At 39.0% G+C, this 239733-nt stretch overlaps 13 protein-coding genes across 19 annotated transcripts; 8 read left to right on the forward strand and 5 right to left on the reverse strand.

Moving 5' to 3' along the window:
- Positions 1 to 2092: 2092 nt before the first annotated feature.
- casp7 (caspase 7, apoptosis-related cysteine peptidase) lies at positions 2093 to 11116 on the forward strand. 3 transcript variants are annotated; one of them, XM_036572699.1, is made up of 9 exons: positions 2093 to 2324; positions 3354 to 3465; positions 3885 to 4004; positions 4936 to 5067; positions 6868 to 7019; positions 7306 to 7434; positions 7869 to 8044; positions 8270 to 8408; positions 9022 to 9248. In XM_036572699.1, exons 3-9 carry the CDS (start codon positions 3895 to 3897, stop codon positions 9246 to 9248), a joined length of 1065 nt encoding a protein of 354 aa, XP_036428592.1. In that variant the 5' UTR covers positions 2093 to 2324; positions 3354 to 3465; positions 3885 to 3894. The 3 variants fall into 3 exon arrangements, with proteins under 3 accessions (XP_036428592.1, XP_036428593.1, XP_036428595.1); XM_036572702.1 differs by having other exon boundaries at positions 2094 to 2324; positions 3338 to 3465; positions 9022 to 11116; XM_036572700.1 differs by lacking the exon at positions 3354 to 3465.
- A 575-nt stretch (positions 11117 to 11691) lies between these two features.
- Positions 11692 to 16136, reverse strand: si:ch211-28p3.4 (probable E3 ubiquitin-protein ligase TRIML1). Its single transcript, XM_036572703.1, has 6 exons — positions 15839 to 16136; positions 15640 to 15735; positions 15272 to 15505; positions 15136 to 15155; positions 13013 to 13155; positions 11692 to 12269 (listed from the first exon to the last, which is right to left on the reverse strand). The coding sequence occupies exons 1-6, from the start codon at positions 15854 to 15856 to the stop codon at positions 11692 to 11694; spliced, it is 1089 nt and encodes a 362-aa protein (XP_036428596.1). The 5' UTR covers positions 15857 to 16136.
- A 3284-nt stretch (positions 16137 to 19420) lies between these two features.
- LOC118808847 (pleckstrin homology domain-containing family S member 1-like) lies at positions 19421 to 25984 on the forward strand. The gene is made up of 9 exons (XM_036571725.1): positions 19421 to 19558; positions 20023 to 20082; positions 20182 to 20279; positions 20373 to 20491; positions 20569 to 20703; positions 22490 to 22565; positions 22687 to 22743; positions 22856 to 22963; positions 23222 to 25984. Exons 2-8 carry the CDS (start codon positions 20073 to 20075, stop codon positions 22940 to 22942), a joined length of 582 nt encoding a protein of 193 aa, XP_036427618.1. The 5' UTR covers positions 19421 to 19558; positions 20023 to 20072; the 3' UTR covers positions 22943 to 22963; positions 23222 to 25984.
- A 3143-nt stretch (positions 25985 to 29127) lies between these two features.
- Positions 29128 to 48714, forward strand: LOC118809411 (pleckstrin homology domain-containing family S member 1-like). 3 transcript variants are annotated; one of them, XM_036572707.1, is made up of 14 exons: positions 29128 to 29200; positions 30189 to 30227; positions 30433 to 30539; positions 30624 to 30742; positions 31798 to 31932; positions 32400 to 32475; positions 32836 to 32916; positions 33016 to 33126; positions 33237 to 33331; positions 34135 to 34188; positions 37160 to 37255; positions 37408 to 37500; positions 37678 to 37810; positions 48637 to 48714. In XM_036572707.1, exons 2-14 carry the CDS (start codon positions 30200 to 30202, stop codon positions 48679 to 48681), a joined length of 1173 nt encoding a protein of 390 aa, XP_036428600.1. In that variant the 5' UTR covers positions 29128 to 29200; positions 30189 to 30199; the 3' UTR covers positions 48682 to 48714. The 3 variants fall into 3 exon arrangements, with proteins under 3 accessions (XP_036428600.1, XP_036428598.1, XP_036428599.1); XM_036572705.1 differs by lacking the exon at positions 48637 to 48714 and adding an exon at positions 37887 to 38369; XM_036572706.1 differs by lacking the exon at positions 48637 to 48714 and adding an exon at positions 37887 to 38369 and having other exon boundaries at positions 29158 to 29200; positions 30194 to 30227.
- On the reverse strand, positions 40577 to 53505 carry dclre1a (DNA cross-link repair 1A (PSO2 homolog, S. cerevisiae)). Its single transcript, XM_036572704.1, has 9 exons — positions 52781 to 53505; positions 50596 to 52044; positions 49618 to 49751; positions 49059 to 49177; positions 48650 to 48793; positions 48206 to 48351; positions 45304 to 45458; positions 42746 to 42884; positions 40577 to 41409 (listed from the first exon to the last, which is right to left on the reverse strand). The coding sequence occupies exons 1-9, from the start codon at positions 53256 to 53258 to the stop codon at positions 41201 to 41203; spliced, it is 2973 nt and encodes a 990-aa protein (XP_036428597.1). The 5' UTR covers positions 53259 to 53505; the 3' UTR covers positions 40577 to 41200.
- Positions 53506 to 53718: 213 nt separating this feature from the next.
- Positions 53719 to 77173, forward strand: nhlrc2 (NHL repeat containing 2). The gene is made up of 11 exons (XM_036572708.1): positions 53719 to 53902; positions 55738 to 55890; positions 60748 to 61203; positions 63426 to 63547; positions 63689 to 63818; positions 67701 to 67794; positions 69061 to 69292; positions 71121 to 71243; positions 71407 to 71616; positions 73560 to 73782; positions 76398 to 77173. The coding sequence occupies exons 1-11, from the start codon at positions 53740 to 53742 to the stop codon at positions 76652 to 76654; spliced, it is 2163 nt and encodes a 720-aa protein (XP_036428601.1). The 5' UTR covers positions 53719 to 53739; the 3' UTR covers positions 76655 to 77173.
- A 9732-nt stretch (positions 77174 to 86905) lies between these two features.
- Positions 86906 to 88072, forward strand: adrb1 (adrenoceptor beta 1). Its single transcript, XM_036572709.1, has one exon. It carries the CDS (start codon positions 86906 to 86908, stop codon positions 88070 to 88072), a length of 1167 nt encoding a protein of 388 aa, XP_036428602.1.
- Positions 88073 to 98054: 9982 nt separating this feature from the next.
- ccdc186 (coiled-coil domain-containing protein 186) lies at positions 98055 to 122389 on the reverse strand. Its single transcript, XM_036572710.1, has 16 exons — positions 122248 to 122389; positions 119193 to 120084; positions 118147 to 118273; positions 116096 to 116224; positions 115278 to 115490; positions 113414 to 113533; positions 112840 to 112944; positions 112377 to 112475; positions 111824 to 111910; positions 111561 to 111703; positions 110522 to 110777; positions 109228 to 109417; positions 107804 to 107884; positions 106189 to 106408; positions 101139 to 101358; positions 98055 to 100413 (listed from the first exon to the last, which is right to left on the reverse strand). The coding sequence occupies exons 2-16, from the start codon at positions 120062 to 120064 to the stop codon at positions 100330 to 100332; spliced, it is 2946 nt and encodes a 981-aa protein (XP_036428603.1). The 5' UTR covers positions 120065 to 120084; positions 122248 to 122389; the 3' UTR covers positions 98055 to 100329.
- A 1043-nt stretch (positions 122390 to 123432) lies between these two features.
- Positions 123433 to 130228, reverse strand: si:ch211-225b10.3 (endoplasmic reticulum-Golgi intermediate compartment protein 2). Of its 2 annotated transcripts, XM_036571727.1 has the most exons (14): positions 130150 to 130228; positions 129569 to 129701; positions 129291 to 129399; positions 129140 to 129186; positions 128502 to 128569; positions 128357 to 128397; positions 128119 to 128220; positions 126261 to 126356; positions 125973 to 126028; positions 125495 to 125593; positions 125269 to 125366; positions 125012 to 125174; positions 124321 to 124400; positions 123433 to 123727 (listed from the first exon to the last, which is right to left on the reverse strand). In XM_036571727.1, the coding sequence occupies exons 2-14, from the start codon at positions 129672 to 129674 to the stop codon at positions 123716 to 123718; spliced, it is 1077 nt and encodes a 358-aa protein (XP_036427620.1). In that variant the 5' UTR covers positions 129675 to 129701; positions 130150 to 130228; the 3' UTR covers positions 123433 to 123715. The 2 variants fall into 2 exon arrangements, with proteins under 2 accessions (XP_036427620.1, XP_036427619.1); XM_036571726.1 differs by lacking the exon at positions 123433 to 123727 and having other exon boundaries at positions 124050 to 124400.
- A 3473-nt stretch (positions 130229 to 133701) lies between these two features.
- tdrd1 (tudor domain containing 1) lies at positions 133702 to 144289 on the forward strand. Its single transcript, XM_036571728.1, has 25 exons — positions 133702 to 133861; positions 133952 to 134013; positions 134134 to 134194; positions 134335 to 134452; positions 134538 to 134613; positions 134727 to 134813; positions 134889 to 135068; positions 135295 to 135438; positions 135570 to 135738; positions 135824 to 135910; positions 136007 to 136183; positions 136427 to 136534; positions 137534 to 137704; positions 138717 to 138965; positions 139055 to 139174; positions 139294 to 139401; positions 139528 to 139698; positions 139884 to 140225; positions 140474 to 140590; positions 141663 to 141779; positions 142378 to 142545; positions 142698 to 143009; positions 143478 to 143555; positions 143793 to 143833; positions 144227 to 144289. The coding sequence occupies exons 1-25, from the start codon at positions 133702 to 133704 to the stop codon at positions 144287 to 144289; spliced, it is 3486 nt and encodes a 1161-aa protein (XP_036427621.1).
- Positions 144290 to 146018: 1729 nt separating this feature from the next.
- Positions 146019 to 182009, forward strand: vwa2 (von Willebrand factor A domain containing 2). Its single transcript, XM_036572711.1, has 15 exons — positions 146019 to 146128; positions 150779 to 150840; positions 154078 to 154152; positions 157576 to 157709; positions 157828 to 157937; positions 162994 to 163188; positions 164503 to 164654; positions 164781 to 164910; positions 168018 to 168073; positions 168999 to 169106; positions 171720 to 172054; positions 173585 to 173828; positions 174958 to 175509; positions 177976 to 178098; positions 180913 to 182009. Exons 2-15 carry the CDS (start codon positions 150789 to 150791, stop codon positions 181044 to 181046), a joined length of 2400 nt encoding a protein of 799 aa, XP_036428604.1. The 5' UTR covers positions 146019 to 146128; positions 150779 to 150788; the 3' UTR covers positions 181047 to 182009.
- Positions 182010 to 182071: 62 nt separating this feature from the next.
- On the reverse strand, positions 182072 to 230235 carry afap1l2 (actin filament associated protein 1-like 2). Of its 2 annotated transcripts, XM_036572712.1 has the most exons (20): positions 230025 to 230235; positions 210274 to 210402; positions 208452 to 208523; positions 206932 to 207023; positions 199302 to 199407; positions 197214 to 197297; positions 194900 to 195111; positions 194320 to 194499; positions 194155 to 194229; positions 193516 to 193600; positions 193327 to 193431; positions 193011 to 193222; positions 189929 to 190074; positions 188519 to 188633; positions 188080 to 188280; positions 185992 to 186361; positions 185658 to 185831; positions 184756 to 184946; positions 184402 to 184539; positions 182072 to 183610 (listed from the first exon to the last, which is right to left on the reverse strand). In XM_036572712.1, the coding sequence occupies exons 1-20, from the start codon at positions 230038 to 230040 to the stop codon at positions 183584 to 183586; spliced, it is 2730 nt and encodes a 909-aa protein (XP_036428605.1). In that variant the 5' UTR covers positions 230041 to 230235; the 3' UTR covers positions 182072 to 183583. The 2 variants fall into 2 exon arrangements, with proteins under 2 accessions (XP_036428605.1, XP_036428607.1); XM_036572714.1 differs by lacking the exon at positions 197214 to 197297 and having other exon boundaries at positions 182073 to 183610.
- On the forward strand, positions 202921 to 204705 carry LOC118809418 (kelch repeat and BTB domain-containing protein 13). Its single transcript, XM_036572715.1, has one exon. It carries the CDS (start codon positions 203018 to 203020, stop codon positions 204581 to 204583), a length of 1566 nt encoding a protein of 521 aa, XP_036428608.1. The 5' UTR covers positions 202921 to 203017; the 3' UTR covers positions 204584 to 204705.
- Positions 230236 to 239733: the final 9498 nt, after the last annotated feature.

The following is a 239733-nucleotide window of genomic DNA, read 5'->3' on the forward strand; positions in this document are numbered from 1 at the left end:
TCTTGTGACATTTTGTAAGGGCTGGGTGACTAGTGGGTGACTACCAAAGGTAGTATCAGAGGTAAACCTCTTTTCAAATGAAAGTATTGTTACTTTACTGGAATAATAAAGCAAGTAAGAAAAAACCTAAAAGGGAATTCCAGCAATTTTTCAGAAGTTCTACATAATTCAGTCATTGTAAAGTCATTTGGAGTGGTCTGAAGTGGAACAGTTCATTGTAGAGAAACTCGGAGACTCAGATTTTTTCTATAAGATGGTTATAGGAAGCAGGAGTTGTAAAGTCTACAGCACAAATATAGCCATTTTATATACTATCCAAAACAATAAGTAAAACTACAGTTTTCTGAGTTTATTATATTGATTACATTAAAACAGTGATAACTCTAACAAAATTAGACAAGCAAATAAGTCTTCTTTGGGCATTATTTTGCTTTACAACATCACACGAGTACCATTCCACCTTGAATGTATTTTTTTAAAATCTTTTTAAAAATGGTTTTCTTTTCACCCTGCACTGGTGACCTGTCCAGGGTGCTTCCTGCCTTCTGCCCAGTGACCGCTGGGATAGGCTCCTGCTCCCCCCCGCGACCCAGAAGGATAAGTGGCTTAGAAAATGTGTGTGTGTTTGTGTGTGTGTGTGTGTGTGTGTGTTCTTGTATTGCTATACTTGTGAGGACTCCATGTCCTCACCATGATAGGACTATATGAATGTTTTGCTCAAGTGAGTTGCTGGTCCTCACTTGAGCATGTGTTGTTTTCACCACAATTACTTTTTTATTTGAAAACTAAAAGAGCAAAAAAAATGCCTTTTGTATACTGAGGTTAAGTTTAGGACTAGGTTTAGGTGTAGTATTATTTAGCTACAGTAACACAAAAATCAATAGAAACCTATGGACATCCTCATATGTATAGCAAGATAAACGTGTGTGTGTGTGTGTGTGTGTGTGTGTGTGTGAGTATTTTCTTTTCCTAAATATATCACAAACAATGCCTTAGGTATTAGGCAATGTATTCATAGCCATTTTGTGTATCGTCTACCTGTGAGAAAGATTTTAGAGTCAATGAATTGCTCAGACCTCTGGTTCCTACCACCACTACTGTGAACAATTCTGACCAGGTACATTTCTCTAGAATGGCACATTTCACATTAAACTACTTTGAATTGCTTTATTTACATCTCAGTGATTTAATTATAAAGAAATTTGGGGAACAAAAACAAGTACTGAGTAACTTCTAGAATTGAAGTGGAACATCCTAGTACATCTCAGCATAGGAACTGACGTTTACTTGGAGCTAATCTTCTCTTTTTGATATACTCTTTGTCTAAAATAAGTAAGAGGTGTGACCAATCGCAAAAAGTAGTACTGGTGCTGTTACTGTTCACTAAACGTTAATGACTAAAAACTACGTAAATGGTAGATTTTTCTTCACAAATATAATTGAGTGGAAGTAAATGTATTATAATTTAAAATTACTCAGGGAAGTATATATTTTTTTCAGTGCATGTAGGTGAATACCACTTACCTATGCTCTTTAATAATGCATTCATTTTGAAAAAGTGGACATAGTATGCTTCCCCACTGTATACAGTCATTTTCATTAATGAATAGGTTTGTACTATGGCACATGATGCAGTTTAATAGTCTTCATATTTGTAATACTCTGATTAAAATTACCAGGCTGAAAATAAATGGGTGAAACTGAGCCTCTGCTATGACTATCCCTGTCTCCTTGAGGGAGTTACGCACTGGTTCTATTAAAAACATTGTAGTCTGTCACTATGACCTTACTGACTTAACGTGAAATCACTAAAAAAGACCTACAGATATACAACAGGAATTTCTACAGGATTCTTATCAGAATATACAGTAAATTCGCACAATTATTATATTATATATTACTATAAGACGGTCCTGCAGGAAAATATAGATTAATATAGAAGTGCTAAGTAGTAATACAGAACTGGAGAAATCTTATAATGCTATTCTAGATTTTGCAAGTGATGTGTAAGTGTAGAAATTCATGAAGACTAAAATTATGACGTGTTTTGGTCAATATCAGGTCATTTCTCTGTGTGGTCTTCTCTAGAGCTCTTAAGACGTCCCCTGTCTCTTTAAATGTTAAGCTAAGTCATGGTGGAGTTCAGTAATGTTAGTACCGTACATGACCGTTGGCAGCTACGTAACAAGAAAGTTTTACTCATCCTTCGTTTCGACTTCTTTCACTTTCTTTCTCCTCACACGGTGCTGGGTTAACATTTCAGTGTCCAGAATTAACGTAGGCAGCAAATAGCTGGACTTCACGGAGCACTTTCTGGCAGAGAGGTAGAGTTATTTGTTATTCTAAGTTATTTTTCTTTGCTAGCGTTTAGTGAGGCGTAGCCCTCATTCCTGCTCAGTGTCTTGGCGGTTGTTAGCCAGCTGTTACTTCACTGTTGTATTGTTAGCAAGGCTCGAAGATTGAGCTAACATAGCGAGCTAACCTACAAACATTTCCTGTCAACGTTCAATAACGTTATGTCTTAACGCAATTTATTATCAGCTCTCGTTCAGTATTTGCGGTCTCAAATCGAGACGATGCTATTTAACGAATACAAAATTCAGTTGTGACATTATGAGGTCTCGTTTACCAGGCTGGACAGTAAACTTGTCATGAATAGACAGTTAAGGCTGAAATGAAAGAAGGAAATGGTTAACCGCCCCACAGACGCCGTAGTCTACATTACTTTGAAGATGGTCAGAGAGTTTTAGTTCTGTTTTTGTACCACAGAAAAATAAAAAGAGCCGAGGTTCTTGTAGAGTCATCACAAGCGAACGTGTACAATGTTTGTCAACTATAGAGTTTCCAGCACTTTTTGACGATTTCTTTGCTCTGACTGGTTAAGCTCATCATGACCTGGTGTAGTAGGGAAAAACTTATCTAAATCTGTAATATTACTATAAGAAATTATAACATTGGTTATAACATGGCACTATATACTACTACTACTACTATTACTTAATAATAATAACAATGACAACAAAACAATAATAATAATAATAATAATAATAATAATAATTCATTTCCACATAGTACTGCATTGTAATCTATAACACTTGTGTAGCGTCCTATAGTAAGGAAGTAACCTAATTGTCTTAATTCACTGTAGGATTTTCATTAAACTAAATTAGTATTGCTATAGAGCTTTTTAGAAGGGCAGACCATGCAGGAGTCCAGCCCTCTATGAACAGATCTGGACCCCCCTAGTCTACTACAGTGTTATCCAGAAATAAGCATTAGAGGACCGGTATAAACGGAGTATACACTGTAATTAATGTTTGTCCATTTACCTTTACAGTAATATTTCTCAACAGGAACAGTTACACAGACACATTTAGGTGCTCTGCTATTCCAGGCACTCCATTAACACTGTTGCATGGGAATACTTGGGCGCACCCCCCCCAAAGTATACTGACAGCCATTAAGGTATATTTTATCCCATTTTACCGATTTTCAATTTTTTATTGTTATTATCAAAACAGGCATTTTGCATAACATGAACCACAATAACAACTGCTTTTTCATTATTTCTTAACGCTGCATGCTCAGAAAAGAACATGTATTACAGAATTACAAAATAATACACAATTTACTTCTTTTTTGTTCCAGACCATACATGCGTTTTATATATATATATATATATATATATATATATATATATATATATATATATATATATATGCAATTAGTAAAAAGAAAACTGGGATAATGTGTTTGGATTTCAGCATATATTTGAACAACAAACAACAACCCCCAATTTCAGCCTTTATTCAGCCCTAAGCTTTTGAGTGGAATTGTATTTTTTATGTGACCAGCATTAACAGTCTGTGTGTTCTTTACTGCAGTAACTTCAGGATGGAGGAAGAGACATTGCCTGCTAAACTTGAAGTGTATGAGGAGGGTGGGGAAGGGGACACGAAAGATGCAAAACCTGATCGTAAAGGAAGATTTCCTCTCTCTGGAAAGTAAGTCAGACCATCCCTCATCAATTTGCGGGGTGAAGGAGAGCATGTTCTTTTTGTATAACTTCTTTTTTATACTTAGAATTCATTACTTTTTATGATTGTCCGTTTTAGTGTGGGGTATAGAAAGACCAGATAATGAAATGTTATTTATGTGAAGCACCGCTCTTATGCAGCACTCTTATGCAGAAGAAGGGCAACAGGTGTGTAATGAGTTCAGAGGCCCATTTTCTCCACACGGTTATATATATATATATATATATATATATATATATATATAAAACAAGTTTGGTGATTGTACACACACGCATACATTTATATATATGTAAAGTTACCAAACATGATCCATATTTAGAAATAAGATACTAAAATTAGTATTTTAATTAAATGATAGAAATTATTTTGAGGGAATTTTCACTCTTAACCCCTAAAATCTTCTGGCTGGCTTATTACATGGAACATTCCTTCAGGGGAAAAGGGCAATTCTATCCATTTTTCTAAATTTCTGAATACCTAATTCATTGACATGAAAATAAAGAATGATTTGATGTAAAATAAGAAAATTAGTGTCTCAGATTTATTTACAGAAGTGGTGATTGGATCATATGCCTTCTGAGTTTTTACATGTATTGCTGATTATGTTAAAATAGTGGTAAATCTGAAAAAAAAAATTAAATAAATGTTTTCTTTTTTAAAAATCAGTATTAGGCCAAAATCTTATCTCAGAATTATCATAAAACAATGTCTCAGGCATCAGGCAGTGTATCTGTAAACATTTTACATAGCCCTCTGTTAGGTAGCTTTTAGAGACAATTATGTGGTGATAGACAGATTATGAAGACTTTACACCATTTCAGCCTTTATTGTCTAGACGTTTGAGTAAAAAATCATTTCCATGTCACTAGAATTCTAATCTTTGTATTCCTTACCACAGTACATCCCGGGACGATGAAAAAAAATTGCCTGAAGTTTCAGTTAAAACTAAAGTGTCTGAGAAGGACAGTGGGGAAGAAGATGCAACAGATGCAAAACCTGATCGTAAAGCAAGATTTCTTCTTTTTGGAAGGTCAGTCATCATAAGGTGCATAAAGAACAGTGAGAACAAGACAGATAGTAAGTCAAAACAGTTACAGGAATGGTTACAGCAATGTGGGTCTGTTTTGTACACCAGGTGGCAACAGAGTGATTGTAATTATCACAGGTCAGCATATCCTGCATAGTAGAATTGCTAACCTTACAATACTTAAAAAGGACATGCTAACAAGACAAGTACAAGTTTTTTTAATCCCTTAAATTCTGGGGCCTATTACATCCTATGGCTTTTTATTTAGTAATTAGATTTAAAGCAATGCAAACTGGCAGGTTCTAGGATTGAGGAATGGATTTGCCATGCTTTGTGGACTGTGACACTTGAGTGAAGCGCAGATGTTTCAAACCCTTCATAATTAAACTTCTGGCTTCTATATTGATAAAGCTTCATCACTGAGTTTGATCAAGAAAACAGTAAAATCTATTCCAGCTCATCCTTAGAATTCTGTTCATGAAAAGGGAAAACTTATCCCAAGTTCATGAACACTGGCACACCTTGAAGGAAATCTCTGTTAGACTTACTGTGGATAGGTATACTTTTTAGTATTAACTAATATGGCTCTACATGGATGAGCTAGCCTGTAGGTCCGAGCAGGACTGTGTGGCAGTCAGCAGAGGGTCAGTGGTGTCCTGAATGGCCTCAGCAGTGCAGTTGAATAGGCCTTTAGAAAGCTCTGGGGGGTGGCGTGGCTGCTGACTCAGGTAGGGTGCACCGCCCCTGGCCAGCACAGCCATCACTCCACTCTTTATAGAGTATAGAGCATGTCAGGATCCTAGCGCACACCTCACCACACGCCAAGGAAAAAAAATCTACCCAAAGAGGTGAAGTTTGGACAAAACAAGCAGAGCCAAAGAGAGGAGCAACACGTTTCAATGCAGAGTGGCGTAGCACTAAATGAAGAACCCAGGTAGGACAGCCCTTATCCCAGCCGAGGACCAGCTAGTCATGCTGGGGGCTTTTGGAGGGGTGGGTGACTTTGGCAAGCTGCAGCTCCAGATCACATGGGATTTCTATGAAGCACTGATTCGTCCTAGTGTATGGGGCCACATGTGTGTGTGTTGTGTGTGTGCAAGAGAGAGAGAGAGTAGGAGCCCATTGTTGTCCGTTGGGTAACGTGTTGACTAGGTTCTTCTGGAATACTTGCACATATTGTGTCCAATGGCCGTTGTGGCCTACCAATCTGGATGGATCCTTTGAAAATACGGCAATGGAGATATGAGAAGTCTGTGAGAATTTTCCCTCAGGCATGTGAAAAATACTCTTTTTTGAAAATGTATTTAAGGTTATTACACTACCATAATGTTTGAATAGTTAGACTTTAATCTTTGATGTGGGAAAAGACCACTGGACACAACTCGATAAACAGCTATGACATTGCTTTCGTATTCATACTCGTATGTTATTTTTTGCTTTGTTTGATGTTTATTTAGTTCTCTAGTTCCACTAATTGTGTTGGTTGTTCCTTAATTATGTGATGGGAATGTATCTTGTGCTGTCAAAGAACGATTTCAGAATATTTTTTATTGAGCTAAGTGCTGCTGACTTTGGCTTGTTTCCCCATTTTTCCCCCGAAATTTTGGTTTGTGCTAATATTAAGGCTTTTTTTGTAACACTTTACTTAGTTGTAATGCGTAATTTCTGTCATGATGGTGTTTCAAGGTCAGGTGAATATTTTAGCAACCACATATCAGCTGTGCTCTTTTTTAAATCTTAATACGTTAATAGACTTTCATAGAGTATAGAAAAAAGAGGTTGTCCTGTTGTTCTGATTCCTAGTAAGAAGAATAAGGATGGCAAGTTGCGGGAAAAGGACCATTCTTCTGAAGGCCATTATAGGATTGTTTCACCAGCATTCCAGTATAAGATGAGCCACCGGCGAGTGGGCAAGTGCATCATCATCAACAACAAGAACTTTGATGAAAAGACAGGTAGGCCTTCTTTAAACTGAAGTTCCTTTTATCTTGTGTCAACATGTTTGTTATTCAGTTTTAATAAATTCACCGTTATTCACCAGCATCATTAAAATGGGTAAGCAGACTAGACCTTTAAATGAAAAAGGCATAACTGATAACTGTAGAGACATTGAGGTGATGCCACAGAATGGATGGTTCATTAAAGAATATTTTTTGCAAATGAGATGCGCCAAGTCAAGAACCGAGAGTGTCTTAGCAAATTAAGATGATAGTAATACCTTTTTCCATATGTACATTTAAGGGATGAATGTACGCAATGGCACGGACCGGGATGCAGGAGAGCTCTTCAAGTGCTTTAAGAACCTAGGTTTTGAAGTTTTCATCTATAATGACCAAACCTGTGCGAAAATGGAACGGTTGTTGAAAGAGGGTGAGTGAAACAGACTCAAATAGGAAACTATGCTGTTTATACTATTTAATTTTTAATATATTTAATTTCAGAACAAAAAAAAATCTGCAAACAGTAATGCTTTATCACAGTTTTAGCACTGAGAGAAGAGTACAGGTTGTTTCATCACAGTACTCTAAGATTACATCATGCTCTTTTTTGCTTGGTTGGTTCTTTTTTGTCTTGATAGAAAACTCAGAATTAGCATCAAGAGAATAGAAGAGTTTTTTGTTACCAACTTTTAAACACAAAATTGGAATGTGTATGTTATTAAAACATAATTATGTAATTTAGACCCCAATATTTGTGTGCTTTGCAGAAGGATTACATATAAAATCAAGATGTTGATTGTGAAGCACAAAATTAAGAAATTATTAAATTTGTTCTTTGTCCTTATTTTGTGTTGTTTTTGTCAGTCTCGGAGGAAGATCACAGTGACAGCTCGTGCTTTGCCTGCATCTTACTAAGCCATGGAGAGGAGGGTATGATCTATGGAACAGATGGGGCTATGCCCATCAAGAGCATGACCTCACTCTTCAGAGGAGACATGTGCAAGAGCCTTGTGGGCAAGCCCAAGCTCTTCTTCATCCAGGTAAGAGGAGCTAAACAGCTAGAAGAGAGGGGGGGAGAGAGGAGTACCAGCATAAAATGTTGTTCACTGATTTTATAAGTACATTTACTTACCTAGTTAATTGATTAATTAATTCTTGTCCACTCCATATTTGTGGATTGTATAAATGTTTACATAGTATATTCACTTACCTAGCAAATTCTTTCTTGTCCACTTGTGGAGGATATTAATGTGTTATTCTCACAGGCTTGTCGAGGTTCAGAATTTGATGATGGCATACAGACTGACTCAGGACCACCCAATGACACCATAGAAACAGATGCAAATCCTAGGCACAAGATCCCAGTAGAGGCAGATTTCTTGTTTGCTTACTCCACTGTACCAGGTAATTTGTGATTTTCTCTCCTCATCTCCGTTATGGCGCTGGGCAGAGCCCAAAGGTACCAATTTGATATTGCCTACAATTAAATGATGATGAATGATAATGAAAATACAGAGACAAAAAAAAATCTACTTTTTGCATTTGAATTTACTCTTCACTTAATAATGCAATTTGTCAAAGCTGTTGTTGATGTATTTTGATATATTAAGAATTATCTAACAAAGCTGAAAATGTTTAGATTTTTAGTCTGTCACAAACTACTATCTGCAGCAAGCAAATAGGAATATACTTTGCTTTTCAGTCACTTTGTGTTGTTTATTTCTGACACTGAATGTGTACACACGCTCACTCAATCGTGTTCCTTTTATATGGTGATAGAAAACACAGTAGCACACAGAAAGCAGTTTCACATGCTAACTCTACATTTACACACATGCATGTCCAAATTTTACTATGCTCGATGTGGATATGAACTGTTATGGCAGATTTTAAGTTAAAGGGGACACAGCCAGTCCCTGAGTCTCTGAGTATATCACTGGTGCGATGTTAGGGTTTATTCATTTCATATAAGATATGTGTATCAAGTGGTTTCTAACACAGTGTTTTTTTCTTTAAGGTTACTACTCGTGGAGGAATCCAGGCCGGGGTTCTTGGTTCGTCCAGGCTCTTTGTAACGTCCTCAATGAGTTTGGCAAGCAGCTGGAAATAATGCAGATCCTCACACGGGTTAATTACATGGTGGCAACCTGTTTTGAGTCCTGGTCTGAAGATCCACGCTTCAGTGAAAAGAAGCAAATCCCCTGTGTGGTCTCCATGCTGACCAAAGAGCTTTACTTCAACTAATGACTTTACGACCACCTCAGACCATCTTCACAGCTTTTGTACATTCAGGACTTTGTACACAGTACACACATCCTATTTTATCATTTCTTGCTTTTGACCACAACTGGTAAGAAGAAAATGCCACTTGCTGCCTATGCTTTTACATTTATGTTATATCAGCACAAATTACATATCAGGCAGTAAAAACTCAATAGACTGACTGACTTACTGACTGACTGACTGATGTGACCAAGCGGTCTCAATATTCAGGGATGATCCAGACCCAGCTGGAACCGGTGTTGTTTGTGTGTGAAAGCAATTTATTTCCTGTGTTACGCTGGGCACTTAGTAGATTTTTCAAAAAGTGCTTCTTCAGTGGCACTCCACGTTCACATGTTGGTAGTGATACGTTGCCTCTTCGAGTTATTCCATGGAACACTGACGTCACTGTTCTTTGTCTACTGGCAGTGTGAAATATCCATGTTATTTTACCAACTTGAAAGGTTTGCTGCCATTTTCTGTGAGAAATTGGAGCGAGTAGATGCTCATATTTTAAAAAATCGTTTTTTTCCTATTTCAGCTTTGGCCCTTTTTAGTACCAGCTATATATAACAAATTTGAATAATGTGACTATTGTATCTATGGCCAAAAGGCACTAATGGGATTTAGGAGGAGTTGCAGAAATTACAAGAGGAACAACATACAGTGAATCAGGTGTCAAAAGCCAGCATTGGCTAGACCTGTAGTTTTAATAGTTTGTGAACATCTATCCTTACTGCTTTTGAGAGACTGAACCTCACCACATCTACACCTATCACAGATAACAAGAACCTATTGCCCTACTTTCAGATTAGTAGGGTTGAAGTATATGGAGTCTGTACACGGGTTGTTTACATGAGAAAGTACCTCCTTCATTAGCTACCTTGCCAGCAAAACAAGGAGGGCTTGAAAATGCATCTTAATATACGAAGTCGGAAATGATGAAGTCGGCAGTGAAACATCACTATTTTTTATTGCTCGTCTTTCCAACTTTGGCTGGTGCAGTCTATGAATATTTATCAATGTCTTGTTCTGGCTTGAATTCAGTTGGTAGTTTTGTGATTGTAATTTTGGCCAAGAAATCTTAGCTTTCACAGTTTATGTCACGAAGGATTGATAAGTATTGTGAAAGACACTGGCTTTATCTGCCAAAGTTTAGGAAAGTGTGCCCTAAGCTGTAAACCTAAAGCACAAGTGGCCATTTGTTTGATTTTAGCTCGGTTGAGGTGGTCTTGCCAGTCCAGGGTTCAAAAGAGTTGGACAATGAAAGGGCATGAATGAGTTTGGAGTGACATAGTTGAGGGTAAAGTATTTAAATATCTTGAAACTATTGTTTTTCATAACTGTCAGTCTATCTTGCATTTCTTCAGGTGGTGGTTGTGAGTTAAACACCAATTTATCTGATTTAAACAAAGAAACCATCTAATTGGTGTATCAGAGGTGCCCTTTAAAAGCGCATTAATGGCTTGAAAGTTGTCATTTGATATTCACCTGATGTTCTGTCTTGAATCTAGTTCATAATCTACAGAGGCAGCTACTGTATTACTGGTGACAAGTTTATCCATTTAAGCACACGACTATCCCAGCCAGCTGGATTTCCTATTGCTGCAAGAATACAGCAGTGTTGTAGCAAGGCTTAGGTCATTTGACATCTTTGGAACGGTTGATTTTATTTCTTTTATTTCTTCTTGTTTTTTTTTTTTTATGTATTCCTTAGTCGCTCATTCACTTTTCTTCTGGATTACACAGTACTGTCAGTGATTTAATCAGATTCTGATGGAACAGTATAGTGATCACTGTTCTGCTGGTGGAACAGATAAACCTGTCAGTCAACCCAGCTTTCTCTTATATATATATATATATATATATATATATATATATATATATATATATATATATATATATATATATAAGATTTCCTCATAGTGGTGTAGTGCCCAAACTGTACCAAAGGGAGTATTTGCTCCACTTGTATTGGAATGGAATTTAAGGGAAAAAAGCTTATTTTTTAAAGTAAATCATTTTAAATGCTTTACAGTGTTCAATAAAATTGTCCTCAGGAATATATGAAATGATTTAGAAAAATAAAAATATGATATTTTGGGGGTATGAAGATATGCCCTCATTTAAAAAAAATGAATATGGTAAAAATATTTTGATTACTGCCATACCTTTGGCCCCTTTTGGAATTTGGGGCTGAATTTTGTTTAAATGACTTCACATGGAAAGAATGCCTTTGTAAACTTATTTTGTTGTATTAAAACAAAAATACATCTTGGTGTGTTCTGTCATTCTTTTATCAACATTTTGCACATCATTCACATATACCTCCAAAGAGCCATACTTTAAAAGGCAGCTATTTATCAGTTTAGACTGTTCAGTACCAAATTCGTGCAGTTCCCCGTCCCCCCCTCTGCTTTTTGCATCATAGAATAGGAGCAGATCTGGAGGCATCGCAGATCAGCAGTGGTTTCCAGTTAGTGCCCTGGTTGTCATGGCCAGGACAGACAGCCTGGTGAAGTGCATCTGTGAACATGCCTGCACAAAAACTGTAGAGTGGGGTCATGGTGTCTGCCCCGAGGAAACACACTAGACCCCCATAAGAACTGGAGAAGACCCCGATGCGTTGGAAGGTCCTGCCAGTTATGTGGGTTAGCTCATGGGGGACCCCATTGTGCCAGGCTGTATAGTCACCGTTGAAGTATTCCACACACCAGGATGCAGGCCCACGGCCCAGCCAGCAGTCCTCCTCACGACCCTTACGGGGGATGCTGGGGTAGGTGAGGCCCAGCTCCCAGTATGTTTTACCACTGACCTGCACCTCCCAGTAGTTGCGTCCCTCTTTGAAGCCCTCTCGGCTTATAACGTTCAGCGTGGTGTCAAAGCGGAAGGGGTTCTCTGGCACTTCCTGCCAGGTGTCTGTGTATGTAGCCGAATCTCCAGCAGGGGAAATGATGAGCTTTGGGTGAGCAGAGTCAGAGTTCAGGACCACCTCTTGGGCATCTAACAGAGGGAGAGACAAGACACCAAAGCAGCCCATCATTACTTTATGACATTTTTAAAATTAAGGCCACTAAATTGTTCTAGGAAAAGCCTTTAACTGGTATAGAATCACTCTAAAAATCTATTTTGGCACCTTAGTTTATGCTTACTTTTATGCTAACAATTGTTACACTGACAATGATAAACAATGAATTGCACCACTATCATTTCTGTCCCTATACCCCAAAAACTCCTCTTTTAGACCCCAGGCAAAACCTTGTCTCTTCATTTAGACAAAGCAGAACTCCTTAACACAATGTACTCCGCTCAGATGAAACAAAAATAGAACTCTTTGGAAACAGGTTGGCTCGTCATGTTCGGAGAAAGAAAGGTTACAAGCTTGATTCGAAGAACACCATACCCACAGTGAAGTACGGAGGTGGGAGCATCATGTTTTGGGGCTGCTTCTCTGCAAACAGCACTGGGGCATTACACATCATCAACAGAAACATAAATTAAGCAATATACCAGGACATAAGAGAAACATGTACAAACATGTACAGCCAAAATAACTCGGGTGGTTTCTAAAAAAAGCAGGTGATTTTGCTTGCCCGGCCTAGCTAATTGCCTGACTTGAATCCCATTAAAAAAGATATGGAAGATATGTTTGCTCTTATATTTATTGGTCAATTACTGCCCTAAAGATATATTTAGTGTAGCATGCTAATATTCATGAAGCATGATTGGCAGGACAGGAGGCTCACAGCTCTGGAAGAGTTTCTTGGTAACAGGGACCTGCGAGCGAATGAACAGCAGTAAATTGATGGTCAAACTGAGCAGCTGCTCATTCTTGAACTCATCCATCTGGATCAGCTCTGGGTCAGTAATCTTCAGAGTCTCCATTATCCTGTCAGACACAGGGAAAAGAAAGTGAAGAAAAAGACATATGGAAAGTTTGTTCTCTTAATCCTGTCTGCAGGATTAACACATTCATATAAGGATCAGACAGAACCTGTCAGCATTGTTATTACTGTTGTTATTTGTGAGTTCAACTTCATTGTTTTTTGTAAATATAAACTCATACTGAAACTGATGCATGCAACACATTCCAGTTGGGACAGGGCCAATGGACTAGGAACATTGTGAAATGAAACACCTTAAACAGGTAAGGCAATTATACTGCAGTATAATTGGAACATCCTGGAAAGGCCTAGCACTTTATGAGCAAGGATGACTCGAGACTCACCACTTTGCCAGAAATAAAATTCCAGTAAATTATTACTATATTGCAAGGATCTCTGTGTGTCACCATGACTTTCAACCCCTTAGATGGCACAGCACTAAAAATTGGTTTGCTTCTGTGATGAAATACTTGGGATATATGAAAATACTTTGAAAAACTGTTGTCAATTAACACTGTTTGTCATTGCATTCACAAATGCACAGATGAAATCATATATCAACACTGTCCAAAAACACTGTTGATTTCTCTGGGCTCAAGCTCACCTGAAATGGACTGATGCGCAGTGAAAACCTGTATTGTGGTCTGACACGTCCAGATCCATGCTTAATTCAACATGAGAACATCAATCCACATTCTGTATGTGTTACAACAGCATTACGGCATAATCAGAGAATGCAGGTGCCAGACTGGCCTGCCTGCAGTCCAAAACCGTGTCTTATTACACTCCAAATGCAACAACAAAGGCCCTGTGTGGTTGTGCAGCTTCACTAACAGAAGAATGGCAAAAGGTCTGCTTTCAAAACTGGATAGTTTGCATCTTTGGTCCCCAAATGATTATGAAGTGCTACTAAATGGAAAAGTAAGATAACATGCTGGTAAACATGCTCCTGTCCCAGTTTTTTGGAACATGTTGCAGGCATCAAATTTTCAAGGAGAAAATATTTTTTAAAAAATAAAGTGGTAAAACATAAAATGTTGTGTTTTTCTAACGTTTTCCATTTAATACAGTTTAAGTTATCAACTCAACACGCACTCAAAAACATTAACCGTATAATGAATTTAAAAATGGTGTGTCAAGTGGTTCCATCTGTGTTAATTAGTTTCTTAGATACTTGACTGAGTAACATGTATAAATTTACTTTGTAAGTCACAAAAATAACTAAAGGAATTGCTAACTAATCGTACTGATCACATCAAGGAGGGCCTGGGTTTGATTCCCCGGCCTTGTGACCACGGTCCTTTGTGTGTGGAGTGTGCATGTTCTTCCCATGTCTGTGTGTGTTTCCTCCCACAGTCCAAAGACATGCAGTTAGGCTGAGAATGTGTGTGTGATGGTATATATCTGTGTGTCTGCCCTGAGATGGACTGGTGACCTGTCCAGAGTGTTTCCTGCCTTCCAATGACCGCTGGGATAGGCTCCAGCACACCCACCCCCCGCGACCCACAAGGATAAGCGGCTTAGTTAATGTGTGTGTACTGATCATATTTATGCATTCAGTAACCATGTATTACACAACTTAATATGATTAGGTTTACCTACTGAAAGTAAAAAAAATGACTAGCCAAAAAGGAGATGCATAAACCAGGGAAGGAAGTCCCACTTGGGGGACAGGTCACCAGTGAGGAAAGAAAACAACTCACAGAGGTTAAGTAATGAGGGGGAAAGACTTGTTCAGCATGCAAACAGATGGTGCCAGAAGCCACGGGGAAAGATGCTGAGTTTTACTCAAGAAGAATGCATCGACCAAACAAACACATCTCAAGTAAAGCTGACAAGTCACTGTATTTCATGGCAACAACACGACTGACTTCACTCAGTTCACTCGGTTGCAGTTTCACTCAGTTACATGCATTTGTTGAGTAACATCAATGAGAGAGAAATTAACAACAGTGCGCTTCATATTTTTTAAAATGTGTACATACCTTCCTTCTGTCTCTGAGATCTGCATGGCAAAAGAAAGAAAGAAAGATAAAAAAGTTAAGAATGATAGTAGTGATGAGCCACTAGAGGAAACCAATGAGTATTTGAAATATATTCAGAAAGTTTCATTGGCAGTACCCTGTCATAGCTGTGTTGTTTGTCCTCTTCCAGCTGAGTAGATATCTCGGCCAGCTGCTGGTCCAGATCCTGGGTCAGGTGGTAGCACCTCTCTATGTTCTCCTCAATGGCTCGTTCCATGGCGTCCTCCTCCATGTCTAACTGGCACAGTGTGATCCGCAGATCCTCGTCCAGCACTCGTTTCATGTCATCGTATTTCTTCTTTATCTTTTCTTTCAGTTCTTCTGTCTTTTTCTGAGAGGAGTGGTATATTAGAAGCATAAAAATCATGGGGCAGAATTATTTGCCCCCATACAAATCATGTAGCATACTTATTCACCCAGCCGTTTCCATGAAACACAAAGGTTACAAGTAATGTCATGACTTACGCTGAAGTCTATTTGCTTCGCTGACAGTTTTTTCATTCGGTAAGCAAGAATGTCCTTTTGCCTTTTCAGGTGCTCCTGTTGTTTTACAGGTGTGTCCTATGTTAAATTGGACAAGAAAAAGAGGGTTTCACTGCAAATTCCTCCTAAAGACACTATGAGAATTTTGACCTGAAATATAGCTAAGTGAGATTTTTTTTACCTGAGCTTGATTCTTCATGCCTGCAGTATCTCCTCAGCTATCTTTAATACCACCAAAGAGGGCCCTGAACCTTCCACTGTTCCACTCCACTGGCAAAAGATTCCTCATCTCAGAGAGCCTCCAGCCTTTATATTTCATTGCTGGGATGCTAAGGCTGGGGGCTGGGATGTGCGGTGTCCATCACAACAAGGCCATTGTCTTTGTGCCCCAGCAAGTATTCAGCTTCTGCTATGGTGGTCTGTAAATCTAAAGGCATAACTCCTCAAGGAAAAGAAACTGTTCTGGGCTGCTGCAGGCTGACTGAACTGTGCCCAAACAAGAGGCCGTCAGCCAAACTAAACTCTATTTATATCTACCACTCATAGAAAAGCTGTTTGAAAATGTGTAGGAATATGCAGGAACAAATGCTTGCCGGTTTAAATCAGGGATCATCAATCATTGATTTGGCAAGTGAGGTTAATGACAATGCAAATACATGTAAATGATTGAACAGTGAAACTTTTGTTGTTTTAGCTTTGTTTCCCATTACATGACATGAAATACTAAAGAATGTTAGCCTTAATTCAAGGGCATCTGCATCTATATTGGGTAAACCATATAGGAATCACAGCCATTTTTATACATAGTCCCCCTCAAAATAGGCCGTGTCCTGACCCTGAAGTCGCTTGTGAATGGCATACACAAATGGTAGGAATGGTGTGTGCGCATGAACAAGTGCATAGAGAATCGCCAAATCACCTACAGCTGCTGCCTGTCTCTCTACTGCTCCACAAAGAGACAGAGTTGAAGGCCAGCCTGACCAGCATTCTGACCAGGACTGGCAAAGACACAAAGAGCAGGCTGGCTGATTGCCCATCTGATGTAGAAGGTTTATGGCCCTTTGACTGACAGTAGACATTTACAAAATGGTTAGAAATTAGGGCAGGGGTTCATTAAAGTAGCTTGGCGAAACATTTTATTTAGAAAATTCAAAATCAAATTGAATTGAGCTTTAAGGCTAAGACACATTGCTCAAACCACAAGTAATCTCAAATAGAATTCTTTATGTGGTTTGTGTGACATATGGTTGTCTAAAAAAATGACAAAGCACAGACAACATTTAGGTTTCTAGACGGTTGCTTTTACTGCTTTGTGGGGGTCCTAGCTATATTCCCAGGGTTTCCTTTTTAACTCTTTGAAATGCTTAGGAAATACCCATGTTTTTCCACTACTCTATGTTCCTGTATTAAAATTTTCTAAAAACAAATCAACTGTGTCTTACCATGGCCCTATGTTGTCTCAATCATGTTTCCACAACATAAAAATAAGATGTTCACACCTCTAATATACTTATAATATTCTGATGTTTTTGTTGAGTAAACAATATCTGAAATGGCCCCACATTATCTTGAGCACAACTTCAAGGAGAAAATCTACCACCTAATTCAGTACTGTTTCTAACATCTCCTCACCAACTTGCCCTCATTAAACCAACAGCAAAAAGTAGGGCATGCATCACACTTAATAACGTATAAATAATTTATACATATGATCTATAATGTATAACAAAGCAAATATAATGTATAATAATGCATATAGACTAGATATATGAACACCATGCTCTAAGTTCACAAAAACCAGTTTGCATTACAAAGTTTCATTTCCTGGGAACATAGAGCCCTGAGAATGTAAGGTTAGGCAAATATACAGTAATGTGCAAAGTCAGAGACCCCTTCATTTATTTAATTACCAGTCAAAACGGCCATCAAATGCAACTTATCAATTCTTTAAGAGATGTTTCTGAAGAGACTAGATATAAAATAATCCACTTGCATAAGGAAGGGCAAAGTTAAAGGAAAACAAGTGAAAAAACATTTATTCATTCATTCATCATCATTAACCACTTAATCCAGATAGGGTCACGGTAAAATGTTTAAAAAATACAGAGAAGAAAATGGGACTCTTAACAACCCTGCAAGGTCTGGTAGACCAGTGAAACTGTTACCATCAGATAAACAGCACTTAAAGCTTTCATCTTTGAGAGATCAAAGCTCAGACAATCAAGCTCAGATCTGAACTCCTGCTTCAGATCTGAAAAAATCCACAGGTTTTTCTGTCCATCCTTCCACTGTGAGAAAACAACTCAGCACTAAGTACTGAAAGGATGTGTAGCTGTCAAGAAGCCTTTACTGAGAAGAGATAATAGATAAAAAGAAGAAAATTTGAAAATCAAACAAAGAAGCTGTTGGTGTTCTTGGAACAATGGACTGACCACCCCAGAGTCCAGACTTTAACATCATTCAATGTGTTTGGGATTATTTGGATCATGAGAAACAGAAAATGCAATTAACTTCTAAGACTGAATGTTGGAGGCGTGGAAAAATATCCCTACAGATTTATTTGAAAAACTGAAAGCAAGTCTCCCCAAAATAATGGAAGCTGTATTAAGTTAAAGGGTGAATATGCTAAATACTGAGAAATCTGATGTTATACTTAGTTGTGTAATTTTCTGTGTTTAGTTTTTTGCATTTTTTTTCCCCGACACTGATAAATAACTTGTACTTAATGGTCGTGCTGCTTGGAAATTAAATACATGAAGAGTGGTCTGTGACTTTTACCCAGGTAGTGACAATTAGAAAGTCTAATTCAGATGACTCAACAACACAGTGTGGTTTTAGGCAACTGTGTGATGATGCTGCACAGTTCTAATTGATATAAACTCATATGGGTGTATTCTGATATTTTAAGCTTTAGCAACCTGATAGGCTTCAATTATGTGTACACAAGTCTCATAGCTCCAGTGCAAAACTAAAGAAGCAAACATATTATTGTTTGTTCTAAGCTGAACAGGTGCTTGGTTACAGGTGATATTTTCCCCACCATTTTTCTCTCCTCTCTAAACCACAGATCTGTTTGAAGTGCCTGTCTGGAATGCATTCAACTGGCATCTAGCCAATCATAGACACAAGGAAGTGAAGTTTGGTAAAATGAGTCACCAAATGGCACCACGTAAGTCTGAAATGTGATAAAGAGATAAACATTAGGGCAGGAAAAAATGTGGCCTGGACTTTAAATTTGCATTACATTTATCATGGTCAAAACACTGTAGGTGATCCTGTGCTACACATATGGAACAGAAGAGAACAGAAGCTGTGTTCTGTCTACCTGTAAAAGTCTCCCCCCAGCAAATCTGATCAAATCACTGGTGATATTTCCCCTTCTATTTTTATTTGTAGTCTGAAGCACAGATCTGTTTGAAGGGCCTGTCTGGAACGCACTGAACTGGCATTTAGCCAATCACAGACGCAAGGAAGTGCAGTTTGGTAAAATTATGTGTCTTGGCCAAGTGGAAAGCTACACTGTAGCTTTCATAAACTATGCTCTTTGTCACTTATTGTTGTCTGTTTAAATGAGTGATGCTATAAAACTGTTTATTTTTTCACCTACAGTATAAACATAAAAAACAGAGAGCAAACTGTTGTACTTTGCTCAATTTATTCAGTCTGTTTTATTGTTGAATGCAGTTAATGCTGAAGTGTGCTCCTCAATCAGCTTACCATCTGATAATAGTGTTTCATGTGGTCAGATGCTCGCACTGACACAGTCAACCAATAACAGCCAACCCTCCTCCACCCTCTGACATCACAGCTCAGGTTTTGACATCTTAGTTTATTTTTCTACTTCCTCATCTGCTTCGTCTCTAGTGCGCACTTTGTCAATGGTGACAACTATCTGCATCAGGTATAGTATAAGGTATTTTTGTCGTGCTAAATTTGAGTATGTATTTTTGCAGAGGAGCAGGATTTCAGTAGTATTGCGGCACCACATGGCACCATATCAGTAATGATTAGCTGTAATGTAAACAGAGAACTGAAGGAGTGGAATGAACCCTCCCGTGTGGTTGATTATAAATATGCATAGATGTAATTGAGCTTTTACACCTCAGTGGCTTTGTCCTTTGGAGACCTTTAATGGCTAATGAAATGTTTGAAGATATAAGATGCAACGTTAGGATTGTTTTTTTGGCTCTTTACGTTTGCAATCACATGTTATTTGTTGTCCAGTTAATGTCCAAAAATTCCAGCACCGATGCTCTGTTTAATTGTCTAGCAATAGTCAGACACTTATTCATCTGGAAACCAACATTGTGGAACTGTGGCTTCAGTTCCACTCTAACTAACTCTGCTATTAATGCTGTTTTCTAGCCATCTGCATAAACGCAATACACAGTGACCCCCAGTTCACGACTTACCAAATGGCATCATGTAAGTTTGAAAAGTGATACAGACATTTTAAGGCTTTAGAGTGGGAAAAAATGGCCTGGACTTTAAGTTTGCATTAACTTCATTATCAAAACACTGTAGGTGGGCTTTGCACATTCTACACATATGGAACAGAAGATAAAGTGCTGTGTTCTGGCTATCTGTACAAGTCTCCCCCTGCAAATCTAATCAAATCGCAGGTAAAGGCATATTGTAAAAAGCATATTACAATGTCCTATTTTTTGTCTAGCTTTATATTCTTCTCTTTTCATCATGATCTGCTCACTCTGCAGAAATCATGGAAGAGGAGGTTTTTTGTTCTGAAGAAGAACAAAACTTCATGCCAGCTCGAGTACTTTAAAAATGAAGAAAAGACAAAGACTGAACTGCTGGGAGCCATAGATCTGTCTCAGTAAGTGCAGCCAATCACATCTGAAAATAGAGAACTGAGCACACGAGTTGATTTTTCTGATTATTGCTGTCTTTTAGAGTCTCGCTGATGTTTCTGCATCCTGAGACACACTCCATGTGGAAATGGGTCCATGAAAACTTCAAATGCTCTGCGACCTGTGTTCTTTTCATGAAAGTGATGGACAGGGACTATTTTTTCATTGGAGAAAACAGGTGTGATACTCAGTATTTTAAATTCTATAAAGTCCTTTTCCTATGAGCTACTTAATTCCATGACTTAAAGTTTAGTCCAAAAACTAAAACTGAGCTTTACCTCCAATGACTGTGAAAAGAAAATAAAGTGTGTTGCTAATATAACTAAAAATTATCTTGTGTCCATATTGTAAATATTTCCTTATTCTTATTTTGACCCAGAGGTCCATTTATGATATTTGTGAAGGTTTATGTGCCAAAAACAGCCCTAATTCATTGTTAAGTGACCATTTTACAACTTTTTTTGTCCTTTAGAATTAAACTTCTTTTAAGAATTACACTCTTAAAAGATAGATGAAAATGGTTCTATATAGAACCAAGAACCCTCTGCATGATTAAAATGCTCTTTGCATAAAACTGCAGAAATGAAAGTGTTCTGCAGATTGGTGGAGAATGTGCTGTAAATGGTTCTATATGGAATCTTTTTGAAAATGGTTCTATATAGCACCCAAAAGGGTTCTTCTATTGTTATGATGTCAAGCTTGTAACAATAGAAGAACCCTTGTGAGTGCTATATAGAACCCTTTTCAAAATGGTTCTATATAGAGCCATCTACAGCACATTCATGCACATTTTCCATCAATGTGAAGAACGCTTTCATGAGGCAAAGAACACTTTAACCATCGAGAGGGTTCTTTCAGTGTCCATGGTCCTAAATAGAGTATATAGGTTCTATAAAGGTTCTATATAAAGTATTTTCTTTACTAAAGAACCCTTGAGGCACCATCTTTTTTAAGAGTGTAGATTAAGGACAGAGCTAAATTTGCAGGGTTTGTTTTCCAGGAGGACAACACCTTCATCACAATTACTGTAAAAGACAATTACTGTCTTTTGGAGAGACTGAACTAAAAAGAAGTTATGAAAATCTACAAAACCCTTGTCTAACTTCTGATAGACATCAGTTGTCCCTAATGGTTGCAGCTTTAGCTGCTGCATTACAGACATAAGTCAAATTGGTAACACTTTATTTTAGGTGGCCATTGTAATACCCATTTTACCCAATTTGCTATCCATTATTACTTCATCAAGCAATAACTAGAGTGAATTAAGAATTTTCCTGAACACTTTTATTAGTGTTATACATCATATTCTTCTGCACAACCCTTATCTGAGCATTAGGTCTACATGGAATGAAAACTTTCTTCTCCTGATTCTTATCAACACTACATTACATATTTCAGTATATCACCAGTTGATTCTGTCAACACTTTAGAAAATTATCCACTAGCTCTAGAAAACGCCCAACTGATCCCTGATTCCAGAGTTCTGTACACTCTTAAAAAGATGGTTTTTCAAGGATTCTTTAGTAAAGAAAATGGTTCTGTATAGCACCATAAACACTCAAAGAACCTTTTGCATGATTAAATGGTTCTTTGCATTGTGAAAATTGCAAAGAACAATTTGAAGGAGAATGTGATACAGATGGCTTTATAGAGAACCATTTTGAAAAGGGTACAATATGCTATACATAAAAGGGTTCTGCTATTGTTACGATACAAGCTTGTATCCTTTTTGATGATGTCTTCATATCAATAAATGATGTGCTTGACATGCAAAATGTTGAATTCACCATGGTTATCTAGTTACCTAGTTCACCTGCTTAATGAAGTAGAGATGATCATCCAGTTAACTGGCAGCTATTGGCTTGATACGGCTTGACAATGTCATCATAATGGACAACTAAAATGAAATGCTACCAAGGACTTTTAAAGTCCTTATCTTGCCTATCTGCAATCTCTCGGTCCAGCTGGGAGATGGAGAGGTGGTTCCGTGCTTTATTTGACGCCCTGAAAAATCGTCCACACAGGCTGCTCGATCCTCAGGTACAGTTTCAATTACACTCTATTGTCCCTACAGTTCAGTAGTATATTTTGCATGTATTGTACAATGTCTTAGCAGTTTATAATGCGCAAAAACTTACTGTCTCTACATGCCTTCCTTCAGGATTCTGGGAGAATCAGAGACATAAGTGAACCTCCACATTCACAGAACACAGATCAGGTGTGTTTACTTTTTACCAAACATAAAAACAAACAAAAAGACTAGACGACTGTACGTAGAATGTGGGAGAATGTAGAAACATTGCATGTCATGATGCTGTTGGACTATGCAGGGAGCTGAGTGGGCACTTGAAGCGTACTCTGCCTCTGAGATCAGCCAAGAGCCTATCTATGCCTCCGCAGTGAAGCGCACTACGTGAGAAGACGAGAAAAAGACGAGGGTATGTAAACAACCACACAAATACCTATTTTTATTTCCCACCATCTAAAAAACATCAGCTGCCATTTCATGATGAATACACCAATAGAAAACAGAAAATGTCCTCAATACATATTCTATTTAGAATATTTTTCCTTTTCTGAAAAAGTTCTTATTTTTGGAAGATACAATGTTTTATTGTGACAGCAATGATATAGTTATTACCTGTTAATACCTCTTAAATGGTCTTGACTTGGTGCTTTTTCCTTTTGTTAACTAGGCTAAAGTGAAAGCAAGATAAAGAAGAATCTCAAGAGATGCAGATGCACAAAACACATATACAGTAGTGTGCAAAAGTCAAAAACACTCTTCGTTGATTTAATTTCCACACTCAGCACAAGGAAAAAAGTAAAAACCTATTTAAGAGAAAATTACACAGGCCTCTCAACGATGAAATGTAATATAAGTTTGTTTTAGTATTTATTGTGTTCACACTGCCTTTATTACAGCTTCCAATCATTTTGCCTTCCATTTTCCAAAGAAATCTGCAGGGCAATTTTTTCACACATTCAAGGTTCATTCTTAAAAGTTGGCTGTATTTTTTTGCTTCTTGAGGTCCAAATAATCTCATCAGTCCAAGAAATTAACTCCACATCTCAGATGTCCAGTTTTGGTGTTCTAATGCAAATTTACTTCCTTTTTGTCAGTTTCCTTTTCTCAGTTACAGCGTTAAACAGCGACACAAGTTACCTTCTCACAGTGGAAGGATGGACAGAAACACCTGTGGATTTTTTCAAATCTGAAGCAAGAGTGGAGCCTGATTTTCTCCTCTCTCTCATAGATGAAAGCTTTAAGTGCTGTTTGTCAGTGTCAGTTTTGGTGGTATAACAGGTCTTGCCTGGTTGTTTTTTCTATATCTTTTAATCAGTTTTTGAACTTAGTTTTGGAAGCTCACATTTTTTCACATATTTTTCTTCAAGTTTCCTCTTCCTTATGCACATGGATTATCTTCCATCTAATCTCCTCAGAAATATTTCCTTTAGCCATTTTAGATGCAAATGAGAAAAAAAATGTGCAAGGCTGTGAAGGTAAAATTGAGTAGTTGCTTGTGTGAATGTTTGTTTCAGTATAATGTCAGTGACTGTGTTTAAAAATTTTGGTTTTTGTTGAAGTATCTAGTATAAATGTGTTTCCTGCTTTTTCTCTGTCAAATTTGACTTTAATGGCCGTTTTGACTAGAAATCAAATAAATGAAAGGGTGGTTTCTGACTTTTGCACAATACAGCATGTATGCTGAAGAGCTGCCTTCAGTGTCGGATTCAGAAAATTACAGTATCTGTATGATTAGAACAACTGTAATATTGATAATATTGTAATATTCATCTACTGTGAACGATCTGTGGATCATGAGCTACATAAATATGTAAATTATAATTCTGTTAGCGTCACTGTCATTGTACAAGTCTATGAGAAACTCATATCTGTATATGATGTACGTATTGACTTATTTATACTGGATGATTTCAGTGTCATGGTAACACATTTTTTGCGGGTCATGTCGATTGAAGAGTTTTTCCAAGCTTTGGAAATTACTCCAAATAATACCAATACTACTAATACTTATAGTGCTAAAGTAATTACAGAAGTCATACTAGATGGTACATAGTGATATGTAATTTACTGTTACATTATAGTAGTAACACTGAGTGGATTTCTTTAAACAATGACAATGTGATTTTATATTTCTGTCACTGTTATACTGATTGGCGGTATTAACCAGCATTAACCAGGTAAGTTTGGCAAAGGACTAGATAATTATGTTGTTATGTTTCAAGACAGTTTAATCCCGTGAAATCCCAGGATTATTACAAACTAAGGCTTATTATTCATGAACTACAGAGACTTCAATGCAAACTGGTTCAGCTATTCTTAGGTTATAGAAGTATGTTATTAACTGGATGAATGTGAGATACAATCTTCAAAATTACACTGAAATTCTTAACAGGTTCCAGCTATCTAAACTGATAAAGAACATAGTAAAATACTGTATAAATATTTGGAGTAACAAGGTAGTAAGTATAAATGTACACTAAATTTCAATACAAGGTCACACATTTAAGCAGGAAAGTAAAAACACCTCCAAGCAGTGGGTAAGTTATGATGTAAAATGACAACACACAGATAGTTTTCTGAAGTTATTGGAAAGGACTCAGTAAAACTATAGCAGGAAGCATTGCTTTCCTGTACAGCCCAGATCCAGTGTTGTTTAGAGGCAATAGATTCTAACACATTACCTAAGGCACTTTGTAATTTATTGTACATAATCGTTTTATGTCACATCACTACCTGGTCCTTTTTAAGCAAAATAATTACACAATACTGTGGAGTTTATACCACATACTTACCCAGTTAATACTTAGAACCTTTTGGGTATTTCAGTGTAGTTTAGGTGGACTGTCTTGGAACTTATCATCAAGTAACCAAAGATAATATCTAGTACTTTGGAGTTTGTACCTCACAACTAAACCTGCTATGGGAGTACCACCTACCTGGAAAATCAATTAGATAAAAAAATGTCTTGAATTCTTAAAGTTTGAATTATAAAACCTTTTTGTAATATGTTCTTCTGTCTTGTCTTGTTCTTGAGTTACACATTTCCGAAATCATTTTCTAAACATGTCATTATTTATTAAGTAGTGTGGTCTGACTGATGGTGCATCGTATGGTTCTGAATGCTAACAATAAATAATGCATCGGTTTGTCTGAAACTGAGGTGCTTTAAATCTATTTCTTGTCTGATGTGATTAAGAAACAAATCAACGTGATACTGTCAGCCTGTTCATTTAAATAAAATGTCAGATTTACACATTGCAGCCTACTGTTTATGGTGTAAAAATGGTTCACTTTTCCTGATGCCAATGGATGTTTCATAAGGAAGTGTCCCGCTTTCATAATTAAGTAGCTCAGCACTGTTTTGGCTGTAACCTAGTTTTGTATGCTTGTTTTATGTAATTACTAATAGTTATGTATTACTAAATAAATATTGTATCTGCCTAAAAAAACAAAAGATGTATCTCCATTTGTGTCAATTGTTATTTTTCTATAGCCTTTGATCATGGCAGCTGCTCTATACATTGTGTAAAACTTGCATGATAAATGGACCAAAAGAAATGCTTTAAAATCACTTGGAATAAAACTTTTTCATGTTAAATTAAAGGTTAAGACTATTTCTGCTGGTTCCTTCTCCTGTAAAGTTACGAGTTTGGAGATCCCACAGCAAAATCAGCAAACACAAAACAAATCTATTAGAGTTAACTTCAACACTTTAAATGCATCTACACACTTAAAAAAGATGGTTCTTTAAGGGTTATTAGGTAAAGGCAATGGTTCTATTTAGAACCATGAGTTCTATGTGGAACTATTTCATTTCTTAAAAGGGTTCTTCTATTGTTACAAACCTGACATTGTAACAGCAGAAGAACCTTTTTTTCCCCATATAGAACCATTTTCAAAAAAGTTCTATATAGACCATAGAACTACATACAACTATATACAACACAGACTATATTCAAGACAATGTACAACACATTCACTATCAATCTGAAAAAAACATTTCACCATTCAAAGAACCAGTTATGCATGAATTGGTTCTATATAGAGCTCATGGTTCTAAATAGAACCATTGCTTTTACTAAAGAACCATCTTTTTTAAGTGTGCACATAGGTCCACTCCCCAGAGTACTTTTACCACTTTGTAAAGTACTTCAGCTAGAGTTTATTTTGACTCTTTGAAGAGTGAAAATTCAATACATACTTGTGTGCAGCGTTACAAATGGACATTTATTTAGTGTCATTTTTAACTCTATAGCAGCTACCTCCATATATTTATTTTGTGGGATATCTAGTGTATTAATTCTAAAATCACTTTAACTAGAGAAAGAAAAATGACATTATAATTGCTCTTACATTGTTTTTTATTTTTCAAATGTGCACTACTTTCAATATAACATTCAAAATGCATCCAATAGTCTGTTTTCAAATTAGAACTATATAGGATTATGTGTGCTCTATCATCACTCTCATTCGGTGATACAGAAGCTTGTCTATGGAGATTACAGAAAAGGCTTAATTTCTCTATTCAATACAGCATGCAGTAAAATGATTATCAAGTTCACTGTGTTCACAATATAGACTATTATAAAAAAATATGCCTTACATATGAAACTACAAATCATTGAACACAGGGATATCACATCTTAGTAACCTGCTTAATCAACAAAGTTCCTGTTGATCTACTTTCTGATCCAGACAAAAACCGCAACACTCGAAAATTCGGCTATTGTTATGGTATTTACCAACCTTCCACGTTAGAGCGTTTGTGAAAAAGACAGTAATATTGGTTTGGGGCACTTTACAAGCACAGCATTTGAATATTTAATATATAAATAAGTAAATTTCAGTTCAGGTGTTGGTGCTTTGCACAAATGTGTAGAATTTGCAAAGAGCTTCATCAAAGGAAAGACTGAAGACAGTGAGCTTTGAATAGCTCATCAGAAGCTACCACTGATGTTTGAGCCTCAAAGACTGTAGTCAGTTTGTTTTTCTGCATACTTTCACCCTGTTCTTCAATGGTCAGGACCCCCACAGGACCACCACAGAGCAGGTATTATTTGGGTGGTAGATCATTCTAAGCATTGCAGTGGCACTAGCGTTTGTGTTGGTCATCCTCTAGTCCTTAATCAGTGGTCACAGGACACTGGTTGGCTTGATAGTTTTGGTTAGTGGGCTATTCTCAGTCCAGCACTGTGTTTAAAACTCCAGCAGTACTGCTGTGTCTGATCCAGCACAACCCCCACCACGTCAGTGTCACTGCAGTGCTGAGAATGATCCACCGCCCAAATAATACCTGTTCTGTGCTGGTCCTGTGAGGGTCCTGACCACTGAAGAATGGGGTAAAAGGGGGATAAAGTATGCAGAGAAACAAACAGTCTGTAATTGTAGAACAATAAAATGTACCTATATGGTAAGTGGAGCTGATAAAATGGACAATGTGAGCAGATACAAGGATGTTATGGCTGATCTATGTATATTTACTTACTCACACGCTGCAGGAACTGGAGGAATGAAAAGTCTCACAGCCATTGATTTAGTGAGGTGCGAAGGGTGGGGTCATTTATTTAACACTCTCAGAGTAAATATGAAGACATCAGGTTTAACACTCTGTTTTGACACCATCTCTTTTTTGTCCTGGGAGTGAAACCAAAAAGTTGAGACTCAGTTGAGAGTTGGATTAACTCTGAATATAGTCAGATTGGCTCGCTACCCACCGATGCTTCATCAACACCAGAAACGTAGCTCAATTTTCTTGGCTGTTTTGTCTTTCTTGGACAGTGACAATCAGTTATATTGAAAAACTGCACAGTTGTATCACAACCAAGACAATCTGAAATGTCCAGTTGCCAATTCCTCAATGATCAGTATTAAAAAAGGGAAAAGGTAGATGAGACAGGTGGGTAAGTAAAAAGGGATACAAAAAGGAAAATCTTTAAGTGACTTCAAAGTAGTTTCCAAAATCCCCCCAGAAGTCCCCACTGCTTGCGCCAGATTAAGTATTAAGAACGGCTGGTACTGGCACTGCCACTCCTTCTCATTCTCTATTACTGGCAGGAGGAAGAAAAACTTACATAACTTCATTTTTTTTTAGTTACACAACTTCATTTGTGTCATTTGAGACCTTTATAAAATACAATACAGGTCTGGAACAGAGACAATGTATCCATGTGCACAAACTCAGTCTAATGAGGGCCAAGTTTAAAAAGAAAAAAGCAACAGTGAACACTGAGCGCAGATTTTCATGGAGTGAGACCGATTTCATTCACCGCTATAGTTAAATGAGAAAGTCAATAATATTCAGCTAATTATGGCTTGGAATGGTGCATTGGTTTAGAATAGAAAAAAGTGGCTCTAGTGCGCTAGACATTGAAATATGCATGTACAAAAATGAACATATTATACCTCCTATAGAGTCTATTTCTCTTTATTCTTTTCTTACATATACCCTGGGCACTTTTAACCAAAGAAAAAAAATCTGGCTATCGTCTAAGGGATGGACTTCTTGTCAGAACTCATTCCAAATCACCTGAAACCCTGCCTCCTGTTGTCACAAACTCTGACAAAAACCCCAGGACCTGGGCTCATGTTCCCCATCCTGATGAAAGCGTTGTGAGTGGCACAGAGGATCTGCACAAATCTGCTTCAGGTAAACACTGAATGCTATACTGTAAACCAAATATAAATGTGATTTATTTGCACTGGGCAATATATTATGTGGTACTACTACTTTTTTCATATTTCATCAGCTGTTTTTGAACCATGTAGTGCTTCTTCATTCTTCAGGTTTGGAAAGGGTGGCTGCACATACCATAAGATATTCTTGCAGTTGTTCAATCATACATTAACTACAGGCGAAGAGCTTGTTTTATTTGTTAAGATCATGAAGGCAAAGTGCTTTGTATATGTTGAAAAAAAAATCATGATTCCGTTGTGTTAAGTGGTTGCACACAAAGAAAATATGGTACTTCAACAAAATTGCTTCCTTTAAGTTTACTTGGTTTGGCACTTATTGTGTTTGTGCACTACATTTTATTAACGTGCAACCAATGAACACATTTTAATCAGGTCAGTTCAAAGCACCATTTTATTCGAAGTACTCACAACTGTGGTAACATATGCCAGTGCAACAAGCAACATATGCCAATGCAAACGCTCATGAGGGTCATGCCTTAGGGCTAAGTAAAGCTGAGTTAACCCCTTAAATTCCCAGGCTTATTACATACTGAGAAAACAATGCAATATGGCTGAATGAATCTTATTTTATAGGAGTGAGAAACAGAAGTCTTTATCTGCTGACAGGTCCTGACCGCTTAAAGTTTCAACATGATCATTTACGCTTTTACATTAACCCCTTAAATGGCCAGGACTGGTTGGCAGGTCCAGGCTTGCATTCTTCACTCCAATATAACTCAGTTCATAAGTCAGTTTGCATTGTTTTCAATGTAGTTACTGCATAACCAGTCTTAGGATGTGATCAACTTATTTAAGGGGTTAATTACATTTCCTACAAAACTTAAATAACAGAGAATGACACAGTAGTCTTTGATGCAGTTCTTTTACAGTTTTTGCCAGGTCGGGTGGTTGTACATCTTTTGGCTGATTCTGTAATGAAATAACAACACTGTCTGTTTCAGAACAGTATCCAATGTCGAGCAATCTGCGAAAGATTTCAGGTACGCCTGCCAACTTTGAGAACAATAAAAATGTATGACAATAAATTGGCATCGTATAAAAAATAAATTTCATGCAAAAGAAATTGGTGCCAGACAAATTGCTTTGGGATTTATATTCTAGACTGAATTACACTTGAATGAATGTCAGATGACTGCAGCCTTTGGTAAAACATTTGAGCATGATCCTGTTTTTTTCCCCCTCTAGAGAGTCATAATTCTCTGTTTTATGACATACCAGCTTCTAACACGGAGGAGGTGCTGTCAGGCTACCTCTACAAATCACCACCTCCATCTGTCCTTACTAAATCTATGGTAAGCCTCAAATAAAGGTAAGGTTAAATACAGACTTTGTGGAAAGATTTCTGCGACATTTTTTCTATGTGATTCTCTCTGCAGAAATCATGGAAGCACAGGTTCTTTGTGCTCAACAAGACAGATGGACACCTCCATGAACTGAAGTACTTTAAGGATGCAAATAAGAGAGACAAATCTACTGGAAAAATCGACCTGTATCAGTACGTTCATAGTCACCATACACACAGAACACATCATAAAGCTTTTGCACCGTTCTGTCATCATGTTTTTATAATGAAAAACAAAAAATGAAAATTATTATTATTAAATTATCATTATTAATCAAAGAAACTGCTCATATTATGATGTATTTGATTTACATAATTCATGGTTACTACACTCCCATGCAAAAAAAGGGACAGGCCCAAAATGGCAAAACATTAAGCTTTTAATGGTCTTAACAACAAATTATTAAACAAATAGATAAAGTTACTTAGTATGGGACAGCTTTTCACTTAGATTTTGTTAAAGCTACACTATGTAAGTTTTGGGGATTTAGAGACCTGCATGCAACGTGTGGGAGAACATTTTTTAACATCGGTTGTGCTTCAGACCCCCACCAGGGGATGAATCTGACTTTTGTGAGCGCGTTGAAAGAGTATTTGAAGAGAACTCAGTCAAAACTTGGACGTGTCCTCCAAGGATGTGAGTGAATTATTTACTGTTGTTATCATATCTTCAACAGTATAATGATGTTTTTGCATTTAATACTTAAACATTGAATCAGACCTTCTTTCTGAGCCTGTGTGTGGCATTAAAACGTACAGACATATGGTCCAAAAAACTCCCTTCAAATTTATTCCAGTACCTTTGACTTTTAAATGATTATTTTAGAGCTCTACACCTCGACCTTCAGCGGTGCACACTCACCATATTGTATAGCCTGTTCTTAACAAAAACCTGTTTTTAACAATAATATTACATAGCGCTGCTTTAAATGTTGAAGTCTTGTGGTTAAACTTGCAGACAACCTTTTACAGAAAGAAGAGTCAGTATTATTCCATTCAGCATTGATGGCTTTAAACAGTTGAAAAACATTGCCAAGCTAGTTTGATTTGTTTAATGTGAGACCAATTATTCTTTACAGGGTTTAAATCTGGACACTGACCAGCACAAAACTATCAGTAAAAAATGATATTTTGGCCCATTTTTGCATGGGAGTGTATATATTAGGAAAAATTGTCCAATCATTGAGGCGCCTGTCATTTTCATTTAGGATCTCTTTGTTTTTCCTGAATCCGGAAAAGCACCCCACTTGGGAATGGATTCAAAAGAACTTCAGATGTTCTTCATCTTGTGTTCTGTACATGAGGGTGTTGGACAGAGACTATTTCCTCATTGGAAAAAACAGGTTTGTCATACTTACTGTGAAGCAGAACTTTGACTACATCAATACTTTAGCTGGTAAATCTATGGAATGGAAAAAAAACAACATGCATGGACTTTTATTTGTGTTTACACTAAAATTTTGCAGTGATGTGAAATGTTTACCTCAGAATTCGGTCTTGGAGAGCAGCTAAGCTGGTGCTAGTAATCAAGTAAAGTAAAACAGTTTTATGCTTTCCATAGAAAAGTAGTTGACCAGTTGACATTAACTCTAAACTTCAAGGACAGCAACATCTTGAGGCTTTTGTTCAGCAATTACATTGAAAACAATGCAAAATAATTCCATTATTAATAATAAGCTTGGAGATACTTAGTTTTAAAGGTTCAGCATCCAATCAATGAAATTCTAGGCTTAGGAGTCAATAACAGCAGTAGTGATTTTGGGTCACTTATTAAACTATGTTTACCTTTAGTAAATCTTTCTTCCTCCAGTACTGATATGGAAGACTGGTTCAATGCCATATTTGCAGCTCTGAAGACACAGCCACACACACAGCTCAACCCAGAGGTAAAGTCTTTGTTCACACAGACAGCAAAATCTCACAAATCATAAGATCATCCATGATGCATACAGTTGTATGCAAAAATTTGTTGAGGTTTGTTGACTTTATAACACATCCTTTACAGAAAACAAACTTAAACATGGTATTTATGTACATCATTTTTTATTTATTTCCTGAGTTTAACATATTGAAAAATAAATATAACATTAACGTGATGTGCCTTTTATATAACCCACATTTGATGTTTTATCTTTTGCATACAACTGTACATGTTGAATCATCGAGAAAACAAACATAAAAAAAACAATTAAGTCATTCTACAATATATTCAAACTTGTGCATTTAAAAGGTTTACTTTTTTGTAGAGAAACAGAAAAATAAGGTCAATATCCGAGCCTTCAAATTTCAAAACATCAAATCAAGACTTCGCTGAAAACAAAGAGCAGGTGAGTCAACAGTTTTTGAATACCACACAGCAAAGCTTACAGAGTCACCTGACAGCTAGTCTCCATTGTTCTTTCTGATCATGTTACTTCTCTCAATAGTTGCTGCAAAACCCATCATCCCCTTCAGTGAGGCACTCTGCTCCAGAATCATTCAACGTCCAGTACTCTCACTATGATTACCCAAGGAATTTCATGATGAAAACATCACCAGTAGGTTCTATTTCAATATTAGACAAACATACACACACACACACACACACACAAAGACCTAGTTACCTATTTACACATATACTGACATATATCACAAAATTCTTCCAAAGGAAAGTGAAGGTGAGGAGGAGGAAGAAGATGATGTGAAGATAGAGGCGAAAAGTGAAACAGAGACAGATACTGACTACATGGACATGGCAAGCGTGTAAGACCCTTTATTCCCCTAAATAACAGTTAACTAACAAACTGTTAGTGTCCATGCATGTATCCTATCTCCAAAATGGCAGCTTGGTCCTCTTAACTTTCAATGTAAGTTAAAGTAAGTTAAATGAGATACTTACACATAGTAATTATGTTGATGTAACACTTCATTCATGTCAAGTCAGTGTACCCATTTGAATCAAGTAGATTTAAAGGAACCAACTTTTTTCAGTATACTGATCTCTTACAGTAAAAAAATCATCTGATGGACACACATATATGCCTTTATGTGCATATTTTGTGAGGTTTCATAGAAGGATAGCCCTAATTACATTACATTACACAAAAGCTAACAGATTAACAAGTTACATCATTTGCAATACAAGAAATTCTAATGTTGACAAATGGGGTTGATTTTAGTGTGTTCACATGTACGCAAAAGTTTGGGTGCCCTGGTCAAACATGTTTTGTTAATTTTCTAAATAAAAAGGACAGAGAATACATTTCTGCACACTTTAATGCACAATTACTGTTTACTCATTGAATTTAATGTAGTGAAAAAATAAAACATAAAAAGTTTCCTGCGCCACAGTGATGGCACATTTTATATTTTGTTTTTCTTTCCAATATTTTGGACTCAGCAAATAAACAGTAATTGTGCATTAAAATTTGCAAAATTCTGTTGTATTGAAGCCTGCTCGCTGTAGAGGATGCGTTCATAAAACATGTAATATGACCAGGAGTGTTCAAACTTTTAGTTTTGACTGTAAAATACAAATCAAAGTTTTATTTGTTGCTCATGGGCAGGAGAAAAGTGGTGAGCGAGGATTACAGTGACGATGACTTGACCTATCAAATACTGTAAGTACTCATACTCAACAATCTGATCTGGTCTAATTAATGTTGCTCTGTAGACACAAACGCTTCTATAGGGCATACAATTATCTCCATAATTATTGGTACCCGTGGTAAAGATTGGTTAAGATTAAGGTACATTTGTGGTTTATTAGCTCAGAAAAATTTGAGAAATCTAATCTTTAATTGGAGTAAATTTAGTTCTTAAAAAAATGCCTAATTAAAAAAATACATTTTGTTAACAAAACCACGTCACAACTACTGGTACCCCAAAATATCAGGAGCTCTTAGATGGTCATCCATAACTTCCTGTTGTATTTATACTGGGGTATAAATATGAGGTGACACAAACGCTAAATTCTCTTACAAACATCAACATGGGGTAGATGAGAGAACAGGCAAATGAAATGAGACAGCACTGCAGTGTCCATCATAAATGAGGCAATAGCTTTAAAATTAACTACACACCTGACAGTGCCCATATCCACTGTTAGGACAATAATTAAGAAGTTTAAAACAACTGGAGCTGTAGTGAACTTGCCTGGAAGAGGACGCATGTTTACTACAATTAGATACCAGTTCCATGCCAAAAAAATGTTTGGATTGTATGCCAGAAGAAAGCTTCTTTCATCGAACCACAAAAGCAAACATCTAATGTTTCCTAGATGCTACTAGAACCAGGTTCTATGGTCAGATGAGACAAAACTAGAGCTCTGGCAACAAATACTCAAAGTGGGTTTGTTGTAAAAAGAATCTGATCTCCACTGTTATGTATGTACAGATGGAGGATCTGTGCTTTGGTGCTGTTTTTCCTCTAAAGGCCCTGAGAATCTAGTTAGGACACATGGCATTATAGACAACATGAAGTGCCAGGAGATAAGATAAAAAGATAAAACTGGGTTCTTCAGCAGGACAATGATTCAAACCAATGTCTAAATCTACAAAATGGTTCAATGTCCACATAATCAAGACTGACTATCCCAGTCAACTAATCTAAACCCCTGAAGACTGGTGTAAGCTCAAAAGGAGAGAGAGGACCTAGGACATTGAAGGATCTGGAGAGATTCTGTATTGAAGAGTGGTCTTCAGTGCTCTGCTTCTCTAATCTCATCAGCTGTTATAGGGTTATAAGAGGCAGGAGTCTTTACTGGGCCCTTTAAACAGCTAATTACACAAATTTACAGCCATAATTTATGGGTAGCTACAATAACTTACTAGTAAACAGATCATTCACCAACATAACAGTACTATTTTGGTTAAAACTAGGGCTGGGAATCTCTAGGCACCCCACAATTCAATTTCCATTTAGGGTGCAAAGATGCGATACTAAAATCTTTTTCTAAAACTAAAACTTTCTTGAATGTTGCCTACATTATGATTTTCTTCATATTCATGAGCAGCAGCTTAGTTGAATTTAAATGTAACTTACAGACAGCAAATGTATTATGTTCATAGGCCTCTTTCTCTATTTTTCACCATGTAATAGTCTATATTGTTTGTTTTTCCTGAGATATGTTTGGTTTCAATAAAAAAAAGATTCATAAACCTATATAAAATTCTGATAATGACATTGTGTGCATCGATGCAGAATTTTTCAATCAGAATCATGATACATCTAGGAATTGCTTATTTTTACAGCCCTACGTGAGATCTAGCAATAGTGAATAAACAAGCAAAGTATTTAACCAAGTATTTCATTCACAACGTAACTCAAGCTAATTTTCATATGGGGCCCTGTTATTACGATTAGTGTTTATTTACTTTTTTGCACTGGGGTCCTAGTTTCTTGAATTGTCATTAGGTGTATGTCAATTTTTGTTTCTTTGATAAAGATTCATGAGGCATGTTTAAAGAATATAGTGAAACACTGTCTTAAGCAGTTACCTATTAGAGTTGTAAAGAGGGAAGCGTGCAGACATTTGCAGTGTGTATTCACCTATCAGTAATCTGAGGAAACGATCAGATGAGGAAAAACTGCTAAAAAAACATCAGTTACCAAAATGGCAAAAGAACATGCTGGCTATTGTTATGCTGACTAACTACTGTGGAGGTTTTACTGGTTGTGTACATTTCTAAGCAATACTCTAAAAGCTAAAAATAAACACTGCTCTGTCCAGGAACATGGTTGTCCATGATTACACAAAACAATGCATGTTTTTTTCTGGATGGGGGTATGTCTCTAAGTAGAGAGGATTGAAGATAAACATTCAGTATCACCTTTCAGAACCTGCCAGGTGTGTCTGAAAGCTGTGATTACAGCACAAACCTGGCATTGAACTTGTTTCCTCATACTCAAAACACACAGTCATTAGAGACTGGAAGACATTTATTTAGTGTTTATTTAATGTTAGTACGTATCCTATGTTAGTATATAAAGTACAAATCATAGGGCATCTTGGTCTTATAGTGCAAGTGTCTGTAATGGCCAAGCTGATAAAAGCAAAGGCACAGAACATCCTTGCAAGAGATGAATTCAGTCTACAATTTTTATATGACAGTGGAACTAAACCTGGGATATACTCCTATTTGCAAATGTTTACTTAACTGATGACAAAATCTGAGCTAATTTAATACTGTATCTGATCATAGCTGAGGTTCAGTCAAGGCAACACCATGTTTGGATTCCATATGCAGATAATGCAGAGTCATATTCTGAGCACCTTATCTAAGTAATCTGTAGAGACAACGAAATCTGAAAATCCGTATACATGTAAATCTATTTTACTTCAATTGACAAGGACTTTTGAAGACTTTCAAAAATCCTTGTCATATTAATGCTGATTCATCCTAGTACCATCATGAGAACAAACTGAATTATGTATGCAGACAACAGGTACACACTTGCACAACACTGATGTTCTTTGATCATTTTCAAATTAAAGGGCCTCCGGTTTAAATCAAGAGTTGCTTCCTCTTAATTTTGACAAATGCATACCAGCCTACCTTATGGTGACACAAAAGTTATTTCTGTTTGTAGATTAAATGGAGGAGATAAAGATTCTGAGAATGCATGCCAGAACTGCAACGACAAGAGTGGTTCCACTGGTCTGAATAGGCGAATTCCACAGCTGAGGTGAGCCAAATGCCTGCTAGATAGATAAATAAGGAAATACATTTCTTTGACCTTAGAAGAAAAGTTTATAAATCTGTGACTGAGTTTCACTGTAGCTGCTTTTGAAGTGACCATTTGCCCGGATTCTAATGAAAGATATGCACATTCTTAAGTGAAACACTCAGTCCTGAGGAGAAAGAGATCTGCGTGAGTCAAGAGGAGCTGAAGAACAACGTGATCTTCTCAGAGGAAGCGGGAAAACCCTGGTAAAGAGCTTGCTGATAACGGAGTTTTGATCATACTGATAGCAGTCAATGTCTTTCAAGGTCATTCAAACTTTGCATGGCTGGGCCAAATTAGTTACAAACTATGAAAACTCAGCTCATTGCTGCTCTCTTTTTTCTTACCATGCTTATCTTTTCTTATCCTTCTCTGCTTGGCAGCGTGTCTGATTTGAAGCATGTCCAATCCTCTGGCCCATTTCATGAGGGGGATCAAATAGTGGCCATCAATGACCTTCTCACAGACACTCTGGAGGAGGTGCAAACCTTTCTAAAGAGGCTTAGTAAAGATCAGGTAAGAGCGTATTTCAGATTAAAGAAGTGTTTTGAATATGGTCTACCTGATGTAACTGGGGACCTTTTCATTGCAGGTAAAATTGACCATCCTGAGACAACCAGGATCTAGACCATTAAGTGGATGTAGTGCATAAAGTGGCCTTTGCGCTCCTTTAAGTGTCCCTGGAGCATCTCTCTGCACTATTCATTAGTCTAGGAGCAAGTATAAGTACACAATGTGTATGTAGTGTCTGGCTCAGTACTTTATAGTATACAGTGGTGTCATTTATTAAAGCGCTACTGTTTACAAAAGGGATGCATGGATCCCTCTAGTGGTTTGTGTCTGACATTGCACTGTGAGGATTTTAGTCTAGCGCTGTAAGCCAAGCTGCTCATACAAACACAAAAAATAAAAATGTTGTGTATATATATCTGTATTACCTTACAATATGCACTGAATTAGTAAACATTGAATGTTAGTACATAAATTGTCTAAAGGATGTATGTAATATTTGTATGTATTGTATATATTGTATTAGTAGGAATGATACATTAAAAGAATCAAACCATATTACATCTCAGGCAAGGAATAAATGCAGAACATTATATATATATCAGTTCCCAAATGAACAGTGGTAAGCCTGTTGCGTTCTAAATGTTTATATTTGTTTAAAAATACAATTAAGTTGGTCAGTGAATTTTTTTCTCTATACTTTTCTCAATTAAATAAAGGTTCAGGAGAATAAACAAAACACAGATTGTTTTTTATTGCATTTATAAAATGCCCCAACTTTTCCAGAAATGGGGTTATATATACATATACAGAGTTAAGCCACGAGGGTTTGTTCTTACAGTACACACTTCTGACATATTTGTCTATCATTTACATATTCGGTAGATGCTCTTATCCAGAACAACTTACAATTTAATGTAAGGAGTCTTGCCCAAGTGCTCTTATTAGCATGATGTAGTGTGCTTGCCCTGGCAGAGAATCAAACCTCATCTGCTGAATGGAGTGCAGCAGTATTACTCACTTCATTAGGGGTCACCAACCCTACTTTCTAACCACAATCTACCACACCTGTTCCAGCTAATTAACTTCTTTAGAAGCCCCTGATTGGCTCAGATGCATTAGTGTTAGTTAAAAGGCAGGAGGGTATGTTAGCTGCAGGTCAGAGCTAAACTCACAAGGAAAAATGTTTTCCAGGAAAAAGTTTGGTGAGCACTACACTTCCTGAAACCAACTAGTCTATGTTGCAACGTACACTAAAAATTAGTAAGTGTGCTAATAGGAATGAGTACTTATATAGGCTAACTGAATAGCCTAGAGCAGGGGTGCTTAATCCTGGTCATGGTGATCCATCACCCAGCACAGTTTTGCTCCAACCCTAATCAAGCACACCTGATCCAGGTAATGAAGGACGCCTTTAAAGACATTGTCTGTTGAATCAGAAATCTCAAGGGTGGTAGATCTCTTAGACTAGGATTTGGTACCCTTGGCATACAGTATGGGATGTATTGTCTGAATGTGTGTGTGTATGTATGTATATATATGTGTATATATATATGTGTGTGTGTGTATATATATATATATATATATATATATATATATATATATATATATATATATATACACACACACACACACACACACACATACATCATTAGCGCTTGTGCAGTACTTCATAATTTGGCAGTTAACTGGGATGAGCCCCATATTGCATACTCACAAAGAGCTGCATGGCTTTAATACTGCACACTGACCCCAGACTGAAGACCTTGCAGGCAATGCATTCTGCTTAACTTTGCAAATCATTTTGAATTGTTCGGCCTGGATAGTTCAGCGTTTTTCTTCTTTTCATTCTTTTTTTGTGTAGGGGTGGGGAAATGAAGAATACATGTTTGCTCAGATTCAATTTCCACTTCTGAGTCAATAATATGGATAGCCTAAACTTAGGTCATCTTCGGCTTCTCTGAACAACACATTCAAAAAAAGCCTAATCAAGACTGCAACAATTAATGCTTCCTCGAGTGTTTATATAGTATAATATTTAATTAAAACATGCCATGAAGTTCACAAAACATTAGGATAGAAAGTATATGGGCCTAGGTGTGAAATATTAAAATATCTCTGCTGAAAAAGCAGTTCTGTTACAATAATCTTGCCTTAAACCTCAGTAAAACCATGTCTTTAGCAGGTTTAAGATAAACCTCAATTAAACCTGATATACAGCACAATCTAGTGGCAGATGAGTGATGTAAATGACAGCAATGGAGTTCGAGAACCCGCACGATTCATTTAGGTTTAAACTGTAAACCACAGCTAAGCTGTTGATGGTCCAATTGCCCCATTATTGTCTTTGAGTTGAATAAATGCAGTAAATTCTCATCTATCAAAATCATGTTGGGTCAATTGCAAATACACCTGACTTCGGATTAGACAGGATTTATGACACAAAATAACACAATGTCAACAAACTTTGGTTGATGGTTTAGGGGTTCTAAACAGTGGTCCTCAGAGCCCCTAGTCAGTCCACAAACTTTCACTCCAACCTAAATTGCAATGCATAAGGACAGAGCAAAAACACTGACACTGTGGGGGCCCTGAGGATGGGTTTGAGAACCTGTAGACTCCCTGCAGGCCTGCATTTTTTTTCCATCATACTTGCAACACATTTTCCCTTGACTGACCTTCAATCATTGCCAAAAATGCTAAAGTAGGTTAAGAACTGTAAAAAGAGCTGACAGAGATAGATCTTATAAATCCAAGATTTGTTGAAAAAAGGATTTATTCCAGTTAAATATTTTGTACATTTAAAAAACAAATTATAAACAAAGACATTAGTGTAATGGGATGAGATTCATTAGGATAACACAACATATCTATGAAAACTACATATCACATCAGACTAACACAATTCTTTTTAATATAATTCTTTCAATCTCTTGACTGCTCGCTATTCATTCTGAAGTGAGCAGAATGAAAGTAAACACTGAAGTTAGCATCCATTAAGAAATGTCATTAACATATTAACCATGTGAACTGCTGCAAAGACCACAATTAAAAACCAGCATAAGTCATACAAATGTGGTTCCATAACTTCCTCTGCATCTTTCTAAATGAGGGGAAAGGTCCTCTGGAACACAGGTTCCCAACCCTGGTCCTGGAGTATCCCCTGCCCTGCACATTTTAGTGTTTTCCTAGTTCCCAACATATCCACTTGAAGTCATGAAGGGCTTAGTGATGAGCTTGCTGGGAGCAGAGAAACCACTAAAATACACAGGGCAGGGTGTACTCCAGGACCAGAGCTGGGAACCACAGCTCTAAAACATAAGCAGGTAAGAGTAACTGTCCTTGCACTCAAGTCTTAAATTCACCATCTGACATCCGATGTGAGGTGGTCCATCATTATTGCCTTGTATAAGACCTACTGCAGCTGTTCCTTGGCACGGTGTTAAGGGCTTTAACCTCAGCTTGCCACTCTCTGAAGTACTTCTCCATGGCCTTCCTGCTGCTCCAGCTGCCTACATTCACTGTAGGAATGATCTTCAGTGGCTGCAGCCACTGCACAAAGCGCTTCAGCTCCAGGTAGCTGCTGTGCTCACTGTATGGAATACCTGTAACAGAGAGGTCATTGCCAAGACTTAACCCTAGAACCTACATGCACGAACATGCTACTCACTATCCACATGTGCAAAATTCTATAATTAAACAGTTTATTTCCAAGAAAAATTAAACACTTATTGGCAAATCACTCCTGCTCTGCTGTATCTAGACATTTGTTTACAGCTTAAGGAACATGCTCCATGAATTCATTCAGGCTGGGATATGATCTGAGAGAGGCCTGTGAAATGAGATGTGACTTTCGCTTGTAACAGCACCTGACTAGGCTACAGAATGCTGAGATGTGAAAATTAAATCTCAGAATTGCAAAAACTGCAGTCTCTCTGGGTCAAAACACTTCCGCTGATTCCGTTAATATGGACCATGCTGTTTGGTGGCTGGAAAAACATTCAGCATTTTTAATAGAAGCAGAGGGGTGATGGCAATCAATATAATCAAATTACAACCCATTTAAAAGTAGACTATTCAGTTTAATCTATTCAGTTACTGTTAGAGAATGACAAAGTGACTGCCTAAGGACTTTGTAATCCACTGCTATTAGTAGCCTTAAAGAATTTCTCAAAAGGTACAGATTCTGAATTCTCTCCACACACCATTCAAGGCTCTATTTTTTTTTTATGAATAGATGTTCAAAGCCACCCCTGAGCCAAATGCTTGAACATGAGCACCTGCCAGTTACGCCAGGATAAGTAAACACTCTAGGCTTCATTTTTACTTGAAGGCTGACTTTTAACTTAATATGTAATGCTTAACAATATCAATGACAAAACTTTCAAAATACTAAGTTCTTTTGTTCTTTGGAACTCAAGTGTGCCAATTACAGTACAACCAAGGTTTTATAGGGAAATTCCAATTTTTCAACTGCATAATTTGATCATTAATACAAAAACAGTCATTCCCAGTGGTCCGATATGAAACATACTAAAGAAACTTATCAAGTCAGAATTTTCACAATAGTAGTATCAGGAAGAAACACCGGAAGCGTTTAATTTCTCTAAAAGCTACCTCAAAAGAAACTTCCAACATGAAATGGTTAAAACATTGCCTGATGTCTGAGTGTTTTAATGTAAGCTTTTGGTTTAAAACATTTTTTAAATATATTCATGGAGGAGAAATATGATTAGCATTGTAATACAGAACAGTCCCCCAAAGAGAAATGTATTTTTGGATTTACAGTTATTTTTCCATAACAGCCTTACATATAAAACTCAAAACAAATATCAAGAAAACAAGTTCACTGGTCATTTTGGATACCAAATTAAATGGCTATATTTCTGTTGTAGTTCCTATTTAAAGCAAACAAAGCTTCAAAATAAACAGATTACATACCATAAATACTGATGTCGTCTTTGACTTCAGGCTGTATGTTATTCACATCGCCTGACTGAGTGAAGGTCCAGCCAGTCGGCTTGAAAGCCACCAGTTGGTCATATGATTCCGAAAACTTATTCAAGTGTGTTTTTAAATTCTGAAAACAAATAAAATAAAAAAATAAAAAAATTATGAAACATTTAAATGTCAAGAGTTATGAAACATCTGAATGGCACCATATAATTAAAACTGAAATTGGCCTCTGCTACATCAAAATCTGTTTAAATTTAATTCAAAGAAGTAATGGTAGATTGTTATATTTAGAACATTTTTAATTACATTAAACATTAAATTACTACCATTAACTGGCACACAGCTTATGTAGTCAAGTAGATTTATTTATCTGGCAGATGAACATTTTGAGTCACTTTGATCTTGTTTTAAAATCTATGTTTTACAGCTCAGGGACCGATCAGCAAGATGTTCAATGTTAGATCAATCTCTTTAGCATTATGTATTAGGCCACTGCATGTTCTCATGATGCAAGTTACCTATTGGTCTTATACTATAATTGTAATAAGCTCAATACCCAATCGATATCAAGCCTTTTACAGATATCTGGGGGTTTCCTGACTCCCCCTATATATATATATATATACACACCCACATACACATATACACACACACACACACACACACACACACACACACACACATATACACACACACATCCTATCTCCTTTACGCTTGGCAAAGGCCAGATTCCTAGCATTTATTGATCTTTTCTTTAACTGCATGACCAGCAGTGAGCATCCACAGCTAAAATGCATTACTACAAATTATTCAAACAGAGTTGCCCAAGGAACAGTCAGAAGAGGCAAATTAAGACTATGATGGTAGGAGTTCAACATTGGGCAATTCAGGACTGAGATGGAAGCTCATTCCACCATTACAGGGCACAGATATTAATGCAACAAGATTTTGCAGTGCATTTACAGTTGAAGACCCAGGTTTCTGAGTCAGACTCTGAACCCTGATTTGGCAGCTCTATGATCAAACCTGCCTAAGCTCATAAATATTAGGAAGTAGGGAGTTGTAGTACTCTAGCGTATATATGACCAAGGTTTAAATGAGAATTTAGGCACTGTCTTAAGAAGGTTGCACTTAAATGTTGTAAAGGAGAAATCCAAAGGAGATCTAGCAGAGACAACACATTCAGAATGCTGGTCCTCCAGAACCAACCCAAGGTTCTTAAAAATATGTGAAGGACAAACAAAAGCATTTTAATGCTGGAGAATGTTTTCTAGGTATGTATTGTAAATTACAGGCAGAAATGACAATATTGGTTCAGACAATCATTTTTCAGATTTTTGGAAAAACTGCATCCTTAACATGTTTTGTGAATGTGTCCACTAACATCTAACTGTAATTCCCAAAGTTAGCAACTTTAACAAAGGCTCAGCTCTGACACAGATGGCACAACCATGTCATGTAATCACTGAAAAACTGGTTTGCTGCAGAGTTTAAATATAAACACCCAAATAAGCTTCTAAGGTTCTAGAAGTTTCTGCATTCGCATATTTTCCATCTGAATATTACTGAAGGATTTATTAATATACTAGTAAAAGCTAGATTTATGCTAAAATACGCACTACAAAACGACCAGATAAAGTTTTATAATAACACTGCATTTTTAATTAAATAAATAAAATTCCAGCAATCAGTTTGACAAAACCTTTTATCTGGATTGTGGCTTCAAACTGAAAAAACATTTAACATGCACATATGTACATTTGATTGCATCTCTAAATGTAATGTTTCTTTTAATTACTCTTCACCTGTAGCAGATCACCTTTATAACAAAATATCATAAATAGTGGATTTACTTTTAGTATGTCCAGTGCATCATACCGAAACATTTCTAATTACAGCCCTACACATCAAATGAGCACATTAATAAATAACAGATTGCTGTGTATGTAAAACTGCACAGACCATAAGTCACAATAACAGCAATTCACAGCCTTAATGTACCCTAACTAATTCTCTTCCCCATCTCAGATTTAAATTGATAAAAATGGTACAAAGAATATCATAAAAGAAATGTAATTTTCACATTACAAACTCCAGAATACCCTCTAGAATAATTTGTGTCTCAGCGCAAAGTTAAAAAAAAATCTGTAAATTAACTTTCCCCTACTCTGTCAAGGGAATGGCAATAGTAAACTGGGGATTTTATGCTTCTAAAACAGTAGAGTCAACCTCTCCATCAGCATTAGTGAAAACTGACTCCTAACAGTTTGTAGGGAAGATAAAATGTTTGCCAGAATTAATCTGTGCCAGAGCTCCTGTACTTGCTTTCTGCAGCTGTAATTAATATCTTAATCATTCGGTGTTCAAACTTAGCACACATTAGCATACTCACAGTCCATAAGCTTTAGATATTCAATGAGAGGCTAAATTTAAGTAAATCTACAATTAAAATAATGATGGCCATATGGCCATTTTTGGACACTGCATTACAGAGTCTATAAGAACTTGCTTGGCTGTCAGTTTGTGAACAGTCTAGAACTCACCTTGAAATTGAGTTGCATCATGGGGAGAACATGAACCCGAGCTGCCTTTGAGTCTGTGGTGAAACACTGATGGATCTGCTCTAACTCCAGACAGCACATGGTGTTATACCTATCCCTGGACATATACACCTTTGAACCCAGCACCTGAGATACGGCTAGGGAGGGTGGGAATAAGGTTAATAGAGAAATCAGAGTAGAGAGGGGGTGGGAGAGAAACCAAAAGAAAAAACAGTAAGTGTACTCCTAATCATGAGGTGTTCATTCTGAAGCAACATCCACAAACCCCCACACCCACACCCCCACCCTGTTTGGTGCGGACCACTTAAGCTTTTTGTTTGGTCTGTTTTGCATGTGCACCTGACTTGGGAGCATACTAAACAAATGAATGAAGGTCACCTTCCTAGTTCAGTTCACTGCTGGTAAGAACACATTTTTATGATGTTCCGCACTAAATGAAGGAATTCAACATCAGATCATGCTTTCTTCTTCTTCTAGCAGCATATCAGTGCTGTCCAGATTGCATAATGTGCTCGTTTTAATATGTGACAGAACCTCTTGTCGTTCTTGCAGGTTTAGCTGTCAGGACTGGTCATAGCTGTGGTGATAGGAACTAGACATCCAAGATGTGTAACTCTACAAAGTTACTACATGTGACGGTTATGAATATGCTGCATGATGGCAAAATAGTCCCCAAATAAAATGCAATTCCTCATATTTGCCACCATTTTAATATCAGTATAACATTAAAACTCAGAAGACATGTAGGTTTACCAGTTTTTGAATAGCAAATAAAATGGCAAAAGGTGTATAAAGTCAAGCACCTAGCCAGGCACTCTACCATTATAAACATCTATGAAAGAATGGGTCATTCTAAGGGGCTCACTAAATTCAAGTGTGGTACTGTAATAGGGACTGAATAATTTCTTCCCTTCTAGATATTTCATAATCAACTGTGAGTGGTATTATTGAAAAGTGTTTAGGAACCACAGCAACTCACCCATTAAGTGGCAGACCATGTAAAGTGGGGTCGCTGAGTGCTGAGATGCTTTGTGCATAAAAGTTGCCAACGCTCTGCTCACTCAGTAACTGAGTTCCAAACCTCCTCTGGCATTAACATAAGCACAAAAACTGTGTGCTGGGAGCTTCATGGCATGGGTTTCCATGGCCGAGCAGCTGCATGCAAGCCTTACGTCACCAAACACAATGCCAAGCGTCGGATGGAGTGGTGTAAAGTGGTAAACTCGGATGGAGTGGTGCAAAGTAGTGGACTCTAGAGCAGTGGACACGTATTCTGTGCAGTGATGAATCGTGCTTCTCAATCTGGCAGTCTGATGGACAAGTATGGGTTTGGCGAATGCCAGGAGAACATTACCTGCCTGACTGCACTGTGCCAACTGTAACGTTGAAAAATGGATTATGCTATGGGGTTGGTTTTTAGGGGTTGGCCTAGGACCCTTAGTTCCAGTGAAGGGAAATGTTAATGCTTCAGCATAGCAAGACATTTTGGACTATTGTGCACTTCCAACTTTGTGGGAACAGTTTGGGGACGGCCCTTTTCTGTTCCAGCATGACTGTGCCCCAGTGCACAAAGCAAGGTCCATAAAGGCATGGCTGGATGAGAACTTGACAGGCCCACACAGAGCCCTGACCTTAATCCCATTGAACATCTATGGAATGAACTAATCGGAGACTGCAAGCCAGACCCTCTTGTCCAATGCTCTTCTGGATAAATGGGCAAATATTCCCACACACACACACACACACACACACACACACACACACACACACACACAAGCAAATCTTCTAGAAAGCTTGCCAGAAGAGTAAAAGCTATTATAGCTACAAAGGGAGGGACCAACTCCATATTAATGCCTATGGATTAAGAATGGGATAAAAGCTCCTATAGGTAGGTGTCCCAATACTACTGTCCGTATAGTGTATTTGGATTTTATACCGTGATTGGCTTGTGAAACAAAGTTGTTTTTGGCACTAATGGTGGCAAATATGAAAGAAACTGTGCCAGTTTCTCTGCCAAATTCCTGACCAATCAAAGAACACCCATGTATGTAATCTGGTGCACTTGGCAGCGTGCAGTCTGAAACTAACTGAGCCTAACGATAATCAAACAACCAATTTGTTTATAAATAGACAGAAAGAAAGCTGGACAAAGGTGATTAATATTTTAAAACCAAGAGCACATCAAGGTGGATCATTTCCAGCACTGCAGTGACACTGATGTGCTGGTGGAATGTCAGTGTGTGTTGTGCTGGTGTGAGTGGATCAGACTCAGCACTGCTGCTGGAGTTTTTTTAACAGTGTCCACTCAGACACACCTTCCTTGTCAGTCTGCCTTGTAGATGTAAAGTCAGACAGTAGCTCATCTGTTGCTGCACAGTTTGTGTTATTCATCCTCTAGTCCTTCATCAGTGGTCACAGGACACTGTTGGCTGGACATATTCTCAGTCCAGCAGTGACACCGAAGTGTTTAAAAACTCCAGCAGGTCTGCTGTGTCTGATCCACTCATACCAGTGCAACACACCACCAACACATAAGTGTCACTGCAGTGCTGAGAAAGATCCACCACCCAAACAATACCTGCTCTGTGTTGGTCCTCTTGGGGGTCCTGACCACTGAAGAACAGGGTAAAAGGGGGCTAACAAAGTATGTAGAGAAACAGATGGACTACAGTCTAATTGCAGAAGTGCACCTATTTGGTGAAGCTGATGAAAAGGACAATGAGTGTAGAAACAAGGTGGTGGTTTTATGTTACGGCTGATCTATGTATGTCTACATGCTGTTCTTCACCAAAGAGGATTTTCTGTCTCTACTGGAAACTGCTGAAACCATGCGTGAACTTGTAGAAAAACTTCCTAGAAAAGCACGAAGGTAGTTGTCACTTACCCAAGAAAACCTTCTCTTTCCCCACAGCATAAGTGCCACACACCACCAGTGTGCGAGGGTTGAGTGTGACCAGCTCAAAGGCTGTGTTAGCAGCAAAGGTTATCACCTCCTGCTGAGTGGGAAATGTATATTCTGGACTGCAGTATCTAAAAAAAGAAAAAAAAAAAATGGTGAAGGTTACACGCATTGAAAACGACTGTCTTTGGGCGAACAAATTAACAAGTTGCTTTAATGCATTCACAAGCTACCAAATATAGCTCCATTACCCAACTGAATAACATTTCCACCCAACTAGAAGGTCTTGGTGATCTCTAATGAGAATGAACCCAAAGTTCCCCTGTGCTGTTTCAATAGTGTACTATAGACTGATTAAAAACAAAGAATGAACACAGAGCTGTAAAGAGCTGCTCTGTTTTTGGGCTGCATTTCAGATGGAAGACTCACGTGGTGTCAAGATACAGCGTCTGAATCCTTAAGCCCTGCAGCTCTGGGTAGCGCTCCATGGATGGATCAGCCCGGAAGTCACCAGTGTGGAGCACGGTCTGGCCATCTGGCAGCAGGAACAGCAACATGGCTGCACCTGGGCAGCTGGACAAAACCCTCACTACTGTAATAAGTGTATATAACTAAGTGTATATATACACACACACACACACACACACACACACACAAATATATATATATATACACATACAGAAAGTATACAAGCTGTGTGTGCACAACTTAAAACCTATTTTAGCAATGTGTACATCATAAGTAGCTGAATTCACTAATTAGAAAGGCTGTCTAAATGCATTTGGACACAGTGTAGATGCAAACATACATACATGATTAAGTATAAAAGTATACTCACTGATTGGAATCCAATAGGATGACCTTCATACCATCCACCATACACTCTGTGTTCATTGGAAGAACATGGACATACTGCTCATCTACTTTCAGCTTACTCTTCACCAGGTTCCCAGTTATCTACCATGACAGAAACCCATCAGCCAACGCTCACATATTACAGCGGTGGTTCTCAAGTGTTTTCTCTGCTCCAACACAACAAATCTGACTAAGAAGCTCATTAGCCCTTCATGAATTGTAGTGGATGCATTATAGCAAATGAAAAAATGAAAATGCAGAACAGGGCTTCTCCAGTACTAATACTGAGAAATGCTGCCTTAGAGATAGCAAACAAAGTCACTGTAAAGATAAAACCACATTTGCTGAGTGAAGAGTAGAGATGTATGGATGTCCAGAGAATTCACTGGAATTAGAATCACTATCATGTTATCAAGGAAAACATTTCTGCAAACAAAAGCAAAAGTAAATGGCTTTAGAATCATTGGGGAGAGCTTTAGAAAATGAGCATATATAACTTTTCAAATGGCCAGTCCATTTTAATGCTGAGAAAAAAGGCTCACTTTATTGCAGTAGACAGGAAGAGTGGACTTTTTGTTTAGTCCTCCATAGTGATCAGAGTGGAAGTGTGTGAGAAAATAGGCTGTGATTCCCTCGACAGTCCCATACTGAAAAGCGTCCACAGCAAAGCCAGTTCCTGAGCAAAGACAGGGAGATACAGCATTTCAGGACTCCATAAAGCATTTAGTGAGTTTACAGCAACCTGAACTTGTCAAATCTTTACGTTCTACCAATTCAGCACATCAATAAAATGACTGAGCACACTAAAATCTTTATCCTTCCTCATAACTGTTCACATCATGATTAATATACTGTTTGTTAGCATCTAACATACAGTAATGGGTCAGTGTCTTCCTTGGCTCCTCCTATTATTCTACCAATCAGATTAATAGGTACCATATAATTTAGTAGGCTTGGATCATGCATTGAAAGATAAAAAAGATTAGGAACCAAAAGGGCAAATTTTGTTTTTTTTTCCCCTTTAGACTGGAGGGATATTTATACAGATATTTTAAACTAATGTTTAATGGCATGTTTATTTTTCTCTGAAAGAGCAAAATGCTTAGTACTCAGTTGTTTAGTTAATGCTAATATGTTAAAATGTCTGCAATTTACTCATTTTACAGTATTCTGTAACCCTACTTATTTCTTATTTCTCTATAATGCTAAAAGCTTTTAATTCAGTATTAATAATAATTAACCTGTGTCTTACCCATTATCTGGCTGCTCAATATAGCACTTTACACAAAATATTCAATGCTTTTCATTTTTTGATCTGATTCTGATTGATATCTGTATATCTGTGTAACAGTGTGCATGTATGAGCCACTGTGCAACTAAAGACCAGTCCCTTATATATCTAGACATATCTGCCTAATTCTGATTAGCATTTCACAAATAAAAAGACAAAAAGAATGTGTTGAAATGAAAAATAGGACAAAAACATGCAACTCAAAACAAGCATTAACAAGCCAACTAACCAGGGATTTTCTTGTAGAACGGGCATCGCTTGGGCTCCACTGGTCCTCCATCTGTCGCTCTTCCTCTGTTCCACCTCTTCCTCCCCCCTGCCCTCACTCCTCTGCCTCCTTCTGTTTGCGTGGGCTGAGCAGCTCCTTCTTCTGCTGCCTCTGTCACTGTGGACTCCTCAGACATTGCAGTATTCTTCCTGCGCTGCCTTCCCTGTCGCTTAGCATTTTCCCCTGCAGTTGTTGATCTCTTTGCAAGAGTAGATCTCACCTGAAGGCCCTCTTCCTTTGTTGCATTAACTTCTGCTTCAGCCTTCTTACTCAATGGCTTCAGTCCAAAGAACACTCCAATATCAGTTTGCTTTAACCCAGAGGCCTTGGTCTGGGCTTTCCTGGGAGTAACAGGGACAGATTTGTTCTGGGTGGCAGACATGGCTGCTTGAGTGGAAGATATTTCTTGTTTCACAGAAACAGAGTTAATGTCTGCAGAAGTAAAGCCAAGACTGTTTGAATCTGCAGGGTTAGATATGCGCTCACGAAGGCGTTCCAGTACTAAACTTCCATTAGACTGCAACTGAGGCTTGTCACTGCTACCTTCACAGTCTATCACCAAATGTTCATCTTTTGAGTGCCTAACAGGAGAACTGAACTGATTTGGTCCATCAGCAGCACCTGCAGAGCTGGAACTTGTCAAATGTTCATGTGGTTCTAAGGAATCTAATTGGTCACAGGTGTATGGAGACTCCATAACAAGCAAACCTCCTTGGCTTTGGGTTTTCTCTATCTCATATTGGTCCAAGATATCAGAGAGCAGGTCATCATCACTCACAGTATCATCAAACAGCATTAGTGAATCATTCTCATCCTCTTCCTCATCTATTTCATCTAGGGCAGTGCTGTGAAACAGTTTTTTCTTAGTTTGGGTCAAATTCATTTCAGCAGGGAGCTCAGAAAGGGGAGAATAGGAGATATAATCATCGTCATTCAAAGCAGAGGGCTCCTCTTTAATTTCAACCGTTTTAACAGCATGGCAGCTGCTTTCTGCTTTAATTGGAGTAGAAACCGTAATTTTAGCTTCCTGAGATGAAGTTTGAGCTCTAGATCCTTTGGTAGAGGGAGACCAGCCTTTCTTTTTCTTAATGTCCTCAGGGGCTGGTGATCTCAAGAGCAATAAGGCATTAGGGCGAACAGGTGTGTGAGGTCCTCTGGACCCATGACCGGGAGAGGCACTGTGGCTGGACACAGAGGACAGATTCAATGCACTGTCCACAGAGCTGTCTTTACTGGAGATGGTGTCCTCACTTTTAACCAACATCTGCTCCAGATGTGGGGCTGTGGCGCCTAGTGCTGAAGCTGACGTGTCTGTGCTGTTTACTGCTCGACAGTGAGCTAAAAGAGAATGGCTGTACCTCTTGTAGTGATTTGGGATGGATGAAGAACACTGGAGACCATCTGGGCATTCTGTTTTTTTTTTTGACAAAACAGAAAAACACAATGAATACAAAAAACACAATTAAGACCTACAGTACAGCACAAGTTCAGGTGTCAAGTGTTTTGTCCTTGTGAGCAGGTGAGTTAAATCATCTAGCAGTATTAGAATTTAAAAAACCCTACTGTTAATCACTTAAAGGGGTATTCTGGCTTAAAACTATCATTTAACAGATGCATCACTCTCAAGGCAGTTAGGCAGTATTCTGTAGCACAGCATTGCATCCTACTCTTTTTTATCATTTGCACTACTGGCCATGCATTATGCAAATATAGTACACAATCATTGGTAATCCCTATGGCACTCAATAAATTCTGACTGCTAGGCACTGATCTGATCTAGAGGATAGTTATACAGATCTATGGTGCTAGCTAGTATTAGTGATATAGCACTAAGGGCTATTGAAACTTGTTTTTCCTTTGTTAAAGGAAGTGAAGAACTGAGGTAAAGCCAGCTAACAAAAACATTAACACCTGGCCCCAAGTATCCACCCTACAACACTTCTAATCTTTGAAAATGTCCTTCCAACTTCCTGGTACATCATCAGAAGGGGGTTTATCCTAGTCTTTAAACCTGAATATTGTGCTTTAGAGATTACTGTGGTGTTGCTGTAAAAGGTAGAGTAGACATGTTAATGACAGATGTTGTGATGGATACATTTTTCATTTTAGCCAGTGTGTCCCTTTAAATTTGTCTGTAAAGCCATACCTTTACTGGTTTCTCCAGGGGTTTCCAAACATTCAGCAACATGCCATCGTTGAGACTGCACCACCAAGACAGAAAATGGCATCTGACAGACAGGACAATATGCCCCAGTTTCAGAGCCCGTTTCCCTCTGTGCATCACTCTCATGAGAGATATCATCATGTATGTCGTGTGACACAGATGAGGCTGGATGAGATGAGCTGGTCAGTGATCCATTTACACTGACCGCTTGGCCAGATTGGCTAGGCAGCTGATTTCTGGTGGTGGATCTGGTTCTTGCCTTGGACTCCACATTAGACCGTTTGTTATTACTGACTCTATTCTCCTTAATGTTTTGATCTGAGTTTTTCTTTGACGCCCCTTGCTTGACCACCCTCTGTCTCTTAGCGGCATGTTCACTGGAATTCGACCTATCTTGCTTTTTGGTCTTCTTAAGAGATTTGTATTCCCAGATGTCACTTTCTGAGTTGCTCTGTGACATTTCACACAGAAGCGGCGATCCCACGGACACACACCAGCCATAAGCAGGAGCAGCTACGCTTTTGCTTCAAAGAGCATAACTTTACACACAGAACAGTCGCGACGTGGTTTGCAATCCCGTTATATCGGCGCTCATTCTCGTTTAAAAACGTTTCGTGCAACACAAGCACTTATATTAACATTTATTTACAAGAACGTCTCCAACTGTACTTTCCCTGTTAACCTAACACACTTACCGCCAAGGAGGAAAGAACACATAACACATTCCCAATCAGCATATTCCAAACAAAGTTTCTTTGGTTATAAAGTTTCAAAATATTTTGAATATATGTATACAACTTCTCTTGGGATAAATATATTTCTGCACGATTATACTGTGGTTTGGTAACTAATGCTTTAAATACGGTGTAATTCTTGTACATGTTGAATGTGCCGATCGCGAATTTGTGCGGTGTTTTCCCTCTGCCGCTGTGCTCAGAAACATGGCGACCTACAGCAGCCTCTCAGCTCTGTTTCCACTTCAGAGCCAGTTAGACTACGGGCTGGAGGACGCAGCTACGCCAGAGGAGAAGGAGAAGCTTGTCTTACAGTACTTAAGAAAGCTGGATGAAAGGGAAGACTTGAGGGTTCCTGATTTTGAGCCAGGTTGGAGTGGAAATTAATGAATCATCTGACACAGTGAACAAAACAGGAGTTTAACATTACTGTAGCAGCGGGTCGGGTCGCGATTACTGTCTGACTTTTCGGGGTTAAAAACAAATACAATTTTTATGGAGCTGAGTATTGTTCACTTTCTCACTTTCCGGCATTGATAGCAATACATTCACTTCGATACCGATGGGGAAACGATTTGCCCTACCCTAATGGTCCCACTGAGCATGCGCACATCATTAGTCGAGTGTAGTAATGTTTCAGACGTTTTATTTTGTTTTTAAAGTTAATTCAGTAACGTTACAGACTCAACAGAACTACTTATCCCCTGATAATCAAAATATCTTAATTATTTTGTAATGTTGGTGACATTTTCTGACAGAGATTATCAAAATATCCTACTTACGTATTTTAATGCTGGTAAAATTTTCTGAAACGGTCATTTAGGTTATCAAACAGTTCATTAGGGCGCTACGGTAGGACATTTCGACAAAGTAGCACACTTCGTAAGAACACCGGTTCTTGAACGATACTTTTATTATCTCCATTTAAAGCGGCATTCTGGCCTGACACTAGCATTTACTATGTCATGTACTATGTTATTATACTTATTGTATTCTTTTTGCGTTCTCATCCAGCCATATCCTCTCTCTTACTACAGTACCCAGCATGCATTACGCGGATATCTCGAACAATCGGTGGAAATCCTCCCACAGCGATAAAGACGTCCTTTCAGCTAGTAAAGTCACTAGGATGGGCAGCACCAGTCATTTTCTTTTCGATCTGATAATACGCAATACTAAGGCTGATATCACGATACCAATACAGATATTTCAAAACTGGGATTTCTTTGTAAGCGCTTAAGTGGAAAAAAAAAGTAAAAAAGTGGATTTTAAAATGTGAAAGCTTTGCATCGTTTTTAAATAAACTGTCACATAAACTCTCTATTTAGTGAAATAACTCCAAATGATCCGCTTTTATAGAGCATTCACTGTGTCTCATCAAATATAGCTGACTGTGCTGTGTGAGAAGCAGAGGGACAGGGCAGTAGTACCTGTCCTACACTTCAGTGAGTTGGTGCTACATACATAATAAATGCATGGATTACACATATTGCCCTTATTTACACATACACACAGTGCAAAGACAGTGCACAAAGAAGACAAAGCACAAACGATAACATCAACTGAAACAGCTACATTCATAGTTTTTTTGGTTGTGCAGTATTGTTGTTAACGTGCAAAAATCATTAACATGCAGAGGTTTTGCAAATTCTTTTGCTGTTCAATAGGTTACAAAAATGTATCCCAAAGGCTTGTCATAGAGTCTAACCCATCTGTCTCGGATTTTGAAGAATGTGTGGTGGGAGTGTCTAGAGACACTTCTTCTGTTTGTTCTATCAGTCTAGAATTTGGAGCACACATGCTTATTGGCTGAATGATGCTAACAAGAATGACATTTGGCACAGAATGTCTGGATGCTTGATGGTATTGCAGTAATTCAATCAGTGCCCTAAAAATACTCAATTTTGAAATCCAGCGTCGTTTTGAACGGCTTTAGATTTCGTCTCAGAGATGTGGAGCTCATATACAATTGGGAATCAACAAGAACCTGAACTGACTGGCTTAATTACAAAGTAACAGTTTCCCAGAAAGTTGTAACGACAGTTTAGCTCATCTGTTGCTTCACTCTTATGCAGTCCTTTTGTTGTCATTCATGCATTAAAGAAAAAAAGGGTGGCTCTCTGAAAGAATGACATACCAGGTGGTTGTCAGTTAAATGTCTCTGTGGTGTTGGTGGAGCATTCTGACTCTAGTGTTGTACTGCAGGACTCGAATGGCTGAACACTGAGGGCCCTCTGTCTCTGCAAAAGGAGCTGGCAGGGAAAGTGGTGGTGCTGGACTTCTTCACCTACTGCTGCATCAACTGCGTGCACCTACTGCCTGACTTGCACCAACTGGAGCAACTTCACACTGTTAAAGGTATACGCACATGCATTTAGCACCGTCCTCTTGCATCCCCAGTGCAGGTCAAGAGGTTAAAGTCAGAGAGAGTAATTCATCAGTACACTTGCCCAGACAGTGGAGCATCTTTCCATTTCAAATTTCAGATATGCAGTTGAATTTTAGTAAAACTGTTAAATGTTACGAAGTTATGAAGTGATTCATTGTATCTCTTCAGAAATTGATTTAGACTGCTCTTAATGAGACACTAAATTTCTGAACTATGTAGCTAGTGTATTTAATGTTTCTGGTAATTAGCACTACTAAGTGTACATGTTCTTGACTATATTTCCCATCATTCTGCCATGTTCCATGTTCGTTAGATATCTTAAAAAGGGTCAGTGAGAAGTCATGAAAAGATTTTGGAATGTTGTGTTTGGGAAGGTGTGGGAACCCTTTACATTTGATGGAGAACGCATTTTGATCTCGGAAATGCCTGCTTGTGAGTTCAATCGGTTGAGGAAGCATTGTTTCTCAGATTAAGGCCAGCTACTTACATGCCTTTAATCAACAGGTGTAGGAATGTCAGAATAAATCCATAGTCAACTTACATTTTATATGTTTTTGTTTATGCTCAAAACTTTCTGAAATGTTTTCCTATTTCTTAATATTGTAGGGGAATTGGAGTTCTGAAGTGATGCTAACTGCCATCAACCTTGTCATGTCACTTAAACAATATTAGGTTGGCTTTTAAACAGTTCTGCCTGCTTTTTGAAATTAAGGCAGTGAAGTATTGCACCTCAGAGAAGACCCACATTAGAATTTTGAAGTTACGTAGGCCTGTACCAAGTTGACACAAGTTACTATGCTTGATGCTCCTTAAAGGTGTTTTGTCCATGTGCAGACCAAATAATGTCATGATTTTACTGTGCATTCTGGGTGTTATTCTTCTCAGTTCTAGAGGATATTTTCTGCAGTTTAAACAAACAAAAAAACTTTCTAGCAAGAAGGTGTCAAAATGCCAACATTCCCTAACAGATCTGGTCCTGTCACTTCTAATAATTGATGATGGAGAGCAATGCACCGCAACAGTCAAAATAAAATCTTAAGCTTACCTATGAATTAGCAATTGCACAGATTGGACTAATCAACCCTGAGCTTTTTAGAGCCACTCTCAAGTACAAGACTGGCAGTTGCAGGGTAATCTCACACACGCACACACACAGAAGTAGTGCCGTATGACATTATTGGCCCTCAAATGTACGTACATCCTTATAATGCCTTTAAAGCCTGTTGAGAAGAGATGAGATGTTGAATGGTGTTGGTCAGTTGTTATGGTTGTTAAGCTTGTAGACTATTCTTTTTAGTTTTTATATGGGACGGGAAGGATCATAGGATCAAGGATCACATCTTTATGTAAATTAAGCAACCAGCTCCCTTTCCTTCTTTTTTATGGCACTACTGCTTCCAGCATCATTTTCCCACATTGTGTGTTATATGCTCAAAAGGTTTGCTCACCTGTAAAGTGATGTTTGAGGGTAACAAGCATCAAGGTCAGTTTTATTTACAGTAGTGAACAGTTGCCCTTACTAACTATGTTTCAGCATTGCAAAGTCAGTTTCTTTCTCTTACTCATTTGAGTCAGCTTGTGAAGGGCTTGATAATTGAGTTCATGAGGTAAATGGCTGTTTTAATGGAAACTATGGGAGACATTGTATCCCCTAGAGCCTGTGTGTCAAACACAAGGCCCACGGGCCAGACCTGGCCCGCCACACAATCCTATCCCGTATTTTGAAGTATTTTAATTTTCTATTAATATTAGCCCGTTTTAGAATTTTTGAATATTTCAAGTGTCCATGTAATATTACAAGGTCTCTTGCATATTTTGAATGAACAATGTCCAGTTTGGGTTATAGCACAACATTAATTAAAAATTAAATAAAAACATTTTTTTCTCTGACCCAGAGATTCGATGAGATTTTTTAATATGGCATTTTTACTAGTTGAGTTTGACTCCCCTGGCCTAGACTGAGGTTCTTAATCACTTTTCTAAAGCAAGATCATCACAGAGCATGAATGTTTTGTTGGCTGGTAGCTTATTATAGCAGCCCTGAGAAAAGTCCTATCAGCTCTAGCTGTCAGTGGCCCATCATTAGCCCCTTAGTAGGATCATTTAAGGAAACGGGCCAAACCAGTCAGCCCTTAGCCCACTCACTGTCCTATCTCAAAAGTTACAAAGGCCTCTTCTGGCACAGAATTCAGTACATTCTGTTACTGTACAGCAGAACATGCGCAAGCCCCTTCTACTCCCACACTGTTTTATTTTAGCAAGTTTGTTAAGAAGCAGCTTTTAATGCAGAAGAGTGGCTTCAGTAGGTCATGTGGTCCCTTTTTGTTTTTTTAAACAGGAGTTTGTTGGATGACATTATTTACATCTCTCGTGCACTTTTTGATTTAGTTTAACCTTGCCATTGACCTTACCTCAGTTTAAACTTACAATTGAAGTCATACACAGCAGGTGACTGTCTCTATTTTTAGTTAAAGGAGTTATATGTTGCAGTGCACATGCTTAAATAAACCCATGTGTGGGCATTTTGGAGAGTTTTCTGTATCTCATTGCAGCAGTGGTGGTTTTAACAGTGCTTGACTTATGATTCCTCCTGGGCGTGAGTTAGCTTGTGCATGGACAAAAGAGAAATTACAAACATGCATACATTGTATATTCAGCAGCGCCAGGTGTATTTCAGATTCATTCAAAAGGGAACAAACATGCTGAAATTACCTCCATTTCACTGTGGTCTGCATGGTCTGCAGTTCTTTGCTGCTGAGGCTATGAATTTTAATATTTTGATGGACGGCTGAAGCTTGAATGCCGAAACCGCCATCTATCCATTTCATTCATCAATAGCTGTGTTTCACACCCCGAGGACACAGAATGGGAGAATGTCGCTTCTAGTGACGAGGCAGAGTACTTCTCCTGACATTTCACTTGAATTAGACAAAAGGCAGGCTGAGCATACAGCAACAGGAACAGAAAGTGGCTGAAGGGAAACAAACTCTGAAAGCTGATGTAAAGCGATGCCTAGGTAATAATGGGCTGCCTGAGGGTTGCATGGGCATTTTATTAAAAGTCTTGTTCATCATTGATGGGATTTGCTTTTCCATTTGATATGAAAGCACCCCATCGGCTTTATTCATCAAAATACTAAAGAAGTATGCTTAATGTTATCTTGCCTCATGGAAAGGAATTACTAAGTAAAAATAAAAAAAAACTGGAATCAAATAAATTAATAAACGAACGAAGTGTTACATATTTTGAGTTGAGGAAGAGTTTAAACCTGGAATTTTATTCAGAGGGAAACAGCTCTCCTGGGGTGATAGCACAGCTCAGTCAATGACCAAATTCGGAAAGAAAAAAGACAAAAATATCACTTTTGATTAATCTCTCTTTTTGAGGACTGTGACTCTAAAGTTAATTACATCTTGTCTCATCTTCTAGCTTTTTTAGCAAGGAAGAACTAGGCCTTTTGTCTGCAATGTTTCATATACGCCTGAAAAATGGACAGGTCTTGAATGAAAAGAAAGCCTTAAATTCATGAAGACAAAAAGCCATTTCAGAAACCGTCAACCAAGGAGAACATTTGACAACTCAGACAAACAGGATGAATTCATACGAAGCCTGAATAAGACATCCACCAACATGCCAGTCACACATCCATGCATTGTTTGATGGGCAGAACTGTACTTTATATAGCATTGAATTCCTCTAAAAAGGACAAAAATACTTTGTTTAGAAACCTTCACTGTTATGGCGCAGTACATTTTTGTTCTCTTTTGAGTTGGGTTCCCATTTTAGTCAATTAAACATTTAAGTTCCCCACTTAAAGACCTTTTTGAATATTATGGAGACCCAGATTTACTGCAGGACACACACACACATATAACTTCTTGGACCTACAGGCTTTGATGGGAAAATCTCATTTCTTTTGCCTTTACCTGTATTAGTCATGGTCAATTTTTTGTAAGAAGTACACTTTAGTGATTCTAACTGATTGAACAGTTTGAACCATGTTCTTGTGAGTGTCCCATTTGGTAAGGATTCTGTTACATCGGCAACTCCTAATGCCTTTATCAGCATAGGAAAAGGGGAAATCCAAAACGCACAACAGTTAATAGATGTGTGACACATGCCTGTGATGCACTTTGAGTTCCCACTGTACAATTTGCTGTCCTTGCCTAGGAAATTGGCATCAGCAGATTTTTGCTCCAAACATGCAATTGGCCAGTTTATTATTTTGATTTTGATAAATCTGTGTTGCAGTTTTGTGATGTAAATTATACAGGTAAATGAACTCATGCTGCATTTATATGCTGCTGCTACACCTCTACCAAATTGTAGCTTACTTTCCATGTAGCCTTTTATTTGATTTGTATTACTTAAATATGAACCAGTTTTTCATTTTAGAAATGAAATAAAATAAAGAGGAAAGCATGTTATATATATTGCAACTTTACTTAATAGTAAATGCTGGAAATGATGCTTGTGTGCTCATGTATTTATTTAGGCCACAGAGTGAGAACTTCAGGTTAAAAAAATAAATAAAACTAAGCAATAAAGTTGGCCAAAAAATCACCAGTTGGCTAATTTGGCTGTAAAGAAATTGGAACTGAAATCAGTTATTAAAAAATTGATCCCTGTGTCTCTAGTTGTTCACACCCCGAGTCAACTGCATGGTCATGGATTAATCGTTTTTTTGTTTGTTTGTTTGTTTGTTTGTTTTTTTTTTATGATGAAAATATGGGAAAGGTGCTGATCTTGATGATTCATCATCAATTTAATCATCATTTCCCTGTTCCTTTCTTTTTCTCTCTATCTCTCATTCTAATCTCTCCTAGATGGCCTGGTTGTTGTAGGTGTTCATTCAGCAAAGTTCCCTAATGAGAAGGTTCTACAGAATGTGTGCAGCGCAGTGCTCAGGTATAGCATCACCCACCCAGTCGTGAATGACAGTGATGCACGGCTATGGCAGGAGTTGGAGGTGGCTTGCTGGCCCACCTTGGTGATTTTGGGCCCCAGGGGAAACCTGCTCTTCTCTCTGGTGGGTGAAGGCCACCGAGAAAGCCTCTTCCTCTATACGGCTGCTGCTCTTAAGCACTATAAAGAGCAGGGCCTGCTCCGAGACCATGCTGTGGGAATAAAACTCTACAGGGACTCCTTATCCTCATCCATCCTCTCCTTCCCTGGAAAGGTGGCAGTGGATCCCAACAGCAAGAAGCTGGCCATTGCAGATACAGGGCACCACAGGGTTCTGGTGGTTTCCAATACTGGAAACATCCTACACAGTGTAGGGGGTAAGCAGCACTAGTGTTCACTAGGGATGGGTTACATAACCAACTACTTGACTAGATAAATGATACTTGGACTTTGCAAATTGTTTTTGTTGCCTGGGACACAGTGGGGAAAAAAAATCTTGGTATATACAGTCAAAAAAGAAGGAAATATTTAACAGAAAAGTAAGCGAAAGCCTCTGACACTAAGTAGAATGTAAAATCTGTCCTATTAGATTAATCTGTCCACTGTTTACTTAAAACCGCCACTCTTGCATCAGATCTGAAAAAAATACACACAGTGCAGCAGATAACTGTAATTATCTTTCAAAGGCGTTTACAAGCACCAAAATTGGTATGTTTATCTGAAACATGTTCAATTGAAAAATCCTGTTAGTCACATGAAATTTTAAAATGGCTGATATTTTATAAGATGACCACCATTTCCTTCATAGAGAAAATGTATTTTAACACAGGATTTTACCCACTGGACCAATTTTAATGATTTTGCAATTGAATCCTGTGTTTGTGAGTACAAGGATGTCTACATTTCTTTAGAGCTTTTTTTTGTGACGATTCTAATAAATGTGAAAAATAATGCTTAAAACATGATATAATTGCAGAAAAACATTTATCATGAATGATGTAACAATGCAACATATAAGAATATTCATCATGTTTGCACATTTTGAAGACATAAACCTTTTATCCACATCAATTCTGCCACATAACATGAAACAGGCAAAAGTCTAATGCAGAGCACCATAGAATGTCCACTCTGTATTTCTGGCTGGTGTACTGTTGACTGACTCCATATGCAGCCCACCTGGTAGGCCGCATGCTTCATATGCTGCATATGGAGTAATGTGGCTTTGCACAGCTTTTGTTTCCTTGCAGACATTTCCAACCTGGCATCATCAACACCTTCAGCTCTACTGGATCTGATATATATCATGACCATTAACTTTTCCAAGATATTCAGGTCATTATAATCTTATGTTGGTGGGTACTGGCTGAGTTTGCTGCAGATTAGAAACCTCATCCAATACATTACAGGTTTGCCAAGCAGTCTTCGTAACTTTATCACAGAAGGCTGAAACATCACAGCCAGTGAAAAGATCCTTTTGTCAGATTCTTCATGACTATATGGAGTTGCCTTGTCTAGGCTGATGGTAAAAGTGCTAACAACTCCATGTCTTTGCTTTGACCTAGTTTCAACTTTCAAGCTTGATTTCTGGTAGACATCAAACATGATGTCTGGTCTTCTGTATTTTGTAGCATAAGCTTCTGTTGTAGGGAGGACATCATATACTGCACAGTTTTCAAATGTCTTGGAGCTCCGTGATGGAAAACTGTTCGCCAATACTGAACCATGCATGTTAGCATGTTAGCCTACCTAGTGCTCTGTTTGCATGAGCGGCTAATGGACTTTATCTAAAGACAAATACCCAAGGAGGGTTTGTGCCAATTTTTGTACTTGTCCACATTTGAAAAATTTCCTTGAAATATGCAGTTATTTGCTGCACTTACAGGCATTTCCGTCCATCTTTCCACTGTAAGAAAACAACTAAACGCAATGGGTTTGAAAGGATGTGTAGTTGTCAAGAAGCTGCTACTGAGAAAAGGTAACAGACAAAAAATACTAGACAACTGAGATGTGGAGTAAAGTTTAATGGGCTGATGAGTCTAAATTTGTGATTGGGATTACTTGGATCATGAGAAGCAGATAATGTGACCAACTTCTAAGACTGAACTTTGGAGGTGTGGAAGAACATCCCTGCAGATTTCTTTGAAAAACTGAAAGCAAGTCTCCTGAAAAGAATAGAAGCTATAATAAAGGCAAATGGTGGACACACTAAATACTGAAATAAATATAACATATAGTTGTTGAGGCTTCTGTGTAATTTTATGTTACATGGTACCTGCTATTTTTACCTGACACTGAAAAATGAATAACTTGTACTTAATGGCCGTTTTGAGTGGAAGTTGAAGAAATCAAAAGGTGGTCTCTGATTTTTTCACAGTACAGTACTTTGCATGACTTCTTGTAACAGTTGAATCTCTAGGGAACAATATGAATTATGAAGTGCATAAATGTCACACAGCGCAGTTAATTTTTAATTTTGGTGTAGTTGGTTACACTTGTGAGAATACTCTTCAGATTATTATTTAACTGATGTTTGAGGATAATTAGGTTTTCTAAATGTTGTTTACATGCTAAATCAGTCTTCTCTTGTTTATGGCAGGATCTAGAAGTGGATGGAAGGATGGGAGCTTGTCTGAGGCATTGTTCAGCTCTCCTCAAGGAGTATTCATAAAGGGAGACACCGTGTTTGTGGCTGACACAGAGAACCATCTGATCAGGAAGGTAAATGAAGAATTAGGGCAGCTCTGTGCTGTTCCACTGGGCTTTGACCTACTTCTCTGACTGATGCTTGTAAAGATGAGATCCATCATGCTGTATCGTGTGTCTCTGTTTAAAGCAGTAAAACTCCCTCTTTTCTATCAGATTGACCTTTCAAAGGGAAGAGTCACCACCTTAGCTGGCATTGGAGTACAAGGCACAGACAAGGAGGGCGGGGCAATGGGACCACAGCAGCCAATCAGCTCCCCCTGGGATGTAGTCCTTGGCTCTGTGGGTGAGAACTTTACAGTCATCTGGCACATGCTCTTTCCCACCATTACTAACAAATACATATCAGTTAGGTAAGAATGTTAAATCAATCAAATTGAAGTGTTATCCTCAGTGTTATCCTTTTCATTAGAACAAATATTGTGATTGTAAAAAATGTTTATAGATATATTTATGCAATATCACCCACCCCTAACTACTTCTTTTGCTTCTTTTTATGCACCCATTTGAAGTGTGTGTGGATGAAATGGCAAAGCTGCTAATTATAAAGGGTGTCCACATACTTTTGGCTATGTAATGTAAAATACATCCCAATCTATCTGTTATCATTACTGTGACTTGGCCATTAATTGATATGTATTTGGCATAGGAGCACATGTGAAAGTGGCTCAAATCTGATGTGAAAAGATCAGATTTTTGCATTCACACAGCTCTGGAAAAAATCAGGTCCGTCACAGGGCAAAATATCAGATCAGGTGCTACTTCAACCTTGTAATGTGAATTTAGCCTTTATGCTCCTTTTCTAAATCATCAACACACAAGTTTGGTAACACCTAACGAGGAGATGTTGGCATTAAAGGTAACAAGGATTTACTTCTTACTGCTACTAAAACCTTAACAATTACTTTAATCAAAACACATCTCTCATTTTCTCTCATATTTCACTGGTTAATGACCCAATTATTTTCTACTCATTTGAGCTAACAAGTAACATTAGGAGGCCCAGAGCAGCTTAGCTGTGGAGAGGAAGTTGTCATGGTGATTGAGATGGCTAGATTTTGAGTCTTCATCATGATACCCAGGGTTAATCCAGAAGTTGGCTTGCTTACTTGAGAATCTCGCGCCATAGTACGCAGGACTACAGCCAGGAAAATCATAAGGAGAGCATGCTATAGGTCAAATGAGGGGATCATGAAAGGTCTGGAGGAAGCAGAGCAAAGGGGTCATATGAGAAGATTGACTGCTTTGCTTCTTGCTGAGTCGTAGGTTGGCACTTTGCCTGCTCTGTCTTAATATTTCTTCTCCTTTGTGTACTCCCTCCTTGCATTGGAATTAGGGTCACTTAATCTTTTTCTTTCAGTCTTACTCATAAAATTTAATGTCTTATATAAAGCCTCAGTTTATTATTCTGCCAGGAGCAATTTTATGATCTTTTTATTCTTCATCTTATTCACCACAACGTAATCTCCCTATCAGTCTCATCTGTCTTGGCCTATCCTAATCACAGTTCCTGTTTGAAGTTCTTAGAAGTTCTCTTTGTAGCTCTCTTTGTAGATACCATTTTTGACTTTCATTTCCCTGAGTGAGGAGTGTGACTGAGCAAAGTGGGGCTTTGTTCTCATAGAATAGACTCTTGTTTGGAGCAGCCCAGAAGTAAACAACTAAGTCTGTTGGTTGCTAGCAACGGACGTTGTGATGAATGCATTTGTGTTGTCTGCACTGAGCGCAGAAGATGATGAGATCAAAAGCGCTCCTGGACGAGCTTTGGCTTCAAACGGACCATGGCCAGTTGAAGAACTAATACAGCCGTCTTGAACAAATTACCTGATGTGTTTGGCTCGTCTAAAGCGACTGGTCCACACAGCATTTGGGTTTTTTTAGCATTTCTCTTGGACAGCTAATCTTATGAAGTGAAATGTTTTTCATCTTGGTTGAGAAACTCAGTTGACAAGCAAAATGTATGACGCATAAGATGAGATGACATCGCATAAATCTGTGCTGATTGATTTGGTGTCGTTTCAAAACAGAGATGAATCTAAAATATTACCTCAGTTTTATACAATCAGAAATCTGTTGTGGACATTTGGTGATTCAGGCATACTGTTTCCATAAACAGCTAATGAATGCACAATGGATAAGGTCATCAGAAGCAGAAAAATTAGGTTGGGCCTTTGCTGTTCTGTGGTGGAAGGGCGTGTGTTTGGGTGTCAGTTTCAGTGGGAGAGTGTTTTGATTCTTGATCTTTGTAGTCCATTAGCTCTGTTCTCAGGCCAGCTGGGCACTCATTTATCCTCCCCATTCAGCAGCTCCTTAGCTTTGAGCTGACCTACTAGTTAAACAGAACTGCTCCATTTCTCTGCCCTCTGTCTGTGATTCAGTGCCTTATTCGACTGTGCATTCAAGGATATTATTGAGTCTCATACCATCATATTACTGAAGTTAGCCACACGATGCTTGAGGCACGTATGTTTATTGTCTATTTTAAATTTGTAATCATATATACCAGGTCAGTCCAAAGTTGGCCCATGAATATGACTGAATAGACTTAGCCCACTGTAATATAATGCATCTATCTATCTATCTATCTATATATATATATATATATATATATGTATGTATGTATGTATGTGTGTGTGTGTGTGTGTGTGTGTATATATATATATATATATATATATATATATATATATATATATATATAGAGAGAGAGAGAGAATGAATATACACACAATACATAAACACATACACACAAACAATACTGTGCAAACATCTGTGAAAATGAGATGTAAGCAATCTAGTATTTATAGTTATCATATTACACCTTGTTTGGTCGCCTAGGAACTTTATCAATGCCTAGATTGATAAAGTTTCCATCGCTGCCTAGGAACTTTGCTTAATAATCTCCTAATCTTTGTATCACTTTCTCCTTACCTTTTATTTAGTTGTAATTCCAAAAAAAGAAAACTCCATTTTTCTCTCCATCTTTCTTTTTCATGAATGCCTGTATTTGGGCTTCAAGCCAACTGAAATTGTCTCAGATAATCATAGTAGCATTAGCCAGCTATTGTTAGACATAAGTGCAATAGCCATCATTCTCCATTCGTCGCAAAACACACACACACACACACACACACACACACCTACACACACCCACAGCTGTAGAATGGTCTAGAACACAGACACTCCCCATCAGGGCTTAGTTAATTGAAATGGAATTAAATGGCTGTCTGGACTGTGCTGTTGGACACTGCAGCACATGTACACACTCTGATGCACCCAAACACTCATTGTATATTAATGGACATGAGCTAAATAATTTAACTCACTCAGGTCTGCGATTGTCTTTTTCTCTCAATGACATGATGTTCAAAATCTGACCAATGGAGTTGGACCCCTTCAAACATCCAGCACCCTTATTTAATGTTATAGTAGTGCATGTTAGTTGAAAATGCTAAAAAGCAGACCACCCCATTGTCACTGCTTTCACTTAACCAATGTCTTTCTAGAACCTTTTTGTTAAGGCCAGAGCAACAAAATCACTGCAATACCAGGTTCAGCTTAGCTTTTTCAGTACTTGCCTCATTAACCTGAATGTCATTTTGTTCCAAACCCATCTTGTTTGCTAAATTGTATTGTGTACGTTTTTGGCTAATTCCAGTAAGTTTAGTTGTTCCGCCAACACAGCTGCCGGCCAAAAGCTTGATTAGGGGCAACAACAGATCCAGATTTGTAGTCCTGCTGTCAGACTCTTTAAAATATGACCAAATGGGCTGCAGGTCAAATATTATCTTAACATTATTTAATATATCAATTTTCCATTTCTGTATGTGCTAAAGTAACCCTAACACTGTAACACTCTAGCTGCAGTGTAAAGGGAGTCATTACTTAGTAACTGCTGCTCAGCAGAATGATGGCTATATTATAGATAAGAGATAATGCTCTTCTGTTTCATACAAGATGTTGAATGCTAATATCAGAATAGCAAATCTTAGTATTCAACACATTTGAATGTTTAAACCTTGAGTTTAGTTGTAATTTAGTTGTAATTCCAAAAAAGGTGGTTTCTGGTGGTATTAGTGTAGAGGAATGATCTATAATGTTTAGCATGAGCATGTACTGTTCAGAATGTTGACTCTGGTTTGTGTATGTATGTGTCTGTGTGTTGCTGCAGGTGGTATGGAGGATAACGTGTTGTGGATTGCCATGGTGGGGACGCATCAAATCTGGGCTGTGTTCCTGGAGGATGGGAAGCTGCCCAAAGGAAGGTGAGATCTTCCCTAGAGCTTTCACTGTTTGCCCACTAGGGACATGGCAACATGCTCATACACAGGCCACCGATATGATGTCATTCTCTGGTGCTCAGCATGTTACGCCATGGGACACAGTTTGTTTTTCATTTGTGAATTGAGTTAATTCAGTCTGTATACATACATGTGTATACATTGCCGTCCATTGTTAGAAATATTTCTCTAAAATCATTTTTTGCTTTTACAGTCATTGTTAAAAATGTTCTGTTAATGCTTAAGATTCTAATGTAGTAATGTATTACTGATACCATCTATTTTTATATCTTTCATTTTTTTTTTATAAATGTCGTTTTCATATCTTCTTTTACAACTGATAACACTGTTAGTTTCAAAACATATTTTCCAATCCCCAGTCAGTAAAGTCAATATTTAGAAACTATGCTGCAGAAACAGCTTTTGAAATAAATGTTTTTGTGCTGTCACAAGAACATCTACATATATCCAGAAGTATTATAAAGGAGACAGTTCATTGGTTGAAAAATGGGAGAATGGCAAACTTTGCTCAACTTGGCATCTGCTAATTATGGAGCAATAGAAAAGAGGCAGTCGGCTTTTTGGTAAAGCCTCAAGCGGGAAAGCCCACCCTGAAAAAAACACATTTGAGCCAAATGTAAACTATTTTGGGATTTTTATATGGCAAAATATTGCCAATATTTTGAGCCTAAAACAATTTAGCTCCACCCATTCGTTTTTAGATTTTTATATGGCAATTTATATATATATAATGTGTGTGTGTGTGTGTGTGTATATACAGGTAAGATTTTAATAGTGGTTTTAAATACGTTTTTGAAAAATTAAAGTGGCTTTCAATTTAGGATTTTTGGGGGTCTCTCCCCATTTAAACAGATAGTAGCCTAGTCTTGTATAACTAGAAATAACTGCTGAGTGACCAGATATTCCTACAAGGACTTTGATTTATCCACTTACTCAGTCTATAGCAGTTTTGCACTGTTCTTGCTGAAGTTATAAGGAGTGTTTCAGCCTTCACTGCCTTTTGAATGAGGGCAACCAATTAGAACAGATCTCATTTATCAGTCTTAAAGACACTGTAGCAAAAAACAGCCCTTTTAAGGGATAAAAAGTAGTTGAAAAATGGTCATGTAAACATGAATTGGGACTGTTTTTGGTAAATAAAACCACACAAACCTAAAGTGGACTTGGGGAAATGCAATGTGTTTTTGTGCGATCAGTGTAATAAAACTTTTCTCATTTTTCTCGTTGCAGTGAGTATGGAAAAGGCACGTGTGTGCGTTTTGCAGGCAGCGGAAATGAGGAGAACAGGAATAATGCATACCCACATAAGGCTGGCCTGGCTCAGCCCTCAGGTCTTGCCCTTGCCCCCAGCCAGCCGTGGAATTGCCTCTTCATCGCCGACAGTGAGAGCAGCACCATCAGAAGTCTGTCGTTGAGCGATGGGGCTGTCAAGCACGTGGTGGGAGGCGAGAGAGACCCTTTGGTGAGTCTGAGCATCAGTTTTTATAGCTGCTGTGTGTGCCTCACTGATGCTCTAAAATACCTGGCCCATTGCATTGTTAAGTCTTTCAAAAAATTGAACTGGTATTAAAAGTCTCTAGTGTGCTTTTTACGGTCCAAAGGAAAAGTCAATATCCGTGGTTAACCTTGATCCATCATGATGTGGAGAGGGGATAGCTGTGTCCTTCTCATTTACGCATCCTGCACACTTTGCTTTTGGCTCAATAGGGACCTACTTTTTACCTGTTTTAAAGACATTAAATTATTAAAAACATTATTATAAAATAGATTGTCGCCTATAGATCCTTCAGAATGTGGTGTATATGCTGTTAATGATATGAACTCATGCTGTCAGAAGGGAATTAAAGTTCCTTACTTTCTTCTTCCATGTAGGGTTGCTTTGAAGGGCAGTCTGATGAGAGCTGTGTGATTCTCTCTGTGCCTGCCTTGTTGGCGCTGTGGCCAGCCATTCCTTTCGGTGCTCCTAATCAGCATCAGTTTGTGCTCTCTACCCTGCAGTACTTTGTCTTCCTCTCTCATATGGAGAGTCTGGCAACCACTCTATGAGTGGGGGGAAAAAAACCCTCTGTAATCCAGATCAGTTTAAAAAATGGATCTCACATGGAGAGATTCAAGTTTTTATGGGTTCATAAATTATTTCAGCGATTACATGTCAGATTTGAAGGCATTATAACGATGTGCTGTGTTAAACTTTTACAAGTTTGCTCAGGCAAAAATGCAGGTTTTCCAAACCACTTTGTAGTGTAAAGAGACGTTTAATAAATGAGGCTGGGGAGCAATTATGATCATGTACTGAACCAAGGCGACCTAGACGAAAAAGTATTTTGCTCAATTCCACCCCATAATGAGGACATTTTTCAGATGTGAGATTTCCGTCCCACAGCCTGCCTTTTCCGTTGGCAGGCGATAAGAATGGATTGTATTACTCTGCGTTTGCTAGATAGATTTGTATGTAATTATGTTCTTTCCTGCCTCGTTAGATGAGTTGATTGGTAAATTAAACAAGTCTGGCTGTGACTCCCACGGAGTGAAGTGACAAAGGAAGCTCGTTTCTAATTTGCCATGCTCATAGACGCATTAGAGCATGACCTCACTGTCTTGGTGTGGTTTCCTCCTATTTAATGGTTCAGCATGTTGACTTGCTCAGAATGACAACGCCACTGTGGGGCGTTCAGAGCCCACACCTGATGCCCAGCCTTGTCAGCATGTGATTGGCCTTTATAACTTTAGCACAAATGGATGTGGGCTAAACTACTGTAGGCTAATTTGTCAGATATGCAGATTATTTAACGCAAAAAACAGGGAGTTCTAAATGGGCTGTGGAGTTCAATATGTGACTGTATGGAGGGGTGAATTTACATTTTTAATCTCTTCAAAAAAGCAAGGAAAATTGGGATTTGCATGATATGGGCCCTTGAAAGGCCTCGTATCACGGAGAACCAAATTAAAAAATTTTTTTTTTTAAATTTTCAATTAAGCATTCTAGAAGTTGTGCAAAAAACTATTTGGAATTCATTATTTTGTTGATGTCACAAAAACCCACACATTCACATATATCCCCGATATTTTGAGCCTAAAACAGTTTAGATCCACCCATTAGTGCCAAAGTTATAAGAATTGTTTTAGCCCAGACTGCTTTTTAAACTTGTTTATTTGTAAGGGATAAAGATAAGTTGAACAAGTTAATGTAAAATAATTATAATTGCTACATAAACCCACACAGTCAGAATACAATCACATTAAGAAATGGGCCCTTTTAAAGACCTGTTTCTTCTCTTTGTTCTTGACAGAATCTTTTCGCCTTTGGAGATGTGGATGGTAAAGGTGTAGACGCCAAGCTCCAGCATCCATTAGGAGTGGCCTGGGATGCAAGCGGCAGCCTGTTGTATGTGGCCGACTCTTACAACCACAAGGTCTGTCTGCTGAAGAGAATAAAGTTGTACTTTCTGGAACTTTATTCCCTTACAGTGACATCCATTTCACAAGTTCCACGCTGTATTTGTTCACATTTGTCATGCAGTGAGCAGACACAGATGTCTTTTCATGGGTATTACAAAGCATGGCTTTCTGTTCCAGATCAAAGTAGTGGACCCTAAGACTAAGCAGTGCAGGGTGCTAGCAGGCACTGGTGAAGCGAGCGATGTGTTTGGCCCAGGCTTCACAGAATCCAGCTTTAACGAGCCTGGAGGCCTGTGTGTGGCTGAGGGGGGCAAGGTGCTGTACGTAGCGGACACCAACAACCATCACATCAAAGTGCTGGACCTGGAGACAAAAACTGTCTCCCTGGTGAGTGGTGAATGTGGAGTTTTATGAACACACGTACACTATATGGACAAAAGTATTGGGACACACCTCTTAATCATTGAATTCAGAAATTTCATTTAGTCCTATTGCCACAGGTGTATTAAATCAAGCACTTAGCCATGCAGTCTGCTTTTACAAACATTTGTGGAAGAATAGGTTGTTCTAAAGGGCTCAGTGAATTCGAGCATGGTGCTGTAATAGGATGCTACTGTTGCAACAAGTCAGTTTGCAAAATTTCTTCCCCCCCTGGATATTCCACTATCAACTGTGAGTGATATTATTGAAAAGTGTAAGTGTTTAGGAACCACAGCATCTCAGCCACGAAGTGTCAGACCACGTAAAGTTACAGAGCAGGATTGCTGAGTTCTGAGGCACATAGCGCATAAAAGTCGCCAACGCTCTGCTGTCTCGATAACTGCAGAGTTCCAAACTTCCTCTGGCATCAACATCAGCACAAAAACTGTGCTGGGAGTTTCATGGCATGGCTTTCCATGGCTGAGCAGCTACATGCAAGCTTTACATCACCAAGCCCAGTGCCAAGCGTCGGATGGAGTGGAGTAAATTACGCCGCCACTGGACTCTGGAGCAGTGGACACATATTCTGTGGTGTGACGAATCACAGTTCTCTCTCTGGCAGTCTAATGGACGAGTCTGGGTTTAGCGAATGCCAGGAGAACATTACCTGCCTGACTGCACTGTGCCAAGTGTAAAGTTTGGTGGAGGAGGGATAATGCTATGTGGTTGTTTTTCAGGGGTTGTCCTAGACCCCTTAGTTTCAGTGAAGGGAAATCTTAATACTTCTGCAGACCAAGACATTTTTGACAATTGCATGCTTCCAACTTTGTGGGAACAGTTTGGGGAAGGCCCTTTCTGTTCCAGCATGACTGTGCATCAGTGTACAAAGCAAGGTCCATAAAGGCATGGCTGGGTGAGTTTGGTGTAGAAGAACTTGACTGGCCCACAGAGCCCTGCCCTCAACCCTGTCAAATACCTTTGGGATGAACTAGAACGGAGATTGTGAGCCAGGCCCTGTCATCCAACATTAGTGTCTGACCTCACAAATGCACTTCTGGATGAATGGGCAAAAATTCCCACAGATGCACTCCAAAATCTTGTAGAAAGGCTTCCCAGAAGAGTGGAAGCTGTTGTAGCTGCAAAGTGGAGACCAACATATTAATGGGATGTCATAAAAGCTCCTGTGGGTGTAATGTGTAGGTGTCCTAATACTTTTATCCATGTAGTGTATGTGTTGGCTGTGTGTCATGCTAAATCATTGATGCTTTAATTGTGCTATCTAGGACTTCTCTGCAAACATATCCTTGTCTCTCTCCATCTCTCTCTCTTTGACATGATGATATGATATTGTTATTACAATAAATCATGTCAAAAGAAGCTTTTCTGAACATATTGTGGGTATTGTCTGTAGTTAAAGTGCACTGACCAACTGCATGTCTTATTAAACAGCGGTTTAGATGGAGCTCACCACAAAGTGTAGGCGTCTAAGGTTTCAGTCTGTGTAAAATTGCAAGTTTAAATTTTGACAGTACTGGAAGTCCAAGTGAACACAATTGGTCCTGCTTAAATGGACATAGTGATGCATTAAATGTTGAACTAATGACAATTGTGTATGGTTATGTACCAAAAACAGCCACAATTCACTTTTTTTACGTGACCATTTTCCGACCTCTCTTTAGCCCTTAGAATTAAGCAGGCTTATTTTATTATTGTGCCTTAAAAAATAATAATAATTTTATATATATAATTTAAAAAGCAGGCTAAAACACTCCTTATAACTTCAGTATGAGTGGCTGCTGCTACATTTTAGTAGCTGGATATATGTAAATGTAAATATGTAAAAAACAAAATACCATGATATGTGAGAATCTTCATATTGGCCACTTCTACTTTTTTATGTCTTCCTCCAGTTTCCTATTTCAGTGGAGGAAGTGGATGCTCTTCATATCACTACTGCCCCTACCACTGCAGTCAGAAAGGTTCCCAAGCTGCCTAAGTCAGCCCCTGTGCTCAGTATGACTGCACTGCCAGTGTCAGCAGGGCAGGACATCAGTATGAACCTCAGCCTGACTTTACCTGCTGGGACCAAACTGACCAAAGAGGCCCCCAGCTTCTGGAGTCTGTCTGCTGAAGGTACTGTTTCTATATTTATCTCTGTTAAAACATTTAGAGTCTGTTCGTCCAATAACAGGAAACAGAAGGATAAGAAAACCACATATATGATATAAAGTAGATTTGTGAGGTTTTGTTTCATTGTAAATCATCCTTTGGGAGTTGGATAGCCTTGGGTTTAAGCGTTGCTGGAAGGAGTTGTTTGTTGGAGTGCTTTGTTCACACATTTTCACCAGGCTGAAGGGACCAGCCGGCCACACTGGGAGAGAGTCCAAGGAAAAAATTAACGATTCCACTGGGCCTCAGAACACAAGCACGCTCTCTCTCCTCCCCTCACCTTCTCTCTCTTTATTTCTTCATCTCCCTCTTCATCATTTTTTTATTACTACTGCACAGATTCCCTCTCTCTCCAACATTATCAAAGTAATATTAAAGATAAAACCCATGTTTTCATTAGCAATTTTCAATATAGTCCTTCTGAGATTCTCCTGTTATTCATTTGTTCAATTACAGCACAACTAATTTAACTGACCCAGTTACTTGTAAATGTGTTTCTCAGGAAGCCAAAGCTGGAATGGTCCCTGAGGACTGTAGATAGTAATTGCCGTGATGTTCATGATGAGCACTACACCAGTCTGGTGCATTTTGGCACTTAACGTGGCGAAGAGAACTGCCTGCTTTGCCAGGGAAGGGCGGTCTGACTGACATGCAAATAACCAATCCCAAATCATTGCTTTTGTATAACATGCAAGGGCAGGCAGTTTTAAAAATGAGGCAACAACAAAAATACACCCCAGGTCTCACTTACTACCTTCTTAAAGCTTCAAACAAAAGTGTTGAATAACTTAAAAAGATGTAAACTCTGTGCACATTTTTCAAATCAGCTACTTTAGGCCCATCCCCACAAGTCTGATTTTTCTAGACAAAATTTTTAATGTGGTGGAACCTCCTCACCAAGTTTGATGCAATTTTTAAACACACTGAGTTTGCGGGAAGAAGACATAAAAGGAATTGAAAATGGATTCTTTTAGTAGTAGTGACGATAAAATCAACATTTTTCTTTGAAGCACTGCAAATAAAAGGAGCACACACTGGATTCACCACATTCTACAAAACAAAACCGGCTTGAACAGACTAGGCTACACCTAGATGAACAAAAGCAATAAATTATAAACATTTGCTAAGTTGTCCTAAATTACTCTGTCATTCCCCAGCCTTTCAGCTGTCCATCGTATGTTTACTTTAATTGCCACGTTTTTGTAGTGGACGTGTTTCTTGTCATATAAACTTGTGCTCTGCCACAAGCAAGATGAACTGTTCTGCTACAGTCTTGATGCACATTTGCTTGGACTGCAACTATTAAAACTGGTTGGCCTGCTTTTTAACACGTCCATGCAATGCTGAAGGCTTGTTCTTATTAAAATCAAAACTTTTTTTTCCATATGTGTAAAAAGTGGATTTGCGAATAGTAATAAAAAAATTGTAGTATATATAATTATAGTGTGTGTATAATTATTTTATAGTAAATATATATATATTTGTTTCAACTAAAAACAATTTGAATGCATAATCTATTTTGTCGATTAGCCGAGGCATATTATTCTGAGATGTCCCTTCACTTTTATTAAGAGCCATGTTTAACATCTGAAGTAAATCTTTTTTTTGTTGTTGTTGTTGTTGGGTGAAATCGTAAGAGCTAGTCTCCATACTAGGCTAGGTCAGTGTCTAATCCTGACTTTTCCTTTCACTTTCTTTTCTCCCTTTAACTCATTAACTCACTATAATCTGATATCTGCTCTGGACAAACTTACCTTAGACTACAACTCACTACATGGGAGGTGAGGGAATTAGCCTATTTTGCACTGTATGTAAGTTGTGTTATAAGTGTCTATTTGTGGCATAGCCGTGTGATAGTAATGACTAATATGCACCATATGCACTCTTTGAAGAGAAAGAAGGAAAAAAAGTGATAAACAGTACTATAGAAGAACTGTTGAATATTTTTGTAAAGGAGATATGAGAGTGTGAAGAACCTTTTAAAAGTATAAAGAACTTTCACGTATTTGATTGATGGGTAATGGCAGTGTGAACAGTATCTCTTTAGCGTGGCTTACCTGTGTTGAAGTGTGCCCTTTTAAAAGGACGAGAGTCCGATAAAATCATGGTATTAAGTACAAAATAAAAAATCTGCAGCCTTGATTTTCTGTGTGTCTCTGTGTTCAGCCTGGCTTGCTCCCTCTCCTTTCCCCCGTGTGTTTAGGGTGTGTGTTTGATTGGAGGCTCTCCTAATTCAGTTTGGCGCTTGTCTTCTTGCATGCCCTTGGTACAAGGCCAGTAGCACGCACACACAGACACTGCAGACTAAGTGCAGTGGGCTCCCTCGGTTCAGATCGCGTCAACAGCCTTGTTAAATGAGGGTGCTCCTGTTCAACACGAAAAGATGTTCACCCTTATCGAGCGCATGCCTGTGTGTATGCTAAGCGACCTCACCAGCTGGAGGAGAAATGTTCCATTTCATTTACACACACACTGCGTTCACAGTGTCCAGGGTCTTTTTAAAGAATCGTCAGTCAGTGGTTTTGCAGTAATTGCTGTTGACTTATGACTGAGGTTCACTGTGTTCTTGTCCTCTGCAGGTAATGAGTGGTTACTGGAAGGACAGGCTGTGACTGGTGACATCGCCGATCTATCCCAGCCTCTCTCCATCACCTGCTCTGTCCCAGCTCAGCCTCAGTCCACAGACCCTGTGCTAACCCTCAGCGCCTGGATCTATTGCTGCCTCTCAGAGGGAGGCGCCTGCATGATGAAAGTGGTGTCCTTTACGCAGCCTCTGCTTATTGGCTCAGAACGCAAGAACGGCACTGTTGCCGTGATGCTAACACATGCTTTCTGAAACAAGCACTTGTCATTTTACAGTTTTGTCTTTATTTTGCACAGCGTGTAGCTACAAATACTGTAACGCGTTCCCAACCCTGGTGCTGGAGTCTTCCTGCCCTGTATATTTTGGTTTTGTCTTCACTACTGTGTCCAGTCCAACTAAGCAGCAAAATAAGGTGGGGTGATTTTAAAGCGAGGAAACCACTAAGGTACACAGAACAGGGGCTACCCGAGGACAAGGATTGAGAAACGCTTGTGTAACACACATATAAAGCAAAGAATTAAATTTATGTTACATACATACACATTAGGGATGCACCAGTACATACAGGAATTTTGGGCCAGTGTCGCTCTCTGGTATTTTGTACATACGCATGTGTCATCATGCTACTGTCGATATAGATGTAGATAGAAAGTTTGTGCGCCCTGGACAAATGTACATGTTTTGTTGATTGGTTGTAGTGAAAATAAGTTAGCACACTTCTCACATTTTCTTGCAAAGTTATTTATTTATTTATTTATTTATTTATTTATAAATGTGGCCTGTGCAAAAATTGTTAATTTTTTTTTTTTTACGGCAACTAAAACGAATCAGAAATTGTGCATTGCACATTAGCAGAAAAATGCCATATTTAAGGATGGATTTAGAGGCTGTTTTAACTTATTTGTACTTAGACAATCAACAAAATATGTCATTTGACCAGGGATATTCAAACATTTGCATAAGACTGTTCATAAACATTTGTAAAATCCACCTGGATTTCTCTCCATCACCTATGGAGATGTTTTTAGCCCAGTGTCACCTAAATGTCCTGCTTTTACAGGATACACTAAATACGTCCTCAAGTAATAATCAGTTTGTTACATCAGCCGAATCTAAACATCTGCCCAATACCAACATTTTATTTTGAAGCATCAATCTGCAGATACCTGCATGATTCTGATATCATTGTGCATCCCTAGTATACATATTTAAGCCATTGTGCATATGAATTGACAGTTGTTGTACAGAGTGAGCACATGTCCACTGATAAGAATCTGATTATCATGTCTTTGTGTAGTTTCAAAAGAGCTAGAAAATCCAGAACAAAGTGCCTTTTTCTTAGAAGTAAGTGCATATTATCTAGCTGCATTGGCTCTGTTTGGCTCAAGGCTTTGTGTAGTCAGTCAGTGACATCTATTTCTCCCCCCTCTAATCTGATGTACCTTATCTTTTCAGTGAAGTCCAAACAGCAGAAGCTTTTTTACCTTAGTACATCTTTTCAAAACCGGTTTGAACCGCATTCATATTCTCACACAGTTGTTTTAGCATAGATAGTACTGCACATTTGAAGAGGTAAAGGAAGAAAACAGACCGGTTTAGAGCACTTCACTATGCTAAGGAAACGCCAGTATGTGGCAATGTAATGAATTCATAAAATGTCAGGATATAATGAGCATTATTTTCTCAAGTATGAGTGTATTTGGATGTTGTTCATGGTTAGTCATCTTCATTATGATACACAGTATGCATAGCCAAGTAATCAGAGCCATATTAGCATATAAGAAGGAGCCTATAAGCAGTGGTGAAGATGGTGCTGGGCTGTTCAGTCTATAAAGCTATAGCTTTATTACTTTGCTTGAATTTCACTCTATGCGTTATTCTATAATACAACAATGCTACTGTTGAGTAATAGTAAGCAGTTGAGTTACTTATTTAGTTGGTCATTTCAGTGCTTGTTTACAAGGTCTAAGTGCCTTTAAATGGAAGACTGTATACAATATTTACTGTACATTGTCAAGTAACATTTATTTAACTCATTCATTTTCTTTTGTGAGTGAGTGATAAGCAATTAAGGCAAAGCCCAAATATGATGGAAAAAGAAAACAGCTTTGCAAGAATAAGTTTAAGTTGGCATTACGCTTTACATTTATTATATTTAGTTCGGACTCAAGTTACTTATGGACCGTGTTTACAGACTGCTTGAACAGATCCAGATCGCAGGATGATGTTTCTGACTTGGCTCACTCACAGTTAATGGCTTTCTCTCTATCCTCCAGAGGCAGCTCTTTTTTTTACACAGCATGTATATTCTGCGCTTTAACAGAAAGTTTGGAGCAATTAATATAATAAACACTATTTTACTATTCAACTATTCGTTCAGTGTCTGCTGATTTGTTGTATCTCAGTTTAAAGTGATGCTTCAGATGAATGTTTCTATCCTGTTAACTGCTTGTTAAACAGCAAGTGAAAGTATATGGATGTCATGATGACCTTGTGCTGCGATGTAACTACATGTTGCATGCCATTAGGAATTAGATGCCTCCCTGATTTGTAACCTGAGTTTGTCTGAAATCACGGACCAGTTTCATTACATATTTATGACCCGTCACTCACCCATGTGCTGACTGTGCACTTTTATCTGTTCAGCCTTGATGGCCTGCGTTGGCACTCAAAGTAGCCATGCTGCTTCCTTGTGTTACATGAATATCATTTTTCAAAATTTCCTTTTAATACAGTTTTTGAGATGTAAACAAAGTCTTTCAGAGTTATTAGATGTGAAATGGTGCATGTTGACTGAGATTTCATTACAGTGGTGGTGATGGGGTAGAAATGTGTACGATCAAATATAGCCATTGTATTTACTATCTAAAATGACCAGTCAACCTACACTGTCTTCTGAGTTTTATATGGAATGCTGATGGTTAAATAGTGGTAAATATGAAAAAAAATGTTTTCTTTGGGTGCTCTTACCCTTTTATGCCTTACATCAAAACCATCTTTTGTAAAACAATGTCTCTGGAATCAGACAGCAGAACCATTTCATGTTATTATGTTCTGTGAGGCAGCTTTAAAGGTTATTCCACTGATTTTTCCTGCATAATTCAGTCACTGAGATAAACAAAGTCATTCAAGGCACTTTGATGTGAAATGGTGCATTCTTGAGAAACTTCCCAGCTCTGATTTTTTTTGCAGTTGTGGCGAAGGGAACCTGATATATACAACACAAATATAGCCATTTTATTCACTATCCAAATCCTACACAGGTTTTTATATGTAATGTTGATCATTGTAAAATAGGTCAATCTGAAAAAAACATTTTCTTTGGGAACTGTTTTGCCTTACAACACCCTGCAAGTACCTGTTCGTCTTGAATTATATTTTTAAAAATAACATATTAATCATTTCTGTGATAACTTTCTGTAAGGGAGATGTTAAAGGCATTAAATTGTTCCTATCAGTATTGCTGGTGGGAACAGTTTGAACAGTTCAGATGGCTCAAGTTTTTATATGCAATGCTGATTATGGTAAAATAGTTGTAAATCTGAAGCTTTTCTTTGAGTGCTATTCTGCTATTGTTACTACCATAAAAAATGTCTTGGACATCAGCAAAACACATTTGTAGCCATTTCATGTGATGACTATCTGTAAGGTAGAAGCGTTGAATGCTTCAGATGTCTGGATCAGTTCAGCACTCTGCACATACCTTAATAGTTAAGTTTCTCTAGAACAGCCCATTTTACATCAAACCACTCTGAATGACTTTGTTAGTGATTTTAATGATTTAATTATGCACGATTTTTAAAAATGATAGAATTTTAAAAAATGGTGGAAAGATTCTACACATATGCTTTGAAATGTTAACTCTGTCATTGTCAATTAACCAATTAATAATATTCCTGATATATATGGCACTCCAGCATAAACTATGCCATACGATCTGAAAATTAAAGGTTTCTAAATTTATATACAATCTTTACATTATGTGGAGGTTCCTCAAGCTTTAAACACATGCTTCAAACTTGCATATCTTACTTCCAAAAATCCACTTAAAGTGGTTCTTAGATTGTATCGCTTCAAAGAAGCCTGTTTGACACTTCTATTTTTTAGGAGTGTCTGAATTGCAAATACGTGGCCAGGCCTTTTAGGCTTTTTCTCCGCAACAAGAATTAGTGGTAATTGGTGAATTGCATGAAATGACAGAGTAGCCAAGTGCTGTTGTGATTTATATGCTGCTCCGATTCTCTGAGTGAGAAATGGATTGTGTCAGGTTGAGTGAGTAAGACTGATTTGGAACTACTTGACTGTGGCTGAAATGCAGAGTATGATGGAAAACACTCATCCTGGACATCACAGTGGCAGCAGCCTTTTTGTCAAGCACAGTACCCTGTTCAGAAAATATGACGTAATGTTTTGAGAGCTATATCGCCAAACTACTTTACAGGAAATCTGCAAGGAGTTAGAGGAAAAAAGAGAGTTTTGAAGCTAAGCTGATAAGGGTAACCTTTCATGCTGAGCTTTGTTGATATAATCTTTGTGTGTGTGTGTGTGTGTGTATGTTTGTGTGGGTTTCTCATCACTATAAACACCCCTCACTGCCCCTCTTCACTTCAGTACGTTTGGCTTGCAGGCAGTGCACCATTAAATCCTACATCAATGCTGCAGCCCCCTTCACTGCCCTCACAGTGCCCCGCAGGCAGTGTTATAAAGAAGAGCTTTAGTGACACTATAAGAATGTCTATTTACTATCCAAAATAACCAATGAACCCATACGTGTCTTCTGAATTTTAATATGTTGATAATTTAGTGGTAAATCTGAAAAAAAGTTTTCTTAGGGGATTATTGTACCTTAGAACAGGTTAGATGTACCTTTCTACCGTAAATGGTGTTGAAAAATAAAATTTGAGGCCAAAACTTCTGTAATCATTCATAACCATTTCGTGCCATAACTCTCTGAGGGAGCTTTCACCACCATTGTGAACAACCCATATGAAAAAAATATATATTCCAAATGTATTTATCAAATTCATTTTTGCAATGTTATAAAAATAACATTTAACAAAAAATGTATTTATTTTATTTGTTATATTTTTGCATTTTTATGTAGTTTTAACAAGGGTTACAGATAGTATGCATGAACTGAATGAACAGTACTGACATATGTATGCATTTCAAATAAAAATATATTAAATCATGGAACTGCATTTTCACAGTGTAATACCTACAACACTTGCTTTTGCCATGTTAAAGGTTTATTTGGTAATATTTAAAATTACGATACTGGAATACAACTTCATTTCAAAAGGCGTTTCCAAACAGTAAATTCTATTAAACAAGTATTTTGGCTATTTTGATATTTTCAAATATATTGAAATAAATACATTTACATACATTTATTTTTGTATGGTACACTTTCACGTGTAATATTTCCTCATACATTTTGAAATAAATGTATTTTAAAAATATATTTAGTTCATATGGCATTATATTCTGAAATGCATCCTTGTGTTTGGAATGTATTTCAGGCATGGACTGCAGTGTGTTAGAAATGTGTTTGAAATCTATAAAAATAAATGTCCATACATTTTTTTTCTACATGGGAATTCTGACAGTAAGTTTTTCTTGAACAGAGCATTTCAAATGCCAGCCAGTTGTCCACGGCAGATTTGGCAGGTGCAAATCTGAGATGCAGTCTCACGCCAGTAGTGGGTCTCAGTGGTAGCCTGGGAGGTTTTAAATTCACTGTTAAGTGTAGTGTGTGTTTCACATTAGCATGTAGAGGAGTATCAGTTTCAGTGTGTGTGAGGTGAATTCCTCCGTACGCAGTGTAAAGGCAGATTATGTGTTGTGTTAATTGGACTCTTACTTTGGTGTTGATGCCAGGCAGGGTGATGATTATAGCACGCTGTAATGTGAATGTGTTTTTAATAGAGCAGCTGGGGACCTGACCAGACTTAACGGACTGTCGCCTGTAAGAAAAGGCATAACAGAGCTAACACCATCCGCTATGTGAAACATTTACTGTGTGTGCTTAACTCACCGAACCTTTAGCCATCTGTTTATGTGTGTTTATCTACTGTACGTAAAGTGTGCAGAACAAACAGACGTTTTCAAAGGCTATGGGCCAAGAAAAAATAGAGATATGTGTTCGCCTGATAAAACCTCCTGTCCACAGATGTATTTATAAATGGAAAAGTCTGGGAAATTCTGTGATAAACAAGATACAGATGTTCATGAGTGTACAGTGTCATGAACAGTGCTGTGCAAAAGTCAGAGATCACCCTTCCTTTATTTAACTTCCAGTCAAAATGGCCATGAAGTGCAAGTTATTCATTTTTCAGTGTCAAGAGGGAAAAAAGCAGAAAACATGTTCATCAGAAAATTATACAAAAGCCTCAACAGCTAAATGTAAATGTAATACAAGCAAAACAAGGTGTATAAAGTTCTTAGAAGTTGGTTGTATTTTCTGCTTCTAATGATCCAAGTAATCCCAAACACATTCATTGATGTTTCCGTCTGGACTCTGGGGTGGTCAGTCTGTTATTCTAAGAACACCAGCAGCTTGCAGATTTTCTTCTTTCTTAGTAGCGGCTTCTTGACAGCTGCACATTCTTTCAGACCCATACCGTTGAGTTGTCTTCTTAGAGTGGAAGGACGGACAGAAACACCTGTGGATTTTTTCAGATCTGAAGCAAGGGTGGAGCTTAATTTTCTCCTGTCTCTCAAAGATAAAAGCTTTAAGTACTGTTCATCTGATGGTGACAGTTTTGCTGGCTTGCATATTTGTTAGGAGTCACATTTTCTGAATCTTTTAATTATTTTTTTTGAGCTTTAGAAACTCCTGTTTTTTTATGTTACCCTTTCTTATGCAATAATGAATAACTTGTATTTGACTGTTTTGACTGAAAGTTAAATAAATGAAGGATGGTCTAGGACTTTTGCTCAGTGCTGTATGTAGATCCCTGTATCTGTATATATTTTTTACAGTGGTCACACATTAAAGAGTTTTGTGTCTATCCACAAATGGCACTGAAGCGCTTACGAAATCCCTTTTAATTATTGTATATTCCACCTTAGCTCTGAGTGCATTATTTATTCAGTTATTCACAGTGATAAGAATGGGTGTTCCTGACTGGGAATGAGAGAGGAAGACGGATAAATAATGAATTCTGCTGTGGCACTATAATGGAGAGAAGTGAAGAGGAAAATGAAAACAGTACTTTACATTCTGGAGACATTCACTTGTTCCTTAATTTTGGCTTGTGGCTTTCATTAAAATGACATGAACCTGAAGTAATGAGACTGATGTGGATGGAAATTTAAGGTGTTTCAATTACTAAAATGCTGCTGTTTGCTCCTGGCCCAAGAGTTATTGGTGCACTGTGTATGTGAATAGTCATGGAGGTGATGGAAACATGTCGTGTTTAAATAACCATTTATTTGATCTACAGTGAATTAAGCCTTCAATGATACACTGTTTTTAAAAACCATAACTGTTTATTTTTATGTCAGAATGCTAGTTGGGTTGCAGGGATAGAGAGAGAGATACTCATCGGCTATCTCACTTCATCAGACATTACTTACGCTCTTTAAGCAATGTTTCCCTCATTTTCACGTCCCATCCCTCGAAGTTCTGTTCCTGAAACACTGAGTCCATAAACAGGAAGCTGTCACTTAAGATGATGAAGTACCATTGGCCTTGCTGTAGCCTCCATGCCAGTGTCAACACAAGGCACCAGGTCCCTCACCAGACACGACGCAGCACAACGCACACGTCTCTTCTGAAGCCATCAAACCTGCATCAACACTGCTGTACCTTGTTCTATTTTACTCTCTGCAGTGACAGTTTCAGTTGGCTTTCTTGGCAGCACAAAGTTACAAGTGACATTAAAGGGCCTATGTCATAAAAAAACTGAATTTTCCACTTTTTTGAGGAAAAAAAATTGATGTAGGGCATAAACATTTTTCTAAATATACTGTTCACTCCCTTGTTCAGATATGGACATTTTGCTGCAACAGCAGCCTGTTTTAAATGAACTGCTTTTGTATGTTTGCCATTTTTACTCCAGCAGCTCTTTACATTGCATTAAAATGTCATGATGAATGGACCAACAGAAGTAATTCTAAATTACTTTTTCCATTAACTTACTTTAAAAGTTAAGATTTTTTTCCCTTCTCCTTTAGAGTCATCATTTTGGAGATACAAGCTTTTGCTCTGACAGCAACACACAGTAAGAAAAATAGCCTGCTTAACTATAAGGGAAATGGTCATGTAAAAATTAATTATGACATATCTTTGGTACATAAAACTGCATAGCTACTAGGTGGGTGTGTAACTGGGCCCTTCACATAGTTTCTGACACAACTGTTCCCCCTATGACTCACAGAAAGATCCAGTTTCTTAACAATATACTTCACCAGCGAGTTTCCATCAACACTACCAGAGAGATTGGAACCTTGGCAACTTGCAACATGATGTATTCATTGTTTCTAACTCCAAAATCTTAAATAGGTAGTCTAGGTAGTCTAACATTAAGGTTAACATTAGATGCCAGTGGGTGGAGAGTATTGACTTGTTTGACGAGCAACAATAGCAAGTAAAAATAGCACATTCATTTTTTGCACCTGGGTCCTTAAGATCCTAGCTACATCACTAAAATGTCATAAATAGACCCCAGGGAGAAAAATAAGACCCAAGAAAAATGTAGGATATGGATGATTTCAGTACACACTTTCCAAATCTTTCCAAATCAGTACATCTCGCTCTGAACTGAAACATGAGACTCTCGAAGCTTCAGCTCATTGGTTAGACTCAGCAGTGCTTACACAGAAAGGGAACATGACTGGTAAACTCCCTATTAGGAACATTGACTATTCCAGTCACAGGACTTTATCAGATCAAAACAATGACTATAATGGTTTTGTTGCTGTTGCATTAGGTCTTGGTGACACTGCAGCACTACACTGTCTAATGCATCTGTTTCAAAAAAAAAAAAAATGCGTTTTCCTGCAGTAATTGTCCAGCCCCATTGTGTAGTACGGTTGGCATAGTATTCATGCTTGGAGGGGATTTAGGGCTGTCTGTGGGTCTGAGACACACGCCGCTGGGCCCCAGTGCTGGAATGTAGATGTGAGGGAGACATTATCCATGACTACAGCACTGGCCCAATCTGCCTGGCCTGCACCCCTGCTATAAGGAGGGGTAATTATGATCTTATCTACAGTAACAGCTTCCTACTGCTGGCAAAAAAACATCTCCCGCCGGACTGTTTAGGTTTCATAAGGAAAGTAAGCAGCCTTTTTATAGCTCAGCTAGTGGCGATTTATCTTGGGAAAGTACTGGGGCATGCTGGAAATTACGGTCAGCTGAATCGTGCATTGTGAAGTTTGCAGGGTTGTGCCCTATCTGTCCAAAGGTTCAGTAATTGCTTCGTTCTGTCAGGCCTCACATGGTGGAATATGTTACTCTTCATGTTGTTCTACAGTGTGTAGGTCTCCATAAGCAGCCACTTAGTGGGGCACTTTCATTAGACCTCAATCTAGATTCCAAGATCACATGCCTACAATGACTCCAGAACAAGTTTAGATGACTTAACTGCAAATATTGAAGCAAACATACGGTGTCATCTCTGGGTAACCTCAGAAGAAAGATGTTGTTTATCAGCTAACTGGGAATGGATTATCAGTTTTATCAGTGTACTGGGATCGGATTAGACTTTAGCACTAATCTTTCCTCATTGTTCTGTTGTGTGCAGTGAAGTGCCTTTGCTGATGATAAAGCACATCTGACCTTAATGGCGAGATGAAGAACATCAGCAGATTAAGCTTAAAAGGAAGCCTATGTGGTCTTTAAACGTAGTGTTTGTGAACTAGCCCACCCTGGTGCAGATATATATTGCATATAATAGTATTAATAACACTATGTGCTCCACAAAAACGAAAACAAAGAAAAAATGCAAAAAGAAGGCTTTGAATTGAATAATAAAATGATTTTGAAATATAATGAGGAAGATCACAATGTAAAAAAGCTACACATAAAAGTTCAAAACATAAACTGGCAGTAGAGGTTCCTGATGTAATTACTACACCCAAAGGCTGCCTCAATCCTGTTATACCCTAATACTGGAATATCCACCATTTGATGGCCTTTGAAGGTCTGAGCTGGAAGTCTATACTCAACCACACACTGATATATTAAAAAAAAAAATAAAATAAAATAATAATAATAATAATAATAATAGTAAGCTGACCTCCCTGCTGAGCACACATCTCCTTTAATTGTCTCCTTTTATTTCTAAAGCCACAGCAGCTCTGAGTCTCTCTTTCCAGCCGTGCGTAAAAACGCACTGGCCTCGGCCACTTCAGCATCTCTTTGCTCGGAGAGACGCTCCACCTCTTTTGGGCAGGCGCTCGAACGCGATTGGTGGAGGCGGGATGTGACGTCACCGCTCCGTTACCCCGCGCGCTCTCTCTCTCCCCGTGCCTCGCGCTTCGAGGGCAGGACTGATGGAGCGCGGCGGCGAGCATGGCGCGCCACACGGGAGCGCGTGCTCGGCGGACAGCGTGAGATCGGGACGCGGAGCGCGCGGGCCGAGCATGGGCGACTACGGCAACGGCTCGAGGCGCGGGCGCGCGGAGCTGCCCCCGGGGCCGCCCGAGCAGTGGGCGGTGGGCATGGCCGCGGTCATGGCCCTTATCGTGCTGGTGACGGTGGCGGGCAACGCGCTGGTGATATTGGCGATCGCGCGCACGCACCGCCTGCAGACGCTCACCAACGTGTTCATCGTGTCGCTGGCCAGCGCCGATCTCATCATGGGCCTGCTGGTGGTGCCGTTCGGCGCCGCTCTGCAGGTGCGCGGCGTGTGGCTCTACGGCTCCTTCCTATGCGAGCTGTGGATCGCGCTGGATGTGCTGTGCGTCACGGCGAGCATCGACACGCTGTGCGTGATCGCCGTGGACCGCTACGTGGCCGTCACGCGGCCTTTCCGCTACCAGAGCCTGCTGACCAAGGCGCGCGCCAAGGCGGCCGTGTGCGTCGTGTGGCTCGTGTCGGCGCTCGTCTCCTTCCCGCCCATCCTGCTCCACTGGTCGCGGCGCGCGGAGGACACGGCGTGCTACGAGGATCCGCAGTGCTGCGACTTCGTCACGAACGGCGCGTACGCGGTCGCCTCGTCCGTCATCTCCTTCTACCTGCCCCTGGTCGTCATGGCCTTCGTGTACGCGCGCGTCTACGGAGAGGCCAAGAAGCAATCGAGGAAGATCGAGCGCTGCGAGGGTCGCTTCCACAACGGCGGCGGAGGCGCCAAGGTGCTGGGCGCCAAGGAGCAGAAGGCGCTGCGGACGCTCGGCCTCATCATGGGCACGTTCACGCTCTGCTGGCTGCCCTTCTTCGTGGCCAACGTGGTGCGCGTGTTCCGCGCGCGCGCCGTCGACGACGGCCTTTTCGTCTTCCTGAACTGGCTCGGCTACGCCAACTCGGCCTTCAACCCGCTCATCTACTGCCGCAGCCCGGACTTCAGGCGTGCCTTCAGGGCGCTCGTGCGCTGCGACCGGGGCTCCGCCGCCGCCGCTGGGGCGCGAGACCCGTGGCGTCCCACCGTCAGCTCTCCGGAGCCCAGCGCGTTCGCCACGTGCTCGCGCTGCGACGAGGGCAGCAGCACGACCCGGTGCTGAGGTTCCGAGTCGGACAACTGACTGACCGCACTGAGGATTACAGACGAGGAGCAAACAGGACTCACCTTATGGAGCGTGTAATGAAAGCGCGGACTCCAGAACGAGGGGGAGTCGGGAAATGTGTTTTATTTTTTATCATTTGACATACAAGTAGCCTACTTACTGCAGCCATACAAGTGCAGCGATTGTGAGAACTGAAAGAATGTAAAATGTCGATTTTGCAGGGTTGCCAACTTTTCTGCCACTTCAAATTAGGTTAAAAGGAGCCTCGAAATAGACCAAACATTTGACATACAAACAGCCTACTTACTGCAGCCATAGGAAGGACTCGGATAGTGTAGTATTATAGGACATTATATGGGACACCTTAAGAGATCTAGTTCATTCCAGTGTTCGCTGATGCTTATCGTATTGTTTCTATACAAGAAAAAGAAAATACTGTTAAAAGGCTCATTAAATTAGAAAAATAACTACGGGAACTGAACAAAAGAACGGCTTTATCATTCATGGCCTATGACTGTAGCTGTTTCTGCGGTTTGGCTGTTTATCACCAGGCGTTCCATAGTACCTGAGCCCACCCTGTATGTGCTGTGATGGCGAGGAGATCAGTGAGTGAAAGGGTCGACTTTGCAGGGTTGCCAACTTTTCTGCCCTATTTAAAGCCCAAATCAGGACTAAAATTGGCAGTCACTGTCCGAGCCACGCATGCGCAGTAGCAGACAACCCCCTAATGCCCCCTTACAATTTAGATGGTAGATGTTTTAATAAGAAAAAAATTGTAAATGTACGAACATCCTCCTCCACCTTTCAAGAAAAATAAACTTAAAAAACTATTCACATTTGCTTGTTTCTTCAGGCCTATTTATTTTTAGTTAGCTATTGTAGCCGAAGTGGTGATGCTGAATGTTGCTGAACTGCTTTTTGGAGGCAGGAAAAAGGGCGTCAGTGCGTTTCTTTACAGTGTTGTCTGTACACGGTAATTTCAGGCCTTTTTTCTACGATGAAGTGATAGAAAATAAACCTGCAGAAATTGCTGTTCTGGGCTGCGTCCAAAACCGTATAAACCATGCTAAGCAGTATGTGAAAGAGAACACCGCCATTAGTCGTACATTCATTAGTGTAGTGTAGTATGTGGTTTTGGACGCGCCCAGTGCAGCGAAACTGCTGTTAGCGTTGCGGTCTCTGGTTACGTAATACTAACACTGTCACATGATTGGTTAACAACCGCATATGCCTCTGCTTGATTGGTCAGTTTCTGTGCTCCGATCTGTTAGCCTAGTAAGGAATGGCTGAATGAGAGTAGCGTCTCAGCTAAATTAGTTTGTGTCAGTGACAGCAGTTGGGAAGAAAAAGAAAAATAGGTCTAAAAATGGGGCACTTTTTAAATATTAATACCCAAGGCTATTTCATCTGCACAATATGGAAACTATAGCCCAGTTGCATGGAAGTTCACACAAGTTGGCAACCCTGTCTAATTCCTGCGAGTTGTTTTGAGCACTTACACTAATACTGGCCTTTTCATTTATAAAAGCAGTTTTCACGAAACAGTCAGCTTTCATATTGTACATAGGAATGTGATGTTTTAAGAAATCTCCTTTTTACAGCCTTACTTTACCTCATACCTTAGAAATGTGCAAATTGTACGAAAGGAAATTGTTTATATTAAACAACCTTGTCAAACTACACAGTATTTATTTGGTACCAGGTAGGCTGTAGCTGATGGAGTGAGCGTGATGAACTGTCAGGACAATGATCATATAAAGGGAACTGTGATTCATTGCTATATTTGCACCATATTTTTTTGCCTAATGTGAGCTGCTTCTTTTCTCTTTCAATGTCAGATTAATGTTGAATATTTTAATACTTCAGTTTGCCTAATTATGAAACAGTTGCTCAGTATTTTACCAATTGACGCACAAATAGGCCTGGTTCTGTTTTATTTAGTGCATTTTCTGCCCAGTGCCATATACTTACATTAGTAATTCATGTATCAATGCCTCATGTAATGTATAAGGTCTTCATGTTTACGAGTGTGGAATAAAGTGTCCTATTGGAAACACAGTGGACGAATCCTCTCAGCCCTTTGTTCTTGCCCTGCATTAAATTCAGGTAGTCTGTTTGAAGGACGCCTTGCCTTTCATTTCCTTGCTTTTGCATCACCTTTGTGATGACTTAAAATAAATAAATAAATAAATAAAACATTAATGTTCGTTTCTGGCCTACCAAGCTGGAATTAAGAAAAAAGTCAGACTGAGAGAGTTAAAACTTTTATAAGCTGTGAGACTACATCCATATTTGAATATCCATAATCGACATGATTAAATATTGAAACATTCAAAAGGCCACCAAATGTCCAGTCTACCAGACTGCAACCATTACTGCACTCATTAAATATTCATGTTTATTGATCTAATTCTGATAGACTTAATGCATCCCAAATGAAGGCCATTAAAAAAAAGTGATGCGCATTTCATTTGACTGAAATCATAGTACAAGCCATGATAATACACACATGTCTTATACATACAAGGCATCATGATATTCTTCTACCGTCCAACCTGAACACTGGTCCAGATGCAGTGGTAATCAAGATTCATGTTATGAAACTTTCGACCACACATATTAATTTTCTGCATCAATGGAAAGACATAAGCTTGAACTAACAGACTGGAAAAGAATTAAGTTCTTTCACAAGAAAATGACATGACGCTCAAAATCCAGCCCACTGTTATGCAAACTCACATAATGAAACAGCTGTGTGGATTCCCAAAAGTGGAGCTCTGTGTTTAAACACATGCTTTTGCTTTTGTAATGAAGGCTGTGTCAGTTAGGGCTGTCAAAGGAATACTCAGCATTTTTCAGCCTTATCTCTGTCTGCTGCATCTGTAGCATATGGAGGATTACCATAAACAGTCATTTTGACATGTTCGCTTATTTTTCATAGAAGAGCAAGAAACTTGTTTACTTGTTCATTTCTAAAGAAGCTGTGGGGCAGATAATGAAGCAGTTTCTGTTATAAGTGTGTTTTCACTCAGTTTCTCAATATGTGTACAAACTACAGGAAAGCACATTGAAATTATTGTCATCCTACAATTGCAGCAGATTAGAGATTAAACTGAAAAACTAACGGGGCTCTTATCCTACATTTTTCTTGTATTTTATTTGTTCACTAAGATCCACAGTCACAGTTCATTGTTATATGGCCATTTCCCGATATCTATTTATCTCTTGGAATTAAACATGCAGTTTTTGAGGGGTACATGTAAGTGATGTTTGTTATGATTGGCTGCCCTGTATTGCGTCTTGTTCATAAAGCAGTCTAGGCTGCAACACTGCTTATAACCTCTGTGTGAATAGGTGGGACTGAACTGCTGTAGGCTGAAAAGGTGGATGTATGTAAATGCATTGTTTTTGTGGACCGTTTTTGCAGCGTAGTTTCCATATATAGACTGCACACTGTTAGAAATAAAGGTAATTATTCGTTCATCAAGGTACAAACAATGTAAATGTTCCCTCAAAGGTAGTACAGTGGTTTGAGGGTCCAATTGTGCACCTTCAACAAGTTTTTCCAGGTGAAAAGTACATATTTGTAACCTAATGTTTTAAAACAGAACAATAAAATAAAAAGCCTGGAGACGAGATGGGCTGTGTGGAGTCAATACAATTTAAAAAATATAATTTCATTGCATTATGGTACAGTAATGTTTCCTGACTAAAGGTACTGAGATGTACCCTTAAGGGCACCACCCCAGTGACAAGAGCGATACTGCCTGAGTGACAGTTTTCTTCCTTTATTTCTGAGAGTGTGTGGAGTGGGGAGTGAAAGGCTTAAACTCTTTTATTCCAACAAAGCAATGAAAATTTGCTTTTCCATGATATAGGCCCCTTAAGGATGTAGCAATTACTTAGTCAGCTTTAGTTATGGGTTCCTCCTCCATCACAGAGCAAATGATACTAACCATTAGCACAGACACAAATTACTGAATTCATGATGGAGGTGTTGGAAGGCTTTAGCATGAATGGAGGGTAAAAGGAGTGAAATATGAAACTGCGCAACCTTCTCTCCTTTCAGTAGTCTATAGGACCATTTCATTCTGCTGTGAAAATCTAGGTGTAAGCAGCTGTAAAGGCCTGCCGTTTTGAATTGGCTCATAAGGGAAACATTTTATTTGAGTCCACATCTGTGTGCTATTAATCATGGCAGGATTGGATGCTTTAAAATGCATTAGCGTTTTGAGCTGTCCCCAGAGGCTTAGTGCACATTTAAAACCACTCCAGAAAGGCTGAGTGGAATATGGCCGGTCTGATTTAGCTAATGAACCTTATTTGAATGTGATTACCCGTTCTAACACAACAGTGCAGAATTAAAAAAAAAAAACAATAACCGCACTGCCTGCATCATCAGCGCATCAGCACTGGCACTGTCCCACCTTGTTATTAGTAATCATTTGTTTGGCAGGAGCTTATATCCGGCCCAACAGCAGGGCGGCTTAACAGACAAGGGCCCTTATGGTGCAAAACACATTCGTGTGATATGCTTCAGATTAAACACCTGCACAAAATGAAGGCTTCCTTGTCATCTTGGCATTTTCTTTACCATGGCCACAAGCGTGGAAGCATGCAACATCGCTGACATGCTGCAATGGCCATTTGGCAGTTATTGTTTTCAATAAAAATTTGACCTGAAGGAACAGAAATAATTGACACACAAGGACTGCACTGAAAAAATGGGAAAATGAAATGCATTTTTGTGAAAAATGAAATGCATTTTGGTCTTCTTATAATTTTTTGGTAATCTTATAATTTGACATGAATTGGTTCCTTGTATTCACTGCATTGACTTAAGCAGTTATTAATAGCAGTGGAAAGGCACATTCAAAAGATCAGGTTTAAAATGAACTTCCATTACATGACTATTACCACCTTGTCTGGACCAGCACCAATCTCTACACACATTTTTATGTCAGCCGGTGGCTGCTATTAGCACATTGCAGAGATAAGACCCCTGTGATTTTCCTCCTCACACTGACCAGTGGCCTACTATGTAGCTGTCTGATGAGGTGCTGAAGGGCAGGCATGCAGTGTGTGTACCTGAGTATCTGTCTGGCTTCCAAACATTCCTCGATGTGTCTGAGTTTCCATTTGGCAGCATGGCTGCAGGGTGCTTGTTAAGCACAATTTCCTTAAGAGAACATGCACTGTGATATTATGTAAAGGATAATTTGAGCATGTAACTATAATGTATTGTCAAAAGTCTAAATTTACTGCCACTGAATGAAGCTATGTTAGTTTAAAAGTACTCCCATTGTGCTGACATTCAGATGAAGCATGAATACGAGTATATATTCCAAATATATAGACTACTATTCAAATGGTTGGAGCTAATATATTCAGTTACATAATATTTGCAGCAGATCAATGTATAAAGTAAGTCTGATATGCTTGTTTTGTATTTTAACATAATTAGAAGTAAGCTTGGGAGGTGTAAACAAAAAAAGAAAGAAAAAAGAAATTTTGTCTATCTAGAATGAAGAACAGAGCTGTAATTGATCATAAAATGACTGAGAACGTGGTATAACATAAATCATGAAAGCGAATTATAATAAAATAAAACATGTTATAATAAAATTAATATCTAGAATGTCTTATATTTCAACAGTGGTAGGTGATATTGATAAAATTCATTATCACAATAATTTCTTAATATATCATAATATCACTATATCAGATGATAGCCCACATTTTTTCTTTTTTTTTTCTCCATGTAAAGAAAATATTTTCATGTTACCATTTTACTCTCTTTATCCCTTAAAATTAAACAAGCTGTTTTTGCAACTATGGCTTTTAGACTGATACATGTGCATGACCTCTGTTCTGATTGGCTGCTCTGTATTGTGCTTGATTCAAAAAGCAGTCCAGGCTGAAACATTCCTTATAACTTCAGTGTCAATGGGCAGAGCTAAGCTGCCACGGGCTGAACAGATGGATATATCTAAGTATGTTGGTTTTTGTGACATCGCAAATACAATAAAATCAAAACAAGGTTTTGCAGGTTGCAGGTTTCTTTTTGCATCGTCGCTGTTCAAAAAAAAAAAACGTATCGCCATTTTTGTTGATTTTTGTTTTTCTACATAATTTGAACACAGTGATTGTACTGTACATTGTGTCAAAAAGAAATTATACTACTTTAAAGGGTTTTAAACTTTTTAACTGCAACAGGGACACCATTTTCTGTAGGTATAATGGATATGACGCTCATCATGTATCAAATTTATTAAAAACATCACTAAAACACTAAAAAACAATATAGTGTAGATTATACATCAGCTCCATAAGTCCACTTATCATTACATTTATTGTTGTAAACAAAATGATTAATATGGCAAGTGATTTCAAACTGTTGAACCGTGGTGTATATGCTTCGTATACCAAATTAATTTGTATTGTCACTCATAAATTTAATCTACGAATTATGTATGCATATTATTGATGCATTTAATAATTTCATATTAGTAATGTATATGAGTTTAATCATCTGTATGAGAGTGAGAATGCCATCACCATGACAAGATAACTGTGCTGGTGGTAGACATTAACCGTGGCTTATGAATTCACTGGAGGTCCTCAAGGCTGATGAGTTTCCGAGCTCCTTATCGGGAGAAACTAAAAATAGCCCACCAGCTGGGTTCATGCAATGGCCCACTGGCACCACGAGCAGAGACAGCATCTCTTAACCTGGCATATTTCACCACCTACAGCAGCCACTGAAATGTCACACAGGTGAGCTGAATTTCAAGGACGCCTTCTTCACTGCTGTACTGATGCAAAGAAGCAAAGAGTTATAAAGACAGAGAAAAAGAGAAAGAAAGAGAAGCTGTGTGATCAGTGAACTTACTCAGCAAGAGCCAACTAGAGTTTGTCTGATTGAGGGGGAAACCTAATCATTTTTACAGCCACCAAATGGAAATTTAGACAGAAAAGTGCTGCCTATCATCGAAACTGCGTGTTTAATGAGTTTCATGAATAGATACAACAACTTGCATGCTGTTATCTGGACACATTTTGGGAACGTCCATATTTTTCATCCTTTTCAATGCTGTACTCTTCTGAACATATCTCTGTTTATGCAAGTGATTCCCCTGCTGGCAAACACTCATATGTGTTTGCTATTGTGATAGTCTCTCTGTTTTCCACACATATTCAGCCACTTGGGTAAACAGAACTATTATTAGTGCAGGCTGTTGGCTTGCAGGAAACACACCACCTAAATCACAGTTTAAGATGAGTGAACAACAAGGCTTCAATGTCCTGTTGTAGTTTTGCTGAGGACAATAGTAGCTTGTAGAGCTGTCGATAACACAACTTCTATCAAACGCATTCTGCACACAGTAAAAGAACTGTAACGCAGTGCCGTGATGCTCTCTGCAACTGAGACTGCACCCCAACTGAGTCTCAGCTGTACTAAGAGCTGGCTGCTTCTGATAAGGAGAGAAAGACAGCAGTTTCTCTATTCTCCAATGGAATACTAGCAAGGTGCCATTTAGAGCGATGCCATAAAACAAAGTTTTTCAATTCTGGTCCTCAAAGTCACATAGAGATTACCAAACCTGGCTGGTAGCCAAATGGGTGGGTAGCGCTGTTGCCTCACAACATGAAGGGCCTGGGTTTGATTCCCCAGTCGGGCAACTGGGGCCCTCCCTGTGTCTATGTGGGTTTTCTCCCACAGTCTAAAGACATCCTGTCAGGTGAATCAGAGATGCTAAGTTGCCCCTTAATGTGAATGTGTATGTCTGTGTGTCTGCCCTGTGATGGACTGGCAACCCGTCCAGTGTGTTTCCTGCCTTCGGCCCAGTAAGTGCTGGGATAGGCTCCAGCACCCCACATGATCCACAAGGATAAACGGCTTAAATGATAAAAGTGAGCGTGATTCTATACCACATTATAGGAGTGTAATGATATACAAAATTCAAAGATTCAATACATTACGCTTCTCAGTACTGTATTTGCTCCATCTGTTGAATGTGTTGTTTGATACCTGTGCATACTGAATTAAGGGGGCTTGTACTGAACAATACGATACGATACTTTGTATTATTAAACTCCTGCTACAGGACTGGGGAACTCCGGTCCTGGAGGGCCAGATTCCAGTAGAGTTTGGTGATTTTCCTGCTCAAGCACACCTAATTTAACTCATCAGCTAATTACCAGGTATAGTTGGTGAGCTAAAACAGGGAAATTTCCAAACTGTGCTGGACTCAGTTCTACCCTCCCCGTCCTACTAATTAAAGTTATTTCTGACAACCAAACATCCAAGCCACGAACCACTTAGGAACCATTATTTTTAAAGAGTGTTGGGTTTTTTCATGATTGCATTTCAATGCCCTTGTGTCAGGGTCACAAAACCAATGTAAACAAAGTGAGGACAAACACTATGCAGGTGTTTTAATATTATGTGAGAGGGCAAGGGGTAGAGCAGAGCAAACAGAGACGTGTTTGTTCTGGATATCGCTGCATGTTTTGTAATATTGCTCTGACTACAAGAACACACAGGCCTAACTTATAACGCCCATAATGCATATAATCCAGCGTTTCCCAATTCTCCTCCTTTAATGTTTGCATTGATCCTACAGACCTATGTTAACCTCATGAAGAGTTTAATTAGCTGAGTCAGTAGTACTGGAAGCAGGAAAAGCACTAAAATAAGCAGTGCAAGGGTCAGGACTGGGAAACACTGATAGAATCTGTCTTTGACCTTGACATCATACCTTTTCCCTGCATCAATAATCTATTGACTGAATTCACAACCTAGCAAACCAGTGATGGGTCGCAAGCAGAAGCTGAAGGCAAGTTCTGTAGATGATTACAGGCGTTATGCACAATAACACACAACCTTTAGTGTTCTATTGCGTTTATACAAAAAACGAAGGAAAAAAAACGCTTTACTTAAGCCCTGTTGCATAACAACGACATAACCATGGCATAAACATGTCATGGCAGATGTCACATGCTGTCATGAGTTGTCTGGAAAGGTTATGTCCAGTAATATAACAGCGTCATGTTACCATTTCCAGTAAGCGTCATGACAGATGTTATATTGTTTGATTTCATGACAGCGAACTGTAGAACACAGCAAAAAATTAGCGTGTGAGATAAGCTGTCATGACATCAGCAAACAAAATCTGTCCTGACATCTCATGACAGTGTATGATATCTGCCATGACATGTTTATGGTATGGTTATGTCAACGTTACATAGCAGGGTTCAGGGTGAAAAAGTAAAAAAGTAAAAGCAAAAGGCTCTGGAGATTGTATCAAAAGTGCTTTAGTACAGGCAATTTCTTCCACCTCAAAAGGTAGTAGCCTTTTGCATTACAGATATAGCTATAAAACTGTTGCAATATCAGTTTCAGCCACAATTTTCAGCATTTGCAGATTTATTGAATGTTATAGAATGTTTTTTTTGTTTCAGCCAGTCTATAAACCATTTTACAGCCCATCTTGTTTGCTATTAGTGTCTGGCTAATTTCAGTTTAGCTGTTCTGCCGAGACAGCTGCCTGCTGAAAAGATAACTTGGGGGGCAAAGACAGGTTCAGAATTTGATGCAGTCCTGCCATCATACTCTTCTTCAGAGTCTGACCAAACACTATGCAGGTCAAGTATTATATTATGGAAGATATCTAATGTATCTACTTACTCTTTTTTGTGTGTGCCAAAGTACAAGCTAGTAATGGTTAGCTGCAGTGCAATCAAGACGTTACTTCGCAATCTGTGCTCAGCTGTATGATACGCTGTAAAAAAAACACGGGTAAAGCACTCCTCAACCAATCAGATTGTGCTGTTGGAACTAACTGACCCCGAATTCAATCTAAAATAGCAAGGGTATTTTCAAACACCAGGTGCCCAGGCACTTACGTGAAAGATATCAGGCTTCAGAGTAGCATCTTGCAGTTGTGATGCCAAAAGTGAAACAAATTAAAACAGGTTCAGAGGACATGGCCATCTTTTCTTTAATTCCCTGTAAGCACCATATATACAGAAAGGAATCAAGAATCATAACTTTAAAAACATCAGACCATTGTACATGACATTGTATCTACAAATGTATAATCACAGTTTGACTGACTACTCAATCGAACAGAGCATAGATGACAGACCAGCAAAAGAATCAAGCATTTTTTTTTCCACTTCATCAGTTACGATTTACCACTCACATACACACATACTTCAAGAGATAATTCTTGTCATTTCATACTTTAACAGATCATTTCAATGGGCAATTTAATAAATTACAAAACAGTCCCTTGAAGAATTACTGACAGATATGACAGTGTTTGTCCTGGAGTTCAGGGCTCCATGTAAATATTTGTTTCCCCAAAATTGCATAAATACCTTCATCTGTCTTTTCTGTTTACAGGGAATGTCTCTGGCATGTCAGAGATGATGGAGAGTGGAGAAACAAAATGCAGACTGTGCATTTTGAGAAGCATATTGCCTTGAATGAGCTCAAGTTGCAGTGTGGTACACAGGTATTTAATTCTAATTGTGTTTTCTTTTGCTTAGGTAGCCTTGAGAGCTGGACAAAGGCTCGCAAATGAAGACACGAAGTGGTCCTGTACACATGGATGTATCCCAAATGATCCTTCATACTTCCACACACATGTTAAGAATAAAGAGACGAAAGAAGTCCATAAGCAGCAGCCAATGAGGCATTCGTTTCTAAGTCAGTGTGCAGACCAGGGTTCTACAGGCCATAATTCTCCAGTTAATCACAATATGCTCTGCAGAAAGCTTGCAGCATGGTTTGAACCCAACCAAGGAATCTGATGTTGCAAATAAATTTTTTTTTTAGGTTTTTAAAGGGACAGTAACTGTGGTGATCATAGCTCAGGTGCATTTCATGGAAAGAATAAGTCACCCTCCATGCCAAATATCAAGGGGAAAAAACAGAATTGCACTTGTGCCCTCAATATTTACAATGTCTCCTTCAGTTAACCAGGCTTTTCCCACTTGTTCCTCCAAAGCGCAGCTAAAAGAGTAACTGCCTCTTTAATTCAGTCTTACAACAGTCTTGCACACGGAATCACAAACAGCATTAGAGGGGGAAGAGTACGTGCATGCTAAAAGTGAAAATATAAATACTGGCAATTTTGACAGAGGACAAGAGGCAGAGGATGAATTCCTCTCAACAAGCAGGACAGCAGGACATATTGATTTAATAAGAAATTAATTAAATTAGACAAGGAAATAAATTTAAAAAACATAAGCTCACTTACTAAAGACCAGCCTTAGATCGCCCAACTATTCCAGACGTAATTATTATGATTAATCTGTATTATTCTGTAACAAGACACTTAATATGGGCAAAGTGCAGGCGCTGTATTTTTTGGCATGGCCTTTCTCGCTTAAGTGCTTCACAGGGGCTGCGAAGAGAAAATGGCATCCGAATGGTGGAAGAGAACCTCGTGGAGAACAATGTCCCCTCACTCTCTCTCAGGCTAGAACACGTGGGAGTGTGCATTAGGGTCTGCTCGTTATGCAACACATTCAGTAATTGGCACGTATACATCATGGGCGAGAGAAAGACGCTTTCGCCTCCATGAGGCGAGATAATAAAGAGGAGCAGGTCTGGAGCGGTGTTCTGCTTCTAAAATGCGCCATTACCCGCTGAATCCCCCTTTTCCAATAGGACTACATTAGCAGGGTCAAGCACTTTCAATTCTTTAGAGGAAAATGGAAGTACCTTCATCAGGATGCCCATTCATTCAGTCATTAATTAATTCACCCGTTCATTCACCTTCTGGGGCTTTATATCTTGCGAGTCATTGGGTTGTGCAATTCTGCTGGGAGCTTGAGAGACTGGCTCAGGCCACAAGGGGCAGGTGCAGTAGCTACATTCCACAGAGCAGCTCACGCTGGACATGTGTGCGAGAGCTGAAGTAAAAAAGCACATGGAGGGAGGAGTCAGCCAGATAGGATGCAGGCATGACACAAAGCAGATGGAGGAAAGCTAGAGTCCTCGAAGAGGTCACTCACTTTCTGGCTCTCCCTTTATTCTGTATTCAATTTGTCATGCAAAATGTGGAAGCATGTTCTTTGTGTATATATGAGCAAGTTTTTGTGTTTGTATTTTATGAGCTAATAACCACAAAAGTCTGTCCTTCAGAGCACCAGGTAAACTTGGTCCACCTTGAGGTGTGATATCCTGTAGTGAACACCTCCTCTGGCACGTGCCCACTCCTCCACTGAGGCCAGTGCTGTCACTTTCTGCTGACAGTATGTTCATGCGGCCGCTGCTGTTTAATCAGTCTCTCAATCTCTGAACCCAGGGTTTGAAGATTCTCCTGCAGAGCGGGAAACAAATCAGACTGTTGTGAGGCTTTCCTGTGCTACTCAAGCAACAGAAAACAAGAAAAAAAGAAAAAGAGAGTGCGTGTGTGTGAGTTTGGGAGTAACAATGCCTGGAAGCAGAGATGGAAAAGTGGTTTCTTGTTGCTTTGCTTTAAGTCAGTTTGATTGCCTTACCATCTCTTCCTAATGCCTCTAATCCTGCTAACATTGTACAAATGCAGTTCTCCGCTCACTAAGCACTACGCCCTTATATCAATCCAACTTAATTTTTCCTCAGTCTTCTTGCTGAAACATTGCAGTGAATCACTAGTCTTTGTGCACAGGGCTGAGTCTGTGACCTGGATCACAGTGTTCTCTCTCTTTATTCTGTATCTTCAGTGTCTAGCGGAGGGAGGCCAGGCAGCGTGGGAATGTATCCACAGTGCCTCAGTCATCAATCATCACTCAATGTGCTTTGTTTCTGATAGCCATCGTTAGAAATCCCAGTGACTTAAATGCTGCGATTACATCAACAGATATTGCCGAGAGGCAGCCGTGCCGTACCAATTTCTAAGTAGACCATATATAGTAAAGTTATCACATGCAGTGATGTAATTACAACAAGCAAGCAGATAAGATATAAGCTATGAATTAGCCTCCACACAGAGTACATGCCCGTGCACACATGCATGTGAGAAAGGAAACAAAACTCAAACAGCTGTGAGGCAAGTCACAATACCTTGAGTGTGATGTTCTTGAGCAACGTGTCCTCTAGCACTGCCTGGAGCTTACGGTTGATCTCCAGCGAGAGGTCTAGGGTGAGGCCACTGTCAGCTGGGTGAGAGGTGTACAGCGAGGCCATGATGCCCCCTCTCTTACTGAGGTGGGCTTTGTTAAAGTCTGAAGCCTCAGAAGAGAGAGCGCCCGACTCCTCCCTCAGCACGTAGCTCTGGATAATTCTGCAGGAAACATACAGGAAGCACACATCACAGGTCCGTTTCAGTTACAACATGGACACACACACACACGCACACACGCACACACATTTTCAACAATAATAAAACCCTGGAAAAGCCCCAAAATGGTCACTGTTCAATCATGGTCATCAGGGAAGAGGCTAAAGGTGAAGCCACTAATAAACCACAAAAAAGCAAAAGGCATAAGCCACACACCATTACAACAAATCACCTCAGCTAATCTCTCTCGCTCTCTGCGAGACAAACCTGTGCAAGTTGATTGGAAACAATGAGGAAACATTTAAGCACAGCAAGGTCAGATGCTGACGTGTTTTCAGCTCTCATCGTCACTCATGATTAAATATCTATCTTGCGAGAGTGACCTTTATGAGAAATGAATGTATAATGGTTGTGGTTTTAAGTCACGTGTTAGCAGGTGGCCAAGGTATCTAGGTTTTTTGGGCTATTTTGGACAAAAGACAGCATATGTTGAAAGAAGTTGCCCAGACTAAATTAAACTTCTAAATGGTCTACTGTGTGTGTTTTCACAGAGAAAAAGAGAACCAAACTCAGGAGAAAAATAACCACCACATCTTATAACTACTTTTTAATAATGTGCTAAAATCTTCAGATTGAATTGTACCCTAAAAAGAAAATCAAGTTATAAGGGCCTAATTTATCTTTGAGTGGTTCAGTCTGAAAGAGAATGAAGAGCGGCACGGCACTGATGGAAATCTGAAATCATTATTGTCTCTGTCATTATTGTTGTCTCTTTTTAATATGTGGGAAACAAAGATGAAAAAAAGAATACCTAAGTGGTTCTCTCTTTTTAGAAGGCACGGACAGGGGCACAAAACCTTTCATTCTACCGTCTCCAGGAGATGCTTTTCTCTCCCATCTTCCCATTCCGAACCTTTTTTAACCACGGTGACGCACAGCCCACATAAAGGCCAATTCGATTTTAATGCTTTGTTCAGACTGTGGCTCGAGACAAAGGTATTGGAGGCCATACTTGTAAAGGTCCCTGTCTGGGTGAAGAGAGACAAGCAAGGGTTTTTCCAATCTGTGAACTCTCTATGTTGTCTCTAAATTAGTAACCTGCACTGTTTTTAGTGCAAATTTTTAATTAATACACATGATCAATCAGAGACGATAGAGCATACAGATTTCTCTGAAAATTTTGAACACCTTGGCCTCCAGCTATTTGAATTGGTGAGAAGAAAAGGACTAGAAATTGCACACTCCATGGAGGAGGTTAGAATGGGAAGAGAGATTAAACTCTTGCAGGTATGCAAAGAACAGACAATGCAACTACACAGATATCACAAAACTGCACAAGTTTAAATGAAATCACTACCACAAAAGCGGATGGGCTTACCTTGCACTTATCTTGGGTCCGTTTGGACCCAATTTCCATCATGGTAGTATTTAACAGAACAAAATAAAAAATAAATTAAATGTTGCCTCCGATTTAGCAACTTGCATGCGAAGGGGAGGGCCACAGGCAGATGTGCTTGAAATCAGAATCTACAGAAAGTGCCCCAGTTGCCTGGGGAGAAGCTAATTAAAGTATAAAGTAATGGGGTTATCACCCACTACATCAATATTTTGACATCTGGTAACGCAACTTTCTGATGCTAGGTCAGAACCATATCAGTGGCAACATGTCCTGAAATTATTTGATTTTCTGTTACTTTATACGCTATAGCCAGGGCAGGATGGCATGGCCTGATTCTCCGCTGTAGCAATAAGAGCAGCAGAGAAAAAGCAAGAACAGCAGCCACAGCAGCCACAGCAACTACAGTAGCATGCTAGCCAAAAAGATACACATGCAGAACAACAGAAATTCGCACAAAAACAAGACAAAACTCAGTTGCAGCTTGATTGATATGTCAGACCTATATAAGCAAAGTCAGTTTCAATTTCAGTACAGTTAAGTTTCATTTTAATCACTCACAATCAAGCTACAACTGATCCACAAACAGCAAAGATGGAAGTGTTAGAAAACCAAAAACTAAGAATATAACATAACGCATATTTGCAAAAAACAAAATAGTCATCATGCACTATTATCATTTAGCAGTCAATAGAAAATATCACAATATACACAGTAAAATGCAGAAGTCAGAGATCACCCTTCATTCATTTAATTTAAATTATTTAGGCTATTCATTCTTCAAGAGATATTTTCGAGGAGATCATATCTAAAATAATCCACTTGAATAATGAAGGGCAATACGAAAGGAGAAGTGAATAAACAGGAGTTTCTAAAACTGGAGTTCAAAAAATTCTTAAAAAGTATAGCGAAAATGGGTCTCCTAACAACCCATGGTCCTGGCAGACCAGCAATACTGTCACTATAAAATAAACAGTCAGGCTGAAACAATTATTTGACATTAGTGATAACACAGAACCGTGAGTAAATGGACTAATCTAATAAGCTCCTTATTCTAATTTTCTGTTCCAACTTAACTGGTGCAACAGTTACACTCTGTCGCATGTACAGATTCAAATAAGAAGTGGGTGAGTAAGAAGTCAACATCACCCTTGTAGTAAACAGTAGCTTTCCTTCCAGGCCAGTGTTTTGACAAAGTGAAATTTTTGAGCGGGTTTGCACTGTAAGTGACTTTTCAGAAGGACACGTCAAAACTCACTAAAGCTTATCATGTCACATTACTAATGTTAGTCACTAGAATGCAAGTCATGTCAGTTTCTGTTCATTTAGAAGTACTGTACATTAGCTGGCTAACTACACATTAATTAGCTTAAAACACAACTCATTTTGAAAACACTTATCACATGAAAAAAATGCCAGCCATTTGTCCTGGAAACCTGTTCACTATCTTCATTGCTGCAGCCTGAAGAGCTACATGTTCATCTATATTTATTATATCACTTATTTTTAGCTACTGCTAATTACTTACCGTAGCTCAAAACTATGGGTAAAGCAAAAAAAATTTAAAAAGCCCATCAGAAAATTGCCAAACATTTTACTGTGACAGCTCTTCATGGTTACAAGTCACACTTAAGCCAAGTAACTGATTATTAGTCAATTAATTTACTTTATTAATCAGCCATTAAAATATTCATTTTCTGCAGCCCTAATAAACCATACATAACGCTTTACTGTTTAAGAGAAAATCAAGCTTCACTCTTGCTTTAGACCTGAAAAAAAATAGTATTTTTGTCCATCCTTTCACTGTGAGAAGACAACGCAGCGTTATAGGTCTGGATCTGTTAAAGGATGTGTAGCTGTCAAGAAGCCATTACTGAGAGGAGGAAATAAACAAAAAAAGTGACAAAACAAAGAATGACTGAAATTTGGAGGTATGGAAAAACATCCCTGCAGGAAACTAAAAGCAAGTCTCCCCAGAAGAATGGAAGCTGTAGTAAGGGCAAAGGGTGGACACACTAAATACTGACCATTTTTACATTTAGTTGTTGCTTTTATGTTATTTTCTGTCAAAAATATGTTTTCTGCTTTCCCCCCCCAAAGCTGAAAAATGAATTTGCAGTTAATGGTTGAACTGGAAATAAATCAAGGGTAGTTTCTGACTTTTGCACAGCACTGTACATGTATTTTCACTCAAATGTAACAATAATTTCTAGTCACTTCTGTAGTTAGGCATCACTGCCATTCAATTAACATCCACTATTGATTTTTAACATGATCTCAGTCTTAGCAACATTAACTTCCTGCCCTTAATAAAATAACTTTAAAGAACATGCCGGTTTAATGTTTCAGAATAACACAGAGCTGGCAGATTTATGCCGCTGTTGAGAGGATGTTATGAAATCAAGTTTAATTCTGTAATTAATTCAGCCTAATAAACTATACGGACATACTGTAAGCCAGTAGTTATACATGTCACTCATCTTCAAAGAGTACACACAGAGAGAGAGAGAGAAACACTAAAAAAAGATTTAGTTGGCAAATCTGGACTTGATTAGAAAAGAAGGTGTTTTTTGCACACAGATTCATGAACGGAAAATTCCAGTCCAGTTGCAGGTGTCTCTGATTAAAAGTAAAAAATACAAACTAGTGCAGGTGGGCTCATTTAAAAACATCATTGGTCAAGAGAAACTGAGCCTATCGGAAGCCAAGACAGCAGCTCTGCCTAAAACAGTGTCAAAGGTGTCAAAAATGTCTGAAGTCTTTTGCATCGTATTAGAGCATCTCTCTCTCACACACACTGACTGACAAAACTAACTGAACATTTCTTCATCTGACCACAGCTATGGCCTGATTTTGTGTATTTGGCGCGTACATGAATATTTATCAGACATCATTAAGAACCTCAATGACGCATAATTTACCCGGAACTGACGACTATAAATAACAATAAGGATCTGCCTGGAGGACAGGGCAGATTTGTCCTGTCTGTGTGTAGGAACATGTGTGAGAGGTTTATGTCTGCCAAATCCCATTGTCTGACCAAGTCTGACAAACAAGACACAAGCCTCGTCAGGAAGAGTTTTTTTTTAAATAAGGAAAAATAAGCAAAAGGAAAACTAACAAATGCAAAAAGGACAATGCCCAGCAAAAATTCCCGCCGTCAGTCAAAGTCTGTCTCAGTGTCTCGGCGTCACGGGATGAGGGAGTTAGAACAAAGAGGTATGACAAACACAGAGGCAAGGCCAAGCAGCTCTGTCCATATCACGTAAAACCAGCTCAGAGAGCTTCTGCTCTCTATGAGGTGATCTCTTTAGACACTGCTATCAAGCTGCCATTTAACACACAGTGTTTACAATACCGACAAGACTTAGTCCAACTTGGAGTCACGTCTGAGATTTCGTATACTTCCCTTTTTGCAGACTTGCTCTCTCACTCACTTTGTCTTTTTTCTGATCTCCTCCACTAGCTGTTTGATGTGGTCCTCCAAGAATTCGATTTTTTCATTCTTGCGGGCATGGGCTTTCTGCAGCCGCACAATGCGCTCCACCAACACAGCCTTGTCCACCTCTGGAAAGCTGTCCACCACCACCACAGACGGCCCCGACTGGTTCTCAGGAGAACGATCATCCATACTGCTGCCTCGTGCATTCAAAGAGCCTAAGACAGAAAGAAAAAGAGAGCAGAGAGTCAGAGAAAATGTCACTGAAAACACTGAGACAGCAGAGAAACCAACGGTTCACTAGAAGCACTGAAGTGACAGTCACATCATATGGGGAATGACAGTCAATCTGGCAAAGGAGATAGCAATCACTCATGAAAAATAAAATGACCAAGGCCCTTCAAGAGGAAGATAAAAGGTATGTATAGATATATAGAGATGCATGTAAAGATATATGGCCTATAACAAACACTTCATTTGATATGCACAAGACACTTTCTACCATTGTCTATACTCTGACAGTGTTAGCTGCCTTCTGCTATGACTAAGCTCACATTCTGTACCATTAAAATGCATCTACACAAGTGCTAAAAAGCAGGCTTAAGCCACTTGACGATAGTATCAGGAATTGCTTACAGATTCCATATATCACAATGGCTATCAAGTTGGATAATTTAAATGTCAGAAAACATGCAGCCTTCTACACATGGAACATGAACATAGGTTTAACTGACCAATATTGCAGTACCATCATAGTTGTCAGAAAATATATCACAGTCTAATAATAACAGCAGGGTACTGGCTGAGGTAACACAGTAAGCTTTGTCTGTTTTATTGTTTTAAGAGGAAGCAGTTTATAGTCTGTAAGGTGCGAACCATACCAAACAAACGTAGCACAAAGGTCACTTATCAAATTAGCAAGATTCTGACAAGAAACACAAGCATGCTTATTTGCTTTGGTTTAAGCAGGCTTCTCTGTGGCACCACTGCATTACTTGCCATGCTGAAACAAGTTACTGGAGAAAGGTTCCGCAAGGCTCCTCAGTGTGTAGGTCAATAGCAGCCTCTCAGGCAATATTTGTTGTCCCATGTGCACTGAAAGCCTGTTCAGATTATTATTATTTATGTTTGGAAAGTGGCTCATGCCACCACATGTTCCTTCTATACTACCATCAACCAGCAATGGCTGATAGAGGCATGATAGGCTTATGGTATACTGCCTCTAAAAAGCGAACTAAGGTGTACACATTTGTCTCCACTCTCTTGTCTATTTTTATTTGTTGTAAACAGCTTATTGTCTGTATTTTATTTGTCTGTATATTTATTGGCTTATGTATTGTTGAAGCCTCATCTGTTTGTCTGCTGTGGTTTCATGCTAAGTGTAGCACTGTGTTTGCAAAGTTAGAGTATTTTATTCCTTTCTCAACACAAGGTTCTCCATAAGAAGTGTTTTGACTTTTATCTAGGCTGCCAAATGGAAAGAAAGAGACAGGCGACTCTTTTGGAGACAGGAGTTCTATGACCAGCGACTGAGCGGGTTAACTGAAGGTCCGTGTAACCGCTATGAAGGCCCTGTAAGATACAATACGGTGCTAGTGAAAAAGACAGCATACCTGAGGAGCTGGAGCGACTGCCCATGCTGCTGCCCTCTCGATCACAGCCTCCATTCTCCACCTGCTCCAGCTTCTTACGAGCTATCAAAAAGAGACACGCACACACACACACACACACACACACACACACATTAGCACTGCAGCAGTCCGTTTACAGCTTTTTCAGGCACACTTGAAAAATACCCCTCACCCCTCAACAACCACAGCAACCATCAGTGGAGAGAGACCTTTTACTGCTCTGAATCTCTTTCCATGCTGCTGGCGAGAGCTTACGGCAGAGAATAAAAGCTTCCCCCCATGGGGCACTTCCTCACTGCACGTCAAATACATTCAATTAAAAGACTTCAGACTCAAGGACTGGGCCTTGAGAAGGAGAACGGGAGTCGACAGGCACCCGGAGAGAAAGTGCAGAAATAGAGCTGCTTAAAAATATCTTCATGTTCTCTACATCTCCTCTGTAGGAATAAGTCCCCAGACACAGGCCTTTCTCTCTCATCTTGCACTTTCTTTTTCTCTCACTCCTAACAAAAACCGGTATGAAAATCACCCTATGGCCTAACCCAGCTTCTCCCGCAGCCACAGTGAGGTATGAACACATTACCTCAATCTGTCTGCTCCTCCTGCATGGCCCCTCCGTCAGCCCCCTGAGAGCTCCAATATGGCTTTATAATTATCACCAGCACCTCAGGGAGCTGAGGACGGGGAAAGAGATGCTGAAGCCCCATTAAAATAGTGAATGAAGCATCATTCAAAAAAGCACTGACACACAGAGAGAAATGCTCTAAACATTCACACAGACTTCAAAGCTGTCTATGTTTTTCAGATTCTTTGGTTTTGTGATGTTTTTGGTTAATTAACAGATGTTCTGGTCTCAGAGCTTCTCACTCACCACAGTCAATTTATTGCTAGGCTCTTTCAACAGATTTTTGCCATAACCCCAAAACCCCTCTGGTGCCCATGTTGTCAAAATAAATCCTCATATAGACAACGTGTGAGCGTGAGCCTAGAGGTAATGACAGAAACCCAAACATACACAGAAACAGGCTATATTTGATAAGTGACAGTTTTCAAACAGTAATGTTGAGAATGAATGAAGCAGAGGGAAAAAGCACAAACAAAGCTGCTTAAACTGGATTAAATCAGACAATATCTCAGAGCTATTAAATGAGGAAGCAGGTCTGAGTGATTAGGCAAAAGGGGAACACTAGAAAAAGTCCCATCGTAAATGTGTTGCCCACTGAGTCCAAAGAATTTGGGTTATTCTGTTTCTTTTGACCTTCATGGCACGCTGGAGTCCATCAGTGGATCAAACATAGTGGCCTAACTGCAGTATTAAATTTGACAAACTAAAAGCAATTCAATACCCTGCGTAAAGCAGCATTCTCTTAGAGGTCTATGTGCTAAAACTATAATGCTTCTCTCACCTTGTGTGAGCTGCTTGGTGAGATCCTTAATGTTGGCTGCCTGCTTCCTCTTCTGTGTGACCAGCTCATCTCTGAGCTCCTCTACACGTGTCTTCAGCTGAGAAGTTTCTTTTTGCAGTGCAGTCCTCTCTGCCTGCAGAGCCTGCACTTCTTCCTGCCTCTGCTGCTCCTCTCTCTTCAGTCTCGCCGTCTGAACAAACATGCACCAAAAAAAGACACTTTATAACAACTGAATGATTATAATTCGTGTTATTTGCCAACATTTGACTGTAACATTTATTTTCTGATTGGAGTGCATTTTGTTATAGCTATATGAGTAGACAAAATAACCTTCTTTAGAATGTATTTATTGCTTTCAACAATTCAGCAAATTATTATTAGGCAGGGTTGACATTGAACCTGAACCTGAAAATCACATGATTTCCACCAGGTAAAAACCCAGATTTTCATGAGTGGCTGCATGTTCACCACACAAGTTAACACATACATACTATTTATACACAGTCAATAGATCCAGTGTCCATAGCACTGTTTAAAAGCCATTTAAAAGCACTATTCGAATAAAAGCGCTTGTACAAGTGTGGATTGTAGAATTTTATCACTGCAATGGTATTGTACAGTCCACAATTACTGCACTACAATGGATGGCTAGAAGGGTACTTGGAAAATGCATTAATGTGATAATCACTAATCTACACTCAAAAGAGTGATACAGGGGATGAGGGTAGTTTTCTATCTTGTAAGCAATATAGTGTTCTGCCTGTTCTTTGAAAAAGAGTGAAACGGTAACAATTCAAGCATTTAAATTTAAATTACATTTTGTATTTTGTGAAAATTAACACAAACTTACTTTGACAAAACATTAAAAAATGCCCTATAAATTCAATTGTGATCACAGCCTTGAAATCCAGATGGTAACTAGAATGCATGACAAATGTTTAGTAACATTAAAAACATCTTAAAGGTTTTAAATAAGTCTAGCATAGAAATACCAAATTCATTAACAACTCGTCAGTAACTTCATCCATCTTGTACTGTATCACCTGTTATACTATAGCCTTTATTTAGCCTTCCAGATGAGCCTCCCTTCATTCTCAGAATGAACTCAGGATTCTCGTGTAGAGGAGTTAGGAAAGCGAAACAACAACCATGGCCTTCTGGTCTCCTGGTGGGCCTTCACATATTGAACATGCCACACTCTCAGAATTGATTTGGATAGAAAAGTAGTTACCAAGATAATAGGAAGACACTTTATATGGCTAACAGTATTATCTGTTCCCAGATGTTAACCCACCATGTCGGCAAGGGACCTCTCAGCCTCTTCCAATCTGCTCTGCAGGTCTCTGGAGCTGGTGGTCATGCGGTCCAGCTGGGCCTGCAGGCCATTGCTCTCAGACTGCAGATGAGCATTCTTACTGGTGAGCCTCTCTGTGAAGCCCAGGAGCTCAGCCTCCCGCACTCGGCCGCCCTGAACGTCCTTCTGGAGGTCTGCAATCTGTGAGTTCAGACTTTCCACCTCCTCCCTCAAAGATGCCATTTCCTGTTCATCTCTGTCAATACATACAACGCCAAACATTACACATAACTATTACTATTGTAGCTTTGCATTTAGTCATTTAGCCATTGCAGTAGCCAAGTTTTATGTCAAAAATGTAACAAAATCTGTGAACAAAGAGAACCCATGACAGTAAAGAGGACATACTGATTGTGCATAGAAAACCTCACAAACATTCACAGACACACAAATTAAGACTACAGCAATTCCACAATTCGTAAAATCAATGTGGTACAGAATGAATATCAACACAGTCACAAGTGACACGTCCTAACAACTTGGAGCAACCCCCTGGAGAAACACGCACACATAAATAATTCTGTTAGCTCTAGCACAGAGCCACAGTCACATCTCTTTATCAGCAGAGACACATTCACCACAGGGAGACGAGTAAAGGACGGGTTACATTATTGATGTCCAGGAATGTTCAACTGAATCATCACTGATGCAAAGCCAAATAAACAAACTCTGAATACAGATTCTGAAGTGACGCAAAGCATGGCCTATAAACAGCCAAGCCCAGCGGTCCTAAAAGCACCACTGTCCTCACATTGTAAGAGACAGTATCATTTGAGCACTCTTTGAAACAGTACGGATGCTCTTATTGTGATACCAATTTTAGAAACTCACTCTCAGTGGGGAGACCAAATGCACCATGAGTTGAGCTGTCTCTTGGAACAAACATTACAGTGGCTATGGGCTGTTTTTGAATCATTAAGGTCATTCTGAAGGGTATGATAAATGTGTCTGGGTAGGAGATTTAGGATGCCTTCCTCACCTCTGATGCTGCTCCTCTAAACTCTGGATGGCACCCAGCTTCTCACGCTGGTTCTGGATCTCTGACTTCTGTCTGTTGATGATCTCTCTGTATTTACACAGCTCATCCTCCCACCGAGGCCTCTCATCCTCCAGACACTTCACCTGTGTGAAAAAGTTAGTTAAGACGACTCACAAGCATGCATAAATAACTATACAATGTATGTGCACCAAACACATGCTTTATGCTATACTTTATGTATGCATTAAAACAATGATGTATACCTTAGTTCTGAGAGTGGTAAGCTCATCCATGCTATCTTTGAAGCTCCTTTTCAGATCCTCCAGTTCCTTAATCTTAACTCGGTGCATCTGACAGTCACAACAAAGAGCACATGACCAGTGCAAATAAGCCTCCTTACAGTGTTACACATCCCACTAACCACTCAACTCTTTTCACTCTTCGAAGAGTGAAAAGGCAAATAATAATTATTGAATGAAAATGTTTTCTGCTGGCAAATCCTGCACTTCTGCTCCCATACTCAGTCATCAAGGAGCTTTACAGGTTTACTCATGAAACGATTTTAAAAGCAGGCTGTGAAACACCACACTCCATGAGTTGGGAGTACAAGCTGATATCCCAACATGAAAGCTTCTTAACAGCAAAACACAGCACAATATATAATAAAAAGTCATCCAAAGTACTAAATGTATGCCAGGGCTATGGCTATGTTTGAATGACACTGCTGTTTCTAAACAGTTCAACACAATTTTTCAGAAAAAGTTTCGGTAGGTCAGTTGTGTGAGATAGGTGTGAAAAAAGCAATGGGAGTTTTACCTCCAGCTGGTCGGTCTGTTCCTGCTTGTGCTTCTCCAACTCTCCTTTCGTCTCCCGCAGCTTTGCATCCAACTCATTAGACTTAATTTCCTCTGACTCCTAGAGAGACGCAGCAATATAATTACACATTTTGTCCATGCAGCAATAGGAGAACAACCCATTTCCCCTAAAAACAAATGACAAGAAACTCACTCCCACTTCAGCTATATGGTGCAATTTCTCTTGCAGGCAACTCCTGCAGCAACTGGATCTAGTGTTTTGGTATGGTTGTGTTACAAAATAACCTAAATAGTACAGATTTAACAATTCCATTTGCTTAAACCACAGCAGCTGCAACAGTCACCCTCAAGAGCCTAAAAAAGACTAAGAGTCTATAGTGCCCTCTAGTGGATATCTGCAGGTCTTAATAGTTCTCAATAGTTGTTTAACATGTATGTCATATTGCACATCCATTCAGACATACCTGATATGTGCGAATCATGTCTTGGCAATTCTTGCGGATCTGTTCTGTTTCCTCTTTAGCCTGTGTTAGCTTTGCAGTCGTTTCTTTTAACTTGTCCTTTGTTTCCTGGTTTTTTGTTTTGTTTTCAAACAGGAGACAACAATGCTCAGAACAAGAGGACAGCAAAGTAACATTAAAATGCACGCACACACACACACACACACACACACACACACACACACACACACAGATTACCACACACTTAAGAGATTACTATTAATATTAGGCCTTATATAATATTTTCCATATTATTCCATTTGGAAACCAAATAGGCTGCTGTGTTATAAAATACACCTGTATTAATGATTTTTTGTAAGCCATGTGTCTGTGTTCAAGAGTGAACACTCAGTTCACAATCTGAATTTTCAGTATGCTTAGGTGTATCAGCACTTTATGTATGTATTATCAGTAGTCACTCTGAACTGTACAGGATAATAAACCAAATAAAACTTTGGGAGTATTGGGAATGGTGTAAAGGGATTATGTTATTTAAAGGTAATTTCTGCTTAGCATCTGTCTGTGAGCCTTTTCTGACCTTATGAGCATCTGTCTCACTCTTCAGTTTGTTCTGTGCCCACTTGACTTTGATGACATGGGAGTTGATCTCATCCTTGAGTTTCTCCAGCTCCCGAGACAACCTGGTCATTTCATTCTCCTGCAGACACAGAAATCAAACACACAATGACTTAAATAAAACAAACAGCAAGCACTGTCAGCCATCCTTTAGCTTCAGACTGCGTATCTAAACAACTCAAATTCTCGTGCAAATTCTCTTAAATGTTTGCTTATATGCTTAATGCCTAAAGGACACTACACAACTTTTAAAATCTCAGAATCATTGTACTGGTTGCTACTAACATTTATTGTTTAAGACCTGATGTTTTGTTGATTTAGTGCCGTGCACACTACATGACTGAGCACAGATGAGAATTATGTATTACACCACCTTTTACCTGGAGGGATCCCTGAGAAACTTTACTGTCTCACAAAAATAAATGCAAGAAGTGTCTACGATGTGAAAAACTGGAATCTGAGAAACTTGCTATATTTGTTGGTACGTATTTTTGCAGGTTTTCCCTTCAAAGCAAACAATTATCAGGGTGTCGTCAACAGCTTGCAGACAGGGTAAATCACATCTTTGAACTGCTCACACTACACAAGCAATCAAGACAGGTATGCACAGCTATTTGTTGCCATTCTGAAGCCTTTCTCAAAAACTGCAGTTGCCAAAAATTTGTCCGTGACAGGATAGTTGAGACTAGGCCCGGGCCTTTAGCATAAGAACCTTAAATTCTTAATTTAATTCATGAGCTTAACAAAATAAATTACTTGTTAAACATTACATGCTGCATACAGACTTAGCAATTGGTCTACCGGGCTTGAAAGCATTGCCCAGTTAAAAGTCGAAACACTGCTGAGAGTAAACAAATGTACCATCTTCTTTTATGAATTATATTTTTATTGAGCAGACTGTTTTGGCTACTTATCTATTTAGAAAAAGGGTGTTGGTATAACTTTCTTGCTGCACCGCTACATGAGACAAATGCTGTATGTATGTATGGCCAGTGCATGCAAGCTGTAGCGGTCACACGCACAGAGCTATATAGTACATACTAAGGCTGTGTTCTAACCATTGAATTTTTCTCTATGTTTTTTATAAGGCTGTATAGGAGATAGGAGGCATTCTGGCCCTTTTGCGCATTGTGTGTTCTGCACTCTTAAAACAGATGCATTAAAATTAACACATTTTGTCCCTAAGTAGACACATTTAAAGAAAACACATTTCGTCCTCAAACAGACACATCAATGTGATCAGTTAAGGACAACACATTTTGTATTACTTATAACTCAAATGTATATTACTCAAATGTTTCTGTTCTCATTTGCAAATTAGATATTTTGTGTAACAAAATTGTTGTTAATACATATACAACACTTACGCTCTTTGTTAGTTGCGTACTCAAATTTGTTAAACTTTCACACGTTTAGTTTGCAGTTGTAGTAAGTTTGTAGCCTACTGTGATAAGCGCTTCACAATTAGCATTTTGGTTAAGTGTTTGTACAGCTGCTTTGTGACAAGCTGAAGTTGGCTTATACAGAGGCCAGAATGTAACTGCTGTACCATTTAAGGTGGAACAGAAATTCAAATAAGAAGTTAATAAATAAGCTAACTTTAGATTCATTGCTTTGTGTTGTAGCACTGTTAATAACCGAGCGGATATTGTTACTAATCTGTGGAACACGTTCATGAAAATGTGTGTGTGTGTGTAAGGAGCGAGAGGGGGTATGCAGTAGGAGGTTTAATGTCTGAGAGGGTACAAGACTATAAAAAGTTTGGGGACCACTGGCATAAGGCAGCGTGTTCTTAGTAAGGTAAATTCCAAGTTGTTAAGTTTTACCTTGCCGTCATATAGCTGCTGAAGCCGTCCTTTCTCCTGTGCTAGCTGGTTCCCCCTTCTGGCCTGTTTGTCCACCTCTGTCATGGCCTCCCTGAGTTTTCTCTCCAACTGCTCCTTGTCCCTGCGCAGGTCCAGCGCTTCCTTTTCCCCTCGCACATACTTCATAACCATTGCCTCCTTCTCTTGCCGTGCTTCCTCACACTTCTTATTAGCCTGAGAAGAGCAACAAACGATACAAAGAAAGAAATGACAATTAAGCATTCTGAGTACAAATTTTCTGTAGAACTTTTAAGAGACACGGGAAGTTCGCACTACTGTGACAAGCTCTGTACCCAAGTTGTTAAGATGGTGTATTATTTAATGTGCTGGTGTGGTGGAGAAAGAAGAGCAGTGACACTGTTACGAGAGTTTCACACTGTTGTGAGAGTGAGGAGAAGTCTGAATGAAACCTGCTGAAATAAAACAACACCCACCTTTCTAATAAATCTGGCTCCACACTAGACCTTGATATTTGAATGCAGGCATTGAATTAAACATCCTACCTTTGGGGTTAGAAGTGAGAGATAAAAACTGCCTACATACTCAACCACTATTGAGAATTAAAACATGGAGGATGAGGGAAATGAAAAGGGAACACTGAAGGATACGTTATGCCAGATTGAGCCTGAGGACCACAGTCCAGTCATTGTTTGGGAGTAATTGATCCACTGTGGAAGTAAAAGAGCTTTGTGTGTGGGAAAGCGAGGGGGAGGGTGACACATCCTGAAGGACTGTTTCCATGGCATTAGCTACAGTGGTCATAGTGATGACCTCCTCACCTGCTCTAGGCGATAGGCCATCTCCTTTTGTATCTGCTGGATGGTATTCTTAGCAGTTTGGTCCTGGTGAACCAGTTTGTCCTTGGACTCTTTCACCTCTTTCAGTAGTTCCTCCACCCTGCTCTCAAACTGGTCAGACAAGAAGAGACAGTTTCTTTTAAAAGTTAATGCCTTCGTGCTTAGAAAAGGCTGGGGCAAGGCTAATCACAAACACTTTGTGAATGACGACACAAAAATAGGTCTGAAAAGCAGGGCTGATCAAAGACACACCCTGAAATAGCGTCATTACACAAACCTACTACAAGAGTTGATGCCAAAGGTCATTAGTGTATAGGTAGCAGAAGTTGCGCAATAAACACTACAGGATACATAATATACCAATACATCTTCAAACTAGTTAGGAATTCTGAATTGATTGTGAATGGCTTCATGGCAATGCCTGGACTGCAAATGATGTTTTAAACTACAGAAGAGAAGACCTGCTCAGATTTTATTTGTGTTGTTAAAATGGTCCTTTACTGTCATAAATCTATAAATCTGTGAAAAGCCCAACAGATTTTTCCTGCTATATATAATCCCATCAGATTTGTAGGTTAAGATGTGCTTTGATGAAAATAATGCAACAGTATATGATTATGGTTCAAATATACTGAATGGAATTCAGTCTTTTACAGTCAGTAAGTGCTATCCAGATTTCAGCACAAAGATCAGACACACAATAAATATAGTAATAGACCTCAGTACCTGTCTAAACAAAGTCATACAGCCGCTAGAAGGATTTATGTCCAATGGTCTTTCCCGCAGACTAAGGCTCAAAGATGAATTGTTTTTAATATCGAAATCAGAATTTAAAGAGCGCAATTTTCCAATTGCAAGAGATACAATTTTGTTTATAGCCTATATTACCAACAATGCTGCCTTAACCCAATAACACACAGCTTGTGAACTGCCTTTAGAGAAGGCAGACCAACAAGAATTCAAAGCCATTTATGTTGTGTACATAACAACACAAACACATCTTCCTGGAAGTCTTGCACCGTATATCACATTACATACAATTCAACCTTAATTTACAGATAATAAGTGCAATTTAAATCAAAATCACAATATTGATAAAAAACATCTCAATTAGAATCACTATTAGCAAAACCCAACAGCCTCTAATGAGAGACTAATAGCCTGTAGCTGTACAGCTTTTATGGCAAAGGTAGTTCTTATTATAGCCTCAAATTTCAGGGGAAAACTCTCTCAACTAACTATCTCAAAGTTCTAAACAGCCTTCAAGTCATTATTGCCCTAACAAAACAAAATTCAATAAAAGCTGACTATTTCTCTAAGCGACTAAATGACCGTATCAGTCAAAGCAGGGAGTAGGAGTTTGATGTCTTGTTTCTTTTATGGTGTTGAATGAGCCACAGAGCGGAGATCAGGAATGAAAATGTCTCTATCAGTCTTTCTCCCACCCTCTGGAAGATGAGCGATTCTGATGAGGCAGGGGTGTCATGATAGGCCACAGATGCCCCTCTTATTCAGCCCTGATGAGAAGCTGTGACGGCATAATACACACACACAACCGTTTCCTGTCATTACCACGGTACCAGATTACTGCCCTTCACAGATAGCCGGCCTCCCAGGCTGCTCTGTTTGATTTGTGTTATTACACTCTGTGACAAGGGCCCCGTTTGGACTGAATTAGATTGCAATCTCCCTGAGCCCAGGGCTGGACTCAAACAAGTATGCTTACCCAGCACCAGATGCAGGCTCTTCAGTAAACAAGCACACTATAATCAGTGAGGAGAGCCTCAACTGGCCTTTGGGGTCCCAAGGAGCCATTTCAGCTAGCATGAACGGGCTCATGGAGCTAAACACAGTGCAAGTCTGACTTATCAATTGCTATTATTAGCCTTCTTATTGACCACATCTCAAACAGAGCAGTGGTCATTTTGTAAAAATCAACAGGGGCCATGGAAATCAAAAGCTGTGATTAGCCTCATAGACAGGCTTCCTAATCATGGAGAAAATAAAGGCTGCATACTTGAAATGCTCTTTACCTTTTTAATAATGCCAAGGTGCTGTTTCTCAGTCTCCATCCTCTTTTTGAGCTCCTCTCTCATGTTGTCTTTCTCAGAGCAGATGCCCAGGATGAGCTCCTGGTGCTTCTTATTCTCATCCAACAACCTGTCACACAATTACATTAACTGTTATTCTAACAGCTTTGTGGACACCCATGAGAGTTTCATACTGTCTGTCACTGATTTATTCTACAAGATGACAATTGGCAAGATTTCATTTCTAACAAACAACTGACCCCTAAAAAATTCAATCTCTCTGATACAGCTGTCAAGGAACAGGTGTACAAAAATCATCACTGATAATGCTCCTTAATAATTCCACACCAGAGCAGAGCTCTGGACCAGCTCCAGTTTCTAGGCAAAGCAGGTGTCCTTATGAAAATGAGGAAAGTAAAATCATGAGGGAGCTTCAGCAGAGAGCACAAACAACGTCATACCTGAACACAGCATGCAATAAAATACACCAAGTTTTATTAAGATTGATTTGTTAGTTCAGCAGAGCTCCACTGCAAATGCAATGTGTCACTGTAGCCAATGAAACTGTGGGTACTCTTTCTGTTCTGCAGAGAGGAAATATGCATGGAAGGTGGAAAAGGGTACTGCTGGGTATCACTAAAAATAAATTCAATATCAATACCAGTACCAATACATTGATTTTAATATTTTTTTCAATTACAAACTGAAAGTGGTTGTGGCTAAAAGCAGAAATGTGTGTGAGGTGTTGGAGGTGAGAATAATGAAGGTAAATAAATGCATAGCAATCAAAAAGCACTGACATTATCAGCATGCTTACCAAATGCAATGTAGACAGTCAATCATCAGTACAGGTTTTGGAACAAGCATGCTTCTTACCTATCCGTGAGCTAAGTACTTAGGTACTGAAATTTGGTACTGAATGACACAGAATTGTTCCATACTCTGTGGTATTGAAGTAATTCAGCTGGTACCATAATTATAACATAAGCCATTTTAATACCGAGCCCTACAAAAGACATTTTGTTTCAAAGTACTGAATGTGCTTTCACCTTTTGATGGCCTTCTCCTGTTGCGAGTACTTGTACTGGACGCACTTCTCAAACACCATTGAGCCTTGGTCTTTGGGCAGGCCATTTGGAGGGCTTTCTCTGCAGCTGCCCTGCTCTTGTAGCTGAAAGTTTAGCAGCTCTGACTCCAACTCATCCAGCAGAGACTCCTGAGAAAGGGAGCGCTGGATCTCAGACATCAGCTTTTTGCTGCAGTCTGTATCGTATGGGTTAGAGCTGGGCGCAGAGGGTGAGTGTTGACTTTCCTCAGTCTGTGCTGCATCTGAGCTTGTGACTATATCAGTTCGACATGCTGGAGCTTGAGGTTTGGCAGCATCCTCTGAAGTGTTTAATTTAACTGAGGAAATGTTGTCCAACTCAGAAGGTGAAGATTCTGGTACTCTATTCACAGATACCTCTTCTGGAACAGAAGAGGAGGCCTCTTTTGGCTCTTCACGGTTAATTGGTAAAACCTCTAGTGTCCCATCCAGAACTACAGGTAATGACTCTGCAAGCCCATTGTGATGAGCTGGGGGAGTCCTGCCATCATCCAAAGAAGCTGTTCCACTGTCACAACTGGTGTTGCCATCCCCTTGTCTATCCTCTCCAACTACTCCATCCTGGTCCTGTATGTGGTCCAGGTCCAGCCTCAGCTCCACTCTATTTGCACCATCAGACCGCATGCTGTCCATCTCTGCACTGTCCTGCTCGGTTTTGCCATCCTTTGCAGAACTATTCCCTTGGACACTTGTTAACACATGCTCACCACCATCACTGCTGATCTGTGCTGACCCCGTGGGCACAGGGCTGACCTCTGAAGTCTGAGGAGGTTGAGAGGCTGAGGGCTGCTCTCCCTGGCAATCAGACGGCTCCATAATCTCCCAAAGCTCCGGACCTAAAAGGCACATCACACAATCAAGCAATTAAGATCACACAACGTAAATGAGGTACAGTATATCAATCAGTAGCCTACATTGAATTTAAACAGCATAGACAGGAGAACACCTTAAATAAAAACTTCTAGCTGACAGGTTTTCACTAGAGGGCAATCACAACAAAGTCACAACAATGCAGAGTTTTGCATTATCATAGTTCCTTCCTGCAATTTGGACAGCCAAAATGACAGTCATTTCCTTCTTGTTCTGACCTTAGCTGAGCTTCACACCAAGTCCCCTATGCACTACCAAAGAGCGCTGAACTATGACCGTCTTTTTCATAGCAACAGCCTACAGCATGTCTACTCAAAACTGAGTAGCACCTAAATATTAATTGTGCTGGTATTCATAATAACAGGATTTTATTCAACAGATACTGGCACAATAATTGGTTTCACATGATCATGTGACACTGTTGCAACTGCACATTTCAGTTAGAGGACAAAGCAAGTGCTACAAATGTACATAAACATGCACCAGTCCTTTTTCCTTCTCTGAATGAAACACTGTGAGAAAGTAACTGAGAGGGCAAGAGGGCGAAAGAAATGAACTTTGAACAGAGCCTTCTGCAGCCAAGTACGGTTTACTGTAAAGTTCCCTTAATTCATTATAAAATGCAGGATCTACTAACAGAGAATTTCAAACATTCAAAGAAAACATCTGAAACTAAACAATGTACACATATAAAAATAAGACGATATGTATCCAATGAGCTACCAAAAGACCTGAACGTCTGAGATTTGCCAAACATAAGTTAACTAACCTGTAACAAACTTGAAGTGATTAAAATGCGGCCGAAGACTGGAGAGTAAAAAATCTCATCAGACAATGTTTCCAAGATACCCATCAACATACAAAATGAGTCAGTCAACACTTTGTCAGATAGCTGACCTGTCCTGTGTCAGGTTCAATATTTATAATACATGACAAAAGAAAAAAAATTGAGCCAAAGAAATAAAACAATGTGACACAGATAAGCATCACTGAACAAGTCACACAAGTAAAACTGAAACTGAATTAAATTATACATACATTGAATAACTTGTAACCTGTTCCTTACCCACGGATAGTACACTTGCTTTAGTGTTATTCAGATCAGAATTGAAACTTGGTTTTATTTCCTTCTATATAATTATATTAGTATGCAGATGATACTGTAGGTGCAAAAATGAACCACAGACTACAGCTAAGGGCAAAGAGTGACAGAGACTGCCAGTAGGTAAATATGGAACAAACGTTTTAAGATCATCACTCATTTTAGAGTTAAAATTATGTTCTAAGGGCTAAGAATGAAGATGAAGAAAGGAAGGAGTTTAGTTTTCAAATTGTTTTAATTAAAAAAAAGGATTAAAGACCCTGTGAAAACACGTTTTAAGCCTGTAAAACCATTGTTGTCACCATCATAACTCCCTCCCAAACACCTAGATTTAAAAACCCTCACACAGGTTCATAAGCTACTGGGGTAAGAAAGTTAGCCTGAACTCTTCAACCACCTAAAAGACAAAATGCTATGCGTAAATACATAGCTAGCATATATTCCACAAAAATTACCTCAAACATCCCAGGCTGTGGCTATAAAGCGATATCCAGCATAGCTTGTCAACACCTAACGTTAGCTACCTATAACGATAATTTAAGATAGCACCCTGAGTAACTGAGTATTTTTAACGTGTGATTTCAAATTGATACCACTGAAGCACAGCTGTCAGTGACACTCCAATAGCGAAGCTGTATCTGCAGATGAATGAAACAGCTGGTACTTTTAGAGCCTGAGGACCTAAACCGCAGTATGTAGCAGCTACAGTTTACCTCGCCTCCTTAAAACATCTGAGAAATGTTCAGGTAGCTGACTAGCCAGCAAGCTAGTAGGCAACAATATGCTAGCTAGCTAACACACAAACGGTCACATGTATTATTAGCACAGAATAACCACATAAAATACTCAAGTATGTCTTTTCTGGTCATCCTTTTTCTCACACATTGCGAGGGTGTAACTAGTTAGTTACACCGACTCTCCTAGAAAACACCTGATAGCTCGCTAGCTAGTCAGCTAACGTAGACCTGCGCTGTCTTTCAGCTTAACGGCTGAACGACGAACATTCTCAACGTAACATTTGACTTACCTGTTATGTTAGATCCATTTAGTGTGACCAGTATTCATGTTAGTTGGTCTGTTCGTGATACACTGGATGTCCACTGCTCTCTCCTGTTGAGGTGACACATCAACAAATATGGCCACGGTACTAAACGGACTGATACGGGGGCAGGGACAGTCCAGCCACTGCGCATGCGCCTTAACTCCAGCTTGTTTTTCCTCTTCACTAAATCTCTATCAGTATAAGGAATTTATTGGGTTTTATGGTCTGTCTGATAAAGTATGCCAGACAGTTAATGGCGTTTACAGTATTGTGTTTTATCAGTGATTATTTAAAAGACATCATAAATGATTTTTAAATTAATACCATTAAAATCTGTATTGATGTAATGCCTAAACACTGTCAGCTAAAGTTTCAAAACGTACTGTTTAGTCATCGGTCTATACAGTAGATATAAGGAAACAACGTTGCAAAAACAGTCCGTTTTGAATACATCATGGTTGTGATGTCACACAAAAATCAGTGTATTTACATATATCCACATATTCAGCCTACAGCAGTTTAGCCCCACCCATTCATACTGAAGTTGTGAGTGTTTCAGAATAGAATATGTATTAAAGACACAGTTACATAGTTTGCCTTATGCTAATGTATAAAGAGGGGTTGTAAATTGTTATGTGAAATTAAAAAATTAATTATATTTTTGGGACATAAAACCACATGAGGCATTTAGTAGTACAAGACTTTTTAATGAGTCTTTTATAATAAAACAAAAGAAGACATGTGGAGGAAATCTAAAAACAACAGCAAACTTTCCAGAAGAGATTTGAGGCAATATTTACACAGATTATAAGTGTAGGAATGTTGACTTTATTGCGGCATTTTACAGGCCTTACAGAGAAAGCATGAAACCAAAATCTGCATTAGGAATCCTATTTTAGGATGCTCTGGGAAAACGTTTCAAGGAGTGTTTTTCATTGAGGAGAGAAGGTGTGGTGGTGTTGGTCTTGCAGAGGTGAAAAACTGAAAACTCCCTTAACACTAGTCTTACCTTTGACAATGCTTGACTAGAAAGAAAAATACTTCTTCAAGAAACTATTCTGGTAAGACTCAAATGTAGGTAATTATAAAATGCTCAAAAATACTTTTTATTTATTTATTTTAATGGCAAACTGTGGGGTTGCCGTTCTTTGCTTCACTGAATGGGTCATCTGGGATTGAGCAGTTAGGATCTAACACAACATTAATTCAAAGTGTTGAATATAAGACACAAAATTGCAAATAAAACTGCTTCTGGACCTGAAACTGTAAAAATATGATCTTTCTCTGAGTGCCTAATGAAAATCATAACACAACACAGTTTAAAGAAAATAAGTTAAAAAAAGTTAAATTATCCTTAGGTAATAACGGAGCTATTAAAAAGCACTGGAAAAAACCTTCTTACATATACACTTACATACAAAGCACCCTTATTTTTTTATTTTCCATCTTGAGATTAAGACAGGACCTTAAGGGAGAAAGTGAAAACTCATATCATTATCATTTGCCTCAGGTGAACAACATAAATTCAGAACAGAAAGACTAATACAGTGAACTCAAACCCAGTGCTGTAGATCTATCAGAGTGAAGGGTTTAACTCCAACACAACTGGTTCTACTACTCAAATCATTGCTAACGGAACAAAACCTTGTACCTTCAAAATGGTAACTTTAGGAGGAAGAGACATTCTTATAATGGAGGTTAATGTAATGTGATTTTTTTTCCCCAAGTAATTTTAGATTATTTCTATTGGTCTGTCCATCATGACTTTTTAGCACATTTTACAGGGTACCTGAAATGTTCAAATTATGGATAAAAAGTAACAAAAAAAAGACAAAAATGGAGATACAACGTTTTTCCATGACAGCAAACGAAATGTTACTGGACCTAATGATACAGTTAATTATTGGATCAAGTGTGTTACATCAGGGCTGGAACTAAACTCTGTAGGGTGGCAGACCTCGAAGAGTGAGGTTGGGCAGAGATGTGGTCATATATACAGTATATTGTTCATATATGCTCTTTATGAGAGTGATAGTCAGTCATGGCATTATAGCTCACCTGTCTTGGCCTTAAGGCACCTAGATTAAAGCGACAGCATACAATGTCCACAAAAAGGCCAACCAGCCTGTGGAGCAAGTCTATAACAGGAGAGAACAGATGTAAAATCTTTGTCAGTCATGCAAACACACAGCAATGTTAAAGGGATGTTGTGAAGTTCTCAAGGCCATTTACATTCAGAAAAAATATATACGTATGTGTTAGGATGGGTAGAATAATTTAGACCTACACTCAAGTAAAACTGTTTTAAATACAGTGAAATAATGACTTAATGAAAATGAAAGTAACTTTCCAAAAACAATTTGAGTAGAAGTAGTACCAGGGTAAAAAACTACTTAAGTACTGAGTAACCTGTAGAACTGCAGTATAACTTCTCAGCACAGGAACTGAAGTTTCTATTCTTCTCTTTTTGATGCAATTTTGGCCTAAAATGAACCTACAAAGTCAGGGTGTATTCAATCATAAAGCAGTACAGTTGCTGTCAGCAATGTAACGGAATGAAATTAAAAGCAAAAAAGTAATTAATAACTACTACATAACTACTGACTAAAACTGACTCAGTAAGACGTAATAGAATTAAATGTATTATATATTGGAAACACTCAGGAAAGAACACCCATTCAGATTTTGCTTAAGTACACGTACTTGCATAAATAAACTAGTTTTTACCACGTCTGGTGTGTACACTTACCTGAGGTGGAAAAGATGCCCCCAATAATTCCACTTAGCCGCACAAGGAACTTTCCTATAGGCATGTGCTCCTCAGTCACTCTCACCATCAGAGGGTTCAGCTTATACTTCACAAAGATTCCTGATGCACCATGGCTGCCTGATGTATGGTTTATTACCTGTTCCTGCATCACAGGTGACATTTCAAAGATACAGCCACACATGAACCAGCCCAATGTGCAATTACAATCAAAGTGTAAATATGAGTGGATAGTTTACCTGCTCTGTGACAGAATACTGATGCGTGTCTATAGATAGCTCAGACGTCCGCAGTTTGGTAGGAACAATAGTGACAAAATACTGAAACCGCTGCTCCCCTGCACAAAAAGATATAAAAGCAAAAAACAAAGCTAATATAAAAGCATAATAGCGTAAACAAAGCATGGTCTTATCAGTACCTACCAAATAAGTTAACTGTGCTTAAAGCACTACTAAGGATACATACGTTCTAATGTAATTTTCTCTGTAGCGTCCAGAGGATTGATGCGTCCTGGGACAACTTCTCCAAAGGAAAGATGGTCTATTCGATGCGAGAAGTTTTGAACTGTAAGACAAGAGACTTTTTGGTAATTTGCTATCTAAAACTGAATGACAATATATTAACTATTTACCAGTTTTCATGCTAAACTGCTGTATCCTATGGGAAATAAATAAATAGCACTTTAAGAGTGAAAAAAGAAAGGTAGACTTAACAAATGGACATTTCACCACCTAGTGGACATTTTCAGAATAAGGTATTCTATGTCCAATCCTCAGAGAACTGTCCTTGATTTTTTTCCCACAGTCTCATTATAGCAAAGCCAAAGAAGGACGGCATAATTTCAGAAATTGTATTATATTCAAGAACAAATGAACTCATTCAGTCTTGTACAATCAAATAGATTAGTCTATATAATCTAGTTGGTCTAGCAGAGGGATCTCACCATTATTTGTGAGTAAAGACCCAAAGTGTGCATGACCTCCAGAATAATGTACGGCCCTGCATTTGGAAAAAGAAAATCATGACATGTAATCAGATCTTGGATATGTGCAAATTATATTGAGGTAAATAATTGCACTATAATATTTTAGCAATACACACATTTCCCAGCTTTCAGATGATTTTCTGTTTTAACCATCAGGTCACCTTCAAACATTTTGGCAGCACATAATAAAAATCCTGAAAAAAAGTTCAGGGTTTACAGTTCTCACATGTATATATGCACACATACTTGCCCAGCGTGAAGTGGAGGTTCCCCTCGACTTTGTTGACGTAGAAATGTCCAAGTATTCTGCAGGCATTGAGAGATCCAGAAAGAGAATCACTTCTGGGAGGGCAACAAACAGCATGTCAAGATTCATTTATTACATTTGTGCCTAATTCTTGAGAGCCCAATAGATTTGCAATCCAAACCCAATACATTCTCTTTAAAAACTTTTGTTTAAAAAGTACCCCAATCCCTGCTTGCCCAGCTGACAAAATGACCCCATTAGGACGTTTTCAGAATGTTATTTTCTCTGCCTTGAACTGGTGCCCACTGCTCGTCAGCCTCCTGGACCAGTTTGACCACCATGGAGCTTCCTGCCATACAACGCTGTGCAAACCTAACCTTCATGAACTGACCCTCCTAATGATACTGCTGCTGCACAGACTCCAATTATTTAATCACAGCCATTGCTTCTCCTGCTCTGCCCCCTTTTCCGTATTTCTACTAATGGTCAAACCTTATTCTCTGCTCATGTTTCATTTATGTTATTGTTTTCCTATCCGGTGTCAAGTAGAGGAGGATGGGTTCCCCTTTTGAGTCTTGGTTCATCTCAAAGTTTCTTCCTCTTGCTCTTAAAGAGTTTTTCCTTGCCACTGTTGCCATTGGCTTGTTCATGGGGGCTTGGACCCAGAATTTTCTGCAAGGCTGCTTTGTGATAAAGCGCCTGTTGTAAAAAGCGCTACATAAATAAACTTTGACTTGACTTGACTAGGATCCCACAGATAGTATAAAGAATATCTTTTCTGATGTTCTCACAACATTCCAAGAACATCTCCATACAATTATGATAAACATTTTAGCACATGAAAAACTATGTTGTTTCAAACAGTTTTTGCTAAACTTGGATTTAGGGCTGGGCAATATGATAATATATATCATTATTGTGATAAATTACATCATAATACAATGTAATATGCTTTTTGCACATATCATGCATATCCTCAGTACCTGTAGAACACTGACCAACTGCATGTTTCATTATAAAGAGGAAAATAAGTCCTCTGGGTTTTGTGCAACACAGTATTCCAAATATTGAATAAAAATCACTGTATTCACAGTTTTTGAAAGTATTTTAAAATGTAGCACTTCTAGTCCTTTTTTCTCTGTTCAACTGATCAAAGGCCTGAAAAAATAAATCTTGTGATATCTCGTGTATTGTGAAAATTTCTTGAACTATTGCAATATTATATTGTTGCCATACCCAGCTCTAAATGGATGGATGAACTAAATATGGCTGTTGCTTAATGTTCTCAGAATGTTGTTCTTGTAACATCATGCTATGATCAGCATGAGCAAATATTGATGTTGATGAATGTCCTACAATGTGAGTTGTAACTGTCATTAAAGCGGACATATCTGTAGCATTCATAAACCTTCCTGTATGTCCTCCTACTGTTTAGCACAAAATGTTATTCAGTGAATAACATTACCCTCATAACTAGACATTTGAATACAGTTTAAAGTTTATCATTGCAGTTTTTATATTACTTTATCATCATGTGTTTATCTGTTGCAGTGGTTCTCAGTTCTGGTTCTGGAGTACCACTGCCCTTTATGTTGTTATGTTTTCTTTAACACAGGAAGGGCTCGTTAATTAGTGCATTAGCTGTACATGTTTGTTGGGAGCATAGGAAACTACAATTTGCAGGGCAATGGTATTATTAGGAGCAAGGCTGAGAACTACTGACAGTGCACAGTACCTAGAAATTACATAAACCGAATTCAGAGTGTTAGACAGGCAAAAATGGCGATATCTGCAGAGCTGTGGCCCACCAGGGACTGAGTTTGACATGCCAATCTAGTAGAAATGACAAAAACATACCGCAGAACTGGGGGAAAGAGAAACTCCTTTACTGCATCCCTAAAAAGCACATGTTGAAGGGATTGCTCCTCTCTGAGTTTGCTCTGGGATTGCAACAATGTCCTACAATTTTAAATTAGAGAAAGAAGAACTAATCATGCAGCAGAACGTACAGGGCAACTTTTTAAAATCAAAAGTCTTTGTTCCATTACAAAAGTGTCTCAGCAAATTATTTCTCAGCATATTAAGTCTGGCTTACTTTTGCCAAAACCTTTGCCAAGGGTTCAGCTCAAAGTTTACCTACATGAAAAGAAAATGAATTAAGAAGAGTGGTCAACCAGAATTACTCGAAACTGAGAACTACAAAATAGACATAATTTACGTTAATGACCAATCCCACTCACAGGTTCGTATCTGAGTTCCGTTAAAGAAACCATGGTGTTTGCCCGATCCAGCACATCTGCCCCAACCACTGTTCAGAACATGGAAATACAGAAGGTCCATCAGTAAAAGTGAGACTAAAATTCTGCTTTCAACATTCATGAAAGATCCTCACCATTTGCCTACAAGTTAAGCAAAAGTCAGAGATGATCTTTAATTTATTTAATCTCTAGTCAAAATGGCCATTGAGTTATTCATTATATATATATATATATATATATATATTATATATATATATATATATATATATATATATATATATATATTTTATATATATATAAAAGAAAAATACAGGCCTCAACAAGTAAATATTATATCAACATTTTTAAGTATTTAGTGTGTCCACCCTTTGCCTTTATTACAGCTTCCAATCTTTTCAGCAGATTTGCTTTCAAAGAAATCTGCAGGGATATTTTTCCACACCTCCAAAGTTCAGCCTTTAAGTTAAGTTAAGATGCATTTAAATGAATACAAAAATGAATAACTGTTGTTTTGATTGGAAACTAAATAAACAATGAAAGGTGTTCTCTGACTCTTGCTCATTAGCATATTTGTGCCCAAAGATTTGCATAGATTACTATTTTGGGACAAAAACACTTACTCTGGCATTCCATCGCAACTGTGATGTCAATGTTTATTCTCAATTTGCTGTCAAGGAAAAGGTAACAAGCAAAAATATGTTTTTTAATAGTTTAATAGTTCAATTTTGTTAAAAAAAACTGTTTGTACGAATGAAACTTAAGTCGGCAAACCTGGAAAAGTCTTTATCCACTTCATACTCATATTTCATCCATGTGTCTTGATACACGAAGAATTCCAAAACGGTCAGAAGTGCCATGGACGCAAAAACAGTCAATGACACTGGAAGAAAATATGGACAGTATACAGTTATTAGCTCCTCAGACTTTACACCATTTCAGATTCTGTTTTGGAGATAGTAATAGGAACTACTTGTTCTGCAGATGAATGCTTTTGAGATAAAAAAAAATAATCCATATAGTATATGTCCATAGAGATAATTTATATTCACCTGCTCCCCCAAAAGCCGATGTTTCAACATAGCTCTCTGGCACTTTAGGGAAGGCATCCAGCTCTTTCACTAGACTGAGAGCCCTCTTACGGTTCAGTCGTCTCATTGTTCAAATAACCCCCCTGCAATGAACCTGTGCAAGCAACCGACTTTACATCAGAAAAGTATTCTTTAAATATAAACACAAAACTTAGTCAGCACTGTTAAGCAAATGGTGTATACATTGACATAAAAATTCAAAATATGTGCACATATGTGAGTAAAACTGACAACTGTAACTACATACATGTATACAATTTATTACTGCAAAATCACATTTAAGCGGCACCTATCAGCAAATGTTTTATTATTGTACAACAAGACATTAACTGGTCTAAGACTCCTATATACTGAGTTTTGTAAAACTGCTTAGAAAGGATTAGAAATGATCAACAGCTAGCATACAGTATGTGCTGCAGAATATTTACTATAAAACTTGTAGCAAAGGACAAGAGTAGTCTACTCTTTCATTCTCAAATAAAAGACTAAAGGGCAACTAGAGTGCAAGCAAGAAAATAAATTAGACAGTTTCTGTTTCTTACCGCATCTGAAGAAAATGACAGTATGAAAATACAGTCATTCACCTGCCACAAAGCAAACACCTCATCTACTCACTGCCGCATTGTGAAACAGCTGGTTTTTCCAGTCAAACAAAACTTCAGATAGTACTTCACAAGCAGGAAGGGCTGAACTTAAGCAACCCAGCACATGAGTAGTTTTTAAATATATTTACAGAGTTGAATCTGCTGTGTTAGATTAGGGAAAGCACAAAAAAATGTGATGGTGTAGATTTTCCCCAGCACTACAATTGGGAACTTCTGTTTTAGGTGAAAGCAAAAACACATACGCAAGTGATCATACCGGTATGATATCATACGGCAATCAAACAACCAAATAGGATTTCTTAACTACAACATGCTAAAACTTGTTTTTAAAAGGATTACTCTCTGTCATATACAAACCCTTATAGTGCGTAGTGTACATTTTCAGCCAAGCCAACAGCTTCAGCCAACGCTGCAATAGGAAGGCAGAGGTAAAGCCAGAGAGCAAGAAAACCAAACAATTGATTGAGCCCCTTTTTGGCCAGGCCACAGACATTAAGTTTAGAATGCTGCCCAAAGTTAATTTAAAAAGGTTGTTTTAGACAATGAAGCATCACTAATGCTGACAGACTATTGATATTAACAGTTTAATTATCCTCTTCCTGTGACAGCTTTATTATACTATAGCAGTAATCATTTAAGACTATAACGGAAATATGCCTAATCTTGTGCCCTGAAAAGCACCAATCTTGCAATCTGATTGGCTAGTAAATTTTTCCCCACCTGTACTCTGATTGGCCATCCTGCAATATGATTTACTGTTTAAAAACTGCACTTTGATTGGCTAGCGGAATCCTGCACTCTAATAGGCCACTTGAATCTTATGATCAGATCTGAAACTGAAACTTGTCTTAAACTATAAGTCACAGGGTGGGATAGAGTAGATATACACACACACATATGTACATACATACACACATATGTACATACATACATACATACGTATATATATATATATATATATATATATATATATATATATATATGTGTATAAAAATGTATCTACATATATATACATATATATATATACACACATATATATATATTGTATATATATATATATGTGTGTGTGTGTACATATATGCATGTACATATATATATATATATATATATATATGCCTACTTACTTTCTACAGCGGTACACTGAAGTCTCTTTTCTGGTTTAAAGACTTGCAATATTTAAAATCTTAGAAGTGGGAAGAATTTGAGGGCAGACTGCTTGAAATGTTTTTTTGTTTTTTGTTTTTTTTCTCCAACCAACTGGCTAACGTACAAAGAATCTAGATAGTAGTTTATATTACTGTGGGGAAGCTAAACAACATATCTATATTTTAGCGTGTACAAAATCATGGCAGTAAGGATATTTGTATTACAGTGTGTAGTTTGTAGTACATATTTGCATAAGGCATGCTGGGTATTGTAGTGAATTTACAATGACAGACGAAAACAGAAAAAAGACTTCAGTATTACAGCAGCGGAGGTAATTGGACGAACACAGGGCAGTGCTTTTAAAGGTTTCTGAATTGCATATTTCTGATGTGTGGCTAGCGTATATTCATTAATGCATGACTGTATCTATCTCTCACTGTAAACAACATGAAAATGTTAACAAAATGACTGCACTATCCTGACTGTCTCCAACTCTTACAGGTGTTATACACACCTGTGCAATATTACTCCTCCTAAAATTACGCGGAGAGGGCAGCCATTGTTTGGTGGGAAGCAAGAGTTCAGAAACACATACAGTTCACAATTCACACTGTAGAAGAGCGCTGTATAAACTCTGGACATTGTTAAGTTGCGCTAATTAATTCCCTGGATGAACCATCTTAATTTATCACCAAATCCGCATGATATTAGGTTTTGAATTTAATAATGAGGAAAGTGAAGTGAAATTCACCGATCATGGTTTCATTCGTCTAATAGAGTCAGGTGGGCAGTAATGAAAGAGCAAATTCTGCAAAAAATTTCCCCATTAAACTTTTATTGATCAACCATAATAAACTACGTAATTTTAAAACACTCTTAATTGGTTTCACAGTCTGCCAGAAATCCGCCAGAAGAAGACAAGGGAAGAACTTCGAAACCATTCAGAGTCATTATAGAGTTTGATCGATTATTTTAAATATATGGATTGCGAGGAGGAGCAGCACATTCCGGACTTTATTTCAAATTCAAATGCAAAGTCAAACAGGGCTGCTAAACCTCCGGTTCCGCCAAAGTTTACTTTTTCGGCACTTCTCCTTAAAACACGCCCACACTACTTAAGTCCCTCCCCACCTCCCATCCATCCCAGCATTTGACTGACAGGAGAGCCTCGTTGACAGCCATGATGAGGAAATGCAATTACAAATGAGCGATTGTTATTCATTTTTAATATGCCAGAGTCAGACCATTAAGGCAAGGAAAATTAAGTGTCAAAGCACTTTGCTTTCCCATATTAATAATTAATGAACTTATTCCAGCCATTATACACAGAAATGCAAATACACATTTTGCATGTGAATTTGAATTATATCTTCCACACTCACATGGGAAATGAACACGCGACTGAATTAGCTTTTTTAAATTTGCATTTGAATTTGAAAAAGGTCCGGAATATGCTGCCACAACAAAAAAGAGAAGGTAAAAACTGGTGTGGAAATGTAAGTTACTTAGGCTCTATATAGACTTTTAAAAACAGAAATCTCTGTACGGACCTCATCACAGTTCATTTGATTTTCCAGGGGCACTACAGTGTCTGAAAACGCCTCCGTGCGCAAGAACACTTTCTTTATAAGAGCTGCGATGCGGTTTTCTCTCCACGTGTCTTCGTCACCAACCTCAGCTCAAGTTTAAGGTCATTTTAACAGATATTATATCAGGTAAATTAAAACTTACCTTTGGATATTTTAAAGCAGTATCTACCCGCTATCGACAGAGACACCGTAAAGTGAAAATGATATTATTCGCCGTGATCTCAGTTTAGTGCTGTTTGTGTTAACCAACGCGTTAGCCGCTTTTACTGCTAGCCAGACACAACGACAGTTGACTAACGCTGGCTAGCTTTGCGAACTAAGCTACATGTGCTAGTTATAAACCCAACATTAGTAACTACCTAAATGTCATTTCCACACGAAGAAAAGCGTTAAGGCACATTTGTAACCATGCTGTGGTTTAATATATTGACGTAGAAAACTGGTCTCGTTTCCTGACTGAAACGCTTATTGGCATTTCAAATGAGTATTTTAGCAACATCGTGCGTGTTGTAGTTTAGCATAGTTAACCTATCTCAGTTTTAGCTAACGTCCGCACACGTGGACCAAAGACTATCCTCATCACTATTAGATTATTAATCTAAAAAATTAGGAAATATACAAGTAATGATATTAAAAAAAGACTCTGTCGGTATTTCAAATTGAAGTTGCATTTATGTCGATATGAAACGCTGCTTACACTTGAGAGTAACGATTGATTGATTTGTCTCTTGTAGAGCAGCGAAGCTCGGACAAAATGAACCGCGCCTTTTCGCCATCACTGGTTAGGCCGAACCTGCCGTTGAGGAGACCTGCAACTGGTCCTGGTTTGGTGATGACTAGAAATCAGAGCCCGGTATTTAATGATTTAGGCGCCAGTTCTCAAGAATGGCCTCCAACGAACGACAGTCTAGATGGTATGCTGTGGATAAGAATGAAGTGTAGGCTACGGGCAAAATATAGTCCACCTTGAATGTTCAGTAACAGTTCTGTCCATGTTGATTTAGTACTCAAAACTGAAGCCAACAGAAAGGAGAATGGTTTGGTGGCAGTAAAGGAAAACAGTGCTGTATGTATCTTAATTATTTGTTTTTATATATAAAGAATGTCTCATATACTTCCTTTTTAAAACACGAAAAAAACTGTTTTATTATGAAGTGTTGCAACCAGAAATGTTTTCCCTTCATAGAGAGATGCACCTTTGGCTACCTCGGTAATGGTCAAACTGTGTAATTACTGCGGTCAGCGAGGTGGGTGCTTTAATTTGAATTTGCTGGATGTCTTGCTTCCTGGCAATTCCATTTTGAATGGAGTGCAAAGATTAATTTGACTTTTTCAAACTATATCTGCACCCTCCTGACAGTGTCACTAAGCTTGTTTGACATTTTAGGCAATCTCAGGTGCACACGCTGCAAAAAGACCTGCTACTGCTCGGTAGCCTGTCAGTCTGAGGACTGGAAAGCTCATCGGCACCTATGTAAACCAAGCACTCCAGAGAACAATGCAAGGTACTGGTTAGGATAGGATAAGAAATTAGAAAAATTTAATGACATTTGTATGCTTTTGCGCTGCATTGTAATTGTGTGGTTTTAGTCTTTCAACCAGTAATAAACCAAAAGAGTGTCTGTCCATGCCTTGCGGAAGTGGACCTAGTGTTTTGGAGTCCAAGGTATCATCTTACCTTTATTTTGCTATTGTAAACATTTACTTGCATACAAATTTATGCAATTAAACAGCGCATCATCTTGCATGAAGTGCTTTATATAGATTTTCTTCCTCCAGGTAAACAGCAATGATGTGGTTCAGCCGAAGAGAATATTCCTGCGTGAATTACGCAAGAATAGCATCTCCAAAGGAGATGAAGTGCAGGTATGTTTAAGTTGGGTCTGCAGCTTCCTCATCTAAACATGTTCTTTACTGCATGGTAATTCTTTGTCTTTTAAGGGGACGGTGGTGGAACTGAGGAATCCTGGAAAGTTCTTCATCCACATCCAGTCAGTAGAGATGACTGAGACCCTGAGGTCCATCTCATTGGAGCTGCAGAAGACCTATGGCAACTCACATAAACTCGAGTACAAACCTGAAGTTGGGGAACTCTGCGCCGTCAGATTCTCTCAAGATCAGGTTACTCATGTTCTTTTTTGATTTCTGTGAAATCTGTTCCTGCAACTGTACTAACCCCAACACACACACACACATACACACACACACACTTCTGTATAATTCTTTTAGCAGTCTGCATGCCATCTAGAACTGGTCTTGTGTGGAACGTTGTAGATTGTTGTAATATTTACTATAAATAGTTTGTGAATAAAAGTCTGTAAGTTAACGTTTCTGTATCTCATTTCAGAATTGGTATCGAGGTGAAGTTGAGTCTGTTGATTTGGATCGCCACACAGCAAAAGTGCTCTACATAGACTTTGGAAATGTGGAAGATGTCACATTTGACCAGATTCGTGCACTGGCAGAGAACATTGATCTTGCACCACCATGTGTATGATGTTCTTCTCTATTTTTAAAATATTGTTTGCTGATTGGTGAAGATGTGACAGTGATGTAATGTCTAATTGTTGTCATCAAATAAATGTTTTCCATTGCTCACCCATTGTTAACTGAACTTGGCAGGCTTTACAGTGCTGTGTTGCTGGGCTAACGGCAGTGACTGGCAGCTGGACAGGAGAATGCTGTATTGCAGTGAGACAGCTGGTTGCAGCAAAGAACCTAACTTTCACAGTGATAGACATTATGAACAGTGGCACCCTGCTTGCTGTAGATGCTCCTCTGTCCACGCTTGGTAAAGCATGTTCATTTGAAGTAGTCTTCTTGTGATGTGGTATTAAATTCACCATTCAGATGTGTTTACTTTATTTGTTCCACAGGTAAGAACCTGAGTACTCTCCTAATTGACCAGGGTTACGCCATAAAAGAGAGCACCCCGACTAAACCACAGACGGAGCAAGAGATTTGTGAGTTATTTGTAGAAATGTATTTATTTTTGATCATACATTTAATTCTTATGTTTAACATCCTTTTTTGTGTGCTATTGTTTCTTTTAAATGAAGACTCTTTAATGACAGCCTCTTTTGAGAACTTCAAGCGTTTGTCTGTTGGGAAGAATGAGAACATTGAGGCTCAGCCACCAGAACCCCTGACCCAAGGAGTGGGAGACACCTTCACAGCCATAGTCACCCACCTTCAGTCTCCTTCAGAGATCATCTGCCAAAAGCTAGAAAATGCCAGTGAGTTATCTATTTCCTGTCTTCTTTGCTTAGTTCAATGAAAAATACTTTTACTTCCTATACAAAGATGCAATATGACCGAGGGCAGCTCATATATCTTCAAGAGACTGCAGTGTTACTGTAATGATAACATTGGTGGCTGAACTTGCATCTATCAAAGATAATCCATTAAGGTCATCATGTAAAGGTGTTATATGCTGTGCAGTGGTACTGAGGTTTTTGGACATTGCTTTGCTTATGCAGGTGCTATCCAGCAGTTACAGATAAGCCTGAGAGAACATTGTACTAAGACTCCAGCTAGTGAGAACTTCAGGCCTGCTCCTGGAACAGTCTGTTGTTCTCTTTTTTCAGGTGAGACTTGGTCTGACTACCACATTATCATGAGTAGCAGTTTACAGACGTATTTTTGTATCTTTTGTGTGTGTGCGCGTTTTTGTTTTTTGTCTTCACGCGCCTCCATAATCGTATAAGGGTGGTCGTGTTCTCTTTTAAAGAGTCCATATCATGGAAAACTGTAATTCCTCACAAGCAAACATTATTAATATTTCAGAACACACCATTGTTTCCCCAGTTCATGCAGTCCATATATGGAAAATAAGCTGCAAAAAAAAGTTTTAAATTTGTTTTTGTAATGTCGCAAGAACAAACACATTTACAGGTCCATTTATTTAGCCTACGTTAGTTTACCATCATTCATTTATTTATTTATTTTTTTTAATGAAGCACAAAACTGGGCCACCAGTCAGAATATATGTTTACATGTTGTCATTGTCCAAAAAAATCTATATTTTTAATTCTCTACATCATTTGAGCACAGCTTCCCTTTCCATTGTGTGAACAATTTATGATGAATTGACCAACAGAAATGCTTCACAATTGCTTGGAATAAAATATTTTTACACTGTCTTATTCTCCAGAGTATATTTTGTTTTGTCCATCTGAATTTTCATGACCAAATCGTAAGGCGAATTATTCAGTAACTACATGAAATACAAAAAAATTGTGAATTCAGTTTCATCTATTATAGGGATTTAAAATTACATAACCCATCTATTTGACTGGAAAGAAGACAGTTACAGCTCTCATATGAAACCCACCCTTTGAATGTGGCTTATGAAATATGAAAGTTCTGAAGAATATGATGAAGTGCGTTTTGGAACTAAAAATGAAGTGGCACTGTTTTTGATATAAACACAAAAAGTTTACAAAATGATCTCAGGAAATAAATCGCAAAAAAATTAAAATGGGGTTCCTTTAAGGACATTGGTGACATTCTTACCATCTTGAGTGTTAATGTGGTAATTAGTATTCAGTTATGTGTATGTGCCTCTTTCCCTGTTTGCATCACAGAGGACAATCAGTGGTATAGGGCCAAAGTTCTGGCGTATTCTTCTGAGGATCGAGTTTGTGTGGGCTATGTAGACTTTGGGAACTCAGAAGAGGTGCCGTTGAATCACCTGCGACCCATCAGTATGGAACTGTTGACTTTGGCTACTCAAGCAATCCCCTGTGCCCTAGCAGGTAAAGCAGTTTTGTACAGCCACTTTTAGACTTGTCACACTACACAATTTGAAAGTAATAAAGTAGTTCTGTAAATTAATGGTTTATGAATGTATGAAGTGATGTGATTTTAGCCTATTTTAAACGTACAATCACAACCACTTTCCCAGACACAAAGTTGATGTTTGCTATTAAAGTCTGTATATGCCGACTTTATTGTTTGTTTTTGTAAAATACTGTGAAAGAGACAGTATTGTACTGCCGTAGACATCATTGCCTGGTTTTAGCTTCAGTGCTCAGTGTTAGCAGCGCTGCTCAGTTTCTCAGCATGTGCGCTCCGTACTCCGTGTGCAGCAGGTTATTTTGAATAAAACAGCTTTATTTGCAGTTGTTCATAGACAGAGCTGTCTGTAGTGGCTGTGTTTCACACAGCATGGACTGAATGTTTTCACACAGTGCGAGTATATAAATAGTAGGCATTGTCCGTTCAACTCATCAGTCAAACAAAAGACTCCAAGTATACAAACCTTACGCTAGCTCCTTCGAGGCACTAGCCTCGGATGTGATTCCTGCTGCACTGCTCAAGATGAGGTAGTGTTAAATAATATAACGTAGCTAGCTGATGGACTTCAAGTAGGTTACTCAGTATGATATCAGACTTGTTATCAGTGAGTACTAAAAATATGTACTTGTACATGGTCTGAAAACCAATGCTGTTGATGCATTCATATACATACAGATTTCAATTCACAACTAACCCTAACACATGTATATCACAAAACTACTATTACTACTTAATGTTAGGGCAAGCTGTTTACCATGTTCTTTAGTGTTGTCCTCTTTAATGTTCCAAATTGTTGATTTTAATAAAACCCAGAAATCTGTTTTTTCTTAATCACTGACCATTGCCAAAAAAAAACCAACCAACAAGGTATAGACTGCACCAAAAAATAAAAAATCGAGGTCAACCAAACCGAGAATTGTTTTACTTACCTACTTATTTACCTACTTACTTACTTACCTATTTATACAGGTATTAAGCCTGCCTCAGACGTGTGGTCAGAGGATGTAATACTGATGCTGAAACGGCTGGTTTGTAACCGTTTCATCCAAGTGGAAATTCTTGGACAGCGAGATGGAATTGCTCTAGTCTCTATGATCGATGAGTCTAGTGATCCTCAGACAAACGTAGCCGAGATGCTCGTTGCTACAGGCTGTGCTGCTCTAGGAAGTATGGAGACAGCAAAAGAAGCAGCTAAAGATGTTGTCTCTGAAAGCCCTGGTAAGTCTGAACCATATACCTTTATAGTCCTTTTAATTTATGATGGTATAAATTCCAGCTTTAAGCATTCATGTATTTTAATTCCTTAGCTGTAGACAAGTTGGAGTGGTCTTGTGCTGAACTTCCCATTGATGGCCAGGAGGTGGTGCTAGTGATCAGTGTACTAGAAAATCCTGGGGAATTCTACTGCTATAATTATAATGCAGAAGGTATGGCTGCTCATCTGTCATTCTGTTCGTTCTTTTGAAACCAAAGCATATAGGGCCTGCACTGCATCTATTGAGAAGTCAGTTGCCATTGATATTCCTTTTTTTAATGTGATTGACAGACATGCAGACTTTGGCAGAGTTGTCCTCTGAGCTTAAGAAGCACTGTGATACCGAGAAGGGTCCTTTCAGCCCGGCAGTAGGAGAGCCCTGCTGCGCGCTCTTCAGTGGTCAGTCACTACTGTAACTTTTTTTCCTCTTCATCTGTTTGTGTTTAATTGGCTTTATTTGGAATTTATTTGGACTCTTAACTTTGACTGGTTAATATTCATTGTGGTTATCTTTTATGTGTGTAGGAGATGGCAGCTGGTATAGGGCCATGGTGCAGAGCGTGGGGGGTGATGGAAAGGTTAGAGTGTACTTTGTGGATTATGGGAACTCCTGTGAGGTACAGGTTGCCCATCTCAGACCCATTGATGCCAGCCTACTCAAACATCCTTTCCAGGCCATACGCTGCTGTCTTGCAGGTATGTCTTTTGAGTGTGTGTATGTGTTTTTGAGTGTTATGTATGTTCAAGCTGCAGACAAAACCACATATCCTGCACATTTTACTGTGTAGGTTAGGTATCTGTCAACAAGATTCTTTAAATATTAAAATATTGCATGAGTGAAAATGATCTATTTTCTGCTTCATCGATCTGTCTGTCTGTAGGAGTTGAGCCTATGGGAGGCCAGTGGAAAGAGGCTGCAGTGCAGAGGTTCCAGGCATTGTGTGTGGGGAAGCAGCTCAGTGGCAGGGTGCTGTCCATCACTGAGAGAGGCTATGGCGTGGAGTTGCTATGCAATGGCCAAAACATTGCTGCTGTGCTTATCTCAGAACAGCTTGCCAAACCTTCAGGGCAGGGGAACAAGCCTGCTGCACAGCAGAACAAATCTAGTGATCTGAAAGAGGCATCTCGTGCACAGATGCACATCCCCGCTGAGAAAACATCACTCGCTGAGCAGCCTGCTAACATCACTGTAAAAGGTGCCACGTCGCAGTCAAACTTTTCAAGTAAAACATAAGCTCAATTCAAAAAATTCAGTCCTGAAGAACCACTGCTCAGCATTTGGTCCAATGCACCTGATGCATCTTTCAAAGAACTTGATAATTAGAAGATGAGTGCATTGGTCTAAACTTGCCTTGGTCCTCTAGGACTGTTGTACATCTGTACATAAGTTTCTCTGTATGAGCTATAGAAACAGGTATTGTTTGGATAATTTTTAACCACTTTGGCTGTAACGGTGTTTTCTCCTGTTTAGCCGCCTCCTTCCCTTTGGACTGGAAGACTGTGGAGTTGCCTTGCAGAGAGACTTTTAAGCCACAGGTGGCAGCAGTGATCAGCCCAAGTCTCTTCTATGTGATGAATCCTAGAGAGGGTGAGAAGTCTTGGTCTTGATACTGATGTTATGAGAATAGTATGTGCAGGATTTCTGCAAGGATATCTGCTAAAATGTTAAATGTTGTTGGTCAAAAAAGTTAAACCTGTATAAAAGTTTATTGCATGATACTAGCAACTTGCTGGGTGTTTTTGTCAGCGATTAGTAGATGTACTGGAAAATGGACTGTGACTGTAGGTACAACATGTACCTAATAAGCTGGTTACTTAGTGCAGTACATTATTATTATTGTGCATTATTACTTAATACAGAATAACTAGTAGTCTGGTTAACTATGGTAGGTATAGTTAGAAAAGTTATTTCTCTGTTCTCAATGTTACCTGGACAAACCAACACGTAGTGATTTTACGTATGGTGGTGAAAAGATATCCCTCTTTTTTTTAATGCAGTTTATAAACGTTCTCCTTTTTGCTACTAAATTTGTTTAGAAAAGTAAGTGTACTATTGGTCTGTTATTTAGATAGAGGGTTGGCAAAGTAATAATCAAATTAAAAAAATTCTCAGTGCTCACCATTTATTATGCAATTGTATGTATGTATGTAAAATTACCCAAGTATTCTTTCCATTAGGCAATGTGTTCCTCTCCAGCCTAGTTAAACGTGACAATTAACTGGTTTCGGTTACCAAGGTTAAGGATATTCTTTTGACTGAAGAATAAGGAATTTCCAATGGTGATTCACCATTGGCACTGCAGTTTAGTCCAAGTCTAGGCTTAATTTAAGCCCAAGAAATCGGCTCGACATGTATGGCCATACCGCCACAGAGGCGAGTGCCAGCCTTTTATGAGAAATTAGTTGTATGTACACTGTGCGTGTGCAAACGTCTTCACAAATTAGTTTAAGCTTAACCCATCAGCTGTTTTCTTTTTCTTTACGCCAATCCAAACAGCATTTATGTCAGTAATGCTTTCTTTTCTTGGCTGGACAATATGGGCCTGGTTTTGTTTTATTTTCTCAGGCAAGACTACTGTCTTTATTGTTTTTTGTTTATATTTCCCATCATAAAATAGTTTTTGTTAATTTTTTTTTCCCATTTTTTTCACTTCCTGTAGTCAACATAGAGGTGTTGCAGGCTGTCATGATGGATGTGGCAAAGTACTGCAGCAAACAGGCTTTACCCAACCAGAGGGTTCCTTTACCGGGAGCGGCTTGTTGTGCACAGTTCTCAGGTCATTCACACTGAAACATCAACCATTGCATTAACCATAGTCAGACAATGGACCCTGTCAATAGTGTGGCACAAAATCCTGACAAATCATTGATTTTTAAATAATACAGTCCCTGCAAACACATTACTCAGCAGAGACAGTGTTCCTTTCCTACAAGTGTGGAGTGAAGTGTGTTACTTAAACAACAGACTGGAATTTGTGTTAAGTGAATAGTTTTGCCATTGAAATTCCAGGTGACTCTTAAAGATCAGTTAACTCTCAGGAAAAATGCCATTGTGTACATGCAGTGGTGGAATTCCAATTTAAGTCAGTAATTCTATGTCTGTTCTAAAATAATTACATGCTTCTAGTGTGTGACTTTGCTCTTAAAGTGTGTGAAGAGAGGAATCGTAGTGAACATTCCATGGTAGAGAATATATAGGATTTTTAAACAACTTCTACATTCATTTTGAATGGTCTGTCCTGATGGTGGTTAAAGCTGCCTTTAAGGGTCTTTCAACAGATGTTTGAGTTTATTAGCTTTTGATTATAGGAAGGGCCATCACCACTTCATAGTTAAAACACTTAAGTGAATGTATTTTAAATGTTCCTATTTCAGGTGACAAGAATTGGTGCAGGGCTGTGGTACTGGACACAACAAGCACACATGCCAATGTAATTTATGCAGATTATGGGAATTGCGAGAGGATTCCTGTCTCTAGCATCCTGCCCATCCCTAAAGAGCTTCTGCAGCACCCATTTCAGATCGCCAGATGTGCTCTTTCAGGTAAGAGCAGTAGTGGTGTGCCAGTGGTGCATACATTTCACTTATAGGAATCTCAATGGATCTGTATGATGCTGTACTATAAAAGTTACAGCACATGATTGAGGTTTAGATTTGTCACTGCCAGAGTGACTAGTATTTTATTTTTCTTCTAGGTAAAGAGAATTTCCCTACTGTGTGGCCTCCTGAGGTACTAGAACTCTTTGGGGTCCAGCTGAGTGGCAAGGTACTGGCCTCTGTACAGGGTTTTGATGGCACCTACAACCTGCTCATGCTTACCCAGCACTCAGGCCTGGGAGGGAACATCAACTCCGTCATCCTGGGAGCTCTGCAGAAGGTTCCAGGCACGGCTAGTGCAGAAGAGTTCGCCCAGGGTCAGGGCCATGCACAGGCTGGCAGCACATCTAAGACCTCAGAACACACTTCTTCAGACACTGAGAAGCCTAAACCTGGAAGTCAGGAGATAAGTATGTATCCATGAATCTAGAGTTTTTGTGCACAATACTTAGTCATTGTTACATTAAAAAGTAAAACAGGGCAGACATTGATTCAAAATGTTTGAGCTATGAATGGAAGACTACCTTTTTTCCTTCTAATCTGTTGATTTTGCTGGTAATTGTTTTAGTGTAGTTAAATTGCTCATTACCACAAGATTTTTTCTCTTATTTGTGCTAGTATGAAATGGAAAAACAAATTGCTTTAAGTAAAAGTTTATCACTGAAGCTTGTTTAAGAGCTGTGGTAAAACTGAGGAGGGAAAAGAAGAGAAACTGGAAAAACATTCTATGTGAGTTCTTTGCAGGTTGCACAGCTTTGCTGCACAGGTGCTGTCCCACCTGGAATTTTCGGCTGCGACCCAAAGCTGTTATTTAGCAGGGAGCCTTGTTATCATACATAGAGGAGCAGTTATCCAACATTTATCATGTCTGATTTTAGAAAAAATGAAGACTGTGATGACCAGTGTTGAAAATAAGGAGCTACAGGCCATTGCAGGTTCAAAGGGCGTCAGTAATGGTGGGTATCGGTGGAAGCTTAGAATATACATTGGACCGTATTGCTCAAGAACATGTTGACCTAATCAAGAACGTTAACTGCTTTTGACACACATCAATAACAAATACGTTATCAGTTTATGTAGATTTCTTAGGCCATTTCTGCTAGCCATTTGGTTGTGGTATTGATTGTCAATTTTCAGTGATTGTAGGCTGAAAAGCCTGCTTCATTTGCAACTTTGGTCCTTTATTTTTCCAGCTCTAATTTCTTCATGCTGCTGTGATGCCCTTAAACCAAAGGTGAGAATTTTTTTGTTGTCGTATGTTTGAGATGCAAGTCGTGTCTCAAAGCTAAGGATGCCACTGAGGAAGACTGCGTTTCTTGGCCGCTACGTCACTGAAGGCTCTCCTGTTTTGTAGCATCCTTAGAAAGTGGCTGAGAAAAACACCCTTCATTTCTGAGAAATCCTACAGCCGCTCAGGCTGCCTGAATGTGCATGACTGCATGAGCCATTGTATACTAGTGCTAGCAAGGTCTCTCCTATCTCGTCTGCAGCCTTCACTTTGAGACACGCCTTTTGTTGATGGTGTTGGTGTTGGTGTTGGTGTTGTTGTTGTTGGTGTTGTTGTTGGTGTTGTTGTTGGTTTTTCCAAAGAAGATATTTAACCACACATTCTCCCCCCAACCACCAGATTGACAGAATTGAGGAGCTGATCCTACTGCTCATAAAGCGTGCAGAAGGAAACCAAAAGTAATGTGTTGAGACTGTTTTCAGGTGTGACTAGATACTGTTATATTTAAATTCTAAGTTAATGTTAACTTAGTTTTGGTTTAAAAAAAAAAAAAGTTCTTTTCAAGCTTCATAGTTTCTTGTACCGTGTCTTAGCCCTGTTTGTATTGTTTACAAATGTAAAGTACAGGCCGAATGTCCTTGATCAGTGCCAAACTCTGTCAGAGAATTTTTGTTTTACTGAAAATCAGTATATATTTTTAAGGCTTATTTTTTCTTGTTTTATGACAGAAGTCTGGCCTTTTGACATTAGTAGCAAATTTAATAAAGTTCTTTGTATATCTCGCTCTGTTTTTGTATGTCCTTCATAAAAGCTTTGTGGCATCCAGATTTGTTCAGCCTTTTTTTTAAAAGGGCACCTATCATGGAAGAGAAATTATTTCTTGCTTTTGTGAAATGAGTTTGTAGTAGTTGTAGGAAACTGAGCTGCAGCACAACCATTTTGAATTGTTTTGTGTATCATCAAAAACCAAAGCGTTTACACACATCTGTCTATTCAGCCTGCCAGCAGTTTAGCCACATTTCATGTTGAAAGCCAGTCAGAACAGAAGTAATTTACATGTCTTACAGGTGCAGTAACAAGAACAGGGATAAAGAGACTGAAAATAATAATATAGAAATGATTTACTGTTTTTGGTACATAAACCCACCCAAATGTTGTAAGACTTCAGATGGGAAATAAAATCCAGAGGTTTAGCAACATGGCTCCTTTAAAGCTCCATTGATTACTGTAAACGGAGCCCAGAGGACGATCAAATCTAATTTTTGTGTTTCTTCCTCAGGCTCTTGAGTTTTTCTGCTCGTGTTGCCCACAGCTTGCTCATTATGGGCCTTTCTGGATTTCTGTAAAGCTGCTTTGTAACATGTTTGTAAAAAGCACAACACAAACAAAACGTTTAGGTTGAGTATCCAAAGAGCTAGTCAGTGCAGCATAAGATACATGAGTCCTAGACTACTAACTGTTGTACACTGATCAGGCGTAACATTATGACCACCTCCTTGTTTCTACGCTCATTGTCCATTTTAGCAGCTCCACTTACTATATAGGTGCACTTTGTAGTTCTACAATTACAGACTGTAGTCCATCTGTTTCTCTGCATACTTTGTTAGCCCCCTTTTACCCTGTTCTTCAGTGGTCAGGACCACCTGGACCCTCAAAGAGCAGGTACTGTTTGGGTGGTGGATCATTCTCAGCACTGCAGTAACACTCACGTGGTGGTGGTGGTGTGTTAGTGTTTGTTGCGCTGGTACAAGTGGATCAGACAGCAGTGCTGCTGGAGTTGTTAAACACTGTCCACTCTCGGTCCATGCCATTAGACATTCCTACCTTGTCAGTCCACCTTGTAGATGTAAAGTCAGAGACAGTAGCTCATCTGCTGCTGCATGGTTTGTGTTGGTCATCCTCATCACCACCACCACCACATCAGTGTTACTGCAGTGCTGAAAATGATCCACCACCCAAATAGTACCTGCTCTGTGAGGGTCCATGTGGGTTCTGACCACTGAAGAACAGGATAAAAGAGGTCTAACAATGTGTGCAGAGAAACAGATGGACTACGGTCTGTAATTGCAGAACTACGAAGTGCTCCTATAAGTGGAGCTGATCGGTGTGTGTAAGAGTTGGTGGAGAGGCTGACTTTCAGTGGGATAAGGTGAGGGAGGGGTGGCGGGGAGGAGGGATGAGCTGCAGTGGGTTTCAGTGTTAGCCTTAGCTGGTGGAAGTGCTGCTGCCCTCTGCTGCTCCACACAACCTGTTACCTACACCGCGGAGGAGATTCGTCTCCAGAACAAGTGCTGAGAAAAGGTAAGAAATGTCTGGCTGTGTCCACTTGGCTTAGTTCTTAAGGTTTAAGCAGAGACGTTTCTTGTGAGTTTGCCGCCTTGTTTGGTGAATCAGCGCCGATGAACAGAAACTGGAACCTGTCACAGTTTGGAGCAGCAGGGCAGTAACATTGGTATGACTTTCAGCCAGGCTACAGGACACTTGACTGTAGTGAATGGACTGTTAGGACGACCGAAAGCTCTTTCTCTAATCAGAAAACTACAGTCTGGTTTAATTCGTACAAATCAGTGGGTTTTTTAACTAATTTCGGCGTTGGTAGTAGCACCTAAAGCTTTTCCCTACTGTTAGACTGCTACCTCAGCTCTCCTCTCTCTCTCTGAGTTTGCTAGGCTGTGCTGACTCACAAGCATACTGAATTGTGAGTGAAACGTAATGTTTTCTGTGTTGATCTTTCGGGTCGACTAGGTATCTTTTGCATTGCTTAATAAAGGCATATCCAGATAAAGCCCTGTGGGTCATCCTCTCTGCCCTGTACTTCTCTCCTCTGAGTCTTACAACAGCTGGTTTCACCCTGAGTGTGAACTTAGACTTTCATACTTTCCCCCTTCAAAACAGAGCTGACAGTTAAAAGCTGCTGGTTAGTCTAAGTGAGTAAGAATTTGTTTCCATTAATTTTGAGGCTGGAGGTTAGTCTGACTGTCTGAAGTGGATCCAGAGGCTTTCCTTTCTAATTATGTGTCTCCTGTACAGGCAACTTCTGGCATGTCACACTGTGAGAACAGATTTGGTTCCTTTGGCAGATTTTTCTGTTTGCAACATTAAGAGAAACAGGCCTACTCTGACTCAAAGTACTCTTAACATTTCAGGGCGACCCTTGATTTAAATAAAAGGATGTTCTTATTAATATTAAGCTGATTTTTCCATTTTCCCAAAGTGGCTTACAGTTGATAGTTGAGCTACCAACATACATCGTAGGAACCTGAATAGAGCTCACTGAGAACGTTTTCTGAGAGCTACTTATGAATATTTTTTTGAGGATTGTGGCAAGAAGCAGTATAAAATGACTTGTAGGGTCTAGTGTTAAAAAGAGAGTCCGTCTCGCATAGTTGGGGATTAAACAGGTGGCTGCAGTGAACTTTTGCTAGTGTACACCTGAGTGCACACTGTCCTCGAAAAAAATCTCGGATCTTCGATATATGTGGAAAAAATTTGGAATAGCTAATTTCTGCATGAGGGTGATGTAGTTTAATTTATGCAGTGTACCATAAAAAATTTATTCAAATTAAAAATTTTAAATTATTCACATATTTCATATATTTGGGAACAATTAGAATTTGACATGAATTTGACAAAAAAGTAATAAAGATAACTAAACAATTAATAAATAAATGTTCTTAAACTAATTATCTATTGATAGTAATTTCTTGTCTCAAATTGATTTTTTTTTTTTTTTACTTTTTTTTATAACTTGCTACAAATTATTTTAACCCTATAGAATATTAGCATTAGCAATATTATAATCTTTGATTATATATGATTTAAAACAGTAATTCCAAACTTTTCTTGGGTAGTGTGCATATTTTTCAATCATTGATTTGGGATGTGTGCATGCGTTTAACTGTCATTTTAACTGTCATTGACTTTTCTTTGGTTGCCAGTAGGTGATCAGGGACTTTTCTCTTAAACACCACCAACTCAGTGAAGTGTGGTGAAATGGAGATACATGGGGAAAAGGTTGCTCTAGGCAGGAATGTTAGAAATCTAAAGGAAACAAGAGTAAAGATAAAAGATAATCTCTCTCTCTCTCTCTCTCTCTCTCTCTCTCTCTCTCTCTCTCTCTCTGTCTCTCTCTCTCTCTCTCTCTCTCTCTCTCTCTCTCTCTCTCTCTCTCTCTCTCTCTCTCTCTGCTACTATAATGTTGATCTCTGATGGTTATCATGAAGTGGCTCCATAGCAGGTTTCACAGAGGTGCTCCTGTGCTTAGGCCTGAGATACCTATCAGTTGTACAGACTATATTCTATAAGAACTGTGGAGCCGACACTGCTCACTTCCAGACGTCCATTCATGGGCAGGAAATTGGCCTCCTGTTATCAACAGTGACAGTTCATATTTCGTATTCCCCTCCACATCTATAGCACCGCTCTCAAATCCCTCATACTGAAATCTTAAAATTCCCTTCAGTGTTGCTCTCTTAGGTAGTTCTTCACATCAGCAAAATAGACCTCCCAACACCACATAGATCAGTGTTGGTGGCTAGCATTCATATAGTGTCTTGAGACACTGTGAAAATTATGTGTAGTTTATGTATTGCTTTCCAAGCTATAGTTATCATTTAATGTGCATCATTCAGGGAAAGTATTACACCCAGCAGTAATGACTAAGTTTACTAACAGAACTACTTTTGGGCACTGTAGTTACCAATCAAGACAGATAAGTCTAGATGTCTGGTATAGGCCTGTTCTCAATCAAAGAGTAGTTACTTAGCAATTCAGTATGACCACTGATTTCAAAGTATCGATTTGAGTAGCCACGACAGGTGGGCGACACCACTTCACTAGTACCTGCCTAGTCCACATTGTTTGCTGGCACCCAGCTAGCTTGTGCCTTTAGAGAGTTTATGAGGAATGTGACAACAAGCACTATAAAATGGTTAAGTGCATGTTTAAAAGATCAGTAGGAAAGCATGTCTTACAGTTCTACGTAGGTGTCTACAGATAAACTATACATTAGAGGATCATATACTAGCCTCTCCTTAGGAGACTGTTTCAGGATCACATCTATAATAACTTGTTGAATCCCAAAACTGATAACAGTGCTGCTTTTGAACTGCTCCTCATACCTGGAACCTAGGCGTAGACATAACACCCCTCACCCCCCACCCCACTTCTTATGTTCTTTTTTTATGAATGTGTTGCTCTGAGAACGACATCAAAAGCATGCTAGATTGCTATCCTTGGCACAGTCTCGTCTTTAAATAGAGCTGAAGGAACTTTTTGTGTGTGTCTGTAGAGACTAAATACAGGTAAGTTGATAACATGGTGTGAACCACGTTTTCCTTGAGTGACAGTGATTGCATTGTTTTCATTTTTCCCTCTTGATAAGATCTCTAGAAAGCCACACATTTTTTTCACTTCATGGAGTCAGTAATAGTATTCCTGTAAGTAGATTAAGCTATGACTTGGTGGTCATTGCATTATTCATTGTGGATAGTGTAAAATTTGACCACTTAATGAATACCCAAGATCACCGCAGTTGTCTAACAGAGAGACAGCCTTGTGGTTTCAGATGACTTTAAGCAGGAGAGTAGAGTAAAAGAGCACTACAATGAAAACCAGTCACCCAGGGCAATGTATGTTCTCCTTCAGTGGGGTAATGTGATGAACTAGTGTTTTATTTGATTCACAAGTTTGGGCCTTGAAGACATGCACTTTTGACCTGGCGCTGTAAGAGTGAGACTGGAGTCAGAGCAGTGTCTGGAGGTGTGTAAGGCTGAGATGAGTCGTGTCATGTTGCTTTTTCTTCTTCTTTTTCTGTCACTGAGGTTAAGACTCTCCCTAAAAGCAGACACAAGTCAATGATTAGTGCACTCTGGCGGCAGCAGGGCTCACTCTGACCTGATCTTACCCACTGTCTGTCTGTCAGATTTCTGTTGTGTACAGCACTTGATGCAATCTTGATGCAACTTGCAATGTTGTGATTTACATGCTGCTGTTCTGATATTTCTTTATATTCTGCCTTCCTTTTGACTTTCTTTGTGTGTGTACTCTTGTATTTTCATGTATTTGGGAGAATATGCCTGAATGTTTATCATATTTACCTAAACTCTGACTAATTTTATTAATTATTATGCATGTATATGCATTTTTATATGCATACATATGTAGGGACTGACCAATATACCAAATATCTTGGTGATTCTGATGCCAATTTTAAGTGGCAAAAAATTGTGATAACCAGTAATATCTGCTCAAAAGTTTATATATTATATTTTAATGTTTTAGTTTTAGTTAAAGCAGCATTATGCAATTTTTTTTTTGCTAAAATTGAAAGAAGTAGCATTACTTTTTAAAATTTTAACAGGAGAGAAAAAAAAAAAAATTAAATATGGTGTGCATGTGCCGCTGTACGTCGCCCTGTAAAGCCTGAAATAATAGTTTAAAAATCAGAGATTTCTGGTCGGATTTTGGATTTAGAGTTTTTTGAGCCACGTCATACGTCTTTTTGTATTAATGCCATGTGTGCTCAATGTTTAGGTCTCTATTGTGAAATCTACATTATAACTGCAATCACTCGATTAATCATCAGAATGTTCAGTAAAAACTTGATTCTTCACATTAGCAGTGGCCCCAAAAATGTCCTGACTGTTGAAATGCTGTAAATTGGCCTTTTGTTATTCTGGCCTGAACCCCTTAAAGTCCAGTTGCTTTTACTGTAAGTTGCCAAGTGCAGCTAACTCATTGTCCATGTTGTTAAATTCCAAAAAGGGTTTCCCTCCCACTCCTCTCCAGTCCTTCATAGTCTTTCACAGCTGCTCTAGCCCTTGTTAGTGCTCTCTGGGCCTTTTTCATGGTCACCACTTCAGATCTGCTGGTTGGCCTCCTCAGAGATTGGGTTGGATCCTCAAAGAATCTCGCCTCCATTTTAAGTAATATGTCTGCTCCTTATTTTAGGTCCTCAGAGATGTTCTTCAGCAGCCAGCTAAAACTCCTTGCAGCCATCCTTCTCACTCAAGGTAAGAAAGAAAGTGAGCTTCACATATAGTAGAGCCTTATTAACTCACTTGGGAGTCATTTCAGAACATTCTTGTTTCAAAAACATTGCTTATAGACCAAAATGGATGCAAGGTAACATATTGGGTTCACAACAGAGAGCTAGAAAGAAGGCTGAAGAGTTAGTAGAGTAAGTATGGGAATTAGTTCTTAAACAGTCTGAGATATTATCAAGCTATCAAAGCTATCAAACGTTATGGGTGCATTTTAGTTACCTTTCAGTGCAGTCTGTCACCAGTTAATAGGAGTATTAAACGAAAGAATCTATGTGAACTATGTGAATGGTGATAAGGGCTCTGCAGTGTAAGCCTAGAGCTGGAGCTCAGCTGTGTGACTGCCTGTCGAGAGTACCACAGTGGTTTATTCTAGAATTGTTCCTGAATGTCTTTAGTTTGATAGATGAGCTTGAAAAATATGTTGTTGCTAATATTCTCCCTATAACAGTCTGGTTCCAGACATTGGGGTTTGCAGTGTAATTTTATTGTCCAACCACAATAATACAGTCACAGCATAAGCATTTGACTTCAGGGAATGGCCTTAGTGGCTAGACTACAGGACAGAATTAGTGTGAATTGGTTCTTCTCCTGGATGCTTTAGTGGTGTTTCTTCTTATTATATGGTTATTATATTTATTGTACTTGAACAAACTGTTATACTTCAACACTCAGTTACTTAGCCCTTCATTCTATTGAGAGTAAAGCCTATACAGTCATATGCAAAAGTTTGCCCCAGTCAAATGTTGATTTTTCGAATTGAACATAAAATGTGGCCTGTGCAAGAGTTATTTTAAGTTAAGTTTAAGTTATTTTAAATGTTAAGTTACATTTTCATTTTTATTGCTTTATATTTTCCAATATGCTAAACTATAATAATAATAATAATAATAATAATAATAATAATATTGATGATGATAATGATAATAATGATGATAATATAAGAAGAAGAATACATTGTGCCCTAAAATTTGCTCAGGTTTAAGTTTGTTCCCTATGGAGCATGTGTACTTATTTTTACTTAGAAAATCAACAGAACATGTAATTTGACAGGGGTGTTCAAACTTCACATATGACTGTATAGGCTTGGTCTGTGCCTGTCTTTTCTGTAATATCTTAGAACTTCCTGGCTGCTGGGGTCTGACAGACGTGGCACCACTGAATTAAGATGTCAGGCTGCTGTTTCCTCCACACACATTGGACACACACCATAAATTAAAGCAAGGGAGTGGCTGAGAGGCAGAGCTTCTTTAGACAGCTCAAAATGGGTTATGAAAAGACCTCCTGGTTTAGGATTTACGAATTTCCTGCAGGTTACAAGAGGGGTCTCAGTCATGGCTCCAGTGCCCTTCTGCTCATATAAGCCCATTTGTCACTAAGCAGGGATTAGATGGTACATACCGGCTATGCAGAACCGTACAGAGATGACTAAAAACAGAATTCTTTTTACTATCCATTATGCTTCTTCTTTCTCTGTTTTCACTGCTTCAGACATCTGTTCCTGAACTACACCCCTGCATGGTTGTGCTGATGCATATGGTGTTTTGAAGTTTGGACAAGGAATTCATGAGCACTTTGGGATCATTGTAAATCAGATGAAAATTGTCACAAACTTTAGAATAGATGATGGTTGACGTGTGCTTACTGAGAGAATTCAGTGGCAGATGAAAGTGGATGGGTTACAAAGATGTCTATGAAGATGGTTCCTCTTGCTGTCTCAGTGGAGCAGTTCCTCACTGTAGTTAATCTTTGATCATAGTTTGTTTGTTTTGCTTGTATTTAAATACTCCTATGAGGTGTTGTGAGGGAGTCAGGGGTAATGGTGCAAAGAGGCTCTGGAATGACAGGATTTAAAAAAAAAAAGAAAACTGCTGTCATATTGCTTCCCCCTCCACATAAATGGAATTAAAAACTATTCAGGAGCTTTTATGACCTCATAATTTTGCCCTGTGGGGGTCTGAGCCCTTTGCTCCCTCAGGGGCTTCTGCAGTTTTCTCTAGTTGAGGCACATCACCATGGAGAGTGCTGCTGCTCATCATAGCTCTCCACTGCAGCAGAGACATTTTGTTATTGTGGATACATTTCATGTACATTGAAGATTCCTTATAGAGTTTCATCAGAACATATGTATATGAATATTCAATAGGGACTAACATCTTGAATAGCTCATGGAGAAACTAAGAAAAGAGAGGACATTCCTTCAAGTTCATTATGTCATCTTTACTGGGTAACACATTTCATGTGTAACACATTGGATAATTTTAGCATTTTAACCCTATATTCCCCTTAGAAGCCTACAACTAGCTTGCACTTGGTATACAGAATGATAATGGTGTATCAACACCATTATGACCCTTAATTAGTCCAGTCTTGACCCCATCATTATATAAATGAAGGGGTCGAGTCTCTGACTTTTGAACAGTATACACAAAATGTACTATTTAACTATATGTACATACTATGTTTGAACTGAATGCTTTCTGTCAAAATTATTTCTTCAGTACTAAAGGAAAATTACAAAAATAATTAATGGCAGGATTTCACAGAATTAGGCAGCTGAAAAAGAGGGTGAGTCAGGAGCACTCAGTGCTGCGTATTTGACCCTGCTCTGAGAGGGCACTGGGAGTCAGGGCTGTCCCCTCTCAGCTGTTCACGTGACCTCCTTCCACTCAATCAGCCATTGTGTGTGTGTATGTGTATGTGTGTGTGTGTGTGTGTGTGTGTGTGTGTGCGTGTGTGAGAGAGAGGGAGAGCATCGCACCGGGCCGTGCTCAGTCAAGCGGTGAGAAAGCAGCCCCTTTGGAGGCGAGGGTAACTGTTCTCTGCACGTTCAGTGGGCGTTGCTGGAATGCCGATGGCTCTAAATTATCCCTCCAAAAAAGCTGAGCACCAGGAGTTCTACACAGGGAGAGAGAGTGCCATACAGAGTCGTGCCTAAGGCCAGGGTCAGCTCAGCTAACCCTAAATAGCACTCAAATAAGGGGGTTGTCATTTCACACATGTTCCCTGTCGTTAACTTTGCAGGTTACAGAATAATATCCATGTTCTTATCTCTAATAGCCCCATTATACCATGTAATGGTCACTCCATAGCCTTTTACTCTCATATTCCTATTGATGCAACTCATTCATTAAGAACCATTCAAGAACTGTAAGTAGATAATCATCAGGGCTGTGATCTGAAAGGTGCTGTCTTCTTTTTCTCCAGTGGGCTGTGGTTTGGCTGTGCAGGAGATCCAGACTGGTCATGAAACGATCCTGAAGATCAATACTGCAGGGAAAAGTGAGTATGTGCTGCTTAGCACTCAGAAAATCACCACAACAGCACTAAATTCTGACTTAGAAGTAGCAGTATAGTAAAAGGGAAGCACATATGTGTTATGCAATATGGCTTAAAGCATCTAAGCAGTTCAAGGGTCCTAGTGACAGTCTTCAGGACTGCATAATTTATCATATAAAGTTGTATGCAAAAGTTTTGGCACCCCTGGCTAAATGTTTTTTTTTTGTGAAAAGAAATAAATACACCTCAGCAGCAAAGTATTTTACACAATAACATTTTATTCAGACATTAATGCACATTTACCTTATTATTGGTTCACTTAATAATAGAAACAAAGCTAAAATAGTAATTGTAACATGTGCAAAAGTTTGGACACCATAGTAAGTCAGTACTTAGTAATGCCTGCTTGTCAGATATCACACACTTTTTGTAGCAAGCTGGGAGTCTTTCTGTTCTTGTTTTAAGAATTTTCACCCTTTTACAGAACCCTTCTGTTTCTGTAGTACTGTTGGGCTGTCTTGCATGCCCAGCATGTTTAAAATCAGCCCACAGGTTGTTAATGATGTTCAAGTCAGGGAAGCGTGAGGACTATTTCCAAAGTCCATATAGGATTTTAAAGTATTTTGAAAAAATAGCATGTTGTAGAAGCTCTCCTCTTCAGCTTTAATTGTGCTTTAATTAATGTTTCCTGGGTCATGGGCTGCCACACAACCCCACAGCATCATAGATCCACATCCCTGCTTAACAGTTGGCAAGGAGTTCTTTTCATCAAATGCTGCTCCTTTTTTCTTAAATCATTCCTAACGATGCACCACCATTCTGTGTCAGCTGTGTCAGCATTCTGTGTTGCTTGTTTAGAAAAGCCCATGGTCGTTGAGTGTTGACAACAGGTTTGAAGAGTCAGAGAATTTATTATGTTCTGGAATTGTCATCAGCCGACTATTCCTTATCACAATTCCTGACCTGCCTAACCAGTTCTTATGAGTCTAACAAGTTAAGTTCAGAGACTGTAAAACTGGAAGGCTGTCCAAACTTTTGCACATTACACAGTTATTATTTTGTTTATTTGATTTTTTTATTTAAAGTATTTTTTAATTTAAATTTAAACTGTATATGAATGTAAGTTTTATTTTTTTTGTGAATTTACACTCTTAAAACCAAAAATTGTGCCTCAAAGCATTCACATACATACACTGATCAGGCATAACATTATGACCACCTCCTTGTTTCTACGCTCATTGTCCATTTTAGCAGCTCCACTTACTGTATAGGTGCACTTCGTAGTTCTACAATTACAGACTGTAGTCCATCTGTTTCTCTGCATACTTTGTTAGCCCCCTTTTAGCCTGTTCTTCAGTGGTCAGGACTCCCATGGACTCTCACAGAGCAGGTACTTTTTGGGTGGTGGATCATTCTCAGCACTGCAGTAACACTGACGTGGTGGTGGTGTGTTAGTGTTTGTTGTGCTGGTCACAGCAGTGCTGCTGGAGTTTTTAAACACCTCAGTGTCACTGCTGGACTGAGAATAGTCCACCAACCAAAAATATCCAGCCAACAGCGTCCTGTGGGCAGCGTCTTGTGACCACTGATGAAGGACTAGAGGATGACCAACACAAACTGTGCAGCAGCAGATGAGCTATCGTCTCTGACTTTTCATCTACAAGGTGGACTGACAAGGTAGGAGTATCTAATAGAGTGGACAGTGAGTGGACACAGTATTTAACAACTCCAGCAGCACTGCTGTGTCTGATCCACTCGTACCAGCACAACACACACTAATACTCCACCACCACGTCAGTGTTACTGCAGTGCTGAGAATGATCCACCACCCAAACAGTACCTGCTCTTTGAGGGTCCACGGGGGTCCTAACCACTGAAGAACAGGGTAAAAGGGGGCTAGCAAAGTATGTAGAGAAACAGATGGACTACAGTCTGTAATTGTAGAACTACAAAGTGCACCTATATAAGTGGAGCTGCTAAAATGGACAATGAGCGTAGAAACAAGGTCATAATGTTATGCCTGATTGGTGTATATACATCCATATCAGCTGTATACACAAAATATATGTATAGTACATTTTGTGACAGTGACAATGCACAATATTATAACAATGATTATTCATAAATTTGAACTGGCCATTTCCACTAGATCCCAGAATGGAGACCAGACTTCCCAAAATTTGTTTCTCTAATGGAAGAATGTTAAATATTTGTGTCAACCACAAGTACAAAGTTGGAGCTTTAGGGATGTCAATAATAAAATCATTTTTTAGCCAAGCAGAACACAGCACAAATATTCCCATCTGTTGTTAAACCCATGCTGTGATTTTATTTTTTTAAGATTATTTTAAGAAAGGTCACTTCTCCAACCTGAAAATAATAATTAGTTGTCTCTCAGTCCAAATGTTTTGTGTCTGTGTGTGTTTGTGCACACATATGCATACTTGTGTGCATGTGTGTTTTCACAGATGCTGCTGTGCTGTTCCTGTTTAATCACCCTCTTTATTACAGGCCGCCTGTTCTAACCTGACAGTTACACAGTATAATTTAGCTTTCTGACTAGCGCAAACTTGTTTGTGTCTGTGAATGTGTGTATGTGTGTGTATAAGTGTATGTCTCTGGTGGAGAAGTAAGCTCGGACACGCCACAAGCCACTGTTGAGCTGCTTACACGTGTCAGATTCAGGCTAGTTGTTTTGCAATAGTCATCATTGCTTCCAGGAAAAATCATGCTCCAGGTAGATTGTAGAGTTTCCATCCTCCTACTGTAGTTGTAGTGTGTAGCAGACTAGAACAAAATGAATGAATGTGTGAATTTGTTTGTTAAAATACATTTAACACTGTGCTACAGCCATTAAACACATAAAGACCTAGAGCTTATTTCCATTGTGGTCCTCATAACTAGATATGTCACAATACCACTTGTGCTTTTATAATACTGATATTGAAATCTTGAGCATCTTCTTTAGCAAACTACTAAGCTTTAAAATAAGCTCTTTTTAATTGAAGCACTTCACTTAAGATGAATCTAAAAGTAGGCTTTCATGCTCAAACTACTCACTTTACTACCCCACAGGACGACATACCCAGGGTGTTACATTTTTTCCATACAACTGTAAAAAGAAAAAAATACATAGATTTACATCAGTTTGATAACATGCTGATAAGTAGCCTTTCTAGCCTCACTTTCTAAAGGACTGCGCTTAAGTTCAGTGGGTTCTGCTGCCGAATATTAACTTTTAATCAAAAGGAATTGACTTTGGAAAATCGGACCAGCAAAAATGTGTTTTTAACAATTAATAACTTTACCATTTTATTACGCATAATAATATAATTAAGCAGTATCGTAATATAAACATGAATGCTGGCTATTTTTATGTTTGACGGTTGCTGATTTTGTTTATTTTTTGTTTGTGTATGTGGACAGTGATGAAGTGTTCTGCAGTTATGGATGTGCTCTTTGTGATGGATGGCTCCTACAGTGTTGGAAAGGGCGGGTTTGAGAGGTCCAGGCATTGCGTTCTGAAACTGTGTGAAGCTCTGGACATCGGCCCTAACAAGGTCAGCAAATATGAACACGCTATCAGACTAAAGAGTCCACAGTGCTTCAGCAACAGATTTAAAATTGCTGTGTGAGCCAGGTCCATGCACTTTGTAAACCGTCTCGTGTGTTCGTCAGGTGAGAGTAGGAGTCATTCAGTTTGGCTCCACTCCCAGACTGGAGATCTCTCTGGACTCCTACAGCAGCAGAGAAGACCTGAAGAAGCGCATCAAGAAAATACACTACAGGTACACCAGCATTTTATGCCATTTCACAGTTTCAAATAGTTAGCCCAAACACCTTCTACATCTCCTAGAGCCAAATCCTGTTTCTTGAAACCATGTCCTCTGCACAATTTCAGCTATTCTCTCCCCCAAAACACTCTGAAGGGCATGATAATCGGTTGATGAGCTGGATCAGGTGTATTGAAGCAGGGAATGGTTGAGATTCTCCAGTGCTTGGGGAGCCAGGAGCAGGATTAAGAAGCACTATCCTAGACAAAATTGTGGAAGGTTTACAAGCAATCGATTTAAGGCCTTTTTTTACACATGTGGTGTAGTGGTTAGCGCGATAGCTTTTCAGCAACATGTTTATATATATGTTTATATATATTTTGTTCATTAACGTCCATTTTTCCATTAACTGCTATTACTCTCATATAAACTGCTTTAACAGAAGTTGCATTGTCTATTTGTATTTACTTCATTATTTAACTATTTATAGAAGCCTAAATAGAAAACAAGTTTTGACCTCATTAACACTTACATGTTCTCGCGTAATAGCTATGGCCATGTTGCACTCTTGAGGCCAGGTACACATCTGTATGTATGTTTAAACATAGGCTAGTTGTAGCATAAGTTCAGGTTTGTGCATTACTAAATGACATTGGGTTGCACTGTAGAAAGTAGTTTTATCTTTGAGCTTAGTAGTTTCTATGTATTTACACTCCAAAGCTACTATACAACTACACTTTTAAAAATGATGATTCTTCCAGGGTGCTATGGTTAAAAGGTTCTATAAAGAACCATGAGTACTCAAAGAACCCTCTGTATGATTAAAGTATTCTTTGCATCCTTAAATAGTTCTTGTTCTCTTTTTGAAAAGGGTTCTATATAGCACCAAAAGATCTAGTTCTCTCTAGATATGAAGGGCTCATTCTAAGCTATTGAAAACACAATGATTTGCAGTCACAGGTGATTACACACTAATGAAAACATGGTTTTGTATACTATATTTCATTTCTGCTAATAGAGCCTCCTAAATCTTACACACTGTACCTTTAAAACCAGGATGATGATTAGAGCTGTAAGTAAAATCACAGTGTATAGCATTTAGTATTTTTAATTTAGTTAACCTTTTTTTGTTGTCTATGAGGTTTCCATCAGTTTCTTCAACACCTGCTCAGGGTGAGGTGTAAACATTTAGTAACTACTAAGCTCAACATTAAAACTAGTTTTTGTGGTGATTTGCTTGTACATCTCGGAAGCCACAGTCACTCTGTGTGGTGTAGCATCTCGTGTAGAGCGAGCAGTGGCTGATAAGTCTGTGGGCAACCACAGCTGCTCTGTGGTCAGTGGAGTTTCACTCATGTCACAGCTGATTGAATAGTCTTATAATGCAAGCTTTTTCACTAATAGGCTGTGCTCCACCAACACGTCCTCATAATTTGTTACGACCATTTTATTTAGCCCATTACAAAATGCTGTATTGTTTACCTAACTGAGAAGTACTACAAATGTGAGTTAAGAGAACTTTTCAACAGAAAGTAAAGAAATCAGATTACAAACTTTTGGACAGTTTAATTCACTGTTTATCTGTGGAATTTTACATGTTGAGGGGAAAAAACAGAATGTGTGGCCTGTGCAAATCTTATGGCACATGTTTTGTTTTCATTTTTTTTTCCAATAATAAAAAAAAATAAAGAAATAATAATAATAATAATAATAATAATAATGATAAAGAACATTTCCATTTTTATATTTGTTCTATGTAGAGTATGTGTTATTATGTGTTCACTTAGGGAAATCAAGAAAACGTAATTTGACTGGGGTTGTTCATACGACTGCCTACTACATAAAGCTATGAAGTTAGTTGTCTTATTTTTTTCCTGACTTTTAATTTTCTACAGTGTAGGCATTGGGAGCATCCACACCTCTGAGCAGGTTAAGCATTGATAGTGATACTGTTTTATTCATGTCACAAGCTGTAAAGTAAAGCTTTGCCTGTTTCTCCTGTGTGTGCAGATATTTGTCATATATTGCTCAAGTGATGATCCAGAGCAAACTCCTTTCTCACAAAAATCTTGGACATATCTCCTTGTTGTCCTTGAACTGATCTAGACCAACAGTTCCCAGTTTTGGTCCAGTTTTTGAACCACTGATCTAGACATAAAAGAGACTGAAATATGATCTCCTGTACACTCTCAGAGAATAACAGTGCTCAACTGTCACTGGGGAGGTGTCCTCAAGGGTATGTCTTCAGTACCTTTAGTTACAAAAAATAATTGTACCATATTCCGTTGAATAGTTTTGAAGTTGTATTGACTCCACACAACCTTTCTTGTCTCCAGGCTTTTTATTTTTTGCTCTGTTTTAAAACATTTGATCATGAAAATGTACAAATATGTACCTGAGAAAAACACAACTGGACCTTAAAACCACTGTTGTACCTTAAAGGGTACATTTGCTTTGTTTGTACCTTGATGAACATGCACAGTACCTTTTTTTCTTGATAGCGTATTACTCATGACATTGCTGAAATTATGATCTCAGGTATGACTCAGAATTTAGTTTCTGCTTAATGCTTCTAAGGAGTTATTAGAAGAAAAAAGTGGGCCTTAAATGAACCCTAGATGATCCTAAAATGAAAAGAGAAGCTACTGTAAGTCTCAGGAGATCAGAACGATATTATAGTGAGCCACACATTTTTCCTTTGTGTTTACATGATGTGAGTGTGCATGTTTGATATTTGATTAGGTTTTATGGTGGAGTTAATGTGTGTATCTTGATGTGGCTGCTGTGCTCTGTAATGACTGCTCTGTTAGCTAACGTCTGCTAACGGATTTACACCCCTCCTCAACCCAGACAGCTGGCCTGTTCCCACAGCAGTCAGAACACACCATTTGCCCTTGACGGGGTGTGAAATTACCATTTCGGATCCACCCTGTAAAGATATCAGCACTCGTCGGCCCCACTGAACAACTGCAGCTCTAGGATCCCGGCTGGCAGTGTGCCTGCTTTCCCCCTGACGAAATCCGTAAACCAGCTGCAGGAAGGAAGAGATCGTGGAATAGAGTGCCATAGAGGAGCACTGTCAGCACATGTTGTTAAATCAGATTTTATTCCACTCAATAAAACCAGTTTCTCAAACATTCTGCATAATTAAGTCATTAAGATGTCAACTGTCATTCAAAGTCGTTTGATGTGAAATGCTTGATTTGAGAGAAACTTACTGAGTCAGAATTGCTTATAGTGGTGGTGATAAGAACCAGATGTCAGAAAAGTTTAGTGGCTCTGAAAGCTGGTTATAAGTTATTTCATTCGTTTAATTTTCTATAAAGTGCCTTGAGTTGATGCTGTTATGAAATGGTGCCATGTAAAAAGAATTTATTGTTATTATTATTACTACTACTACTAATAATAATAATAATAACAATAAGGTTTTTTCCTACAACATATTTTTTTAAACTCACATAGAGGGAGTGGTATGGCAAAAAATGACCCCAAGTTATTTTTTTCAGATTTAACAGACGTTTACTATTATCAACATTACATATAAAAACCCAAAACGTGTGCATACATTGACTGGTCATTTTGGATAGTAAATAAAATGGCAATGTTCCCACTGTGACATTGCGACCCCTGGTTCCCATCACCACTGTAAAGAAATCTAAGTTGGTAAATTTCTCTAGAATTAAGTATTTAACATAAAAGCACCCTAAAATACTTTGTTTACATCTCAATGACTGAATTATGCAGAAATTTTGAAAAATTGGTGGAATTACCCTTTAATGTTTTGAGATGCTTTAGACCCCATGTGTCAAACGCAAGGACTGTGGGCCCAGTCAGGCCTGTGGCACAGCCCCATTCAGCCTGCAAAATTATTTTGATTTTCTATTATTATCAGCCTGTTTCAACCTGAGCTGCACTTCAGTCCCCAGCATGCACTGCCACATAATGTGCGTTCTAGCACCTTTTCTCCAACAACAATCTATAGGCCAGCCATTACACAAAAAGAAAAGATGACTAGTGTCTAGTTCAAGCAAAAAAAAAAAACCTGGGGACATTTATATAGGTTTACAGTAGCCAATGTAGCCTGTTGTTTTATGTAAAAACAATGTATTTTTATTAAAAATGATTTTTGAATAGTTCAAGTATTCAGTGCCTATTTCGCTGTTGCAGTTTTTGCATTTTTGAGTAAACAATGGCCAGTTGGGGTAATGGCAAAATGTTAGGTAAAAATAAAAGAAAAACACAGCTGGTCCACGGATTTGTTGAGATTTTTTAATATAGCCCTCAGTGGTTAAGTTTGACACCCCTGCTTTAGTCCATCAATTCTCAATTATGCATAGGTCAGTGTTTCCCTGCTCTTGTTTAACCCAGTGCTGGTTTGTTAATTAGCATGTTAAATGATTCAGGTGTGTTTGAGCAGGAAAAACACTAAAATGTGCATGCCAGGTGTACTTCAGGACCAGGATTAAGAAGCACCAATTTCTGAGTTCAATTAGAGAGGTGATTCAGCCCAATGGAACTTGAGAAAGTAAAGGGTTGGAATGGCATTTGGTGGACGGCAATGAAAGCACTGTATGTTAAAGTGAACAAAAAGCCTCAGAGGGCTATTAGCTCAAGGCCTGAGACCACTGAATTAATAGAAGATTAGTTTAGCAATGCTCAGTAGATACCATCACAGGCACACATAATCCCTGCTTCCCACTGCCTTTTTATTAAGTGGTTGTTATCCCCCCCCACCAATTTAAGAGAGATGATTCTGTAGATGTTCACACTGCACACTGCAAAACCTTGTGCCGAAAAACTGCACAGGCACACTGACTCACAGGATAGAAGCATTTAAAGGGCCATAAACATTTTTCTTTCATTTTTTCTCTTGAATTCCTAGAGTGTTTGTGTACCTAAAACAGTCAGAATTATTTTTTTGCATGACTGTTTTCTGGCCTGTCTTTATGGCTTAGAATTAAACAGGCTTTATGATTTATGTTTTTGTTACTGCGCCATTTAAGGGCCTCCATACATGTTACCTATTAGAACCATTTGAAGCTAACTCGCTCTCTCTCTCTTTCATCCTCAGAGGAGGGAGCACCCAGACCGGTCTAGTTTTGAAGTATGTGTTGAGGAAGGGGTTTCCTGGCAGAGGGAATTCCACCGTGCCTCGCATCGTCATCCTGCTGACTGATGGAAAGTCCCAGGGTGCTGTGCAGCTGGCTGCCTCTGAGCTCAAGCAGTCTGGAGTCTTGCTGTTTGCCGTGGGCCTCCGATATCCCAGGTATCACCTTCAGCGAGGTGTATTTTTCACAACACACAGATTTCTTTTCACTTTATACTACCAGTCAAAAGCCTGAATGATGAAACTTGAATGATGTATTAAATATTAAAAACTAGAGATGAAAGGGTATACTCATATAGGGAAGAACAAGAAGTTTTGGTTGCAGATATATTTTTTCTTAGTCAAATTTTGTTGGAGATATATATCTAGAATGATTCCAGTATGATTCTAAAATAACTGAGCAAGCTATATAACATATAATAAACTGAAATGACCTGAACTTATTATAAAATGAATATCCAGAACGCCTCATATTCAAAAAGTGGTGATTATTTCTTGCTGATCAAACATTTATGTGTTTATTTTTTAATGTCATAATTTCTTGTTATTCCCCCAAATCCTTTATATTTTTATATCAATAAACCATCGCTTTTCGTTTGGTTTCTTTGGTTTCTAACATTTAAATCATTGTTATTATTAAGTTATTATTGCCAGTATAACAGTTTTTAATAATCTCAACATTTGAACACTAGTGTATCTATATACTTTTGGTGAAATTATCCGGCTGTTAATTTGATCATTTTGAGTACTTGATATTTTGGATATTAATTTTATTATGACATGTTTAATATTGTTTTTCTGTCTTTATAGTTCCGCAGCTCTGTTCATAATCCCAGATGCCCTAATTTATGCAATGCTGATATTAGAATGCTTATTTGGGCTTCTAATAAGTTACAGTTTCTATTACAGATAACCTTCTCAGCAGTCTCGATCCAAGAGTCTGTCTCACAATGGAGTATTTCTTGCTTACCCAGCTAACATTAAGCTTAGTTCAATCTAATCTTGGTGGCAGCGCCAACAGTGTTGTTTTTTTACTGCTATACATATTTCTACATATTTAGTTAATATGAATTCCTTATATTGACGCTTCCTCATTTCATGTGGTTGGCTGTTTATCATAAACGTTGTACTTTCATGTGCACGCGCATGAGCATCAATCACAGCTTGAGAATCTTAACCTGTATTAGCAGAGAAAGTTGTTAACTGCTGTTCTAAAATAAGTTAAGTGCATCTGTGTTTATAAGGTTTTGTAAAGCTGAAACTCAGTCAGAAGGCCAGTGTAAGTTAAACCTGCTTTATTAGACTGACCTCAGATTGACTACTTCTTGTTGTCCAACTACAAGCCAAAACAACTGATGTGTCACTTATCTGCCACTGGGTCGCCTGCTGCTTGATTCTAAATCATAGCCACAAATACTCCCATAGGAGGTGACTGATTGCCTGTTGCTTTGTCATCTTTTCTTCCTGTGTCAGGTGGGAGGAGCTCCACTCTCTGGCCAGTCTTCCTGTGGAGAGTCATGTGTTTTTTGCAGAGCATTTCAGTGATGCTGTGAACGGGCTGCTCACTTCGCTCTCCTCATCCTCCTCCTCCTCCTCCTCCTCCATCTGCACGGCCATCCCGGCAGGTACGTTCTCAGCCCTCAGGCTGTGGCTGTTGAGTGATGGGCTGTCCTCTCCACACTCTCCACTCTTGCTGTCAGTACGGCAGTTAGTGCTTCCTGCTAGTTGTTGATTTGTGCATGTGTCCACAGGGTGTACGGTGGAGTCTTATTCATGTGTGCGAAAAACCCTGGAGACTGTCAAACAGCTGCAGGGAAACTTTATGTGCTGGAAGGGATCTAAAGGATTTTCACCATACACCTCCTTATGTCCATATTACAGGCAAGTGCAGTTCATCTATCACTGTGCTCCAAAAAACTGTCTAAATGTATACACTGCTGTCAAATGTTTGGAAATACCTAGTTTTGTTTTTAATTCAGATGAGCATTTTTTCTTTGTCTTCGCTTTGTCTTTCTGCAAATGTTAATAAACAGTAACTTTTTTTTATTTGATTAACTGTGAAAGTAAATAAATAAATAGTAGTTATGGCATGTGCAAAAGTTTGAACACCCTACGCCTTTTTGTAACTAGCTAGTAGTCCTTTTATTCTTGTTTTAGGAATTTTAACCCACTCTTCATGGCAGAACACTTCTAGTTCTGCAATATTATTGGGTTGTCTTGCATGCTCAGCATGTTTAAGATCGATCCACAGTTTTTAATGTTGTTCAAGTCAGGGTACTGTGCTTTGGGCCATTCCCAAGGCTTCTGCTTGCATTTCTTGAAGTAATTCATTGTGGATTTTAAGGTATGTTTTGGATCATTGTCCTGTTTTTTTTCACCTGCAGCACTTTTTCCACATTGCCTCTATAGGTGTTGTTTTGCATACTTTTGACTTTTGTGGTGAAGTTGCAGCTAAGGTTTTCTTCTGAAGAGAGATTATGTTTGTGTAAACAAACACTGCACAGTAGAACAATACACCTCAAAAAAGGTTTGTCAGCTGAACCTTGCTGCAGATCCTTTGCTGTCATATGGAGGTTTTGCTTTACCTTTCTGACCAGCATATGAGCAGTTCTATCTGATAGTTTTCTTGGTCATCTAGATCTTGCCTTCACTTCTGCAGTTCCCTATTAACTGCCTTTTCCTTATGACATTTCAGACAGTGGAAATTGCAAACTGGCTGTGCTTTGATATCTTTTTATAGCTTTTCTCTGCTTTGTAGGCATCAATTAGTTTCATTCAGTCAGAGAATTTATTACAATCTGGAATCAGCTGACAATTCATGATCTCCCTAACCTCTCCTAATGAGTCAATTAAGATTTAAGTTAAGTTCTTTTGTACATTCCACAGTCTCTATTTTACAATGACCAACAGCATATTTAATTAACGAGACCACCTTTAGTCCTGTTTAATTGGCTTTAGTGCAGTGCAGTATGTGAAACATTGAATAATATCATTGTAAATAGTTTTTCACACATATAAATGTTTGTTGTCCTTGTATCTCTGAAACAGTAACTTTATAAAAAATTGATGTAAATGTAACAGGCCTAGTTAGACGCAGGTTTGCCACTTCACCTAGTGGCTTGATTTTTTTTTCCTTTTTGTTTCTTTTTTTTTCTAAATTCAGTGGATGGGTGGCTATGCTCACAGTGAAATCAAATGTAGATAAATGTCAGTTTTGCTACAGAACCTAATCTTATGTTATTGCATTACAGTGCTGCCTAGTACCTAAACATGTCCCAACCCTAAGAGGATGTTTGAACCAGTCAAACCCATACTTTGTGTACAAATAGTTTGGATGTAAAAAGTAGTAGTTTAACCTTCATAGGAAATGCTAACATATGAAAATGCTTAGATTCTGGGACATTTTCTGTCCAGGAATGGAATTTACTTTTTTTCATCAGGTGTCAAACCTAGTGGGACCACGTCTTCACCATCCATGTGGATGTTGCATAAAAAAGACATTTAAAGTCATTTTGGACCATTTCTGTTGGTCCGTTTGATACAGGAATGACAAAGTATTTGTTATAATATTTGAGAAAGTGCTATTTTGGGAATGAATGCCAATGCCCTCACCTTTTATTTCTTTGTTGTGTTATCACTACTCATCAGCAACTAAACAATGCAGCTGGTTAAACTGCTTTTGGCTCCAAAAGCTTTTCACTCCACTTTAACAATAGGAACAGAAACGTGTCAAATAACTATTTAGGCAAAACCTACTCTTGTTGCCAAGATGCTATGATGAACACGAATCTGGGTGTTGCAAAATATACAGGGTATTAGAAAATTGCTGTTTTATGTTAACAAAGCTTTAGTTATTTCTTACAGTGCTGGGAAAAAAGTGTTTGCCTTCCCACACCCTCCAGATTTCCTCTATTTGTGCATATTTGTCTTACTTAATTGTTTCAGGTCTTCAAACAAAATTTAATACAAGACACAGACACCTGAGTAAACGCAAAATACAATTTTTTTAATGATCTTTTCATTTATTGAAAGAGAAAAGACACCAGCTGACCATGTGTAAAAAAAAAAAGTAATTGCACAATTAGTGATTTAGTCAACCAATTAACCAAATTTAGTTAATAACTGGGATCAGTTAAAATAGACACAGCCAGGTTTGATTACTGCCAGCCGTGTTAATCTAAACATCACTAAATAGAACCTTTTTTCAGCAATGTAAAGTGGGGTTAAAGGCAAAAACTCCTGCTAACCAAGTGGAGCATAAAGGCTTGTCTTACATTTGGCAAAAAATCCTTGATGACCCCCAAGCCTTTTGGAATAATGCTTTGTTGGACTGATGGGAGACAGGGGTTGCTTTTACATCCTCCAAAAGGTAATACAGCAATAACAATAAGAACATTATACCAACAGTCAGCATTAGATGCTTTGCTGCCTGACTTGCCATAACTAAGAGATCCATGAACTCTGCTTTCTACCACAAAATCCTGCAGGACAATGTCTAGTCATCAGTTCACAATCTGAAGCTCACGCACAGTTGGGCTATGCAGCAAGACAGCGATCCAAAGCACAGGAGCATGTCCACCTCTGAATGGCTAAAAAGAAACAAAATTAAGGTTTTGGAGTGGTCAGAGTCCTTACTTGAACCCCATTGAGATGCTGTGGCAGAACCTTAAATGGTCAGTTCATGCTCAAAAGCCCTCCAATGAGGCTGAATTAAAACAAATTTAATTCACAGATTTCACAGGGCCAAAATTCCTCCACAGTGACATGAAAGATATTTTGTTGTAGTTGCTGCTGCTAAAAGTGCACAACCATATTTGTGTGTCAAATTTGCAAAAGAAGAGAAAATCAGGAGCAATTACTTTGTCACAGCACTTATTGAAAAGCAACAGGGAAGATCAAACATCACTTGGATAGACCAGTGTATACCATGATGTAATGATGTACTTTCATTCATGACCTATTCTTTTTTTTTATCAACTTTGATACAGATACACCAAAGCTTACAAACAGCTCCCCACAGTCTGCCACCGAACAGTATGCGCAGGTAAGATGTGAAGTATTTGTTATTGTAGTACTGTTACAGTAATGTGCAAAAGTCAGAGACCACCCTTCATTTAATTTCCGGTCAAAATGGTCATTAGTACAATAATGCAAACCAATAAAAAAAAACAGAAAACATATGTTTAACAGAAAATTACACAGAAGCCTCAACAACTAAATACAATATCTTTTTTTAGTATTTAGAGTGTCAACTCTTTACCTTTACTATTGCTTCTATTTTTTTCAGAAGCTTTGCTTTCAGTTTTTTAGAGAATGTTACAGGGATATTTTTACACACCTCCAAAGTTCATTCTTAGAGGTTGGTTCTCATGATTCAATAAAATCCAAACACATTCATGTCAAGGTCTGGATTCTGGAGTGACCAGTGCATTTTTCACCAGCAGCTTTCTTTTTTGATTTGCAAATGTTCTTCTTTTTTATGTGTTTCCTTTACTCTGTAACAGCTCCTGGGTTGAGTTTTCTTCTCACAGTAGAAGGATGGACAGAAACACCTGTGGATTTTTTCAGATCTGAAGCAAGTGTGGAGCTTGATTTTCTCCTTTCTCTCAGAGATGAAGTGCTGTTTATCTGATGGGGACAGTTTTGGTGGTCTGCCAGTTTTTGCATCATTGTTAGGAGTCCCATTTTCTCTATTTAGTTTAATAATTGTTTATACTCCAGTTTTGGAAACTTCTGTTTTCCCACATATTTTCCTTTGACTTTTCCTTCCTTATGCAAGTTGATCTCAGAAATATTTCCTGAGAAACAAATAACTTGGGAATTAAATGAAGAGTGGTCTCTGACTTCTGCACAGTACTGTAACTCAAACACACTAGACAGAGAGCACTCCTATCCTCTTAAATGTATAGTGACTAAGACTGTATATGAAATATTTTGTTTGTGTGAATGATTACTCTCTCTCTGTCTAGATCCTTGTGATTCCCAGCCATGTCAGAATGGTGGGACGTGTGTGTCTGAGGGGCTGGAGAAATACCGCTGCGAGTGTCCTGCAGGCTACGGCAGTGACCCAAACTGCGGTGAGCTGCATGCTGCTCTCTCCATAGCTGCACTGGCTAATGGATCACTAGCTTTTGGCTCTTGCCCACTCTGTGGTTTATGTGTTTTCTTTGGGCGGTTTGTTGGTCGCGTTGTGCGGTCGCAGCTGTCAGGCTCGACTGTGTGTGTGGGTGTCAGTTTGAGTTCACTTCAGTTGGCATGGTTTAGAGTTACAGTCGGGGTCAGATTTCAGGCCGGGTCATACACGGTTGGCTGGAGTGTTCGTCAACCCCTCTGAGGCTTTGTGTCCTTCTGGTAAAAAGCACAGTCTAATTTTGCTCCGAGTGAAAACCCACACATTCCTCATCTCTAAATACTCCCACAGCATCCACCTTATTGCACTGTGCAGTGATACGCAACAAACCCTGTAACCCAGCACTGTTGCCAAGTAACTGAACCTAGCTCATTGTCCTGTACATATTATGCTTCAATACTGCCCCTGGCTTTCTCTCTCTTTACCTCTCTCACACACGCACATGCATACACTTTCTTTTTAGGGCCCATATTATTGGAATTATAGGAATCTTCCTCACATATTTTTAAAACAAAGTGTTTGATGTAGTTTGCAACTAAAATATTAGTTTCAAAACTTACCCAAATATGCACCTGTTTTCATTTATCCCCCTATTCAGTCTACAGTAGGTTAGCCTCATTCAAAATAGGTATTATAAGGACAGTACTGCTACACATAAGCTAGTCCGTGTCACGCAATGTCCAGACTTTCAAAATTATTGTTCTTAGTGAAGCTGTGCCATGGTGGTCAGTGACTCCCAGCGCTGTTCAGTGACTCTGCGTGTCACAGCCGTCCACTCATCATTTTGCCATTTTACTATGTTAAATTAAATCCATATCAAGACACAGAAAGTCATTGTTGGTGACCTGTGGCTTGAAATGTACACAGAGAAAGGCAGTCAGTCTTTTACATAAACAGACAAAAGCTGCTTGTCTTTTTTCACCTCGAATCATTCAGCTTAAAGCAGTGAGTTTTTGGAGAGGTACCCTGAAACCGAATGTGACAAATGATATTGAAGATTTTATTTAATTAAATCTATACAAGTAGTGTAAAAATGAACCTTATCTTGGCATTTATCGGTGCTCTGACTGTGTCATCGTCACACCTATCTGCACTTATATGTGCTTTGTACTGTATCCACTACGTGGAGCTATGCAGTGCTGTGCAGTGCAGCATGCTTCATCCAGTGTGCGGTGGCCTTTTGGCACCCAAGCAAATTGTCCATTTGCAAACCATTTATCTGGACATTTACTGTGTTTTTGAGTGTAAATCTAGCATGTAACATTAGAACAAATGCAAACAAACGTAAGAAAGTTTATGAAAATTTCTTGTTTTCAGCAAACTAGTTGATAGCTTGAGCTAGTAAGAGAAAACACTGTTTCAAATTTCTCCTTGATGTCCCAACTCTGCTGGGCTGCCACGAGGAGATGTTTGAAAAAGTTAAATGAACACACTGGCATTCTTTAAGTCAGTGTTTTTTGTATCACTGTTATTTATATTTATAATTTTTTCTGAATAAATAAACACTAACTGCCCCGATAAACATCTTTTTATATCAAGTTTTCTCTGGTACCTAAAACTGTTGCACAGTACGGTATAAAGGTACAGTAAAAAAATCAGCCTGATTTCTTGTGAGTGATAAAGAGAGATTGGAAAATGGTCATATAAAAAATTAATTACACCTAGTTTCAGTGCATAAAAACACACAAACATCTTAAATGGAAGGTAGAAGGAAAAATGTAGAATACAGTCCCCTTAGAGTCGTGAAATATATCTGTGAATGGAAAGCTAGAGTAAATGAGGGAGGTTTAGTTAATAAGGGTCAGTGATTGAAGCATTCAGCAGGTTCTCAGAATTTCTTTGATCTAATGAGAGCTTGTGAGATGAGAGCTTGTGAGAGTGTATCAGGAAGTGTTGACTTACTCATCTCCTCAGCCAGTCTTGTCAAACACTGATGACCCCAGTTAGACTACATGACCTTCTTCGCTTGAGAAGGAAGAGATGAGCCTCTTTTGTTTGCTTTTGCAACATTCTGTACTCAATGTCAAGTGTTTTTGTGTGTTCATAGAAGGAAGTGAAAGGGACAACATTTCTCCCATCTCACATTGTGGATGATCTTCATACATGATAGGGATTTTTAGTTTTTCTGAGATTTGAGGACAACAGTGCTAAATTAAAAAGAAACAAACCCACCACAACATATAACTACTGAAAAATGGTACAAAGTAAGTAAGATAATGGCATGATGGACTAATAGCTAAGCAGCTCCTTATTACTTTGCAGTTCTAATTTGACAGTGGGACACCACTGGTTGATGTTTACAGGCTCTCTACAGATGCTTCCCATTCTTTATGAAGTATGCAGTTGACCAGTGCTCTAGAAATACTGACAATACCTACAGTGTTTTAGAGAAAGTGTTGTCATCACCCATCCTTAAACCTAGATCTGAAGCCTAAAATAAATGCATTCTCTGTACACTCTTAGTATACTAAGTATGTGGCACTGTGTTTTTGCACCAGCCATGAGACTCAAGGTCACATTAATCAGTGCAACATTTAACCATATCCTCTCTTTTTTCCAGCTCCTTTGCTGACTTTAGACTGCTCTGTGGATGTGCTTTTCTTGGTGGAGAGCTCTACTGCTCTGACCCTGGAAGGCTTTCTGCGCTTGAAATCCTTCCTGAAGCGCTTCATGCAGGCTGTGCTGAGCTCAGACACCCCAGTGAAGATTGGCCTGGCTCAGTACAGCAATGATGTAAAGCTTGAGGCCCAGGTTGGGCAGCACAGAGAGCCGGTAAAGCTGGTGCGAGCTGTGGAGTCTCTTCAGTACCGAAAGGGAGAAGCCAAGACAGGGAATGCGCTGCGTTATGTCACGCGCCACGGCTTCCAGAGCACACCTGTATTCGCTGATGTTCAGGTAGGGTTGGACGTTATGGCAATATGATATCATTATCATAATAAAGTGTGTCACAATAAGCTTTGTTTTGGCTTTTTCTACTTTTTGTGTGGCTTTTCTGCTCACTCTACATTAAAAAGAAAGACTGGCTGTTTAGCACAATTGCTCATGCATAATTACACTGACATTTTTATATAGATGTAGCACCAGCATTCAAATACAATACAAGTGCAGATACCCCACTCACATTTACATCATAAAATTGCAAATAAAAAAAAATAATTGGCAGATTTCTAATTGCGTGTTTAGAGTAAAAATTGGCCTGCTACGCATCTTGGCTGGTTGTGATTGTGCATCACTAATATAATTTATCATTTTTGACTCTGACTGGTTTTCTCTTCAGAACTTTACATAACTATATTGACCCAACCTGTGTCACAGTAGTTATTAATTTTTATGCACAGTAATGTTGTCAATAATGCAGCTGATCCCTCAAGATTGACAGTATCTATGAAATATGATAACCACAAATATGTATCTAAAAAGCCATTGCTAAGGCTCTGGGACTCCAGTGAACCACAGTGAGAACAGTGGTGAACCTTCCCAGGAGTGGCTGGCCTACCAAAATTTCATCTAGGGCACATTGATGACTCATCCAGAAGGTCACAAAAGAACCCAGACAAACATCTAAAGAACTACAGGCCTCACTTGCCTCATTTAAGGTCAAAGTACACAGTTCCACAATAAGAAAGACACTGGGCAAAAATGGCATCCATAGGAGAGTTGCAGTGCACAAACAACTGCTGGCCTAAAAGAACACAAAGGCCTGTCTCGCATTTGCCAAAAATCTAGACAACCCCCAAGACTTTTTGAATAATATTCTGTGGACTGATGAGTCCGCCTGTCAGTTTGTGACCTGAAGCTCAAGTGCAGTTGGGTTATGCAGCAGGACAATAATCTGTCCACCTCTGAAGGACCCAAAAGAAACAAAATTAAGGTTTTGGAGTGGCTGAGTCACAGTCCTGACTTGAACCCCATTGAGATGCTGTGCCAAGACTTTAAACGGGCAGTTTGTGCTCAAAAATCCTCCAGTGTAGCTGAATTAAAACAACTTTGCAAAGAAGAGTGGGCCAAAATTTCATCAGTGATGATGTAAAAGACTCATTGAAGTTATAGCAAACATTTGATTGCAGTTGTTGCTGCTGAGGGTGGCTCAACCAGTTACTAGGTTTAGGAGGACAATTACTTTTTAACATAGGTTATATAAGTTTTGAATAAATCTTTATCTTTAATAAATAGAATGATAATTTAGAAGTTGCATTTTGTGTTTACTCATGTTTATCTTATTTGAAAATGATCTGAAATATTTAAATGTGACAAAAGCAAAAATAGAAAAATCGCGGGCAGGCAAATACTTTTTCACAGCAGTGTAGGTGTACTCGTATATGTATTTTATAATCATTAAACTGTATTTCAAAGACACTATTGTGATACTTTCATAAAAGTATTGTGATATTTTATTTTTGCTATATTACCCACCCCTACATTCAGGATGACCTGCCAAGGGTAGTAGTGCTGATCACTGGGTCACCGTCCGCTGATCCTGTAGTGGAGCCCGCCAAATACGCACGAGACCGGGAGATTTTCATCATCGGAGTGGCGCCGGAGGGAATGAAGGAGGAGATCAACAACATCACAGGAAATCCTCAGCGCACCATCACTTACAGCAATCCTGACAGGCTGAGCTCAAAAATCCCTGAGCTCAAAGCCAAAATCTGCAGCGTGGACAACCAGGGTACGGACCATCTGCCCTCACTGTAAAACAGCCCTCCACACTGTGCTAACAATATCAGCTCCAGTATGATACAGCACACATAGTACCATAATTCCTTTCTTTCTGTACCACACATTATTTGTGCATTTTATGCCTGATACAGTCACATTCTACCTGATCTGTTTACTATATTAATATTAACAGGCCTATATAGTGGAAAACCAGGTTTAAATTATTTTACATAATAAAATATTTTAGTGTAGTATTGAAGCATTGTTTCAAAATGTACCATCCACTCTCCAGTCCGTACAGCCCATATATAGAACCTAACCTGTAAAAACAGCCTGTTTTGAAGACACAACTGATGTACCAAATACCAGGTTACATATATTTAGAAATGGACTGCTTTTTGAATGAGACCTAATTCAGGACAGCCTGTTACAACAGAGCTCATTTACATACATGAGTTTTAAAGGCACAGTAACAAAAATAGCCTGTTTAATTCTAAGAGATAAAGAGAAGTTGGAAAATGGTCATGAAAAAATGAATTAGGACTGTTTTTAGTACATAAAGCGACAAAAATGTTATATATAGACTTTGTGGGGAAAAAATACATAAAACAAATATAGGTCCTAACTACTAAGTTGTAGACTTTGTTTGCATACTGTGGATATGTATATTTTGTAATACAGTTTGTTGGTGTATATTGTATTTGTTGATATTATTGGTTACTATTTGTGTTCTGTATAGGGCAGTACATCTCTAAGCTGACACCAATTCAATTATGATTATTTAAGAAACTATTTAATGCATCATAAAATTTCATAACTGTTTGGTTATTTTGTTTGATTCCAAAGTAGCCTAAAAAATACACTGAATACATAAATATAATGACAATTACAATAAACAATAAACCAAGACCTTTTTTTATTATGTTTAAAAATAGCTTGAAATGATTTTGACTTAATCACATCGATGCAGTTCTCCACCTTCATGATGAATAATAAAAAAAACCCTTAATTCTGTATTAAATGTTTACATAAGCACCAGTTTCATCAGTTCCTCATACATGCAAATGTATTTGGCTAATAAGTTGATTCTGAATATATTCCCGGTCCTGATTCTGACTGAATCTCTCTGTATCTTACAGGGTGTCTGGGGCAGGCGGTGGACCTGATCTTCGTTCTGGATGCCTCAGCAAGTGTGGGCAAAGACAACTTTGTCCATTTGCAGGACTTTGTGCGCAGCACCTCTGTGCAGTTTGACGTTAACCGTGACGTGGCTCAGGTGGGCCTGGTGATTTATGGCCGACGGCCCGTCTCCGTCTTTGAGCTGGACACTCATGACTCGGGCTCGGCCGTGCTGAGAGCGGTGGGGGATGCATCCTTTCAGGGTGGAAAAGGCTCCACAGGCTCTGCACTTCTCCATGTCCACTCTCACAGCCTGACGGTGGGGAAGGGAGCGCGGCCAGGGGTCAACAAGGCTGTTGTTGTGCTAACGGATGGGACAGGAGCAGAGGACGCGGCAGTGCCCGCTCAGAAGCTGCGGGACAATGGGGTGTCCGTGTTTGTGATTGGAACAGGAGATGTGCAGAGAGACAGCCTACTGCGCATCGCCGGCTCTGAGGATCATGTGATTACTGTGCCCTTCTACGAGGACCTGAAGTACTTTGAGGACGTGCTGGTGCAGATGGTATGCTCAGGTAAGAGGAGAGGAGAATATAGGAGGAAAAAAATGAAGAAAATATTGCCATATCAGTACCATGTACATCCTTTTTTGTCTCATTTTTAATTTTTACACCATTTAAAAATGCAACACTGTTGATGCCCAAAATCTGTTTTGATGTCTAATAGTTAAAGCAGTGGACTGCTTGTCAATTTTGTGGTGTTAAGTTGCGATACTATAATAAATTAACTGTTAAACGCCAAGAGAATTTAACTTGAAAGTAGTAGTTTTAATAATTAATAATAATTTGTAATAGTACAGAACAGTACCGTGCACACTTCATTTGTTTAATGTCCAGTCAAAATGGCAAGTACAAGTTATTCATTTTTCATGAGATATTTCTGATCAGATGTTTGTGGTTAATATAGCACCAAAAAGGGTCCTTCTATTGTAACAATGTCAAGCTTGTAACAATAGACGAACCCTTTTTGGTGCTATATCGAACCATTTTCACAAAGGTTCTATATAGAACCATATACAACACATTGTCCAAAAATCTAAGGAACCACTTCACTATACAAAGAACCATTTAGGTATGAAATGGTTTTATATAGAACCTTTTACAACCCCATTTCCAAAAATGCTGTACAAAATGTGAATGCAAACAAAATGCAATGATGTGCAAATCATTAAAACCCTATATTTATTTCTGAAATAGTACAAAGACAACATATCAAATGTTGAAACTGAGAAATTGTATTGTTTATTTGAAAAAGATGTGCCCATTTTGAATTTGGTGAAAGCAACATGTTCCAAAAAAGTTGGGATGGGGCAACAAAAGGATGGTAAAGTTGTATAATGCTAAAAAAACACCTGAAGGTTGATTGACAACAGGTCAGTAACATCACTGGGTAAAAAAGTGCATCCCAGAGAGGCTGAGTCTTTCAGAAGTAAAGATGGGGAAGGGTCTGTGAAAAGACTCTGTGAAAGACTGTGTGGGCAAATAGTGCAACAATTTAAGAATAACGTTTCTAAACGTAAAATAGCAAAGAGCGTTTGCTTTTCATCATTTACAGTACAGAATATCATTACAAGATTCAGAGAATCTGGAGAAATCTCTGTATGCAAGGGACAAGGCTGAAAACCAATATTGGCTGCATTAAAAACAGACACAATTCTGTCCTCGGAAGCACAGCATGGGCTCAGGATCACTTCTGAAAACCACTGTGTCCTGTGGTCCAACAAATCAAAATTTTAAATTGTTTTTGGAAATCATTGACACTGCATCCTCTGGGCTAAAGACCATCAGGCTTGTTATCAACACTCAGTTCAAAAGCCATCAGTGATGGTATAGAGGTGCATTAGTGCAAATGGCATGGGTGACTCGCATATCTGTGAAGGCACCATTAATGCTGAATGATGTATACAGGTTTCGGCAACATATGTTGCCATTCAGACAACGTATTTTTCAAGGAGGGCCTTAATTATTTCAGCAAGACAATGTAAAACCACATTCTGCATGTATTACAGCAACATGGCTCTATAGTAAAAAAGTTATGGTGCTAAACTGGCCTGCCTGCAGTCCAGACCTGTCACCCAATGAAAACATATGGTACTTTATGAAACCAAAAATATGACAAGAGACCCCAAACTGTTGAACAGCTGAAATGCTAGAACAGCAAGAACAGCAAGCAAGAACAGGAAAACATTTCACTTTCAAAACTACAGCAGTTGGTCTTCTCAGTTCCAAAACACAGTGTTGTTAAATAAAGAGGTGATGCACCACGGTGCTAAACATGCCCCTGTCCCAACTTTTTTGGAATGTGTTGCTGGCATCAAATTCAAAACAGGTATATATTTTTCAAAAAACAACAAAATTTCTCAGTTTTAGCATTTGATATGTTGTCTTTGTACTATTTTCAAATAAATGTAGGGTTTAAATGATTTGCTCGTCATTGCATTTTGTTTTCATTTATATTTTGCACAGCCTCCTAACTTTTTTTGGAAATGGGGTTGTACTAAAGAACCCTTGAAGAACCATCTTTTGTATGTGTGTTAGTAGTAACTGAGTAGTTATTTTACATAAATGAGAATAATGAGTCTGGAGTCTGAAAGGGTTAAAACAGTGGTGCTATGCCACCTATGAATTCAGTCTAATGTAAAATTGTAGGTCTACAAGTTCTTGGATGAGTAAAGGCTAACATCTGTGTGGGCAGATAAAATCTGTTATCCATCCACTGAGTAAAAAAAAGCAAAAAACACATTAATAACCAAAGAGAATCCAGCCTAAATCTTTGTATGATGTTCTCTGAGTTTAAACAAAGTGCATCCTGTTCCTTCTGAGAGAGTTTTTTGGTGAAAGTACTCCTCAGCTATAACCATGATGAAAGGCCCGGAGGTTCACCTTTCAACACGTCATCACTCTTTTCCAGGCCCAGTAAGTGTCAGCAGTAATAGTCCATGTAAAGCTTTTTATTTCTCTTCTCTCTTTCTCTCTTTGTAGATGTGAAGAAGCCGGTGAACCTATGTAGGCCCAACCCGTGTATGAACGACGGCGTTTGTGTCCTACTGAACAGGAGCTATCGCTGTGAATGCCGAGGCTGGGAGGGCCCTCACTGCGAGACACGTCTGTATTAATAGCTGTTCATGAATTCCATTTTGTGCCTGTGCATTGTATGTATTTATTTTAATATTTAATGTGTGTTACATTATCAAATTTTGACAAAATATGACGGTGACTATATTTTTGCAGAGCGCTTTCTATGAAAAGTTTTATGGGCACCTTTTTTGAAATTTGAATATTCTAGCTGTTTCCTTTCAATTAAGTAAGATTAAATACCTTCAAAGGTATTGTTAACATAAAACAGCTATTTAGTTGTTAGGAGGAGTAGATTTTGCCTAAATTGTTTAAGTTTTGCAAGTGGAATTTATTTTACAAATTCTTGCTTGATACAAGACTTCAGCTGCAGAACAGTCTGTCTCCTCTTCATGATGCGCCGTACATTTTCAATAGCAGATAGATCTGGGCTGCAGGCAGGCCAGTCAAGACAAGCCATGCTGTTGTAGCACATACAGAATAAGGCCTGGCATTGTCTTGCTGAAATAACCATGGACTTCCAGGGAAAAGATGTCATCTTGATGGCAGCAGATGTCTCTCTAAAATCCCAATATACGCCTCTGCATCAGTGATACCTTCAAACATATGCAAGTCACCCATGCCGTGGGCACTGATGCAGCCTCTACCATGACAGATTTCGGCTTTTCATCCTTTGTTGATAAAAGTCTGGATGGTTCCTTTGGTCTTTGGCGCAGAGAACTTGATGTCCATTTTTCCCAAAAACAGTTTGAAATGTAAACTCTGCTGACCACAGAACACATTTCCACTGTCTTTCAGAATGTTGGAGATGAGCTCGGGCCCAGAGAACTTAGCGGTGTTTCTTCATAGATTTGCCATATGGCTTTCTCCTTGTGTAATGGGCTTTAAAGTTGTATATCTTGATGCAGTGGCGGACTGTGTTAAATGACGTTTTTTTTCGTACTCCTGAGCCCATGTGGCTGTATTTTACACAGTAGCATGATGATTTCTCATGCAGTGCTGTCTGGAGGGCTCTAAGGTCATGCACATTCAACAGTTTCCAGCCTTGCCCTAAACAGACTGAGATTTCTCCAGACTCCCTTACACCATTCAAAACTGTATTACTTGAATATCCTGTAAACTTTTCACTTATATTTTGCCCCATCGCAACTTTTTTGAGTGTGTTGCAGGCATCAAATTCAAAAGTTGTATATATTCACAAAATATAATCATGTTGGTCAGCCAGAAACACTGAAAGTGATTTCTTTGTACTTTTGTCAGTTAAATGAAGTTTCCAGAGAATAAATTTTTTTGCATTTTACAAAATGTCCCAACTTTTTTAGAAATGTGGTTTGTAAGTTAACGTGCTCATTTGTATTGAAGACATTTTGACAGTATTTTGTACTTTATTGAAGGCACTTAATGTACACTATATGGCCAAAAGTATTGGGACATATACATATTACACCTACAGGAGCTTTTATGACATCCCATTCTAAATCCATAGGCATTTATATGGAGTTGCCCCCCCACCACCTCCTTTGCAGCTATAACAGCTTCCACTGTTTTGGAAAGGCTTTCTACAACATTTTGGAGTGTGTCTGTGGGAACTGTTCCTATTCACCCAGAAGGGCATTTGTGAGGTCAGATACTGATGTTGGATAAGAGGACCTGGCTTGCAATCTCTGTTTTAGTTCATCCCAAAGGTGTTCAGTGGGTTTGAGGTCAGGGCTATGTGGGCCAGTCAAGTTCTTCCACACCAAACTCACCCAGCCATGTCTCTATGGACTTGCTTTGTGCACTGGGGCTCAGTCATGCTGGAACAGAAAAGGGCCTTTCCCAAACTGTTCCCACAAAGTTTAAAGCATACAACTGTCCAAAATGTCCTGTTATGCTGAAGCATCAAGATTTCCCTTCACAGGAACTAAGGGGCCAAGGCCAACCCCTAAAAAACAACCCCATAGCATTATCCCTCCTCCAACTTTACACTTGGCACAATGCAGTCAGGCAGCTAACATTCTCCTGGCATTCGCCAAACCCAGACTCATCCATCAGACTGCCAGATTGAGAAGCGTGATTCGTCGCTCCACAGAATATGTTTCCACTGCTCCAGAGTCCAGTGGCGGTGTGCTTTTTACGCCACTCCATCCGACGCTTGGCACTGTGCTTGGTGATGTAAGGCTTGCATGCAGCTGCTCAGTCACGGAAAGCCATGTCATGAAACTCCCAGCACAGTTTTTGTGCTGATGTTGATGCCAGAGGAGGTTTGGAACTCTGCAGTTATTGAGTCAGCAGAGCGTTGGAGACTTTTATGCGCTATGTAACTCAGAACTCAGCGACCCTGCTCTGTAACTTTACGTGGTCTGACACTTCATGGCTTAGTTGCTATGGTTCCTAAATGCTTCCACTTTTCAATAATTCCACTCACAGTTGATTTTGGAATACTGCAAAGTCCCTTCGAGCGTGCTCTTTAATTTTGTATGCTGGCTGGAAAGCTGAGCGATTCGTGTTGTTTCCAGAGTAAAAGGCAAGCTCTGTGTCTCCACCCCCTGCTCCTAGTGTCCTCACTCCTCCCAGCCTCCCAAAGATCTTCACACCATTCTTTCATAAATGTTTGTAAAGGCAGACTGCATTGCTAGGTGCATGATTTTATACACCTGTGGCAATGGGACTGAATAAAACTCCTGAACTCAATGATTAAGAGATGTGTCCCAATACTTTTGTTCATATTGTGTATGTTGTTGATCATCTGCTTTGAGTCTTTTGAAAGCTTTGGTTGATAGCATTGTTTGTGCTGTGTTGATCTGTGCTTTGTTTATGTGGAGAAACCATTACTGAACCAGTACATTTTGCATTCCCCTACAGGAAGTAGACAGCAGCCCTCCAGAGGAGACCTCCCTAAACCTGCAGCACAGAGACGCCGCCAAAGAACGAGCAGCAAAGAGCTACTGCAGCGCTACAGAGAACACCGCAGGAGACATGCTGGCCGATCACAATGATGAGCCACACAGGGCATTCCACACTCTTACTCACTCCTTAGAGAGCGTCACAGCTTACCTACCAGGAGAAAAGGGAAACATTAAAGGGAAGTATGTATTTTGCCTGGCTTACTGTGAGCTATTTAGTGCAGGAAATTGGAGTTAGTGAGAATCCTCAGACTTGCTGCAGCAACATTCATCACAGGCTCTGTCATCATTACACTAGACAAGTAAACATATCATTACACTCCCTGTGAGGAGGCGGGGGAAGCCACTTCCTTTTTTTACAGTTTTAAAGACTGCTCTTCATCAGGCCTTTTTAAACATACAGCTGTTAAAGCTGTAAAAGCAAGACATAATTATTGTAACACAACAAAAAAATTGCAGCCTGTCAATTAAAAAATGCTTTTAGTGCCTTATGTCAGGAGTTTTTTTTAATATAAATGTTCTATGTTTTTCATATGTTGTCCATTATCAGGACATAATTATCAGGTGCTCACATCATTTTCATATGCATTGCTTAAGGTCCATTTCAGGTGCATTTCTTTTTGCATTTCTATGCAAAAGTCAGAGACCCCCTTTTATCATTTATTTAAATTCCTGTCAAAATTTAGTACAAGTTATTATTTTTTCAGCATCAGGAAAAGCAGAAAACCTATATTTAACTGAAAATCACACAGAAGCTTCAACAACTAAATGTGATACATTTTTCAGTATTTAGTGTGTCCACCTTTATTACAGCTTCCACTCTTTTTGGAAGACTTGCTCTCATTTTTTTTAAGAAATCTGCAGGGACATTTTTCCACACTTCCAAAGTTCAGTCTTAGAACTGTTAGTTAGTTAGAACTTAGTTGCTTGTAGTTTCTGCTTCTTATGATCCAAGTAATCCCAAACACACTCAGTGATGTAGAGATCTGGACTCTGGGGTGGTCAGTCCATTGTTTTAAGAACTTTTTTTGTTTAAGATCTTCTTTGTTTGATTAGCATACATCTTTTTTGTCCATTTCCTGTTCTCAGTAACAGCTCCTTGACAGCTACACATCCTTTCAGACTCATAGTATTGAGTTGTCTTCTCACAGTGGAAGGATGGACAGAAACACGTGTGGATTTTTTCAGATCTGAAGCAAGAGTGGAGTGCCAAGGCCAGTAAATCAGATCTTCATGAAGCTGAAAATCGATCAGAAACAGTCCCACAACATTAGATGTTTGAGCTCTGGAAAAAGTCTAATGAATGAAGATGAAATGAATAACCATCTCATTTCTTGAGAAATATTTCCTGAAAATGAATAACCTGTACTTAACGGCTGTTTTGACTTGAAATTGAAAAAATGAAGGGTGGTCTCTGGCTTTTGCACAGTGCTATATAGGCTACTGACAAAGTTTCAGAACGGTTTGTGATGTCAATGTTTGATGTTCAGAAAACCTTTGTTACATAAGGCCTCTTTCAGGAGGCGCATTTTAAATATTTATTTTACATGCTTATATATTGTGCTAATGAACTGTGCAATTATTAAATGTCTCTTTTTTTTAAACAGTCATTTAGATTGCTTATAATGTTGTACATGCAAATCATACTAATTTGGCACCACCTATTGGAGGAACAGTTCATAAGTACATTTTGTAAACATATCTACTGTGGTTATGAATTGTAAAATTATTAAATTACTCTTTTTTTCCAAAGTAATTTGGATACCTTATAATGTACATATAAATCATACTTGTCATTTGGTGCCACCTACTGACCTACTGTGGTTCAGAATTGTAAACTTGTCATGTGAATGTTATGTTGTATATACAAATTATGCTTGTTTTTGGTGCCACCTACTGGGAAAAAAATTGAGAAATTTTCCTTTTCATCTGCGATGTTTAGTTTGAGATATTGATTATAGAGTATTAAGAGATGTTGGTACATATAAAGCCTTTCTGTCAGTACTGATTTTTATTTGAATAAAAAGTGCATGTTTTTGCTAGCATACAGTAATGTCAAATGAAACTGAACTGCTTTGTAATATGTATTTACATCTAGCCTACCAGCATACATAAACCAGGCTACAATCTAGACTGTACCAAATAGTTAACCATATGAGCGACACATTGTAGCTTGCTGCAATGAAAAAACTAATGGCTCTCAAAGTTCTCCCATCTTCTAACATCTCTTAGATGTATTTAAAAATGCTCCTTTCTGTAATGTGCTTATGTCTGTTATAAAAAATGTATTTAAATTTCTCCCTTTTCATATAAAAAAAGAATTAAATAGATTGTTTCAACAGTGTCCAGTGGCATTGTTGGAGAAATGCAGGGGACAACAGCATTATCTTTGATAAGCTGCTTGCAGTAAGCAGTACCATTGCAGTCTCTCATTGGAGTAGAAGCAAAAAAAGGGGGTGTGGCATGATGACTGAGGGGGCGTAAACTGCAGGGTGAAGAATGCGTGCCTTCTCTCCTTTCCTGCCATCAGCCCTGGCCCAAACAGACAATACAGCTTGAGTTGACCAGAGGCTGTGTTAGTTGAGAGTCTTCATGTCACATTTAAACATTCTCCATTTCCAATTCTATGCTTAGGTTGTCGATTTCTTTTCCCACTCCTGCAAAGAAAGAGGTGTTCAGGTCAAACACTAAAGCCATAAAAAGAAAAAAAGACTATGAGGTTAGAGTGCAGAATGCCATTTTGTGTCTTTGTCATGCTTAAGAAAGCAAAGAATAGATTTAAAGTTCATTCTATCTAGTCTTCATCTGGAGTTTATTGTTGCTATTGTCTAAATGTGGATGGAAAAGTGCCCAGGCCAGTAAATCAGACCTTCATGAGGCTGAAAATTGATCAGAAACAGCACCACAACAGATCAAAAACAAGAAATTGTTCATAATCCAAAGCACACCACTTCACATCTGTGAAACATGGTGGTATGAACATAAATGGTAGAGGCTATATTTACTGATGAAATGACTGCTGATAGCAGAAGTAAGTATTTTGAAGTGAGCTCCACTGAGGACGTACTTCACTTGCAGAGGAATCAAAGCAAAACCCCCCAAATGAAGCTGGAACTGAAAACTGTATTTTCGGTCTAGAAAAGTGTCACCTGGGAGAGACTGGTGATATCTGTCAGTGACCTCAAGGAGTAATCAAGTGCAAAAGATGTTAATTATCAAATAAAATGTCTATTTATAGCACCCTAAAATGGTTGATGATATTTCACCCAATACATTTGTATTATTAATTTATGACTTTCTGCACTTTCACCTCATAGTTACTGTTTCACTTCAAAGCCAGCAGACCACAGAACCAAAACATCAGAAACACTCCCTGTCAAATTATTTACATTCTGCATCATACATATGAAACAGGGGAATGTCTGGGCTTTCAGATAAGGCTTCTCACCTTGGCTTTCTGCAGTACGTTTCCTTTGCTGGGTGCCATGATAGACAAAGGCCTGTTCTTCAGTGCTGTGGCCGAGTTCACAGGTGAAGAGTCCCCATTGTTGACAGGCGTCGTTTGGGCAGGAGGGACTGTCTTGGGCTGAAAAGAAAGAGGACAACACATCAGCATCTAGTAAAGCCATGCAGTCATTTTCTTCTCAATGCAGTGGCTGCAGTAGCCAGTTCAGACTGATCTATGATGTGACTGAAAATAGGCTGTAGTTCTGATGGTAACCTTAATTATTTAGGAAATCTGTCCCTTCTGAACAGTCAGTAAGGAAATATTTGAGGGTGCCGCTGTGGTGAGCACACATACAGTGGGCTGTGTATCCAGTAGGCCGCTGTCCACTGTGGTGCCCAAAGTAAAGGGTCCAGCCTCCACCTTCCGCAAGCTCTCCTTCACTTCAACCAGCCTGAGCTCCACCTCCACTCTCCGGCGCTCTGCTTCTCGACATGCCTCCTCCCTCTGCTTCAGAAACGCTTCCAGAGAAGCCTGCTTAGAGGGGTCTATGAAAGACAGCATAATAAGACAGTTCAGATCTTTATACACAAAGCTGTAGTTGGAAGGACTATAAAGTTGGAATGTAACCATGGAAGTGGGTGTGGTCCATTGATTCCTATATCAGTGTTGTAGTCCACATCAGATGTGTTTTTTAAGCAATTAATCAATATACATTTCTACCATCTGGATAATGATAGCTGGGCAGTAAAACAACTCAACACTATGTGTCTGAAAGGATGTTTAGCTGTCAATAAGCTCTTACTGAGAAAAGGAAACAGACAAAAAGGAACAATGAAACAATGAAAATTTTGCAAATCAAATAAAAAGCCGCTGTTCTCAGAACAATGTACTGACCACCCCAGAGTCCAGAACTCAACACCTCACTGAATATGTCTGGGATTACTTTGATCGTGAGAAGCAGAAAATTCAACCAACTTCTAAGACTAAACATTGGAGGTGTGGAAAATGTCTTTGCTAATATCTTTGAAAAACTAAATGCAAGTCTCATGAAAAGAACGCAAGCTGTATTTAAGGCAAATTTTTTTTTACCACAAAATATGGTCTGTTATATACACATATCCAAGTTGGTTAAAGATTAGAAATCGCACATCCTTTAAAACACATGCTTTTCAAAAAGCACAACAAATTCTGAGATTCACTGTCATTTGTCAGTGGAGTAAGGAAGAAGAACTTGTTCACTAGAGGGCACTGTGTACCTTGGCAGGAGCTCAGCTCCTCTTTCGCTTCCCGTCTTTCCTTCCTCAGCGTGGCCAGGGTGTTCTTGACCTCTTCCCTCTCTCGCTCCAGCCGGTCTCTCTCATCTGTGAAGCGTCGCACGTCGGCCTCCGTCCGGTTCTTCCCTAGTTTCACTTCGATTGACCCCGAGCTTGCTGCAAAGGGCAGAATGTGGAGCAGAGTTCAGTTATAGTCCAGATTCAAATAGTGAAAGCAAAAGTTTGGAGTGCATGAGTGACAAATAGCACAGTAACTTGAGTAAATAGAAATTAACAGAAAGAGCCTGTATGAAACTGCTGCTGGCTGGGTTGTTACCTGCTGCAGAAGGCTTCAGTCTGTCGAAGAACCTATCAGTGCTTGCAGCCCTTCCTCTGGAGGTTGGGGGGCTGTGGGGTATGTGTGAAGGTGTGTGCTGCTGACTGTGGATTTGACTTCGAGGAGAGCTGGGGCTGTGGGGAGTGACCTTCTTCTGGCCATCTTGACTCGGGAGGCTGATTCTCTGAGGCTGTGGTGCTGGGTGTTGTTGGTGCTGTGGCTGGTTCTGTGGCTGGCTCTGTGGCTGGGCACTGGGACTGGAGGATGTGTTCTGGTCTAGATCCAATCTGGGGGTGACTGGTGGAGGATTGAGGTGCTCTGTGGTTGTGGGTAATGAAGTTTCATACTCGGACTCTGCAGGTTTCACATCCTAGGGGTAGGAAAAACAAATGTTATGCTTTTAGAAATACAGTGGTTAGCCTAGTGTGATGTTTCACACTGCGTATATTTAATACCATGTCCTAACTAAAGCAAAATAGACAGCATTAACCTAGAATGATGTTTCATGCGGCATATATGTAATCATAAATTCTAGATACAGTCTAAATGGAATGAGCCAATTTTTCACAACAGCAGAACATGATATTTTAGGAAATAACCCTTATTTTCATCTTATTTGTTTTAGGTGTTATCGTCTTATCATTTTTACTTGTTTTAAGTAATTATATCTAGTGAAACTGTCTTACTCCAGTGGTTCCTAACCCTGGTCCTGGAGTAACACCTGCCCTGCACATGTTTGTGTTTTCCCAGCTCCCAGCACACCCGATCCGACTCATCAACTCATTCACAAGCCCTTCCTGAGTGGGACTAAGTGTGTTAGAGCAGGAAAACACTAAAATGTGCAGGGCAGGGGGTGCTCCAGGATCCAGGACTGGGAGCCTGTGTCTTACTCCAATGTCAGATTATTTGACTTGTTTTAAAAAATCATGTTTATAATAAGCAACGCTATGTCAAAAAATATGTCTTATAAGAGAAATATTTCATATATTGATTAAATTTAATATGACCTGTAAGAAACTTGATGTTGTATTAAAGATGATGGCTTTCAAGATGGAGAAGGGGTATGGTAACATACAGTACTGTGCAAAAGTACCCTTATTTATTCAATTTTGACCTAAAATGGCAACTAGTTGTTGATTTTTCAGAAGATATTTTCAGGAGATTAGATATAAGATTATCTCCTTTTATAAGGAAGTGGAAAGGTAAAGAGAAAAAAACAAGTGTTTCCAAAACTGGAGTTCAAAAAAATTATTAACAGATTAATTAAGGACTCCTAACAATCATGCAAGACCTGGTAAACCACCAAAACTGTCACAGCTTTCATCTTTGAGAGGAAAATCAAGCTCCACTCTTGCTTCAGATCTAAAGGGGTTTATGTCCATCCTTCCACTGAGAGAAGACAACTCAACACTATGAGTTTGAAAGGATGTGTAGCCTACAAGAGGCCATTACTGAGCAAAGGAAATAGACAAAAAAGAAGAAAATGTGCAAATCAAACAAATAACCTCCTGGTGGTTTCTGAACACTGGACTGGTCAACCCAGACTTCAGTAACACTGAATGCGTTTTGAGCTTAAGATTACTTGGATTTTAAAAAGCAAATAATATCTTATGAGTTGTGAAAAACTATCCCTGCAAATTTTCCAAGGTCTCTGAAAAAGAACTGAAGCTGTAACAAAGGTAAAGTGTGGACACACTAAATACAAAAAAAATAAATTATTATAATGTTTTATATATAATATAAATAAATATTAATTAAAATAAATCTACATCACAGTACTTTACATCGTAACAACACCCACAGGTTTAATACAAAATGACAATGAAGTATATCAATCTAACATTAAGCACCTTACAGATATTTGAGTGACAGCTTTTGATAAACCTTGAACTGTATCTTAGCTGAAGTATAGATGGAAGTAGCCTAGTGTGATGTTTCACAGGTGGAATCCTGTGTTATAGCTGAAGTAAAAGAGATGGATTTACACAGCTACACTTGTTTATTGTTGTACAGCTAACAGATATTCCATTGGATTTAGAACAGAGGCAGAGGCAAACATTTGGTTTGGCGTGGTCTTTAAGTCCTGACCTCATTCACAGGGTCCTGTTGCTCAGCGGTGGGAGCTGGGGTGGGGCTGGGCTCTCTCTGTGGAGAATGGGCGGACTGGGGGGACACTCTGCCCGAGTTTGTGTGGAGGAAGGAGCGGACAGGAATTAGGTCCAGATATACTCTGTCCTTTCCATCCTGCTCTGTGCTCACCAACAACTCACTGCTTCCCTCCTGACCATCCTGATCATTGCACAGCAAACACAGAGAGACTCACTGACATTAAAACAACAACACCTGTCAGTTAACACAGACACAGTCCTGACGCATTAGTGACTCTCAAAGCGCTCTCATTGTTTCTCTCAGACAGTGTGGGCCCTTCTGTATTTTTCTTCTTTGGGAGTTAAGCAGAGTTCTTAGAATGAAGACAGTCACTGATGACTAGAAAAAGAAACAAAAAACTCAAAACAATGCTGCTCACCTCCTGTTCATTCTCTGTGGAGGCCACATCATCGTATATGTCGTCAGCGTCGTGGGGATTTGATGGGAGGGTGTCTGTGTAAGTATTAGGCTCAGAATATCTCCTCTGCATTAAGCTGAGTAATACACATAAAGATTTATATTACAATAACCTATTTAGCAGACACTGTTTTCAGAAGCAGGTTACCGTACAAGGAAGGTAATACTTTATTTGAAGGTTGCCTATTTAGGGACTTCATGACACACACACAGACCTGAGATGTTTTATGAAGTATATAACACTGTATTAACATAATGGCCCATACACTAAAGTGACAACTGTTCCATCTGTGATGTTCATATGAAGCATCATTCCCCAGTGATGGATGTTATAAGACAGAGGCAAGGGTAAGAAGACCGTATATCAGCTCTATGAAACATTCTGATACTCTCAAATCTAAGTGATCACTTTCATAAAATATAACTTAAGTAAAAGCAAAAGTTCCCTATCTATATTCCTAATTGAGTACAAAGGTATAAAGTCACATTTAATGGTATTTAATATGTGCTGTGAGAAACTGTACTTTACCTCAAGTAGAAACATGTAGAACAGACATATGGTGTTCTTAAGCAGGCCTCTGCAGTCCCACAGTAAAAAAAAAAAAACGACGACGTATCCCATGGATATTTACAAGGACTATGTTATGAGCTATTTAAACACAGGGCATTAATTGAGATACTATTGAGATAATGATAGGCTAAACAGCCCTGTGATGGACTGGCGGCCTGTCCAGGGTGTTTCCTCCTGCCCAATAAACGCTGGAATAGGCTCCAGCACCCCTGTGACCCAGGAGGATAATGTCTTAGAAGATGAGATGATGATGAGTAATAAGCTAAATATATAAAATTCATCATTTATAGGGTACTTTCTATTGGGAGATGGCTGTCCCAAACCCTAACCCCTAAACTTACACTTGTGAATATTATAAATATATATCATATTCTTAATGTTTAAATTTAGATTTATCTTTTCAAAAAATGCTGTCCCATATTTTCATGTCATTACTGAAATACAAAGAATTACATTCCACAGACGGAGCCTTATTTGGTACAATGGTCTATATAAATTCCATAACTTTGGAATGATGCTTCATAGCATATTGACATATTGATATTCACACATTTTGTTTTATGAAAATGTTAACCAATACTTGGCCATGTGTTAAGAAGTCCCTGAGGTTATTGTCCAATTTTTAATCATTGGTTGTGCTCCCTGGGAATCAGGGAATGGAGACCTCACACAGACCTCCAGTTCAGCCACAAGAACACTTTTAGATCTACAGCTAAACAGATATCCATACACAACATCCCATGCATGTTTGTTAATGTATGTGCTCTTCTACTGATGTCCAGCAGACAGGGATAGACTTACTACATGGAGGTCTTGGCTGCATTGACTATACTGGATATCCTTTCAGAGTTTACGTAGTCATAGGTGAGTTCCTCTGGGTCAGTTTTGGTCCCCGTCTGTGAGAGTAACAATCCCAACCAGTGGCCCATGTCCGCAGATGACTTTGCCTGAGAGATGAGGAGAATACACAAAAAAAGAGAAATATATATATATATATATATATATAAATCCAGTAATGCAGTGCACTGGTACATTAGCTGTTTCTCAAACTGTGACGTTCTAATAATGAATCATTAAGGCATCTCTGAAAAATGTTTGCCCAGAAGATGGCAGTCATGTTGAATACTGTTCAGCAGAATCTCATTATTCTTCATGGTCGGGCTGAAAAGTTGCCATTTTGCGTTTTTTCGTTAACAGAAAAATGTCTTTCTAAAAATAGAATGTAAGCAGCCTGACACTAAACACAGGAATGTGCACAGGAAATCAGTTGTTTATCTGTCTGTTGAGAGTATACTTTATCACAAACAGTTTAATAACCACATGTTTATGGACATAGATGGCAAAATACACACACCACATACACATTAGCCTTTAGAGTATTAAAAACGTCTAAACAATGTTTAGATTAATCTCATGTACCATAAAGAATGGAGGACAGCGGTTTAGAGTTTGAGCGAGAGGGCAGTCCTACTAACTCCAGAGGTTTACTCTAGCAATGTGAGGACATCAGACATGAGTTTTGGGAAGAACACTGCTCCATCAGCAAAGTGTGAGGAAACTTAATCTGTGGTTTCTGAACTGGCCCGCAGGGTAGCTGTGTGTGCAGTTTGAGAGTGTGTGGCAGCTGGACTGTTGTAGAGAGGTGTGAGGTCAGGAAAAAATGCTCTGAGATTTGTGTTACAGTAGCCATTTGGACTGTCATTACCAGTTAAATAGGTGAATAGTTAGCTGACTGTAGTAGGGTTGTCACCAGTGTTGCCAGATTTAGTGTTTTTTGGCGCTTGTAGATTCCCTAAAATATGTCACATATATTTCACATGTGAAGTGTGCAAAAAACACGTGTTTACAAGAAATCACATGTGCCCCTTTTGTAGCTTACGATGCTGGTCATATTTATTTGCCTCAGTGATTGCATGGAATCATGAGTCTTATCATATACAATGTATTTAAAGTATGTAAGCACTTTGAGTTTTTGCCACAAAAGCAAACATCTACAAGTTATGGGAGTCAGATACACATACAATTCAAATAATTTAAATATCCTTTATTATTAATTTGAAATGATTTGTAGTTTCTTTGTCCTGGTGTTTCTCAGATGATGTTTACATAAAAAGATTTTGGTTCTTCGTACCAGTAACAATAAACAGGCATGATATCGGCAGTTAAAATGTCAGCATTTATTTAGTTTAAATGCTGTATTATTTAGTATTATGGTTAAAATGCAGACTCTTTCTAATACTTGTACTTTTTTGGGCAGCTTTTTGCATATCCTGTCTTCTATTTGGTTTTTTAGGCTTCTGAATGGCTGGCTCATGATTCCTGTTGTTAAGTATTATATTGATTATTCCACAAGTAATCAAGCAATCAAAACTTTAAAAAAGTCCAAATAATAACTATGTTGCAGAAATGCATACAAATAAGTGTGTCTACATCCTCTGTTTAGACTCTGCTTCTGATTTCTGCTTACCTAGAGAGCAGCAATGCACAAAACATGAATCTTTTCAAATCTATAATTAGAAATGTGTTCCTGTTGTTTTAACTGGTTTACTGAACACGTTGCCAAGTTTATGCTCCATCATGAGTGCAATAACTTAGCAGTAGGAAAACATTAAACTTGTCCAGTATTGATAACATGGTAAGTGATACCAGATGTATGTTTTTTAGGCACGTTTCAAAACGTATATTAATCCACTCTCTACATTTTCATTTCTCCAGTTAGTCTCAGCCCCTCAGCAGGGCTGTTCAATTTCAGAAATTCTGGAGTTAACTCTGATTCCGATTCCAAGTGATGGGAATTGATGGATTCCAAAAACTAAAACACAGAGAGGGACATCTGGCAAAAATAAAGAGTCAAAAATAAATTATCTTGGACCTTAGCAAGGAAATTTTGGGAAGAAGTGTACAGATGTTTGTACAGATGTTTGATTGTAAGCCATTTTTTCTTTAAAATTTTACATTTTACTTTATTTTATTTTACTTTTTACAAAGTAAAATACATTTGAACTACTGATGTGTGTTTTAGAAGAATGCATTTTTCAGACAAGCTGTCTAGACAGTAACAGCAGAATATCTCACAACCCATACACGCGCAAGCAAACCTAAACATCCCTGTGAGGAATCGAGCCCACAGTTCGAGTCAGCTCTCACTTTTGATGGCCTGGAATAAGGGAATTGATTCTTTTGAGATTGATTCCCTACCCTTAACCCTTGGCTACATTGACCAAACGAGTGAGTGAGGATGTGCTTGGCTTTATTAGTAGTCAAAACTAGAACCAAACATCTGAACAACTGTGCTTGGCTATTTCCCTTTGTGTAAACGCTGGTTAACTCTTGCTTACCACTAAATGTTTTACTTCAGTCTTTTAAAAAAATTGGGCAGGCTCGCAAAATTTTAGATGGGGACAGTTCTTAGGTTAAGTGTGCAGCCTCTAGATATATGGAAATGACATGGTGTGTTTATAGTCATGTAGGCTGTCACGTTAATCACTAGGAAATGATGACGTAGAATGCTATTGTTTTAGTAGTTGCATTAGTTATTTTATATCCCTCTTCTAAACTCCAATTTCTTAATTCTTATTTTTATGATGTATTTTCAACATTACAACTGCAATGCTTTGACAATTTCAGAGCCCATTTTCCCTTTAGTCCTGAACTCTGTGTTGATTTAGACCTCAAGGTTTTGTTTTTCTGTTAAAGAGGTGGGACTCACTTTTAAAATGAAATTAACGGCCATTTTACCTGGTTTTATGATAAACTGCTTTGTCTAAAAGCTCTGACCTGATTACATGAAAGATAAAAATGTTAAAGTCTTCATCAGCAAAACATATTAGCCTGGTTATGTGCACATCAGGCACAAGCTAACTTGAAGTCTTTTTCTGCTCACCTCCAGGATGGCAAGCTCCTCTCCATCCATCTGTATACGAAATGAGTAAAGGTGTTCAGGGCTGGGGTCTGGCAGGACCATACACCCTTCCAGAAGCACTGGCTGCTGGGCCAGCTTAGACTTTCCCTTGTCCTGGTAGAACAACAGCTGCCCGTTCTTTATCAGACACCAGCGCGTTCGCCACTGGCTGTTTACCAATACATTCAGATAGCCTGACAGAGAGAATGGAGGGCAGAGGTGTGAATGCACTGACAGTCTTGTCCAATACATAGAAAACATGTCAAAGAAAACCTATAGTATATCTGCACTGATTTACCTGATGTTTCCACACACTTCTCAGGGCTCTCCAAGGAGGACACCTTCTTTTTGCCAATGTTCATCAGATTACTCAGCATCAGGCCAGCACCATATTTCTTTTTAACTAAATGAAAATTGAAAATTAGCTCTTAAAATGGCCCTCCATAATCAGAAGTCTAGAAAAACAGAGGCATTAACTCTGTCTCACCATCTCTAGTCTCGACATTCTCAGCATGGCTGTCCGTGCTGCTGCCGCTCTCTGAGGCCACAGAGTATCTCTCGTTAAGCTCACCCTGCAGAGAAACAGAGTTAATATCATCACTCACATCACTGTTTCTTTCTGTGTGTTACAGTGCTTTTATCATGGTTAAGGGGTGTTAACTGTGGTGAAACCACTGTAATGTATGTCCTTCAGCAGTTTATTGTCGTTATAACGCAGCGACAAAATACACTATGATGAAACACACTCATGTTTAATAAATAATTTATTTATTCTTCACAACAATGTAAATAAACAAACAATTCACTACAAACAATTCTTTTATGAAACAATATAGTTTGTTACAAGAATCCTGTGGATGTCAAGCAACAGTTACAGATTCTTCCAAGAACAGCCCAATAGTTTTTTAACTTGGCGAATTAATACTGAATTCAATGTGTGAGGTCATATTTGTGTATGAAGTATTTAACAATGGCAAACCTGACTCAGCCAACCAGATTACAGAACTCAAACTATTTTTATTTTATTTTCCTTTTCTGTTTTATAATTGCATATTGCCTGGACGCACTGGTTTTTAGTTACTTATTTCCTGCAAAATAGTTCCTGACCTTTGTGTTTAGCTCATACCTTAGTACAGATGAGTCTGGGGGAATCAGAGATATCAGAGCCCTCTGCAGATTTGGGACTAATTTCCTGGATCACCTGTGTGGATAAACATTAGTAAATTATTACCTGTCTGAACTGAGGGCCACTGTTTGAGCACTTTTCTCAGCACTTTTCTCACAGCCTTACCTTCAGCCACTGTTCAGCCTGCTCTTTGCTCTGGAGGCCCAGCACGATGGCCTCCCCGCTCTGAGGGATGATCTTCAGCTTATGCTCTTTCCTTTTGGGCTGTTTCTCTTTGTAAATGACGCTGCAGCCCACCAGACTGATATCCAGCAGAGGAGTCTGGTCCTTTGAGCTTTTGTAGCACTGCATACATAACCAAATGCATGCAAACAATTGCTGACTCTGCTGTGTTAAACTACAGTACACCACCTTAGTGGCATGATTCAGGAGAACTGCATTTTGCATTTTCAGTGCAAAAATATTTAATGTATCTTCAGAATGAAAAGATCAGTTTATGAGAATGTATAACATGCTCTCAGTTAGTAAACTTTTGAACTAGTTCTGGGGCATCAGTGGCATTACTCAGCACCTAAAGATTAGATAACAGAATACCAATGACAGTATGTTTAGTACTGATAATTGTACATAGCATTCTTCCCTTTCTCTGTAACTGTATAGTCTGAGCATGGACAGTAGGACCATTAGTGGGTCAGTCAGAGGATGGGGAAGGGATGTCAGTGACACTGGCTCTGAGATCACCTACCAGGAGACGGTTCTCTCGGATGACGCACAGCTGTTTGGCCCACTGGCCCAGCCACTTCTTCCTCCAGAGGAAAGCGCAGATCCGAGCATCCTTCATCAGCTCGATAGATGCCTCTGTGGATGGCCACTGGTGCTGTGCTGTGGATGGTTGGCCCTTTGGTACCTCATCCTCATCATAAGACTCATAAGAGCTGCTCACTGCATCAGCATCATCTATGGAGGAAAGTCAGTGAAGTCAGTGATACCTGATAAGGAGGGCGTGAAGTAAGAGAGGGAAAGTGGAAAAGGGTTTTGGAGTGATTGAGAAAGGCCTTGATGCAGGGTTGAATATGAATTCCTTTTTTTACTTTTCTATTAAGTACACTTTAATAGAAACAAATCAGTAACACCTGAACTGTGCTACATAATATTGACATAAACATGTTATAGAAGATGTCATATTTTCTCTATCATGAGTTGTCAAATTACGTCCAGTAATATAAGTGTCATGTTACGATTACTAAGAATTGTTATAACAGATGTCATAATGTTTGACATCATGACAGCTAATTAGAGTATGAGTAGCAAAAATTAGCATGTGACACAAGCTCTCAAACATCTGTCATGACAATTAGCAGCAACAGTAACATGACACTGTTATATTACTAAATGAAATCATATGATAACTTCCATGACATGTTTATGTCATCTTCTTAATGTTCAAAGTTTAGTGCTAAAATTCCAAGTTAACGGGAATATTCTTTTTCTTTGTAACCACGGTCCAGTGCAAATAGTAGTGTGCATAGGTATCCAAACATTTTTAACCATTCCAGGTTATTCCAATGTTAAAATCACTATTCCAGTATTTGTTATGGTGCATCATGGGATGTCAGGGAAACACTATATAGGCCATATAATAAGGTCAGTATCATGCAGATTTTATGTTCTTATAATTTAATAGCCAATGTTACACACCAGCTCACATGTATCACAAGTAAGAACTACATATGTCCTGCAACAAGGTTATATCATACAGGCCATGATTATTTTGCTCATAATGAACAAACCTAAACTGTTGTGGTGATGTACAAGTTTGTGTAAGACAAAGGTCATGTGAGGGTGCATTTATATTAGCAGTTCCCTTGGTCCAGACCAAAGTAGAAAATGATGCAATGTTACATTTTAATTTTTCCTCTTTTGTTCACACTGACATATGTGACATTGCATTCAAAGATGCAAAAAGCCATGCAGACAAAAGATCAACTGATTGGGCAGATACAATATATGGCCAAAAGTTTGTGGACACCTGCTCATCCAATAGCCCTTACTCTGGGCAAGTTTTATACTAGTTGTTGGAAAATTGCCATGAAGATTTAATTACATCCAGGCAAAAGAGCATTAGTGAGGTCATATATAATACAATTACTGTGTACAGTAGTATGTGTATATCAAGTATTTTATAATGGCTTTGAACAGTTGGAGTTAATTTTTTGCCAAAAGTTTCAAATAAAATAATAAAAAATACATTGGAATGAGTAAAAATGAACAGTATTATTTTTGAAAATATAAGTTTGACTTAACTACATCTATTATCTACAATAAATACAATATTGGAAATATAATTCTATAATTACCAATTCAGAGCTCATGAGGAGATGATAAGCACATGTATGTATCCAAACAGCGTCTGTTTATTTTGTGTTTGGTCAGTATAGATGCCTTCGGTCCACATCAGAGTTCATTTGGAACTGCACCAAGACTGACAGACCTCCTCAAAAGGTTTCAGTCTGCTTATTTGGTATGCACCATGGTTTGAATGACAGTGTTCTCCCTTGTACTAATAAATTGTATAAACAGAGAGATTGTACCAGGGTTCTTTTTAATTGAAACAAACCACCAAAGTTTGAACACACCGTATTCTTGTTTGCATTTTTTCCCTTTTCCTGAGGTCAACCAAATATCTGTTCCTTCGTGTTTACAAATACTCGAATATGTACAAATACTAAAAAAATATGCACTACCCTTAAAAGTAGTGTCTATAGTGAAATTTGAGATGGTTAGATATGGTGAGATATTAGAGAGGAGGTAGAAAAGAGGACAGACATTTGCAGGACATGCAGACTGATGGAAAGAGAAGATAATAAAACCTGATTATCTTTGGCATGCTTCATAAGCAAGCACATGCAAAATCAGGTGCTATGAGTTGATCACTGGCATCGCAGTACAGCAGAACCACCATAAACATCCTTTACCCTGGCCCATGCACATCTCCGGTTAGTTCTAAGTATTATTATTATTGACCATTATTCTCCCCTCATGCAGAGAAAAATAGATACCCTGATTGATCACAGCATAGACCACACTGTCAGAGTTCTCTACTCGATTCCTGGCCCCTGTGATGATACCCAAACATCCAAAGCCTCCAGAAACAGAGGGAGAGAAAAGATAATAGAGGCATAAAGAGGGTATTGAAACTACATGATACAGCCTACTGTGTCATACAACAGAAACAAAAAGAACACGTGAAGTCGTTTTAGGTTGGGTAAATTTGTAACAGTGAAAACTGCTCCATTTGTAGAACCTAGAGTTATATTTTAGGGTCACTGACAGCACAGGGTAAAACCATCAATGGCATTGAGAAGAGGCCGCACACAAACCAATGCGTATGTGCTCGTTTTACATGTTGCTTAATTTGTTTTACTGGAGTGTTGAATGTTCTGCTTATTAGGTAAACCAGACACAATGTAAATAATAACGGGGGTGTTTTACATATAAAAGCTAGTGTCTGGCCTGCCTTGAAATTTTGAGTTACTTGAACTTCAAATAAGAAGTTGATAAAGCATAAAACACAGATTCTTTTTTCCGTTAACTTGCTATTCAAGATTTAATTGACTCAGAATTTTAAGATAACTCGAGCACTAACTTTTTAAAGTTAAAACAGTTTTTTTTTACAGTATAGAATGATTAAAAATGATAAATTTCAGTGTTTCAGTGGATAAATTTCTACAGGTCTGATAAAAATACATTTAACAGACTATTCTTGGGAACTAACCAGAGCAAATTGTGGTGATTTGGTATTAATTATTTTACTTGTAGCTCATTGAAATAAACAGTTCAATTCTTTTAAAATTGCAGATTCTACACTATCAATCAAAACCATATTTGTATTACAAGTAGAAGAGATATGTTACTTGATTTGAATCAAAAAAGTTACTATAGTGCTTAGTCCTGTTTTGTAGACAGAAGAAACTGTCCTTAACATCTTTCCCACCTGTTTCTTATTTGCTGTCGCCAAAGCAAAAGTAAAAAAAAGTTGGAAATGTCATCTTCAAAGGGTTAAGTGAAGATTTTACATTGTTTGGAGTTCCAGCAGATAGAATTCTTATTAATAATCTATTTCAATGTTGAATAACACAGCTGCTTGATAAAGTCATTGTGTCCTCTGCACATTTGTTGAAGATATAAATCATCCCCTCGTTGCTCTATCCACCCCAGGCCCTGCTTCAGCTGCCCCCATTTCCTGGGCTCACGGTCAATGTTCCGTCGCTGTTTCCAGTGCCAGAGGACCCGCTGCAGCTGAACAAAGAGCATCACTGTTCTGTTCTTCTTAGCCACAGGGTCCTCTGTGTCAAGGCACTGTTTGGAGGGGAACCGTCCAAAAAGCTGCAGCCCAAATTTGGAAATGGTAGTTTTCAATTACATTAGCTAGAATTTGGTGGCTGTAGCTAAGTGAGCTAAATCAGGACACTGAATGAACAATGACTCTGCTCGTTTGTTGGAAGGACTGACTGCCTTCAAGAACTACAAAAACTGAAGGTCACAAACTGGTTGAGCAGACCATGCAAATTGAATTGACATTAATTAATGAAGATCAACAAACAAGGTGAGTTATTTTTCTATTACGGCTATTTTCCAATTATCTTTTGCTAAAAGGTTTTTGGGGTCTTACAGATTTTGTAATACATCATCTGCTAAAGCTGCAATATGTAGGAAGAAAACACACTAAAATATGATGCCTGTGCTGCTAACAGTCACACTGTAAAGCCTGAAATAATTATATAGAAGTCAGAGGCATCAGGTTGGACTTCAGACCACATCACATATCATTATGAATTAATGACATGTCACAAGCTCAAAAAGAAGATCTGACTCAATGTATAGGTCTCAAATGCAAAAGCAACATTATACTGATGAAGATATGATGACAATAGTAGACAATTCACTTACATCCTTGAAAGGCATGTTTGGACTGAGTTCTCTTTGAATACTTTTTCAACACACTTCATCAGATTCATCCACTCAAGGTCCAAAACACAACTGACATTATGTTGTATGCAATTACAAATTTTCACCAGAGATGTCTCCAAATCCCCAAATATCACATGGTGTAGCTTTAATGAGAACTGTCCCAGAGCAGAGCTTACCGTTGATGGTTGAATCATAGGGCTGAGCCTCTTCATAGTAACCCTCGGGAGAATCTAGACAAGCTGGAGCTGGTGGAAGAGGAAAGGGCTCCCTTGTGACTATAGGCTAAAGAGTGTGAGAGAGAGAAAGAGAGAGAGGGGGGGAGAGAGAGAGAGAGAGAGAGAGAGAGAGAGAGAGAGAGAGATTAATAATGACAGCTTCTTAATAAAGAGTTCTGTTGCACATTTGATGCTTGAACCACAGACAAACCCAAACTGCATATTGTTTTAAGACATGTAAAATCTCTTCTCTAAAATGGAAATTTTGTAAGTAAAAAGGGAAAATGTTCTTAACTTTGATAGATTAATGTAATGAGATCTCAGAGCATTTCTGGTCGATGAAATTTTCACACAATGTAAAAGGCAGCTGGTGTTTTCGAATGCTGTAAAAATGATGTTACGAGGAGTTGTTAGGTTCTGATATGACAGTGATGATTTGAGCTGAACCCTTCTGCTCATATGCAGTAAATAAGACTCAGAGGTTCTTCGTTTGTGCACCTGCCTTGTCTCTGGGCTCTTCTCTATTAGGGGGAATTCCTCTACCCTGAATCTGAGCTCCTTCTGACCTCAGCCCTGCACAGCTCAGACAGGAATTCCACACGTGTTTGCCTGCAGGAGTAATGTTTTTTGTTGGGTGTGGAGTGGCCTGGTGGGTTTCCCAAATCAGTCAACTCAAAACATCTCTAAATCCTTACATCTGATACACCATCACACAGTGATGCCTGCCCCAAGGCAAGAAACATAGCATTGAGCCTTCACTATATTAACCACCCACCCACACAGACACAGAGAAAACAGGGTCCTGGATGGCTTGTGAACCAGGATGTTGATTTATGTTGATTCATCATGAGAGATTACTGATGGACCATTCAGAGAGACTCTCCTTACACTTGATTGAAACCTCATGCTTCCATCTGCTGCTGAGTTTACATGCCTGTTTGGTGAAGCTGATTCAGCTAATGGGTCAGCAAGGTTAACTGGCAGAATAAGTGTCCAGTTTAAAACAAAGACAAGGGAGTGTTCGTAAACAACTGGGCTCAGAGCCTTGGTGGAGACACAGGATGTTGTAACTAAAAGTGAAAGTTAGCTGTGGGCTTTACTGTAAAAGGACAAAATTCAGCCTTCATGATGGCTGCTAATGCTGTTTTTAGCTATGCGACATATTTTGTGAGTTATTATGAATAAGAGTACAAACCACATAGGCAACTGTATTTGAGATTACTTAATAACTTCACATGGTATAAGGTTTGCTAATTGGTACATGCTTCTATAGCTTGTTATTCTCATTAATAATAACAAAATTTGGACATTGGTGTTGGCTGACTATATATGGAGTAAGATGTTTTTGCTGAACTACAAGCCAAAAGAGAAGGGCATGCACGGGAGGGGAAAAAGAAAAGAGACAGTCCTGGAAAATAAGGGATTGGTGGGAAAAAGAGCAGCCCCACATATAGCGCACACTAGCTAAGGAGGGCCTCAACTGAACTAAATGGAAACTATTTTTCTCACACGCTCTCATAACTCTACACCCCCCAGCTCCCTCTTTTTCTCCCTCACCCTGTGACACTCTAACAGGCAGAAAAAACTCTGGGAGGTAAGAAAAGCAGCTTCTGAGTGCTTGTGCATCTGCCAGTGATTAAAAAGAAAGAAGGAGCGATTGCTTCCTCCCTCTCAAACTGATTATCAGCACTGCTTCGGACACAGCCAAAGGTCACAACCTAGAGCCCAGGCACAGTCCAGCTGTTCCACAGAAACAGCAGAACTGCTGTTGCTTATGTTAGTAATTGTGTGTGTGTGTTTGACAAGAGAACACACACTGTAAGTGACGTATCCCGCACAGATTCTCATCTGCGATCTTATTCCTCTTGACTTTATTCAAACAATCAGCCCCCCCATTCTCTCATCACCACGGAAACCCATTCTGAGGAGGAAGCAGATCAGGAGGCAGGCATAAATAAGAAAAGAGCGCCAGTCTTTAAGAAAGAAAAAAGAAAAAAAAAGACAAGTGGGAGAGGGACCAAATGAACACCCAGAACATGGAAAATCCCTGGTTCCCATGCCAAGAATCCAGCTCAGTGAAAACACAGGCCGGCCTGGGCCCAAACACTGCTGGGGAAGAGAGGGTAAGAGGGGAAAATAATCAGCACTGTTAACAGACTTATTAACCACTGACATGCTCTCTGCTCTCCCATCAGCACCTCCTGGTCCTCTTCTGAACTCACTCTGACCTACTGGAGGCCCTGAAATAGGCTTTTGACTTGATTACATGTTTGTATGTAGTGCAGTGCTCTAATTAATGTCATGCTTGTATTTTATCATATGCTTCTCTGATAAACACTAACACTAAATTACTTAAAACAAAATACATGTGATTGATTATAAAAGTAGTTACTGATAGCAATGTGGAGTTAATTAATAGCAGTTTGTTCTGCTGTCAAAATCAGCTTATTCAACTCAGTTACATAACTGATTAAAATGATCAATGAATAAACAGCGATTAACTGGCAATTTGCATGATGGTAATACATGTTTTAGTTTCTCTAACTAGTCTCTTTTACAGTCAGAAAGAGCCTTATGGACATCCATTAACATGCTGTCTAACCCTAACCTTCCTGTTTTATCTTTTCCAATAAAGTACAATACTGTGTAAAAGCCAGATATCACCCTCCATTTACTTAATTTCCAGTCAAAAATGGTCAGTATGTACAAGTTATTCATTTTTCAGTATCAGTAAAAAAATTTGAAATCATATATTTAACAGAAAATACACAGAAGCCTCAGCAACTAAAAAAAAGTTCAGTCCTAGAAGTTGGTTGCATTTTCTGCTTCTTATGATTCATGTAATCCCAATTACAAATTTGGTCTCAGCAGTCCATAAAAACTTACTCCAGTCCAGTTCGGTGTCCAGTTCGTTGTTCTAGTACAAATGTCCTTCTTTTTGGCTACTTTCTTTTCTCAGTAACAGCTTCTTGACAGCTACACATCTGTTCAGACCTATAACATCGAGTTTTCACAGTGGATTTGTTAGATCTGAGGCAAGAGTGGAGCTTGATTTTCTCCTCTCTCTCAAAAATGAAAGCTTTAAATACTGTTCATCTGACAGTGACAGTTTTGGGGGTCTACCAGGCCTTGCAGGGTTGTTAGGTGTCCCATTTTCTCTATATCTTTTCAAACTCCTGTTTTTTCACTTATGTTCCTTTGACTTTTCCCTTCCGTACGCAAGTGGATTATCTTATTTCTAATCTCCTTCTCAATGAAGGGTCTCTGACTTTTGCACAATACTATATTTTGGAATCTTGGCATGGTTAATAATAATCAGTAGATTACTCCATTGACTAATATAATTTATAGTGTTGAACAACAGTTTGAACAAAACTGAATCAAGCCTAATCTTGGGCTAAATTCCAATGAAGGTGATGAATCTTTAAAACCCTTTCTTAGTCTGAGCACAGTCTTAATCTGCGTTTGAGATTTGACTTTTCCTGTCAGTACAGAATCCAGCACACTCCCTTTCCTATCTGACGCCGGTGACCGGCCCTGTTGCTATCTTTAGGGTTGCTCTATTTTCAGTAACGGGAGAGGAGTGTGTCTGTGACATGACAGTACCGCTGACACACTTATGTTTAGCGTCAAGCCTGGACAAAAACAATAATTAGTTGGACCTCCTTTCAGGCCGCATGGTTAGAGCAGATGACATACTAGGTGGGGAGAGGCAAGTTGGAGGTGTTATGGAGCCGCCAAGCAGCCTGGAGTTGGACAGGAGTCCTATGGCCCAGTTGGGAGCGTCCAGGATGGAAGAGGGACAGGGGCTGGCAGATTCTTTGAGAGTGCGGGTAGAAAGCAGCGTGTTTACTGTGGATAGAGCTTTGCTGAGGCAGAATTCAGAGTACTTCCGTGCTCTGTTCCGCTCTAAGATGAGGGAGAGCCAACAGGATGAGCTCCATTTGCAGGGGGGTCTGAAGGCAAGAGGTTTCCTCATTGCTCTGGCTGTCTCCAGAGGTGAACAGCCAAGTATCAGGGACCCTGATGAGATTGTGGAAGCTGCAGAGTGTGCCGCCTTTCTTCAAGTGGATGCCTTGAGCCAGTACCTCACAGACATCCTGGACACAGAAAACTGCTTCCTTCTCTACCATACGGCAGCCGTGTTCGGCCTGTGGAGGTTGTTCCATAGCGCAGCCACGTTCATACGCGATGCTTTCCACGACCTGCAAGAGGCAGCAAACTTTCTGCCAGACGAGATGCTTTGCTACGTGGAGTCTCTCTCACCTGCTTCTTTCATTGCTTTAGGGACCCACTCACCTTCTATGAAGATTCTGCAGGATGCCTTCAGAACAGTGTGGTTCCTAAATGAGGAGCAGGGAACCTGGAGATACCTCACCGACCTGCCCACTGATGCTAGTACCTCCATGGCTGGGGTGGCTGTGGTAGAGAACCGGCTGTATGTGGTGGGAGGCGTGCGAGGGATTAGCAAAGAGACAGTGGACTTCAGCTTCTGCTACGATGTAGAAAGCAACACCTGGAGCACGTTTGATGGGCCTCAGCAGCCCAGATATAACTTCAGCCTTGTAGGTCATGAAGGACGTCTGTATGCCTTTGGTGGTGAGTATGACAAGAGGATCATATCTTCTTCAGAAGTGTGTGACGTCTCCACCCGTGAGTGGACTACTGTGAAGCACGCGCCCCGTCCTGTAGCAGGGGCAGCGAGCGCAGTGGCACGGAGAAGGATCTTCATATGTTTCTGGAAGCCTCCTGACACTACAGATATCTACGAATATGTTCCAGTCAAGGACGAATGGATCCTGACCACTACTATGATACGGCCTCAGAGTTACGGCCACTGTATGGTGGCGCATGGTGAAAAGCTTTATGTGATGAGGAACGGCCCTTGCGATGACTTCCTGAGGTGCCTCATGGACTGCTACAATATCACCACGGGTCAGTGGATGTCCATCCCGGGACACTATGTCAACAGCCGGGGGGCGCTCTTCACGGCTATGGTGAGAGGGGACTCGGTGTTCACAGTGAACCACAATCTGACTCTGGAGTACCTGATCTGTGGGGATAAGTGGAAACCCCAAAGGCAGATGAAAGGTTTCCCAAAGCATGGATCACTCTGGACCTGCATGCTCAGGTTACCCAAGATTATAGATACAGAAGAAATAAACAGTACAGATGAATCACTGGAGACTGATACTGATGATCAAAATGAAGAAGAGAATGTGGAAATTAACAAAGCACCGTAAAGTAATTAGCTCTTGATAAAACCTCTGCATACGCACAATACAGTTTGTTACTGGTTAAAATACTATTGACTTCCAAGGTACAGCAAAAAATTGCAATATGTAAATAAGCAATGTGCTTTTGAGAAACCACACTGTCTTTAAATGTTCCAAATAAGTGAGTGTTTGGTTAAATCAAAGCATTCACATGATCTAACATGGTATGGTATTTTGTCCATATTGTTCAGCTCTGCTATACATAGGAAAATAAAGGACAGAAAAATACTGCATCTGCTGTGCTGTATTACAGAATATTTCATATGTCTGAAGAAGCTTTTTAGTATTGTACACCCCAAAGCCAGGGGTGGACAAACAACAATACTTCTGTATATTACTAGTACAAGTATTTTATCTATATTTCTACTTGAGTAAATGTACAAAATTACTTTCTAAATGTACTTAAGTATCAAAAGTAAAGGTACTATGACTTATTTTAGATCTTGTATAACATTACTTTGGTTAACATGTTCTATTAAGGAGACCTGTGCGACTCTTGACATGACACTTGTTCATGTCTTTAGCCACACAGGCCTAATAGAACCTGTTTATCAAAGCATTGTTATAATTACTTATATTACTGATACTATAATTACTGATATTCAAGTACATTCATAAGCAAGTACTTTTATACTGTTTCTCAAGTAGAAATATAGAAAGAATATTTATGCTTATATTTTACCAGGATAACATCTATTTGTACTTACATATAGAAGTATTGTACATTACTATGGTGCAATACTGTTACTGTCAGTGTTATTATTACTTACTATTGTACTATTAAGCCTGAAATATGAATCAGACATATTAGAGCAGGTTAAATGCTGCTAGTATGGCCTTCCAAGACTAGAGCTGGGTACCTCTGGTCTGAATAAGAACACTGTTATTTTCCCACTCAGATACATGAACGACACGTCTACACACCAGAGGTGTCTCCCAAATTGCTGCTGCAGCTGTTGTTAATCACCGGCTGCACCCTGTGGATCTGTGGATGGGTCTGGAGTTCAAAGCCTTCTCACTGGGCTCCACTAATTCTCTCCATCCTCCTGTCTGTCTATGCACCCCACTACAGACCCCCACAGAACACTGGAGCAACTACAGGGGCTACTCTCAGTCAACACACTCCACACACACACACACACACACACACACACACACACACACAAGCACACTTTAAGAAATGCTCACACATCACACTTCAGATGGGGATTAATACCTTGGGTCTGAAGGTGATTACAGCATCTATAAAAACAGAATTTATTAGGGATTTTGGAGCTGCTAATAGTGGGAATTTACGGTCATTCATAGGGTCTGTAAAACACAGACATGGCTGTTTTACTAAGCGTGAGAAATACACTTATTTGGCTACCTCCAAAGCTGAAACCCACATTAAACAAACAGCAGATAACACGGGCACGAGTCCGAAAACAGCATCTGCACTGTACTGAATGACAGAACCAGTGTGAATTCAGACAAACACAGGTGGTCAGTACTACACAGCATAAAATCTGAACTATATGCTGCATTTAAATGACAAATTAAGGCAAGACATTACAGGCAGAAATTATGGTTTTGGTCCTATCAATCATTTTTTTAGATTTTAAAAATGTCAAAACTAAAGAGAAGTGTGTTTATCAGCATGTTTAGTCAATTCAAGTCCACTCAAATATTTCCTAAAAGTTAGCAACTTTAACGAAGGATCAGCTCCTCCATTCTTGACTCAACCATGCTGTGTCAAATATCACTGAAAAGCGTCCTGAAAAGTTTCCTGCAGAATCTAAAAATAACATCCAAATATGTCTATTTCCATTGTACTAAACACAACATTCACACAAATAGTGCATGTATAATGGTAAGGAGTAATGCAGTTCTGAGGCCCAGTCTTGAAAAAGGCTTAAAATTCAGCTTTTCTCTACATTTAGAACCAAAAATCTCAGCTTCTAAAATAAAAAAATAAAATACTTGCATTCATTTTATTGTTTTTAAAAATTACATTGCACACTCTATGCACAGCTAAAACAATGTCTCTGGGAAGGCTGTACAGGTGTATGTGACTGGTAATAGAGTCATATTAATCACACTTAATCTGCATATTTACATATTTACTTTTCTCCCCTTATTTTACCAATGAAAGGACAGTTAAGTCAAACTAACTCTTTCTAACATACTATATCCAGACAGTAGTAGGTTGAGTTTGGCTTAGGTGTGTCTGTGTGTCCATACATTTGTTCCAATTTCTGTTGTGATGATGATTGTTGTTTGTAAAGATTACTGAATTATATGTGACAGTTGTAATGAAGCTGGTAATCACTCACTGTTCTGGGCGGAGGCAGCTCAGGAAGACTCTTCTGTGGGGCAGAGATGTGCTTTCCTGCTCTTCCATTGGCCTCTGCTTCCGGTCTGTTGTCTGATTAGCATGTATTCCACATACAGCCGGATAAGAGAGAAGAGAAGAAAATAAGTAAACCGAGTGTCTTATAGAGACTTCTTGTCTACATATATATATATATATATATATATATATATATATATATATATATATATATATATATATATATATATTGAAAAGTCCCCCTAACTTTTTACAAGAAAAATATTAGAATTTTTCTACAGGTTAGGCAGGATTTGTAATTGCTCATTTTTATTGTATGGCCTTTTTAAAAAGTTGATTTATCATCAAAATAAATGGTAGATGACTACAAAAATCGACATTGGCAGCCCTAATGTAGATGATATAAAGACGAGCAGTGCCTAAACGTTTTCATTCCCACAGTACATATACAGAATGTATGTTTTATCTGCTTTGTTATGAGAGGGAGAAAGGGAGAGTGCGAAAGAACACTGCAAAAGTCTGTATAGGCTGCAAGTCATCTCCTCTTAATTTACACAGTCTGTGGCAGTATTTTAAGAGCCACTGGCCATACTCAAGCACTTCCTATCAGACATTCCTCTCTGACTTCCTCTCCAAACGCTAACATCTGGGTTGCTATGGGATGAACACCACTCAAAGCAAAAGGCTGGAAGTCAGGGTGATGGCAGGCGTCTTTTTCTTGGGATTTTAGCTTCTACTAAGTTACGCCTTCTATTTCTCTGTAAGTCTGACTGTGTTTCTTTACTGGACTTCACGTCATACAGTACCCCATCCGTGTTAGTTATCACTGATTCATCATAGATAATAACACTAATACTGAGTAAATATTTGCACAAGCGGGAAATATGATTAAAGGTATGTTACACATCATCAGCACTTTTTAAATGGTTCTGAAGCTCAAAAAGCATCTCTGCTCTAAAGCGTCTTTCTCTTTATTTCTTTTCAATGTGCTGCTCTTTAAAAGGGGAGATTTTCTTGCACAATAGCAAGAGCTATTAATCTGGCTGATCAAAGAGCACTATCTCATCTGATCCACGCATACGTCTTGTGGCTTAGACAGCCGTAATGTGAATGTTAAGTCTAGTTTTCTAGAGTCTCATTCTTCAGTGAAATCTAAACAAAGCAGCTTGGCCTCAGATGGGGGTCTGGCTGTGAGAGGCTGAGAGGAGTTATTGAGAAACAGACAGGAAATAGTGGTGGTGAAGGCTTGGGGGCTGAAGGTGGGGGCTGCAACACTTATGCCACAACCTTTCACCTTGCTGAAAATGACATAGGCCACTCAGCAAGCTCTGTGGAAACAATGTTTGTTTAATCTGCAGCAAAACATGCACAAAAAACCAAACCACAACTCTGTGGGTTTATCCCACTGCCTTATTTGCATTAGACCATTTTCCTGTCAGGGACCCAGAACTGCAGTTGTTCTGTGATATTAATTACAGCTAAGGTGCTGAATAATTCACTCACCTCTGTCTGTTTTGTCCTGGTTCTGTCCAGTGACAATGACTTTGTTCATATAGATGTATTCTTCATCTCCTCCTGAAAGACAGCAGGAATAAAGAGACCGTAGACTCCAGCACAAAAAATAAACATTTTTGAGACCCTTAAGTTACCAATTTCCAGTCAAAATGGACACTAAATAAAAGTTATTGCTTTTCAGGATTAGATCAGGTAGAAGATAGTCTGCTTGTATAAATAAGGGGAAAGTCAGAGGAAAATTAGTAAAACAACAGAGTTTCCAAAACTGGAGCTCAAAAATTACTAAAAGATGCAGAAAAAAATTTGAATTCTACACATCTGTGCAAGACCTGGTAGACCACCATAGTGTCACCATCAGATAAACAGTAGATAAAGTTTTACTCTTTGAGAAAGGATGTGTAGCTGTCAAGCCATTACAGAGAAAAGGAAATAGACCAAGAAGATAAAAGTTTGGAAATTAAACAAATAAGATGCGGGTGTTCTCAGAACAATGGACTGTCCGCCCCAGAGTCCACTGAATGTGTTTGGGATTACTTGGATTTTTAAGGAGCAGAAAATACAACCAACTTTGACTGAACTTTGGAAGCTGTCCTGAAAATAATGGAGGCTGTAATAAAAGAAACATACTAAATAGAAAACTTTGAAAACTTTGACATTACATTTAGTTGTTGAGGCTTGTTTTGTTGCCTAAAAACAAACAAACAAATAAATAGCAAAAGTATCTTTGAAACTTTAAAAGGCTGTGCATGGTTTGTCATTGTTCAGTATAAGTCCATTTTTATTGTTTGGCCTTCAAATCAGATTATTCAATTTATTGTTAAAATAATCTATAAATTAGTTGAATACTAAAATAAACAATTGTAAAAGCCTTAATATATGCATCTTGTATCGAGAGACATCAAAACTTTTCAAAGGGACCTCCTCTTCTACCATTCATTTTATATTTACAATATCAGATGTTTTTTTTCATTCACATCTTCCAGCGTACAGTAGATTATTGTCAGCGAGAGAAACAGACACAGTTCTGTTCTGTGACTGAGCCTGACAGCACCTCCAGGGCCTCCACCCACTATACACATCAAAGCTAGGCCAGTGGGGAACACGAGGGGTCATATTCTATCACAATAAAAATGCTGCTACAATCTCAGCCTGCAGGAGTCTGCCTTATTGGCTGAGTTTGAAGGCACAGTCACAGAGTATTCAGAGTTTTAAGAGTTTCATAACAATTCTATGAAACTGTATACAGCATAATGGGGAAGATGTTACAATCTACAATAATGTGGAGTCTGGCAGGCTACAGCTAACCAAGAAGATATAGAAGTGTCAAATGTGGGTCATTCGGCTTTGATATGGTTATGAAGGGAGAAATAACAGCACACTAAAAACTTAAATATGTTTTACGGGTACAGTGAAAACAGATCGGGATTTAGAGGATGGAAATGAAGGCTATTTATAAGCTGCTTCTCAAAGGAAGTGAGTGTCCCTGGAGGATAAAAACAGCCTTGGAAAATGATACAGTTTGGAGCCAGAGAAGGAAGTACAGAAGCCCAAGTCCAGAACACAGAACCCTACTGCCATGTCTGTACAAAAAACACATATGCAACAAAAACTACTTAGCTTTTCATTGAAAGGAACTGCTACCCACAACATAGGGCACATGACAACTTTTCACAAAACAATTGCTCTCTAAGAAGGAAAACAGTGGTCCTGAATAAAGAACAGTGTATGGTATGTGATAACTGAAGTGCAATTATGTAGTACAGAAGAGGTTTGGGCATATCCTGTTGTTGGCTGTGTTGGTGTGGTTTACCATTTGAGGACTTGTAAGACTGCAGCAGGTCAGTGAGCAGGTTCTTCTTCACAGTGGCATTCCCGCTCAGGTACTCTCCATCCAGAAGCTTCAGAAAATGCTGCAGCTCCTCTAACAGCCGCTCCAGCACTGCATGAACACAGAAAACAGGCAAAGCACAGGATGACACTGGATGCCAGCACACTTTATAGTGAAATAAGTTCAAATATAAACAGGTGCTGTAGAAAAATACAGAGTTAGGCAATAACTGAATTGTGGAAGAGAGACCATGTCTAAAACTTTGGTTTATCTTGGTTAAAGTCCTTGCCACTACCATTCTAAGCGATGGGTTTTTATACCCTGGCACCTCCCTTGTCTGTCTCTTCATACTGCAAGACTCCCACACTTCATTCCTGGATCTTCAGCAAGGGGGTCCGGCTTTGTAGCATGAAGCAGCAGCTGCCCAGATCCAGTCTTAGTTAGAAAATGAAATTTTGCTTCATTCTAAGGAACTGTGGTACAGTTCCACAGTTGATTAGCTGAAAAACTCTCTACTGTTGGCAGTTTTAGTTGGCATTAAGTAAAAGATAATTGTCTTATTTGCATCTTCCAGGAACCTTTTAAACTGCTCTGAGACCATCAGTAAGATGTTGTCCTGGAGAGTTACCTTCCTGTAGAGTTTAGGTCCAATCTGTACCCAATAAGCTGCCCCACCCCTGACTTAACTCTCGTGCATCTGATGCAGCCAATCAGGGACTTCGGAAGAGGTCAATTACCTGGAGCAGGAAGGTAGCTCTGCAGGACCAGGGTTGGAGACCATTGTGCTAGACGCTTTCACCTCTTTTAAAGTCTTACTTTGTCCTGCAACAGTGATGATATACAGATTTGGCTGCTCACATAGCATTTTCAGATAACAGCCCACTTGAGTAGGCCATCATAACTTGTTACAGGCCACAAGATAATTTATTATTTTCTTTTCAGTCGCTTGTCATTCTGCTCCTGTCATTCTACAGCAGGGGTGTCCGATCTCTTCCATAAAGGGCTGGTGTAACTGCAGGTTTTTGTTGCAACAAACCAAGAGAACACATGATCAGTTGTTTAAAGACTGAGACTGACTGATCAAACGGATGGAATCAGGTGTGCTCTTCTTGTTTGGAACGAAAACCTGCACCCACATCGGCCCTTTGCAGATAAGATTGCACACCCCTGTTCTACAGCTTCAGGTATTCTACGAGACTTCTTTCGTTTGGCATCCAATCACATGTCCAGGGTCTTTGTCTTGTGTTGCACTGTGTTGTGTTATGTCTCTGAAGCTGGGAGGGATGTAGACTGGGGGTGAGCTGTAGGTCAGAAGCCATGGCTGCTGAATGGCTCTGCTTTGTCGCCCAGTCTATGAGTGCATCCCACTCAGATCCTCCAGGGGTCAGCGCCGAGCCGGCCCACCAGGCCCACTCGGCCCTGGCTATGAAGCTTCTCTTTGTGCCACTTTTATTGTTATGAATAACTCTGCTTTATGCCTGAACTCAACGTATTCTACAAAAGAAAGAAACGAAAGTAGGCCAGCTTGTCACGAGGTAATCACACCCAAACACTAAAGAAGGCCATAAACCTTTCAAGTATATGATCTTAAACCGATTAACATCACATTCTGAACGCTCCCCAAACAGAGTGTATAGTATGGTCTTCCTTTAGGAAACAGCATGGCGAATGTTATTCTAGAACTTCCTAATGGTCACTTTCACACTCCTGTAAATATTTCATCTGTTTGCCAGCCACTGCTGCCTGCTGACAATCAGAACTTCTTCAGGGAGGATCACAGACACTTCAAAGAGTTCAGAGACACTTTTCTGCAGTGTAAGGGAAAGAGAACTGTGGAAGCTTTGCCTTCAGGACAGACTGAGCCCAGTTTTTACAGAGCTCCACTATATCCTCATCTCACTGCTGAGTCAGCCGACAGAGAACATAAGAAACCATGTGTCATTACTTTAGAAACCCACACCACATGTTATTGCTGTAGCGTATTCACATAAGAATTATTTACCATGCATTAGGAAGATGTTTGCTTTAGCTAAAAATGATGGAAATGCTGTTATTAGTTGGCCCAATTCAAAGCTGGAAATCTAAGTTAATGCCAGTAATTTAAGGCAGAAGCGTTTTACTGGAAAACATGGTGCTAAGGCAGAGGTAATTACCTTTGTCATTAAGGAGGTCTTAATTACTGTTACTCAGTTCAAAACATGCTCATGGAGGTCTGCTGTATTCTGGGTCAGTCCCAGTCAAGAAGGACCACCCTGCCCAAGTCAACATATGCCAAACTTTCAATATCGAGCAGGTATTACAGTAAAACAAGGTTATATTTAGTTAAAATGGAACATACTTTACATTGTTTTTCATGCTGGGTTAAAATGAATTAGCCAAATTAAATATAATTAAGTCAGTAACATGAACACCCAAATATTTTCTATTATTAAGTTATAATTTGTTTAAAGTTTTACAGAGAAAATTTGAGAACAGCAACTTTGGTCTAAAGTTAAGCATTTGCACTTGATTTTAGACGAGGAAACATCACCATGATAAAACTAAAATATCTTTTTTACCTGATAACTGTAGCATGTTTTAGACAAATCTGTGCATAAAAACTCCAAAAATGGTTCATTCATTAAATTTCGAATCACTACAGCCATGGCTTCTATTCTTCTAGGGAGACTTGCTTTCAGTTTTTCAAAGAAATCAGAGAGAATGGCCTGGGTTCGATTCCCGACTGGGCGACCAGGGTCGTTTCTGTGTGGAGTTTGCCTGTTCTCCTCCGGGTACTCCAGTTACCTCCCACAGTCCACAAACATGCAGTTAAGCTAATTGGACATGCTAAATTGCCCCTAGGTGTGAGTGTGTGTGTGAATATGTATGTCTGTCTGTCTGCCCTGCAATGGACTGGCAACCTGTCCAGGGTGTATCCTGCCTTCAGCCCAATGACAGCTGGGATAGGCTCCAGCACCCCACCGCGACCCAGAAGGATAAGCGGTTTAGATGATGTATGTATGTATTTCTTCTTCTTTTCTCAGTAACGGTTTCTTGACAGCTACACATCCTTGCAGACCCATAGTGTTGTCTGCTCACAGAGGAAAGTTGGACAGAAACACCTGTGGATTTTTTCAGATCTGAAGCAAGTGGAGTGGAGTTTGATTTTCTCCTCTCTCTCTCAAAGCTTTAAGTGCTGTTTATCTGATGGTGACAGTTTTGGTGGTCTACCAGATCTTACACAGTTGTTGGGAGTCCCATTTTCTCTATATCTTTTAATAATGTTTTAACTTTTTTTAATGTTTTTAACTTTTTTTTTTGGAAACTCCCAAACTGTTTTTCCACTTATTTTCCTTTGGCTTTCCCCTTCCTTGGGCAAAAGTGGATTATCTTATATCTAATCTTTTCAGAAACATCTCCTGAAAAATGAATAACATACTTAGTGGGCGTTTTGGCAGGAAATGAAATAAATGATTTTTGCATAACACTTCATCTCAACTAATTCTAAGTACTACAACTATTACAAGTCGACAGGAACATGAAATCTCCTGCATGCTGTAGTATGCCTACACTTCCAATTGTGATGTGAACTGAGATTTTCTCTCAACATTTCCACTGCTGTGTGTTTTCAGAGATTGACTTTGATGCCCTTCTCCAGAGGGACCCTGGGAATGCGAGTCAGCTGACTCCAGCCCAAAAAGGCCTCAGTTTCTATGGGTTACAACTCTGGCTACATGCCAACTCCCAGTCCACTGGCCCAACGTGCTGAAACTACAACACCACATCCCTGTAAGCACTGTAGGTGTTCCTGCTTCCTCAAAGCAATGAAACTTGTGCCTGAATAGGGCCCATAGTTTCCCACCAAACTCTAATTATTGGGTTCGTCTATAGGTCTCTACTGCAGCCAGCTACCTGCTCAGGTTCTTAAGGTGTGCAAGCAGTCAAAATCATTGCTCAAGAGTTTCAGTGAGATTCCTGGAAAAATGAAAGGAAGTATTAGGATATACGCAGATCATGTTTAAGGTACAAGTGCCTGCTTGTCTGTCTCTACTGGCCACTAGTACCTGCTTTTATGCGGTCAGGGGATTTCCTCCTTTTCAAAATGAAGCACTTCCTCCTTCTTAAACAAAGATTAATCACAGATAAAAGTGAAAGAATCTGTTTTTTTCACTTCTTGTGTCGGGTCACGGCTACAGCGAGAATTGCTTGATATCATAAACAGATGTGAGAAAACGCTATTGGATGGAATCAGGAAGACCTCCATTAAATCCATGTCAGCATTACTGGTTTGTTTCATGATATTCCTCTGTTTGGCGAACTGTTGGCCTGATTTTAGGCACGTACTCAGGACTAACCGTGAGGCTAAGCGCCTCTTCCCTCTGAATCAAACCCACATTTTGTGTCTCAGCAACAGAGTAATAAACAGCAGTTTAAATTTAGGCGTGTTTGAGTGAATTTTTCGCTAAGGCACATTTTGATGCCACTTTGGCACACACTGTTGTCCAGAGTGGTTTAATTTTGAAGTAGCCTGTTTCTGCTGGGCTCTAAAATACATACTGGTAGCAGCTGTGGCTAGTATACTTAGCACAGCCCCAGGCACCATGTCATTGTGCATCAGTTATTTGATGCCTTAGTTGAACATTCACTCCCTAAAATGAGGGGCTGTCAGTCATGTGGGAGGTCTGTCATCACTGTGGTAACACATTCTTCTGATGAGATCTCTTTCTTTAGAAGGACGCAGGCTTGGTTAACAGCTTCACATCCGCAGTGCCACAAAACAACAACCGTGACCTGCTTTGTGTCAGTAAACAGTTCACAAGAACCCGCTGAACAATTTAGAAGAAGACTTGTAAAAACTGAGTTGTTGAATATCAAGAATTTGTAATAACTTGTGTTGGTGCTAATTTGGTCCAAAATTATCATGATTCAAAATGTTAGACCTTGGATTGCCATATTCATAACAGCAGAGAAATTATGAGAAACTATGGAAGCTGAAATTAGAGATTAACCCATAATTTATCATTGCCTAGACATTCAACACTTACAGGGGAGCAGGGCTTTTGCTTTTTGCTTAAACAATTTTGAAAGAATATGAGCAAGATTAATCATTTTTTATACATGCAACCTACATCTTTGCTACAAAGGAAAACTACACTTTTGTTTCCAGCACTTACTGTCTATGAACAGTCTAGCTGAAAGTAGAGTGATGAGTCAAATATGGCAAATATATTTTTGACTATGAAGTAGACGAGGAAACATCACCATGATAAAACTAAAATATCTTTTTTACCTGATAACTGTAGCATGTTTTAGACAAATCTGTGCATAAAAACTCACAAAAATGGACTGTTTTTAATTTAATGGGAGTTCTCAAATTGCTTATTTGGGGAGCCTTAGTTGTAACACTGTGTTAAAACTAACCTGCCATGTGGAGGGTGTAATTTAAGACTGGCTAGCTGTCACTGTGAGTTATGTACACGCTTCGGAATTGTGCTATATTACAACCACCAAGTGGGTGATTCAATATTATAGGTGTGAATTCTGTTGTGATACAAAGAAGTTGTGGTACACGTACAGGGTCTTTGGGGTGAATCTTGAGAAATATCATTCTGATTGCTGTCAAAATTAGCCAATGATGTGGCTATGGTAATACAAGAAGATGATCAGATGCATTTTCTACTTTAACCTGTTTATTTCTGTAAAATATCCATGTTGCAGTTAACTTCATGTTAGGTTGTGTCCTGTTCTCCCTACTACTTTTTTCTTATAATCAGATATATTTCTCATCTTATTCTACATTGTCTTTAGTTACAGAAGCTGGGTTTACCAGAATAATATGGATTTATGGAAATTAAAAAAAAAAAAGTTATTCACCTAATTATCCACTTATTGGAATAGTATTATAAAATACTGTTCAGCCACCAGTGAGAGTGATATTTTAGAGTCAGGGATGGGAAGGTCCAACACAGTTTGGTGTTTTCAGTGCTCCATCACAACGTGTCAAGTGACTAATGAATTTCATTTGACTAGAACAATCACCAGGAATTCCATCCTGGAACACCAGAGATCCAAACCCCTTTATAGATCAACCAGATTCTGCCCACAGGGACCATCATTTCTCACACTTATCTGAAGAAACTGCCCTTCTGCAATTGTAGTCACCAATGAAAAGGGATTATATGTTGGTTTTAAAAGAGATCCTAAGAGTACTTACTCTCTCAATAAATAAGTTTAAAAGACAGATTATGAGGACTTCCATCAGAGAGAAGCACACAAGCCTCTTTGAAGATTCATCTTGTGCAGTGATAAATTGTATGGAGCTAACTCTTCTCCCTTTTTTTCTGACAGTTAGTGCAGAATCTTCACTTCACAAAGTCCTCATGAACACACCCAACTACACTTAACACAAAACACCAGTCAAACAGTGTGTGTGTGGTAAAACACAAGCCCAGCGACTCAAGCTCTACTGAACTGTCAGTCAACCAAAACAAGCCAGTAATGTATCACTGCTTGTGGCATTCTCAACAATGTACTCTGACAGCTGGTACATGTACAAACTCCAGTCTGGTCTTTGAACAACGTGTAGGGCCTTACGCTGTGAACTTGGAACGCAGGATCATGGTCTGGCTCTCTGGCTCCAGTCTATGCATTTCAGTTTATTTGTGTTGTGCAATCAGGATTAAACTACTGGCTAAAGGAAATCAGATTTTGCTAAAAAACTGCAACGAAAACTCAATTTCCCACAATTACTCCTTATCAAATGCAGCCAAAACATTCCTGTTGGCTAGGCCCTGTACAATCATGAGTTCAGAAAGCACACTAGTTATGGGTGAGATGGGTGGGAACCCAACCTAATACATCGGCACTTTATTTCATTCAGAAAGAAGAGGAACATCTTCAATAAGCGTCAGCTAAAACACATAAAAGAACAATATAATGTACTTTAACTCTAAAACAGACAACATTTAACAGAAAATGTCTGAAAGTGTCTCAGTATTTTACAGTGCAATTTAGGGCTGCACTTTATTTTTACAGTCCCCTATAGATTATCTACAGATGCTTTAGTTGTTAACAAAGTCATGATCTGGTGAACCTCAGTTCATTATCAGCAGTGTTAGGTGTTAGAGTCAGGTTTAGGAGCAGATGCAGGTTCTGAGTTGAGGTTATAGCCAAGGTTAGGGCCAGATTTAGGATTACGTTATGTTTTAGGTTAAAGTTAAAGGGAATTCCAGTGATTTTTCAAAAATTCTGCACAATCAAATCTTTACGAAGTAAACAAAGTCATTCAGAGTGGTCAGAAGTGCATTCACAGCAGTAGTGAAAGGAACCAGACATCAGAAGTGTTTACTGACTCTAAAAGCTACATCACAAAAAGCTATAACATGAAATGGATATGATGTTGCATAATGTCTCAGACACAGATAAGGTTTTGGCCTTAAACATATTTTAGATGAAAAAGATGGATGAAAATCCATTTGTTGTGTAAGGTACATGCACATATATGTAAGACAAATTAAGACTATTTTTTTTTTTCAGATTCACCACTATTTTACCATAATCAATATTACATATAAAACATGTGTAGGTTCGTATTGTTCTGGAAAGAAAATAAAAGGGCTATATTTCCATTGCAGACATTGTGACCCCTGGTTCCTGCCACTATCGTCATAAAGAAATAGGAGTCAGTAAGTTTCTGCGTATTTCCAACAAAAAGCTGTGAAATTGCCTTTTACAGTTAAAGTTAGCTTTGGTTAAGGATTAGATTTAATACAATCTGAACCAAGTTAACTTGCATTTAATAGATAATTAATTGAATGTCAGTTTAAGGTATTTACAAGGCATCTACAGTGGATCCTCAAAATAAAGTGTTTATAATAGTATTTTTTTTTTTCAATTTAGCTACCAAAAACTGACATAAGCTGAATGTTTCTCCTTTTAAATACAAAATCAATTTGCTTTTTTTTGAAATATCAATAAGTACTAGGCTCATATGACCAAAGTAAAAAGAGGAATTGACCAGGCCTGACCAGACTGAATGTCTTACGGAAATGCTGAGTATTTTGCCAGAGCATTTTGGTGTACAGGCCTGAGAGACTACTCTGGCTAAAGACTGGGTGCAGCTGTACTGTATCCCATGAATAACTCACTTTAATAAACAATGCCCTGTCTTTATGATAGTTTATCATCTCTTGGCCTTGCACTCTGATCCTCTTAAATATTCGCTTTGGACAACCACTGTTTCCTCACACAACTGCGCTCTAGGTTGTACTATTGTGAAGTCTGAGTGTGTGTTAGCCACTGTGCTAGACTGGATAGCTCCATTAGTGCAACATGTTGTCATCATACTTTAGGCCAGTGTGAGTCAGTAGAAAAGGTGTAAACTCAATTACAATTCTTCAAGAAACAATTACCACTATAACACTATACTTAAACCATCCTACATAACATTGACATAATCATGCCATAAACATCATGTCATATGCTCTCATTAGTTGTCATGATAGACTTTGTTCAGTAACATAACAGTGTTGTGCTACTGACACTGGTAATTGTCACACTGATGTCATAATATTTGATGTCACAGCAGCTTATGTCAAATGCTAATTTTTGCTATGTAGTTCTCGTGTCATCAAACTTTATGACATCTGCCAACAGTAACATGACACCGTTACATTACTGGGCATAATATGTTGTGACAAACTATGACAGCACATGATTTCTTCCATGACGTGTTTTGGCAATGCATGCAGGGTAGGAGGTGACAGGGTTCAAGGAAAGTATCACCAATGATTCAATTAATCATGAAATCTTAAATTTCACAACATTTCAAATTCAATTCAATTGTTTTGGAACAATTTAGAATCATTTTAATCAGCATCGCTGGGTATCGATACCAGGCCAATGTGGTGTTGTTGGCTGTGTGTTTCTTCCTGAGAGTATCGGTATACAATATCGGTATTGATATCGGACAGGAAAAATGTTGTGTCATCTCTACACAAATTTGACTCAAAGAGCTATTTACTCCACAGTGGAATTCAAATAATGAAAACAATACATCATGCTTTGTTTTTGGTTTTTACATTTGATAAACAGCCAGAGAATGTTATTTTGGCTAAAAACCGAGCACAAACGCTTTGACTTATAACTGGTTGTAATCAATTCCAGAATCGATGTAATTCAATCACCACCTTCAGATTGATGCATCATGGTGCACTGATGCATTTTTACAACCCTAGTCAGTAGCCTCGCTGGTCAGGTTTAAGTCCACGGTTGCTGTGCTGGCTGTGCTACGAGTTCAGCCGCGCTCTCTGAACCTGCTCCAGCAGAGCTATGCAGTCTGCAGGGGAGCAAAACAGGAACAGATGCGGCCGAGTGCCTCCTGCTCCAACAATAACGACCTCACTCAGCCTCTCCCTCTTCTCCTTTTCGAACAAACACTCCACATGCATAAAAGCCAGTGGCTGCTTGATTTAAACCATTGCAAAGCCCTCTCCCCAGCCTGCTGCCCCCTCCCACACACACCTCTCCTGCCCTGCTGCTCGGATGCTCTCTCTGCTGCTGTTTCTGGGCTCTGTTTGATGCTGTGGTGTGCAGATTTCAAAATAACATTCACGTCCATGTTTCCTTCTCATCATTTCTCAGTGTAGACGTCTATTAGTTACGGTCGCCTTTTCACAGGCATAAAATTGGCATATCTGCTCGTGATGGACATTTGCTGCACAGATGATAATTATGAGTAACGGCCTTGGCGAAGCCGCAATGGCTTTGGATGTGGCCTTTGTTTAAAAGGGGATCTGAGTTCACTTCTGTGAGTGAGTCACACTGCAAAGTGTGCCAGTGAAACGCGTCGCTCAAGTCTCAATGTTACACAGATGGATCTATGCATGTCCCTCAAACACACAGGAACAGTTAGTGACTGGACAGAGGCACCTATTTTATTTTATTTCAGTTATATTGGCCACATAGTAAGAATATATTCTCACTAACAAGAACTGTGTCGTTGCTGTAGAAGGTTAGATTAGTATTTTGACCACTGTTGGCTTTATAGATTCTCTTTCAGTATACATTAAAATTCAATGATGCTTTAGAAATATATGTATACAGGAGGTCCAAAAGCCTGAGTCCACTAGTGAAAATGCTTCTTTTGCATTCTAACTTAATACAACTTAAACAAGCCTCTGATGAGTAAATCATATCCACCAGGGTGTCGTCTGAACACATACTTCAACAGAAGGGAAATATGACCTTTTTTACAAGGGCCTTAACACGTTCAATCACAAATCTGCTTAAATTTGAACAGTGATATAGAAACAGTGCAAAATCTTGAATTTTTCTCCTTTACTTTACTAGTCTATTCATTTTACTAACATTATTTTGAAAAAAGTCCCAGATTTTCAATGTGATCTTTGACTTTCGACCCCACTGAATGTATATTCAGAACAGTGTATAAGTCCATCCCTCACCACCACCCTTCATTTATCAAATTTCCAGTCAAAAAGAGGAGGTTAGATATAAGATAATCCACTTGCATTAGGAAAGGGAAAGTGGAACATAATTTAAAAATAATGAAAGATATTAAATGAAAAAAACAGACTTCTAACAAAATAAATAGTACTAAAAGGTTTCATCTTTGAGAGAGAGGAGAAAATCAAGCTCCACTCTTCCTTTAGAACTGAAAAAAATCCACAGGTGTTTCTGTTCATCCTTCCACTGTGACAAGACAATTCAACACTATGGGTCTGAAAGGATGTGTAGCTGTCAAGAAGCCGTTACTGAGTAAAGCAAGCAAACAAAAAAGAACATTTGCAAATCAAAGAAGCTGTTGGTGTTCTCAGAACAATGAACTGACCACCCTAGAGTCCAGACCTCAACATCACTGAATGTGTTTGGAATTACTTGGATCGTAAGAAGCAGAAAATGCAACCAACTTCTAAGACTGAATTTTGGGGATGTTGAAAAATATTCCTGCATATTTCTATGAAAAACTGAAAGCAAGTCTTCTGAAATGAATGGAAGCTCTAAGGCTTCTGTGTAACTTTCTGTTAAATATGTTTTCTGCTTCTTTTTTCTACTCTTGAGACTGATAAATGATTAACTTGTACTTAATAGCTGTTTTGACTAGAAATTAATGAAGAGAGCTCTGACTTCAACATAGTACTGTATGTTTTTAATATTGTTCAGCATTGCACTTTGAGCTGCCTTTGGTATGAAAAGAGCTCTACTAATAAAGACATAATTATTAAAGATGTTATATTCATTTTTGGCAATATCTTCTGCCAAAAAGTAGTTCCACCACAGGTGGCATGTGCAACCACTGCTGTTACTGTCAGCAGAATGATACAGGTGAAAAAACATGTTGTTATCATACAGTATATGACAACATGGGTGGAATGCATTGCAGCCAATCAGACTGGTCGGAACTCACTGTTTTATAATTTTATATATACAATTATAGCAAAGGTTATATGATGTGTACTGTTGGGTGGGGAAAAGCTGCTATATTGCTTAAGGTGTTCCCTTTTTACAGGCTGTTGGCAGATAAGCAGGTAACGTTGCCCAACAACACACACCATGCCTCTGGTTAATACTACACACACTGAGAAAGCATGTTTAAGCTGCAAGACATTATCTCTAACATGTCGCAAGTTAATGAGGAGCTTTACACTGGACTTCAGGACAAAGATTCCATGTTGCATTGTACTGATAACAGGTGCTGTGAACATGACCTCTATATAACCTGATAAAATGTGCAGCAAAGGAGACATACACACTTGTTCCATTAACTGGAGGGACATTCCTTCAGAGTCTCATTGGCTCACCTCTGTTTCACTCTGCTGCAGTGGATTTGACTTCAGAGGCTAAGTAAAGGATAACAGGTTGATGACAGACACGACTAAGATCCCTCTGTCAGGGGCATTATAGCTTTATTTCTTTTGGCCACCAAAGGGCTTTCAATGAAGTTCAAATCAAGGGGAAAACCTACACTTCAAAATAACTTGATTATTTTGTACTGGTTTCTTGCCATTACAATCCCATTAAGTAGTGGATAATGTAATGTCTTCAAGCTTAGCCAAAGGCACTTAAAATGGGACAGGCATGCACAGTTCAGCAAAGCATAGAAAAGACTGCACCCAAACAAGAACATAAACTGCATTCTGTGATAGTTCCCACATCTTTACTGCCATCACTACACAATCAGTGTCTTAAGTTAATTCGCTGCATTTATGAAACAAAGATTTCAGACGGCAAGCACGGCATCCATAAGGAAGACAATGAATATAATAGAAATAGAAAGAGACAAACTAATACCTTAAGTGAAAGTTTCTCTTGTGAAAGTCAAACAAAAATGAGAAAGCAATGTTTTGGTTGAAATACTAAAGGCACTGACATCATACTACCACTTTCATATGTGTGGCATTTTGAGATATATATGTTTTTTGAATTAATTAAACTTGTGATCGATATCGATCCCAATTTCAAGGGGATAAAATATCCGATAAGCAATAATATCTGCTGTTATAATTTTACACTCCAATAGTTAGACAGGGCCTTACTGAGTGATATGATGTTCAGCTGTTAACTTAAATTTCTTTAACTCAAATAGCACAAACTTACAAAGTTTTAAATAATGCTAAACATTTGTACCCAGAGATAACCATAATGTGGCTTTGATTTCTGTTCATGTGTCTGTCTGTCTGCCCTGTGATGGACTGGCGACCTGTCCAGGGTGTATCCTGCCTTCCGCCCAATGACAGCTGGGATAGGCTCCAGCACCCCACAGTGACCCAGAAGGATAAGCGGTTTAGATGATGGATGGGATGATTCTTTTTTCTCCTCCCAAGATTTTGCTCCTTTAAGAGGAACCTGCTAAGTTACTGGCTAAACTTTAAAATCTGCGGGTCGTCATATCTGTCAATATTATCAGCTAACCAGTATATTGTTTGGGTGCTATTACTGTATGTATGTGTTTTAAGCCATTTAAAGCATCTTAGCATTAGTAAAAAGCGCTATGCAAATATAACTTATGTTTATTGTTATTATTATTATTATTATTATTATTATTACAAAGGGAATAATTACAGAACAGCATGTGTACCAACCGACAGTTAATCTGACAATACATGGCTTTGTTTCAGAGCAGTTTTCAGATAAAGCTGTTTAAGTAGAGGAAGTGAATGAGCAGCGCAGACTTCATTATTGACTCAGAACTACAGCAATCATTGTATTCCCACACATGCCACATATTTTTGGCACACTTAAACTCTACAATAACACTGCCATTGCCAGGCTGCAATTATTATTGTGAACAAATCACCACTGACCTCCCTCTCAATGGGAGATAAGCCTAAAACAACCAAACCACCTCTCAATCACACTCTCCACGCTTCAATCATACACTGCTGTAGATTTAGAGTAGATAGTCGGCTACTACAGAACAGATCATACCATCAAACTGAGCCACATTCAACCCAGCTCAGATCAAACTAACAGGTCATTAACTTGGCCTTTTGTGTGGTGCAGAGAGGGTAGGCAGTTTCACTTCCTGATGCCTCCATCAGGGCTCTGGACATCTGCTGTGTGTAGTAATTAGAGGCAAAGTGCTTAGACACTGAAGCTGTGGTCAGACTGAACGTGCATACACTTTGCCTGGTGTAAAAGCCAATTCTTTTGAATGGGATGCAGCAACATGAGAAAGATTTGCTTCTGGTATTGGTTAATGATGTTTCTGCATCTAGTTGGACTTTGTGAACTTTTGAAACGTGAGCCAGTACAAAACAAGACGGTAGGCTATGATATGTTCTTTTTTTGAAAAAAAAACAAAAAAAAAAAACAATGTTAGAATCCTCAGTTAACATATTTGTTTACTGATCACAAAAAAACACGTTAGCAGTTTTCTTAACCATACGTTTTCTCTAAAGTCATATCACACATCGCATCAACACTGCCCATAATCACATCTTTTTTTTGCTGCAAGGAAAGTAGCGACAGTATGGTGTGATTGTGGCTTAAGAGTGGTAAAATGGCAAAAATGTGATAATACTTTAAGATATTTTCATGATATACCACATGTATGATTAAATTTTGTTTTATTCTGAGGCTTACAAACCTTTTGGAACAGAAAAAGTGCACTAGCAAAAGAGCAACGGCACATTAAAAAAGGCAGAGAGGATGCAGAGAGGAACCCTCAGGGCTTCTAGGCCTTCATAAAGGGCGTAAAGGTTTCTGGGAACTAAAAAAATATATTTTTATTCAAAAGAATAATCATGTTTGGGGTATTTAAACTATCCAGGTAGATCCAGCCATGCAGTGTTCAGGAGCAGGACTGAAGGCCTTATACCTCAGATTAAATAGCACTATCATAACTAGGAACTGGTAGTGGAATCAACCAAACATGTTTTGATTTACAATAGGTGGGACCAATTTCCTAAAAAATCTCTCTCTAGGCCTTCTGGAAGTCCTATATAGACTGCCGACAGTGAAAGAGAGCAGCTGCCTGACCAAAGGGTTGCAGTCACGTCTTATAAATGGAAAAGGAAGCAGCTCTATGCCAGGGCTTTTCCTGAAGGAATTATTGTAAAACTGCTACATAAAAGTATATATATCTTTTACAAGCTTCACATGTCAAGTGTCAAACATGTTTGATCTAGATTAGTCAAAGAAAAGTTAAACTGCATCATATTAGCTTAGTGCTAACATACTATCAGAAATGCCATTAAATTGCTAACAAAAATTAGCATTCTTGTAAAGGTGGATATTTTTCTTGATGTGTTGAGTTTTGCCACTCATGACCCAAACTTCTAGTTCTAGCAGTCAAAGTTCACCATTTAACAAATCCTATGAAATATGTAATTATGAGTTAACATCCAATCCAATACTTGTTACTATGCAGTTTATACATTGGTTGTTGTTGTTTACATGCTCTATTTTATGATACACACAGCTGTTCAGTGTTCTAGAAGTACAGTTTACTCTTAGCATACTCAGAAAATCGTACTGTGACATAATTCATCACAATAACAATAACGTATTGTTACACTGGCCAATCCTATTAGACATCCTTCTTTCACCCCTAAGCCATGATGCCTGTGTACACTAATAAGAGAAAGCAGCCTCTTAACTGTCTTCAAAAGTCAGCACAATGTGGGTGATAATCTTTGAATCTCAATTTCAAGGCTGATGCACACAATGAAAAAAGGGCTGGTTTCTTCTTCTTCAGATCTGCTCACCCAGCACAAGGGCTGGCTTTATTAAGAGGCACTGGCCATCCCCGAGTCTCCTTCAGCCCTGTTGAAGAGCTGACACTCTGAACCCTGACCGGGACAGCAAGGCCCACGGGTGGGTCTGGAAACATGTTGGTATCAGACAGAACCCCAGGGTGAGATCTGGTTCCGCACGCCTTCTTTGAAGAAAGGAGACAGGGCGGAAATGGAGGAAATCAGCAAGATAAGAAAAGTACACATTGTGTATTAATTTACACACCATCCAGTCTCCTCTATAAGCTGCAGCAGGGAACATCTCAGCCGCATGAGGTGCTGAACTACATCTCACATGTCTCAGTCATATGTGACACTGAGTTGTGTTAGTAAAGCTTCCTATCATGGCATGCTATGTCACAGTCTACATCGTCCAGCATCGATTTAAAGGTCACGATTCAATTTGTGAACCAAAATTAACAAATTAAATGGATTTACAACTCTAATTACCAGCAGCTGACCTAAGGAAATTAAAAAAAACCTGGGTTGCCAGATTGGGCAGGATCACCCAGGTTAGCATGTTACGCTACCTGCTATGAAAATAAATCTTTACCTTAACTGTATATAGATATATATATATTTTTATATTTATTATATATATATATATATATATATATATATATATATATATATATATATATATGCAATGGTATAAAAAAGAAAAATGAACAGTGAATATTGTTATTAAGAAAAATAATAATAACAATAAAAATGATATGATTTTTCCCATTCAATCATTAAAATGAAATGTCTTGAGCTTTTCTTAATCTTACAGAATATTTGAACATGAATAATATTTAATGAAAATATTAGACAGTTGCAGCATTAGATATGAAACACTATTTTTGATTTCCAGAAAAACAAATTTCTAAATATTATTAAATATATGCATTTTTAAATATTATCAATACAAATATATGTGTCATACTAAAACATCTTCAAAACAAGCTGGAAGATGATTTTATACAGATGGCTGCCCAACAAGGCTGCACTGAAACAGGCTTCTGAGAAACATTTATCTGGTTTTTGCTAGAACACAGATTTAAATTTCAAATCAAGATGACCATCGGTCAGATAACGTGTGCCACTTTCTAAAATCCTGCATGATCATGACCAGGATTAAAAAAACTATTCATTGTCTTTAGGCTCCAGAAAGTTGAGCTTCACCAGGTTTTTAAATCTTTGGTTTTAACATTCCGACATAGTTTATCTTACATCCATGTGTTGTAAGAAAAAAGGCTACAGTACTTTCACGTCCAGAACCTGGAGCACGCCAGAACTAACAGCGATACTTCACTCACACTGCATCCTGACTCATGTAAGACTGCGGTCTTGTCAAAGGTCCAAAACCATGACCCACAACTAAACCTCATATTACAAAACCCAAAATTCAGACCATATATTTTCGTATGGTCTCAAGAGGCCTTTAGACCAAGTACCCAAGCTTTAGACTCAAACAGGCCTAATGGTGTTAACACCACTGTGATGCCAGACACAGTTTTGTGGCATTTTGTGGTGCACAAACAAAGCTTCTCATGATGGTGGAAAACATCACCCCCCAATGCTTTATCATGGAAAATATTATGCACTACTCCTCAAAATGCCACTCCTTCCCGTCCATCTCATTCCCTCCCTCTATTGCTCCTTCCCTCCCTCTGCCTGTCTTATCTCACAACAACAAAATTCACAAAGGCTGTCTAAGAGGCAGGGCCTCCAGTCAGGCCCTGACCACAACAACTGTAGTCCTGTTCCCAACACAGCTTGACTTACACTGAAAAGTCACAAAAAGTGTGACCTTAAATCATTACCATGCATTCAGGCCCTCTGTGCGCGTGGCACTAACGCAAATCAGCTGATTTCGAAACAAAACGAAACAATGTCACAAATACAGCATACTAGTCCATCTCAGCAAGCTGACACCAAGTTTGACATAGACAGGAAGTTTACTCGGGTTTGTGAAAGGCTTCATGCACTCAGAGTTTGGAGGTAAGCAGCTAAGTAATGTTTTAGCCACTGACATTATAATAGTTCAATAAAGCAATAAGCCATCTGGGGTTGGGTATTACAGGGATTTTACCACAGTTAGGCATGGTGATAAGTGTTCCTTTCATAAAATGGCAGGAAAATATTCAATATATAATTTATTTTTAATGGTAACACTCCACTTATTTATTAATACAACTTCAAGTAATGTAATTTGTTAATGGTAGGCTATGGCTGCCACCGGTCAATGATTATCCATGAATAGCATTGTTTATTTAATAACTTGGCGTATTAATACAAAATTCAATCAACGTGTGCAGTCATATGTATCCAGAATAGATCATTAGGTTTTAGAACCAGAACCACCCATTTAATAAACTTGTGTTTAGCTGAGCTTGCAATCAGCCTCAGTGATGATGTCCACCAACCCTATATGCAATAAACAGGAAAAAGTAGTTAATAAAATTATAACAACATGGTAGTCTCAGTACTCCAACGCATGAGGTATGACAGAGATTTGTTAGCATTGCAACTAAATTTGTGACTTAGCAGGACACACCTTCCAAGTCATGGGACTGTATAATGAGGACAGAAATCCAAGCTGCCCAAAAACATCTCCTTCCATTTGACCTTAAACACAAACACAGATGGACTGCCATGTTTTTGTGATAAAGAAAACGAAAACAAAACACAGGAGTGGCCTTCTCAGGAAGTGGAATTACGAACCGAAACTCGTACGATAACGGTTTAGGACAGGTTGAGTCTTGATTCGCGACAAAGGTTTGTTTTGTTCAGATTCCACACAGTTGCATTCCGTTGTTGAAAATGTTCCTGGGGAAGTTCTGACATCCCTGTTCCAAGTCCTTTATAATTTAAACAATCAAGAGAACTTATGCACTGATGTGCACAGACTTCACTGCTTTGTTGCCTTTCATAGACAGAAGCACACAAACATTTCAACACATCATCCAGTTTGCTCATGAACTAATGCTCTAATGTTAGAGAAGTGCTGTCATCATCATACAGTAGCAAGCCCAGGAGATATCCTAGCACAGTGCAGTGTCACATTTCCCGCCTGAGGAGAGCGGCCTGAGGAGAACCTTATCACGGTCTTGTGTGTAATGAAGTATTAGCAGCCTACATTCCGCCTCCTATCAAACTCTCACCACAGGCATCCACGGAATCTTGGGAGAACGACTGTTGTTGCTGAAACCCCATTTCCATCTCCAGTGGCTGTCTCTAATAAAGCTGTTTACATGCTCTTTTAAAAGTGATCGTAAATATTGAGCTGTGAGAGGCATTAATTGGAGCAGGAGAGTCAACGTGAAACAAAAACTAAAACTTTGGGCTTCAGTCCACTAGTGTAAGGATAGCTCCAGTGGCTTATTGTCCCAGACGCTAATTACTCTCACAAAGGAGCAGGAGGAGGAGGAGTGGAGAAGATGTTGACATTGTACAACAACGAACAACAACCAGACGGTGGCGTCCTGTCAGGTTTTTGTTGGAAACTCATTCCTGGCAGGCAGAGGACAAAAAAGTGCTTGTGTTTGTTTTCTGTGTCTCTGTTTCTGGCAGCAGTACATCAGATTTGTATTTATGATCTTGACTTACTACGTCAAAATGATGACTTTATTTCAAGAAAGTGAAGTCATTATTTTTTAATATTAAGTAAAAAAATGTCATACTCCTGCCAGAAACAGGAAGATTTTTTTCTGAAATTTTTAATGCGCACTAGTTTAGGATGACTATTTCGATGAATCTAGAACAGTGAACATCTTTGTGACTGGCTGTAACAGCTAACCTACTTAACCATTTGAAGCTGACAGGTGTGCTACATTTACCTGAAGAGCTACTGTTCTAGGTAATTTAATCCCAAACATGAAAGAAGTTCTTTACTTGATCATTTACAAGTTCTCTACACTCTTAATAAAGATGTTTCTTTAGTAAAGGCATTAGTTCTATTAGAACCATGAGTTCTATATAGAATCATTTCATTCTTAAATGGTTCTTTGCATGCTGAAACGATTCTTGATTGATGGAGAATCTGTTGTATGGTTCTATATAGCACCACAGAGGGTTCCTCTACTGTTACAATGTCAAGCCTGTAACAACAAAAGAACCCATTTCCCACCCATCTGACGAGCCATTTCACCCAGTAAAGAACCATTTAAGAATGAATTGGTTCTATATAGGACTCACTAAAAAACACTTGAAGAGCCATCGTTTTTAACAATACACTGTTAAAATGACTGAACTGTATGTCAGTGTGTGTCTGCGTCTCAAACCGAAACAGTAAGTCGAGGTTTGCTTAAGTATAAACCTGGACGTACTGAGCGAGTCTGATTCCCCAGTTCCTCAGCGAGACGCTCACTGAGGGAGTAAGTTTAACCTATTTAACTTAGTTCTGTTGTTGTACTTGAGCAGGTAAACCAAAGCACAAGTCCTCGCAGCTCCTCATTATTACCTTCAGCAAACATCAGTGAAAAGTTCACTTACAGTGCAATATCTCTCTCTTACCTTTGTGCTTTTCCATTTTTTTAGACGCCAGCAACTGCTTTTCGCCGAACTCCTCGTCCCTGACAGCGGCTGTAATAAAGCAGTCCACAGTTTTGTGTCCTGTGCCGAGGTGAAGGTGAGGAGGCTCTTCTGACAGCCCCGTTCACCCTCAGCGGGATCCAGCTCTAACGCGCTGAGAGCGAGACTCCGAGCTGAGCGGAGCTCTTTCTGTTTCCACCCGTATTCCAGCAAACCGCACCCGCCCGTCAAACGATTGGCCTTTAGTTTGTTCTCGAGGCAGTCCCGAATGTCTCTGACCAATCAAAGAGCAGGAGGCGGGGCTTGTCTGAACACGGGTGGTGTTATTACCATCCAAAGCATCATCGGTGGTAAAAAAACGCTTTTCCTTGGAGTAATTAAACCTGGAACATCTACATGATGAGGCAGAAACTCAGAACCGAGGCAGCATAATGAGATTACATACACAGAAAGATAATAATACAAAGCTATTTGTGTAAAATAAATAAAACATATCCGGGAAACTGGTGCCAAAATAAAGGTTTGAGCTATTAGCTATTAGCCTGTCTTTGTAGGTCAATTCACTAGTGCTAATTATACTTGAAGGGGAATTCCACCGATTTTTCAAAAATTTCTGCATAAGTAAGTGGTTGAGAAATAAATAAAGTCAGTCAGAGTGGTTTGATGTGAAATGGTTCATTTTGTAGAGAAACTTATAAACTCTGATTTCTTTACATGGTGGTGAGAGGAACCAGGGGTACAGATGTCTACAATGTAAAATAGACATTTTATTTACTTTCTAAACCACCAGTGAATCTGTGCATGTCTTCTGAGTTTGTTTATGTAATGTTGATGATGGTAAAATAGTGGGAAATCTGAAATAATTTTCTTTAGGGACTGGTTTGCCTTACAGTACCCTGCATGTACTCCTTTGCCATTAAAGGATTAAAATAAATGGATTACCAAAACGTTTAAGGCCAAAGGTTTATCACAAAACTACACTGTAAAAAAGCCAGCTTTTAAACTTAAAAAAGTAAATAACCGGGATAACTTGAAATGCTGAGTTCACGGAACTTAAAAAAAATAAGTTACCAAATGTAAAACATAAATTAGTCTTTTATTCACTTAATATTATTTACTATTTCTTACAGTACAAGAAAATATTACAAGTTCTGTGAACTCAAAATTTCAAGTTAACCTAGTTACTTACTGTCTGTTTAAAAGCTGCATTTTTACAGAGTACTGTAAAGCAATGTCTCAGGCACCAGGCAGTATATTCATAACCATTTGTGTATAACTTTCTGTGATGTGTGTATAACTTTCGTGAACCCATATCGTCTGGTTCCTATCACCACCACTGTGAACAATTCTGATTGGGTCAGTTTCTTTAGGACGGTGCATTTCACACCAAACCACTCTGAATGATTGTGTTTACATCGTAACCATTTAATTATGTGGAACTTTTGAAACATTGGTGGAGTTCCCCTTTAAGAAGCAATGGTTTCCCCAACTCGTCAGATGTTCAGTGAGCTCCTTTGGTTCTGTTGATAGATTCTGCCGATTTGAACAATTAAAATAACTTGTTCGGAGCCTCTGCGATAGTTTGTGGGCTGCTTCATCGGTGCTGCCAGTGAAAGGGAAGGGAGTCGAGAGGCATTATTATATGAATAACCAAACTAACCCAATCTATTTTCTTTTCCATAGATTATTCCTTTGATTTTGGAAGGAGAATGTCCATGTTCCCAGAAAGCAGCCCCCGCTTTCTGCCCGAGGGAGGAGAGTTTCTAAACCTAAAATGAGGGAGCGACTCCTGGGAGCATCGCGGCCTGGGCAAAACACGGCAGGAATGCGCTGCGCATGCGCCTTACAAGATCTCCTGTGAGGAGAACCGTTGGTTGGTTGCGAACGCGGGCGAGCAGCGCAGTGATGATGCAGGAGTTTGAGAAGAAGTCCAAGCCCCCCGGTCATGTAAATAAATAAGCGACTTTTGCAGTGTGCTGCTTCCTTCCCTTAGCCCACATGGTGATTTCAGAAGGCCCTGCACATTCCTCACAAAACTCTTTGAAGGCAGAGCAGGTTTTGTTGACCTCAGGCTTCTCTCCTTTTTCTCAAACTTACTCTAAACGGGGAAGGTGAGATAGCCAGTCATCAACAAACCTCCTGGACGATGTGATGTCCAGCCATGCAGGCCAGTCTCCACATTGGTAAGCGCACCACGGGCCGGTTTGCTAGACCCAGTTTAAGCCTAGAGTGATTAAACTTTCCAATTATGAATTACTATCACCATTTAAGACAATCTGCAACCAGGAATCCAGGAATCTGCCTCTGTGAGTATTATGGTATGAACACAGGCGAACATGGTCAAACAAGGCTATATTCTCATCCTGTTATCATGTGTCCATTGGTCAGTCGTGTGAGAACTCAGCTGTCTTCCTCTCTAAGCAGGGTGAATGAGAGTCACATGCTCTGAGAAGCTGACCCCTCTGCAAAACCCCATGGGGGCTGAAGAAAGTTTCCATCTAAACTCTCCCGCACCAAGCACTTTCCTGCGAATCAGGAGTTTCAGAGGGACATACAACTGATAGCGTGCTGTATTTGTTTTCTCCTTGCGGATAAGCAGGTCAGTCGAATTGCACACTGCAAGCAAACATGCGGTTTCTAATTCCCCCTGGGTAAACCACTTTGTGGTGGTTGGAAAGAAGGGTCATCAACTGTGAACTGGCTGCTGCTAACTATAGAAAACCAGTAGCAATGAAAATGCAGCTTCACTGTCCACTGAATGATGAATACCTTGCTACCTCCTGCAAATACCCAGATATTTAAAAGCCCAAATTTAAATTAAAAAGTTTGATGTGGCATATAAACTCTGTTGAAGGGGAAATCTGTCCAGTTTTTCACAATCTAAGTAAAAAATGAAATGATTCAGAGGGGTTTGATGTAAAATAATTCAATCTAGAGACACTTGCAGACTCTGACTTCATTACAGTGGTGGTGATAAGAACCAGAGGTTACGGTGTCTACAACATATTGTCATTTTGTTTACTATCCAAAATGACCAGTAAATCAGGAATGCTAAGACAGTCGTAAATCTATAAAATACACTTTCAGCACCCTGCATGTACCTCTCCACCATGAAGGCCTTTTTAGAGATACATTGTAAAAATATATGCACTACTAAATATATTGGTATATAGTATCACACTCAACATTCCATCCTCTGAAACTACTGTCTCAGACCAGTGTTTCTTCTAGCATCTTACTTACCTGCCTTATTACCCCACTTATCCCTTTCTTTCTTTGCCACTATACACCCTTTAACTGCTGCTGCACTCATCACTTTAATTTAAGACACATACTTTGCACAATGTAAGTTTTACAGGTATGACTGTGTGTGTGTGTGAGTGTGTGTGTGTGTATGAGTGAGTGATGGTAGGAATGCATGTTTTATCTTATTTTATTTTGTTCACTACATGTAAATGTTTGTCTGATAGTGTGGACTGTGAGCTCCTGTAACCAAAACCAAATTCCTTGTATGTGTAAGCAGTCCCGGCCAATAAAGCTTGATTCTGATTCTGATTCTAAAAACAGTGCATATATATGTATCCGCCAGGGTTTCCATATACTACTAAATACCAATATTTGACCAGTAAAAACTCTGCAAGACCTGTCAGATTCAAATCTCACCAGACATAATGACCAGTAACAAACTAAAATGACCTAAAGTAGCTATAAACATTTAAATAAGTATAATCCTGTGGTGATTCCCCCCTCTGCTGTTCTGTTCTGGGCCACCACCAATACTACCGGAGCAGGGGGCGGGGTTTGTCCAAATATGGGTGGTGTTGTCATCATCCAAAGCAGCATCAGTAGCAAAAACACTTTTCCATTGAAGTAATTAAACCTGGAACACCTACACGATGAGGCAGAAACTCAAAATCGAAGCAGCATAATGAGATTACATACACAGAAAGGTAACACAATGCTATTTTGTTGGTGAAATGGTGCATATCTGAGAAAATCGATGCCAAAACAAAGGCCTGAGCTATTGGCTTCTCTTTGTGAACAGCAGAGGTCAACTACTCATTCTCAGGGGAATGGGGAAGGTCACCAATCTGAAAACACTACCCAAAGAGGGTGCCGACTTTAGACACACTAATTAAGCTGAAAAGTACACAATTAAATACAATCAACACGTTTACACATCTCAACAAGCAACAAATTTATTAATTAAATAAAGGCCGGGGAGAGGTGCATAGCATTCTAGGAATCCTCTCTGCTCTCCCAGTTGGCCCAAACCTTAAATCTAGTGGTGATTTCCCTAACTCGTCAGAGCTCCTTTTGTTTTGTTTTGTTGATGTTTCTTTGAACAACTAAAATGACTTGTTCGGGTTAGTTGCAGAGCCTCTCATAGGGCATCATTCACCAGTTGTTCTTAAGAAGAAATTTCTTCTTAAAATCCACTTAAACAGTTTTTATGAAGATTCTGACATTCACCATTGTTTTCTTATTTGGGATTTGATTGTAGGTAGAGACAGAATCTACACACACTCAAGAGCACAAAGGAGAGAACACTTCTGTAGTTTAAGAACAAATAATGAATCTGATGTGGACTTTTTCTTAGGATCTTTCTCAAGAACAAATTTAAGAAAAAAATTGAGAAGATATTGGTGAATGAGGCCCATTGTTTGTAGGCTACTTAATTATTGCTGCCAACACTGGACTGGAGACTGCCTCCTAGACTACCACTGTTTAACATCGTTTAACAGGACAGAGCTTCACTCAAGTTAGGAGAAATTCTACTGCCCTGTGCACTGAGACATTTAAGGCAAAATAAAGTTCCTGTAAGGTTTATTTTAAAACTCAGCTCCTTTACTAGCACTACGTTTCCACCACAACAGAAATGCATATATTTTGTCATGAATGTAGGACTATATACTGAAGAAAACAATTTGGACTGACAAATTCTCTCATGTTTGCAATATGTTTTTTCGTAACGTGCATGATAATGGAAACTTTAGATACATTTGACTGATGATGAGTGATATCACAATGAAAGTTTTGCGTGACATTAACTGGATGACTGGAATTACAACCAATTGTCTGGCAAACTGAATCATTACCAGGCACCCTGACCAGTATATTCTACTCAGACTACTTAGTTTGGAGTGTTTCAGCCCAGATTACTTTTTGAACAAGGTACAGTACAGTCTTAAAGTCACAGTTGAATTCTAAGGAATAAAGAGAGATGAAAAATGGAAAATAGTCATGTAAACATAAATTGTGACTGTTTTTAATACATAATTCCACATAACCTCATAAGAAGTCCTACAATGCAACAAGATGCAAAATATAGCCATTTTAAATAATAAGTTTCAGTGTAGCAAGTTCCTCGGGGATTGCCACCTTCTGTCACCGTCTATTGAATACCTGCAGCAATGTCATCACTGTGTTCATAGTGTGAGCTTGAATTGCACACAGATTGGAAAACCCCTGTAGTGATCTCAGCGAGGGACATGTCAGAACCCATTTTGCAATGCAGCGTCTCAGAATAAAATCCGGTGTGACTGAAGGTAGCGCAGGCTTTAGCTGTTTTGCTTCAGGGTTACTCATCCTCAAGAGGCAGAGGGGTAATCCCCTCACTCTGAATCAGTATGGGAGCGGCACAGCGGCTCCCACTGTCCTCAGTCCCCCCACCAGTCTTGTGGCTTTGGCTATGAAAATGGGGATGAAAAGCAGTCTAGGAGATGTGTGTGGGAAGGGTGAAAAGAGGGGGGGGTCTAATAGAGGGTGGTCTACCTCCTAAAAGTCTGGTTTCAGGCAGGGAAGAGCGAGATGGGAGTTGTATTGTTCCTGTTCATAAGGCATGAAAGTCATTACACAAGGGAGCTAGGAAACACTGTCTTATTACGCATGTTACCGCGATTTACTGGACACTGTTTCATTTACGTTTGGAGAAGATGGAGATGTTGTAGAGCAATTAAGAAGATTCATACAGAGACAGGAAATGTCATTCAAACACTTCAAATTCAGTGGCGCAGCACTGTGGGAAGACTGTGTGAGCATACGCTGTTTGTGTATCAGCTGGTGTGGGTAGGTGCAGACACTAGCAGATTATCTAGGATGGCTTGCTGGTTGGAGCACAAAGAGCATTCCACAGCTGTGACGAAGAGGGCAGGGGTCACTGACTCAGCCCCATCTGAGCACTGAGCCTTTTCATTCAAGGACCTTTTCCCATATAAAACACACACACATTCACAGTCACTCTCCTACAGTACTTCTAAACAAAGGGATGCTCAGGATGCGCCAAGTGTGTCAGTCTGAATGAAGAGCAATGACGGCATGGAGGAGATCAGAGGCAGTTTCTCACTGACTAACTAGGACAGAGTTTGTGATGTGGTCAACTGCAGGCAGATGAAAGCACCCTCAACTTGTTATCGGTTGAAGGTACAAAAAAGATCTGTGGTAAAGAACTTTATACCTCTAAAAGGGTTCTTTAATCCTTGTGGTTTTAGCAATGTATGTACTGCTCTTGGGTCATATTGACCCTGGCCAACAACTTCACTACGACAATTCTAACATTTTAATATACAATATACATTTTTTTTGCAATATAAACAACATTTGTTGTTAATAGTTGTTATTTGCCATTGAAAAACTACAGAGCTGTGCAGTGATCAGTAATGAATATGCAGTAATTGATAGAGTGCATATATTCTTACCTTTTTGTATTCAAATAACTCATCTAGCTTGCACCACACTACAAATATATGCAACATTTTGTTTTGTAAAACATGACGAAAAACAAAATCTAATTTGTAGTAAAAGTCTAATGGACGGGTCATTTTGACCCACACATAATTAAGGCTAATAGAGAAAAACAAACAATGTTCTTTAACTTTAATGTACATTAATCTAACTAGATTTTGAGTTATTTTAGTCCATTAAGGTTCATGTATTTGTTATGAAATTTACAGAACAGGTGTTTTTAATGTAAAACATGAACACTTATAAACAGCTTATGCCAGTAATCAGAAGATGACATAAGATGTTATTAACTAGGCCTCTGCTTTATTAACTATTACAGTGTTACAAATGAAACACACTTCTGTCAGGCCCCTTATGTCAATACAGTGTTATTTACTTAACAAAAAGTCTTGCATAAGCTGTTTACAAATACGCAAGTATTGCAGAAGTATAACTGTTCATATTCAATGTTTATGCAAGTGTTATGAAGCCCCTATGCAGGTAGCCTTCAAATTAATTGGAACATTTTGGTCAGTCGTACAGTTACAGGGTTTTGTTATGATTCATTTAGTACTTCAAAAGCTCAAAATCTCTGAAATACTCTTGTGCGCTCCATCTGATTTTCTGATTAGTTAGCAGTGTTACTCTGCTTTCTCTAACTTTTCACACCTTTCTAAAGTTAATGGAGCTTTTGCAGATCTTAGGAAAAGGAGGCACCTGATAAAACCTCTGCTGATCTCCAGGGCCCTCAGAAGCAGTGCATTTATGTCATGAAGCAATATTATTCTACCACTCCTCCACACAGTGATTTGTCTCAAACTGGGGAGAACCGTTTTTTTTTTCCCCAAACCTCTGCGTGAGAACGGTCCTTGCACATGCTCAGAAAAACGTTCTGGAGATGCTGGGCTTGATGTGTTGTGGCAGAACCTCTCATTAACCCCAGATTTCTGTCCCACTCCATTCTGCAGGTTTTGGAATGCGCTTGTGGGGTCTGAAACCCAAGCCTGACGTGCAGCTACCCAGACACTAACATCAGCGCCTACTGGATCCTGAACAAGCTTTGCACATGGAAATGTCTGCAGGGCGAAGCGTATGGTTACAGCACCAATTTGGTCATATTGAGGGGTTAAGGAGGCAGAGGTAACACAAAACCCAGTAGGGCATAACTTTGAGGTCAGCTCCAAAAGATAAAACCCAAAAATAATGAATAGTAGTCCTAAACAATGCACCAAACCATCCATGGTAATGAGCTCACAGGATGGCCCATGTCTGCATATGTACACCATTGTTAGACAAAGAAAAACACACTGCTTTAAAATGATTGGCCACATTTCTATTGAATGCTTAAGGCGCCAGGTTTAGTAAACATGGCTAAGGTAACGTAGTCTACTAGTTGAGAGTCGAGGCGTTTAAATCCATTTGAGAGAACTCATATTGAAAAATTAAATGTTAAGCAGGCATAATTCATGTCTAAATCAAAGGCATAGCCAAGGAGTGGCCACCTAGATTGAAGCATGGCCACCCTTCTGACCACCCCACTTATGGAAAGTGAGACAGTCAACTATAATGAGTGAGCCATAATCAATAAATCATTAATTATGCTTTAAAATCTCCCTCAGGGTAGCTACCAACCAGTAATAAGAGTCTGATGATGCTGTATTTAATAAAGTAATAAAGTGTTTAATAGTGGCGGCCTGGTGGCGCAGTAGGTAGTGCTGTCGCCTCACAGCAAGAATGGCCTGGGTTCGATTCCCGGCCGGGTGACCAGGGTCATTTCTGTGTGGAGTTTGCATATTCTGCCCGTGTCTGCGTGGGTTTCCTCCCACAGTCCAAAAACATACAGTCAGGCCAATTGGATGTGCTGAATTGCCCCTAGGTGTGAATGTGTCTGTCTGCCCTGCGATGGACTGGCGACGTGTCCAGGGTGTATCCTGCCTTTCGCCCAATGACAGCTGGGATAGGCTCCAGCACCCCACCGTGACCCAGAAGGATAAGTGGTTTAGATGATGGATGGATGTGTTTAATAATGTAGGCTATGTGATAGCACAATGAGTTAAATTAGTCAAAAATTATTTAGCTAATATAACTAATTAGTTAAAAATGTTATGTTAGTTAAATAATCACTCAATTAGCTTTTGTGCATATAATTAGAATGCAGGATCTTGTATAAATAATGGTTATGGAAATAATTATAGTTCTGATATGTAGAACATTAATTTCATTAGCTAGGTTGTGGATGTCCACAAGCAGCAGGAGTGCCGTGGAAGACTGGAACTTAGCATCAGTGGCACAATGTGAATAAAGCAAAGCAGCAGAGTGCAGTGTGAGCCTGGGCCACTGAATTAGAGAGATGAATAACTGCACTGCCCTCCTGGTTGTCAAACCACGCCACACCAATGATAGAGACACTAATAAACATTCTACCATAGCCAATCTCTGTGTGAAACAGCTCAGTGCCAGAGCAGGAAGAGGCTGAATGGCTGCAGGACCGGGCAGAAGTGTTCTGTGGAGAAGGGTGTGACCACATGCCATATAGAAATCACATTAACACAGAATGTTCACACACCTTTTACAAATATAGACACACTGGCCATTTTATTGGAAACAGCTGGCATGTAGGTCTACCTTGTTAGTGTAGAGTTAAGAGACTGTAGCCCATCTGTTCATGCACAGTTTGTATTAGTCAACCTCCAGCCCTTCCTCAATGGTCAGTTTCTGACCACAGAAGTGCTGTGGGTTGGGTGTCTTTGGTTAGTAGACCACTCTCTACACTCACATGTGTAAAAACCAAAGCAATGACGCTGTGCCTGATGCACTCATAATAGCACCACACACTAGCATGTCATTGTCACTGTAGTACTGAGAATACACCACTACACCACAAATATTATCTGGTCAAGAGCAATTGACCAATGATCAAGGGGGTAGGAAAACTGTGCCTGACAACAGATGTCAACAGGTTACTGGC

Source organism: Colossoma macropomum, unplaced genomic scaffold (genome assembly GCF_904425465.1).
Source record: "Colossoma macropomum unplaced genomic scaffold, Colossoma_macropomum, whole genome shotgun sequence".
NCBI classification, from domain to species: Eukaryota; Metazoa; Chordata; class Actinopteri; order Characiformes; family Serrasalmidae; genus Colossoma; species Colossoma macropomum.

Excerpts from the sequence above, each read along its gene's own strand:
- casp7 (XM_036572699.1), top strand. The coding sequence starts at position 3,895 with ATGGAGGAAGAGACATTGCCTGCTAAACTTGAAGTGTATGAGGAGGGT. Across the intron at positions 4,005-4,935 it reads AGATTTCCTCTCTCTGGAAA|TACATCCCGGGACGATGAAA; the intron begins GTAAGTCAGACC and ends TCCTTACCACAG. Across the intron at positions 5,068-6,867 it reads AGATTTCTTCTTTTTGGAAG|TAAGAAGAATAAGGATGGCA; the intron begins GTCAGTCATCAT and ends TCTGATTCCTAG.
- si:ch211-28p3.4 (XM_036572703.1), bottom strand. Across the intron at positions 15,506-15,639 it reads CGAAGCAAATAGACTTCAGC|AAAAAGACAGAAGAACTGAA; the intron begins GTAAGTCATGAC and ends CACTCCTCTCAG. Across the intron at positions 13,156-15,135 it reads ATCTCAGAGACAGAAGGAAG|GATAATGGAGACTCTGAAGA; the intron begins GTATGTACACAT and ends TGTGTCTGACAG.
- LOC118808847 (XM_036571725.1), top strand. Across the intron at positions 20,280-20,372 it reads CAAATCTAATCAAATCGCAG|AAATCATGGAAGAGGAGGTT; the intron begins GTAAAGGCATAT and ends CTCACTCTGCAG. Across the intron at positions 20,704-22,489 it reads TTTTTCATTGGAGAAAACAG|CTGGGAGATGGAGAGGTGGT; the intron begins GTGTGATACTCA and ends CTCTCGGTCCAG.
- LOC118809411 (XM_036572705.1), top strand. The coding sequence starts at position 30,200 with ATGTCGAGCAATCTGCGAAAGATTTCAG. Across the intron at positions 30,540-30,623 it reads CTGTCCTTACTAAATCTATG|AAATCATGGAAGCACAGGTT; the intron begins GTAAGCCTCAAA and ends TTCTCTCTGCAG. Across the intron at positions 37,501-37,677 it reads GAGGAAGCGGGAAAACCCTG|CGTGTCTGATTTGAAGCATG; the intron begins GTAAAGAGCTTG and ends TCTGCTTGGCAG.
- dclre1a (XM_036572704.1), bottom strand. The coding sequence starts at position 53,258 with ATGTCACAGAGCAACTCAGAAAGTGACATCTGGGAATACAAATCTCTT. Across the intron at positions 45,459-48,205 it reads GAAAGAGAAGGTTTTCTTGG|CCGTATCTCAGGTGCTGGGT; the intron begins GTAAGTGACAAC and ends CACCCTCCCTAG. Across the intron at positions 42,885-45,303 it reads TGATGCAACTCAATTTCAAG|AATTTAAAAACACACTTGAA; the intron begins GTGAGTTCTAGA and ends ATTTGTTTTCAG.
- nhlrc2 (XM_036572708.1), top strand. The coding sequence starts at position 53,740 with ATGGCGACCTACAGCAGCCTCTCAGCTCTGTTTCCACTTCAGAGCCAG. Across the intron at positions 53,903-55,737 it reads GGTTCCTGATTTTGAGCCAG|GACTCGAATGGCTGAACACT; the intron begins GTTGGAGTGGAA and ends GTTGTACTGCAG. Across the intron at positions 55,891-60,747 it reads GCAACTTCACACTGTTAAAG|ATGGCCTGGTTGTTGTAGGT; the intron begins GTATACGCACAT and ends AATCTCTCCTAG.
- adrb1 (XM_036572709.1), top strand. The coding sequence starts at position 86,906 with ATGGAGCGCGGCGGCGAGCATGGCGCGCCACACGGGAGCGCGTGCTCG.
- ccdc186 (XM_036572710.1), bottom strand. The coding sequence starts at position 120,064 with ATGGAGCCGTCTGATTGCCAGGGAGAGCAGCCCTCAGCCTCTCAACCT. Across the intron at positions 118,274-119,192 it reads CAGGAGAAGGCCATCAAAAG|GTTGTTGGATGAGAATAAGA; the intron begins GTGAAAGCACAT and ends ATTGTGTGACAG. Across the intron at positions 110,778-111,560 it reads TTAGAGGAGCAGCATCAGAG|AGATGAACAGGAAATGGCAT; the intron begins GTGAGGAAGGCA and ends ATGTATTGACAG.
- si:ch211-225b10.3 (XM_036571726.1), bottom strand. The coding sequence starts at position 129,674 with ATGAGACGACTGAACCGTAAGAGGGCTCTCAGTCTAGTGAAAGAGCTG. Across the intron at positions 128,570-129,139 it reads AGTTGCGATGGAATGCCAGA|TGGTTGGGGCAGATGTGCTG; the intron begins GTAAGTGTTTTT and ends TGTTCTGAACAG. Across the intron at positions 126,357-128,118 it reads CTCTTTCCCCCAGTTCTGCG|AAGTGATTCTCTTTCTGGAT; the intron begins GTATGTTTTTGT and ends TTGCCCTCCCAG.
- tdrd1 (XM_036571728.1), top strand. The coding sequence starts at position 133,702 with ATGAACCGCGCCTTTTCGCCATCACTGGTTAGGCCGAACCTGCCGTTG. Across the intron at positions 133,862-133,951 it reads AACGAACGACAGTCTAGATG|TACTCAAAACTGAAGCCAAC; the intron begins GTATGCTGTGGA and ends ATGTTGATTTAG. Across the intron at positions 135,439-135,569 it reads TTGATCTTGCACCACCATGT|GCTTTACAGTGCTGTGTTGC; the intron begins GTATGATGTTCT and ends TGAACTTGGCAG.
- vwa2 (XM_036572711.1), top strand. The coding sequence starts at position 150,789 with ATGTTCTTCAGCAGCCAGCTAAAACTCCTTGCAGCCATCCTTCTCACT. Across the intron at positions 157,710-157,827 it reads TGGACATCGGCCCTAACAAG|GTGAGAGTAGGAGTCATTCA; the intron begins GTCAGCAAATAT and ends TGTGTTCGTCAG. Across the intron at positions 157,938-162,993 it reads ATCAAGAAAATACACTACAG|AGGAGGGAGCACCCAGACCG; the intron begins GTACACCAGCAT and ends TTTCATCCTCAG.
- LOC118809418 (XM_036572715.1), top strand. The coding sequence starts at position 203,018 with ATGGTTAGAGCAGATGACATACTAGGTGGGGAGAGGCAAGTTGGAGGT.
- afap1l2 (XM_036572712.1), bottom strand. Across the intron at positions 193,432-193,515 it reads GAATGTCGAGACTAGAGATG|TTAAAAAGAAATATGGTGCT; the intron begins GTGAGACAGAGT and ends ATTTTCATTTAG. Across the intron at positions 185,832-185,991 it reads ACTGAAGCCTTCTGCAGCAG|CAAGCTCGGGGTCAATCGAA; the intron begins GTAACAACCCAG and ends TGCCCTTTGCAG.